The 240714-nt window shown below is 44.5% G+C and overlaps 8 protein-coding genes and 1 long non-coding RNA gene across 47 annotated transcripts; 6 read left to right on the top strand and 3 right to left on the bottom strand.

Moving 5' to 3' along the window:
* The first annotated feature begins 4442 nt into the window (after nucleotides 1–4442).
* Nucleotides 4443–21150, top strand: LOC310685989 (placenta-specific gene 8 protein-like). The gene is made up of 5 exons (XM_083459148.1): nucleotides 4443–4600; nucleotides 10673–10813; nucleotides 13246–13370; nucleotides 13912–14020; nucleotides 20811–21150. The coding sequence occupies exons 2-4, from the start codon at nucleotides 10702–10704 to the stop codon at nucleotides 14014–14016; spliced, it is 342 nt and encodes a 113-aa protein (XP_083315274.1). The 5' UTR covers nucleotides 4443–4600; nucleotides 10673–10701; the 3' UTR covers nucleotides 14017–14020; nucleotides 20811–21150.
* A 14844-nt stretch (nucleotides 21151–35994) lies between these two features.
* LOC310685990 (placenta-specific gene 8 protein-like) lies at nucleotides 35995–49645 on the top strand. Its single transcript, XM_083459149.1, has 5 exons — nucleotides 35995–36177; nucleotides 40427–40546; nucleotides 42824–42948; nucleotides 46292–46400; nucleotides 49411–49645. Exons 2-4 carry the CDS (start codon nucleotides 40438–40440, stop codon nucleotides 46394–46396), a joined length of 339 nt encoding a protein of 112 aa, XP_083315275.1. The 5' UTR covers nucleotides 35995–36177; nucleotides 40427–40437; the 3' UTR covers nucleotides 46397–46400; nucleotides 49411–49645.
* An 8348-nt stretch (nucleotides 49646–57993) lies between these two features.
* On the top strand, nucleotides 57994–67694 carry PLAC8 (placenta associated 8). 2 transcript variants are annotated; one of them, XM_083459142.1, is made up of 4 exons: nucleotides 57994–58118; nucleotides 62929–63057; nucleotides 65312–65436; nucleotides 67047–67694. In XM_083459142.1, the coding sequence occupies exons 2-4, from the start codon at nucleotides 62946–62948 to the stop codon at nucleotides 67149–67151; spliced, it is 342 nt and encodes a 113-aa protein (XP_083315268.1). In that variant the 5' UTR covers nucleotides 57994–58118; nucleotides 62929–62945; the 3' UTR covers nucleotides 67152–67694. The 2 variants fall into 2 exon arrangements, with proteins under 2 accessions (XP_083315268.1, XP_083315267.1); XM_083459141.1 differs by lacking the exon at nucleotides 57994–58118 and adding an exon at nucleotides 62216–62299.
* A 1239-nt stretch (nucleotides 67695–68933) lies between these two features.
* On the bottom strand, nucleotides 68934–79808 carry COPS4 (COP9 signalosome subunit 4). 2 transcript variants are annotated; one of them, XM_083458918.1, is made up of 10 exons: nucleotides 79604–79808; nucleotides 77887–77966; nucleotides 76818–76969; nucleotides 74868–74971; nucleotides 73824–73977; nucleotides 71995–72145; nucleotides 71328–71498; nucleotides 70449–70564; nucleotides 69986–70070; nucleotides 68934–69335 (listed from the first exon to the last, which is right to left on the bottom strand). In XM_083458918.1, the coding sequence occupies exons 1-10, from the start codon at nucleotides 79675–79677 to the stop codon at nucleotides 69202–69204; spliced, it is 1221 nt and encodes a 406-aa protein (XP_083315044.1). In that variant the 5' UTR covers nucleotides 79678–79808; the 3' UTR covers nucleotides 68934–69201. The 2 variants fall into 2 exon arrangements, with proteins under 2 accessions (XP_083315044.1, XP_083315043.1); XM_083458917.1 differs by having other exon boundaries at nucleotides 70449–70576; nucleotides 79604–79763.
* A 39-nt stretch (nucleotides 79809–79847) lies between these two features.
* Nucleotides 79848–115055, top strand: LIN54 (lin-54 DREAM MuvB core complex component). 7 transcript variants are annotated; one of them, XM_083458699.1, is made up of 17 exons: nucleotides 79891–80259; nucleotides 89576–89761; nucleotides 90612–90692; nucleotides 92204–92277; nucleotides 92753–93465; nucleotides 93904–94024; nucleotides 99377–99522; nucleotides 101349–101474; nucleotides 101831–102047; nucleotides 102852–102928; nucleotides 103073–103270; nucleotides 106162–106253; nucleotides 107446–107517; nucleotides 108667–108769; nucleotides 108933–109070; nucleotides 110764–110966; nucleotides 111743–115055. In XM_083458699.1, exons 5-17 carry the CDS (start codon nucleotides 92788–92790, stop codon nucleotides 111942–111944), a joined length of 2373 nt encoding a protein of 790 aa, XP_083314825.1. In that variant the 5' UTR covers nucleotides 79891–80259; nucleotides 89576–89761; nucleotides 90612–90692; nucleotides 92204–92277; nucleotides 92753–92787; the 3' UTR covers nucleotides 111945–115055. The 7 variants fall into 7 exon arrangements, with proteins under 7 accessions (XP_083314822.1, XP_083314825.1, XP_083314827.1 ...); XM_083458696.1 differs by lacking the exon at nucleotides 89576–89761 and having other exon boundaries at nucleotides 79848–80259; XM_083458697.1 differs by lacking the exons at nucleotides 79891–80259; nucleotides 89576–89761 and adding an exon at nucleotides 84993–85823.
* A 2517-nt stretch (nucleotides 115056–117572) lies between these two features.
* Nucleotides 117573–120526, bottom strand: LOC310686000 (DNA-directed RNA polymerases I and III subunit RPAC2-like). Its single transcript, XM_083459158.1, is given in 4 exon segments — nucleotides 117573–117868; nucleotides 119764–119927; nucleotides 119930–119987; nucleotides 120314–120526. Coding segments are annotated over 3 exon segments (231 nt in total). The 5' UTR covers nucleotides 120376–120526; the 3' UTR covers nucleotides 117573–117868; nucleotides 119764–119816.
* A 502-nt stretch (nucleotides 120527–121028) lies between these two features.
* SEC31A (SEC31 homolog A, COPII coat complex component) lies at nucleotides 121029–183871 on the top strand. 31 transcript variants are annotated; one of them, XM_083520486.1, is made up of 31 exons: nucleotides 121048–121383; nucleotides 121806–121873; nucleotides 122295–122321; nucleotides 133267–133349; nucleotides 134882–135005; nucleotides 136121–136319; nucleotides 136428–136523; nucleotides 137632–137772; nucleotides 139260–139402; nucleotides 140052–140151; nucleotides 140370–140531; nucleotides 141452–141604; nucleotides 143288–143521; nucleotides 144610–144684; nucleotides 145257–145307; nucleotides 147909–147986; nucleotides 150984–151050; nucleotides 151184–151362; nucleotides 156964–157090; nucleotides 157746–157891; nucleotides 158065–158238; nucleotides 160002–160178; nucleotides 162233–162325; nucleotides 162999–163125; nucleotides 165283–165639; nucleotides 169584–169622; nucleotides 174219–174277; nucleotides 175444–175719; nucleotides 179221–179340; nucleotides 181850–181921; nucleotides 183287–183871. In XM_083520486.1, the coding sequence occupies exons 4-31, from the start codon at nucleotides 133271–133273 to the stop codon at nucleotides 183464–183466; spliced, it is 3828 nt and encodes a 1275-aa protein (XP_083376612.1). In that variant the 5' UTR covers nucleotides 121048–121383; nucleotides 121806–121873; nucleotides 122295–122321; nucleotides 133267–133270; the 3' UTR covers nucleotides 183467–183871. The 31 variants fall into 31 exon arrangements, 30 of the variants coding, with proteins under 30 accessions (XP_083376606.1, XP_083376612.1, XP_083376608.1 ...); XM_083520482.1 differs by lacking the exon at nucleotides 162233–162325 and having other exon boundaries at nucleotides 121055–121383; nucleotides 165283–165594; XM_083520480.1 differs by lacking the exons at nucleotides 162233–162325; nucleotides 169584–169622 and having other exon boundaries at nucleotides 121029–121383; nucleotides 133270–133349.
* LOC310686062 lies at nucleotides 169541–179214 on the bottom strand. The gene is made up of 2 exons (XR_014515693.1): nucleotides 175846–179214; nucleotides 169541–171499 (listed from the first exon to the last, which is right to left on the bottom strand). It is a non-coding gene; the product is annotated as an uncharacterized lncRNA (long non-coding RNA).
* Nucleotides 183872–193159: 9288 nt separating the features above from the next.
* SCD5 (stearoyl-CoA desaturase 5) lies at nucleotides 193160–238803 on the top strand. Its single transcript, XM_083458971.1, has 5 exons — nucleotides 193160–193729; nucleotides 222380–222510; nucleotides 225698–225903; nucleotides 229843–230075; nucleotides 234185–238803. Exons 1-5 carry the CDS (start codon nucleotides 193483–193485, stop codon nucleotides 234373–234375), a joined length of 1008 nt encoding a protein of 335 aa, XP_083315097.1. The 5' UTR covers nucleotides 193160–193482; the 3' UTR covers nucleotides 234376–238803.
* The last annotated feature ends 1911 nt before the right edge of the window (nucleotides 238804–240714 follow it).

Here is a 240714-nt window from a genome sequence, read left to right as displayed (position 1 = left end):
ACAACATCAAGCTGTGCTTTCAGGGTGGCAAGCAGAGGTCCCTGTCATCCAGCTGTGCAAACTGATGTGAGCCTCTAAAGCAGGATGGTTCTGACAGCCACTACATAGCCAAGGGAAGCCCTAAAAGTGTCGTCGTTCTAGGTGCTTCACAATATCACTCACGCTAAACAAGCTTTCAGAGGTGAAAGCTCCAATTTAAGTGGCTAGATTGAAAACCCACAATTCAAAATGGTGACAAACTTAATTTGCCAATTAGCTCATTACTTTGTCTACCTCTAGCGATACCACTTCTTTTCTAGTAGTTTCCTGCAGGGCATCCAGAAAACAACTTGAGCTGCTTTGAACCAGGCCCTCTTAATTTGGCATCACATCAAAGAGATCCTTGTTTAGGCCCAATTAACAGATGAGGATGAATTAGCCCTGAGCTACTTATGCAGTCAACAAGTGACTTAGTACCTTTGTTCTTAAGCCCACAAGATAATTGTTTCCAGTAAGGTTCTAGCGCCAACGTGTCAAGACAGTGAAAGATCTCCGGAGAGTGGGTTCACAGGGTTTTTCATTCATAAGTGCCCTTTCCTCGGTGAACGGAGGCTTTAAAAATAATAATAAATTAGACTACTAGCCAGAGTTATCCATCCCTCCACCGAGGAAGCTATGCTGTGGAACAGGAAAGCATTGCACAACTGTTCTTAGAAATCATTTGTTGGTAAGGTGTGGCAGGTACACCTTTCAAAGAGCAACAGCGAGCTCACTTCTGCGGCATTCGTTTCGCCAAGCTTTGAACGGCTTCCTGTTGTGATGCGGCTAGGAGAGCTCTCTCAAAAACCATGCAATACTCTTGTGATATTTCATCTCTTGTGTCAACCAAATCGTTACAGCTCTGAAATACTCAAAAGGTCTCCCTTGTCAGTTTGATTTATGTCTGGGGGTTCAGCCCATTTGCATTTCTTTCATGTGACCCAAGGTTTGCTGGCCCAGCCCAACATGGCACCTCCTCAGGCACGTGTTGTAAGTGGGCGATACTGTCAAGTAATCCAGTTTCCCTGCCTTTCTCAATACTTTACCCATTGGGCTCACGCCATTCACCCCACACCCAAGCAATAGTGAATATAGCGTCATGACGTCAGCTTTTAAACAAAGCACTCTTCATAGGAAGAATGAGCTGGAACCAAAGGTTCCTTTTTCCTGTTGCCAGAAGGGAACCTTAACCCTAATTCTCCCCCCCCCCCACACACACATATAAGATGTTTCCATAAATATTTTGAAATGGGTCTTGTTTTCTCTGCAGCAGAAAGGAGTCTTTAAACAATACAGGAATGTTTTTAAGCTATCGGCCCCTTGCAACCAAGCAAAGATTCTGGGGTGCCAGGATGGCAGCTGACATATCCACCCTCTGGAGGTGCATGCCTGAGGATGCTTGGCTCTTCACTGTTTTCGCACACTAATGCCACATCCTGTAGAATTCTATCTACGCTAAGTTACGCTAAGACTAGACCATGTCATTATAGAGCGGGCAGGTTTAGTCATTGTCTGAGGACTATTCCTGCCTCCGGGTCTGGTCCTGACCGGATGGATACTAGAATCAGCAAGGGATACCCACATGACCTGAAGGTGCTGCTGTGCAATGCCAGGTCAATGATTCATAAGACCACTGCCATCCATGACGTGATCATGGATGGAGGATTTGACCTGGCATGTGTAACAGAGACTTGGTTGGATGAAGCAGATGGGCCTGTTCTTGCCGCTGCTTGCCCACCAGGTTTCTCTTACGCACAGCAACCCAGGTCATGTGGGCGGGGAGGGGGGGTTGCAGTGATTTTTAGGAAGTCATTAGTTTGCACCAGGCGTCCTATTGGGAAGACCCAGTTTTCTGAGTGCATGTTCTGGAAGTTGGGCAATAGGGGCAGTACAGGATTCCTTTTGGTGTACCGACCTCCCCGCTGCACCAAGGATTCCCTGCCCGAGCTGCTTCAGGTCGTGGCGGATGTTCTCCTGGAGACACCTAGTTTGGTTGTCCTAGGGGATTTTAACATCCATGCCGACACGACCTTACAAGGGGCCGCTCGGGACTTCGTGGAAAGCATGGCCTCCATAGGGCTGTCCCTGAATAAGTCTGGCCCAACCCATAGCCGTGGACATGCCTTGGACCTGGTGTTTACCTCTATGGATGTTGGTGATCTGACACTAAGTAAAAGCGAAACGAAAGAAGTGTCATGGTCAGATCACTTCCTGGTGCAACTGGACTTCTCTGCGACCCATCCCCTCTGCAGGGAGGTGGGACCAATTCGGATGGTCTGCCCCCGCCACTTAATGGATCCAAATGGTTTCCAGAGAGTGGTAGGGGATGCTTTATTCCATGTTGATGGCCTTTCAGCTGATTCCCTGGTGGCCCGCTGGAATGTGGAGTTAACCAGGGCTATTGACTGTTTGGCTCCGAAGCGCCCTCTCCGATTGCATGGAGCCCGGACAGCCCCATGGTTTTCCACAGATCTGAGGGCAATGAAACAATCGTTGAGACGGCTAGAGCGCCGGCTAGAGCAGGAGCAATGAACAACGTTATAGTTACAGTGGTACCTTGGTTTACGAACTTAATCTGTTTCGGAATCTGTTCTTAAACCAAAGCGTTCTTAAACCAAGGTGTGCTTTTCCATAGCAGCGGGGGACTCAATTTACAAATGGAACACTCTCAGCAGGAAGCGAAACATGGTCTGCTTCCAAGGTAAAGTTCACAAACCAAAACACCCACTTCCAGGTTTGCAGCATTCTTAATCCAAGTTGTTCATAAACTAAGCTGTTCTTAAACCAAGGTACCACTGTAATTGTGGTAGCTTGTCTTCACTTACCCCACCCCACTGCCCTGCTCACCATTCTTGCATTATGAATGGTCTGTGTCACTGTTGGGGGGGGGAGGCCAGAATGGGCCAATACAGTGGTACCTCTGGTTGCAAATGGGATCCGTTCCAGAGGGCCGTTCGCAACATGAAAAGTACACAACCTGCAGCGGCGCATCTGCACATGAGCAGGTTGCGATTCGCCACTTCTGCACATGTGCATGACGTCATTTTGCGTTTCTGCATATCCGCGAGCAACGAAACCCGGAAGTAACCCTTTCCGGTACTTCCGGGTCGCCGCAGGACGTAACCTGAAATAACGTAACATGAAGCAGACATAACATGAGGTATGACTATATATATGGACCTACCATCCAACCAACCGTCTTAGGGACTCCACTCCAGATTTGTGTAGAGTTTACCCCCTCGCCTTTTCTTCTTCCAAAGATGTCCTGCAAGGCAGCGGGTACAGATTTTTTCCTTGGGGTTTACTCCCAAAGCCTTTCTCATGGACGAGTATAGCCACAAGGCAGAGAATGAACTACCCGTCCTCTAATACCCCATATACCCCAACACAGCCTGAATGCTAAATATCACCGCTATCGCCACATTCAATCCACTGACACAATTTAGTTGGAACCAAAGAGTTGGAAAGGACCCCAGGAGTCAAGTAGTCCAACCCTCTGCAACGCAGGAATCTCAACATGCAATCCCCTATCCAATTTGATACCATACCAGACCTTGCCTAGCTTTCCAAATTATTATTATCATCATTATTATTATTCCCCACCCACCTGGCTGGGTTTCCCCAGCCACTTTGGGGCGGCTCACAGCATATATCACAACATACTAAAACATCAGTTCTTAAAAATGTCCCTAAACAGGGCTGCCTTCAGATGTCTTCTAAAAGTCAGTATGTTGTTTATTTCCTTGACATCAGAAGAGAGGGTGTTCCACAGGGTGGGTGCCACTACAGAGAAGGCCCTCTGCCTGGTTCCCTGTAACCACGCTTCTCGCAGGAACACACCCCTGCATTTGGTGTCTCTCTCTCTCTCTCTCTCTCTCTCTCTCTCTCTCTCTCACACACACACACACACACACACTTTTCATATTTTGGGGGGCAGGTATGGAAAACGCTTGACCCTCCAGATGTTGATGTACTACAATTCCCACCATCTCTGCCCACTGGCCGTGTTGGTTGCTGCTGATGGGAGTTGTAGTTCAGCAACTTGGGAAGAGCCACAAGTTCCCCAAGTTCTCTGTTTTACCAAAATTGGCATGAGATTCTTTTCATATGTGCCTCCTTACCCCAGCTGGGGAAAATATATTAAAACAAATAAGACATTCTAACTCATTTTAATTTTCAATTAACCATATTAGCTCATTTAAAAGTAGACTTCTCACAATAGCAAGCATGCCGGTTTTACATCTCTATATATAGAAACACATTAAGTCCAGCGGTGTGTAATCCAGTAGTGACTATGGAAAGACCAAGCCTTTGCAATGCTCAACTTGTGCAAGAGCAGCAACCCCGGCGTCTAATTTACTAATTTGTCATGCAGAACGAGTGACTGTCTTTACACCCTATCAGGTTCAGATCAAATATTGTAACCCACAATTAATTTTCCTGAATATAAATAGCGAGCGACAATCTCAGAGAGTGTCAGTGTTCCCTTGCTGTGGTGTGAACACCCTACGCGGAATAAACGTGTTGGTTAAATTTCATCTAAGGAAAGAAAACGCTCCATCCAGGATAATTCAGCAAAGGGGTATGTGTACAGTTTCTTTTTCCCCTGATTAATTTGGGATTTCTGAAAGCTCCCAACTGATTTGCCTAAAGTCTGGAATTTAATCCAATGCTTAATTTTCATATCAGCAAAGAAATCGTGTGAGGGGGAAATAATGGGCACAAGCTGTTTTTCATGACTAGGAAGTGAGTCCTTTTCCTGCCTATCTACTCTATCTATCTATCTATCTATCTATCTATCTATCTATCTATCATCTATCTATCTACAGTGATACCTTGGTTTACAACCATAATCCATTCCGGAGGTCCGGTTGTAAATCAAAACAGGTGCGCTTTCACCAATGGGGCCTCCCCCCCAAAAAAGGGTTGTAAGCCAAAAAAAATGGGTTGTAATCCAAAAAAGGGGACACACACTTCAGGGTTTGATGTAGTTGTAATCCAAAATGGTTTCAAACCAAGGTACTACTGTATCTATCTTTCTTACTGGTGGCTATTGGGGCTGGTACAGTTGAAGTTAGGGAGGTTGGGAGAGCCCAAGAGTAGACCTGAGTGCGTAAATGGACCAGCTTTCACTGTGTACCACCTTGTATCAAAATATTCCAGGGCGGTTTACAAATAATAAAAAGTTTATTCAGAAATAAGGCCCATGGTGTTTCAATTAAGTGTGCGTAAAATTCCAGCCAAGTGGCCCATTAATGAATGGGTCTTAAATGCACACACACACACACACACACACACACACACACACACTCAGAGAGAGAGAGAGAGAGAGAGAGAGAGAGAGTATATACACAAACATACCATTGCTACAGAAGTCTCCAGAACACCTCAGAGCTTTTTATATTTGTTTTCTCTCACCTTTGTGGTCTGAGTCCTTAATGCTGAATAATGCCACAATTTGACATAATGTGTTGCGTGGCTTCTCATTTCATCTGTGCAAGACTACCTTCTTCTTGTGGTACAGTTCCACCCAATTTAAATGTACTGCTTAAACAACTCTCCATGCTTTGAAGTTGTGTCTTGGCATGGACAACAGGTGCTTGGATTGAACCCAGGCACAGATAAAGCCCTGCCTTCAAAGCATGCGCCTCATGTTCCAAAGAGAGCCACGTCAGGAGCTTTCAAAGGAAATTGGAACGATAAATCAAAGCTCTAATGAACTCTGCATTGCATTATCTGTGAATCATCATGAGTTTCCTGGCATCTAAAATGTAGGCTGTGCTAGGCCTTGCATGCTGATTGTTTTGACATGGATTTGACTAGTCCTTTGAAACAAGAAAAAAAACCACGGGCTACAATCTTCAATTCCCAACAATTTTAGCAGGAGTCAAGTGTCTACTTAACTCTCTTCTGTTCAAATTAGTGAGACTTAAAAAATTTCTTCATTGACTGGATTGTACCCTATATTCTATTGATGATAACTGTATCCCATGAAATTGATTTCCATCGGCTACCTGGGTGGTGGCTTAAAATATTATTTGTTTCAGATCTGATGGTTCCAGGAGGCAGCTGTCCACAAGACACTGGACAGTTGGTATATACCTATTATACATTTTGAAAAGTCTTTTTGTCTGCTCTGCATTTGGACACCTCTTAAGATATCATAACCAAATCTTGGATGATGGTTCTGAGATCAGGGAGCAGGTTTTCATCTGTGTTTGATTGCAGTTGGATTCCATTTTAAACCAAGATGGCGGACTGGCACTTTCAAAGCTGCACTGTTTCTTAGAATAACTGAACAATGCTAGATACAAGGCTTCTAGTTTTTATTATCAGCCAGTTGGAAAATAAGAATGACCATTTTAATTCTTATCGTTTTTATCATTAAACGGATTTCTTACCCACCCTTCGCCATAAGGTCCCAGGGCAGATTGCAACAATATAAAAAATCAATATTTAAGTTAGAGAGATCACCAGAACTGGTCCTACCATTAGGCAACAAGAGGTAGCTTGAGGAAGGCAGAAGACTTTGGGGTTGTGCTAAACGGCAGCATTTGTCTGTTGTTTAGGGCAACTACAAATGTAACATTATTTGAATGGCCCTTTAAGGCACCTTTAACAAATTCCCAGGATTCCTTGGGGGAAGCCCTGGCTCCTAGATTGGTATAAAATGGCTTTAAACGGATGATGTGGATGTGAGAAGACAGAGAACCTGGCTTGATTTCTTGTGGTCAGCTTCATCAAAAGCAACCTGCTGAGACTACAAATCAAAATGCAATTTATGTTCAACTTCACTTTCAGTTTGGCAGCACTGCTACAAACCCAAACGTTTGGAAATGGTTAGCTGCCCCGCTTTGCATGGCCAGGAACACTTGATTCTCACACAAAATCTGCAGATCTGAAAGGTTTCAGGTCACTGAACGGATTTGGTTATCAAATCTGATTTGTGGTTTCTGTGACATTTCAGCAGCAGGGGTTTCCATTTCACATGGCCCTGGCGAGTGCCAACCATGCTGGGTAGAAGGAACTGAAAACTGGCTGTTTCAGAAGAAATAGCTCAGGGGGAAAGGAAGTAACCATTCCCACTTGAAACATGACTAGGACTAAGCCTATCATGAACCAAAATGAAGCTATCTGTCTCAGGAGGCAGACTAGGAAGGGCAGCAGATTGTGTATCCCCTCGCCCTGCTGCGATCCCAAGGACAACCAGGCTGCCAAACTGAATGTGTTTCAAGGTGCCATTGCTAGCAGCTGCCTGGCTGAGCAAAGCCTTTCAAAATGTGCCTGGTGTCCAGTGGCGTAGCGTGGGGGGTGCAGGGGGGCCGGCCGCACCGGGCGCAACATCTGGGGGTTAGGGTTAGGGGGCGCAAATCCACGGGTTAGGGGGCGCAAATTACTTGCCTTGCCCCGGGTGCTGACAACCCACGCTACGCCACTGCTGGTGTCTCCGCAGTCCCTGAAGTCAGTAAATGCTGGACCCTGCCTTGCCTTAAGGAGTGAAATGGCTTTGGCTGGCCCTGAACATGACCCATGATCTACCCATCAGCTTTTAGGGTTGCACCCAATGTTTGTCCTACCCATAGAAATCAATGAACATGACTAATAGGTATCTAAAGCCATTTGCACATACCAAAATACGTATTTTATCAAAATAATTGTTGAACTGAAATACAATTAAGAAGAACCCTTTACATTAATAGTGAAATAATTATTAAGCTCTAACTTAAGATGATTTTTTTATTTACAACAAACTTAATAATGCAAGCACATTGACATTTGGCAATAACAAAAGTTCCTTTAGAAACACAATTTACAAAGACCCATAATCTGGTATCTAGAAACTTGCTATAACATGAAATAATGATAGGTGTAAATATACGATGCAAACAACTGATAATTATAAATAGCAGAATATAGGCACCCTATATATATAGAAATGAGCAAACCAGTGATATTTTAGGGAGCAGGCTAGCAGGCAGGGCCCATTACTTACACCATAGGAGCCTACACAACACAAAACACTCTTGCTGTGTGTAGCTTTTATTTTGTTTTTTATCTTCTATTTTGGAAATGTACATCCAGGGGTTTTTTTCCTTTTAAGTTTTTTGGGTACCCCCAAGAGAGTGGGGCCCTAAGCTATAGCTTGTTTAGCTTATACCTAAATCCGGCACTGGGTCTCACTGATGAGTCACAGATAGCTGGAGACAACTCTGTGGGTCTAGGCTCAAGGGATGCTTACCTGGAGTGGACATGCCCACTCCCTCTCAAGCTGAGTACACACTAAATCTTCACGACGCATCCTGGGCACATTACCCTCCTCAAACAATACTAGGCACTGTGGTTTGTTAAGGGTTTCTGGGAATTACAGTTCTGCAGGAGGTAAAAAGGAGGAGGGACACAGGTGGCGCTGTGGGTTAAACCACAGAGCCAAGGGCTTGCCAATCAGAAGGTCGGCGGTTCGAATCCCCGTGAGCTCCCGTTGCTCGGTCCCTGCTCCTGCCAACCTAGCAGTTCGAAAGCACGTCAAAGTGCAAGTAGATAAATAGGTGCCGCTCTGGCGGAAAGGTAAACAGCGTTTCCGTGCGCTGCTCTGGTTCGCCTGAAGCGGCTTAGTCATGCTGGCCACATGACCCGGAAGCTGTACGCTGGCTCCCTCGGCCAATAAAGCGAGATGAGCACCGCAACCCCAGAGTTGGCCACGACTGGACCTAATGGTCAGGGGTCCCTTTACCTTTAAGAGGTAAACTGTGGTGCCCTGAATTCTTTGACGGTTTGAATGTGCCTTAAAGGTTCAGTGTGTACGCAATCTCAGCCTTGATTCTTCGGTGATTTCCACACATTCTGCCTCTAGGGAATACTTCCCGTTCTGCTCTGTCTGGTGTTGTGCAATCCTTGCATGTTGCAGGGGAAGATGGAGAAGCACATTCCACCCTGGGCACACAATCTGCTCATGTCAGGAAATAGGCCAGGCTTACTTGGCTTTGCCATCACGCTCTTGCAAGGCAGGAGTTCATTAACTACAAGTGTACCCTAGAACACACCTTGTGCTCTTTCCGCATCTTCCACTGTGGATAAAAATAATCAGTAGTGTTGGGCATAGCTCCTCTTCCTATGCCCTCCTCCCTATTAAAGTGGGGTGCTTCCCACTTTATGGGATTTCACACGCAGGCAGGGGCCCAGAACGTAACCCAAGCATAAGTGGGGAGAAGCCTATATAGCGTCATCTAGGTCAACCTTCCCCATCTTGGTGTCCTCCAATCAGAATTCATTGCAAGGTGAAGTGTGTGAGGAATTGAATGGGGTGGGGGGGTTGGGTTGGAGGAGAGGCGGAAAGAAGAGCAAATTTGTCCGTGGCTAGGGGGCGCAATCTAGCTATGGCTCTGACCAATATATCACAATGTCTGAGAATAAGGATGCAACTACGGTATGTAGAGGTGAACTGCATAATTTCCTGGGAACTGTTCCTGCTTAGAGGTCTGAAACATATACATTTTCACTTACCTTTAACATAATGTTGCAACTGCTATTTAATAGTACAGTGGTACCTCAGCTTAAGAACTTAATTCGTTCTGGAGGTCCGTTCTTAACCTGAAACTATTCTTAACCTGAAGCACCACTTTAGCTAATGGGGCCTCCTGCCGCCGCCGCACCGCCACTGCACGATTTCTGTTCTCATCCTGAAGCAAAGTTCTTAACCCAAGGTACTATTTCTGGGTTAGCGGAGTCTGTAACCTGAAGCGTCTGTAACCTGAAGCATCTGTAACCCGAGGTACCACTGTACAGAGCAACAGGGCCAGGAGGAATCCTCAGAAAAGTGACAAGTTGGCTTCACGGTTTTTCCCACATCACAATTTTATTTTTTTACATACGACACACGTGATATTTCACAATATATCGCCATGTTGAATATTACAAAACTGTTACCATGATGTGGACTTCAAACCGATTTGGGGCAATGTATCAATACATCGCCCAGCCCTAATGACAATATTGGCCATTTGCTTTTTAGTTTTTTTACTAATCATATTAATAATTCTTGTCATGAAATTTGTGGTTTTTTTCATGATTATGCCCTGAGGCTGCTTTCAATCCAGACAACCTGTTTACTGAGCATTCTTCCAGATTTAGGAACATAGGAAACTGCCTTATACCAAGTTAAGACCATCTCATCATCATCAGAATGGAACAGGATTTCTTTTCGTCCTAATTTTTAAGCAAACTGGAGTTCTAGTTAATCATAATTTTAATAATAATAATTTATTATTTATACTCCACCCATCTGGCTGGGTTTCCCCAGACACTCTGGGCGGTTTCCAACAAAAGATTCAAAATACATTAAAACATCAATCATTAAAATCTTCCCTAAAGAGGGCTGCCTTCAGATGTCTTCTAAACGTCCGGTAGTTGTTTATTTCTTTGACATCTGATGGGAGTTCAACAGCAACTGGAAAGCCACAAGCTTCCCTCCCTCACTGTACTGTGAAATCACCCTTAATGTCTGCTTTCTGCTCCTAAACTACTTACTAATCTAGAAAACGTTCCTTTCTCTTAATCTCATGATTTACTCAGCAGGTTTTGCTGAAGGGCATGATGCGGAGACTAGGTGCACTTTTAAAAGTCTCAAAACCAATGTATTTTTTTCCCCTCCCACTAGACAGCAACATCTAACCAGACTTTGTGAAAATGGAAATGACTTATCGGCCTGTTGTCACCACCCAGCCACAATGCCACACATCCACGCGGAGTTTTGAGTGGCAGACAGACCTCTGTGACTGCGGCAGCGACTGTCGTGTCTGTGAGTGAAGTTCAAAGATTTGGGGTTTTATGGTGTTGTGGGACTTTGAACATCAGCCACGGTTTATCTGTACTATAAAACAACAGCCAACCTCTCTCTATAAAAGCCAGTCTCTCAGTGTTCCATCACACACTACTGTGACCATTCTCAACTAGGAAGGTGGGCTTTCCATGCAGGGGAAGAAGTGTAGCATCTGCCACTTTTGTATAATAATAATAATAATAAACCCCACCCATCTGGCTGGTTTTCCCCAGACACTCTGGCCAGCTCCCAACAGAATATACAAAAACACAATGAAACATCAAACATTAAAAGCTTCCCTATATAAGGCTGCCTTCAGATGTCTTCTAAAAGTCTGATAGTTGTTTTTCTCTTTGACATCTGGTGGGAGGGTGTTCCACAGGGTGGGCGCCACTACTGAGAAGGCCCTCTGCCTGGTTCCCTGTAACCTCGCTTCTCGCAGTAAGGGAACTGCCAGAAGGCCCTCGGAGCTGGACCTCAGAGTCCGGGCTGGACGATGGGGGTGGAGACGCTCCTTTAGGTATACTGGGCAGAGACCGTATCTGCTCCGTTTGCAGTCCAAGTGCTCTCAGCTTGGGGTGCTGTCAATTATTGGGCCCCTTCCAGGCCCCGGATATCTCTTCTCATGGTTCTTTGCCCTTAAATTGGATCTGGATTGGCAGTCCTTCAAATAGAGGACTGTATTCTGTAAAATGGGACACATGGCAGCTTAAAGGGAGGTGTCAGGAAGGGGAGAAGAGGCACAGCAGTCTCTAGAATAGCTACTTCCTCTGGCAAGTTGTGAGAAACCAACCCTGGAGCAAGACTTGTACAAGGCCAGCCAGCTCCCCCATTGGCTTCTCAGAGAACTTGGTCCACCTGAGGTGAGGAGCTGCAGTCCCCTTCTCTGCAGGGGCGGAGCAAGGTGGGTGCGGTAGGTGTGGTCTGACTGAGGTGTCACCTCCGAGGGGGGTGACAAAATGCTGTGTGGCTCTCAACATCTGTGAGAGACGCCTTGGTGTGCTTTGGCTTACCGCTGCCAAAATGACTCCCCTGTAGGGCGGCAGGCAGACTCCTCGTCACGATCCCCGCTAGAATAGCTCAACAACTCTGGCTCCCAAAATGTGAAATAAAGTCAAACCACTTTTGCAGGCAAAAATTTCAGTGGGTGGGTGGGGTGACAAGAAATTTTCTGGACCGGGTACCACCTGACCTTGCTACGCCACTGCTTCTCTGGCCATTAATATGGTGTTGCAGAAAAACCAATAGTGACTGAAGGCTGCTCTGGCAGTGCAGGTCTTAAGATGTCCAGGTCCAGCTGACAGATTCCCTCCCTAGCATATTATAAGATCAGATGTCACCACGCCCCATTAATGGCCCCAAGTGGACCCCTTTTCTGTCCCTGTAGGTGAGAAGGGCAGCCACTCACTTATATAGGGAGAGACGAAGCGCTGTACAGGGTGACCCTGGTGTGGCCTATATGGTCTGACCTTCCCTCCCAGGGAGATTAATTATTATTCTGCACAATAAAAATATAGGTGTTGCTTGTGTTCCATGGAAATCATTCACAGGGGCAAGCGTTCACATAACAAGCCAATAATTTTCAGTGATTCCTAATGGAAAATTTCTAATGCGTCCTGACCATAGAATTTTTACTCCCAAAGACCCACCCCCCAAAAATCCAGGAAAACACAGGGGAAAATGCTCTGATTTATCCGATTGCTCCCCCTCCCTCCATTCCTCAGCCAACCAGCAAAATGCAAATGAGGAAGTAAAAATGCTCTTCTGTTTGGATATCTGAATCTGTGGAGTGTATAGCAAGGCTTGGGTACGAATCCCTCATGTTTGGATAAATGAATTTTTGCTTAGTGAACTTTTACAGAACAGAATGTGTGTGTCTTTACCTTTTATCTAAGCCTCCGCTGCCCTTGGCCCTTGGCTCTGTGTGTGCTTATGTCTTGAATTGCACACACCTTTGGCGAGTCTTTGCAAACTCACAAACAAGTTTGGCCAACCCATCATGATGACTGATAATTTCCAGTTGCATGTAGTAACTGCAGAAAGAAATCCAAGATGCAAGGAATTGTTGACCCAAGAGCAATTGGTGCCAGAGAGTAATTTGGGAGTTAGGGAACTGCCTTCCCTGAGTCATTTTTGTCTTCAGTGATGGGCAGTGACTTTCCAGGGTTTCAGACACTGGGCACTCCCAGTCTCGCCCTGGAGATACTGAGGATTGGATCCTTAGGCCTTTTGTCTGCAAGATAGATGATCTAACCCTGAGAAGTGGTCCTCTCTTTGAAAGTGTTTCTTCATCTCAAGACACCGTGCCTCTAAATGCTTCTGAGACCAAGCAGTGAAATTCCATTGGCTGCGTGAATACTAGAGGGTGAGAAAATGCTAACCTTTGTGTTTGATTCCCCCCTTCTCTCTAGGTCTGTGTGGAACATTCTGCTTCTTCTGCCTAGGATGCAAAGTTGCCAAGGACATGGAAGAATGCTGTTGCTGTGGACCGAGCGTCGCCATGAGGACTCGCTACCGGACTCAGTTTAGGATACCGGTAAATTACTGGATAGGGACGCAGGTGGCGCTGTGGTCTAAACCACAGAGCCTGGGGCTTGCCGATCAGAAGGTTGGCAGTTTGAATCCCCGCGACGGGGTGAACTCTCGTTGCTCAGTCCCAGCTTCTGCCAACCTAGCAGTTCGAAACCACCTCAAAGTGCAAGTAGATAAATAGGTACCACTCCGGCAGGAAGATAAACAGCGTTTCCGTGCGCTGCTCTGGTTCACCAGAAGCAGCTTAGTCATGCTGTCCACATGGCCTGGAAGCTGTACGCCGGCTCCCTCGACCAGTAAAGCGAGATGAGTGCCGCAACCCTAGAGTCGTTCGCAACTGGACCTAACCTTTTAAATTACTGGATAATATTTGTGTTTCGCGTTTCCAGGTTGCTCAACAAACACTCCCCAATTAAGTGTTGTGCAGATAACATCTTAAATAAAGAAAACCAGCAGAGACTGGAAACAGAATGATCCATCCATCCCTAATCAAAATACAATTCAGTCTTCTGCTATGAAATTTTGCTTTCTTTTACTCTCTGCAGGGATCCATCTGTTGTGACTGCCTCACCACCACTTTCTGTGCTCCCTGCAATCTTTGTCAGCTCAAGAGAGATATCAACAGGAGGAAGCAGCTGGGGATATTCTAGAAAGGTTTGTGATTCCCGGTTTACAGCCTAGGAGCAGGGGTGCAGGGTGGAAGGGGTGATAAAAATACATTGTTCTTCGATGCATTCTCTGTTGTCCTTAGATATGACTGGGGGACGGGGAAGAGGTAAGGAGGGACCAATCCCAGAATCCCAAAATATCTGCCTTGTGTCAGGCTTTGGGGAATCGGCTTCCTCACCCACGGCCGTAAATGAGCAGATCAAACAAAAGAGAATTCTTATGAGTTCCTTTCTTTAATAAACACAGTGAAGGACAAAAGAAAGCATCTAACCAGAATGGTGGTGCTCCCAATTAAGCTCACTCCCTACTCCGTCCCTATTAATCTACATCACTCCTAAATCTTGTAATCTGAGCTTGGAACCTCTGTGCTTTCTGTTCTGACACTTTCTGAGCTCTCCAGGACTTTAGGGAAGCAGGTGGATACTATCCAGAGACTGTGAATCTGTTAACTCTCTCTCTCTCTTCCAGTGTTTCTTCTGCTAGCTGTTCCCCATCCAATATTTCCCAGCTTCTGCCTTCTGCACTATGCCCCTCTGCAAACCACTGTTCCAAATCTATACTGTCCTCCTGCTCCTGGGAAGATTCAGGATCCGGATCAGGGGGAGGGGAGGCTCCCACCATTCCTTCTCAGTGCAGCCCTCCTCAGCACAGACTCTGACACCTTGAAATTCTGCAAAGCAAAAGTCCCCTGCTATGAGTTCATGACATCGCCTTGTGATCCATTGCCAGATACTGGCCTGGTCGTAGAATCATGGAATTGTAGAGTTGGAAGGGACCACGATGGTCATCTAGTCCAACCCCCTGCAATGCAGGAATCTTTGGCCCAATGTGAAGCTTGGAAGAGTCTCATGCTCTACTGACTGAACTATCTATCCCAATTAGCTTTATTCAGCACAATAAAAGTGGGACAACCCACCCCTCCCAAATATTTGTTGTACAGGATTTCAGCAGAAATTACCAGCAGCCCGAAACCTTTGCTGGAGCAAACAGTACGGAACGCGAGATTATGTAAAATGACTCTGACACCATCGTTAGCCCACACTTCTCAAACCCTATGTGCAATTTATGCTTATTCCCGTTATCGTTATGTAACCTTAATGCACATTTGATCTTTGCCCAGCAGGCTAGTTTCTACCCAGAACTCACACACCCTTCTCTTATCCTCCATGCTTGCAAGCAAGATCAGTATCAGGTTTCAAGGACGCATCGCAGGTGGGCCAAAACATTAAAGAGAGCCTGGAGCAAGGCCAGCGAGTGGAGGGGACATGGGGAGCAGGTCCTGAGAGTCCTGAAGGCCTGGGAGACAGGACTCCATTCAGCCACCTTTTCCCTTTCAGCAGGTTCATGAGACTGACATAGGTTCCACTCCCCTCAGTTTTATAGCTTCCTGGCGGCGGATTTTCGCCCTGCTTGTGAGGCCGCACCTCTCTCCTCAGCGAACTTTTCAAACGCTTCTGCTTTTTTCAATAAACATTTACTAGATATTATCAAGCACGCAATACATCAAGGTCAAGGGTGCTGAGGTGTCAAACAGTTAAGGCATATTACTGCCTTGGGCTGTAACCCTGTACCTGTTCACCTGGGAATAAGTCTCCCCACTGAACTCAGTGGGACACTTATGAGCAGACAGTGGTGAGGAACATCAAGCCCAAGGGCCCTCCACATGGGAGTTGTGGTCCCCAAACGCCAGAAGCTACCTTAGACAAAGTCAGACCTTTGGTCTATCTACCTGAGAACTGACAGTGGCTCTCTGAGGTTCCAGTTGGACAGCATCCCTAGCCCTACCTGGAGACACCAGGGAACCAGCGGCCTTCTGCATGCAGGGCAGATGCCCTCCCACTAGGCTACAGGCAACAGGGTGGTCAGGTGTGGCCCTGATGATGAGAGGAGCTATCAAGGACTGGCCTGATAGCTACCTGGCAGAACCTTGCATGCCACAGCTTCCTGCCTCTGTATGTGCAATTGTGCAATGCCCAGCTCCTCCACAGAGGAGGAGCACGTAGGTCCTGGGGCAGCCATAGGGAAGCATGGTCCAAAGCGTCAGAGTCACAACCCTTCATTCATCACTACAAGTCCCAATTTACAGCTGGGAACCCCTGATGCTAAGGGCCACTTCCCATGTTACCCAAGAGCTCGAGCTCAGGGCTACAGCAGATGCTTTGCATGCAAAAGGTCCCAGGTTCAACACCCAACATCTCAAGGTAGGGCTGGGAATGTCTCCTGCCTGAAATCCTGAAGAGCCTTTGCCCATCAGTGTAGACAATACCAAGCTGGATTTACTGGTGGTTTGACGTCTTCTGGTCCCTTAATGAAGGACCACAGTGCTGAGCCAACAGTTTCAACAGCAACTACAGGTTGTCATGAAAGTAGAGCTTCTATCCAGCATTTGAATAATAGAATCATAGAACTGCAGAGCTGGAAGGGACTCTACGGGTCATTTAGTCCAACCCCAAATCTCAACTAAAGCATCTGTGGCAGATGGCCTCGGTCCAGTATACCTGAAGGAGCGTCTCCACCCCCATCATTCTGCCCAAACACTGAGGTCCAGCGCCGAGGGCCTTCTGGTGGTTCCCTCACTGCGAGAAGCCAAGTTACAGGGAACCAGGCAGAGGGCCTTCTCGGTAGTGGCACCCGCCCTGTGGAACGCCCTCCCACCAGATGTCAAAGAGAAGAATAACTACCAAACTTTTAGAAGACATCTAAAGGCAGCCCTGTTTAGGGAAGCTTTTAATGTTTAATAGGTTATTGTATTTTAGTGTTTTGTTGGAAGCCGCCCAGAGTGGCTGGGGGGGACCCAGCCAGATGGGCGGGGTATAAAGAAGAAGAAGAAGAAGAAGAAGAAGAAGAAGAAGAAGAAGCAGCAGCTATCCAACCTCTGCTTAAAGACCACCAACAAAGGAGAGTCCATCATCTCTCACTGTCAAACAGCTCTCACTGTCATAAAGTTCTTCCTGATGTTTAGTCAGCATCTCCTTTCTTGTAGCTTGCATCTGTTGGTTTGGGTCCTACCCTCCAGAGCAGGAGAAACCAAGCTTGCTCCATCTTCCATGTGAGAGCCCTTGAGATATTTGAAGATGGCTATCATATCTCCTCTCAGTCTCCTCTTTTCCAGGCTAAACATACCCAGCTCCTTAAATCGTTTATCATAAGGCTTTGTTTCCAGATCCTTGATCATCTTGGTTACCCTCCTCTGCACATGTTCTCATATATATATATATATATATATATATATATATATATATATATATGCTTTCGTAGATTTTCACGGGTACAGGAATGCAGGTTTTGGTGTCTTCGGGTGTCTTCCCGTGTAAGAGTTGGGGTGTCTAGGCGACGTTTCGACGAGGTCTCACTCGTCATCTTCAGGCTGGTGCTTTCGGCTTCTTGTTACTGGAACAGAGCAGGATCTCAGTGTTTGAGTTCCTATAAATACTGTTGAGGGGGTGTGGTGTATAGCCTCCAACGTTCTGGGCAGAGGGGAAGTTCCCAGGTTAGTGTGCCTTTTCTTCTTTTGTTCCTTAATTACTTGAGGGATATCTTGAGTGATTTCTTGAGTGATATTCTGAGTACCACTTAGGTGGGTCATTAAGTGTGGATTAGTTGCTAAAGCTTTCGTGTCTTGACCTCTTGAGCTTGTGAAGAGTTTTTCTGAGAAGATGGCTGTACTGCACTTAGTTGTGCTCTGGCTTGGCTTCGTGTATAGGGGCGAGCTGTGGTTTTGTGCCCTGTGCCAGCCAGATCTGTGTAGGGATTGCAGGGGGGTGCAGCATCCGGAGGTGCCACTATGGTTTGGCTACTGGATGGTGTCTGTAATTTATCTGTGGAGAGGGTCTGGGTTTGGGTCTGGTGTGGTTGATTGGTGATGGCGTTCTGTGTGCCTCTGGTTCTGGTGTCGGTTTTTGTGGGGAGGGCTAATTTCCAGATGTCTGGCAGGCGGGACGTGTCGTCACGCTTGTTCATGTTGTGAGGGTGTTTCTCTATCTCGATGGCTTCCATGATTATTCTCTTGTGGTGATGTTCCATGTTAAAGAGCAATTTGGAATCTGCAAAATTAATTTCGTGTCCTGTTTCTTTCATGTGTTGGAAAAGAGAGGAAGTTTTTTCTTCTTTTTTGACGGCATTCTTGTGTTCTGCGATACGTGCATTTATTCGTCTGTTTGTTTGTCCAATGTACGTGGCTGGGCAGACTTTGCAGGGTATTTCATAGACCCCTTGGTTTTCCAACTGGATTTTATCTTTGGGGTTTCTGAGGATATTGGCTATTTTTTGGTTGGTGCAAAAGGCTGTTTTGATATTGTGTTTATGGAGGATTTTGCTAATTTTATCTGTAGTGCCCTTGATATAAGGAAGGAGGGCCATGCCATTGTTTTCTTCTGTGTCTTGGTTTTTGGGGGGTGTTTCTTTTTGGATTAGCTTCGTAACCCTGTTTTGCTGGTATCCATTGGCGATTAACACATTTGAGAGATTCTGTAACTCAGTTGTCAAGTGGTCTTTGTCAGCCAGGCGTTTGGTTCTGGAGATGAGAGTCTTGGCTACGGAGTTTATTTGTGCAGGGTGGTGGTGTGATTGTGCATGTAAGTAGCGGTTGGTGTGTGTTTTTTTCCGGTAGATAGTGTGTCCTAGGGAGCCATCAGGTTTTTTGTAGATTAGGACGTCAAGGAAGGGAAGTTGGTTGTTGGCTTCTATTTCCATAGTGAATTGTATTTTGGGGTGTAGGCTGTTGAGATGTGTGAGGAAGCTATCTAGTTTTTCTTTCCCGTGTGGCCAAATTACAAAGGTGTCGTCAACATATCTGAGCCAAAGTTTGGGTTTGTGTTCTGACTTGTCTAAAGCATTGGTTTCAAAGTGTTCCATGTACAAATTTGCGATGACCGGTGAGAGGGGTGATCCCATAGGTGCTCCTTCTATCTGTTTGTATCTTTGTCCCTTGTGGATGAAGTATCAAAACAGCCTTTTGCACCAACCAAAAAATAGCCAATATCCTCAGAAACCCCAAAGATAAAATCCAGTTGGAAAACCAAGGGGTCTATGAAATACCCTGCAAAGTCTGCCCAGCCACGTACATTGGACAAACAAACAGACGAATAAATGCACGTATCGCAGAACACAAGAATGCCGTCAAAAAAGAAGAAAAAACTTCCTCTCTTTTCCAACACATGAAAGAAACAGGACACGAAATTAATTTTGCAGATTCCAAATTGCTCTTTAACATGGAACATCACCACAAGAGAATAATCATGGAAGCCATCGAGATAGAGAAACACCCTCACAACATGAACAAGCGTGACGACACGTCCCGCCTGCCAGACATCTGGAAATTAGCCCTCCCCACAAAAACCGACACCAGAACCAGAGGCACACAGAACGCCATCACCAATCAACCACACCAGACCCAAACCCAGACCCTCTCCACAGATAAATTACAGACACCATCCAGTAGCCAAACCATAGTGGCACCTCCGGATGCTGCACCCCCCTGCAATCCCTACACAGATCTGGCTGGCACAGGGCACAAAACCACAGCTCGCCCCTATACACGAAGCCAAGCCAGAGCACAACTAAGTGCAGTACAGCCATCTTCTCAGAAAAACTCTTCACAAGCTCAAGAGGTCAAGACACGAAAGCTTTAGCAACTAATCCACACCTAATGACCCACCTAAGTGGTACTCAGAATATCACTCAAGAAATCACTCAAGATATCCCTCAAGTAATTAAGGAACAAAAGAAGAAAAGGCACACTAACCTGGGAACTTCCCCTCTGCCCAGAACGTTGGAGGCTATACACCACACCCCCTCAACAGTATTTATAGGAACTCAAACACTGAGATCCTGCTCTGTTCCAGTAACAAGAAGCCGAAAGCACCAGCCTGAAGATGACGAGTGAGACCTCGTCGAAACGTCGCCTAGACACCCCAACTCTTACACGGGAAGACACCCGAAGACACCAAAACCTGCATATATATATATATATATATATATATATATATATATATATATATAACATATACGTTCCAATCATTTAACATAACTTCTTACCTTGTACAATATTTTAGACTTCCGTCAACAGCCTCTGAAGATTTTCCATTCTTTATCACTTGTTCTGCTTTTCTTGATTTCTCTATTTATTTCTCTATTTTTTATCACTTTTTATCACTTTATCACTTGTTCTGCTTTTCTTGATTTCTCTATTTATTTCTCTATTTTTAATTGTCCTTAGCTAATAATTCTTTTCAAAGTCTTCCTTGCAATATTTCACAAAATCCTCCTTACAGAACCTCTTGCAGTCCTGCTAGCGTAATCTGTTTATCACAATTGCTTTTCAAATATTTACTCCAGTCCTCTAAGAATCTCTGGTCCCGCAGGTTTCGAATCCTTCCTGTTAATTTATCTAATTCTGCATAGTCCATTAATTTCATTTGCCATTCTTCTTTCGTCGGTAATTCTTCTTGCTTCCATTTTTGTACCAATAATATTCTTGCTGCTCCTCTGCACATGTTCCAGCTTGTCAACATCCTTCTTAAATTGTGGTGCCCAGAACTGGACACAGTGTTCCAGGTGTAGTCTGACCAAGGCAGAATAGAAGAGGACTGTTACTTCTCTTGATCTGGGATAAGCATCAAAGAATCATAGAATTGTAGTGTCGGCCTATGTTGCTGCTTCCAGTCCCTTGGCCTTGCTTCAGTCCAATTGCTTAAGTGCTTAATGTTGCGCCATTTGACTGGTTACCTACCTGGAAGCATTATAAATAACTATTATCTCTTTTGTCCTATTTTAGGTGTTCCTGCATTCACTAACCTGCATATTTGTGTGTCCCGGAACTTGATGTATTTCAAAACCTGGTGTTGAGATTTCCGCTCTGCTGCAGTACAGTGTTCAAAACTTGGTAGTCATCTAACCAGAAAAAATACAGCTGAGACAGTTATTATTCGTTTTTAGGGGGGTGGGGAGGTTTGAAGGCTTCTGGGCCAATTGCCAGAATTTGGGGCTGATTGCTGGGTTATTTTAAGTAAAGGCATAATTTGTTTAAGAGAAGTCGCAAAATGCCAACTCCCAGATCCATTGGAGACAACCAGATACGGACTGCATTCCATTTGCTACGCACCCGAATAAGCACACTTGTATTTTTTTTTATAAGATATTTATTGAAAATTTTAAAATACACATAAAGACAAAAAGACAGACATGCAAAAAACAAACAAACAGAAAAACAGACACTACAAAACACTCACCAATTTTCATCACAATCCTTATTTTCTATAACTTATTTCCCTGACTTCCCCACACCTCCCCCTCTTGTATTCTACTTCAATGTCGGCTCAACAAGTTCTTATCCCTAATTTATGACCTTTTTATATTTAGTTCCTCTTTTTCTTTTTTCTTTTTTCTTTTTTTAAAAAAGCAATACCAATCTTACCTTATAAACAACAATATTTATACACCAATACATATGTCTTAATTATTAATTATATCTTTCTTTGTTATTCTTGACACCTTATTCTAAAGTCGGCCTAATTTCCCCACTTTTCCTACAAAAAGCAAAACAAAGTAAAAACAAAAACAAGTTATAATTGTATAGCCTTTGGATTCCCAAACTCCATCCCCCCTTTTCCCGGTTTCAATCCCCAACACATAACAATCAGTTTACTATCAGCCTGGAGACCTCACGTCCGAGGCCCTTAAATCTCTCTCAATTCCTCTCTGCCGGTTTTTTTGGTAGTCTTTGATGTTAAACACCAGCTCTCGGAGAAGTTCAAGCCCAATGGGGTCCATGTTTCTTCCAGCCAGAGCTCCATACTTAGGAGTGGAGCCAAGATCTTGTCCGAGTAAGCACACTTGTAAGCTTTGTAAGCCACTCAATTTTCCATAAAAGAAGCCAGGCCAGCATGCATGAAGTATATATTTTATCCCTCCCCCTTCCTATAAATTATCATTGTTATTGATTTAAAAATACCTTTTACTCATGGTCACCAATCTAGGCAATGCACGTTACTAGACATAATTTCATATCTGTAATAATTGTAATAATTTTAGTATATATGTATACTTTTCTCTAAGTTTTTTTGTTTATTATTTGTGGACAAATGTCTCTATAAATTAACATTAATGGCTTTTGATGGCTGGTGGTTGAATAAATGCCATTCAGCTGGGTAGCAGCTACAGAGAGTGAGAGAAAGCATGAATGTATCTACTAGCCAGTGAAAGAGTCGAGAGGTTTGCATCTTTTCAGCTGGCTGTGAAAGGAGCCTTGGCAGGATCCGAGGACATGAGTTTATTTCTGGGGTTGAACTGATGCTGTTTAATAGACTACCACTATCCATCTCAGAGTTTTCCTGCTCCCCCGTGTTCAGTGTTTATGCTTTTGAATAAACAAATATTTCAAATACAACATAAACTCTCCTTGTGATGTCGCTGGTGAAACTTCCCTCTTCTATACCTGACCCTGGTAAAACACACACACACACACACACAGACACACACACACACCATTCAAGACAGTGGCACCTTGGTTCTTAAACTTAATCCATTCCAGAAGTCTGTTTCAAAACCAAAGAGTTCCAAAACCAGGGCACGCTTTCCCATAGAAAGTAATGCAAAATGGATTCATCTGTTTCAGATTTAAAGACAACCACTAAAACAGCAATTTATCATGAATTTGACTATCTAACGAGACCATTGATCCATAAAATGAAAGCAATAAACAATGTACTGCAGTCACACAATCAATCCCTCAATCAGTAGCTGAACTGGGTTCCACACAGTCACAAAAACACAAACAAAAAGAGCCGCAAAAACAAAAATGCAAAATGAATAGCAAAAACAGACAGACCTCAACATAACACTCAAAACGGAAGCGTAACACTCAAAACGGAGCACGTTTGACTTCTGGAAAAAGTTCACAAACCAGAACACTTACTTCTTGGTTCGCAATGTTTGGGTTCCAAGTTGTTTGAGTACCAATGCGTTTGAGAACCAAGGTACCACTGTATCTGTATTAGGATCATCTAGTTCAAACTCCTGGAATACAGGAATAGATGGCTGTCCAATATGGGGATCCAACCTGCGACCTTGGTGTTATCAGTGCCATGCTCTAACCAACTGAGCTGTCCAGCAGGAATGGATAACCTGTGGCTCTCCAAATGTTGTTAGACTACAACTCCCATCATCTGTGACTGTTGGCCAATGGGAACTGGAGTCCAGAGCAGCAGCTTCACTGTCCTTGCTGGGAAGAAATTAATACTGCAATAGCATCAGAAGTCTTCAAAACTTTATCCTCAAGGAAACTGGTCTTGTAAACCAAACTTCCATCTCCAGCTGAGGAAGTGAGGGTTATTTTCAAACAAGCAGCCTTTCCAGACCCACCTGGAGATGTTGTTGTTGTTTAGTCGTTTAGCCATGTCCGACTCTTCGTGACCCCATGGACCACAGCACGCCAGGCACTCCTTCTTCCACTGCCTCCTGCAGTTTGGTCAAACTCATGTTGGTAGCTTCAAGAACACAGTCCAACCATCTTGTCCTCTGCCGTCCCCTTCTCCTTGTGCCCTCCATCTTCCCCAACATCAGGGTCTTTTCCAGGGAGTCTTCTCTTCTCATGAGGTGGCCAAAGTATTGGAGCCTCAGCTTCAGGATCTGTCCTTCCAGTGAGCACTCAGGGGTGATTTCCTTCAGAATGGATAGGTTTGATCTTCTTGCAGTCCATGGGGCTCTCAAGAGTCTCCTCCAGCACCATAATTCAAAAGCATCAATTCTTCGGCGATCAGTCTTCTTTATGGTCCAGCTGGACCACCTGGAGATACGTGGGACTGAATCCTGGGCCTTTTGCATGCAAACCTGATGCTTTGCTACTGAGCTACCATAACGGATGGGAGAGAATTGCAATCCGGTTCACGTTTAAAACTGGGTTGATTTCATTCATATTTCCCAAAACAACCTGAAAACCAAAACATGACCATCCCTTGACATCAACACTTTCCTGAATATTGCAGTGCCATTTTCTGACCAAAGTGTACATAAAAATGAATATATCAGGGTACATGGGATAGAAACCCACAATCAGGAACTGAGCACAACAGACCTCTCTCGACTTGCAGTTTCAAGGACCTGGTATTCAGAGCCACAGAGGAGGAGGCAGAACACCATAGACAGTAGCAACTGATAGCCTTATCATAGAATCATAGAGTTGGAAGAGACCACAAGGGCCATCGAGTCCAACCCCCTGCCAAGCAGGAAACACCATCAGAGCACTCCTGACATATGGTTGTCAAGCCTCTGCTTAAAGACCTCCAAAGTAAGAGACTCCACCACACTCCTTGGCAGCAAATTCCACTGTCAAACAGCTCTTACTGTCAGGAAGTTCTTCCTAATGTTTAGGTGGAATCTTCTTTCTTGTAGTTTGGATCCATTGCTCTGTGTACGCTTCTCTGGAGCAGCAGAAAACAACCTTTCTCCCTCCTCCATGTGACATCCTTTTATATATTTGAACATGGCTATCATATCACCCCTTAACCGCCTCTTCTCCAGGCTAAACCTGCCCAGCTCCCTTAGCCGTTCCTCATAAGGCATCGTTTCCAGATCTTTGACCATTTTGGTTGCCCTCCTCTGGACACGTTCCAGTTTGTCAGTGTCCTTCTTGAACTGTGGCGCCCAGAACTGGACACAGTACTCCAGGTGAGGTCTGACCAGAGCAGAATACAGTGGCACTATTACTTCCCTTGATCTAGATGCTATACTCCTATTGATGCAGCCCAGAATTGCATTGGCTTTTTTAGGTGCCGCGTCACACTGTTGGTTCATGTCAAGTTTGTGGTCAACCAAGACTCCTAGATCCTTTTCACATGTACTGCTCTCAAGCCAGGTGTCACCCATCTTGTATTTGTGCCTCTCATTTTTTTTTGCTCAAGTGCAATACTTTATCCCGCCCCCTGTTTTTTTGTAGAGTAAATCTCTGGCCACTAGATGAATCCATAGTGACCAAGATGTATTGGTTGCCTGCCTCTGTTTCATGCTAGATCCCCGATCACAGGAACAGACTTCACTGGTGTTTCAACACTATAGTATTGCATTGGGGACTCCTTTGGCCTCTGGTGGACATTTTTTGCTATGCAAGAACCACATGGTTCTGCACCTGGTGTCAACATTTCGCCTCCGCTTAACCACAGAGGCACTCCCCCCCCCCGTGAACTTTTGCAAGGCCTGAAAGTCCAGCAGTTTCAGGCTTGTGACAGGACGCTGCCACCATCACTTCCCTTTTTAAGCTTTTCTTACACAACTAGTTGACTCCAGGCTTGAGTGCATTCCGGCTGGTTTTACTCATCTGCTGCAAATCATGCTTCAACTTCACACCTCCTCTCTCTCTCTCTCTCTCTCTCTCTCTCTCTCTCTCTCTCTCTCTGAAGTGAGAGAGCTTTCATAGTGATGCTGAGAGAGGAGAGTTTCCACAATTGTCTAGGGTTTGTGAATTTGTTTCCCAGTGACTACTGGATCAGGCCATTGGCCTATCTAGTCCAGCATCCTGTTCTCACAAAGACCAAGCAGATGCCACAGCAGGATCTGAGCAATAGAACACTCGCTCCTCTTGTCATTTCCAGCAGCTGGTATATAGAAGCATTACTGCCTCCACAGCATAGACATCATGGCTAGTACAGTGGTACTTCAGGTTAAGAACTTAATTCGTTCCAGAGTTCTGTTCTTAACCTGAAACTGTTCTTAACCTGAAGCACCACTTTAGCTAATGGGGCCTCCCACTGCTGCTGCACCACCACCATGTGATTTCTGTTCTCATCCTGAAGCAAAGTTCTTAACCCGAGGTACTATTTCTGGGTTAGCAGAGTCTGTAACCTGAAGCGTCTGTAGCCCAAGGTACCACTGTAGCCATCAGTAGCCCTCTTCTCCATGAATATCTCCACGAATTGATTATATATATATATATATATATATATATATATATATATATATAATTAAATTTTCTGTTTTACAATTTAAAATACTCATTTAAACATCCTTAAAATATCAATGACATCCCTTCTTCTCTTTCCATGGTTCATTTTGCATATCTTAGATCCCTGCATATTTTACATGAACTATACCATTCAGTATTCCATTATTTCATCCATCAAAACATATTTACACAGCTGAATTCATCTTAATGCTGCCAACGTTTTCAAGCATGCACAATTTCCTTCCACATATTCAATAGACATTTCCCGATCTTCTCTAAACGTATGTTCTTCTTGCTCTCTTATTCTGTATGTTAGGTCTGCAAGCTGCACATATCCCGCCAGCTTAAGTTGCCATTTTTCCTTAGTTGGGACCTTGCTCGTTTTCCATTTTGGAAAACACGGGCTGCAATAGTAGCATACATGAATGACCTTTCTTGACACCTGGGAATTTCAGTCTGAATTATTCCCAACAGAAAGGACTCTGGGTTTTTTGGGGGAAGTACTTTTAAACATTTTGAGAGAGGAAGGAAAACTTAATCCTCTTTCTCTATGCATAATCTTATAAATTTCTATCGTGACTCTGCTCACGTGCCTTTTCTCCAAACGAAAAAGCCCCAAACTCTGCAATCTTCCTTCATGGGGCAATTGCTGCATCTCCTGATCGCTTTAGTTGCTCTTTCTCAACCCTACAATATCTTGAGGGGTCCAAGCATTATTATGCTTTACCCACCCTAAGTGAATGACGGTGAAGTCATACTCTTGTAATTCCTTCAACTGCTGCTCTTTGCCTCTCAGGGTTTTTCAAAACCAGACTAACCACCACAGGGAGGGAGGGATGGACTGGTCTTGCCACAACTTCCTCCCCGATGGAAAACAGTGGATGGGGCTTTGGGGCTTCACAACTGCTAGGGTTTCTCTCCCCATCGGGCGATGGTTCCTGTCCTTAGCACTCAAGCTTTTGTTGTAATAAGTTGTAATAAGCAACTGGCAAGTTCTGGTTTGTCCCTGCCCCCCAGTTATAGTTTCCCTCCAGACAGCAATCATGCAACACCATTGGGAAAGCGCTATAGAACAACTTACAAAGCAGAATGAGGTGTGGACAGTCCACTCTAAATAAAGGTAAAGGTAAAGGGACCCCTGACCATTAGGTCCAGTCATGGCCGACTCTGGGGTTGCGGCGCTCATCTCGCTCTTTTGGCCGAGGGAGCTGGAGTACAGCTTCTGGGTCATGTGGCTAGCATGACTAAGCAGCTTCTGGCAAACCAGAGCAGCGCACAGAAACACCGTTTACCTTCCCACCGGAGCGGTACCTATTTATCTACTTGCACTTTGACGTGCTTTCAAACTGCTAGGTTGGCAGGAGCAGGGACTGAGCAACAGGAGCTCACCCCATCACGGGGATTCGAACCGCCGACCTTCTGATCAGCAAGTCCTAGGCTCTGTGGTTTAACCCACAGCACCACCCGCGTCCCCAGGCTAAATAATGCCCTATTATTTTGCATCAATGACATGTGGCCAAAACAAAGCAAAACAAAATCCATTCTGGAGGGACCCAGGGAAATGGTTCTTTTCCGTTCCATACAGCTCTAGTTGTACCTTTACCTGGTGATTGACCAGTCAGCTGACGGACACCCCCAAAGTACACATAGCTCAATACTATCTTTTTAAGGATGTGTGAAAAATCTGGTGGTACTTGTTTGCTTGCTTTTTGCACCCTGGCTTCACTTTCCACCCTATGATGGGTTTCTGAGAAGACACAGTTGTTTGTTTGTTTTGTGTGCAGTTCTTTGAGGTGGGAACCAACCCTGCAATCTTGATACTGCAAGAGGAACACACTGTTTTCTATTGTATTTTTAAAAACTGAAAGGAGAAGTCACAAGTCCATCCAAGAGAAGGAGCATGCTCCAAATGAAGAATGCAGATGCTGAGTGCATTTGTCTCATGGTCAGTTTTTCTTGCTGATTACTGTTATTACAGTGAGTGGGTGTCCTACTTTGGCTCGGCTACCCCTTCCCTTGACAGACCAATTTCATAGCTTGGAGGTATTCCTTGATTCCAAGATATCACTGGAGGTCCAGGTGGTCTTGATGGAAAGGAGTGCCTACGTTGCAGCTGTCCTTGGACTGGAATAGCTTGGCCTCAGATCACCTCATGCTTGGACTACTGCAGCACGCTTTACATGGGGCTACCCTTGAAGACAGCCCAAGAGCTGCAGCTGGCGCCAAATGCAGCTTTAAAGCCAGGCAGTGTGCTGGGGTCACATTTCACCTGTCTTTAAAGCACTGTACCATGGGTAGGCAAACTAAGGCCCAGGCGCAGGATCCGGCCCAATCGCCTTCTAAATCCAGCCCGCGAACAGTCCGGGAATCAGCATGTTTTTACATGAGTAGAATGTGTGCTTTTATTTAAAATGCATCTCTGGGTTATTTGTGGGACATAGGAATTTGTTCATTCCCCCCCCCCCCAAAATATATAGTCCGTGTTACCTTGAGTTATACCTTGAGTTGAATGCGCTTCAGGTTGAGAGTGTTCGATTTGCGCTCCGCGGCAACCCGGAAGTAACAGAGCGCGTTACTTCCGGGTTTCGCCGCTCACGCATGTGCAGATGCTCAAAATGACATCACGTGCATGCACGGAAGAGGCAAAACAGGACCCGCGCATGCGCAGTCGCGCTGTTGCATCTTGCGTTCCATAAGGGATGCTAAAGGGGCTCCGGAATGGATCCCGTTCGCATCCCAAGGTACCACTGTACTAACCTTGGAACCTAGAACAATAGGCAAGTAGGATCCTAGAATGCAACAACTGATTGGCTTGCAGGAGAAGACCAATCAGGATCCAAGCAGAATCAGCCAATCAGACGGGACTCATTGTGTAAATAATGTATATAAAAGCCTGAGTTTTGGGGGGGCAATTCTATCACTGTTTTACAAGCTGCAATAAAGAACATGAAATCACTACAGGACTCCGAGTATATTTCAGTCTGGCCCCCCACAAGGTCTGAGGGACAGTGGACCGGCCTCCTGCTGAAAAAGTTTGCTGGCCCCTGCACTGTACAGTGATAGAAGGGTCTGTCAAGGGTCTCTGCAGTGATAGAAGGGTCTGTCAATTCTCAGTTTCTTATTTCCCCCGTCTTAAGTTCAGTTTTCAGCATTTATGTTTTGGTTTGCAAGTTTTGTTGCACAAAGCTGAGTCCTCCTGATAGCTAGCCAGCATTTTAGTGCAAATTTCCCGTAACGTACACAGCTGAATGTGCAGCTTCCTCTGACATTTGCGCAAGCAGTTTCCCCTGATATGATACAATTGTCTATGTTATCTACCCTCTAAGCCTTCTTCCCTTGGGTGTTACCCAAATGGTTCCTTCGATCATTCCTCTGCGTCCAACCAGTCAGTGATAGTCAGGGACCATATGCATACAAACAATGAAGGCAGAATAGTTAAACTGCCCAAACTGGTCTCACTATACAGTGGTGCCTCGCAAGACGAAAAGAATCCGTTCTGTGATTCTCTTCGTCTAGCGGTTTTTTCGTCTTGCAAAGCAAGCCCATTGACGGATTAGCGGATTAGCGCTATTAGCGGCTTTTAGCGGCTTTTAGCGGCTTATCTGCTGATCGGATCAGCTGATAAGCGGCTTAGCGGCTTAGAAAAAGGGGGGGAACCAGCAGGAACTCGTAAGACATTGTCGTCTTGCGAAGCAAGCCCATAGGAAATTCGTTTTGCGAAGCACCTCCAAAACGGAAAACTCTTTCGTCTAGCGAGTTTTCCGTCTTGCGAGGCATTCGTCTTGCGGGGCACCACTGTACCTTTAAAGCACGTTTGAAGCACATTCCCCCCCAACCTACCCAAAAAATTCTGGGCGCTGCCATTTCCTAAGGGCTGCTGGAAATTGTAACTCACTGAGGGGCAAACTACAGTGCCTGGAATTCTTTGGAGTGCGAAATGTGCTTCGAATGTGCTTTAAGGGTATTGTGTGTACACAGCCCCAAGCTCCTTTTATAAAAGCCAGAACCTCTTTGACTTCACCCTCATCTTGAATGCAGGTGGAAATATTCTACATCCTGTTCCGTTGACAGTCACTAAGGGTGACTGGTTATACGTGTAACAGGAATGCTGTATTTGCCTCACAGTGTGTGCCTTTTCGCAATTTAACTGCTGCATCGACCTTGATTTCCTCTATCCTGTACGTTTTCTCAACTTAACCGTCACCTTCACCTGTCATAATTACGGTAAAAGCCGTGCAATATTTCCTGGAATGGCGACCCGGGTGGTACCTCGGGTTACATACGCTTCAGGTTACAGACGCTTCAGGTTACAGACTCTGTTAACCCAGAAATAGTGCCAGTTACAGATAGAAGCACCAGAAATAGTGCTTCAGGTTAAGAACTTTGCTTCAGGATAAGAACAGAAATCGTGCTCCGGCGGCACGGCGGCAGCAGGAGGCCCCATTAGCTAAAGTGGTGCTTCAGGTTAAGAACAGTTTCAGGTTAAGTACGGACCTCCGGAACGAATTAAGTATTTAACCCGAGGTACCACTGTACTAGGTGAAGCAAACCCATCATCTCACTTTAGCTCCACAGGACGGAGAGCTATTGGGGATGAGGCTTTGCCTTCGTGACTTTCTACTGCGCTTTCCTTTAGACGATTTCTTCCCCTCCATGCTGTGGCTTAGACACATATATGCATGATCCCATACCTTCCGAGTGTCCCTATTTTCCGGGGACAGTCCTGGATTTACAGGGGCCATCCCAGTTTCTGATTTCATTCCCGAATGTCCTGCTTTTCCTTAGGACACCCCTATTTTCATCAGTCATGGAGTTATGTGACCACCCGAGCCAGGGAGATAAGTAACCATACAATCTTTAGAAGGAGGCAGCCCCCTGTATAGGGAAGTTTTTTATACATTTTATAATGTGTAATGTTTTTTATATATGTTGGAAGCCAATCAGATGGGTGGGGTATAATCATAATACAGTGGTACCTCGGGTTACAGACGCTTCAGGTTACAGATTCCGCTAACCCAGAAATAGTACCTCGGGTTAAGAACTTTGCTTCACGATGAGAACAGAAATCGTGCTCTGGCGGCGCGGCGGCAGCGGGAAGCCCCATTAGCTAAAGTGGTGCTTCAGGTTAAGAACAGTTTCAGGTTAAGAACGGACCTCGAGAATGAATTAAGTTCTTAACCCAAGGTAATAGAATAGAATAGACTGTAATAGAAGAGGGGATGCCTATTTTTGTCAGAGAAATGTTGGAGGGTATGTGATCCTTGTATGTGTTTGGGTGTTTGGCCTGACTTGTGTTTGGGCTGATCTAAAGTCCTTCCTCACGCACAAGTATACATTTTAACACCAATGCCAGGGGTGAAAGCAGAGGTGCCGGCTTGGGCCCAAGATTAGGTAAAAAAGGTAAAGGACCCCTGGATGGTTAAGCCAGTCAAAGGCGACTATGGGGTTGCAGGACTCATCTCGCTTTCAGGCTGAGGGAGCTGGTGTTTGTCCGCAGAAATCTTTCTGGGTCATGTGGCCAGCATGACTAAACCGCTTCTGGCACAACGGGATACCATGACGGAAACCAGAGCGCACAGAAACAGCATTTCCCTTCCTGCCACAGTGGTACCTATTTATCTACTTGCACTGGCGTGCTTTCAGACTCCTAGGTTGGCAGAAGCTGGGACAGAGCAACGGGAGCTCACTCCATTCTGGGGATTCGAACTGCCAACCTTCTGATTGGCAAGCCCAAGAGCCTTGGTGGTTTAGACCACAGCGCCCCCCCTGTCCCCGGGCCCAAGATTGAGAGGGCCCAGCATCACACACACAAGGTCACACGTGTGTCATGCATCTGGGATGTCACGTACATGATACACACATATCATTGTGAGGGGGCCAAGTGCTTAGCCCAGTGTTGTGCAGCGCCAATGGACACAACTCCTTCTCTCTCGTGCTCAGGAGGTGCCTGCCATTGATGCTGTGTTCCAACTGGCTGGGTGCTCAGCCTCCTCTGCCCCCTCAATATTGAGGGGGCAAGAGACACCCCAGCCCTAAGGAGTTGGTGCAGGATAAGAGGACATGGAGACAGAGGAGCCAGCTTTCTGCCGAACCCTAAAAGGCCCCCTCCCGCTTCTTCAAAGAGTAGCACAAGGAACTTCCTGGAGCAATCGTTGGAGTCCGTTTCCCTTACACAACCTTCTCACTGTACCAAGAAACTTTGTACTCTGCCCCTCGCTTCCCTGTAAATGAGGGCTTTTAAAATGCAGGGAAAGATTTCCGGGTCCAGTGCAAATGTCTTGGCTTGTGGAATTCTCCCAGGCAATTGTTAAAGAGTGAATGAGCAGGTGTGTGCATGTGTTTTGTGTTGTATCCTTTGCATAGCTGTCAACTTACAGATTTGAAAATAAAGGACCAGCAGCCTTGAAAATAAGGGACCAGCAGCCAAAATAAGGGACCTGCAGCCTCACCTGTTCCAGGCACTCCAATCTTCCTGTCCTCCTGCAGTCTGGTCAAACTCATGCTGGTAGCTTCGAGAACACCGTCCAACCAACTTTGTAACCAGAGGTTCAACTGAATAGAATCTGAATCACATGCACCACAAGGCCTATGCAGCCTCAACCTAAGATGGCTCCCCGGCCTGGCTTTGCACTGCAAGGTTTGCAGCAGCACGTGCAACAAAATGGCGTCCAGCATTCAAAAAACCCCTCAGCTTGCATTAACTAGCCACACACAAGGCATGCAAGCTCCACCCCCCAGTCGTTCTTAGACTTCTTATTGGGTGAACAGCACAGCCAAGCAACACAGTTGGAGCCTCCCTCTTCCCTGGCCGGCAGGGAGGGAGGGAGAGGAGCTGCTTCCTTTGAAATTTAAGGGACATCATTTAAGGGACATTTAAGGGACATCCATCAATAAGGGACAGCAGCGGGACATGGCGCTGGAATAAGGGACTGTCCCTTCAAATAAGGGACACTTGACAGCTATGTTCCTTTGCCTTCCTGCCATTTCCTGCATGTTTTTTTTCTCCAGCACAGGAAAGGGGAGAAAAATTGCCCAAGAAGTGATGTTGTGCAGCGAGGAGGAGAGTGTAGATGGGTAAAAAGGGTAAATCATCTCACCTGCAATGTCTCCTTCCCAACATGTTCATGAAGATTGAGAAGTGTGGAGTTCAGAAGTCTCTATTTGCAGGAGCTGTCTCTTTTGGACTTAAGAATCTCACTGAAAATTCATGGGAGATACTTCTAGACTATAACAGGCGGGATTCAAGCTGGGACTTTAGGATTGCACAATTAAAGTACAGTGGTACCTCGGGTTAAGAACTTAATTTGTTCTGGAGGTCCGTTCTTAACCTGAAACTGTTCTTAACCTGAAGCACCACTTTAGCTAATGGGGCCTCTTGCTGCTGCCACGCCGCCGGAGCACGATTTCTGTTCTCATCCTGAAGCAAAGTTCTTAACCTGAGGTACTATTTCTGGGTTAGCGGAGTCTGTAACCTGAAGCGTATGTAACCTGAAGCATATGTAACCCGAGGGAGCACTGTAGATTAAAGTCACCCAGGTGCAAACTCCCTCCCCCCACCTTTTGTGGTTTGGAAAAAGCATGGAAAAGCAACCTCTCCGGAAGCCATTCATAACTGGTTATATGTTTTGTCCTGTGGGACTGCTGGGGTGGGAGGGTGGAGTCGATCAGGAAGAGAACATGGTTGAGATGAGTTAACCTCCCATTGTCTTTCCACCCTGTAGTTGCTTTGACAAAGAATACTTATTCAGAAGTGATTCCCTCAATGCTCGGTGGGGTTACTGAGTGTATTTAGGGCGTTGGTTGAATTTGGGGGTATGTGTGAAATTGCGATTTAATGGTGAACCTAATAGGCTTTTTCTGAAACAATGCAAGAACTGAATCACACCTGCTTTTTGAAATCCACAGCCCTCCCAATTTTGCAATGCAGTTCTCCAGCCAAGCAGTGTATTTAAAATGCACAAACTGGGATAAAGTGTGCATAAAATGCTTATGTTAGTTAAAAATAACATACAGAAATGCATTATATCAGGGACAACTGACTAGTTATCAGGAGGACTCTAGTTATCTCCCGCTTGGACTACTGCAATGTGCTCTACGTGGGGCTACCTTTGAAGGTGACCCGGAAACTACAACTAATCCAGAATGCGGCAGCTAGACTGGTGACTGGGAGTGGCTGCCGAGACCACATAGCACCAGTCTTGAAAGACCTACATTGGCTCCCAGTACGTTTCCGAGCACAATTCAAAGTGTTGGTGTTGACCTTTAAAGCCCTAAAAGGCCTCGGCCCAGTATACCTGAAGGAGTGTCTCCACCCCCATCGTTCTGCCCGGATGCTGAGGTCCAGCGCCGAGGGCCTTCTGGCGGCTCCCTCATTGCGAGAAGTGAGGTTACAGGGAACCAGGCAGAGGGCCTTCTTGGTGGTGGCGCCCGCCCTGTGGAACGGCCTCCCATCAGATGTCAAAGAGATAAACAACTACCTGACATTCAGACGCCATCTTAAGGCAGCCCTGTTCAGGGAAGTTTTTAATGTATGACATATTAGTGTATTTTGGTCTTTGTGGAAGCCGCCCAGAGTGGCTGGGGAAACCCAGCCAGATGGGCGGGGTACAAATAAAATTTTATTATTATTATTATTATTATTTTCAGAATGTATCCATTTTAGGAGAAATTTGCTCTGAAATGCAGATGAATTTACATGAGGACTTTAAAATAAATAAATCATAGACTGATGTGGAAATATGGAGAACTGAACGAAAAATGAGAAACTCAGAGAACCCATATTTGAGAAAGCGAGTTAAAAGACAGTGCCCATTGTCAGAGAACTGTTCCCTACAACAGCTTTTAAGTACTTGCGTTCATTTCCTTCCAACTCATATTCTTATTTCTAACACAACCTGACTCAGACTGTCTGGATCACACAGTTCCCATGCAGCTGTGCACTCATACCATAAACACAAAAGTAAAGAGAGGGAGGGAGAGAAAGCAAATAAATCAGGAATAAAGCAATGTTGAGTCTCCAAGCAATTCTGCACGGCTGCCCACCTGTCCTGCCTGGGCTGGTCCAGGAATTCGTGTTTTACTTCCTTATAGAATAAATAAAGTCAAGGACACATTTCACATCCTGGATATGATATATCGCCTGTAGCTCTCGTAGCAAAAAAGTCAGCTGTAGTTACTGAGCACATGAAACCAGTAATTTGTTTTTCTATTTATTTGTTAACAGTGTTGATACGCTTCTCTTTAACAAAAGTATCTGCATCACTCAAAATAGCAATTAAAACATATAAGAATGCTATAAGAATGAGAAAAACAATATAATAGGGCTTTTGGGGGGCATGAATTCACCTCTTTGGCGTGTTCTGGCACCTCTGTGGTGTTATGGCACGGCGCTCAGGACTGCACTACAGCTTTGGCTGGGTGTTCCCCCTAAAAAAAGGTCAAAAGAGCACCTCTTTTCTAGAAAAAAAGTTCTGAATATAATACTGTACAACATAAAAGTTCTGGGGAAATAAAAAGCCTTTTCACTGCCACCAAAGGAATCACAAAGAAGGTGCAGGGGAGAATTTTTCTCTTCACACCACGCCAGGAAATCTTCTCCTGTTGGATTTCTGCCTATCACAAAGCCGGGAACACTTGTACAAAACAAGGGGACGAATTAGGCAAACTTCGTTTTATTATCATTATTCAGTCTTGTGTGTTCTGTTGGGAAATAAAATGTTTCGCCGAGCAATCGTAAACACCTTGCTCAGAGTTTCGGTGTTCAGTGGAATTTACTCCCAAGTTAGTATGCATAGAATTGCAGTCTAACGTGACCAGGGTGGAACTCTAGTTTAAAATAAAATCTCAAAGAACCAGAACTTTCTGAATGAGATCTTCTCCACACAATACACACCTACTTCCTGTTTATACAAAAGACATAAATCTAACTAGTGCTTTAAAAAAACTTTTGAATAACGTTTCGATTGTATGTACAATCTTGCCATTCCTTTATTACCCAAAGACCTATTTTATGTTCTTGCAAAACTGCTTACTGACTAAGTCCAGAAGGAGCGGTTATCAGCTTGGATGATTTTGACCACCACTTCCTTGTAGGGAAACAGCCAGTGACGATCTTGGAAAGCTGAAAGGTTGCCTGCCACAGCGGAGTAACTCTGCAGTTACACTTGACTTCAGCGAAGAGGGTTCCCTGTCTCCTTCTAAGCACCAGGTAGGTGGCATGGGGCAACATTATCTCTCATTGAATGCTACAAGGTTATTTTGTCCAATTGTTTAGAAGTTCTTAAGAGTTGACTTGGAAATGTTCTTGTCTCCAGGGAAGGCAAGATAAAAGTAATGGAGAAAAATAAAATTACTGGAAGACAAACATAAAATTTTGGAAAGCAAAAGCAGAGCTTCTAATCATTTCTGTGTATACATACTGTATACAGGCTAATTTTATTAACAGAAAGTCCCAAATTGGCTGTCCCATGTGTGCTTCCAGATGGGTGTTTATTATGGAATGGGTGTCTGTCATCATCAAAATGCCAGCCTGTGTCTCCTCTGCATATAACCAAAACTTACCATTTTCAGGGGAAACCCAATGTTGTCCTTGTTTTTTAAAAAATCCAACTTGGTGCCAACTTCAGCAATATCTCAGCAACTCGTTTATGGTTTTAAACTCCCATCTCAAAGCACCCCAATTTGTTTTACAAGATAAGCAAATTTGAATTATACCTTTGCCTGGTTTTCGTAATATATTCAAGTTGCAGAAGTGGGGCGTTTGGTAAATTTGGAAGGGGTTGTGAGAGACCTCAGAATTATGGAAAGGAGAGCTGACAAAGTGGGCAATGGCATAGATAAGACTGGCTTGCCAATCCCATAGGGCTGAAGTCCCACCTATGCCCCATCCTGTCCCTCACATTTTAGTGGGACTTCATTGTGACTGACATCTGACAGACTATGTCTGCAGGGAGTAAACCAAATTTACTAGAATAATAGCTAGAACAGAGATAGACTTGTAACCATTTAAACAGCAAACATACTAAGGTGCCATGTGCAAGACAAAGCTTCCATGTTTGCAGTATCTCCAGGTAAATTTGGTTTTATACTTATAAGCCAGTTTGTGGTGGTGTTGTTTTGTTGTATTATTATTATCACTGTCACCACATTTGATACTTTGTGTATATACTTTGCAGGGAGGGATGGCATAATATTTATTGAGGCGGAGGTACCCCTGTGTACATGAGGGGGTTAGTTGAGATGTCCTTTCTGTCGAGCAAGCATAATGATTTGACTTCAAAATGGTATCTAAGTCATAATACATTAGGGTTGCCATACGTCCTGAGCGGGGAGGCAATTTCCCAAAGAACTCAACTTCTCTGAGGTCGATTGCCTAAAAAAAGCTCACCAACTTGTAGAAATATGGCAACTTTATAATACATGATCTCGTTTTCAATGCTGTTTCCTTCAGCAAAGGTTTTGTGCTGTTTGGTTCCAATATATGCATGCCCGGTAGTTTCTGCTGAAATCCTGTAACTTTGTTTACAACAAATATTTTGTTGTGAGGGGGGGTGTTGTCCTGCTTATATTGTGTTGAATAAAGCTAGGTGGGGTAGCACAGTCAGTAGAGCATGAGACTCTTCATCTCAGAGTTGTGCGTTCGAACCCCACTTTAGGCAAAAGATTCTTGCATCGCAGGGGATTGGACTAGATGACCACAGTGGTCCCTTCCAACTCTACAGTTCTATGATTTTATAATTCTCAGTTCAAGATGGCCCCTTCAGATGGCAATAATGCAATAACACTGAGAAAGCAACAGACTTTTTTGCAGGCTTTCCCCCCTTCTTCTTAAACTTTTCTCCATGGTTGTAAGAAAGGAAGACGCTTCTGTTTTTAAATGTTGACATTATTCTGCATAGATCACTGTTTTCCAAGACTCGCTAGGCTGCTGTGAGGCTGGTTGAATGAAATAGAAATCAGTAATCCTTCAACCTTTCGATAATAATAATAATTTATTATTTATACCCCGCCCATCTGGCTGAGTTTCCCCAGCCACTCTGGGTGGCTTCCAACAGAATATTAAAATGCAATAATCTATTAAACATTAAAAGCTTCCCTAAACAGGGCTGCCTTCAGATGTCTTCTAAAAGTCTGGTAGTTGTTTTCCTCTTTGACATCTGGTGGGAGGGCATTCCACAGGGCGGGTGCCACTACCGAGAAGGCCCTCTGCCTGGTTCCCTGTAACCTCACTTCTCGCAGGGAGGGAACCACCAGAAGGCCCTTGGCACTGGACCTCAGTGTTCGGGCAGAATGATGGGGGTGGAGACGCTCCTTCAGGTATACTGGACGGAGGCCGTCCAGTTTCCTAGTGGGAATTTTTGGGCAAGGGGAAACCATTTCCACCTCTGTATGACCAGTTCCACCTGCCAAAATTTCCCTTTGGGGCACAGCTATGAAAGATACAGGAGTCCTGCTTTCTGCTGAAGCGTGCTTATTTCATCTTGTTTCTTCATTGCCATTTTCCTTTCTATGGTTCTGCACATTTTCAGTTTAGCTTCTGGGTCCCCCACCCTCACCCCCGCCTTCAGGCTGAAAGCAGGCCATTATTTCCCTTCTTTTGAAATCTCCTTCGCCCAGCCTCTTCTTTGGGAGTGATTATTGCCTCATTCATTTTGCCTACCTCTTTCTTTCATTCAAAACCTTGGAGGGAGTTCAGTCTGTCCTCCATAGCCACATTGCCTCTGCAACCGTTTATTTTCCTGATTTCTTTTCCCACCTGTGGTTTCTCCTTATCCTTCTCAAATCTCAATCTTTTATTTGTTCCCCCTCCTCTTTGAACCGTCGGTCCTTTGGATCACGTTATCCTAAGAATGTGTGAGGATTTTGTCTGTTCTGCATTAAGACCTGATTCACCAAACCAGGGGGTGCCTTTGGGGGCCCGGGAGGGAGGCAAAGCCCCCCAAATGTTCATGGAAAGGGCCAGGGCCCCTCCTCCTTCCATGTGACATCACACATGTATGCTGGGCCACACGTGCGCCAGACTACCGTATTTTTCGCTCTATAAGACGCACCAGGCCATAAGACACACCTAGTTTTTGGAGGAGGAAAACAAGAAAAAAAATATTCTGAATCCCAGAAGCCAGAACAGCAAGAAGGATCACTGTGCAGTGAAAGCAGCAATCCCTCTTGCTGTTCTGGCTTCTGGGATAGCTGTGCAGCCTGCATTCGCTCCATAAGACGCACACACATTTTCCCTTACTTTTTAGGAGGGAAAAAGTGAGTCTTACAGAGCAAAAAATACGGTAATTCCAAAGGGTCTCTGCTTGGGAAAAGAAAACAGGAAACATAAACAAACTTTTTTTAATTGCTCCTTCCTTAACAATGCACCTATATACACATTTCTATAGTCTCAGATGCATGTGTGCCAGCCAAAATATGACAAGTCACTCATGATCTTAAATTGTCCAAGCAAAATGGCATAGCTTAACCTGGCACCAAAATGAGAAAAAAACTTGCTGAACTTTGATATAGCTCAGTGTTACGTACTGAGCTGAATCCTAGAACAATAGGATCCAGAATGCAGCAGCCTGATTGGTCCGCAGGAGCCACCCAATCCAGCTCCAGGTGGAAGTGAATCAGCGAACTGATTGGCCTGCAGGAGCAGCCAATCAAGCTCCTGGATGAAGTGAATCAGCAGCCTGATTGGCCTGCAGGGGCAGCCAATAAAGAATGGGGAAAAATTATAATTTATTTAGGAGACCATTGTAAGCAGATGGAAACATTAGCAGGATTCTAATAACACTTGTAATGTAGCAAATATTATGAACAATGTGGAGAGATACAAAATATGGATTATGAAATAATACGCAGTCGAAAAGATTGACAATAGGACCCATGGAGGGGAGGGCGGGAAGTCTTGAGATTCAGAGAAATCTCTAAATATGGATATGTGGTTTGTATTGTTATAACTCTACACTTGTAAAATCAAATAAAATTATTATTATTATTAAAAATTCAGGATGATGGTTGTTTGCATTTGTTGTTGTTGTTTAGTTGTTTAGTCGTATCCGACTCTTCGTGACCCCATGGACCAGAGCACACCAGGCACTCCTGTCTTCCACTGCCTCCCACAGTTTGGTCAAACTCATGCTGGTAGCTTTGAGAACACTGTCCAACCATCTCGTCCTCTGTCGTCCCCTTCTCCTTGTGCCCTCAATCTTTCCCAACATCAGGGTCTTTTCCAGGGAGTCTTCTCTTCTCACGAGGTGGCCTCAGCTTCAGGATCTGTCCTTCAGGGCTGATTTCCTTCAGAAGGGATGTGTTTGATCTTCTTGCAGTCCATGGGACTCTCAAGAGTCTCCTCCAGCACCAGAATTCAAAAGCATCAATTCTTTGGCGATCAGCCTTCTTTATGGTCCAGCTCTCACTTCCATGTTTGCATTTAACAATTGTTTTTTTGGTTCTCTTTCTTTTCTCAGCCGTCGTTGCAATGAACACTCAGGCAGTGATCATGAACCAGCCGCAGGTTGTGCTTGCCCAGCACCAAAGCCCTCAATGGCAGACGGACTTAATGGACTGTTGCAGTGACTGCGGAGTGTGTAAGTGGGGGCTCAAAGATGTGGGTGTGGCGGGGATGCCTCACTGAGCGTGATGAGTTTTGTGCCAGACAGAATGCCTTTCCAGGCCACAAGCTTCTTACGATGAGAACAGCAACTCCTTCCTGCCATTTCCGGCTGTTTACCAAGGGAAAGGCTTGCCAGTTCGGGCATGGCAGAATAAATATGCACTCCACACAGATGTTGTGCTATTCTTATTGTTCTTTGTACTTTGATTGCTATCAACTAACTCCAGCCATCTGTAGTTCTCCAATGAAGACACTGCATTGCAGTTGCAAGAAGGGCTTTTACACTCTCCAGAAGCTTGGCTCTGCCCTCGCCAGTCCTGGAAGGATCCTTTAAAAAAGTCCCATATGTTCAGAGACTTTGCGCCTGTTCATTGGGGGATATAGGAAGCCCAGAGCACTTGTTCTTTAGATGTCCCTTTTATGAAGAGGCACGTAGGGAGACCATTGATCCCTTGCTGGTGAGGCTCGCTGACCTCCCGGAAAAGCAAAAAATTGACCTTTTCCTGTCAGGCAAAGATCATAAGACGGCCCAGATGGTCGCCAGATTCTGTAGGCACAGACCATCCCCTAACCCAAACTAGTTTGTTAAGAAAACCCCCAAACTCGGTTCCATGGATGACTCTGGGTCATCTCTCTGCGGTAGCTTATCTTAAAGTTTTAAGTGTCTATATTCTTATTGCATTTATAAATTTTAAATTTATTGCTGCACATTGTTTTAAATGTTTGTTTTCCTTCTGGGATTGTACCCCCAAGTGTGTTTTATAAGCTGGTCTCCGACCATAATAAATTATCTCTGCGTTGCTGCAGTTTTGCAGACGGGCTTCACGTCAGATGGGCAAATGAGGACCAGACCTACCCAATCTACACTGGAATGGGGGATCTCTGGCCCAGGGGGCAAATGCAGCCTCTCTATCTGCCTCTTGGGACTGTCCCCAGGGTACACACCCTCCCCAGATCACACCCCTTGCTGGCCTTGCTCCACACCCTCGTAGAGTGCCCTTATCTGACTAAAATATGTCCTCAACTCTGATTCCCTGGACGGAGGAGGGAGAGTTGTGTGGAGAACATAACCTACTATACATAGTTAAAATTTACATCCAGTGCTCCACCCACTTTTACCCCTGGCCCCGCCCACCGCTTGCACGTGACCCACAGAAAGTTTCCCTGGTGGGAATGCAGCCCTGAAAAAGACAGGAACTCCATCAAAGAAAAGGAAAGAAGTACCTATCCTCGGCTTGATTGTTTCTGCCCCTCTCTCAAATTCTCCATGCTAATCTGTCACAGACAATAATAATACTTGAAACCCTTGCTATCGCTTAGGTCCCATCTGCACTAGACATTGAAAGCAGGATCATACCACTTCAAACAGCCAACAGCAGAGAATCCTGGGGACTGTAGTTTGTTCAGGGTTGCTGAGAGTTGTTAGGGGTCCCCTGTTCCCCTCAGAGAGCGACAGTTCCAGTACCGGATTTACATACTGTATAAGCTACACAAGCTATAGCCTAGGGCCCCACTCTCTTGGGGGCTCCCAAAAAATTAAAGGAACAAAACTGGATGTACATTTCCAAAGTAGAAGATAAAAAACAAATAAAATAAAACCTACACACAGCAACAGTGTATTGTGTAGGCTCCTATGATGTAAGTAATGGGCCCCGCCTGCTAGCCTGCTCCCTAAAATATCACTGGTTTGCTCATTTCTATATACAGGGTGCCTACATTCTGCCTGGACTGGTTGCATGGCAACAGGTGCAAATGGCTTTAGATACCTATTAGGTCCATAAATTACCATATAGCATATATTCAACACAAAAAACAGTGGCAATTTGTTGTTGACAAAGGACAGCTGGCCATATAAAGGGCCCCACTACCTTCAATTGCTGAGGGCCTCATCAAACCTAAATCCGGCCCTGCACAGTTCCCATAATTCCCTGAGAAGAAAGATGGATTGTTATACGATAGCTGTCAACTTTTTCCTTTCCTTGCGAGGAATCCTATTCGGAATAAGGGAATTTCCCTTAAAAAAGGGACGCGTTGACAGCTATGTGTTATAGCACTCTGAGAACTGTAGTTCTGTAAGGCAATATAGACAAATGTTCACAAGGGGCAGGCCCTCTAAGAACTTTGGCTAGAACCTGTGATGCTTCGTAAGGCTTATCCATTACTCTAGTTGTGGCTAACCTTCGCCTTGCTTCCACTCTCCCGAGTGATCTCCTAGAGAGGCATTTCATGTCTGTTCTGTCTCTCTATCCAGGCATCTGCGGGCTGTTTTGCCCCCTCATTTTGGGATGCCAGATAGCTTCGGCTATGGAAGAGTGCTGCCTGTGTGGCTCAAGCATGGCAATGAGGTCCGTCTACCGGACAAAATATGGGATCCCGGTAAGTGTGTGAACTTGAATCCTGTGTACATGTACGGAAGAGGAACTCTCAGCTGCACGCTTTTCTATTTCTGTTTGCGAAATTTAAAAGTTCACCTGCTCTTAACATTAAAAGAGGACCCAAGAGATCTCATTGGGACATATAAACACCAGTGGTAAAGTGGTGAAGCACAGCAGCTCATCATAAGATGAAATATGAATGAGTTGGCCGAGGGTGGTGTAATTTAAATCTTTTGCGTGTTGGACTTAGGTTAGGAGGCATGGATTTACACACCTATCAACCAATCACCCATTCCTACCACCCTTCTGAGTAATACCCCTCCCCACCCTCTCACTATATATAAGGGTCTATATACAGTGGTGCCTCGCAAGATGAAAAGAATCCGTTCTGTGATTCTCTTCGTCTAGCGGTTTTTTCATCTTGCGAAGCAAGCCCATTGACGGATTAGCGGATTAGCAATATTAGCGGCTTTTAGCGTCTTATCTGCTTAGCGGCTTAGAAAAAGGGGGGGAAAGGGGAAAAAACCAGCAGGAACTCGCAAGACATTGTCGTCTTGCGAAGCAAGCCCATAGGAAATTCATTTTGCGAAGCACCTCCAAAACAGAAAACTCTTTCGTCTAGTGAGTTTTCCGTCTTGCGAGGCATTCGTCTTGCGGGGCACCACTGTATATTTCTACTGCGTCAGGTCAACACGGCTACCTACCTGATAATATATTTAAGTTGAAGAATGACAGTGGGAGAGTGTGTTAGATGACTGCCAGTTTTTGATACTGGATGGTGGATCACAACCTAATGGAAGTTGAACATGCATGGATTAGACCAGTCACCCCCAAACCCGGCCCTCCAGCTGTTTTGGGACTACAACTCCCATCATCCCTAGCTAACAGGACCAGTGGTCAGGGATGATGGGAACTGTAGTCCCAAAACAGCTGGAGGGCCGAGTTTGGAGGTGCCTGGATTAGACCATTGGGCCATCTGGCTCAGTGTCGTCTACAGTGGCTCTCCTGGGTTTTAGGTAGGGAATCTTCCTCAGTCCTACCTGGAGATGCTGAGGATTGAATCTTCTGCATGCAAAGCAGGTGTTTTACTTCACAGACTGTAGCACCCTGCTTGTGGTTAACGCTTAGCTGGAATGAAATATTCAACGCAGCAATAGAGAAATTAAAATAATAATTTATTTGTCGGACAAATAAATAAGAGGCACAGTGGTATATGGTTACCAAGCTCTGGCCTGCCCTCCTGCCATTATGGCCAGCACTTATATTCCCTCAGCCCAGCCCCCTTGCTCCTCCTTTGGCTGCCTCTGTCCAATCAGCCTGGTTGAAATTCCTATTGGCTGTTTGCTAGAACCAATCATAAAAGATACACCCATTTCCTACTACCTTTTATAGGAGACAGAGAGCTATATTTTCTTCTATTTATAAATGGCAAACAAGTAGCCATTAACCTCGACAAGGCACCTTAATTACCAGATAACCTTTGGCCCCTCTTTCCCTATTCCCTGCAAAACAGATGGCTAATGGTTCTAATTTTTATCTGAACAGATCTTTTGTTCACCTTTTCACACACCATCTATGAAAGAGCTCCTTCTTTGGAGGTCTTTAAACAGAGGCCCGACAACCATATGTCAGGAGTGCTCTGATGGTGTTTCCTGCTTGGCAGGGGTCTGGACTCAATGGCTCTTGTGGTCTCTTCCAACTCTATGATTCTATGAAATAAGAATCTAACATAAGAATCTAACATTTCTTACTTTCTAAATCCTTTGCATAATTACATTTAAGCCAATATATTTATACATTAATATATATAGATTTTTAGAAGAAAGGGAACTTAGTAAAAAACAGTTTCCAAAAGCAACTTCAGAGAGAAGCCTCTTAGTTTACAGCCCCCCTTTTCCTGCTGAAACAGCTGCTGTTCTAAAAGCAACTTCTTCAATTTACCCTTTGGCTCAAGTCTCTAATGGGAGGCATAATAATTGTGTTTTTATAGCTTAATTTTATTCTGTAATTTGTATGGTCAGTGTGACCTTTTGCTCCTAGCCTGTAATTTCCTTTTACAACCCTGAAATATTGTTAGATCAGTGGGGCCTTTGTTCAAGATGAGCACATCTGCCGATGCACCCAGCTGCCTGGCATGAGAGATACAGACATTTTAAAAAATATATTTTAAGCTCATTTTTAGAATACAGGAATCTGATCAAAATATAAGCCTTGATTAAAATGCAGGCTATGATTAGATGCCTCATGACCTGAGGTCCTTTCACCCTGAAAAAGTGGCAGCAGTGATTCTGCTCTGCTCTGAGCCAGTCTGACATAAAATGCACCTGAGGAAGGATGCCCTGACATAACGTCCTTCCAGATTCTTTATTTTGTGGGACAGAGGGTTCCTTGGGACCAGCACAACCTGGAAGGAGATGATGCCATGAGGCCATGACCTTCCTCAGATGCATCGTGGGGCAATGAAGGGGAATTCAAGGAGGACTGGTGCCACCACATTTTCATGGTGGAAAAATCCGTTCTTTAAAAAAGTGAGTGGGGGGGCACTTAAAAAGTGAAGAAAGAGGGGTGTGTTGTTTTTGCAGTAATGAGTTATGTGCAAATGTATGTACAGTGATACCTCGGGTTACAGACGCTTCAGGTTACAGACTCCGCTAACCCAGAAATATTACCTCGGGTTAAGAACTTTACCTCAGGATGAGAATGGAAATCGTGCAGCAGTGGCGCAGTGGCAGCAGGAGGCCCCATTAGCTAAAGTGGTGCTTCAGGTTAAGAACAGACCTCTAGAATGAATTAAGTTCTTAACCCGAGGTACCACTGTAGAGTGGAACCTTGGTTCTCGAACGGCTTAGTGGATGAGGAAATTAGCTCCCAAACATCGAAAACCTAGAAGTAAGTGTTCCGGCTTTCAAACATTTTTCGGAAGCCGAATGTCTGTCTCGGCTTCCGCTTGAGTGCAGGAAGCTCCTGCAGCCAATCGGAAGCTGCGCCTTGGTTTTCAAATAGTTTCAGGAGTTGAACTGACTTCTGGAATGGATTAAGTTCGAGAACCAAGGTTTAGGGAAGTTTTTAATGACTGATGTTTTAATGTCTTTTTAATCTTTTGTTGGAAGCTGCCCAGAGTGGTTGGGGAAACCTAGCCAGTTGGGGGGGGGGTATAAATAAGAAATAATAATAATAATAATAATAATAATAATAATAATAATAATATTCCACTGCATTGGTTGCACCCTCCCCTGTTAATGTGTGGTTAACCCTAAGTCTCCTTGTGAGTTTTCTTCTGCTGTGTGTATCGTTTCTCTTCCCACAACAATAATGGCACCTGAAAATGCTCTTCTACTCAACAGGGATCTCTCCTGGGGGACTTCTGTGCTATGTGGTTCTGCCCTCATTGTGCCCTTTGCCAGCTCAAGAGGGACATCAACAAAAGAAAAGACATGGGGATCTTCTAAGAAGGTTGGTGTCATTTACAGTGTTAAACCATTTGTTGTTGTTGTTGTTTAGTCATTTAGTCGTGTCAGACGCTTCGTGACCCCATGGACCAGAGCACGCCAGGCACTCCTGTCTTCCACTGCCTCCCGCAGTTTGGTCAAACTCATGCTGGTAGCTTCGAGAACACTATCCAACCATCTCGTCCTCTGTCGTCCCCTTCTCCTTGTGCCCTCCATCTTTCCCAACATCAGGGTCTTTTCCAGGGAGTCTTCTCTTCTCATGAGGTGGCCAAAGTCTTGGAGCCTCAGCTTCAGGATCTGTCCTTCCAGTGAGCACTCAGGGCTGATTTCCTTCTGAATGGATAGGTTTGATCTTCTTGCAGTCCATGGGACTCTCAAGAGTCTCCTCCAGCACCATAATTCAAAAGCATCAATTCTTCAGCGATCAGCCTTCTTCATGGTCCAGCTCTCACTTCCATAGAATTGTAGAGTTGGAAGGGACCCTGAGGACCTCCTTTTTCTGTATATAATTTTTTATTAGTTTTTTAACATGCCATTTTCAAATAATTAAACAAACTTTTACATCTTATACAATTATTTTTGGACTTCCATCAATCACATCTGGAAATTTTCCAATCTAATCACTTAGCATACATTTCTTACTTTCTTTATTACCTTTAAATCTCATAACTAATCTCTCTTCTTTCTCTATTTTGCAATATTTCATAGATTTCTCTTTACAAAACTTCTTGTAGTCCTGCTAGCGTAATTTGTTGATTACAGTTGCTCTTCAAATAGTTCATATATTTCTTCCAATCTTCTGTAAATCTCCGGTCCCGCTGGTTTCGAATCCTTCCAGTCATTTTGTCTAATTCTGCGTAGTCCATTAATTTTGTCTGCCATTCTTCTTTCGTCAGGATTTCTTCTTGCTTCCATTTCTGGGCTAAGACCCTGAGGACCCCTTAGTCCCCCTCCCCCCCCCATGAAGGTGTCCTTTACGGGGATCAAACCTGCAACCTTGGTGTTGTCAGCACCATGCTGTAACTAACTGAGCTTCTTATAAATGTTAACTATACAGGAGGAATGGGGGACATTTTTGAGGGCAGGGGTCATTTCCCCTCTGGGCAACACTCGCATGCCGGAGGTGTGCTGGCCCAGAAGCAAAATATCAAAACAGGCTTGGTCAGAGGCAAAAGTGGCTAGAGTGGCAAATGCGAATCGTACCTTTCCCCAGTACAGTGGTGCCTCGCAAGACGAAATTAATTCGTTCTGCAAGTTTTTTCTTCTTGCGAGTTTTTCGTCTTGCGAAGCACGGTTTCCCATAGGAATGCATTGAAAATCAATCAATGCATTCCTATGGAGACCATCCGGGGACAGAGGGGAAGCGCCGCGCGCCTTCCCCTCTGTCCCCGGACCTGTTTAAAGCAGGGGGCGGCGGGGAGAAGATTGCTTCTCCCCGTTGCCTGCCCCGCAATCTCCGGGGACAGAGGCGAAGGCGCACGCGCCTTCCCCTCTGTCCCCAGACCTGTTTTAAAGCAAGGGAAGGAGCAGCGGGGAGAATCGCTTCTCCCCGTTTCCGCCCCTTGGTTCAAAAGGGGTCCGGGGAGAGAGGGGAAGGCGCGCGCGCCTTCGCCTCTGTCCCTGGAGATTGCAGGGCTGGCAACGGGGAGAAGCGATCTTCTCCCCGCCGCCCCTTGCCTCAAAAGAGGTCCGGGGACAGCAGGGAAGACGGGCTGCACTTCCCCGCTATCCCCAGAGCTTGCGGGGCAAGCTTCGTTTTGCGAAGCAAGGCCATAGGGAAATGCGTCTTGTGAAGCGGCTAAGAAAACGAAAAACTCCTTCGTCTAGCGAGTTTTTCGTCTTCTTAGGCGTTCGTCTTGCGGGGTACCACTGTAGTCTGATTTCAACACACTTCTCTCTATCCTCCATCCAGGCAAGGAAGGTTCATTATTAATCTTCAAAGACAAAGTCCAGCCAGGCAAAAACAGTCAAGATGGGAGAGGGACAGAGATGCTGGGATTGTGGTCTGGGGCGTAGGAATGGACAGGAGAAGGGGCATGGCCTAGGGTGAGTCCCAAGTGTCAGGCAGAGAGGCCTAGACTTGAGGTTCCACAACCCTGCCATCAAGTACGCCATTGAGAAGGAACACTGGTGTGCACAGGTTACTTGCAATATGCAAATCACTTACAAACAAGCTTGCCCTCCACCCATGACCCATCTCCCAGCTGCATGGCGAATGTAAATGGTGTTGATTTTGATGCAATTTCCTTGAATGGTTAGTAGGTAAAAAGGTAAAGGTAAAGGACCCCTGGATGGTGAAGTCCAGTCAAAGGCAACTATGGGGTTGCGGCGCTCATTCGCTTTCAGGCTGGGGGAGCCGGCGTTTGTCCACAGACAGCTTTCTGGGTCATGTGGCCAGCATGACTGAACCGCTTCTGGCGCAACGGAACACCGTGACGGAAACCAGAGTGCATGGAAATGCCGTTTACCTTCCCACTGCAGTGGTACCTATTTATCTACCTGCATTGGTGTGCTTTCAAACTGCTAGGTTGGCAGGAGCTGAGACAGAGCAATGGGAGCTAACCACCATTGAGCGGATTTGAACTGCCAACCTTCTGATCGGCAAGCCCAAGAGGCTCAGTGGTTTAGACCACAGCGCCACCTGTGGCATTACCAGTGCCATTACATAGACCAGCCTTGTACCTTTCCCCAAGCAAACCACTTTAAAAAGCAGCTGCAGGATTGGGACCACAAGAAGGGCAGAGGCTTTTTAAAACCCTTTAACACCACTTCATGGTCCCAATGAAAACCATTACCCAAAGCTGCTGCTGCTGCTGCTTCTACTACTACTACTAGTAGTAGTGTGTATCATTTGGCCTTAACTTTTGCTTGTTTATATTTATATAGTGTTTTTTTCTGCCGCAGGGTCCTCAGAGTGGTTTGCCACAAAACAAAAAAGTTGCCCATGAAATGCGTGGGAATGTTTTCTCTCAGCTCTGCTCTGAGTGACTGGTGTTTTCTTCCTTCTCTTTCAGATTTGCACACATTCAACAAGAGAAGGTCCGGACGTCCTTTCTGCTCATTGCCATCACCCTTCATAATCAAGTCAAACATTGCTTGGCCCATATTCTAATCTCTGAAAGATGATGCCTTGGACCTAAGATTATGGAAAAGCGTATAGCTTTTTAGAATACATAAATATTTAGGTAATTTTGTTACTGGAAATTTGTTTAAGAATTAATAAAAAGGAGCCTTGTGCTGTGTATGTCACCCACAATGTTTCTTGGAATGAAGATGTAGGGTATGGATGTGTAGTAAATGAAAATCTGCCCTTATTTCCTTATGGGAGACACAAGAGCCCTTATAGAGTCCTTTGCAGGTTCTCCATTGGTTGGAGAAAATAACAGAGGACAACCAGAGAATATTGAGAAGCAAAGCAGCTAGTAAGCCTGAACTTTATTGAACTGTTGCAACAGGGTGCTCTCCTCACACGCAGGAGAAGGAGAAGGACCCAGAACCAAGGTGTGCCCGCCCTTATATAGACATTTTACACTGCCCACCCTGGAGTCCAAGACCACCCCCAGAAACATCATACATACATCACAGAAAGGGATGGTCTACAACAGAAATCTGAGTGTGTTGTTTACCAGAAATCTCAGTGCCTTGTTTACCTCCTGTCTGGCAGGTTACCTGTTAATGCTTACTTGATTGGATACCCTGGGGAGTCTGGCCAGTCTTTTGTAATGATAAATACTTAGTTCCTGAGCCAGGTCACCGGCTCACCCTATTCATACACAGACATACCCTTAAGACAGGATTTGTGAAGGAAAAGACAATGGGGAGGTTATTCCATTTTCCTTTGACTTTGCAGAGAAAACATTTGGTCAGTTTGGGAGCCAAAATGGCTTCATGGCTGTTTTCCTGGGCTGCTTCAGACATGTGGTTTATATATTTATGTACGTGTTTGCTTGGTACATTTATGAACATTTATTATATATACAAGACCTTAATTTTTTTATATTTCAGATGGATCTATACATAGGAAAGACTCTCAATAACAGTGCAAAAGTAAAGGCAAGAAAATCCCTGCACCCAACCCATGAGAATCACTGGGATTTTTATCTCCCATTTGATGATTTAAAACACATTTTCTTTTCTTGTTAACTGGGAGATTAATGAAAAAATAGAGTTGGGGAAAATATGGGGCTACTCTGTTACTACATAGTAAGAATAGCCAGAACAAGGACACAATCATTTATTATGCTTTTATTTTCTTTCAGCCTAATTGCATGGTCTAACAAGAACGTAGGTAGCTGCCTTTCTCTAGTTACTTGACAAAATATCTCTTTTGGGTGTGCCAAAAGGTGTCTGCTTTTCAGTTACAAGCCTTTTCAGTTACAAGGAAGTGTGCTTTAGGCTGTGAATGCTTTTAATTGCCCTGAGAACTTTGGTTTACACTTTAATGCCCATTGGTGATATCTGAACTCATTTCAACCTGACTTCAGGCCAGGTTTGGAGACCAAAATTGCTTTGGTCACTCTTATTAGGTAGTGGATGGACATAGCAGACGACACAGAGATTTCTCCAAGTAGTTCTTTATAAGTAAGCTGGAACTGAAAGCAATGACAAACCTAGACAGAATCTTAAAAAGCAGAGACATCACCTTGCCAACAAAGGTCCGTATAGTTAAAGCTATGGTTTTCCCAGTAGTGATGGATGGAAGTGAGAGCTGGACCATAAAGAAGGCTGATCGCCGAAGAATCAATGCTTTAGAATTATGGTGCTGGAGGAGACTCTTGAGAGTCCCATGGACTGCAAGAAGATCAAACCTATCCCTTCTGAAGGAAATCAGCCCTGAAGGACAGATCCTGAAGCTGAGGTTCCAATACTTTGGACACCTCATGAGAAGAGAAGACTCCCTGGAAAAGACCCTGATGTTGGGAAAGATTGAGGGCACAAGGAGAAGGGGACGACAGAGGACGAGATGGTTGGACAGTCACTACCAGCATGAGTTTGACCAAACTGCGGGAGGCAGTGGAAGACAGGAGTGCCTGGCGTGCTCTGGTCCATGGGGTCATGAAGAGTCGGACATGACTAAACGACTAAACAACAACAACAAAGCTGGAAATGAACTGAACAGCAAACAGCTCAGCTGGCCTGCTTTTATAGGCGTCCAGCTGTCAACACTGTAACAACAACAGCCCAGGGTTTCCCACCTAAATTAACTTACGTAGACCTGAGTGAAAACTATACAGTGGTACCTTGGGTTACAGATGCTTCAGGTTACAGACGCTTCAGGTTACAGACTCCGCTAACCCAGAAATAGTACCTCGAGTTAAGAACTTTGCTTCAGGATGAGAACAGAAATCGCGTGGCGGCAGCGGGAGGCCCCCTTAGCTAAAGTGGTGCCTCAGGTTAAGAACAGTTTCAGGTTAAGAACGGACCTCCAGAACGAATTAAGTTCTTAACCCGAGGTACCACAGTATACACCCCCCCGGTGGCCAGGGTGAGAACTTCAATGCATAACAACTCTGACCCATGACTTTTGTTGGGAGAGTCATGGCGGAAGTGAAGCCCTGTTGGTTCTCTTTGACCTCTCAGCGGCTTTCAGTATCATGGGTCACATTAGGCCCCCGAACCACCTTTAGGATTTGGGAGACGAGGTACCATTTCATAGTGCTTCCACTCCTATCTCCAAGGGCATTCTGGAGAGTAGCATTGGGCGACCACCAGAGTTCTCCTGTGGGCTCCTGGCTAGTTAAACAAGAACATAAGAAGAGCATGTTGGACCAGACCAATGGCTCCTCTAGTCCAGCATCTTGTACTCACAGTGGCCAACCAGATGCATGTGGGAAGCTTGCAAGCTGGACATGAACGCAACAGCACTCTCCATACTTGTGATTCCCAGCAACAGGTGTTCAGGGACGCAATGCCTCTGATGGTGGGTGTAGAACACAGCCAAGAGTGGCTAGTAGTCAGGAATAGCCTTGTCCTCCATGAACTTTCTAATTTTATTTTGAAGCCATCCAAGATGGTGGCCATCAATTAAAGGTAAATGGTAAAGAACCAGTCAAAGGTGACTATGGGGTTGTGGTGCTCATCTCGCTTTCAGGCCGAGGGAGCTGGCGTTTGTCCACAGACAGCTTTCTGGGTCATGTGGCCAGCATGACTAAACAGCTTCTGGCACAATGGAACACCGTGATGGAAACGCCATTTACCTTCCTGCCACAGCGCTACCTATTTATCTACTTGCGCTGGCGTGCTTTTGAACTGCTAGGTTGGCAGGAGCTGGGACAGAGCAGCGGGAGCTCACCTTGTTGCAGGGATTCGAACCGCCGACCTTCTGATCGGCAAGCCCAAGAGGCTCTGTGGTTTAGACCACAGTGCCACCCACATCCCTGGCCATCAATATCCCCCCACCAGGTGCACTGGTTGCCCCCGCAATTGAGCTGTGGGTACTGCACAATGTGTGCACACACAGCGTGTGCACATTGCCATGGAATATTGAGGGGGGCCGGCCCCCTACTTGAAAATTGGGGAGGGACCCTCACCTCCCCTCAGATGGTGCCCCTGTGCCCCACTATTCATGGAGGGTAAAGCCGTCAGCCATGTGCTCACCAGCTGTCATGAACCACTCGGCCCTGCAAGATCCCCTCCTAATTTTCTCTGATTTTTAATATGTGCCAGTTTCCTTCTACCACGGAGGGTAGTTGCTAACCTGCCTTTCCTGTTTGCCATGATCAGTGAAAGATACACAGACAAGCCCTTTCTATTCCTTCGCAGAACACAGAAAAAGGGGGCAGGGAGCAAATAAAGTTAACAGAAACCAAGCAATGTTTGCAGGTACACAAGGAAAGGAAGAGCAAATGGCCCGTGAACAAGCGCATTGCTTCCTTGTAGGACAGTCTTCCCCAACCGGGTGCCCTCCAGATGTTTTGCACTGCATCTCCCATCAACCCCAGCCGCTGAGTTTCCGCAGGGCTCTTGTGCCGCAGGGCATGTGGAAATTCAGCAGATAAAACTTTCCTCATCGACAGGAAAAGCTGGCCCAGGAGCGTTAGAGACTTGTGGTCCTTCCAGACTGGCGATTTTATTCTGGGTGCATTCTGCAACATGCCCTGGACACAACAATAGTGAATTAGGGGTGCCTTTATTCGACTTTGGTTTGTTCTGCAGTGCTGCCCCAGTGCTATCACATACAGTGGTACCTCAGGTTACAGGCGCTTCAGGTTACAGACGCTTCAGGTTACAGACTCCGCTAACCCAGAAATAGTGCTTCAGGTTAAGAACTTTGCTTCAGGATGAGAACAGAAATCACGCGGCGGCAGCAGTGGGAGGCCCCATTAGCTAAAGTGGTGCTTCAGGTTAAGAACAGTTTCAGGTTAAGAACAGACCTCCAGAACAAATTAAGTTCTTAACCCAAGGTACCACTATACTACGGAGCAGCTACAGAGCAGCAAATAATACAGTCATACCTCGGGTTATAGACACTTCAGGTTGCGTGTTTAAGGTGTTTAAGGGAGTAATTGGAGCACCCCGCAAATGCCTAACCTTGGCTCCCATAGGTTGAGGTTGGGGGTCACAAACAAGAGACTTCAGCCAGGAGATCGAAGCAAAACAGCGGCCAGTTGGCCTGATCCTTATTGTTGCAACAAGACTTCAAACTGCCACATAGAAGAAGCAGAGAGAAGCCCCGAACTAAGGATGGCTCCCCATTTTTATAAGTTTCCCAAATTACCCATGACATCATACATTTGTCATAACTATGTCATAAATTGGGAGGGGTCTTCTGTCAGAAACTTGAGCACCAGGCTTGTCTTACATGACCTCCACCTTCCAATCTTTAGGTGAAACAAAGGTAAGTATTTGCATTTTCCCGTTTTCCCAGCCAAGTTAAGCACACCAATCCACTGTGGTTGGGTTTACGATTGTTCTTGGAATGACTAGTCTGGCACTAGGGTGCCAGCGATTATCACCCAGGCAGTGGGGCCGCTGAGTACGTGGTCTCTGCTTCAGGGATTATGGCTGCCCCTACACATGCCCCAAGCTCATCCCCTGCTAGCCATTTTCCTTCTGAGTAGAACAACGTTGGAATGGTGTAAATCCGTCACTGGAGTGATTTTATATGAATTTCTAAAGTTTTCCCATTGAGCCAGTACAGTCATACCTCAGGCTGAAGTCGCTTCAGGTTAAGCCTTTTTGGGTTGGGGTGACCCAGAAGTAACGGAGCACGTTACTTCTGGGTTTTGCCGCTCGTGCATGCGCAGACGCTCAAAATGCCGTCACGCGCATGCGCGGAAGCGTCAAACTGTGACCTGCACAGACGCGGGTTGCGTTCACTTCAGGATGTGAACGGGGCTCCGGAACGGATCCTGTTTGCATCCAAAGTTACCACTGTACATAGATACATTTGTCAGTAAATTGCTAGGCTTGGTAGGTCTCTCACCCGCCTTCCAGTTTCCCAGTAACACAGCCAACCACAAACAAACAACCACACCCTAGGCCAACCCCAACCTCTCTCACCACCAAAGGAACACAAGTGAACAGCAAAGAACCTGCACAAGCAACGCTGACACCAAACCCTACATATACTAAGTAAAATAGAAACATCGCCACCCAACCCCACCCCCACTCACCTTTCCCCCCTCCACCTCTTTCCCCTTCTTCTTCCGAAAAACAGTATTGAAAGCGGATTGTGTACCTGCCCAAATATGAAGGTCCACCAGGCTTGCGTGTTGAGCACAATGCTTATCAGACCCTCCAAGGGTCCCTATTTTCTAGGGACGCCCCTGATTTAGAGAAGCCATCCCTGATTTGATCCCCGAATGTCTCACTTTTCCTTAAAGTAAAGGTAAAGGGACCCCTGACCATTAGGTCCAGTTGTGACCGACTCTGGGGTTGTGGCACTCATCTCACTTTACTGGCCGAGGGAGCCGGCATACAGCTTCCAGGTCATGTGGCCAGCATGACTCAGCCGCTTATGGCGAACCAGAGCAGCGCATGGAAACACCGTTTTACCTTCCCGCCGGAGTGGTACCTACTTATCTACTTGTACTTTGATGTGCTTTCGAACTGCTAGGTTGGCAGGAGCAGGGACCGAGCAACGGGAGTTCACCCCGTCGTGGGGATTCGAACCGCCGACCTTCTGATCAGCAAGTCCTAGGCTCTGTGGTTTAACCCACAGCACCACCCACGTCCCACCACTTTTCCTTAGGACATCCCTATTTTCATTGGAGAAACGTTGGAGGGTAAGGAGTTATCTGACCCCTGAGCCGTCTGAAGGCAGCCCTGTATAGGGCAGGTTTTTTTAATGTTTAATGTTTTGTTATGTTTTTATATACAGTGGAACCTCGGTTTTCTGACGTAATCCATTCCAGAAGACTGTTCAACTTCTGAAACATTCGAAAACCGAGGATCAATGGGCCGTTGGCAAAATCCATTGAAAAAATGGAGAAACGTTCCTCGAAAGCCGTTCGACTTCTGAGGCGTGTTTGAAAACGGAAGCGATTACTTCTGGGTTTTCGGCGTTCGGGTTCCGAATTGTTCGGCTTGCAAGACGCTCAAAAACTGAGGTTCCACTGTATGTTGGAAGCTGCCCAGAGTGGCTGGGGCAACCCAGTAAGATGTGTGGGGTATAAATAGTAAAATTATCATTATGGAATGGGACGTCCCTATACTCATCGGAGAAATGTTGGCGGGTATGTGCTTGATGGTAGTGAGACGTGGGCAGTTTGCACCCACCAGGAGCGATGCCTCAATGCCTTCATTGTGCATGGTGTTAGGAAGATTTGGGGCATTGCATGGCAGGACAGAGTCTTAAACAAGTGCTCTCCCAAGCTCACATTCCCAGCATGTTCACACTCTGGTCTCAGAGACATAATAATAATAATTTATTATTTATACCCCGCGCATCTGGCTGGACCTCCCCAGCCACTCTGGGCAACCCCCAACAAAATATCAAAACACAGTAATGCATCAAACATTAAAAGCTTCCCTAAACAGGGCTGCCTTCAGATGTCTTCTGAAAGTCTGGTAGTTGTTTTGCTCTTTGACATCTGGTGGGAGGGTGTTCCACAGGGCGGGTGCCACTACCAAGAAGGCCCTCTGCCTGGTTCCCTGTAACTTGGCTTCTTGCAGTGAGGGAACCGCCAGAAGGCCCTCAGTACTGGACCTCAGTGTCCGGGCAGAACGATGGGGGTGGAGACGCTCCTTCAGATATACATCTGCTCTGGCATGGTGATACCCAAGGACCTGCTCTATGGGGAGCTGGCTTCAGGCACCAGGCCTGTTGGCACACCAACTCTGTGTTACAAAGATGTCTGTTAATGTGGCATGAAGTCTAGCAACGTCAACCCTTCCATGTGGGAATTTCTTGCAGACGACTGCAGTGCCTGGAGACAGACAGACAGGTTGTGTATCCACAGGAGTGACCAGAGGAGGAATGACCACTGGGAGAAGAAACACTGAGGCACACCTTGATCAGCACAACCAGATGCCTTCATTTGCCCCACCTGCAACAAAACATGTCTCTCCTGTATTGGTCTCTACAGCCACAGCAGGCGCTGCAATTCTCCAGCAGTTTGACTTCACCTGCAAAAGTGTACTCTTCCATTGTTTCCCAAGACAGATGGATGCCAGTCAGCACCAACAGCATCACAAGCGCAAATAATTGTGGGTGCACAGTAAAAAGGATGTCTAGATGCAGGCCTTGAAATATATGACACACCCAAAGATAGCATCAGTGACTCAGTGTTATGACCTTAAGTGAGTTTATCTCCATACCCTCCAACATTTCTCTGATGAAAGTAGGGACGTCCTAAGGAGAAATGGGATATTCCAGGATCAAATCAGAAACTGGGCTGGCTTCTGTATATCCGGGAATGTCCCTGGAATATAGGGACACTGGGAGGGTCTGTAGGTCCCCAAGAAATTGTGGCTCCTCGTGATCTTTTTCTGCATCTACTAAGTTACAGATAGGTAGCCGTGTTGGTCTGCCATAGTCAAAATAAAAAAATTCCTTCCAGTAGCACCTTAAAGACCAACTAAGTTAGTTCTTGGTATGAGCTTTCGTGTGCATGCACACTTCTTCAGATACACTGAAACAGAAGTTGCCAGATCCTTCTATATAGTGAGAAGGTGGGGAGGGGTATTACTCAGAAGGGTGGTGGGAATGGGAGATTGGGAGATAGCTGAGATGAGCCTGTTGACGACTCTTAACGACTGTAATAGGTCTTACAGGAGACCTATTACAGACCTATTAGACCTATTAAGACCTGTAAGACCTATTACAGTCGTTAAGAGTCGTCAACAGGCTCATCTCAGCTATCTCCCAATCTCCCATTCCCACCACCCTTCTGAGTAATACCCCTCCCCACCTTCTCACTATATAGAAGGGTCTGGCAACTTCTGTTTCAGTGTATCTGAAGAAGTGTGCATGCACACAAAAGCTCATACCAAGAACTAACTTAGTTGGTCTTTAAGGTGCTACTGGAAGGAATTTTTTTATTTTGCATCTACTAAGATCCACCTTTGCTATTAACACAAAAAATGCACTACCTGGTAGCCAATCTGCAAGTTGATACCAGTTTATTATGCCCAGCGGAACAAACAAAAGTAGTTTCATTACTGTGTGGGTTTCTTTTTGCCATCAACTTCCTTAAACCGACAAAGGTTGCTTGCTGAATTGAAGTATCTCTATAGTGACACCAGCCTCCGAAGGGACCTGTTGCTTTCGAAACACTTGGTGAGTGGCATGTGTGGCGTTACTGTCTGATTTTGCTTGAAAAGAGGAATGAGTTGATAGAAGGAACTCCTGGAAATGGATGCTGCAATAAGCTAACAATTAACATAACCTTCCAGGAAAAAGAAGGGGGAAACGTAACCTGTAAACAGTGCTAGTAATTTAGGTTTATCAAGAGTGCATCTCAACTTAAGGTTGTCTAAACATGCCCATGCCATGTTGCAGCAGAACTGACTACCTAAAGAGACAGATGTAAGCCAGGAATATCTGGATTTCATTTGCCCGGTTTTCTTCATGCATCCCAGTTGAAAAGGGGCACGTAAGCAAAATTTAGAAGGGGTTTGGTGGTTCTACAATAACGGAGGAAAACAGAGAATAACTGGGGAGCGTTCCGGCCATTTTGGCTTAGGTTCAGATAGATGCTCTTATCTGAGAGGAAATAAGAGGTCATCAGGGGGTTTGGGCTGGGTATTCATCAGTATGCAGATGACACCCAGCTCTACCGCTCTTTTAAATCAGAACCAGTGAAGTCAATGAAGGTGCTGTTTGAGTGTCTGGAGGCGGTTTGAGGATGGATGGTGGCTAACAGATTGAGATTGAATCCTGACAAGACAGAAGTACTGTTTTTGGGGGACAGGGGGCAGGCGGGCGTGGGGGACTCCCTGGTTCTGAGTGGGGTAACTGTGCCCCTGAAGGACCGGGTGCGTAGCCTGGGAGTCATTTTGGACTCACAGCTGTCCATGGGGGCGCAGGTTAATTCTGTGTCCAGGGCAGCTGTTTATCAGCTCCATCTGGTACGCACGCTGATACCCTACCTGCCCGCAGACTGTCTCGCCAGAGTGGTGCATGCTCTAGTTATCTCCCGCTTGGACTACTGCAATGCACTCTACGTGAGGCTACCTTTGAAGGTGACCCAGAAACTGCAATTAATCCAGAATGCGGCAGCTAGACTGGTGACTGGGAGCGGCTGCCGAGACCATATAACACCAGCCTTGAAAGACCTACATTGGCTCCCAGTACATTTACGAGCATAATTCAAAGTATTGGTGCTGACCTTTAAAGCCCTAAACGGCCTCGGTCCAGTATACCTGAAGGAGCATCTCCACCCCCATCCATCATTCAGCCCGGACACTAAGATCCAGCACTGAGGGCTTTCTGGCGGTTCCCTCATTGCGAGAAGTGAGGTTACAGGGAACTAGACAGAGGGCCTTCTCGGTAGTGGCGCCCACCCTGTGGAACACCTTCCCTTCAGATGTGAAGGAAATAAGCAGTTATCTTATCTTTAAAAGAAACCTGAAGGCAGCCCTGTTTAGGGAAGTTTTTAATATTTAATGCTGTGTTGTTTTTAACACTCGATTGGGAGCCGCCCAGAGTGGCTGGGGGAACTCAGGCAGATAGGCGGGGTATAAATAAATTATTATTATTATTATTATTATTATTATTATTATTATTATGGCAGAGAAGAGCAACAAGCTGAGCAGCAGAAGTCCCAGCAGCTGCTTTGCTCCGGCAGGGTGAGGGGAGCTGGGCTTGAAGCAGCAATCCACGTTTGAAGAGTCCAAAGAGTTCAGAACTGCATGGATGCAACAGAGTTATTCCCTCCACACACACAACCCATGCTTTTATAGTCAGGGGACTTAGGAGACCGAGATGGTTGAGTGTGCAGGTGCTCACTGCATCAGGGAGAATGTGTGCGTTCCAGGGTCGTGCACTGAATTTTTTCATAGGGGAACAGTTAGGGCCTGAGGCGCCAGCTTGTAAGGGCAATTTGGGGAGGGGGTTGGGTGATGTTGCGGATGTGAGCATCACACCTCCCTCCCTAAGCTTCCCAGGCTTTGGGAAGGAGGCGTCTGGCCTCTGACAGGATTCTGGAGCCCTTCTGTCTCCTTCCCAAAGCCGGGGGGGGGGGCGGTTTTGGGGAAGGTGGTGGGAGGGTTCTTGGACCCTGTTGGAGCATTGTGTCTCCTTCCCTTCCTGGGCTTTGGGAAGAAGGTGCCAGGCATTAATACTTTAATACTCTAATTTACTGGGGACATTTAGGGGACTAATGTAGTCCCCTAGTCCACTGACCGCATGCCACTGGGGTGCTCCCACCCATGGGAGCCCCAAGGAGTCCTGAGAAGCAAGGCCAGGCCTAGGCAAATTCGGCCCTCCAGATGTTTCTGGACTACAACTCCCATCATCCCTGACCACTGGTCCTGGTAGCTAGGGATGATGGGAGTTGTAATCCCAAAACAGCTGGAGGGCCGAGTTTGCCTATGCCCCAGATTAAAGGCGACAAGTTAAGCACTCAGGTATCATGAGATTCACATAGTGCGGAGAGTAGGAACTGCCACACACGTGATAAATACTGCAAATCTGCAAAGATGCCTGATATTATTTTCTCCCAATTCCCACTGGTGACAACTCATGCTCTGCTTGAAGATGCTTAAGAGTGCTCTCCCTTATTTCAGATGTGCCATGCAAGGGCATAGCTGTCAACTTTCTCCTTTTCTTGTGAGGAATCCTATTCGGAATAAGGGAATTTCCCTTAAAAAATGGAAATGTTGACAACTATGTGCAAGGGCGAAGCCCAGCCTGTTGCTCTAGTTGCTTTTAATGTGGTGTATCATTCAACACACCTCAGACTTGTCCCCGGTTAGTGTTTAGTTCTAGTTCCAGAGAAGGCAAATGTGTTTGTCTGATGCAAGAGTTTTGTGACACCTTAAAGACTAACAAAATCAACGCATTCGTCTTCAAGGTGCCATAAGACTCTTTGCTGTTTTTTCTAGGCTTCTTTGCCAGTGGTCTGCTGTACCTTTTTTTAACAAATCTCTTTCCGCACCGTTCCTGGTACTGTCTAACGGTTTTAAGCCTAACTGCCATGGGGAAAGGAAGGGGGATCTGTGGGTCAGAGAGGGAGGAAACATCTGGTCTACAAGAAGTAGTGTGGCTAGGCAGAAGGGGGCAGGTATTTTCACTTTGCATTTCTTAGTGCAGAAAGCATTGATCAGATGTGTAGAGATCTTTTTTTTAAAAAATGATATTTATTAAGCATTTTAAAATTACAGAAAAAACAAAGAGACAAAGAAGAAGAAAAACAAGGGAAAAGCAAACAGCAATCAAACAATACAAATCGATAAAAATCAAAATCAAAAAACAAAGATCTTTTCTATTCTAATTAATTCAAGAGGGTTCTGGAAGCTTCTGGAAGCTTCTCTGTGTGAAAGAAGCAAACAGAAAGTTCCTGATGTTTGGGTTATGCCCAGTGCTTTTTTTTTCTAAAAAAATGTTTAGGGGTACTCTCATTTTGACTCAAGAAAACCACCATTTTGGAGTTCAAATTGGGGGAGGGGAGTAAATGGACAAAAGTACAGATATTCACAAAATGTTTAGGGGCATGCATCCCCCTGCATCCCCCAGAAAAAAGCACTGAGTACCTTCAGAGAAGCTGAGTACAGCAGGATTAAACTAGTTCTGTTATCTCTTCGTCAAGGTCATGCTGACTATAATAAGAGGCCAAAAGAAGCCTAGGTTTCACTTTCTCTTTCCAGCTTTTGCTTCTGGTGTGGTGCTCTATAGGTAGATAGTGTTAAGGGTTTAGACTTAAGTTATTGTAAGTTTAAGTTAAGCCTGCTGCAACTGGATTTCTTATGGACAGTGCCAATCCTGAATGTATTATATTATATTTGTGACCATTATGCTTATTTGCCTTCACTCAAGCTCTGCTGGATGAAATATTAATTGCCTCTGGTCTATTTTTTGGGAATCCTGCAACGTGTTTAAGTTTTTACTCTGCTAACTGTACAGTACATTAGAATCTACTCTGGATCAATATTGAGTAGAATTTCAGTGACAATTTTATTTATTAAATTTGGATAGCGTTACGGAAAAATCTAGGTGTGAGGCTGCTCAGTCCCCCAGCTCGTCTGGCAGAGCCCGCGGGTCCCTGCGGAATAAAGGAAGGAGTCCAGCCAACCGGAGCAAATAGCTGTAGACCAAGAGTTTATTGCGCAATAGGTTCAAAGAGAAAATTTTGAACCCTGAGGATATCCCAGAATATCCCAGAATACAGTTAGTACAGCATCATTGCTACATCATTGCTACGTCACTGACAAAAGGGGAGGGGTTAACCTTGGCAAACGTGTCCAGACAAGTCCTTGGTACGAGATTAGCACAAGGAGACATGGGAGGGCAAGACTCAGGTATAAGATTAGCATAGACAAATATGTCTTAGATACCCACCACCCGAAAGTACAATAGTTGTTCCTTTGCAAGTCTGGAGCCTGAGGCGAGTCGGGTGATGAGATTTGGCTTCCTTTGGCTAACAATGAGCCCAGCAATTGTCACCTCTGGGAACTTCCTGGAGTCCTTTTTCAAGGGGAAAATAGCTTTGGAATGGAGGAAACTGGGAAAGGAGATGACTTTATATTAGGTAGGTAACTTCCCTGAGCTGTCCAGTTGAAAGGATACATTCAGGCATAATATTTGTAATATTTAACTTTAAAGATGTGCCCCCCCCCGGTAATTTCCGTAACAGCCTTCAATCAAGCTCTGCTGGATGAAATATTAATTGTCTCTGGTCTATTTTTTTGGGAATCCTGCAACGTGTTAAGTTTTTACTCTGCTAACTATACAGCACATTGGAATTTACTCTGGATCAATATTGAGTAGAATTTCAGTGACAATTTTATTTATTAAATTTGTATAGCATCCTTCATCCGAAGAGTTCAGAGCAGTTCACAGCATAGACACGTTCCTTGCATTTGTATTATTGTATTTTCAGAATGGAGATCTGTTTATTTTAACATCACTCTCTCTCTCTTTTCTTTAGAATCAGCAGCCTGGAAAATGAACCCTCAGCCAGTGATCACGCAGCAGCCGCAAGTTGTGGTTATCCAGTCATCACAACAGAGCTACTGGCAGACAGGCTTGTGTGACTGTTTTAGTGACTGCGGAGTATGTGAGTAGCTATGGTACAGATAGCTCTGCTTTGTCGTGGAGATTAAGGTGGTTTACTCAGTGGGTTGAGTTGGGAAAGGCAGCCTTAGTATGCACTCTGGATGCAAACCTTAAACAAGTATGAGCTTGCTCATCATGGTTGTTATGGAGAGCCAGTGTGGTGTAGTGGTTAAGAGCGGTAGTCTCGTAATCTGGGGAACCAGGTTCGTGTCTCCGCTCCTCCACATGCAGCTGCTGGGTGACCTTGGGCTAGTCACACTTCTTTGAAGTCTCTCAGCCCCACTCACCTCACAGAGTGTTTGTTGTGGGGGAGAAAGGGAAAGGAGAATGTTAGCCGCTTTGAGACTCCTTAAAGGGAGTGAAAGGTGGGATATCAAATCCAAACTCTTCTTCTTCTTCTTCTTGTTATGGAAGCACAATTCTCTCTCCACTGGCTGAGTTCTCCATCGGGTCCTTTTAATATATACAGTGGTGCCCCGCAAGACGAATGCCTCGCAAGACGGAAAACTCGCTAGATGAAAGAGTTTTACGTTTTGGAGGTGCTTCGCAAAACGAATTTCCTATGGGCTTGCTTCGCAAGACGACAATGTCTTGCGAGTTCCTGCTGGTTTTTTTCCCTTTCCCCCCTTTTTTCTAAGCCGCTAAGCCGCTTATCAGCTGATCCGATCAGCAGATAAGCCGCTAAAAGCCGCTAATAGCGCTAATCCGCTAATCCGTCAATGGGCTTGCTTCGCAAGACGATAAAAACCGCTAGACGAAGAGAATCATAGAACGGATTCTTTTCGTCTTGCGAGGCACCACTGTGTATATATATCTATATATATATCTTCATTTATTAGTTAGATTTATATACCACCCTTCATTGAAAGATCTCAGGGCTGCTCACAAGATAAAAATACAAGATAAAAGCACAAATCATAGTCAAAACCAGTGCTTTTTTCTGGGGGGGGGACACAGTGGTACGCATACCCCCCCCACTTTTTTCAAAGAGGGCCAGATTTGATGAAGTGAACATGTGTGAGGGCTGACCAAAGTTGAAGTAGGATTGAAGTTGCTGAGCTTTTTTTTAGGGTTTTACATGTACTACCTTGGGGGCCGGATTAAATCGCCTGGATTAGGCCCCCAAAAGGGACTTTGCACATGCCTGCCCTAAACATTTTGTGAATCTTTGCACTTTTGTCCATTTACTGTATTTCTTTTTCCCAGTTTGAACTATAAAATGGTGGTTTTCTTGAGTCAAAATGAGAGTACCCCTAAACTTTTTTTTTAAAGAAAAAAAAGCACTGGTTAAAACAGACGTAACAAAGCAGTAGCCACCACAAACACTTGTAAAAACTGTAGAATATTAAATATTGAAGAAGAATGTTTTTGCCTGGTGCCTTGTTCTCTTCTAATGGCAATGGCCCCAGCCTGAAGTGCCGGAACTGAGTTCCACTGAGTTGGAAATCACCTTGCATTAATGAAATTGCAGACTGGTTGCATGCCAGGGATGCAACTGGTACATGCAGTCTGCCTTGACAGGCGTCAAGCAAGACATGTCAACCAACTATTGCTCATTATTCCAAACAGAGGAAGCAGGCTTGTATCAAGTAAAACAACTGGGCTAGCTTATTCTCTTATTTTTTTAAAATAATTTTTATTGATTTTAACATATAAATTATAAAATGTACCACAAAACTTATCGCTTATACAATCTTTTTAGACTTCCATCAGCACCTCTGATGATCCACCGTTTTAACCACTTCTTATGCATTTCTTAACTTTATATTGCCTTTACATCTCTTAACAAATCATCCTTCCCCTTCTCCATTTTTGCAATACTTCCAATAATACTCCTCACAAAACTTCTTGCAAACCTACAAACATCGTCTGATCTTCACAAATACTTTTCAAATAGTCCGTAAATTTACTCCAGTCTTCCGTGAATTTAGGATTTCGAATCCTTCCTGTTAGTTTATCTAATTCTGCATAGTCCATTAACTTCATCCTCCATTCTTCAATCGTCGGTAATTCTTCTTACTTCCATTTTTGGGCCAATAATATTCTTGCTGCTGTTATTGCATATAAAAAAAAGCTTATATTCCTTTCTATTTATATCACTCCCAACAATGCCCAGTAAAAATGCTTCTGGTTGGGCTATCTTGTTCTCTAGGGCAGGGGTTGGCAAAGTTTTTGTGGCTTGGGCCTGTTCACGGTCCCACGGCTTGTTGTTTTCTTGTACCAGTGATGCCCTCTTCATGGTCTCTTCTGTCTAGGTCTCTGTGGAACATTTTGCTATCTGTGTTTGGGATGCCAAGTTGCCGCAGATATGAATGAATGTTGCCTCTGCGGCACAAGCGTGGCAATGAGGTCCGTCTACCGAACCAAGTATGGGATCCCGGTAAGTGTAGCTAGCCTGGCGAGGGCAGATCCAGGTTTTTAGGATCTACAGTGAGTTGTTTTATTTTTACTAGAATCTCAGGTGCAAAATAGCAGCTCGTGTATGTGCGTGTAGATACTCTCATTACTAATTCTTTATAGTAATTGATAAGTGTGAACTGTTAATTATTTGCTGATGTTTAATTTTACTGTTTACTATTGGATTGTTGAATATTTTAAAGTCATTGTGACTTTTTATATTGGATCAGATTGTTACTATTGATGTTTGATTTTTAAAATTATTTTTATACCTGATGGAAGCTGCCCAGAGTGGCAGGGGCAACCCAGCCGCAGGAGCAGGGTCTAAATAAATTATTATTATTATTATTATTATTATTATTATTATTATTATTATTATTATTATTATTATTATTATACAATTAAAGAATAAGGTGCCTCTGAGCACAACTACACATTTATTTTTAGTACCAGACTTGAGCACACAGGTCACACCCATGCCACACATTTAAATGCTCTTTACAGTAAGCCTGCAACTTATGCGGGTGCTACGTCCCAGAGATTGCTCCTAAAGCCAAAACCGTGTATAGTCAAACACATTGGGTTCAATGGCGAGTGGGATTGCCAGTCGTTTTTCCAGGAACCCTGCCCAGTTTTAATGTTTTTTGTTTTTAATTGCCACACATGTGAAGCTCATTTATACCCCGCCCTTAGCCCGGTCTTGGCTGGGGAGGGCGGGGTATAAATAATAAATTATTATTATTATTAAATGCACACAAGCCACAGGCTTAACTGCACCACTTTAGCTTTCCCCAAAGAATCCCAAGGACTGTAGTTTCCTTTCATTCACCAGTGTGGTGTAGTGGTTAAGAGCAGTGGACTCGTAATCTGGTGAACCGGGTTCGATTCCCCGCTCCTCCACATGCAGCTGCTGGGTGACCTTGGGCCAGTCACACTTCTCTGAAGTCTCTCAGCCCCACTCACCTCACAGGGTGTTTGTTGTGAGGGAGGAAGGGAAAGGAGAATGTTAGCCGCTTTGAGACTCCTTAAAGGGAGTGAAAGGCGGGATATCAAATCCAAACTCTTCTTCTTCTTTAAAAAATGTCTATATTTTTCTGTCTCAAAATAGGGCTGTAGATTCTTAGGGGTGCTGAGAGTTGTAAGGAGATCTTGTCACAGAGCTCCAATTCCCAGCACCCTTGAACTATACTTTCTAGATTCTTTGGGGAAGTAATTACTGTTTAAGAGTGTGGATGTGACCGGTGTCCTTTCCACATGCAGACACACCTCATTTTCCCTTCAAGTTTTCTTAATTTCAGCTAGTTTAGAGGGGGGGTAAGGAGTCTTTTTGTGTTTAGCATTGTTAAATAGTTGGGAGCCAGACTCTCTGGGCAATCTGCTGCAAAGATCACCCAGTAGATTCCATCTACTTTTTCTGCCCTTTCTTGCTAATTGCAGTTTTTCTCCAAAACAAAAGGCTTTGGGGCTCAGTTACAGGCATTTAAATATATGCCCCAGTGAAGTTTGTCCCAAGCTGCCTGTTGACTCTTCATCTGTATTTAATATTTCTCTTTCCAAATATTATCTACTAGTTGCCTCATTTCTTTTTAACAGGGATCCATCTGCGATGACTACTGCACTCTCTGGTGTTACCCTCAATGTGCCCTTTGCCAACTCAAGAGAGACATCAATAGAAGGCGTGAACAAGGAATCTTTTAGGGAAGTTGAGAGTTTTGATGGCATTTATAGTTCAATTTAGTTGTTGCTCATGTTAAGCGGTAATGTGAATTTTTCAAAAAGCTAAAATCACACAGGTAACCTGTGGGCTTATACAAATCTAAGTGTTTTTTTAGCTGTTAATCCAGTTTCTTGCCCTTCCCATTATTCCACACCTGCATATATTTGAATTAGTGTATAAGGAGCAACAGCAGTCTTTCCAAATCGTAGTAGTAGGTGTTCCCTTTTGTGCTTGTCTCGCCTTCTGATTTCCTGATTCAGTTATGTCAATTAAGTACCAACAGCGCATGTGTAAAAGATGTTTTTCTTGATCTTCACCCTAACACACATCTTGCAGAGTAAAACATGAAGTTCACACACAGCCGCCTTTTCTAACTCTTCATGCTCTAAATACTAATTTAGCTCTAGGAAGAGTTCTGTGGATCTTGGAAGTCTGCAATACCTCCAAGACGACTGGGATATTATTTGACTTGTTCCATCTGTCTAGAATGTGACCATCTGAATAAACAGGAAATCTGCTATAAATCCTTTTCCAACTCTCTCTTTTTGGGGTGTGTGGAGGGGACTGGGACAAAGAAGGCGAAGCCCATTTGTATATGTGGAAGTTTTCTGAACAAGTGGGACACCACAATTTTGTATCATCCAGTAACTACATGGTGAACCTTAAAATGACCTTTGGAAGAATATAAACATAAGATCAGAATAAACTAGCTTTGAATGCTGTGTCTGTGAGATTCTCATCTGCACTTCCTGTCTCTGGTTACACCCCAAGAACATAAAACTACCATTATAAATTTGAGATGGGGAGAGAAAAGAATTAATTCTCCTTTTCTTTATAGTAAACTAAGTGGACACCCGAGAAGGGGTAGTATAGGGTTCTCATATGAAGCTGAATACCCTGATCATACCTGAATACCCAAATTGTATGAAAACTCAAAATTATGCATTGGGATAAAGGTAAAGGGACCCCTGACCATTGGGTAGTCGTGACCGACTCTGGGGTTGTGGTGCTCATCTCGCTTTATTGGCCGAGGGAGCCGGCGTACAGCTTCCGGGTCATGTGGCCATCATGACTAAGCCGCTTCTGGCGAACCAGAGCAGCGCACAGAAATGCCGTTTACCTTCCCGCCGGAGTGGAACCTATTTATCTACTTGCACTTTGACGTGCTTTCGAACTGCTAGGTTGGCAGGAGCAGGGACTGAGCAACGGGAGCTCACCCCGTGGCGGGGATTCGAACCGCCGAGCTTCTGATTGGCAAGTCCTAGGCTCTGGTTTAACCCAGGATAGCCAAGTTCTAAGATTCACATGAACTATATTGATTTACATGGTTTTTGCATAACTGATGTCACTAAACATTTCCCCACTATAACTATTCCTCTCCCCTTGTCCCTTAGTTTCACTAGACATTGCTCATACAGGTTTAGGGGCCAGATCCACTCCCATCCACACATATTTGGCTAGAGTGGATGGCAACTTCCTTGTACTAGTTTTCTCTTTGCTCTGTATACAAAGAGGCTATATATACATATAATAAGCAAAGGCTGAAAGCCCTACAAGGTTTAACAAACAGCTCCACAGACTGTAAATTCAACACAAGAAATCAATTATCCTGATGGATGTTTGTGGGGAGGATAGGATGCAGCAAATGAAAACTGAAGATAGTGAATCTGATTAACTTCTAGCCTGCCTTTATTGGAATAACTACAGTGAAATAGAATATGGCACTTCAGTTTCCAACGCACACACACAAATATTCACAAGGCCACGAAACAACTGAAATTTTAATGCAAAACTTAAAAAACATCTTGTATTCCATTCAGTTATTTTTTAAACAGCTTAATGTCTATGTTGTACTAACATACCTTTAAGATAAACCTTTGGGGTTTTAAACATAATGTACACACATCTACACCTTTGTCTAGATAGGGTTCTAGCAGAAGTTGAGCCAAAGTCGTAAGTTCTTATGCTAGCTTCACATTTTTAGATGAAAATAAACAAACAATCTCTACAGAACGGGGGGGAAATGAACGTCTACTGAGCCATCTGAGCTTCCATTGCCTGTGCTGTCCATTCTGGGGCAGTCTGACTAATCTTCTCCAAAAGGTTGTTAACTTGGAAGCAAAGAGACTGAATCTGTTTGTCCCACGTCGGCAAGGCTTCACGAGCTAAAAGACAATAGAAGAATTCATTCTTGCATTCATTGCTTGTTTCTATTAAATTTCCTGCCATTATTCGTTTGCTGCATAAGCAAATTTTCTGTTACCAGGTCTGCAGATACAGGTATTTTGGAATACAGGAATTCAAACTATTGCACGGACACTACTGCCATCTGGTGGCTACAGCGAGAATTACCACTTTGTCATATGTTGATTGTAAAAGGTAAAGGTAAAGGGACCCCTGACCATTAGGTCCAGTCACAGACGACTCTGGGGTTGGGCGCTCATCTTGCTTTATTGGCCGAGGGAGCCTGCATACAACTTCCGGGTCATGTGGCCAGCATGACTAAGCCACTTCTGGCAAACCAAACCAGAGCAGCGCACGGAAATGCCATTTACCTTCCCGCCGAAGCAGTACCTATTTATCTACTTGCACTTTGACGTGCTTTCAAACTGCTAGGTTGGCAGGAGCTGGGACTGAGCAACGGGAGCTCACCCTGTTGCAGGGATTCGAACCACTGACCTTTTGATCGGCAAGCCCTAGGCTCTGTGGTTTAACCCACATGTTGATTGTACACCAGGCTAAAATATTTTGCTTTTGCATTACATGTGCTTCAACCGCACCTAAAGCAAGAACAACAAGCTAGACCTTAACTTACTTTCAAAGTGAACAATTCCATCTATCTGATCAATAAATCCATTCATGCGACCCTCTGTTATCATCTGGGATGCTATCTTTTCCGCCTGAAAAACAAAACCCAAAAGGACATCTACTTTTAATAAACAGAAGCCCACTCCTGATATGGTTTTTGCCACATGTATATGTACATAGGTGTGTCGGTAGTAGAGAAAAGTTATATATGTCAATTTATTCTGCAGGAGACCTTTGCAACTGTTGATTATACTGTGGTTTAACCCACAGCGCCACCTGCATCCTTTATAGACAGTATAGAAATTTAATAAATCATCATCTTATACCAGCATCAATCATTTTTTGTTCCTTTCTTTTTGAACACATCTGCTTTAAGCAGAAGAGCGAACTAGTTCTTCATCAAACTAGACGTTATTAAAACTAGCTTAGTTTGAACAAAACAAAAGCAAACAGTACACAAGTCTATATACCTTGGCTGCAGGAATTTCTAATAATGCTCCAAGTTCTTCAAAGGTAATATTATTATACAGTTTGCTTGCAGATAACAAATTATGCTCAATGACAGCTCTGTCCAAAATACTAGAACCTGAAATAGAAACTGACAATGTATTAGGAGTTTGAAATTCAGAATGTATTTGGCTACAAGTCAAATATAATTTAAAAAACCTGTATGTAGCATATGCAGTCCTCAATTTCTGTTCCATCAATACTGCTCCGTAATAAAGGTAGAAAAGAAATTGGCTTACATTATTATGATATTATCATAACTTTCATAATATGATTTATTAGCTTTAAATCATTGTGCTGAACAGGATATAAACCTGCTTAACTAAGAGTAATATTTTTTTGCATCTTTGTCAAGCTTACAGAAAGGAAATTTCAGTCTAAATGTTAATGGAAGCCCAAAGTACTACATTATGGCTAAGGAGATTAGAGCAGCGTTTCCCAAACTTACAATAATTGCATGCCCCTTTTGAGTGTTCTATCTTACTGGAGTACTCCTTCTTGGTTGAAAATAATACTACTTTATCTTTGAATTAGCTTTTTTAAACTGCAGAAAACATGAAGTAAAATTTAAAAATTCTACTGTGTACACTTTGAAAACTTTCATGTATGACTAGGGATACACATACCATATTTTAGGAAACAATGGATTGGAAATGTTCATGGAACTAGGTTATTTGTGCCAAACACTGGAGTATAAAAGGATATAAAGACCCAATGTAAATGATTACTAAAGCTGACCCAAAGTGCAACAATGCTCATTTTGAAAGGGTATATACAGAAAGGAACAATGTCTGAGTGCCCATCAGAACAGGGTACACCCACACTTTAAGAGACCCAAGTACCATCAGCTGTTGTTGCTTTTTGGTGTGGCATGAGCATTGCAGCAAATTCTTGCAATTGGTTCCCTCTGATAATTCTGTCTAGATACATTTTCTCCAGTATCCCATAGGCCGCAAGCTGCTGGCATCTTTCATCCTTGAAGAGAGTAGCTAACATACGGGAACGCTGCTGTCCTGAAAAATAGTAAGAATACCGTGAACTGGGACATCTCAATTCAGGACTGTTCACTTCTATTTCAATGCATTTTCTCAGCTGCCTTTTTGCGAGCCAGTAGCAAATGGCCAATTTCTTCCTGCCTGCCCACAGCACTCAACTGTTAATACTTGATGACTTTTCAAATTATACCTGCTAGGTGCAGATTGCTTTAGCAGCTAGATCCTTTCTATGGAAACAAACTTCAGTTTCTGCTTCTAGAATGCTACACCACCAAGATGATTTGGTTTCAGTAATCATAATCATTAACATGAAACCGTACATGAAACATTCCAGTGACACAGGGCAGACAACCTGTGGCACCTTATGCAGAAATTTTGTTTTATGGAAGCATAACATGCATACTGCTTTAGAGTAGAGCTCCCCCACCCCTTGCAGAACAGGATCATATATATAATCCCAAAGACTAAAATGAAAATTGCATATATAGAAGTCAGCCATCAAGTGTTGCTTTACCTGCTGATGCCAAGATTGTGCAATGCAAGGCATGTTTCAGTGCCTCAAGTCTCTCACTTTCGTGGACTATGCTCTTGTAAGAAAGCTCATTATACCTCTGGGCAGCTTCAATAAACTTCCTTCGGTAGTCAAGAACGCGAGCATAGCACACCTGAAACAGGGGGGAAAAACCATACAGTTGCTCACTATGTTACCTATTAAATCCAGTAATAATATTTGAGGGTTCCGACTTTTCATGCAACTGACCATCAATTTTCATACTACAGGTCAGAATAATAATAATAACAACAACTAATAATAACTAATAATAATAATAATTATTATTTATATCCCGCCCTCCCCAGACAAAGCTGGGCTCAGAGCGGCTAACAACAGTAAAACAATACAGCATTCTAAAATCAGTTCATTATAAAATGAGTTCAAATCAAATTGATGGCAACCATTGGGCTAGAGTTCTGTGAAGAATTACCAAAGGAGGGGGAAGGAGAGGATAGCAACTGGTAGGCCAAATCTGTATCTCGGGAAGTAGCAGGACCACAGCCCCTACTCCAAATAACCTGTCAGTTCAAGAGGGATGTGAAAAGAGCAGAGGTTGTGGTGCTGGGACTTTGAAGCAGGACACTTTGGGGAGTTGGGTGCATCAAGCTCACTGATCCACCAAAGTGGCCCTTGGAAAAACTAGGTAGAGCCTGGAGGAGTGCAGAGCATGGAATGACTTGCAATCTAGGAGTTACATGTTCAAACCATAGAAAAGTCACACAAGAACTAGGTTATTGTGTGCTTTCAACTGTTTGGCCTTCCAGTCAGGCATTAAACACCACTGGTCATCACAAAAATGCAGTAATATGAACTGTAAAGGTAAAGGGACCCCTGACCCTTAGGTCCAATCGTGACTGACTCTGGGCTTGCGGTGCTCATCTCGCTTTATTGGCCGAGGGAGCCAGCATACAGCTTCCGGGTCATGTGGCCAGCATGACTAAGCCGCTTCTGGCGAACCAGAGCAGCGCATGGAAACGCCGTTTACCTTCCCGCCAGAGCGGTACCTATTTATCTACTTGCACTTTGTGCTTCCGAACTGCTAAGTTGGCAGGAGCAGGGATCGAGCAACAGGAGCTCACAGGAATTCGAACCGCCGACCTTCTGATTGGCAAGCCCAAGGCTCTGTGGTTTAACACACAGCACCATCTGCATCCTTAATATGAACTGTACTGGAGTACATTTTAGTGTAAGTGGTCACCACCAGATGGGATCCCATGTTACATAATGAAATTCTCTTTAATCCAATGGGCTGCTAAGGCAAACATGGGCGCCGTTCAGGTAGTCTGTTTATCCCCATCCACCAACAAATAATGAATGTCCTCCCTACTATTCAGGAAGGGAATTCTCTGAAGAAGTTCTTTGAGAAATGTATCCCTAGGAGAATTATACAGGGAGCAATATAGTATGTAATGAACAATACTTTCCATCTCTCCCTAGCCCCAGTGATTTACAGATACTATGGCTATCTCCCATCCAAATATGTTGTGGGCATAGTTTGGAATCTCAAAGCTGTAAATGCCTTCCTCATCATTGAAGCTGATAACTTAAAAAAGCAATCTTGGAGACCATAATCAGATTTCACATAATAAAATGGTGAAAATTGCAGAGTTTGAAGATGACATTTAGTTAACAGATGGCCTCACTTTTTATTTATCCTGATTTGCAACTACAAGGGTAGCAACCTTGAGGTCAGCAAATGAGGAACAGATGTATATGCAAAAATATAATGATAAAACTTTTAAGCAATATGTTATTTCATTTCACTCAAAACAAGAATGTTAGTATTTCACCTTATAGTGAATTTGTAACTGTTCATTGGTTGATTCATTCTGAAGAAGTGATGCTCTGTTGATGTAAGCCTCAGCCTGAACGGGATCGTCATCCTCCAGGTACAGTCGGGCAATTTTTAGGTAAGTCTCCAATTTATAATCTACATTGTATTGCCTTGAATAGAAAGGGGGAAAAATACACTATTGAAACCTCAGTTCATTTGCATCATAAGAGTTTTGCAAACATACTTACAGTAATACTACACGCTGTATAATGTTTGCCACCAGCCAACTCTGGCTGAAAGGAAGGATAGGCTGTGTCTCCCCAGAGAAATGGAGAAGCAGGATACTCAATGGCAACCCCCCCCCCCCGCAAGAGGGTATGGAAATGTAATTTATTGGTTAATTTTGAATGGTAATAGTCATAAGGCTTTACTCACAGTAAACTATTAAAATGGGCACAACTAATTTAGGCCCATTAATGTCAGTAGGTCTACTTTAATACCACCCACTGTCTTAATGCAAATGCATTCAATGTGGGGCCCTTCTATATGCTGTGGACGACAATTCCCATCAACCCTCAGGGATTATGGGACTTGTAGTCCTAAAACTTGTAGGGCACGTTGACTACTCATCATAATGCAATACACTATTTGATGGAAGCTAGCAACAAGGTCCATGGCAGTCTCTTGTAAGGAAAAAAAACAGCTCAACTCTATGCACTGCTCCACAGAAGACACTTGGATCGAAATCAAAAATAAAAATAAGTGCAAAAATAAAAATGAAAAAGTAGAGGTTGCTGAAACCAAAAATAGGACTGTGCTCTAAAGATTATAACTGCAACATGAGCAGCACCAAAGGGTTATGAGTTCCCCACAGAAAAAGTTTCCAGGTGGATCACTGATATCAAAATAGTATGTGCAACTGTCACAGAACAATCAGAGAAGCCAAAGCTATTGAAAAGTCAAGGAAACAGATCTAGAATATACCCAATGAAGCATTTGTACTACAAAAGGATATACAATGTATGAAGAAAAAATGTCAGGTTTTCTAACAACTATTTACTTCTGTCCTGTTTCCAAAGGAATCCCCACCAATACTTGTGCTGCATTCCGCCAGTCTTCTTCTTTCTCATAAATTGATGCAAGATGTTGTCTTATAGAAGCAACCTGGGAAGAAGGAGGACATAAAATTATAATGCAATCAAGTTATCAAATTGATCCACTTTCTAATATCCTTTATATTATCTGTTTCCTTTTGCCCATTTGACAATGATAATCTGATTTTACATGATCTGCAATATCTTTAAATATACTTCTCAATCAAATGCATATGAGGGATGTATTAGGATACAAACTGCCAAGAAGCGTAGTGATTTTTGTTTTGAGTTATTCCAGGGTAGAAGCGAAATTTGTGGTGTAGAATTTGGTACAAATTTTACAAGCTGCAGGAAACTACAGGGCAAACAAAGCTACCTTCAATTAATGACTGTTTTAATAAAGTCAGCAAAGTATGCCAGGATGAACAAAACTGAATAGTCTGTATTCATTATTGGAACAAATTGACTTGGGGCATCTTTTCCTTGCTGTCCTTTTGGCAAGGCTTATCATATGCCAGTGATATCTATTATATTTTAGAGTACAGTACAGTGGTACCTCAGTTTTAGAACAGTCCTGTTTAAGAACGATTCGGTTTAAGAACTCCGCAAAACCGGAAGTAGTGTCCCAGTTTGCAAACTTTACCTCAGTCTAAGAATGGAATCCGAATGGTGGAAGGGCACTGGCGGCGGAAGGCCTCATTAGGGCAGTGTTTCCCAAACTTTTTTGGGCAACGGCACACCTGTTTACTGAAAAAAAATCTCGCGGCACACCACCATTAAAGCCCCGCCCCGTGACGTCAGCGCGCAGCGTCACGCCAGGAGGGACGCACGAAAGTGAAAGTTTTTTCCCTCCCCCCTCAGTCCCTCGCTCGGAATTCAGCTCGTTTGGGGCATCGCTCCGGCTGCTCCCTCTCCCGCCGCGCAGGAGCGATGCCTCTCTCTGGCTCTCCCTCCGCGCAGGCTGAGGGAGGGAGGGAGGTGCGCGTGTGACCCGTCTCTGCTGGGAGACCAAACCCAGCGAGGCAGAGTCGCGCGGAGGCGCCCAGGCAGCGCTGCCGGCTGCGAGGAGGAGCGCCAGGCAGCAGCAGGAGGCGCGGCCTCTCCTCGCCGCCGCCGCCCCGCCTCTCGCCGCCCGACTCGCCCGCCTCCCTCCAGGCATCTCGCGGCACACCAGCCGATGTCTCACGGCACACTCGTGTGCCGCGGAACACCGGTTGGGAAACACTGCATTAGGGAAAGCGTGCCTCGGTTTAAGAATGGTTTCGGTTTAAGAACGGACTTCCAGAATGGATTAAGTTCGTAAACCGAGGTACCACTGTACTGAAAATATTTCAATATACTCTTCTCTTTATCTGACTGGTTTGCCAGAGCCTTCTTGGAGACAATTATCCATCTTTAGAATGTCCTTCCTGGTGAGGTGTTTCTGTCTTTTTCATTATGTTTCCTTTTGGAGGAATTTAAATAGTTGTTTACCCAGGCATTTGAAACGTACTGCTTTTTTTAAAAAAATTATTACATTTTTCAGATACAAACTCAAAAATATACACAAAGTACAAAAAAGAAACAAGAAAAAGAAGAAAAAAGAAGAAGAAGAAAAAACAACACCGACTTTCCAAAGCTTTTTCATACAACCAACTGGACTTCCCCGCGTCTTCCTCACCCTGCATTCTTTTCAATAAAAATATCAGCAAATTATTACCTTGTTTCATATCTTATTTTGTACCTTTCAAATATTATGTTTTTAACCTTACTGCTTTTGACAACCTTATTAGCGGAGGGCATGTGTCTGTTTCACATGTTTGAAAATGTTTTTATTTTATTTTTAATTGTATTTTTAAATCACTTTGATGTTTCCTGCCCTGGGCTCCTTTGGGAGGAAGGTTGGGATTGAAATTTGATCTCCATTTTGCTCTTACCTGCTCCTCAAATGAAATTACACGAGGTTGGATCTTTTCCAAGGTGAAATGGTAGATTTCTTTGGCTGTGCCATCAGGAAGACTTGGAAGATGGGTACAGAAGTCTGTCAACAACTGGCGTGAAATCACTAAACTGACGTTTTCATTGACCACTGGTTTAAGAGACACAAGGTGGAAAGAAAGTCAGGCTATACATTGTCGTTAGGCCCGTCATTTTAGTGAGCATTCAGTCTATAACCATTGTTAAGGCCCCTGTTTCCAACTCAAAACTTTTAGGCAGCTGTACCAGCTCATAAGAGCCTAGGCATAAAACTGTTACACTGACATAGCATCTGTTTGCAACTCAGCTGCTGTGCTATCATAAAGAAAGGCTCGGAGTCACCATTGTGAAATGTGGAATATGAGTTGCATGGCACAGAAGTGGGGGGGGGGGAATGCTGCCCCTGCACGGGCACAACCCATTCATTGTTTCACCACAGCACAGTTTTATGATCGGATGCCAAAATAATTATACTAGTATTAACATTTTGCAGAGACCATAACCTTGGATAACAGGATTATGAGATAACAACCCTCCTACAGCCTAGAAATGTTTATTCAGAATATCCCACTGATTTTGATGAAATTTATGTCAAAGTATTCATGCTTAAAAACGACACCTCAACCTTTTCCCTACCAAATCCCCAGTGCTATATTGATTCCTGTTTCAATGTACAAAGATTTCTAAGACCATTCATTTTTTCCGATTGCAATTAAATACCGTATTTTTCGCTCTATAAGACGCACCAGACCACAAGACGCACCTAGTTTTTGGAGGAGGAAAACAAGAAAAAAATATTCTGAATCTCAGAAGCCAGAACTGCAAGAGGGATCCCTGCGCAGTGAAAGCAGCAATCCCCCTTGCTGTTCTGGCTTCTGGGATAGCTGCGCAGCCTGCATTCACTCCATAAGACGCACACACATTTCCCCTTACTTTTTAGGAGGGGAAAAGTGAGTCTTATAGAGCAAAAAATACAGTACTTACAAAGCTGTCATTCAACAATTCATGAAAACTGATAATTAAACTCACTTGCTTCTACAAAGGCTTTTAATGCCTCTAATTGTTCCACTCCTGAGAGCTGAATTGCTTTTTCCAATATCTGACGATACCTGCCAGAATGCAGTAAAAAAAAAAAAGAGTTAAGGTTTAAATATCATCGAATACAGAGCTAATTCTAAGCTAGATGGACTAGCAGTCTGACTTATTATAGCTTCCTATGTTGCTAAAAATTGGTGTATTTTTAAAATTAGCTTTACATCTTGTGCATGTAAGGACAATACGCATGATATTTTAGAATGCCATTCCTCTCAAAACCATTTTAGAGTATGTACATGCCATACTTTCCATTTCAATGGAAATCCTGAGATCTAACAGTTCTGGTGCTTTCCCACTGCAATGAAATGGCTAGTCGTAGAAATGAGGACACAATTTGACAATTCCTTTTGCAGGAAGAGAAGATTATCATCCTCTTTTCACCTTTTCTTGCATTAACTCTAATCAAACACAAGAGTACAATGTTATGCAAGGGACTACCTTTTAGTCCTCCAAAAGGGAGTGTGAATGCACATCATTATGCTGAGATACAATGAGCAATCAAAAAAACAGTCAAACAGCATCAGGCAAAAACTGGGTATACTTGTATTTACGACATCATTAATCCCATATTATTCTGCCTTTCCAACTCTTGTGAGTGCAATCTCCTGTGGTTTAGGATACTAAATTGAAGACAGAGGAGGGAAGCTGCAACTACAGCTGCAAGGGAGGCCAGTTCCTGGAAGTCTGTGTTGTTGGCATCCGTCTTGAGAGACAAACCACTGCTTTAGCAGCTCCAAAGTGACCTCACAGGGTGTAAGCCTGGGCAGTGTGCTTGGAGGTCCTGGGCTACTCAGACGACAAGACACCCCCCCCCCCAATCTAGGAGCCACAGGTGAGAACTGAGTGCAGGGTTGGGGACCAAAGATGGACAAACAACCCCAGAAGGAGCCTGTCTCCCAACACCCCATAGAGCTGTAATAATCTTACATAAACTGCTCTTATAAGGTCCACCTGAAAAGCTGCATAGAAACACACCGAATAAATAGATCAGGCATGGCCAAACTTGGCCCTCCAGCTGTTTTTTTGGGACTACAACTCCCATCATCCCTAGCTAACGGGACCAGTGGTCAGGGATGATGGGAATTGTAGTCCCAAAACAACTGGAGGGCCAGGTTTGGCCATGCCGGAAATAGATAATAGATTCGAATTAGATGGGGAAGCACCGCTGGCTCGTTTCTACGGTTTCGAATATATTTCTGCTAAAATCCCAGGAACTGGTGCGAGGAACCACTGCTGTTGCTGTTACCAAATTAATGTTGACAGCTACCGATTAATTTTCTTAACCCACACTACTTCTTCTTTTCCATAAAGATCGCCCTAGATCCACAAGGCCCAACAGAACACGGAGGGAACCGAACCAGCGCCATGAAGATCCAGAACATGACCTGAGAGGAGGGCAGGCCTCCCTAAGCCAAGAGATGCTCCTGCCTGCTCCGCTTCCTCCTCTCCCCACCCCGCAACCCTTGTCAGACTCGGCGCTGGCTGCTACGGGAGAAGGGGAGGGAGAATAATAAATAATAAAATAAATAATATTTTATTTATATCCCGCCCTCCCCGGCCGAAGCAGGGCTCAGAGCGGCTAACAACAGTAAAATAATACAATATTATGAAATTTCATTATGAGAAGGGAGGGAAAAAAGGAGCCGCTCACTTCCCGGCCAGGTCCTTGTGGGAGCCGCTCGAGCTCATGAGCTGGGTCAGCTCCTGCCTCACAGCCGCCGCCATTTTGGATCCTCCCCCTTCCCGCCCACAACCTGTGAGGGGAAACACAGCGCCCCCGACTCCGCCTCCTCCGGCGCGAGACGCCTCTACGCTAGAGACGGCGACGCAGCCGCGTATCCATACGGAGCCAACGGCTTTGCGGCGTGACGTCACGGATCCCGGAAGCGCCGAAAGGGGAGGAGGAGGAGGAGGGAGCCTGAGCGGAAGTGGACCGCTCTTTGAGGAGGGAAGGCGGGAGAAACCAGCGCGGCGCGAGAAAGAGAGAGGGAGAGGGCGGGCTCGCGGGTTGGTTGGCTGTTTGGCGCCGGTGACGCGGCGCCGGTTGCCAGGGCGCCGCTGCCCGAGCTATTATGGGATGCGGCGGCGGCGGAATGGCGCTGGGCGCGTGATTTTGAACAAACGCGGAACCTGCCGCAGCTGCTGCTGCTGTTGCCGCCGCCGCGAGCAGCCGCCGCTGTCACGGCGACCAGCCGGCCGCGCGCGGGAGCGAGCCCGGGAGCGCGCGGGCGGCGTTGTCATCACGGTGGGGCCGGCGCGGGGGGTGGAAGAGACCGATGTGAAGCGGCGGGGCTGCGGCGGGCGCAGGTGAGCGCTAGGCGGGCCGAGCGGGGGGCGGGTCGCCTGAGGGGAAGCAAGGGAGAAGCGGCGCAGCCCTGAGGCGCTTGAGGCGGGGGACCCACCGGCCGCCTCCTTCTCCCTTCGCTGACAGGACGAGTCTGGCCGGCTTGTGGGGTGGGCGCCTGTCGGGAAGGGAGGCTCAGTACCGGCCCTTCTCCCTCCGCCTCCCCTCAGGATTATAATATTTTTAATTGTCATCTATCTGTCAGTGACGAAGGGGTTCGTGACCCCTCGGCGGAGGTAGGAGGTTTTAGGCCCGGCAGGAGCTGCGCGGAAGCCCCGGGGTAATATTTCGGCCTCGGAGCCGCGACGAGCCGGTGCCTCCAGGAACGAGGGAGGAGGCTTCGTTGTTTTATTTTCAAATTGCTTCTCATTCTTCTGTCAAGGAAGGCCGCTGGGAGTAGGGATTTGCCCCAAAAGCGGGGTGGGTGGGCTGGTGGCCAGGGTTGAGGCTGTGAGTTGTAAGTTCTGGGTAAAGACTGGGCAGAAGCGACTAACAAATTCAATAAATAAGAGCAAGAAAGGGAAAGAAGAGTCTCGTTTTGAAATAACGAGTTCGATCTCATTCTTCAGTCCGATGGCTGCTGCTCAAGGAGGTCTGCTTTTGGCGTATCGTAGAGCAGGGCAAAAACTTTACAATTCCCAATCACGGATATTTATTTGTCCAGAATTTAACGCAAGTGGAAGTGTTTTGCTCTGTTGCTGAAACAGGAGCAGAATAGCTGGCCTCAAGCACCCCTCTCTTTCTCACAGGAAACCACAGTTTAACAGGGACTTTAATCTTTATGGCAGTCAGCTGAGTTCCCTGTGTTTATTGTATGGGAAGTCGTTGGCCTCTTCTCTTGCCTTACAATCTTATCAGACCTGGGCGTTGAATGGTGTAAAGAGCAAGCTGTTATTGGTGAACTGTCAAAGATTGCTGGCCTGTGGCTTGACTGATGTTCAATAATACAAAGTAGCCTTTCTATTTGATTTGTAAGAAAATGGACTCTTATCTTCTGTCTGTCTGTTCCATTTCTCTTGTCTAAACAGCTAGTGCATATCTTGATGGCAATAGTACTTCGATTTTTATAATGTAGATATTAGAAAGAAATGTTAAATACATATTTTGTCTTCCCTCTGATCAAAATATACAAAAATCCAACCAAATCCATTCATTGTAGAGAAGCCACTTCACAAATTAAGCAGCTGTTATTTAAAATGTATTTCTTCTGTCAAACCCCAGTACATATAATTCTAAACTTAGAAGTATTTATAAACTTACAGTAATCTTGAAATCAGATTGGTAGAACTAACAATACCTTTGTAAGTTGCCCATTATGATCCATTTACTAGCAGAGGGCAAATAAGCCAATGGAGCAATAACTTTGAGCAGTATATATTGCTAAGTATAAACAAGGAAGCTATATTTCAACACTATCAGTGGTCCAGTATTATATCAATTGCTTTCCCACTATGTTGATTCTGGAAAATCAACAAAAATGCACTTGGGAGGGAAAGGTGCTCTTGACAGTGGTGCTCAATGATGAAATACCAATAAATTCTATAAAATTATATCCAATATTAGTCATACTTTCAGTAGACATAGTGAAATCAAAGGATTTAAGTCTATTAATTTGTGGGCAAGCCACACTACATATTTCTGAAACCAGATAAAGCAATACAATATAAGCACAGGAGAAATGAAAACAAAAAATACTCCTATTAAATAATAAGTGCAATACAAAACTGACCTCAAACAAATTATATCGCCTCATGTCTAAAAGCTTGGTGAAATAAGTCTTTCACTATCCTGCTAAACGAGTATCCTACTGTGGGGAAATACACCTTAATGGAGAGAGAGTTCCAAAGTTTTGGAGCTGCCACTGAAAAAGCCTTATTATGAGCCCTGTTAACCTTGTCCCTTATAGGAACCACCAAGAGAACCTCATTGGCAGGTCTTAAAGACCAGACAGGTTGGCATGGGAGAAGGTATTCTTTCAAATATTTAGCTGAGATTCCTGCATTGCAGGGGGTTGGACTAGATGACCCTTGGGTCCCTTCCAACTTTGTGATTCTATGAAATATTTGTTTCCTGGGCTGTTTGGGGCTTTAAGTGTTAGCATAAGCACCTAAAATTGGGCTCAAGAAACAATTAGCAACCTGTGTGGATGCTTTAAAATGGGGATAATATGTGAGCAGGCTCCTGCTCCTATAACCACATGGGCCACCCAAGCTAGACAGATGCAGCTTGGTAGTCTCTATGCATGGGTGAGATGGTGGTGTCAGGAGGAGGTGGTGGTGACTGGATTTGTTAGGCACCAGGGAACATTATAGGACGTAGCTGAGCATGTATAAAAGCGATGGGCCGCACTGAAACAGGGTTGGACCAGAGTGTTGGTAGTTAACACCAAAAAGCAGCTTTTAAACTGATTGCAGTGGGGGGGGGGGAGACCCAACAGGAGCTGAAGAGGGTCTGATTTAGAACAAATCTCCCCCTTACGATGAAGTTGATAAAGTGATGAACATTTAAATGGGGGAGGTGTAGAACTAGGCATTGTGAGTGCAAGGGCAAAGGAAAGCAGTTCAGGGAGGCCAAACCACAACAGTTCAATACGCAAATGCCAAAAACACTTGAAGAGAAAGACTTCATGCAAGTTTTTATACACCAGTGCTAGAAGCCTCGGAACCAAGATAGGTAACTGGAGGGCTTGGTCTTGGAAGATGGCATTCATATAGTGGGCATATGAGAGGGTATAAACTCTATAGGAAGGACAGGGAAAGACGCACTGGAGGTTGTGTTGCTCTGTACATCAAAGAGGGCACTGAGTGCAGCAAGCTAGAAATCCTCAGACAAGGCACAGAGAAAGCAGATAGAGAAAAGTTTTTCTCCCTCTTGCATAACACTAGAACTCATGGATATTTGATGAAAATTCAGAACAGATAAAAGAAAGTACTTCTTTGTGAAGCACACATTTAAACTAGGGAACCTGCCTCCTGTAGGAGGCTGTCATGGAAACCAGCTTGGATGGCTTTAGAGGATGGTTAGACAAATTAATGTAGGACAAGACTATCAACAGCCACAGTGGCTCTGTTCCACTTCCACTGTCAAAGGCAGTATGCCTCTGAATAAGTTGCTGGAAATTGCAAGTGGGCAGAGTTCTGTTGTGCTGTCATGTCCAGCTTGCAGGCTTTCCGTAGGTTTCTGGTTAGCCACTGTGAGAACAGGATGGACCATTGGCCTGATCCAGCAGGCTCATCTTATTTAACCTTGCAGGATCCAGCAGGAGAAGTCCTGTAGTTGCCTGATGCTGTTCTCTGCTGAAACTCCTCAGAGACAGGAGTGGAGCCACTATAAAACAGCATCCCCAACTCCAAATTCATGCCATGATCCATGGCATCCAAAGCCACTGAGATGTCAAATAGAACCAAGAGAGTTGCGCTTCCACTATGCCTCTTCCAACAAAAGTCATTGATCAGGGTGACCAAGGCTTGCTGGTTTTCCACAGGCATCTGGTTTGGCCACAGTGAGAACAAGATACTTCATTAGATGGGTCATTGGCCTAATCCAGCAGGTTTATGTTCTTATGCTCTTAAGGTAGTTTTGTTCCCCAAACCAGGCCAGAAATCAGATTGAACTGGGTCCAGATATTACCAACAGGCCTTAAAGTGTATCCTCTTATTGACTCTGCTGTAGAACCCACTTAAAAAAATGCAACAAAACTCCTGACCTTCATAGCACCTCGGCAATCAGATTCCAGAATATAGTTTAAAACAGCTAAATTTATGCAAGTGTACCAGATGATTGATGCATAGAATATGCAGAAAATTTGCGGCTTTCCAGTTCACAGTGCATGGACAGGTTTGCCAGGATATTTTTGTGGAAACTAAAATAGTTGTTTGCCTCTTGGAAATGACTTGCAGAAGTACTTTGATAAATATGTAACTTTTATGTGGAAAATGGATCTAATAGTGGCATGATGTATTGGCTCTATTCAAGTCTCCCAGGATGGTTCAACTACTATAGAACATCAAATACCTACATAAATCTCTGTGCATAATTTCTCCACTAGCATATTTTTCATTTAATTGCAAGAGGCATTGCAGCTTTCACCAATGAATTGCTGAGAATAGTGTCTGACACCCAGTAAAGCCTATGTTAACTGAAAAGGCATTACAGTTCTTGATACGGGAATTTATTCTTAAACTATTTGCTATGCTGAATTGGCTTGCGTGCCATGCTTGAGAGTTTTGCTCCTGAACAGTGAGTCAAAACTGAGACATGAATAATGGAGTTAGTTTTTAAGTAGTGTAAGATCTCATCTGTCATTAACAGTCACTTGCATCTAGGCAGTTGAGGGGATACTGTGGTTATAAATTGTGTTGTGTAGAATGTATGGAATGAAAACTCTTTGAAGTGGGAATCTCAGTGTAGTTCCACTTCTCACACACTCTTGGAAGCAGATTCCCATGTTCAATGTGATGTTCTTATATGAAAGTGAGTTTGGGTTTGTTTGCTCTTTTTTAAGGGAAAAAGCAAGCATAAATGATTTTATGTGGGAAAACAATGTTTTTCTCCATCAGTTTTGTCTAGAATAGTGTATTAAAGCATTTTCATGCTGATTTCTTTATTAGCCATGAGATGGGCAAAGTTTTCTTTTAATTTTACTAGAAGAATTGCTGGAAGCTTTCCCCCTTCCCCCTTAAAAAGCCTTCCTGTGTCAATGTTAATGTAAATTGTTCATAGTCATAATACACTGGTGTTTACTTTTTAAGGGCAGGTAATAAAAGGATGAGAGAGCTTTTGTTGATGAAAAATCTATATATACACCAGATGCACAGTTACTTCTTATTCATCCTGTCCGCACACGCCACCTATCATCTCTCCCGATTCTTAACCGACTAATAAACCATTTGGTCTGCAATCCTATACCCATTTACCTGGGAGTAAGCCCCATTGAACTCAGCGGAACTTACTTCTGAGTATAAGATTGCACGGCCAGGCTTTTAAGGTGCCGTGGAAGTGCAGCTGGTTAGCCCGGCTTCCCTTCTGAATTCCGTCTCGGAGCTGGAATCCGCCCTCGCTTCCTGGACAAGGGGCGCAAACCCTTTGCGTTTGCGTGGACAGGGAGTCCTGCCCTGGCCGGAGCGCGCGTTTCTTGTAGGTCAGCGCCCGCGTCGTTCCTCCTTTTCTCGGCGGGGGCCGGGCTTCCCCTCCCCTCCGGTGGGAGTGGCTCTAGCAAAGGGATCGGGGCGGAGGGAGGAGGCTGAGGTTGTTGCTGAGCTGGGCTGTGATGGTGATGACGAAGTGAAAATGGCGGATCTTTCGAAATACTATCCCGGCCCCTGACATACCAGCGACAGCACCTAAACAGCCTTGAGAGGCTCCCCCCAACTCCTCTGCTCGCTGCTGCCAGAAACCTCCCTCTCCTCGTCTTTTCGTCCCAACTCCCGGGCAGCCGCTTTGCAGCTATCCAGACACTTCTCCCTCCTCCCCTCGGGCTGGAACTTAACCCTCCTGGAAGGAGTCGGTGGCTGCGCCCTGGAGAGGGGTGAGAGACGCACCAAGCAAGGCCTGGGCAGGAGATTGGGGGAGAAGGGGAGCCTGCAACGCTGGGTTGGGTGGCTTGCTGTACAGGAAATCCAGGTGTTTTCAAATGTAACCTAAATAGTTAACCTGGCTGGAAAAGAAGGGAGTATTTGGAGCTGCTGAGGCCTAACTCGCCTTTCAAGGTCTCGCTTGCACTGTGTCTGATGTTGCATTCTTGAGAGTTCGGGTAGCGCAAGTGATGTTCATATGGTGGTCAAGGAGAAATCTGCAGAACAAATTACTGGATTGATTGCGCCTACTCTTCTTAGGAGCGCAGTGAAGAATGTTAGTATGCAAAGCTGCTCGTGGGACACTAATGATTTTTAAAATTAGCTGCTTGCTTTCAGGGGAGTGTAGACGCATACATCATAGGTGTGCTTTAGTGGTCACTTCTAAATATATATAATTAACAGGAAGTGTTGCAATGCGCAGAAAACAATAACTTCACAGCATGTTAGATAATTAAAGCTGGGAATTTAAAAATGTATCCCCCTTAACCTTTGAAAGGTGGAAAAGGTCAATGAAGCAGTAATGATTCAGATGGAAAATGAATGTTTGGTTTTGGTTTTAATTCCAAATTTTGTTATGAAAAGGTGTAAAGCAATATATTTTGTAAGTGTAATCTAGTTACGTTAGGGTAGCTGGGATTTCTAGCACAATAAGGCAAATGATAATTGGTGTCAAGGAACACAGTCTGAAAATATGTTTTTGTTTAATTACACTGGGTGGTATCTGACTAGCTCATACTCTGAATACACCCACTGAAATCAGTGGACTAAGTACTGTAATGATTAAGTACATTGATTTCAGTGGGCCTACTCTTGATTATGAATTAGTCAGATGTCAGTGTCAGTGTTATTTACCCAGTGACAGCACTAAAATGTACACAATAAACGTGACTCCTTTTTCTGAGGGCTAGGTCCACGTTCAGGTTCTATATATACATGTGTCATTCCTCTCTCCACTCCCCTATCTATGAAATTGCGTATTTCTCTGTGAGTGACCTCCTGATCATTTTTGTTGATTGAAAAGCGACATATAAATGTGTTAAATAAGTATTTAAAATGGTATCTTCTAAACTCTATAGGTTTTGAAATATGAGATTCATATATTAAATATACCAACCAACTTATTTCTAGGTGGGTTTATATCTTGTATCATTTTTAATTAAAGACATCCCATGCGAATTTTAAAACTGTTAACTGTTAGCGTGGGATAGCTTTGTATCAGGAAACAATTAGCTACATGTGCAGGTGGACCTACTTTGCTTCTCCTCTGGTGTAAGAAAGAGCAACAAGCCACGACCCCTGGTTTAGAGTTACATCCAAACCAGGATTTGTTGTCTCACAGCTCCCCACCCCCCAATAAATCATGAAGTTAAACCAAGGTTTGCTCTTAGCTTACCAGTGGTGTTTTTGAACAAAAAAACCCTCATGATTCCTGGTCCAAACATAAGTCAGGGATCATGGTTAGTTGTTTCTGCTCACACTAGGAAGGAGTAAATCAAGAATTATCTGTGTTTATGGCAAACCATTAACTGTAGTTTACCCTGATGTATGGAATGGAATGTAAGTTATTATTTATATTTTACTTCTCTGCAATCATATTTGGAGCTTGCAACAAAGTAACAGAGATATACCGTATTTTTCCGTGTATAAGACTATATTTTCTTCAAATTTCTGAAGTTTAAAATTGGGGGTCTTATACACAGAATGTTTAAAATATTTATTTCTAAATCAAAAAATAGGGGGCATCTTGTAGACAAAAAATACAGTAGTTCAAAAATATAGTTAACTTAAATATGAAGCATATCTATATAGACACCTTAGTAGAAAATATTTAGAATTCTGGATATTCCAGCTGTATTCTTTTTTATGCTTTATATGTTACATAGTTTCCTATATTTTATTGGGGGGGGGCTAGTAGAATTCTGGATATTTAGATCACCATATAAGCTATAAAATAGAATTCAATGCAGAATCTGTAGGGTGTGCAAAGGTGTTTAATTTATTGGTTGAATACTGGAGGTTCTTGCAAAAATAATTAAAATTAAAACTTTTAAAATTATTTGAATAAATAAACAACTTTCTTTAAAAGTAAGCCATTTTCCTCTTGGGATTTGTGTTTATTCCCTTGGGTTTGAAATGTCAAAAGCAGACTCCCCCAATTTGGAATTCTCCATGTGCTTTGGACTACAACTCCAATCTCTGGCCATTGGACAAGCTGGTTAGAGTTAATGGCAGTTGTACTTCAAAATGTCTGAACAGCCTCTGGTGGGAAAAGACTGCTGTAGAGGATTGGAAATTTGTATTTTCATAATTTTCCAACTTTCATTTCTGGACACCTTGTGATATTGCAAGTATTTATATTTCTTATGATACGATACGGTGAGTACAATGTTTCACCAGCCATTGTTTGGCATCAGTGAAGCTTACTAAGATCTTATACAAGCTTCAGCTTTCAGACTTAATTTCTAATTCCGTTTTCAGTACAGTACACAGCAAATTGAGCAAGTCATATACAAAGTAGCCTTGCAGTTTTAGTGCAAGGCTTTTAGCAGCCCAAAATAAAATTTAGGGTAGCCTTTCATTTGTTACAAGTCACATTGCTTTTTACCACTGAATCGGAGCAAGCAGCGACCCTAAGAAAACTCAATTACCATTTCCTCTGATTCAGTGGTAAAATGTGAGTTTTTCTGGGAAAAGCATCTTGACACACACACATGCACACCCTAAAAAACCCACAACACCACTCAAATACAGACCTGTGCCTACAAAAGCAGCTGAAAGGTAACTGAATGAGCCCTTAGTTAAAGCTAACGGTGCTTCGTGGAAGAAGCACATAGGACACTCAGTCTTTTCACCATATTTATGAGACTAGGAGACATTGCATGTAGGCTGTTAAACATATTGCATTGGTTCTGAAGGATCTGCACTGGCTGCTGGTTTGCCACTGAATCAAGTTCAAGTGCTTGTTCTGTCAGATAAAGCTCTACACAGCCGCTTCTACATACACCTGCCTGTTGGTTACAACCTTCTGGATACAATATTCCCTCTTAACTGAGCCACGTTTACCACAAATTTGCTGCATGGCAATATGTAAGAGGACTTTCTTTGATTGGTGCCTGATACTAGAATGCCTTCCCATCTCATGTATGACTTATGCCAACCCTTGTGGATTTTTGGTGCCAGTTAGAAATTAGTTGATGTTGTAACATTTTATTGAGATTTCATTATGTTTATTATATTTTATCCTGCTCTGGGGTTCTTTTAGTGAAGGGTGGGCTAGATTTTTGAAGTAAATAAGTAAAGCATATGCTGCAAAGATAAATCAATGGTTTTAATTGTTCTATCCTCCCTAGTGAATCTTCTTTCTAATGGCTGTGACCTTCAATATTATCTCACTCTTTTAAATCTTTATTGCTTATGAAATGTTCCAGACTTGGTTTTCATTTTAGGATTTGTACTCCCAGATTGTACTTCTCATATTGCTGTTGACATGGGAAATAATTGGAAATTTTCTGATCTTGAAAGGACTCTTACTCTGCCTTTGAGGGAGTATATTAGAATTCGAGTTCATACTTCTGTAAGGGTTGCTTTGGTACCATGCTCAATATACCAGTACAGTATGTTTCCCTCTGCCTAGGTAGTTATAAATAGTGCTTTTGTATAGGACTTTCATGCTGAATTAAAATACCCTTTTATGATCCCTAAGGGTCTACCAGCTGTTACCTCTGGCAAACCCTTTGCCATGCTGAAATTGTACAACACCAGCTCTCCTGGGGACAAGGGAATCTTAATCATTTCAGGATTATGTTGAAAGATAAAATGTATGCATTTATGAGACTTTTAGCCTGCCTGCGCAACTGGAATTTGCACATCCCACAGACAAATGGTTAAGGTAGTCAGTGATTTTACTTTATCAGTATATCTTAGATTTTTATAGTAGTTGCCTTTTTATATATAGAAAAAACTGACAAAAATGTATATTATATAGATTCCACAAACAATAATTTTGCTGTTAATCTTGAGGAATTAAGGGCTAATTAATTCTCATTGGTCAACACCCCTCTTCCTTAGGATACTTGATTCCAAACCACCACTTTTAGCTCAGTCAGTAGAGCATGAGACTTAATCTCAGGATTATGGGTTTGAGCCCCATGGTTTGGACTAGATTCTATGATTCTAAGCCTTTGTCAAAATGGAACTATAATGTCAGGGGGTCAAAAATACCTGATTAATGAGTTAACTGAAACTATGGGCTCCTCACTTTTAAAGGAAGGTGTTCTTTTTGGTAATGGAAAAGCTGGAGCATGCCTGTTGAAATCCACATTGTTTATTTGCTTTGACTAGCAGAAACAATGCTTATGCTAATATATTAACTTCCTTTGGAATGACCACAGTGAAATTTATTGTGCTTACCTGTCTTGTTCCATGTCCAGCTAAGGTAGTAATATGTGCTTATTTTCTAAATTACCGCTAAGTCAATCACAGAAGAGTATTTGCAATTGTTCTAAAAAGCACTTGCCTGCCTGATGCTTGGTGCTATTTTATTTGGCTACATTCCCACTGCAAGTGAATGGTGAGGTTAAAAAGTTTCCTGTGCCTAGTAGACCTCAGATCAGTTCTAATCCTGTCCTCTGGTATCCTGCCTACATGTATATAAAAATTTACTGAAGTTGTGACGTCTATTCTGAAATAAGCACATCATGAAACTGTATCTCAGACTCTTGTATATTCTGTCATCCTAGAGCTGGATCTGAAAGCCAGAGCTAGAGCGGACCTTGGATATGCCACAAGTTTATAAAACAAAAGCAACTTCTTTTGGAGAGGTAGGTGGGGGTTCATTGCAAGAGAACCTCAGTTATCTGGATTAAAGTTAACACTGCTTCATAAAAGCATTTATTTCAATCTTGCCTCCATCTCCCGAACCTGCAAGTTATTGTAATTTTCAGCTCATTTGGGTATAATCAGTGGAAAACTCACTTCCCCCTTCCTTTGTGTTACATGCATGAACACACTGTACTTGTTCTGTACTCTGTTTTGGCTGTTAGTCATAAAATTATACAAATCGAGCCATAAAGCAGCTTTGTAATCAATGAACAAAACATCCAGCATGTTATTAATTCATTTGAATACCTTCTAAAGTGCTAATCTTTTAATTATGCATGGAGATTTTATATAAATGCCCTCATTGTGGCCTGTTCAGGTTAGTAAGTGCTGCTGTTGCTCCATCCTGACATCCAGCATTAGTATTATGCACAAATAAAAAATTATTTGGCCAGACATTGTGACCATAAAGTATATTTTGGCCGTATGGAAACTATTATTGCTCCTTATTGTACTTGATTTGATTCAGTGGTTTTAATGAATGTTTACTGGTGTATAGCTTTTTATTACTGTAGTTGTTTAGCACTCTGTGCTGTAGGAAGGCAGGGTATAAAAATGTTGAAAGAATGAATAAACTAGTGAGAGGGTACAGGGGCAGTCCCATGTGACAAAAGAGCTCATGGAATAAGGCAAAGGGCAGGGAAGAGGTATGGTCTGTATAGGCACAGCTCCTGTCAATTGTTGCTAAATTGCATTTTTATACACTGTAAATGTAAACATTTTGTGGTTTAAGACTGTGCATCCACCAGTGTGCCTTGGGTATTGTGTATTTTGGAACATTATTCTAAATTTTATTTTTTCCTTCTCTGGCTAACTAATTTGTAGTGGATGTACGTTTTAAATCTGAGTTTTTCTTCTGTCACTTCATGTAAACACTCCTTTCCACACTGAATCTCAGATTAGCTGAATTTTGCAGGTTTTACAATTTCATTGGCATTCTTCCTACCAATTATTGAAGAAGTAGGCTATTTTCTCAGCTTTTCTCCCTGTGACATTTTCAGCCGTGCAAAATTAACATTATTAGCTGCTTGAAAAACTCTTAACCTGGTTTGTTATTAAATAGCTTGTTGAAGATGTTAAGTACCTTGGATGATCAATTTTAATGTGCACGTCTGTGCAATTATCTCATTATAGTTGATATTGTGGTTTTTGCGCTCAGCTGTTCTGGAGGTGTGTTCTTTCTATAGAATATTTACCTGTTCTTGAAAATATTGGGGGGGGGGGTTCAGTAACCTTGAAAATCAGTTTCGATTAAGAGTTTTGATGTGTGAGGCGGTTGAACATCATATTTATGAAAGGGATTTCCACATGTTCTATGAGAGGGTGCTTGAGAGAAAGCCTAGAGGTAGAGAGACTTGAAATAGTACTTAAACATTAGAATTTTGTCAGTTTGGGACTGGATTTATAAGGAGCAGCTTGCTTATAACATCTGAAATATTCCCATCATCTTTAGCCCTAACAGATGGTGCTACACTATAATGCTTCTGGAGGTCGTCTGATGTGGAACAAGATTTAAAAGAAATTCAGGTAACTGAACAGAACTCATGATTTTCTGTATTTCAGTATTTCATGAAATCACTATAGAAGTCAAATGTCCAATTTATGGACAGTTCCAGTGTCAGAAATGTCCTAACAAGCTTCCCTCCTGGTTGAGAACATGCAGAGTTTTGTACTCTCATTAACCCCCATCCATAGCTTTTCATAATTGCTCAAAGATACTTCTTTTCAAAGTTGAAAAAGCAAGCAAGAGGCAATTAACAATTTAAGGGCATATTCCAGCCAGGAAAAAGCACTCAAGGAGGTTGCAAAGACGATTGACTTAGACATGCTTGTTAGCCAAAGCAGTGGCTAATCTGTCTGCAAATTTTTAGCCACAGCCAATACCATGTAGATGTTTATTTCACCGTTTTGTAGGCTCCCACAGTAATATGTCCGATGCTGCAACTTGCACATTCTTGTGGAGCTGAAAAACGAATTTCCTTTCTTTGAAATATCATTGCAGTGCCTCACCTTTGGCCTGTCGTCCGCATTTGCACTATGGAGGTGGTGTCGGCGGAAGTGAACAGCTTGCTACCTGAAGAGATCATGGACACAGGCGCAACGCTGGAGGAAGATGAGAACATAGAGGCTGTAATTGTGGGTGACACTATGGAGATGGAACTGGAAGGAATGGCAAACGTAAGCTCAGGCAGGGATTCTGTTACTTCTGGCACGTCATCCATCACCACAGAGACCGTCATGGTGTCCAGCAATTGTGTAAGCCACGTCATAGCCAATGCTGCCACTACAAAAGCCGGTACTAGTGTGACTGCACAACCTTCCTTTCAAGGTAGCCTCCAGAAACTTGGTACTCAGACTCCTGTCACTATATCGGCCAACCAGATAATTTTAAACAAGGCAACGGACTTGAAAATTGGCAACCAGACTATAAAACCAGAAGGGCAAAAACTCATTGTCACAACTCTGGGGAAACCTGGGCAGCCCATTGTCCTAACATTACCCCACAACCAGCTGTCTCAGTCGCAGAAGGCCACGTCGCAGGTGCAAGCAGGTGACTCCAAGCTGTCAGCGCAGCAGTTCAAGGTGGTAACTATTGGAGGAAGGTCAGAGGTGAAACCTGTCATTGGTGTTTCAGCCTTGACTCCAGGGAGCCAGTTGGTAAATGCTACCACCCAATCCTCCGTATTGCAGACCCAGCAATTAAAAGCAGTGCAGGTAAGAAGGCACACTGTTTCTCATTATCTTTTGTGATAAAATTGCTCCCATTCATGATTCCCTTTTGTTGGCAGTAACGTAAGTGGAGCAGAGTAAGGCGGGGAAAGTGAATCAATAAGACAAGCAAAATGTAAGGAAGAGTTAAAGTGCAATGGAGGTGATGATTATTATTTTATTTTTTTAAAAAAAATAGAGTTCTTGCCGATAGAGAGGGATGTGTAGCAGCACAAAACCAGTTAGAGGACTCTTCTTGGGGGTGGTGATAGGTGGAAGAAGAAGGGAGCAGTTGGGGGACTGCTTCCAAGCTAATCTGTTTGGGGGTAGTGGAGATTGAGAGTGAAGACACTGCAGAAGGTGAGAATGTGTGGATTTTGGCTGTTATTGCATACAAACAACAATTACTCTAACTGAGGGAATGATACTTCTTTTGCTTTTCAGATTGCTAAAAAAACCAGGACACCCACCTCAGCCCCGGTGATAACTAAGCTGATCTTCACAAAACCAATCAACAGCAAAGCTGTTACGGGACAGACAACACAAGTGTCACCGGTCATTGCAGGTTATATATTTGTGGCTTCTTGCGTGGTGCCATTCCTAAGGGAGTGAAATGCGAATTGAGTCAGATACAGGCTGGGATCCAGTTGGGCAGATTTTCATGGAGGGTTTTTAGGCTCCTTTCTCTTTTACACCGCTGCCTTCTGAACTCCCTCAAAAAAGCCAGGGGGTCCTCCAAAGTGACATTTATGAGTGATTATCAGGGGAATCTGATAATTCTGCCCTTGCATGTTCACAGAAGCACTTTATGAGCTCTTTGGTTCCCAGCCACAGAATGAATCTTGCTGCTCTTCATCTCATAACTTCTCAGGGAAGATGAAAAGTGTGTCAATTTACAGATTACGTGGGTCATGTAAAATAGCGCTTTCAAAACCTAACAGCAGCATTGTTATTTAATGTCTCTCTCAAATGTTCAACCAACTTAACCATGTAGTAAACATGGAAAAGTTTGCACGCTTCATAAATGTGCATTAAAAGTGTAGTGTTATGTGCAACTGACTTGCTCTGAAGCGTTCTGTGGTTGCTGTTCCTACACTCCTGGCTACTGACTAGTTCTGTTGCTACGGAGTCAAGATGTTTCTTCTACTCATCCCCCTATGCATTGCTGCAGTGTTTTATCACTACTTCCTGGCTCTTTGTTGGGGAAATAAGATGGTTTAAACTGTTCAAACTTCTGGGTTTTTAAAAAGACGAGTACTACTTTTAAGCTGCAAAGTCCTCTGTCGGTTTTAAAGGGTAAAGTGGACAAGGTTTTAGGAATTTTATAAAAGTGGAAAACTAAAATATTCACTTTACACCTTATAAATCAAGAGTAGTGATGCAAATGGACAATACTACTCTTCCCCCTCATCACAAACACAGAGAACCAAAATGAAAGAAATGTGACTAGTTTTTCACTTACCAAAAAAAACAACTGAATATGTAAAGGGAAACCACACAGTACCTGCTAATATTTTAATGTTTATGCATTTTTAAACATTTGGAATACAAATTCAGACTAAAGAACAGCAACCCACGGAGAGAGGAATTTCTTCAGACTTCTTTCCATGAAACTCCGTTACTCGAGGAGGTGCCTTTTCTATTCAGTCATCTTACCACTTGATCCATCCTCTTTAAAACATATTATAATGTATGGCAGGGGTGGAAATCACATTTGTATTAATACAGACAGCCAAGCATGCATGGTGTAGAAAATTTTCCTCATGTGATACATTGTTTGCTTTATTAGTCCTTTATCATTTAGGATGAAATTATGTACAGCTCCATTCACTTCCACAGTTGCCTTAGATACAACTATTGTTGTAACTCCCATTAAAAGTGTCCAGTGCAGTGCCTCCCTCGTCAGATTAATTTCAGTTTATGCAGCCTTATAATGTGGGAAGGACTCTTGCAATGATGCAACTGGCTTCTTGCTCTCTTAAGCCCTGCCCACCCTGGCTGGAGAAAACCGCTTGGGAGGGGTTGATCAGTTGTATCCAGGGTGTGTTGAATGCATCCTTACATGACAGAGTGGTGCCTGCTACTCTTAAATAGGCATATGTATCGTAGGGCCAATTTTATGGAACGGCTTTCCAGTTGAGGTCAGATAGGCCCCTTTCCTACTAAACTTTTGGCTGCTACTGAAGACTTTTTTAAAAAAATCCAGCAGGTATTTTAATTGTAGCTTGATTTTATAGTTTTTACTAATTTTATTTTTGTATTGTATCTTTGTAACCCGTTTAGAGACTGTTGTTGTTAAGTGGTATATAAATCGTTTAAATAAAAAAAAAAACTCACTTGGGAGTAAGCGCCATTGAACTAATTCAGACTTAATTTTGAGTACATGTATAAGATTGCATTGTTAATGACAAAGCTTGTAACATATAGTGCTGTAAACAAGCACTTTCTTTTGATTTTTTCATAACAACAGAGCCCGTATTAAAGTGCCTTTATTATTTTTATATTTTTAACATTGTTGTTACTAAGCAGGAGTTGTACACAGTGGCCTAGTTTGCATGTAATGCTACTGTGTGGTTTAACAAACCACAAGATGTCTCACAGACAAATAAACCTTGGATTGTTTCTCCAAAGTTTTCTGTTTTTCAGCTACTCTTGCCTTTGTAGCTTGATGAATGGCTGGGGTTGGGTGATCAGGCAAGCCATGCTTAAGGAAAAGTGGTGGGCTTGCAGGAAATGCCAAGTCATAGTTAAAACAAATCAAGAACTATAAGCCAACAACAAACCATGGTTTCAGACAGTGGATGATTTTTGGTAGTAAACAAGCCATAAATGAGTGGTTGGCAGGCTTCACACATGCTAAGCTGTGTTTTAACAAACCACAGTTTAACAAGCCATGGCTTAGTGTTTTGTATAAACCCAGGCCAGTCACTGCTTCATGTGTATTCACTGCAGTGTCCTGTGAAAATTCAAGGTCAAAACTGTAGTCAATACTTTTATCGTGGTTTTAGAGTATAATGAATCTATTCTAGTCAAAATGCAGGAGTGTAAAATGAATAGCTAATTCTGCTTGTTTAAAAGAATAGTGTGATCCAGCACAATAGCATTTTCTGAAAATAACATGATTTCTTTTCTTGAAACAACATTGTGGGCTGCTGTTCAAGGTGTCTGCTTATCTAATGGATCAGTAACTATCCCTGTTCAGTTAGAGGGTTTGGTTTAATTTAGACTAAATTTGTTTTTAATTGCCCTCATAGTATTAGAAAATTGGATTCAATATTCCTTATAAACACTTAAAGGCTATCAGTAAGTCTTCTATGCTTCTTCAATTAAAAAAGCAAATGTTCCAACTAATTTGCTTCTATTTATATCCAATGCATTTCTGAAGTTCTGGATAGCTTGTGAGCTAAATGGAAGTGCTTTATTTATACCAAAGCTCAAAATTGGGATTCAATCTAGTTAAGAGCATGAGGAGAGATCACTAGTATGCTTTCTTAGTTCATGTAGAATATTCTGACATTGGTTGCTGCTTGTTCTGCGTTTCAAAATGGCCCACAGCTTTCAAGAACTTGCCAATAAAAAGCAAGCAATTAATTGCCATCAAATTCCACTTTAGGAACGTGCCATATTCTGGAAGTCTGTGGCTTTGTTCAAAACAATGATAAATAATGGTTTCCTGCTACTTTTTGTCCCAGGCTGTGCTCCCCCTTTTGCCACGCTCTGTTCTTCTCCCATACAGCCAAGAGGCAAAGTTTGGAAACTTTTGCTTAAGTTCACTGTGCCTTCCCATGTCATTCGAGCTGGGAATTGTGGTTTATATAACGATCCATGGTCAGCTTCAAAATAAGACAAGTTCAAACCATCACCCAAGCATCTGAAACATTTCCTTTCCTAGTTCTGGAAGTAGTTCAGATGGCAGCTTAGTAGCAGTGAGTATACCTCCCTGGTATGTGTAAGTGTAATGGTTGAGGAGTGTTCTGAGATTCCCAGTCACTACCCCCTTTATCATGAGGTTGAAAGGATGGGTATCTCCCCCCCCCAAAAAAAAAGTTCATACAGCTGAAGGAGTTAGATGGAAGAGTGGTGCTTTTTTGCACTTCCTCTTTCAAGGCCCAGATCAGAACTTGAGTTGCTGAACATTTGTGGAGTGACTGAAAGCATGGCCGGGGGGGGGGGGGGGCAAACTGGGAGACTGGAGAAAGAAAACGGATGTGGTGATGCAGGGGAGAAGAGAATGAGGAATGTGTGCACACATAGGATCCAGTTAAATGGAACCTCTTGAAACTGCATAATTGGTTCACAAATTTACCCCCCTCCCTCCAACCACAGTCAAATATCAATCACACCTATTTCCATTGACAGAACAGTAAAAAAAATTACACTTCCAGTGGTTTCCGGTGTGGCCATTGTGCAAAAACATGGATCTAAGACAGTTTTATGGAACCATGTCAAATCATAGAGAGTGGTGCCCATGGCAAACTCTCAACATTTCCATATTATACCAATTTGTAACTGTGGTTAGTTTCAATGAGCCTGCTCAAGGTCAGTTATCACGGATTAGTTATACTTTTTAAATGTCCTTGGACCATCCTGCCACAGATCAAAGAGTGATAAAAGGTACATATTCTCCCTGTCTCCCTCCCAATTAACTGGCCCCTGCAGTTGAAGAATCTTGGTCTTCCTGGGCCATGAAAGACCATGGGAGGCTGTAAAAGCTACTAGATGGTACTTTAGAAAACGTATATTAAACTCCAGGAAAGGTTTACAGTTCTGCAGTATAGTATATTCAATAACCATACTCCCAATAATCACTAATAAATCAAGCTTCCTTCTCACCCAGCAGGTGGGGACTGAGTGAGGCACTTGAAAAGGAAAAATATACCTGTGCAGCCAGGCATTTAAAACAGAAATGTCTTGTTTTCCTTCTGTGTCTGGCTTTTAATCAGAGCTGGAATAACTGGAAGCTGAAGCCTGGAAGGAAACAGGTGGCCCAAGCAGTAATGCAATGCACACCGTCTCATCTCGGGGTGTAAATGCACCCCTGTGGTTTCCACTTACGATTTATTGCTGACAGAAAGTTCTAAAAGAGGGGGTTACTGAATGAGGTTGGTGGAACTTTTCTCGCAAAATTATTAGTTGTAACCAGCTGTTGTCATCTTTCCCTTTGCATTTTGTCCTGCTTCGTAACAGGTTTCTATTTTTGTTAGAAATACAAGCGGTGAGAATTGAATCAGCTGTACAGTGGTGCCTCGCAAGACGAAATTAATTCGTTCTGTGAGTTTTTTCGTCTTGCGAAGCACGGTTTCCCAAAGTCTTCAAAATCACCAAAGTCTTCAAAAACCTCAAAAAAGGCAACCACACCGCGTGCTATGAGTTGCTCCTCGAAGTCACCCTGGGTATTAACGGTTTTAAGAAAAAGGAAACAAACTTGCAAGACGTTTTCGTTTTTTTCGTTTTTCATCTTGCGAAGCAAGCCCATAGGGAAATTCATCTTGCGAAGCAACTCAAAAAACGAAAAACTCTTTTGTCTTGCGAGTTTTTCGTCTTCCGAGGCATTCGTCTTGCGAGGTACCACTGTATTTCTGGTATATCTTTACCTGGAAGTTGCTAACACAAGAGAAAAATGGCTAATTGTTAATCTTTTGATCTGGAAGTTTGGATTTTTGGCAGTGTGCTGGAGTCAGTTATGTCTCTCTTTTTCTGTTTTCATTTTATTCTTGATGGTCTTCAGCTATTTTATTACAAAAAAGAAAAGACTGTCAGAAAATGTGAGACATTTCTACTCTGCTACCTGGGGAGAAGGATGAAATGAAGGCAGCACTTCTTCTGCAACAGTGTAGAGCAGGGAATTGACATGCTGTTTCTTTTCATGACACCAGCTATAATCATCAGTTTGTTTCTGTTCTCTTTTTTTCTACAGGTCGAGTTCTTTCGCAGACCACTCCAGGGACACCTCCAAAGACCGTGACTATCTCAGAAAGCGGCGTCATTGGGACTACTTTAAGTTCTGCTATACAGCAGACACCAAATAAGATAGCCATTTCTCCCTTGAAGTCCCCCAACAAGGTAAAAAGGTCTATTCAGGTTTACAATTATTTTGGTGTTGCTCTGAAAATGATCTGAAGTAGTAGGATATATTCCATATATTTCACTTATTCAAATGTGGAAAGTGTGAGTTAAATTCTGTTAATCTGTATTTACTCAAAATGGTAGCTGAGCCTTCCAAGTGAAGAACAAGTAACCTGAGCTTCAAGCTGCCTATTTCAACCTGTTTTTTGAGTTTATTTGAATACTTTAAAACCTCAATTTCTTATCACTACTGCTCGATTCTCTTAAATAGGGCTATGTTTAAAACTTGTCATTGAGGTTTTCATACCTTTTTTATAAACTTGAGGAAGCATTTCCAGCCCTGCTCTTGAGCTTGTTTGATATCACTTAAAATCTTATAATTTCTTTATTTCCTTCTGAGGAAACTGATTAGTTCAGTGAAACGAGTTTTGTAGCTGGCATCTCGTAAAAGGTAAAGGTAAAGGGGCCCCTGACCATTAGGTCCAGTCGTGACTGACTCTGGGGTTGCAGCGCTCATCTCGCTTTATTGGCCGGGGGAGCCAGCATTTGTCCGCAGACAGCTTCCGGGTCATGTGGCCAGCATGACTAAGCCGCTTCTGGCGGACCAGAGCAGAGTACAGAAACGCCGTTTACCTTCCCGCCAGAGCAGTACCTATTTATCTACTTGCACTTTCACGTGCTTTCGAACTGCTAGGTTGGCAGGAGCAGGGACCGAGCAACGGGAGCTCACCCCGTCACGGGGATTCGAACCACCGACCTTCTGATCGGCAAGTCCTAGGCTCTGTGGTTTAACACACAGTTTTTGTTTAATTCTAGTTTATTTTTTGATTTTTGTTATTCTGTAGTCGATTATTTCTCGTTTCAGGGATTTTCACGGTAATTTCTTTTGTTCTGTGTAATTTCTTGGTTCCGTGACTGTCTTTTTTTCACTGGCCTATTTCAACCTGGGCTCGCTCAGTCAATAGAGCATGAGGCTCTTCATCTCAGGGTTGCAGGTTCAAGCCCAACATTGAGCAGCAGATTCCTGCATTGCAGGGGGTTGGACTAGATGACCCTTGTGGTCCCTTCCAACTCTACAGTGGTGCCCCGCAAGACGAATGCCTCGCAAGATGGAAAACCCGCTAGTCGAAAGGGTTTTCCGTTTTGGAGGTGCTTCGCAAAACGAATTTCCTATGGGCTTGCTTTGCAAGACGACAATGTCTTGCGAGTTCCTGCTGGTTTTTTCCCCTCCCCCCCTTTTTCTAAGCCGCTAAGCCGCTTATCAGCTGATCTGATCAGCAGATAAGCCGCTAATAGCGCTAATCCGCTAATCCGTCAATGGGCTTGCTTCGCAAGACGAAAAAACCGCTAGACGAAGAGAATCACAGAACGGATTCTTTTCGTCTTGCGAGGCACCACTGTACAATTTTATGATTTATTTTAATCACGTTTCAAATGATCCACAGCAACAAAACCTGTAAACTTACTGCCTCTGTTTCTTTTAATGAAATTGGAATTTCCAAATTACCAAACATCTACCAGCTGAGCAAAGTTATCGGGGGGCACTTCCTTCTTGCCAGCAGCTTCTGATGCCTAAACTGTTGTAACTTGCTTACCAACCTGGTGCCCTGCAGCTGCTTTCAGTACCAGCCAGCAGATGGTGGTTGTAGTCCAAAATAGGTTGGCTCATAACCCCCAACAGCATGAAAAGTCTTGTGCATTTGTATTCTGTTCTGATTTTGAAGCTGAGTGAGCTGTAGTTGTGTGGGACTGTATTACAGAATGTTTTAGCCTAAGATCTTTGGTTTGTTAAGCAGCTAACAGTGGTGTCTGTCGCCTCGCAGCCTCCAAGCTCACCCCAGAAAGCAGTTGGTGTTCCTCTAAACGTAGCCCTGGGGCAGCAGATTCTCACGGTGCAGCATTCAACACCATCTTCCCCCGGAAAGGCTGTAGCTAACAATACAACTCAGGTATGCAGCATTCTGGCTCTTGTTCTGAAAGCCTCACCATCAGAGTCACAGCTCTGCGTAGTTTCAGACATTGTTAACTGTTTATCCATCGAAGTTTTGCGTTTGTTTTGATGAGTTGAAATGATATGCTATTGGGAGAAATAGCTTAAAGTAAATTTGGTCACAAACGAGTGCTTACTGTATCTGACATCATTAATACAAAGTGATTATGCATTTCAAGAGTTTATTAATCTGTGCTTTAAAATGAAGCACAAGGGGGAATAATGCTGACGCACTAGAAACTACTTTTTTGCCAACAATAAAAGAGAGACTGATATATTGACACCACATAAATAACTTTACAACTATTTTAACAGGCTGTGAAATCTGCAGTACAGACCCTTACTATGGGGGGAGTGAGCACATCTCAGTTTAAGACTATCATTCCCTTGGCAACAGCACCCAACGTTCAACAGATTCAGGTACCTGGAAGCAAATTCCATTATGTCCGGCTTGTAACTGCCACAACAGCCAACAGCTCAGCACAGCCAGCCACTCAGAATCCCAGCATCAGCACAGCATCTCTTCAGCAAGGTTAGTAGTCTCCATAGTTGAATGTTTTCACGACAGTTTTGGAAGTGCTTAACAGAAATACAAATACAAAGGGCTTTAAGTAAGCATTTGTTTTAACATTCCGTGTTCTGCACCATTGCTTTGTGCTGGTTGTATGTCCACTCCCAAGTAGGAAAGGTTTCCTAATACTTGTTGGACTACCGGTTTAGCCATGAATGTTCATTGTTGATCTTTGACCAAGATTGGGGTGCCCCCATTTATCAGGCAGCCTCCCCTTCTCAGTCCCACCTCCATTACAATAATTAGGTTTTTTAAAAAGAATAGCTTCCAGCAGTGCAAATGCAAACTATTTTTAAAGTTGTAATTGCCACTTAGGGGGTGATATACATTCCTTAGCCATGAAAAGTGTCAGATTGGAAACACTGCTTGTTTGCCCTTAATTTTAGGAGATGTTGCAGATGTATGGTCTTTTTGTGTTCTGTTGCTTTGTTTCACCATGACTTGTCTAGGAGTTGATCAAGTAAATGGTAAACAGCAAAAGTTTGAGGTGTGTGTTGTTGTTCTATCCAAAATTCTGAAAAAACTCGTTTAAAATATTTTTTTTCTATTAAATGATTTCAACATGTAACAATGCCATACAAATATATAGCAAAATATCCCACCCTAACCCAGAAGCTGGTGTTCAGGAAATACATACAAAATAACAACAAAACCAAAGTGGCCCTACCGTTAGTATACAAGAGTAACAACCAGAGAAGCTGCATTCTGTAAACATCTTTGCACAGAAAGATACATGTTGTGTCTCATGTTGTTTCTTTTGAGCAGCTAAGCCAATGGTGGTGAATGCAACCCCCGTGAGGATGTCTGTCCCAATTGTTCCAGCAACGCAGGCAGTCAAACAAGTGAGTTTTGCTTCCGCCTACGTACTTAATACGTATTTCTGGTTTTGCACAGTTGGAATTTCCAAAGTAACTTCTCCTGTTGATTTGCAAAGAATAAGATCTCATGTGCAATGAAGGCATCATGGCAATTTCCTTTCCTTGCAGGTGGCGCCCAAACCAATTAGCACAACTTCGCAGATAGTTACTACAAGCCAGCCACAGCAGAGGCTAATAATGCCTGCCACACCACTGCCACAGATCCAGCCAAACCTCACCAACCTTCCCCCGGGCACAGTGCTGGCTCCAGCCCCTGGTGCAGGGAATGTAGGCTATGCGGTTCTCCCGGCTCAATATGTCACACAGGTATGGCATTGATGTGGAGATGAAATTGACCAAAATATTTAACGAGTGTGTGATGCTTTATAGTGTATAGATTCTTTTAACAAAAATGACCCACTTGGGAATTAAGGCCAGAAGAATTTCAGAGTATCCAATATCTGTGGACACAAAATAAGTGCTAGAAATAAGGTAGGCATAATCCATCGTTTTCTAATCTTTGATACCCAAGACGTTGGGCTTTTTTCTCCCGCTTTTGGACTAACTGTGGAAGCACCACCGTTGTACTGTAGTGGATACACACATTCCGTCTCCCAAGATGTTTTTCCCCCTGGAATTTTCCCAGGTTGCCAGCTGTGCTGCAGGCTGCATCAGGGCACCTTTCCACATGGGGATGCCCATATGTTGGCAGGAAAAAACCCACAGTCCTGCACAGGACCTTCTTGAAGGACGTGGTTGCATTTCACTTCAGCCCTTCTCTCATCACACTTGTGTAACCCAGCACAGTTCGGGAACTGCTGGCCTGATGAAACTTACTGATAGTAGCACTAGCAAAAGATGCTGCAAATGATTGGAATGCGTGTTAGACAGGAAAGACTGAGGAACAGCTGTGGATTGCTGCTGTCTTCCTTTGGAAAACATGGGATAGAAAATTGCATGTAGAGCAGCTGCATAGAAGAAGAAGAAGAAGAGTTTGGATTTGATATCCCGCCTTTCACTCCCCTTCAGGAGTCTCAAAGCGGCTAACAATCTCCTTTCCCTTCCTCCCCCACAACAAACACTCTGTGAGGTGAGTGGGGCTGAGAGACTTCAGAGAAGTGTGACTAGCCCAAGGTCACCCAGCAGTTGCATGTGGAGGAGCGGAGACGCGAACCCGGTTACCCAGATTACGTGACTACCGCTCTTAACCACTACACCACACTGGCTCTCAGTGGCTTACCGGTCCAAATCATTGAGAGTAGCCCTCTCATGGAAAACAGTAACATCCCCCACGTTCTCCCTTGTAGCCAGATAGTCTGGCAGAGCTGAAAGAAATGAGAGCTTCAGTGTGACTTAATTCATGGAGTAGATGGCCAGGTGGAATTCATTTGGTGCACGGCCCAAGCAGATGATGTATCTTCTGCCAGAAAAAGGGATTAGGAAGAATTTACCGCACCAGCAATTAAAATACAAAGCAGGCAAGAAAGAAGGAGCCTTTCAACATGGATGGAAAGAGGAAGGACCATTGTTAGCCATCATGACAGCTGAGAAGAGATGGTTGCCAAAATGATGCTACTCCGGTTTTGTAAATACAAAATCTCATTCCATCCAGCTTGGAGGATTCCTTTGAAATAACGCTGAGTTCCAACTGTTCCCAAATAAAGCTGAAAATGGAAGATCTTCTTTGCTGGAAAAATCAGACTTCTCTCTGGAGTGTAAGGTTCAAGTGCATTCTAAGAACTAAATAATAGAAGATTATGGACCGCATGGAGATGAGCGGAAAATAATTTTAATAACAGAGAACAAGAGTAAAATCCCTTTAAATACATTTATGGGGAAATGAGAATGTGGGATTCTGAATCTAAAAACAATAAAATGGCTGGAAAAGCAAGGGCAACTGATGAAATTTATTTTAGGTATTAACCCACCATCACTATGCCTCAAGGCCATGAAGGTTATCAGAAATTCATCTGGTTAACAAAAGGGTTGCCGGGGAGACTTAGGACCTCAGCTGTCTTCCTCTTTGAAAATTTCTCTGCTTCTCCAAAGGAAGCATGCATGAGGGATTTTTCAGCTTGCAAACAGCTTTCCTAGCTAACGCAGTCCTAGCAGAAGCTCGTCTGCAGGTGGTTCCTGTCCCTAAAGTGGAAAGAGTGGTGAAAAGCAGAGAGCTGATTGCACAAGAAGGTGATTTCTTATGGCCAATATGTAGCATGTTAATGGTTTTGTCACTGGAAAAGGTACAAGGAAAAGCTATGTAAACTGACACCCCCTCCGCCACTTTTCCAGCTTCACTCCAAAGGAAGCATGCATTCTGAATCAAAATAGGATACTTGGAGTAAGTCCCTAGTTTTCCATAATTCCTAGTTTTCCATAGATATTTTCTGCTGCTACCACAAAATGAGTTCCAGCAGTCCTCTTTCAGGTGTGTGAAAATCCCCATATAGTTTAGCAACATCAAAAAGATCAAAAGAAAAGCGTATGCTGCTTTGACAGGCTCTTTGGCAGGCATAGGCAAACTCGGCCCTCCAGATGTTTTGGGACTACAATTCCCATCATCCTTGACCACCGGTCCTGTTAGCTAGGGATCATGGGAGTTGCAGTCACAAAACATCTGGAGGGCTGAGTTTGCCTATGCCTGCTCTTTGGGCTATATAATAGTGCAGCTGTGGAGGAATTCTAATGGGATTATAAATGTAAAAACCGCTCTATGTATTTCCCAAATAAAGTTTTTTCCTACTATTTTTTATCTGACCATGAAACTTAGGCATTAAAAATTGAAGGAGCTTTGACAACGTAAACTGCTAATCAGGTGTAATATTTTAACTCTCAAACAGACTTTTAGTCAAATGGAGTGTTATGGTTCCTGAATTTTTTAATCCTGTCACAAAAAAGTGTGGTGCTATGAGACAGTATTGTTATTTTAATGTTTAGACAGGTTTTTAATCTAGTTACAACAGTCCCCTTAGAACAGTGTATCATAAGAGGTGTGAGGCTTCCATTAGCACTAGAAAATTAGGTACACATTAAACATGAGGTTATAATCCAGTTTCCAGGACAAAAGCCCTCCAGTCTAAAAATAGTAGTGAACATCTTCTTCTGACTCTTAATGACGGAATAAAAAGTGTTTGGCCAGCTATTTGCGCAAGTACTAATCTGCAAACGGTATGTCATGTACTGACTTCGTGTTCTGACTTTGTGAATTTATTTATTTTTAGCTGCAGCAGTCATCCTACGTATCAATAGCAAGCAATGCCAATCTTAGTGGGACATCTAGTATCCAGACCCAAGCCCGCCTGCCATTCAATGGGTGTGTATTGTGTAGATGTGTTTTAAGTAATCATTGCACAGCACGGAAAGACAGAGGATTGGGAGAAATATTTGGAGTTGTTCGGTGTTCAGCTGCTGAAGTGGTAGGTCATCTGCCTTGCGTGTAGGAGGTCTCAGGTCTCAGAATATCCAAATAGGGTTGATATTTTGCTTGGTCCTAAAAAGATACTTCCCAACTGTGAATTTTTGCAGGTTTTTTCCCCTTATGTGTCAGCCCAGTTACATTTTGCTTTATATGAAACCAGAGTCTTAAAATAGATAAAGATCTTACAGATGTAAAAACAATTCTCTCTCCCCATAAAAACTAGCTAAAATTATTCAAATCCTACCCAGGTTCCAAAAGGAAAAGTAATCCCACAAGAGTAGGGCAGGCACATCAAACACCTCTGCATATATTTTTATTCCTAATGAAGAGACTGAACAATCTTGGTCAACCGTATTGTTTCTGGTGGTTTGTTTATATGGGGGTAGTACAGTAGATCCCAAATATCTGGGCACACTTTGTTGTTACACCTGAAAAAATTAATTTTAGAATGTGGAAGAGTAAGACTTCCGACTGCTTTTTGAAGAGCCCAATACCTTTCCCCCCCTATGCATGAGTCACTGATATGGGCATGCCTGCTTAACTGAAAGGACACAGCCCCAAAGAAGCAACTTTTAGGGAGACACAGCAGGAAACAGCATCATAAGGCCAGGTGAATTTGCTGAGTCTATACTCAGTGACTGAATGATCCACTTACAGCTGATGCTCATGCAAAGCAGAATAACTAGTCCTTGACAAACTAAGCAGAAGAAAGCAATGCCAGAGCAGGTGATCATTCAGAGAAGCAGTAGATAACCTCTGTTATGCATTGACACAATGGACTTAAAGGACAGTTAAACTGATTTTTTTTTTAATCCTGATTCAGTAGCATTTTCCTTTTGGCACCACAGTTTGGGAATTACTTTTCTGATAAGTCATTTGGTGGAACCGCTTGCTCTGGAGGCATTTAAGATGCTCCTGCTCTCTGACCTTGGCACAAGGTGGGCTAGGTTGTGTAGTCTGAACTGTGGGGAACAGATGGGTCAATGTTCGCAGTATTGGTATTGCACATCTCAAATGACGCAATAGCTAATCAACATTTTGTCCTTTGGGCCAAAAAATGACTGAAGTCATTAAAACTGTTTTACAGAATAATTTCCTCCGAATCGGCAAACCGCCCCAGAAAGCCATGCAACTGTACAAAATCACTGTGTCTTAAGCTGTAAGTATAGCTGTTTTACTTTTTACCATCTTGAAATGTTAAAAGTAAAACCCTGTTTTTCCATCAGCAATAAAGTGGATGCATCACAGCAGAGGTAGCTAAAATCTTATTGGGCTCCCAGCACAGCCACTGGTCAGGGTTGTGGTCTAGCAGCACGTTAAACCCATTACAGATAAAATCTTGTGTTAGAGGAAGATCAAGTAGAGGCCACATTTCCCAGAGATTTCATATTTAAGGTGGTTATCTTAATCTCACTGCGGTAGAGACTATCTTTTGCATTTTAGACTTGGATAAAACCTGCACACTGCTGCTGAGATCCATGTGCATGATAGGATGAGGCCTCCTTGTGTAGTGATATGTTCTTGAGATCAAGATATGTGAGTGGGCAAAGAGGCTAAACGACGTTGCCTGCAACGCATCCTGGTTGGCTGAGTCGGAAGTTCAAGCAACTTTTCAGTATGCTGAATGCAAGCTCCTCCCGGTTCTAATTTAATGGCTACTAAGTTGAAGGGGAGGACACGGGTGGCGCTGTGGGTTAAACCACAGAGCCTAGGGCTTGCCGATCGGAAGGTCGGCGGTTCGGATCCCCGTGATGGTGTGAGCTCCCGTTGCTCGGTTCCAGCTCCTGTCAACCTAGCAGTTTGAAAGCACGTCAAAGTGCAAGTAGATAAATAGGTACCGCTCCGGCAGGAAGGTAAACGGCGTTTCCGTGCGCTGCTCTGGTTTCTCCAGAAGCGGCCTAGTCATGCTGGCCACATGACCCGGAAGCTGTACGCCGACTCCCTTGGCCAGTAAAGCGAGATGAGCGCTGCAACCCTAGAGTCGTCCGCAACTGGTCAGGGGTCCCTTTACCTTTTAAGTTGAAGGGGGGAAAGGCCTGCCCTTTCCTTTTCCTTCAGGGCCAAGCCACACAAGCTTTCTTCCTTGTGGGTGGAGTGTTGGAAGCCCTTTCTCTCCAGAGTTGCAAAGCCCCCGTGGTTCTGGCCTTGGGAGTTGCTGTTTGAGAGTTGCTGTTAAACCCACTTGGAAGGATGACGTGCCTGCCGTGAGTGTGATTGGAGGAGCCATGCAACCCCTTGCAATCTATGCTTGTTGTGCAGCCCTTGTGGGCGTTTTGTGTTCAAGCATCACGCGAGATTTCCCTTTCAGGTACTGCGATTGCTTTGCCAATGGCGAGTTCTGCAACAATTGCAACTGCACAAACTGCTATAACAATCTGGACCATGAAAATGACAGACAGAAAGCAATCAAGGTAAAGCTCTTCTCTTTCTAAAGCAAAACCAAACCTTGACAAAAAGACTTTTGTCTTTTGTGACCGGATGAAATGGTGTCTGCCAGTTCTTCCTGTGAAAGACTGGGTTTGCGTCTCCAACACTTGCATGTGGTGATGGATTTCTTTGCATCTGCCTTGCTAGGCCTGCCTTGACAGAAACCCAGAAGCCTTCAAGCCTAAAATAGGGAAGGGGAAGGAAGGCGAATCAGACAGGCGGCACAGCAAAGGTTGCAACTGCAAGCGGTCTGGATGTCTCAAAAACTATTGTGAATGCTACGAGGTAGGACCCAAAGTCTGCTGTATTTCTCTCGCAGTACTTTTTTGTCACTTCCCTCCCTGGTTCATTCTCACAGCATCTCCATGGTGGTTCCGTTTTTATTTTTTTTAACACACACTTATATTAGGCTCATAAATGTTATGTGAAATACTAATACAGTGGTACCTCTGGATGCGAACGGGATCCGTTCCGGAGCCCCGTTTGCATCCTGAAGCGAACGCAACCCGCATCTGCTCGTGGACGGGTCGCGATTTGCCGCTTCTGCACATGCGCGTGACGTCATTTTGAACATCTGCGCATGCGCAAGCGGCGAAACGCGGAAGTAACACACTCCGTTACTTCCGGGTTGCCACCGAGCGCAACCCAAAAATATTCATCCTGAAGTTACTTCAATCCAAGGTATGACTGTAACTCGGGTTACAGACGCTTCAGGTTACAGACTCCACTAACCCAGAAATACAACCTCGGGTTAAGAACTTTGCTTCAGGATGAGAACAGAAATCATGCAGCGGGAGGTCCCATTAGCTAAAGTGGTGCTTCAGGTTAAGAACAGTTTCAGGTTAAGAACGGACCTCCAGAATGAATTAAGTTCTTAACCCAAGGTACCACTGTATCCCTATTTTAAATCCAAAGCTATCTTCAGCCACAGGAACCCTCTTAAATAAAAATTCCTTCAGTGCTTCTGGAAAAGACCCAGGCTCTGACTTTGGGCAACCTCCACAGGGAAAGCAGTTCAGAGCCAGGAAGTAGCTTAACAAAGGCATTCTGCCATGTTTCTGCTTACTGTGTCACATCCATATAACTTCAAGAGCCCCTTGCGGACATGACTTCTACCTATATGAAAATGGGAGAATGAAAATCTCCAGTAGTTGAAGGATTTTATCCCCTAATTTTGCAGCATAATGAAAGATCAGTGATGCACTATTGCACATTAGGCAGTCATATTTATCCGGCTGATGTTGCACTGAAAGGTGTGTGCTAAACAGTAATCATTTTGAATACACAAATAAATCTGTGATTTTACAACACATAGCAAAACAATACCTCAAAGACTGCCTCTCCCCATATGAACTGATCTGGACCCTGTGAAAATCACCTGAGCCCCTTCTTCCTGTGCCCGGAGGGTGGCAAAAGGAGAATGGGCCTTTTATGCAGTGGCTCCCGATTTGTGGAATGCTCTCCCCAGGGAGGCTCGCCTGGCACCTTTGTTACATATCTTTAGTGCCTGGCAAAAATTGTTCCTCTATAACCAGGCTTTTAACATTCTATGGCCTTTCTGCAGGGCCTGCAAGACAACAGCTGTTCTGCCTGGCCTTTGGTTTGGACTTAGTCTGACCCTTATGTTTTCCTCCCCTTATGGTTTTGATCTATGGGCTACTATTAAAATGAGGCTGCATTTTAAATTGTATTTTTAACCTGTATTTTAAATTGGTTCCCCCCCCCATTATGTTTTTATTGTAATTTTACTGGTGTTAGCCTCCCTGAGCCCGGCTTTGGCCGGGGAGGGCAGGGTATAAACAAAATTATTATTATTATTATTATTATTAAAAAGGGTTTGTTGTGCTTTCCTTTTATTATGTATTTTGTGTTCTCATTTTGTATTTTTATGTTGCAAACTGCGCTGTGAACTTCGGATGAAGGGTGCTATACAAATTAAATAAATGAATGAATAGGCTTTTGTTTTTCTCCTGTTCAGGCAAAGATCATGTGTTCTTCAATTTGCAAATGTATTGGCTGCAAGAACTTTGAAGAAAGCCCAGAGCGGAAGACGTTGATGCACTTGGCTGACGCTGCTGAAGTGCGAGTCCAGCAACAAACTGCCGCAAAGACAAAGTTGTCCTCGCAGATTTCAGACCTGCTGACAAGGCCAGCCCCGGTGTTGACCAGCGGAGGGGGAAGGTGTGCTTACTTCCATTTTGTTGATGTCATGCAGTCTCTTCTGTGCTGTTAAACAATGCTGTAGGATGAGAGAAATAGAGGGCATAAAGAAATAAAAATTATTCCCCCCCCCCAGTCCCAAAGAGCAAAGAAGCCAAGACTTTTCTTGGCTTCCTCTTTAGCCACGCACAACCTCTCCAGCCGGGAGAGGCTGCGCGCGGCTTTGGCAGAAGCCAAGACAGCGAGCGGGATGGATCCCGCTCGCTGTCTTGGCTTCCTTTTTAGCCGTGGGGCGGGGGCAGGGGAAGCCCGAGTTTCCCCAGCCCCCAGAACGGGTCCGGGAGCGGGGGCGAGGTTGCGCAAAACCTCGCCTTCGCTCCCAGAGCTTGCTGCTATCCGCAAGCCTTCTGAGCCCGGCGGGAACTCCCCTTCATTTTTGGAGAGGAAGGAGTGCGTCCTATAGGGCGAAAAATACGGTACATAGTACTACACATTAATAGGTGTGTGTACATGCTGTTTCCCTGCCTTTTCCCTTTAGCTTTTAAGGGCTTTAAACCCCTTTAAACCTGGAGGGAGGGATCTGTGGAAATGATGAACGAAAGCCATTGTCAGCCTGGATTTATAAAGATTGTGGAGAAAAAGAAAAGCACATTGCTATTCACACGTAAGTGTGTGTTTGAGGAACTGCATCTGATCTTCCTTGCTTTTACAGATAGATACCTTGATACTTAATTTAGGGAAAAAGGAGTCTGATTGTCAGTTATAATGTGCTAAGGCTTGTTCTTGTTTTCTTCTAGGTTGCCATTTACATTTGTAACGAAGGAAGTTGCCGAAGCGACGTGTGACTGCTTACTTGCGCAGGCGGAGCAGGCCGAGAAGGCAGGAAAGTCAAAGGCAGTAGCAGAACGGATGATTCTAGAGGAATTTGGACGTTGTCTGATGAGAATCATAAATTCAGCAGGAAAGTCCAAAAGCGACCCTTGTGCCACGAACTGCTAACTCTTGAAATGAGCTGTGGTCTGAACGGGACACTAAAAGGCACAGGGACACTTTTTAGTTCACATCAGATGTAGTTTTAGTCCATTCTTAATTTGGTGCTGCTTAGTTTTCATTGGTGTATGTTAATATTGAAGCTTTGTAATGACGTGTACCTTTTTAGCTTAACACTTTTACTTCATGCATATGGCGTGTATCTTTGTCCTCTCAACTTCATGGGACTGCACAGAGTTGAGATTCTCTCCCCCCCCCCCATTTCTCTCTTAAAAAACGTTTCTTCTGGCAATTCTTTTTAAATTATTATTTGCAATGTATAGTGTTATATTTTGTATGCAGGTGGGTGGGAAGACATCCGACAGACAGGCTTTCAGGAACATCTCTTTGCAAACCTAGTTGAAATGACATTTGGCCAGCATCACAACACAGATTTTGTTGCAACAGTGAATAGCAGTACATCCTTGGATAAGGCAATGTTGAAAGGAAGTCAGTTAAAATAAATATTTGCTGGAAAGCAGTAGTTAGCCACAGTCCTGACTGCAGTGGGGAAGTTTATTGTACAGATCTTACTATTAGTATATATTAAGAATAACGCATTATCAGAGCTAGACCCAGAAATATCTAACTATGATATACAAAAAATCAAGGTGAAAATTTATATCATAGCCTCAAACAGCATAAAACAACATTTATAGTAAGTTTTTTAAAAATAATGTATCACTGTAATACATATTCCAAATTTTAATAAACTGTTTTCATTCGATTTCAAAGAGATTATCAATATGTTGTTTGACAAATTTTAATGTAGCTAGGGATTTTTAAAAACATTTCTGCCAGGTCCCAAATGTTAGCCAACCCCCTCTGAAGGATTGAAGGCAAATCTCTCTCTCTGTCTTGAATCTAGCTATCCTTATAAGGAAGTAATCAAGTTTCCCTGTAACTTCCTGATCTTTTTAAGAGTGTGCTCTTTGAGATATGTGACTATAATTGCCAAAGGATCTTCTGGTAGCATTAATACCACTTAATATTCATTGATACCTTACAACTCCCCCAGATCATTTAAGCTTTGTACCCTTCCAGTGCATGAAGTTGGGGGGGGGGAATCATTTATTGGGTTAATGATGTAAGATGTAAGCAATGCTTGATGATGCTACGTACCCTCTAAAGAGCACTTTGCAATGTGCCACACCTTTTAAATTGATATATGGGTGCAAGGGGAGCATAACTCTTAGTCTATATAAAAGGTTACATGGTTTTGCTCACTGAAAGCCCCAAACCATTTCCCCAATATCCAGATACCAGCCAGGATACCAAAAGCACATGAGTACTCTTCTGCCTCTTGAGTTTCTCAAACAGCAGTTTCCCCTTCCCTCAGACTCCATAGCAAATTGTTTTGAAGGGGGATTTTGAAAAGGAATTTGCAGTTGGCCTGGAGGGGTTGGGAGTAAAAAGAAAAAAATCCCCTTAAGGGCAGCTAAAATGGCTCTTTGGATCCCAGCTAGTCAGTGGGAATACTTAATGGTTCAAGTGTGTCTTCAAATGACCTACTTGGGTTTTATTTTAAATGTGATCAGTGAGGTGTTGAGGGTTAAACTTCTAAAGATGTGGTGTTTTATTGTGTTTTAACAATGTGGCAGTCACCTGCAGATTTGAGGTGACAATCCAACACTGCTTCACTTAATCCCATTGAGTTCGACAGATTTAAGTGCACCTGTGTCTGTTAGATTGTGGCTGCAGTGCGTCAGACAACGGAGCTTTCCATTCAGAAATTTATCCGAAGTAAACTGCATCTGCCTTGCCACTCACTGTGTCATTTTGTTTCTGTTTTTGTATACGCCTCAAGTTTTAGCTTACTTATTAAAAAGTATGTTTTAGCAGTGCACTGGCTGACACGTCCTAGTAAGACAAAGCTAAACCTCATAATTCCTTGGTGGAACAGAACCCCCACTCCACCCCACCCCCCATGAAATAGCATTATTTTGGGTGGAGATGCTTCAAAGTGAAAGCCTTTGTAAAAAATATTATTAAATTGCTAAACACACTTGCATGGTTTTCTAATGCAGCAAATGATTCAATCATTCTAAGTTTCATGAATGGATATAAATCTCATGCTTGAATTAGCAAGCACTTGCTATTATCTTAGTCTGCTCTGTATTACTTCAGTTCTTTACCCCCAAAGGGACAGCATAGAACTGTACATATATATTTTGTTTTGTAACTGTGTATGTATACACATAGCAGGCTGGCATATACGTACACTCAACCCTGAAAGGGAAGCTGTTTTTCCTTTTACCAGAATTGTTTTATGAGTAGAACTCTTGACTTGGAGTCAAAAGTCAGTGTGTTACCTTTTCAGAGTAGATGGTGAAGCTCACCTTTTTACTAATTCCATAAGTGTCCATATGATAAGAGATGTATAAATGTAAATTAGTGTAAGTGGATAAAATAATACTTGATCAAGTTATTTTTTTGAACATGCATACTTTGATCTAGAACTGAATATGTGTTTAATTTTGTACATACTCTTGTGTCTTATTCTAACTTGCACCTTTTGTGATGTGTATTTATAAGTGTGCAGAAAACCTTTTGTGAAGTTTGGATTCCGGTTGTAGATTATGTATGATGGAATTGCGTGTAAAAGATATGAAGAAGGTGCAATCAAAGATGTGCTTTTCTGTCCCCCACTCCCTCCCCCCCCCTTTAGAACAAGCTCTTTCCTGTATTTAGCTTGGTTCTTCCCGTCTTCTGCTTTTGTGTTTTTGAACATGGTTCCCTGCATGAAACTGCTGAACAAGTTAGTTAAAATTAACATCAAGATCCTGGGAGGAATCTACGAAACACTCGTGCAGTACAGCGTCTCCAAATTAGTGTTTCTCCTGCATTTGTGGCATGATTGGAAAATGCCCAGCTGGAATGCTTTTGTATCATACCCATTGTCAGCAGATTTTGAGAGGGGAGGGTGTCGGGGATTAATTTTCTAGTTCTGGTTTACATCTAAAATAGATTGAAATTTATATTTACTAGACCTATTCAAAGAATACACTTTTCTATATTGTAAAAACAAATGTCAGATAAATCACAAAGAAAAAAAATAAAAAGTTTATACTATTCTGTACACGTGAATGTTTGCACTTTTTTCTTTGATAAGAACCTTTACATTCCTCATTACTACCAGGTTTTATTAGCATTAATGAGGCAATTTCCTTGAGAGGAATTTGTCCGAGCTTAAAATGCTTTATCATCTTAAATCCTCAATATGTCCAATGCAGAATTTCTTCTCTTTCCTCCCCAGCTGTCCTCTTCCCATACACTTTCCCATTTTCCCCGTTGAACAGGACATAGCCTTGGTTTTATTTGATTCATCATTTGTTCCCCATAATTCACTGGCAAGTCATGTTCCTTCTCGCTTTACAACATTGCAAAACCATGGCATTTCGCTTGACCCTCCTATCAGATGTCAAATAGATAAACAATTACATGACTTTCCATAGACATCTGAAGGCAGACCTGGATCAAGAAGCTTTTAATGTCTGTTGTTTCATCGTGTGTTTTATATATTCTGTTGGAAGCCACCCAGAGCGGCTGGGACAACCTAGTCAGATGGACAGGATGCAAGTAATAAATTATTATTATTAATATCCCACTCCAGATGGTTCGTGAGAGCAACACTCACCATCAACATTGGGCAATACTGGTGTGCTTTGGCACAGGCCTCAACTCAGCAGAAGGTGAATGAAGATGCTGCTGTTGTTTTCTTTTTTTAAAAAAAGATATTTATTGTGATTTTTAAAACACCAAACATACAAATTAGAATAAAGAAAAAGTAGAAAAGAAAAAAAAAGATACAGATTAGAGTAAATGTTATTCACAAATCATACTTTCATAATCTTCAGACTTCCTCACATCTCCCTTCCCTGTGTTCTCATTCATATCGTTACATGCAGCAATTTATTACCTTACTTCCATTCTTATTATATAAATCTCCAATATTATGTTCCAACTTTTGCTTAGTTTTATCATAAAATAAACTACTTAACTCGAACATAATGTTACTTCAAATTACGTCCTTTTCACTTATTTTCATATGTCTTACAATAAGATTACTGCTGCCATGTTTCTTTCGATCGTGCATTCTCCTAGCATTCATACAACTTGTAATGTTTTTGTAAATAGTCTTTAAATTTTTTCCAGTCCTCTTCCACCATCTCTTCTCCCAGGTCTCGAATTCTGCCGGTCATTTCAGCCAACTCCATGTATTCTATCAGTTGCATCTGCCATTCTTCCAGTGTGGGTAAATCTTGGGTCTTCCAATACTTTGCGATGAGTATTCTTGCTGCTGTTGTTGCATACATAAAAAAAGTTTTATCTTTCTTTAACAATGCCCAGAAGGAAGGCCTCTGGTTTCTTAAGGAAGGTATACTTAAATACCTTTTGTAACTCATTATAAATCATTTCCCAGAAGGCCTTGATCCTTGGGCACGTCCACCAGAGGTGAAAGAATGTTCCTTCAGCTGCTGTTGTTTTCTTATGTCATTGAAAACTGATGTTACTACAGGGCTGAGGATATAAAACAGGAATGGACAACATCATTAAAACTAGGCTGTTTTGTGTAGTCCTCGGAGGTAAGCATGCTGTGATAGCTTCATAACTTCATGCACTTTTACAAACAGCCATGTTGCAAGGTAACGGGAGAAAGAAGGCTGTAAGTTGTTAGGAAAGGCACACATTTATTCTAATTGCATTTCCCCTCAGAATTTTAGCCAAGAATTCGGCCTCTTCCCAATGGGAAGACCCATCAACGTCCTCTCCAGTTTCTTAAGTCCACAACTCGACTGCACAGCCAGTCTTGCGTGCAGCAGCTCCCAGTGCTTTGTAAACATTGGCTCGATTGTCCAGGAATGGAAAGTTTTTAGAGAAAAGTCATTCTACTAACTTAATCACTGATTTTCATTGCACCATCATGTGGAAGCAAGCCCTAATAAGCAGGAAGTGCTCCTGCCCCAAATACTACACGGACATGAAAGTAGCGCTGTGTAAACAAGGCATCTCATTTGATCTCCCACAATAGCCTTGTGAGGGAGGACAGGCCGAGAGAGGCATTGGCTGGCGCCACCTCCAGGTAGTACACACAGGGAGCTTTCATGGGAATTCAAGCCCTGGTCTCCCAGGGTCAGAGTCGGAAACCGTAGCCACTAGGTCCTTCCTGGACGTCCAATGTTTATTAGGGGGGGGAAACTTTTAGTCCATAAAAAAACAAGACCCTTTCCTTCTCAACCCCACCCTGTCCCCACAAGAAGACAATCCAATTTAAGTCATAGAATCATAGAGTTGGAAGAGACCACAAGGGCCATCGAGTCCAACCCCCTGCCAAGCAGGAAACACCATCAGAGCACTCCTGACATATGGTTGTCAAGCCTCTGCTTAAAGACCTCCAAAGTAGGAGACTCCACCACACTCCTTGGCAGCAAATTCCACTGTCGAACAGCTCTTACTGTCAGGAAGTTCTTCCTAATGTTTAGGTGGAATCTTCTTTCTTGTAGTTTGGATCCATTGCTCCGTGTCTGCTTCTCTGGAGCAGCAGAAAACAACCTTTCTCCCTCCTCTATGTGACATCCTTTTATATATTTGAACATGGCTATCATATCATGGTGGTGCCATTATTTACTTATTTAATGAAATTTATAGACTGCTTGATTGTGATGCTGCAGCATTCTGCAATAACTGCAGCTTCCAGTTCAAAAGACACCCTTCCAATGTCAGACTCTGTCCTGAAGACAGGGTTGGAACCGCTGCCCCCAAATCACATTTGCTTGAGCCTGTCCAGGAGGATACCATGGTTAACTGCATCAAATGCCAATGAGATAACAAGAAGCAGGAGCAAGGTCACACTCCCCGTCCCACGCTCTGCAAAGGACATCCTTCTGCTTGGACTACTGCAATGCACTCTACGTGGGGCTACCTTTGAAGGTGACCCGGAAACTACAACTAATCCAGAATGCGGCAGCTAGACTGGTGATTGGGAGCGGCCGCCGAGACCATATAACACCAGTCTTGAAAGACCTACATTGGTTCCCAGTACATTTCCGAGCACAATTCAGTGTTGGTGTTGAACTTTAAAGCCCTAAAAGGCCTCGGCCCAGTATACCTGAAGGAGCATCTCCACCTCCATCGTTCTGTCTGGACACTGAGGTCCAGCACCGAGGGCCTTCTGGCAGTTCCCTCATAGCGACAAGCTAAGTTACAGGGAACCAGGCAGAGGGCCTTCTCAGTGGCGGCACCCGTCCTGTGGAACGCCCTCCCGCCAGATGTCAAAGAGAAGAACAACTACCTGACATTTAGAAGACATCTATCTGGACAAGATATAAGGACTTACTCGAAAATAAAACCCCAAGGTGGTTGTCACTGATGGAAGCGAAGGCTCAGAAAAGGCTCAATAGGGAGGCCAAATGGCCGAAATATTGGGAAATTCTGGAACAAGAGGGAGATAGATTAAAACTGCTGAGTTTTGAAAAACTAAAAAATAAAGTGCGAGACTGGCTTCATTATTATCAAATAATGGAGGCTTACGATTTGGACAAGAAAATTGGCTTCCAGGTGGAAAAATCAAAATTGGAAACAGAACTGTTAGATCCCCAAACTAAGAACTTGTCAAGAATGTATAACTTGCTGTTGAAATGGAATACTCAGGATGAAATGGTGAAATCAGCTATGATTAAATGGGCACAAGATGTTAGACATAATATTATGATGGCTGACTGGGAACGGTTATGGACCACAGGTATGAAGTTCACTGCATGCAATGCCTTAAGAGAGAATATAATGAAAATGATTTACAGGTGGTACATGACACCAGTCAAGCTTGCAAAAATATATCATTTGCCTGATAATAAATGCTGGAAATGTAAAGAGACTGAAGGTACATTCTTTCACCTTTGGTGGACATGCCCAAGAATTAAGACTTTCTGGGAGATGATCTATAATGAAATGAAAAAGGTATTTAAGTATACCTTTCTGAAGAAACCAGAGGCCTTTCTCCTGGGCATGGTCGGCCAAATGGTGCCAAAGAAGGATAAAACTTTTTTTATGTATGCAACAACAGCAGCAAGAATACTTATCACGAAGTATTGGAAGACACAAGATCTACCCACCCAGGAAGAATGGCAGATGAAGTTGATGGACTATATGGAATTGGCGGAAATGACTGGCAGAATCCGAGACCAGGGAGAAGAGTCGGTGGAAGAAGATTGGAAGAAATTTAAAGTTTATTTACAGAAACATTGTAAAATTAAGGAATGTTAGAAGGATGTTGGAATGAAGTTATGTGGCTCTAGCAGAAATGTTATAAGAAAAAATAGATTGTTAATTGGTGAGAATGTAGAGTTACACTATATTAAGATAAATTATTAGGATAAAAACAAAGAGGGAAAGGATTTGCTGAAATAGCAAATTGAACTAGAATACTGTACAAAAAAGGGAGGTGTGAGGAGGTCAGGGAAACAAGCAAATGAAAGATAAGTTATGGAAGGATTGATTTGTTTCCCCCCTCTTTTTTTCTTTCAATGGTTTTTCTTTTTTTGTGTTTTTGCATTTCTTCTTCTTTCTTTTTTTCAATTCTGTAATCTTCCAAAATCTTAATAAACATTACTTTAAAAAAAAGACATTTATAAGACATCTGAAGGCAGCCCTGTTTAGGGAAGCTTTTAATGTTTAATAGGTTATTGTATTTTAGTGTTCTGTTGGAAGCCGCCCAGAGTGGCTGGGGAAACCCAGCAGATGGGCGGGGTATAAATAATAAATTATTATTATTATTATCCATCAGAACAACCAGAGCAGACTATGTTCTGTGGCCAGGTCTGAACAACAGATTGGAACTCAATACTATGCTTCCTCCATAGCCACATCCTTCTGGGCATTGTACTCTTCCATGCTTGCCTCAAATTTGCTGAGGACGTGCTGGCAGACACCCATGAGATCCTCCAGCCCCTTCTGCAATACAGTATATTGACAGCCGGTAGGCCTCTTTTGGTCTGGATGCGGAGGTTTATTTTACTACAGGTTTTCTGTCAAACCTCCCAATGAATGTAATTGTTTACAGTAATTTTTCAAGTAAGTTATAAACTCCCCATTATTTATTAAAGCCAGCCTCTTCTTGGTTTCTAATTCTTCCTGTAAGTTTTGCCATTTCAGCAGAATTCATCAATTTTGTCTGCCATTCTTCCTTAATCGGAATTGTGACTTCTTCCCATCTCTGGATATTTCCCCTTTTTTCCTTGGACATTTATCCACCCGATCCTCCACACAAGTGAATAATATCACAGAAATCAAGACAGCAAATATCCAAACCACCCAAAAATCCAGCAGGAATTCATATTTTTCTTTCAGAAGGATGGGTGATGCTATATCCACAGAACTCCACTTCAGGGTTTTTCATGATCATGTATGGAAGGGAGTTACCAAGGGTGTGGTCCTCATTGTGAAGCACAAACGTAAAACAGTTCTTATCTGTCTCATCTGCTCAAACCATCTGCAGCACTCGCGGCTCCTTCCCGTCCTCCTCGTCCCCCATTCTCAGGTCATAGACTTCTTATAATACTATTTCTCCCCGCTCCCTAACGCTGGGCTCAGAGCGGCGTCGCTCTAGGGTTCGGCATCTTTGTAGTGACAGCCCTATCGAACGGAAAGCACGGCTGGGTTTCGCAAACCGCCTGCGTCAAGGAGGAACGTGCACGCAGGTCTACATGTTTCGTAGCTCTACGTGCTCGCCACCGTTGGTTGAAAGGCCGTTCGAACCGCCGCCATCGCGGATTCCGTTATCCTTATTGGCTCCCCTTCCTGGCCTGAAGCCCTTTCTGATTGGCTCGCGCTCCATCTTCGTGTGTATATATAAAACCGTTCTTCTCATTGGTGAGTTCTTCTTTAAGGCTCCGTAGATCCGATTGGTTGCTTTTCCTTTCTATCATTCTGAAAACGTAATGGACCAGCGTACCGGAGGCGGAAGAGGATGTCAGGACCCAATGAAAAGCAGCGTACGGCTAAGAGCCAATGAGAGCACGGCCGCGCTAGGCGTGAGTTTGGCTATACCCGCGTGCTTTGGCAATTCAATTCCTTTCGGGTTTCGTCCTTTGTGGAGTGCGGGTCTCTGCGTAGAATATGAGGGGTTTGCAGTAGCTTTGTCCTTAGGTTCATTTAACGGCGTGGGCGGACGATTATTATGACTACTGTTGTTATTTTCCTCTTCCCCCTTTAAATGTATTAATTTAAATACATTTAAATGTATTTAATTGCTACTAATTTGGCGTCTAGTGAGAGGAACTTGAAAAATTGCCGGGGGTGGGAACCCAAAGCAATTTTTTCCAATTTATTGGGGGAAGCTGGGGACCCCCACTCGTTTTCCGTATTCTTTTCCAGACCTTTAGGCTTGAATGGAACTTTTCACTGTGATGAGGTGGGTCCATTTCTTCTGGTTAAGGGAGAGTCTTTAGAACGTACAGTGGTTGCTTTCTGGTCATAACTCGTAACTCCCCTCCACCCCAATCCTTCAAATTTTGCCTTTGTTGCAACAGGAGACACAAGTTAGGAATAATCATCATCATAATTTGTCATTTATTTATAAGTTATTTATACCCCGCCCATCTGGCTGGAAGAAATTACAGTACTTGGCACAAATTGCCGGGCAATGTTCATAGCCAGGAAGCCATAACTTCCTAAGACAGAACTCAATACTGGAATATTAGTGCTCCTGGTTATTCAGTACAGTGGAGGCAGCAGCGAGACCTCTTTAATGTTGCTTGAAGGTGCACCCCCACTTCTGATAAGACTTGCAGGTAGTCTTAATATGTGTTTTACGTGCTCTTTTTTGTGTTGCAGAGGGAAAGGAGAATTGCTTTTCCATAGATAGGGACTTCATGACAGCAAGGAGTCTCAAACTTCTTGAGGTATGACTGTTGCTCTGAACATCATTTGGCATAGGTTTTGTACTTTTATATTTTGAGGACTTGTTTTTGCCAGTGTCATAAAAAATGTTCATTTTCATTGTTGATTTTTGGAAGTTTTAGTACAAAGTATCCTTAAAATGTGTGGAATCTACTTTTTAAAAAAGCTCCCAAATTGAACATGATTTCATGTAGATTCTACATCAGTATTGTAGGTTTATTTTTCATTTCTGGTAGTACTTGCCTGGTGTCCAGTGATTAAACCTTTTTTTGCTGTTCACATCATGATTTGCTGTGATTACTATTCTTGAAGATGAGGACACAGGATTTAAAGTAACATTTCAGATTCTTGAACATTGTATTTTCTATATCTCTAGCTATCTTTTGATATTTACTTAATTAGAATTCATTTTCCTGCTTTCAGGCATAAAGAATCTTCCAGGATAATCAGGTAAGATTTAAAGCATTTGTGAAAATGGTGAAATTAAGAGCTAATACTCATGAACCTCTTGTCCATACAAGTAGATCTGAGTTGTAGGGCGGCATCGTTTGTCATTCTACAATCCTGTGGTCTAGGGTAGCTGAAAAAAGTACTGCTGTGATCATACTGTATTTGTTTTCCTATTAAAACATGGTGTCCATGTGAACATGTACTATTAGGTTTGCTCAGATGGATAGAAAATATTGTGCAAATCAGCCCCAGTAAATATTCTAGATTTTGTGCATAGTTGACACACACAGAAAGTTTTTTAGATATGTGCCATAGCTGTCAACTTACAGATTTGAAAATAAGGGACCTTCAGCCTCACCTATTCCAGGGACTCCAGTCTTCCTGTCCTCCTGCAGTCTGGTCAAACTCATGCTGGTAGCTTCGAGAACACTGTCCAACCAACTTTGTAACCAGAGGTTCAACTGAATAGAATCTGAATCACATGCACCACAAGGCCTATGCAGCCTCAAATTAAGATGGCTCCCCAGCCTGGCTTTGCACTGCAAAGTTTGCAGCAGCACATGCAACAAAATACAAGGCATGCAAGCTCCACCCCCACCCCCCAGTCGTTCTTAGACTCATTGGGTGAGCCTCCCTCCTCCCTGGCCGGCAGGGAGGGAGGGAGAGGAGCTGCTTCCTTTGAAATTTAAGGGACATCCATCAATAAGGGACAGCAGCAGGACATGGCGCTGGAATAAGGGACTGTCCCTTCAAATAAGGGACACTTGACAGCTATGATATGTGCATGTTATATAACGTTTGTACCCTGCTCTCTTAAGTATTTGGAACAGTGTATGTATAGTTCCCATATAGCTTTCCCATATAAGCAGTTTAACTTCAACAGTAGAATTGCATAATGTGCTTTTATTTATTCTCCCACTTCCCAGTATTTTTTAAAAGATAGATAGGGGTATATCACAGTGAGCATGCTAGAGAGGGAAGTTCATTTTTAACTGTTGTGTCCAAAATTAAGTCCTGAGCTCTTAAAATTACTAATTTTACTAATTAAAAGCTGTTTCCTGTGTGTGTCTTCCTAAGTGTCTTGAGAAAAATATGAATTCCTGCTGGAGTTCTGGGTGGTTTGGCTATGTGCTGTCTTGATTTCTGTGATATTATTCACTTGTGTGGAGGATCGAGTGGATAAATGCCCAAGGAAAAAAGGGGAAATATCCAGAGATGGAAAGGTCACAATTCTGACTATGGCAGATAAAATTGATGAATTCTGCTGAAATGGCAAAACTTGCAGGAAGAATTAGAAACCAGGAAGAGTCTGGTTTTAATAAATAATGGGGAAAGTTTGTAACTTACTTGAAAAATTATTGTAAACAATTACATTCATTGGTAGGTTTGACAGAAAACCTGTAGTAAAAAATTGAACTATGGATTGGCAAAGGATTTATAATAATAGAGTTACAGAAGAGATGCAGAGGGAAAATAATTAGATGAGGATCCACAAAGAGGGGCGGGGAGGGAACTCAAAGGGGATTTTATGTTTTTATTGTGTTTATTTTTCTTTTGCTTATTGTATGTAAAATTGAAAATGCAAAAATAACTTATAAAAATAAAAGAAGAGCCTCTCAGGCCCATGTCTAGAAAGCGTGGGATGAACAGAATAAAATCTGGACCAAATGGAAAAGGGGAAATCATTATAAAAGTATAACTTTTGACCAATCTCTGTAAGACATATTTTGTATACTGATTTTCCTTTTGTATTGATATAAATAAATACTTTGACCTTCGATGAAGCCTTGTGGATTGATTTCTAGTTTGTGCCTAGGAAGCAGAACTAGCATTCTAAACTTTATTAAATAAATTTTACTAATATCCCAGCTGTGGAACTGGCAAATAGGTTAGATCATGTATTCAAAGTACTTGCAAGAATCTGAAATATGTATGGTTGGGTGGTATCAAACAAAATGTCATTAAAGTGTGGTATGATGGTACACAAGGACATGGGGAACGAAAAAACAAGTACAGAATTCGTCAGAATGCAATGCTTTGCCCAGCTGTGGATTCTGGATATTTTTTGTACTTTCTATAAATGTTTATTTCTTTGTCTATTATTTAGCAGATTTAAAGGCGGCCTGTTCAGAGAGCTTTCCACATGATACATAAATAGTATTGTAGATAAAAGGTAGCTAAAATCCACAATGTATATTGAAAAACAAATATACATAAAACCATAATCAGAGTTAGAATCATACAAATATTTGTATAACTAAATTATAGGACTGAGTAGGCTTGTTGAAACAATGTTTCAGCAGGGAACTGAACACGTGTGTTGGCCTAATCTTTGTAATTCAAGGTATTTGAAACTCACATCTGTGTAAGTAAAGAAATGACTGCTTATCTACTGAAAATGGATTCTGAGTAAATTTGGTGATTGGATAAGAGGGCAAGTCTCACAGATTGGTAAGCTTTGTGTCTTGTTTGTGGGGTTCCTCTTGGTTACTGTGGGAAATGGGATGCTATACTCATGATCAGGTTCAAAATTGATGTCAAAGCTCCTAGTAAATGAGAACACCTTGTGGTGGCTTTTATATGAATCCTGGAGTAGCTATTTCAGAAGTCTAGCATGGGATCCTCTGAACTACCAACATTTCATGTACCGTATTTCTCGCTCTTTTAAGACGCACCGAGTTTTTGGAGGAGGAAAACAAGAAAAAATATATTCTGAATCTCAGAAGCCAGAACAGCAAGAGGGATCGCTACGCAGTGAAAGCAGCAATCCCTCTTGCTGTTCTGGCTTCTGGGATAGCTGTGCAGCCTGCATTCGCTCCATAAGACGTACACACATTTCCCCTTACTTTTTAGGAGGGAAAAAGTGAGTCTTATAGAGCAAAAAATACAGTAAATGGAAAAATGCAAGTGTCACATGTCTATTCCTGCTCAAGATTATATATGCAGCCTTGGGAAAAGGGTAAGAGTGAGACTCCTACGCTAGTCATGTTTTAACAGAAGTTCAATGCAACTTAAGTTTACATTCATAGGATTTCAGCCACAAGTGTGTCGAAAGTGTATCAACAAAATAAAATTCCTTCCAGTAGCACCTTAGAAACCAACTAAGTTTGTTATTGGTATGAGCTTTCGTGTGCATGCACACTTCTTCAGATACACACACGAGGCATGCACACGAAAGCTCATACCAATAACAAACTTAGCTGGTTTCTAAGGTGCTACTGGAAGGATTTGTTTTGTTTTGTTTTGTTTTGACTACAGCAAACCAACACGGCTACCTACCTATATCTGGAAGTGTATCAGTGGCAAACTACTTAAAAAACAACACTAGTCTGCTGCTAATTAGACCTGCACACCTGAACACAAACTTTATATATCTGTCAGAAGAGCAGTGTCTCCTCCCCTCCAACCCCACATAAAATGCTGCCTCCTGAAAGATAACTTAAATGTGCAAATTATGTGCACTGAGTTCAGACTCCATTGCACACCCTCTGCAGTGTTGGACTGAAGTTCAAACTCCTGGCCAAACCAGTCAGCCTAGTATATCAGATACTGTGATTCTAAATAAACATTAAAGTCCAGGGTCTTTAGCTGTGCCTGGCTGCCTTAACGGTCTGCTTATGCGGTTCCCTGAGGCACAGACATTCGAAAGCAGTGTTGGGCTAGGCCTTTGCCCCATTCAGCAGCGCTCTTCTAAACTAGCTGCAGTGGGGAAGTAAATGCACTCTGCAAATGTGCAGAGGTTTTGATATACAGTGGTACCTCGGGTTACATACGCTTCAGGTTACAGACTCCACTAACCCAGAAATAGTACCTCGGGTTAAGAACTTTGCTTCAGGATGAGAACAGAAATCATGCTCCAGCAGGGCGGCAGCAGCGGGAGGCCCCATTAGGTAAAGTGGTGCTTCAGGTTAAGAACAGACCTCTGGAACATTAAGTACGTAACCAGAGGTACCACTGTACAGTACATCTATATAAAACGCCATGAACACTCCCCATCACCTAGAGCAATTGTTCTCAAAGGTTTTGGGATGAGAGGATGGCAACTGTATAGTTTAGCATAGTATAATATAATATAATATAATATACTGTATAATGTAATATCAAAATAATATTTTTGGATGTAAAACCAGGAACAGTATCCACACCTCTCAAGAGCATTGGCTATTCTAGAGTTCTCCATGACATAGGGTTGTGAGCAGGGATCTCAACTCAGAAACATAAGATAAGAAACATTGTGATAAGAGGAAATGAGTTTGTCTCAAATTAGACAGAAAATAAATGAGATTACCAGGCAAAAGTGAGCTCACACCTCTTATGGAGTTTGTATACATACTTAAGTATGTATTTAAGAGGCTCGTTTATATTTCGGGAATGATTCTTGTTCTTTATTTTGCTGCATCGCAGACCCTCCAAGTTCCCCGTTTCCCAGGGACAGTCCCGGATTTACAGAAGCTGTCACGGTTTTTGATTCTGATCCCAGAATGTCCTGATTTCCTTTAGGGTGTCCCTAATTTTCACAGGAAATATGCTGGAAGGTATGGAGTTATGCAACCCCCGAGCTATCTGAAGGCAGCTCTGTAGAAGGAAGTATTTTAAGGTTTTGTGTTTTATTATATTTTTTATAGCTGCTGGAAAGCTGCCCAGTGTGGCTGGGGCAACCCAGTCAGATGCGTGGGGTATAAATATGATGATGATAGTCTATGGCTCTTGAGCCATTGCCATGATGATAGAATAGGATAGTCCTATTTTCAAAGAAGAAATGTTGGAGGCTTTGCCCCCCCCAGGGTCAATATTACAAAGCAGTTTTGTTCTGTGCTATAAATTGAGCACTGCTAGGAGTGGCTTCTATCAGAGTATATCAGGGTGGATAAAAATCAATGATATATTTTTTTGTTTAAATTGGATTTTTTTAAAAATAAAATGCTTTTGGAGGAAAAATCTTTCTAAAGATAGTTTTCTATTTAAGTTACGTTATAGTCCAAAGGCTATTAATCAGGAAATAAGGATTTGTTTTACGTTTTTCATGTGTGCTAAAACTCAGTCTACAAGTGTTGTTTTTTTAAAAATCATTTAACCACATCAGTTAACAACAACAGTTAGCAACCATGGCTACATATGCTACAATGTTACCATTTTAGTTAAATCTAAAATCCTTTAAATTGTTATTAAGGAAATGATAATTTTCTCCTTCCAATAAAGTACAGCGGAAAAGTTGCCCAAATATAAACAGTTAACTCATTAAACCTCACAATAATTTCATAATTATCTGTCCATGTATTTCTAATAGTATAACCAAATCAGTAATTTTTGATAGAACTGTAAAAACTACCCTGAAAATTTATTATTCCAAAAAGGAAACCTTCCTCTGGTTGTAAATATTATGATACCAGCAAGAATGAGTCTTTCTGTAAAAAAGAGAGAGATTTGAATCAAGTCTTACTGACTAGTGATTTAAATCGATTGGATTTAAATCAAATCCACCCTATATATAAAAGTATGTAATATATACTTTAATATACGTATAAGATTTGCTTGCAGCGAGCCGAGAGTGTTTTTTATATATATACTCTGAGGGTGTTTATCTCTCTCTCTCTCTCTCTGTGTGTATATATGTACTGTGTGTGTGTGTGTGTATATATATATATACATATATATGCGCGCACACACACACACCACACACCACTCCTCAGAGTGTGTGTATATATATTTATATATATAAACCCTCGGCTTGCCGCAAGCAAATCTTTATTCCGAAAGCCAGGGCAGAAACGTGGAGCCCTTCCGGCCTAGCCGACCCCCGGCGCGCGTCCACCGTGGCGGCTTCTCCCCTCAGAGGCGGCGGCGGCGTGGCGAGCGGCCCTTTGCCGGCTTCCTCCTCCTCCCTCCTCCTCCTCTTCCTCCCTCTCCCAGGCAGGCCCAGCCCCAGCGGCGGGCGGGTGCCACTTCGTCCCGGAAGCCGGCGGCATGGAGGCGGTGCTCCGGCTGCCACGTTGAAGCCCGAGCGGGTTGGAGCTTGGGGCCCTGCGGGCGGAGGAGGAGGCCGCAGCCCAGCCTTGACTTTCCTGGCCGAGGGAGACCGGCGAGCAGGTGAGAGCAGCTCGGGAGACCGAAGGGCGGGCGGCGGGGGGGTTGGGGGTCCCAGCCGGCCTTCCCTTTAAACTCGGCCCAGCTCTCGTTTTGCGCCGCATCCTGGCGACTCGTCTTTCCTAGGATTGCAGCCATTAACTTGGCGTTGCGAGGCGGCCGAGAAAGGGTTGAGGGATCCACTTCGCCCACCCTCCTCGTTTTTTTTTTTTGTTTTTTGTTTTTTTTTGCAAAAAGCGGGGGCTCCCGGTCTAGGCGTGGTGCTTTTAAACAAGAGGCTTCTCACTTTTTCGGAGATGCAAATGCATAATGGGGTTTCGTCTTGCCTGCATTTTTAGCACTGCGGCCCATTTGTTGCATCGGCTTGGGGGGGGCACCTTCGCTCCCCCCTCAAGGGAGCAGCGGGTTTTCCAAACCCCTCGGGGATCTACCCGAGTTTAGCCTTTCCAGGCCTTTCCCCTTTCTTGTTTCTAGGCATGCACAAGTTTTGGGTTGGAGAAATCGCATACAGTATCAGCAAAATCATACTGTTGCATCAATATTTTTTGCATTCATACACCTGAAGGAGCTGCTGCTCCCTTCCCTAGTTCCATACTTGAAAATTAGGATCCTGGCTTCAACAGCTAAGCACGCATTGAAATATTGCAGGCTTTTCCAACTTCCAAGAGACTGCTATCTACTCCCACTATAAAAAAACTGGCAGTGATCAACCCACTACATTGACCAAAGTCGTTGAGCTGTTTTTGCGAAGTCAAAGTTTTTTGAGCTTTTAGGGGAAATTTAAGTTAGGGAAATCAAAGGGGGTGAGGTGGGATTTGGCCACCTCTGAAATATTGCATAAAGTGCCTTCTAGTGTACCATGACAAAGACCTTCAGATTTAAGTTTTAGGCTATTCTCCGATTGTCTTGAAATACATACTGGAAGCTGTAGAGTCAGTTGATTATTGTGTTTAAAATCTCTCAACGATCTTGAGCGTGTCACTGATATTTTCTACCCAGAAGAGTTTTCCTACTGTTTGTACACAAAGTGGCACTTTTATTTAGGACCACTTAATTTAGAATATCTGCCACCCTTGGAGGGCACACCAAAGATAAGACTAGTGATCAAATGGCAAAATGTTAATTGCTACCTGCAGTGAATTTTGGAAAGTTGTTTTTCTGTATGAGTTTGGACATCTTTTATGATACAGTATTGTAATCAAATTTTGCACAGTGGTTCCTTGGTCAAGCAGCATGTTCTCATCTATGTTTGGATACAGTAGGATACCATTTTGAATCAAGCTGCAGTTTTTTGGATATGAGGCTGCTAGTAATATCACAGATATACACACATTTCAGTGTTAAGTTGTTGAATGGCAGACCGTAATGTATGTTAATACAAAAATTAGGAGTCTTGTTAGTTTTGGATTAATTACCATGGAACAACAAGAGTGTAATCTTGCGTATGTGCCATTGATTTTGTATTTGCAGTTGGTAGCAAGAGGGTTTGCATGCAGACTTGTATATTCTTAGGAAACATCTGCTTCTTAACCGTGGTGGCTTATCAGTGATCTTCAACTGGTAAATTGGGATCCAGTACTGAGTTGCAAGCCTGAGCTAGGTTGGGTCACAACAGCAGTGTTACTGCCATACAAATAGATGATTAAAAATTAACAAATGGGTTCCCAAATGCATGTTTGGATTAAAGGCAGGTTCCAAGTCTGCAAAGTTTGAAGGCTACAGATTTCAAGAGATACCAGTAACCTTGGGTCCCTTTTTCCTATTAATCTCTCTTAATGAGAGGCAGCACTTCCTTTGGTGCTGTGTTAAGTATCAAAGGTTACAGTGCCAAGCAATAGCTTTCTTTGTAGCTGGACACCGTGGAAGGTTGTAAACTCCTTTGTATCTCTAGGACTAGCAGGAGACAAGGCTGCAGTGATACTTTGAAAGTTCAGTAATGGAAATATCTCTCCAGTACTGTATTATTTTTCTGAATTCTTTGGAGGACTTGCAATTTGTCCAGCACTAAGCGGACAAAAGTAATATTTATTTATTGTTTTTATACACAATCCTTCCTCCAAGAAGCTCAAGGTAGTGGGCATGGTTCTTGACTTCCCCACTGTATTTTAACAACAAGCCTGTGAGGTAGTTTAGGCTGCTCACCCAGTGAGCTTCATGACTGAATGGAGATTTGAACCCTGGCCTGTCATAATCTAACACCCAAATAAAGGCAGCATACTGTTTGTCCATGCACAAGTTGAAGAAGAAGCGGGCATGTGCAGAATTAGGAACAGTCACTATTAAAGAAAAGTGAATATTTGAGATGCTTCAAAAGGATATTTCTTTATTGGCTCCAGATCAACTTCCATTTTCACTGTATAGACTAGTGCTGCAACTCACGCCTAGATTCCTGTTGCATGATTTGTTGAAAATTCTTCGTTTCAGGAAGTGTGACTTTAAAAGCTGTACGGTACTTAAAATGAAGAGGTGGTGTGGTTAGCTGTTGCAGGATTGGTACCAGAGAACACATAACATATTGTATTGCCTCAACTATTTTAGCATAAGAGCACACAGGATTTTGATAGATTACGCACAACATGTACGATGTTTAAACCAGCAGAAGCTGGACAAATGAGCTAGAGCAATGTCAGAAACACAGATATATAAGACAGTGCTACAATTCTACAATTCTATGATCTCAACTACATTGCTTGACTTTTAGCTTGCTCTTACAACAGTTCACTTGTCCCTTTGTGCAAGAAGGAGAAATTCATACAATGGAAATGGAATTAACGATGGACTGAGACAGAGGTTGTTAAACTGGCTCGATGGAGAAGTCAATTGCCAACTTTGTAGCCAGCAAATATCTAACACTGAGCGAGAGATTAGCCTTTGTTGTTTTTAAAAAAACAATCACAGAGAACAGCGTTGGTACACAGTATTGAAAAGGCACCAGTAGTGAAAAGCAAGGGAAAATCAAAAGTTTGTTCACCAGGTACCAAGAAGACCACAACATGGGCACTAGATGAGCTTCTGTGGTTAGAGCATTCCACAGTTGGGGTACAGTCACTTCAGTTTCCTTGCTATGGAAAAAGGCTGTTGCTGAGACTACATTCACACAAGACGTAGTTTTAAAAATATTAATCCTTCCATGCTGTGCTCCTATAAGAATTATAGGGTTTCTGGTTAGGAGACAGCAAAAAGGAGTAGGGAGACTCAACATTGATGATATCAGTTTGAGCAGTTGGCAAATAATCCTCGAAAGTACTTTCTTGAGAGATGCTTATCTGAAAGTTTTGCGGTACTTTCTGTTTTACACTTTCTTCTTTTAGCTTGTTTCTAGTTCTAATTAAAGCTTTTCTGGCATGATCACACAGTTCCAGTTTAAGGTTTTAGTTAAAGCGTTTTAAGAGGAAGCTGTGGTTGGAACAAAATTCTGGGCAGTTGGCCATCGGAGTGAGGGCCACGTTGTCCTTTTCGCTGGCACTTAGGTTGAGGTCTGGAGGTGGCATTTTGGATAACGGTATTCCAGAACTTGATTGCAGTTTCTTCTTATAAATGAGTGCATGCCAGCTTTCTATAGAATCATAGCGTTGAAAGGGACCACGAGGGTCATCTTAATCCAACCCACTTCAGTGCAGAAATCTCAACTAAAGCATCCATCTCTGGTGGTCACCCAACCTCTGTTTAAAAACCTCCAGCTAAGGGAGTCTACAACCTCCCAAACGAGTCCGTTCCACTATCAAACAGCTCTTAACTCTCAGAAAGTTCTTCCTGAAGTTTTAAGTCAAAATCCCCTTTCCCATAAAGGTGTCTCCCCACTTATGCAGGGGTTACGTTCACAGAACAGGTTACATTAACAAAAACCTTTATTTACAGTGTTTTAAGGCTCATTTGATGTTGTGTCACCTGGCACAGCCACTAGAAGGAATCTGCAAGCTCTTTCTTCTGCCTTTGCTTAACCACAGTTTAGCATTCTATCTGAACCTTAAACTGTGGTTAATGTTAACTATGGTTTGTTAAAACAAGCTCACTTCATAAACCATGGTTTCTACTCAACTTCTTTCTAAGAAACCATAACCAACCACAATTTGTTTGGCAGCTCGCTGCTAATCAAAAACGAACAGGAAAATGTCACTGTCAGTTTCATACATAGAGCTTCAGAGCCACATACCCTGTTGGTATTGAGCCATGCAAGAATTTCTGGTTTTGAATGAAGCTGTTTGTGAGGAGGACAGCGTAGAAATATCATTCATACCAGAGTGCCATGTGAGGATTAGGTGTGCTTATTTATTTATTTATGAGCTTCATTATAGCCTTCAGCTTATACAGTTTGCTTACTCCAGACCCAACCTGACTTCGGGCCAGAGCAGTTGGAACAGAATATGAACTCCCTAAGAAGAGCGTTCCACAAGCGAGGAGCCACCACTGGGATTAAAACTTGTCTAGGATTTTATTTTCTTAATATAGTCATACCTCGTGTTACGTTTGCTTCACATTGCGGCTTTTCAGGTTACGAACACGGCAAACCCGGAAGTGTTTGCTTTTGGGTCTCTGCGCGCGCAGAAGTGATCTGCACGCTTTGCGCATGCGCAGAAGCAATCTATCGCATACGTGCAGTAGCGCGCTCTACTTACGGACTTTTCGGGGTGCGAACGGCACCCCAAAATGGATCACATTTGCAAGTAGAGGTACCACTGTATTGGTGGATATTCTGAAGACTACCTTGATGCAAACATGGACTTTATTTTTTATTCTTCCAATCAGAAGGATTTAAATATTGCCTCCTCCGAACAGTTTTGGGTTAAGAGCAGAGTGTGTGAAGTCTTCATTTTTGTCCATCTCCTGTAGTGATGCTGTCTGTGTATTGTCCCTCTCTCAGCAGGATGAAGCTAAAAGAGATAGACCGTACTGCCATGCAGGCATGGAGTCCATCTCACCATCACCCCATCTACCTGGCTACTGGTGAGTTATTATTTCATTGCAATGTGAAAATATCATGTTTTGGATCCAGAGGTCCAATGAGCAAAACTCCTCTGCAAGTGGTAGGACTCCTGCCCTTTATGGACAGGGGCACTTTAGAGCCAGCCTTTTGGCTTCAGTTGAAGCTCCCAGGTGAGGAAAATCTCAGTCACCTGGTCATTTAGAAATCTGATACTAGCATGCTTACATCTGAAATATTAATTCAGATGTCTGCAGACATGGCACTTTAGTTCTGATGCCAGCCACTTAGGGATTTTGAGTGCTTTTTGAGCCCTCATTAAAATATTGCCCTTCTGAATGCTGAAAGGTGGTGAGAATAGCATGTAGGAACAAAAATAAAAATTACAGGCCAAAAAAGAAAAAGTTTACCAGTAAATCAAAGCCCTTGCCTGTATTTGTTTGGGGCTTTTGTTCTGGCTTTTTCAAGTTGTTGTAGTTGTTACTTATTAGGTAAAGGTAAAGGTACCCCTGCCCGTATGGGCCAGTCGTGTCCGACTCTAGGGTTGCATGCTCATCTCGCTCTAGAGGCCGTGAGCCGGCGCCGTCCGAAGACACTTCTGGGTCACGTGGCCAGCGTGACGAAGCTGCAGCTGGCGAGCCAGCACCAGCGCAACACACGGAAACGCCGTTTACCTTCCCGCTATAAAGCGGTACCTATTTATCTACTTGCACTTTGACATGCTTTCGAACTGCTAGATGGGCAGGAGCTGGGACCGAACGACGGGAGCTCATCCCGCCGCGGGGATTCGAACCGCCGACCATACGATCGGCAAGTCCTAGGCACTGAGGTTTTACCCACAGCACCACCCGCGTCCCGCTGTTACTTATTAGACTTGTTAATTGGAGACCAAAGGTCTCCAAATAACTTAACAACACTTAACTTGAACTTGGGCTAAATGTGAATTTGAGATTTGCTTTGCTGGACGAGACCAGCATCCATCTGTGTTCATCTTCTCAACAGCAGCTGGTATCTCTTTGTCTTCATAAGCTCGTCATGAAGGCACCAGCCTTAGTCTCTAGTTTAGCCCTAGCAGCTGGTATTTAGAGGTACATTGCCTCTGTACATTTCAAATCCACTTATCTTTCATAGCTATTGAATCAGACTCCTAGGTATGTAAACCTGTTTAGTTCATTGAACTGTGCTCTATGTGGCGCAAACCCAGTTAAGTGTGCACAGGATTTCAGACTTAACAGAGTCAGTGGGCTTGTGCAGGGCTTCAGCACCACACTATACAGTGGTGCACTAAAATCCTTTCTTTTCCTTGGCAATTCCCAACGTTATTAAGGGCAAGAGAAATTCCACAACTGATATATAAAAATGGCGGTTTTGTAATGTCACAAACAGCAAAAAAGATTCAAAATCTGAAGAGGATGTGTTTTCGTGTTTTAAAAATAGTTTTTTAAAAACAGTATTCGGTTTTATCTCTTCCCTTAAGTGTGTGAGGTTGTTTTGGGCTTCCCAAGTGTTATGTTTACAGTACATCAGTAGTAACGCATTTCACATGTCTCTGCAGGTACATCCGCTCAGCAGTTAGATGCAAGCTTCAGTACCAGTGCTTCCCTGGAAATATTTGAACTTGACCTGACTGACCCGTCGCTGGATATGAAGTCCTGTGCTACTTTCTCATCCACTCATAGGTATGTGCAGACTTTAAAAACTGTCTATCTGCTTATGTAAATGAAAAGCTCAGGATGTGAGTATTAGCAATCAAAGGGGCACAGCTTTCAAGATCTGGAGGTTTTTTTCTCCTGATAGTTTATGCCATGATAAACCAGCTCTCGCTAACCTGGTGCCCTCTAAATGTTTTGGACTGCAGTTCCCATCAATCTCGCCTGTCCAAGTTTGTTAGTGGCTTACATCCAGCCTCCAGGTCCTTTGCCCACTAGAAAGCACACAGCTTGATTGTCATGCCACTGTGCATTTGGGCATAACTCAGCAATGACTGATCCTCCATGCTGCAGCAGAGAGAGAGAAAGCCCTACACAGAGCTGGGCCTTACTGTCCTTGCTGTGTCTCCTGTACTTGCTGGTCCCTGGAGGTGAGAGGGAGAAAGAAGATGTTGGCAAAAGCAACATGCTTAGGCACAGAACAGTTGCATCAGGGGTAGGTAGACTGTACTGCTCTGGTTGGCTCCCTGGCCTCCTAAGCACAGAGGTCACAATAGGGATCATATCAATTTCTGGATTCAAACCCCCTTTGGTTGTAGTCCTGCAAGACCTGGAGGGCCAATTTCCTTATTCCTGGGCTGTATATCCTATGTTCCTATGATGTGCCAAGGCTCCTGGCCCTGCAGAAAAGCTCTGAATGGTGGCCTTTATTTGTAAAGGTGGCCTTGAATTCCTTCCTTGCTGCTATTGCATTTCCTTCTGCTAGAACTACAATTGTCCTGAGTGTACATTCAGCTAATGGGAATTATTCTACCTGTTTACTGCTTGAGCAGCACTTGTGCTGAGCTAAGAATGGCTGCTTCTCAGGACAAAGTGGCTTGGGTGGTGTCCATAGATGCAAAAGACTATGCTCCTCCTCCTGTCGATTTTGAACAGACTCCATGAATCTTTCATGGCCGATTTAATGTCAAACAGCAAAAACACGGTGCTTCTCCCGGCTGCTTGCATTGTCGTTGGAGGTGTCTGGCTTGGTTACTTAAGACCGTTGTATTGAATTACTTTGCACTGAATACAAAGTCCTGGGCTAGAGGGGTCTTTGGCCTGATCCAGCAGACCTCTTCTCACGATCTTACATCGTTTTGCAGGTATCACAAACTGATATGGGGTCCTCACAGAATGGCATCTGATGGGGATCTTTCGGGGGTACTCATTGCCGGTGGCGAAAATGGAAACATCATTTTGTATGACCCAGCTAAAATATTGGCAGGTGAAGAGGAAGTTGTGATTGCACAGAAAGACAAGCACACGGGGCCTGTTAGAGCTCTGGATGTCAACCTCTTCCAGGTTAGATCTTTCTTTCTGCACGTTAATCATGGTGCCTAATATAGCAGCACTTGAGATGATATTCAGTCCTTATTGCATGGGCCTGATTGTGTGTTCTCTGTTTTATAGACAAACCTAGTTGCCTCTGGTGCAAATGAGTCTGAGATCTACATATGGGACTTGAACAATTTTGCAACGCCTATGACTCCAGGAGCCAAGACTCAGGTACAAGACACATACGGTATTTTTTGCACCATAACACTCACTTTTTTCCTCCTAGAAAGTAAGGGGAAATGTCTGTGCGTGTTATGGAACGAATGCCTGCGGGTGGGGGGATCTGCTGCAGTCGTGAGCAGAGGATCCATGGTTCCCCTTCCTTCCCTCCTCCGTGGTTACAAAGCATGGATCCTCAGGATTTTTGCATTGGGCTACTCCAAACTCACTGTCAGATCACATGTCTGTGGCCACAGCATGAACAACAAAAATCATATATCCACTATTTCGTTTAGAATATTTTTTTTCTTGTTTTTCTCCTCTAAAAACTACGTGCGTGTTATGGTATGGTGCGTGTTATAGAGCGAAAAATACGGGTATTTTCCCCAGGTCTTAAATCCATTTGATTGGCTGGTGAGAGAATGAGGCAATTGTCATCTTACAGTCTGTTTATGATTGGGGATGGGGAGTCTGTGGTCCCCCAGGCATCGTCAAACTCAAACTCCCATCAGCCCCTGCTAGTGGGGCAAATGATCCGGTGATGGAGGTTGGGTGTCCAGTTACATTTGGAGATTTACAGGTTCTCCTCCCCTACTTAAGATACTTTTGGTGGAAGGGAACATCTTAGAATCCTGTAAAGCTTTTTGAGAAACCTGTAATTGTGTGATGATATATCCTTCTGAAAAGTGCTTGGAGATTGTAGAGATGAACGGATTAACCATGAAACTTAGGGTAGCTGACTGCTTTATTGAGTAAATGACAGGCTAAAATTATTACTGATTTATGTGTGTGTAAACTTGAGTTGAGCCTCAGGTACAACTCATTTAAAGTGAGAACTAAGGATAATAGGTTAAACTAGTGTTTCCCAGCCTTGGGTCTCCAGGTGTTTTTGGGACTACAACTACCATCATCCCTGACCACTGGTCTTGCTAGCTAGGGATGATGGGAGTTGTAGTCCAAAAACACCTGGAGACCCAAGGTTGGGAAACAGTTTTTATTGTCATTTTCAATGGAGGTCTGCCAAGTTTTTGAAGAGCTTAATAATAAGAAAGGTCTGCCAGACGTTGCATATTTTAGTGCCGTAGAATGAGAAACTGATGATGGGTTCTGTTTCCAACAGCCTCCTGAAGACATAAGCTGCATTGCTTGGAACAGGCAAGTCCAGCATATCTTGGCTTCTGCAAGCCCTAGTGGCCGTGCTACAGTGTGGGATCTCAGGAAGAATGAACCTATCATCAAAGTCAGCGACCACAGTAACCGGGTAACCATTCAGCCAGTTTGTTGTAGGCACTCACGCTAGTCGAGTATTTGTTAAGGCTGGTTGAAAATTTCCTTCTGAGGTGTGGGCATCTGTCTTCCTTCCCCATGTTCGTAGAGGAAGTGTAGGGAGCCTTGGGCCCAGAGGCTACATGTGGCCCCCAAGCCTCTCTACCTGGCCTTTGGGGGTTTCTCCAGGCCCTGCCCCAGGCTCTGCTTCTTCTGAGTGTTTCTGCCTTGATTAAATTTGTCCTGGAACTCCTACAGTGCCTCTTGCTTGTCTGGATGGAGGATAGAGTGTATCAAAACTAGCTTAAGGTAAAGACAAAGGGACCCCTGACCATTAGGTCCAGTCGTGACCGACTCTGGGGTTGCGACGCTCATCTCGCTTTATTGGCCAAGGGAGCCGGCGTACAGCTTCCAGGTCATGTGGCCAGCACGTCTAAGCTGCTTCTGGCAAACCAGAGCAGTGCACGGAAACGCTGTTTACCTTCCCGCTGGAGTGGTACCTATTTATCTACTTGCACTTTGATGTGCTTTCGAACTGCTAGGCTGGCAGGAGCAGGGACTGAGAAACCGCTGACCTTCTGATCGGCAAGTCCTAGGCTCTGTGGTTTAACTCACAGCGCCACCCGCGTCCCTGAGTATATCAAAACTAGCTTAGTGCCCTGTTAAATTTCAGATTCCTTGCCCCCACCCACTTCTGCCTCTGGAACCTCCCACCACTGGCATGTCCTTCCCCCTTCCCAGGTTGCTCAGAAAATAATGAGCTGCAAAAAAGATTCCTCTCACCTGACATAGAGTGACAACATGGAAATGGTTTTATCGTTGTATTTTCCCCTTGGGAGGAGTAACCCTGAAGGTCAGCCCAAAAAGACTGAAAATGATAAAAGTTAATGAAGCGCTCTACTTGTTGTGAGCATTGCACAATCTTTCTGCTCCCCCACCTCTTGTACAGGGAAAAATCCTGTAAATTGGGCCTATACACATGTGGCAGGGAGTGTGAATTGTCTGTGTTTTCTTACATGCATGGAGAGGGGGGGTGCATGCCTGTTCTCTCCATCTTTGGCCTGTTCAGGTTGAGAGCTGGCCCATTCATAAATACAGTATGGATGAGTCGCAGGCCCTGCTTGCAGGTCTCCCAAAGGGATCTGCTTGGCTCCAGTGAGAACAGGATGCTGGACTAGACGGGCCATTGGCTGTACTTGCAAAATTAGGGTAAAGGGAAGTGGGACCCACTGCAAAATGTTGCAATGCATCCTGTGCTAATACAGGGACATGAGCGTGCTTGTATGGTATGTCTGCATCTGGTTTGGGAGCGACCAACCACATGGGCAAAAGCTTTTACATGTGCCCAGCCCAGTGCAGAGGCAGAGGTAAGCAGCACTGGCAGAGAGCTGTGCAAAGGAGGTCTTGGATAGAAGGCAGCGGTCTGGTTTCTTTTAAGCCTGCTTGATCTTGCTACTGAGAGCACTGGTTGTACAATTTCAGATGCACTGCTCAGGGCTGGCCTGGCATCCTGATGTCGCTACACAAATGGTTCTGGCTTCGGAAGACGACAGGCTGCCTGTAATCCAGATGTGGGACCTCCGATTTGCATCTTCTCCGCTTCGTGTTCTAGAAAGCCATGCAAGGTATGTGCATATTTTGGGTCTCTCGCAGATCTGACTGGCTGCGTGGTTGACAGACGTTGAAAATGCTAATGACATCCTCCTTCACTGCTAGCAGCAGTTTGCTATGTGGATTTTGCTATGTCCCCACAAAAACAGACTGCTTAGCAAAAACGATTGAATACTTACGCATTGCTAAATCAACAGGGAGAGTAAGAGGAAACACCTTACAAAAAGGTAATAAGGAATGGACTATCTTTAAAGAATCTCTTAAAATCTTATGTGGAGAAGGTAGATCTCCTGACAGACAGTGAATAAATCTAGAAATAAAGAGAATATAATGAACTTAGCTTGGAAAATATTTGGAAGAATCGAACATCCAAAATGAAATGAGTGCAGATTAAATAAATGTAAACTAGCACGATGAGAATGGTTGGAGGTCAATTCATGGTAGGTGTGTTCATGTTGGGTATGTATATAGGTCATGTATGTTTTGTAGGTATGTATGTTTTGTATTGTTTGATATATGTATTGTATTGCATGTTTATAGATTCCGATGTACAATAAATGTATTTAAATATTTTCTAAAAATAAAAATAAAAAATACTGCAGGTATTTCAGAGTTTGTTTTCAACTTTTACAAAGGCTTCATTGGTTGCAACTTCTTTCACAGGGGCATTTTGACAATAGCTTGGAGTATGGCGGATCCCGAACTGTTGCTGAGCTGTGGAAAGGATGCTAAAATTCTTTGCTCCAATCCAAACACAGGAGAGGTACTGATTGAACACTTGCTTGCAAGCTTTTGAAATGGAGAGACATTTCTTGTTTGGCTATTGCAAAAAGAGTGCACAAACTTTGCACTCGGAGCAGCAGAACGAGGCAGGATTAGCTTTTGTCTCCAAACTAGCTTTCTGGATGTGGCTGGGTGGTCCTTCTTAAGCCGTTTAGGTCTCTGCCATTTTTATTGTAATATGTTTGGTTTTGGATACAGGTGTTGTATGAGCTTCCGACCAGCACCCAGTGGTGCTTTGACGTCCAGTGGTGTCCCAGGAACCCTGCTCTTCTCTCTGCTGCTTCTTTTGATGGGAGGATCAGCGTTTACTCGATCATGGGGGGAAGCACTGACAGCCTGAGACAGAAGCAAGCAGACAAGGTATTTAAAACAAAACACTGTGTATCAAATTGACGGAAGACAGATGTTTGCAATGCATGATGAAATACTTCTTAAAATACTGTTGGGATGTCTGTACACAAGCCGTGACTGTTATCCTGAGAGGAGTCCTATTTGTAGGGTTAAAGAGAGAGAGAAAATCGTTTGGTGGCACCTTGGAGCTAACTTTTTAGAACGTTTTTATTATAAAATGGTGGTGTCAGGGAACTGCCATCAGAGGGAAGAGGAGAGGTAAGACGCTCCAGTGATGCAGGGGAGGGAACTAGCAAGGAGAGAGAGAGAGAGCTTCCTCGGGGGAAGGGAATCCAGGGGACACCAGGGAGAAAGGGGAAGCTGAGAGTACGGCGGAGGGGAGGCTCCGAGACTCTTCCAGTGAAATCAGCGGAGAGAGCACAGGACCTCCGCTTGGCACGCCCATGCTGCGCAGAAGGCTTCCACGCAGAGAATCTAGGAGGAGACTTGGAGTCAAGCAACTTTTATGTTGGAAGAAATTTAGGTCACGCCCACTGACGGATTCTGCCAGTGACTAAGACAGTCGCGTTTCAAGGGCTGTCAAACCAGGGAAAGTTTTAGCTATACGACTAGCTTGGAGCAGTTTGCAGTTTACGCACAAGCAACCCCAATTCCCATTATAGGTGGGGTGTTGTATGTTGCTATGAAGCTGTGCTTCCTGCTTGCCAAAGAGAACGATCATGTTCTTTTTTGTATGGACAGATGAGATATTGACAGGAAATGTTTGCAGCTCAGATGGGATCCTAATCCACCCCCTGAATATACAAACAAATTAAACTCCAAAAAGCAAACCCAAGAATTGATAACTGGTTGGGTAAACAGGAGTGGTGATAATGCGCATGAGTTTTAGACCCATCTGTCTTTCTCTTTCTCTCTCTCCTTTTTGAAAGCTCTCATCCTCCTTTGGTAATCTCGATCCATTTGGAACAGGGCAGACACTTCCTCCATTGCAGCTCCCACAGCAGACCACTCCACAGAGCAGAATCCTGCCCTTGAAGAAGCCACCCAAGTGGATTCGCCGACCTGTCGGTGCATCTTTTTCAGTAAGTGGACTCCTAATTGCACTCTAATGGCGTGGGCTGTTTAACCCTTCTGCTGCGTTGCCTGTTCTATGAATGTGTTGTTCTGCTCCTTTGTGAAGTTTAAAATCGAGGATATGCGGTATATCACGTTCCCCTTGTGATGAAGTAATCACACAACCGGCACTCGGTATAATGTGTCTGTGGTGTTAAGCCCCGTTCAAAATACTGCCGTGAAATTAGATCTTCAGCTGACAGAGTGTGATAGATTTGCTAGGGACAAACAATTATAGGAAGAGCGTCTGCTTTCATCTGTCTCTTGGTTCAGAAAAAGGTTCAGAAAAAGCTCACCACTGGCGAGGTGTTGTTACTTCTTTTATTATTAGTTCTACATCTTTTACGAGAATGGGGTAAATATATCGATTAACTAAGCCCCAAAATATGTCACTTAATCCCTATACTTTCTCATGGTGGAGAGTTCGTGTGTGTGTGTTTTTAAGCTATGTACTCAAAATTGTGACATGGCTCCAATGGCTCTGCTTTCCCTCCCCTAGTTAAGAGACTAGGAGCTCCTTATAGGTGTGTGCCCTTTTCCCCATGCAAACTCTGCCCATTTTAGCAATAAATAAGGGGTGGGGAATCTTAGGTCCAGGGCCCAAATGTGACCCTCCAGGCTTCTCTGCCTGCTCCTCCAAATTCTTCCCAGGATACACCTTTCACCAATCCTGCTTTCCATCCTCCTTTTTGCCTAGCTAGAATGTGTCCTTGAATTTTGGTCATGCCTCTTGTCTGGATTGAGGACAAGGAGAGGTACATGTAGAAACCAGGTAAAACTTGTACCTGTTGCTCTGCCTACGAGGACCTTCTGGCGGTTCCCTCACTGCGAGAAGCCAAGTTACAGGGAACCAGGCAGAGGGCCTTCTCGGTAGTGGCGCCCGCCCTGTGGAACACCCTCCCACCAGATGTCAAAGAGAATAACAACTACAGTGGTGCCCCGCAAGACGGAAAACTCGCTAGACGAAAGAGTTTTCCATTTTGGAGTTGCTTCGCAAAACAAATTTCCTATGGGCTTGCTTCGCAAGACGACAATGTCTTGCGAGTTCCTGCTGGTTCTGTTTTCCTCCCCCCCCCTTTTTCTAAGCCGCTAAGCCGCTTATCAGCTGATCCGATCAGCAGATAAGCTGCTAATAGCGCTAATCCGTCAATGGGCTTGCTTCGCAAGACGAAAAAACCGCTAGACGAAGAGAATCATAGAACAGATTCTTTTCGTCTTGCGAGGCACCACTGTACCAGACTTTTAGAAGACATCTGAAGGCAGCCCTGTTTAGGGAAGCTTTTAATGTTTGATGTATTACGGTATTTTAATATTTTTTTGGAAGCCGCCCAGAGTGGCTGGGGAAGACAAGATAAATAATATATTATTATTATTACCTTAGGCTCAGTCTACCACAGGGCATGTGGCCCCTGGATTCTTTCCCTTGAGCCAAAAGTGGCTCCCCATCCCTGGCACAGCATCTTCACAAATCTACACTGCAACGTTAGTTTGCAACTCGCCCACCCCTCTCAAACGTCTGCTTTAAAGCAAACCTCAGATCTTCAGAACGTTCTTTTCTTTTGAGCGTGCATATTAAAACTAAGCATGGATCTTGATGGTAATGGATTTGAAACTCTTCCCTAAACCGTATCTGCTCTGCCCTTGAATTCCAGTTTGGCGGAAAGCTAGTTACCTTTGAGAATAGCAAGCCCCAGCAGCAAGGAGCAGAGCACCCTCAGCATCACTACCACGTCTACGTCAGCCAAGTTGTCACCGAAAAGGAATTCCTGAGCCGCTCCGATCAGCTGCAGGAGGCTGTGCAGGCAGAAGCGTTTGTCAACTATTGCCAGAAGAAAATTGATGCTGCCAAGAATGACTTTGAGAGGAACGTGTGGTCTTTCTTAAAGGTAATCTTAGATTTTGACTGTGCATTAGTAGCCCCCGGTCACCTTAAAAACCAATTTGCTAGTAATGACCACAAACTTGGATGCCTTTAGAAGAGGACTAGACAAATTTGTGCACGATAAGGCTATCAGTGGCTACAAGCCAAAATGGCTATATTCCACCTCTACTGTCACAGGTGCTATGCTTCTGAATCTCAAGTAGATCTCGGCGAAAGAAGAATGGAGGATGAAATTAATGGACTATGCAGAACTAGATAAACTAACAGGAAGGATTAGAAAACTGCGGGACCAGAAATTTGCAGAAGACTGGTGTAAATTTACAGGTTATTTGAAAAGTAATTGTGATGATCAGACTACGTTTGTAGGTTTGCAAGAAGTTTTGTGAGGTGAATTATTGGAACTATTGCAAAAATGGATAAAAGGGAGGGTGGTTAGTTAAGATAATTAAAGGCAATATGAATTTAAGAAATGCATAAGAAGTGGTTAAAACGGTGGAGCATCAGAGGTGCTGATGGAAGTCCAAAAAAAAGATTGTATAAGTGGTGAAGTTTTGTGGTATGTATTATAATTTATATGTTAAAATTAATAAAAAATATTATATATAAAAAAAGAATCTCAAGTAGAGGGAGTGCTGTTGCACACAGGTCCTGCTTCTGGGCTTCTGGCTGGCCAATGTGAGAATAGGATGCTAGACCAGATGTTGGCCTTTGGCCTGATCCGGCAGAGCTGTTCTTCTGCCATGTTTTTGCTTGGCAACACCGTCAATGGTGAGAGATGATGGGAGTTGTAGTCCACCCACATCTGGAAGGCACAATGTTGGCTCTCCCTGCCTTTTAGCTTGGACTGCCGTCAAAACGCACAATTCTTTGTACCTCTCTGCTTAATGCTCCATTGCAGTCCTTCCTCCTTGCAGAGATACAAGGGGCGTCAGGGTTTCGTTAGCATCTTGCTGCAAATTCACCAGGTTTGCTTTGCGACTGTTAATTGTACAGAGTGGGAGGTGCAGGATGGAAGACATTGGGGGAAAGGGAATAAAAATGAAACCTCTGTTTTCTACAACGCTTCCTTTTTCCTAACATTTTTTTAAAAAGGTGCATTTTGAAGAGGATTCACGTGGCAAATGCTTGGAACTCCTGGGCTTCAGGAAAGATGACCTACGAAAAAAGGTAAATGCTAATGCTAATGCTAATAATAATAATAATAATAATAATAATAATAATAATAATAATAATTGTACACCACCCCAGGCACAATGTTTTTTTATGAAGCTGTAGGCATGGTCAGTCATCAATAATTCTGTGTATAGAACTGGATGGCTGGCACCTCATTGGCTTTTAATGGAATTGGTTTATTGTGTTGTTATGTGTTGTAAACAGCCTTGGGGTTTTTAATGTAGGGTATTGTTTTTTAAAAAATTAAATAGAAATGAACTAAAAGGTTTTCATTATACAGAGGTGGTTGAGTCTCGAATGTACCTTATTACCCTGCTCATTCATATCATTTGCTTTCTCTTGACAAGTAAAGGCCAGATTGACACACTAAATAGAAATAGCCTTTAAAAATATGTGTGCCAGTCTTTGAAACAGCTTTTAAAAATACTAGATTGACATGTGATAGAATAGGTCCTTCAATAAGCAGAGGAAAGTGTTGCAGAAAAAGAGAGTTGTCAGTTAGGAGCATTGAAGGTTTCAGGGGTTCCCCTCCAAGATAATCCATAATTCTTTTTCCTTCCCTTCAGATTTCTTTAGCTTTCCATAAAGAGAGTCTTCATGGTAGAGAACCAGAAGAGGTAAGGAAACAAATGCAAGGTTTTATTATGCAAATGGGATGGAGTTTGGAACTTAGCTCACTTTTCCTGCAACATCCTTTCCTTGGCAGCCTAGTATTTGCTCAAAAAGACATGAATAAGCCAAGCTTGCCGTCATGTTAACCTGCATTTTACAAGTGGCACTTCGGGTAGTAAAGGGTCATATTAATTGCAGAATAAATCTTCAGCCTTTTTTAAAAAGACTGTGCAGGAGTTATTTGCTTTTTTCATTACTCCAATTAACCCAGTTCACAGGAGATAAATCCACCTTGACCCAAGTCTTTATGGTTTGCCTCCCTTCCTCCTTCTCCCCATTAATGTTCTTTACAATTCTGATGTGGCCTCTGCGGCAGCATTTTATGTTGTTGTTGGGCGTCTTGACAGTGTAATAATACATCTCACTAACCTTCCCTACTTTCTCTGGAAAGAGTTATTGCACATTGTCTCCACAGAGCCAGTGCTTTCCCCCCCTGAGTTCTGAATCTATAATGTTTAAAAGGTCCTGGAAACCTTTGAAGAATGAAGGCCATAGATCTCTCCGAAATCCTGGCTTGAGAGGAACAGGAACTGCAGTGCTGCTGCAGCTTTGTATACTGAGGGAAGGCGGGGGGAATAGCGAAGCTTTGTAAATTCAGGAACTACTTTTCCAGCAGGGTTGGAAGCAGACAGTGGATCAGAATATAATCAAGGAAATCACTTTAGATTTGGGCAAGCCAAGGGCCTATACATAGTGCCTAATATAACCAGCTTTCCCAGCATTTATAAACAGCCTCAAACCCTTGAAAATCTTTCTCTAAGTGTTTTGTTGCTGCAGCACCTCCACATGACACAAACATAGCCTGAATAGGGAGCTGTGTGTTCATTCGCTAAGAGCTTTGCTTACTAATGACTTCCTGGTGTTTCTTTTCCTTATGCCTCGAGTCCATTTGCTCCTCAATCTTAATCCCAGTCCTCTGTTTTCCTGCATCACTTTCCTCCTTCTCTCTTTCCCCTCTCTAGTCCACTCTCCCCTTCCCGTTCAATGTTCTAATTCGCCTCCCCTTTAAAGCATCTGTAGCACCTCATTTCTGCAGCCGTACGTTATTTATTCATCTCTCTGTGTCTCTTTTGTGCCTAAAGGCACCTGGGGCAGCTCATTAGAAAGTTATTTTGAAAACCAAATGTAGCTAAAATGCCGCAAGATAAATAAGTGAAAGTGAGCAATAAAGGCTTGTAAAACCATAATAGGAGGAAGCTCTCACAAACCAATGCAGGCGAAGAAAAGCAGTTGCAAAAAGCCCATGGAAATGAGATGGTCTTTACAAGCCATCAACACCAAGAGGGGGGAGCAGGGAAGTTTTGGACCTGCCAAGGGGCCACCACTGAGAAGGCCCTGCATTGCGTACGCTCCCACCGAACTTTAGACGGTAAGGGATGTGGAGCAGGGCCTCTGCTGACGATCTTAACAGTCAGGCAGAATAATGTTGGGTTAAGGAAACACAATTCCAGCCTGTATCAAGAACTAAGAGCCAGCCTGTATCAAGAACTTGAGAGCCAGTGTGGTGTAGTGGTTAAGAGCAGTAGTCTCGTAATCTGGGGAACCGGGTTCGCGTCTCCGCTCCTCCACATGCAGCTGCTGGGTGACCTTGGGCCAGTCACACTTCTCTGAAGTCTCTCAGCCCCACTCACCTCACAGAGTGTTTGTTGTGGGGGAGGAAGGGAAAGGAGAATGTTAGCCACTTTGAGACTCCTTAAAGGGAGTGAAAGGCGGGATATCAAATCCAAACTCCTCCTCCTCCATCTAGGATCTTAGGCAGACCCACATAGTTTTGTTCTGATCACAGTTTTCATAACATTGACACTTTCGACACTGAGTGAAAGTGTCAGCAAAGTTGATGTTTGTCTGTGATGGCAGGCATCCCAAGCAAGCCTGCAAATTATTTCTCTCTCCAGATAACAAGGGATAGTATCTTGCCAGCTACTAATGGTCGTGCAGTTTCTGCTGAACTTTCTGGTTCATAGCACAGGGTTTCCCGTAAGGAAATAACATGCATTCTGCCACTAAGCTACCCTCCTTATCTTGAGTATTATTTTTTTTATCCCTGACTGTCGCTTCTGTGAGCTTGCCTTCTACCCATTCCTTGTCTGTGTGTGGGTTGAAAATATCCTCCTATCTGAGAGTCAGTGTAGTCTAGTGGTTAGAGTGCTGGAACAGGGTCCGGGAGAGCAGGATTCAGCCACAAAGCTTACTGTGTGACCTTGGGACAGTCACTGCTTGCAGCCCAGCCCACCACACAGGGCTGTTGTGAAAATAAAATGGAGAAGGGAAGAACCTTTCCCCCTGTTTTAAAGGTCCTTAGAGAAAAGGTGGCGTATAATTGCAGAAATAAATACAATACGGTTGGATATTTTGACAAACGTTTATTAACAGGGCGTGAGATGATTTGGAAAGGAAAGCCGAGAAAGAAGCCGCCTTTTTGTCTTTAATTGGGTGCACAGGTTTATACTAACAATGGGAACTGTTTGGTGCTGGCTCTAACTGCTTTGGTGTCTTTCTCTCTGCCTAAAACCTTTGAAAACATCCTTTCCTCTTCTGTGGGAAAGAATTTAGAGGAATCTGACCAGCCAGTGCAGAGTGATGGCGAAGAAGGTGTGGCTGCTCAGGATCAGCTCTTGGGAGAGGTATTCATTCTCTTCTGTACTAAACATTGGGTGCTTGGTTGCTGACTCCCAACTATTCTGTTTGCTCTGAAATATTCATATCCCGTACACTCATAGACAGGAGACTGAGTGGGGCAGGGGTGGGGAGTCTCAGGCCCCATAGGGCTGAATGTGACCCTCTAGACCTTGTTGGAATTCCCTCTAGGCTATACCCCTTCTCCAATCATACCCTCCTTGAGTGTTTTCCCCCATACTGGAATTTGTCCCTGAACTCTGATAACACCTCCTGCTTGCATTAGAATGGAGGATAGAAGTGGACGAGAGATGTCTCTGTGTAGAAACCAGTATACATGTGTAAAATTTACATGAATTGCCCTGCCCACTTTTGCCTCTGGTCGTGCCCAGCACTTGCTCTGCACACTCTTGCCTCTGCCCCCCAAGAAGGGTTGTGGGGCTACCTTTGAAGGTGACCTGGAAACTACAACTAATCCAGAATGCGGCAGCTAGACTGGTGACTGGGAGCGGCTGCCGAGACCACGTAACACTGGTCTTGAAAGACCTACATGGGCTCCCAATACGTTTCTGAGCACAATTCAAAGTGTTGGTGCTGACTTTTAAAGCCCTAAATGGCCTCAGTCCAGTATACCTGAAGGAGCGTCTCCACCCCCATCGTTCTGCCCGGACACTGAGGTCCCGTGCTGAGGGCTTTCTGGCAGTTCCCTCGCTGCGAGAAGCCAGGTTACAGGGAACCAGGCAGAGGGCCTTCTCGGTAGTGGCACCTGCCCTGTGGAACACCCTCCCACCAGATGTCAAAGAGAAAAATAACTACCAAACTTTTAGAAGACATCTGAAGGCAGCCCTGTTTAGGGAAGCTTTTAATGTTTAATAGGTTATTGTATTTTAGTGTTCTGTTGGAAGCCGCCCAGAGTGGCTGGGGAAACCCAGCAGATGGGCGGGGTATAAATAATAAACTATTATTATTATTATTATTATTATTAATTATTATTACTACCATAGGCTGACAAAGGTCCACCATCCCTGTAGAAGGATGTGAGTGCAAGGCTGTGCATTTTCTGCACTAAAAATTACCCAGATTCTCTTGCACCAACGAGGGAAAAGAAAGAGTCAAAGTTTGCAGCTTGAGTAAATGCAACCATTAACCCAGGTTACCGTATTTTTCACTCTATAGGACGCACTTTTTCCCCTTCAAAAATGAAGGGGAAATGTGTGTGCGTCCTATGGAGCGAAGACGCCGTAGCCCCGCGACCCTCTCCTGGCTGGAGAGGTGAAGCGCAGCTATGGCAGGAGCCTCTACAGCCCCACGTCACCTCTCCAGCCGGGAGAGCGCACGCGGGGCTAAAGAAGCACCCCGCGACCCTCTCCTGGCTGGGGAGCTGACGCGCGACTATAGAGGCTCCTGCCGTAGCTGCGCGTCACCTCTCCAGCTGGGAGAGGGTCGCGGGAGGCTGCTTTAGCCCCGCGCGCGCTCTCCCGGCTGGGGAGGTGAAGCGCGGCTATGGCAGGAGCCTCTACAGCCCCATGTCACCTCTCCAGCCGGGAGAGCGCGCGCGGGGCTAAAGCAACCCCCGCGACCCTCTCCTGGCTGGAGAGGTGATGCGTGGCTATGGCAGGAGCCTCTCCGCTGCGCCTTTCCGCTGCTCCCTGACCTGCTCTTTGGGGCTGGTGGTGGGCTTCCCCCCCCCCAGCCCCAAAGAGCAGGTCGAAAGGAACCTGAAGCCTGGAGAGCGAGAGGGATCAGTGCACACCGACCCCTCTCGCTCTCCAGGCTTCCAAGGTAGCCGCCTGAACGCACCTTAAACGACACCTTGTTTTAGAGCAGGAAAACAAGAGGGGGAAAGTTCTCCCCCTCTCTGTGCAGCGCCTCCTGCCGCTTCACTGAAGGGGCGCTGGGCAGAGAGGGGGAGATTTTTTCCCCCTTGTTCTCCCCCCTCTAAAACAAAGTGCGTCCTATTGTCCGGTGCGTCCAATGGTGCGAAAAATACGGTATATGTTTTTCCTGTGAAGGCTAGGCACTGGTTCTTCCCCCTGTTGCACAGTACAGCTTCTTAACTTTCTTTTGATAGGCCTTCAGAGCTGACATGCACCAGGGGGCAGCAATGCCTGGAAACCTTTTTTTTAGGACGCCCACTTCCTAACTCCCCATTGCTTGTGGGGAGGATGGAGGTGCCTGGGAAAGAAGCATAAATTTCCAAAGCTGCTCAGTCTTGGGAAGGAGGCCAGTGGCTTTGGATATACGAGCCCCATGCATACTACATGGGCTTTCACTGCTAATGGTGAACAGAGCAGAAGAGCAATAGGTTTGGGTTTCACTTTGTCTGCCATTAGCATAACCAGGAATGTATAGGCTACATTAAATACGCTGAAAGATTTTACTCAGATTAGCATCATCCCGTCTACAAGGATGCTACCCCTCCCGCAAGGCAAATGCAGACTTCCTTTCCATTTTGCCCTCTGGGCTTTGGAGTGTTCTGATGCACGTTATAAAGCTGGAATATACAAATTGTATTACTCAGTTGTACATACTGTCCTTCAAGAGGCCTGCCTTTTGAAGTCACTGGGCATTTTGCCAATTGCATTAGAAATGGACAGTTCGATAGATCTCTCAACCACAGTGGTTTGTTATTTGGGCATTTCATCTGAATGACGTAGCGCCCAATCCTGTGCCTGTTGACTCGAAAGTAAGACCCATTGAGTTCAGCGGATCTTACTCCCAATAAAGGGTGCATAGGGTTGCAGTCCTAAATACGCACAGTTTTGTCACCAGGTTGGGATTCCCCCCCCCCCCATCAGATTGCGGCAGGATAAAAGAAATTTTGTTGACACAACACTTTGTGATATATGTGCAGCCATAATAATGCTCTTCTTTAATAAGTTAGCAGCCTTTTAGGAAAATGACGGTACAAAAGCATATCAGTATATCTTTGTTTTCTCAGTTATGGATTAATGTAAATACAGTATCAAATCCACTCTAAAATCACGTTCGTTTCTGCCTATTAGAGTAAAAAAGATGAGACTGCCACTCCGCCATCTGCAGATGAAACATTTAACATTTCCGTCACTGGAGGTAAGGAAAAAATGCCCACATTTTGTACAGAAGATCCGGGGTTTTTTAACTTGGCTAAACATGAACCTTTCTCAGTTCTTTGTTAGGCTGCTGTGATCATGATAAGTGAGTTTCTTTCTTTTCCTTGTTGCAGATATAGACGGCTTGATCACTCAGGCTTTGCTGACGGGGAACTTTGAAAGCGCCGTTGACCTCTGCCTCCACGACAATCGCATGGCTGATGCCATTATACTAGCTATAGCCGGTGGCCAGGAACTGCTGTCCAGAACCCAGGAGAAGTACTTTGCAAAGACACGAGGCAAAATTACCAGGGTACGCAGGCTTTTAAACTGGAAACGTGGGTAAAATATGGGCTCACAACCTCATCCTTTATTCAGAAGACCAGGCAGGCTTCTGGAAGGATCAGATAATCCATGCATCAAGTAAACAGGTATAATAGATGCATAGTAACGTGAGAGCAGTTTGTGGGGAAGAATCAGTAGTGAATTTGAAGCCGTCGCTTATATAACAGGGCTGATCGCAAGTGGACTGTTGGCTGGCAGGTCCCCTCTGTGGCCATTCCCCTTAAACACAATTAATATTGATTTCAGTATAACCTTTAATTGTAATTAAGTTAGGAGACAGGGAACTCACGGTAGGGCATAAAATCCTTCCTCCTGCTTCCAGTTTCTTTAACAATGGTTGATGGATCAGCCTTGCATGGGTACCAGCCCAATATTAGATAATGGAGGTTCTACATCATAAATGAAAATTCTCAGATACAGCTAACATGTAGAATTGCCCAATTCTGTCTAGAGCAGTGTTTCCCAACCTTTTTTGGGCAAAGGCACACTTGTTTCATGAAAAAAATCTCGAGGCACACCACCATTACAGCCCCGTGACGTCAGCGCGCAGCGTCATGCCGGGAGGGACATGAATTGCTAGCAAATTACATAATCACCTCCTTGAGGGCTGGCTCATCTTCTCCGAAGGCAGAACCGGCGCGGATGCAGCATTGCAAAAATAAAAAACCCCCGACGCAGCCCTACCTGGGGGGCAGCCTCCACCTCCACCGCTCCGCCTCCGCGGGGATCCCCGGGCTCCATCCTGCCGCCCGATCTCTGCGGGGGCGCAGGCAGGCTGCGCGGGGTCTGCGCGGAAGAGCCCCTGCCCGCCCAGCCGCCGCCACTGCGCTCATTCCATGGCCGGGAGAAGAGCGCTTCAAACAAAACGCCCGGCCCGCCAGGCCACGCTGGTAAACGTAGTTCGCGCACTCCGCGCGGGCGCGGAGCCCAAGGGCGAGGGGACTACGGATCCCGGCAGCCCCTGCGCCGGGGACGGAGGGGGAGAGGCCGGGTGCAGGGATGGAGGGATGGGTGGGCGAGCGAGTGAGTGAGTGGCAGCCGCCAAGCCTTGGCCGAGAGCCAGGAAGGGCCTCCCTGGAGGAGGAGGAGGGAGGCGCAGAGCGGGAGGGAGGGAGGGAACCCCAGGGGTCATCTAGTGACGGCGCCCCAATCGAAAATTTGACTTAAAAATCTTTCGAATTTTTTAATTTTTCCCGCGGCACACCAGGCAACATCTCGCGGCACACTAGTGTGCCGCGGAACAGTGGTTGGGAAACACTGGTCTAGAGCTGCAGCATTTAATTGATTGCATTAATCAATGGGAAAACTTCTGATAGTCCTTTAAGAAGTGTCCTCGATTAAGCAGGCAGCAGTTCTTTAAGAAGCCAAAGAAACACAAGGGCTTATACAAACGGCAAATGGCGTTTCGCCTTTCTCTTGCACACAGGAGGAATGCCTCTTGCACACCTGTTTTATAGCAGTCATCATAGTACACCATCTACAAACAAAGTGCACTTCTCGTTTCTGAAGTCCGGCTTAGATTTCATGCAATTGACTAAGAAGCGTATAATTAATCAGGCTGAAGTCCTGGTCCTGTCATGACATTTTTCTTGCGTTCTCTTATATTGAGCTAGAACAGGATAAGACTAAATTATATTGACTTGATCGCTGGATGAAAAAGAGAACACCGCCCCCCCCCTTTTCTTCCAAGGTGGTGTTACTCCTTGGTAAGCCACTCTCAACCAACAACCCCCCTCCCATCTCCTACTTGCCCCTTAGATTTGACTGTTGTGATGCTTTTCACTTGGTTCCAGCCTCAACTTTGGCAGTCTTTGTGTTTCTATATGCCATCTGTTTTGCATTTTGTGAGAACCATTTTTCTCTCTTGCTTTGATCCCCAGTGTCCTCCTACAGTTTTCTGGCCATCAGCCAGAGCAGAGATATCTGGGGATTTGTGTTCATATGTTCACGGGTTACTTTCCTGAGTTCAGCAGGAGTTGTTCTTTTCTAATGGCCCAATTTCTGCCATAGGCTTCTGCTGGTTTGTACTTGACATTCTCCGTTGCCAGCAGAGCTCATTCCCTTCTTCACCTCGCCCTTCATTTTCCTTGAGGCTGTCAGGCAACTGGAGCAGCAAATGAGGCAGGGCCTTAAAAAGCAATGGAAAACATTCCATTTAGTTTTCCTACATCTTCTGTGATGAAAAGGCTGTATAAGCACTTAACACTTGACTTGTGGCACCCTTGCTGATAAGATTGACTGCTGCTGGGTTAAAGTATTCTGCGAACATTAGTGACCAGCAAGCTAATGGTGCAGTCAGCCAAGAAAATCCCCTGGTGCACACAGAAAGATGATTTCAGACTTTACCTTTACAGCGAGAATTGGGCCAACATGGAAAAGGTAAAGGGACCCCTGACCATTAGGTCCAGTCACAGACGACTCTGGGGTTGCAGCGCTCATCTCGCTTTACTGGCCGAGGGAGCCGGCGTTTGTCCGCAGACAGTTTTTCCGGGTCATGTGGCCAGCATGACTAAGCTGTATCTGGCGAAACCAGAGCAGCGCACGGAAACACCGTTTACCTTCCTGCCGGAGCGGTACCTGTTTATCTACTTGCACTTTGTGCTTTCGAACTTCTAGGTTGGCAGGAACTGGGACCGAGCAACGGGAGCTCACCGCATCGCAGGGATTCGAACTGCCGACCTTCTGATCGGCAACTCCTAGGCTCTGTGGTTTAACCCACAGCACCACCCGCATCCCATTCTCGCTGTACTTTTTATTAAAACAGAATAAAACATACACTGCCCATGCTGATGTTCTGGCAAGAATGGGGGGGGGGTGCCCACGCTTCTGTTGTTTGTCCTATGCTGTGGACATTTTTGAGAGGGCAACAGCAGTAACCAAGAGCTCTTGGCAGAAACTGTTTTGCTCTGTTTTTAGTGGCCCAGGGCTTAAATCTCTATCCACTTCTGCAGTAGCAGAGGCTTGTGGATCTGCCAGACCCAGAGGTGGGCTGTGTGTTTTAGAAATGGACCCTGGGGTCAGTCTTTCTTGCGACTGTGCAAAGTGAGATTTCCCCAAACACTTTCTTTTCTTTTTTTCAGATGGAGCCAAGCTCCCCTCCTAAACCAGCTTCTTTTTTCAGTTGCCTTGTTTACTTTCTCAAGTGTCCTATCAATCTGTCCCACTTGACAGCTGTTCATGCCTCCTCATGATTGAAGTTTCCCTTGTTTGTCCCCACAAACAAGGGAGTTATAGCCAGGTTCCTTTGGCTGTAACTCAAAAATAAATCAGTCCTCCGGGAGACGATGATAAGCAATTTAGGCACAGCTTTAGGCATTCAAGTTCCTGAATTAGATTACCAGGATCCTGAAACTTCTAGTGATAAGACAAATGGTGCAGTTAATTGTGGCAGTCTTTGTACACCCCTTGGTTTCTGGAACCAGATAGGTTGATGAATAAAACATTTGATGGTGCCGACTAGGCAGAGATTAACAGGTGCAAAGTTACCTGTAAGCCACAAAGGTATACTGCACTTCTGGTGTTCTCCCTACTTCTTCTCATACTCTTGTTATTTCATAGATCTAGTTCTTCCTCTTGGTCCTCCCCCTACAATGTTAGATGTGCCATCTTCCAACCTGTCAAATGCCTCTGTTGTTGGGGTCTTGCTTAGCGTGTGTCTGATGTCTACGCCAGGGGTCAGCAAACTTTCTGCAGGGGGCCGGTCCACTGTCCCTCAGACCTTGTGGGGGGCCGGACTATATTTGGGGGGGAATTCCCCCAACGACTCTCCCCCCCCTTCTGCACAGCACCAGATGAGCCCCAGTGGCTGCTTACCTGTGCCTTGCGAGCGGTAGGGGCTGGTGGCAGCAGACAGCGGAGGGACAATGAGTGGCGCGAAAGGGCTGGCTCTGGAGAGGGGCTGCTTAAAATGGCACTCAGCCAACCGCAGCTCAACAAAGCCCAGCCCCCTTCCTCCTCTAGGCAGGGTGGGGAGGAGGGAGGGAGGAGGTGTTGCCATGGTGTGTGGGGGGGAATGGTGCAGCCTTAACGATCAGAATCTCCATGTGGCGATTCTTGAACCGTCTGCGGGCCAGATCCAGAAGGCAATTAGGCCAGATCCAGATCCCGGGCCTTAGTTTGCTGACCCATGGTCTGCGCTATAAAATCCCGGGGGCTTAAATGTTTGTGGATGCGGTGAAGTAACACAGGAGGAGGTAGTGCAGTGCGCAGGCACCAATGTCCTGCGCTCATTGCACCTTCACCGTGTCCGAAGCTGCTGAGAGCAGAAGAAAGAGATCATATTGTTAAATTGTAATTGAGGATGTAGTAAGGGAGAAGAGCTGTAGGGAGATTAAGATCTGTGAACCGCAGGCAGGAAATGGGGGAGAACATTTTTATTTATCTGTTTCTCAAGCGCTGGATGCACTGTTACAAACTGAGACAGGAAGGCTAGGAGCTGAATGGCACCTTAAACCTTGTTTATGGGCACAACAACGGACTATCTAAGCACGCTTTTTTAACAGCAAGAATATAAAGCTGAAAATGAATGAACTTCAGCTAAAATCTTGCATTCGTTTTTCACATGGTCCAGTCCTCATCTGAAGACTGCAAAAAAGAGCAAAGCCTTTCTTTCCCTGCTAATATTATTCAGAGGGTCTCTTCTCCAGTCTTCAGAGAGTAGCTAGAAGTGGGGAGGCAGAAAAAGGGCCTCCTTTCCTTCTGCTCTGCAGTTTTAATCTGAAATCTTCAGCGCAGTACTGCACCCAGAGCTCAGAAACTGCTCAAGCTAATGAAATTCCTTGTCACAAAACGCACCTAGAACAATGGGAGTTTTGAATGCTGGTTAGATGTGATTATCAGGCAGAGGGTTGTGGATGAGTCATCTGACTAGTCTATGACTTCCCTTACCTGATAATCTATTTTTCTATGTGGAAGAAACATTCAGTCAAACAAGCCTCCACCTTCATTCTGTGGTGGTACATTCCGGGTTTCTCATCCGTCGTTTGTGAGAACTAGGCCTCAGAAAGAGGAAACCTTCAAAATGCTGTAGAGAAAGAAGTGGTTAGGGAGGATGTAGTTATTGGGTAGGGAGGAATTTGGAGTGTATGATCTTACACCCCAAGTTGGGATAATCACATTTTAATGTTCCTATATGTGAATCAAACCAAAAACAATTTCCTGTAGGCAGGGGGAAACTAGCACAACTGAAGTGGCTGGACTAAGACCTTTCTCCCTTATGTGCTAGTTTTCTACTTGCAAGGCTTTTTAAAAAATAGGAGAGACATTCCAGAAATGTGATTCCCACCCCTGCAACCTGCAGTATAAAGTAATATTTTCTATTTTACCACCACATCCTGCTGCATGTGTAGATTAGCTAACTACAGATTTTGCTTGTACAAAACCATGACACAAGATTACTGTAGCGTAGTAGTAACCAGTGAACAGTGTGCATGTCTTTAGATCCTGTTTTTAAAGCAAGCTTTTGCAGAACCGCTTTACTCTCTTGGCTAGGATGCTCAATCGGTAAATGCACAACATTAGAACAGGGCAGTCTTAATACACTTATTTGTTCTCTGCCTTTTCTTCTCAGCTCATCACTGCAGTTGTGACCAAGAACTGGAAGGAGATTGTCCAGTCTTGCGACCTGCAAAACTGGAGGGAAGCTTTAGCTGCCGTGTTGACTTACGCAAGGCCAGATGAATTTGCTGCTCTCTGTGGTGAGGAAACTAGACACAGATGAAGGTGTTGGGTTACTCTTTAATTAAAATGCAACGTATCTTTTTTATAGCTTGCATTTTCCTTCACTGAAATAAAATATGAACACATCTCATTTAGTAAGCAATTAAGCACACAGGATTATTATTATTATTATTTAAAGCATTTTTACCTTACCTTTCATCTGAAAAAGGTTTCCATAGCAGCTCCTAAAATATCAATGAAAAGACTGAGCAAACTTGCAGGCTTACATTCTTAAAAGGCACAGCACAAAAGGAAAAGGGGATTTGGAGGGATGAGGCAGGGAAGCAAACTCAAGCACTAATTCTTACAGAAAAAGTTATTATAACCACCAGCTGGAATGGATCAAATGACAGCATGGCTTTAGTAGCCTCCATTTCCTGGTTCCTATAATCATAGGTTTTTCATGATGTCTAGAATGGGCAGCTAAGATTAGCACCAACCATAACTTTGCCAGACTTGAATGTCGTAGCAAATGGTGACTAGAGATAACCAGCAAAAGGAAGAGGGAATGTGCCCTTGGCACATTCTGGTCGTTTGGAATGCGACATCTGAACTAGACATTCGTACATTTTTAACAGCGCAGGTTTTAATTGCATGGATTCAAATATGCACTCTTTTCCTTCTAATTCCTAGATTTGTTGGGCTCTAGACTTGAAAGCGAAGGTGACAGCCATCTGCAGACTCAGGCTTGCCTATGTTACATTTGTGCTGGAAATGTAGAAAAGCTGGTTGCCTGCTGGACTAAAGCTCAAGATGGAAGCACCCCGCTTTCCCTTCAGGTAGCTCTTCGTTAACTAGTTCCCTTTTGGGTCTGGTCCCCAGTGAGATAACACGACACCTTTAAACTTTATATGAAATTCTACTGGTAAAAAAAAGGGACCCACATGCAGATAGAAACTCTTTAATCCAAACTGGCCTGCTTCCCGCTTAACTATTTTCTTTCTCCCCGTAGGACCTCATTGAGAAAGTGGTTATCCTGCGCAAGGCGGTGCAGCAGACACAAGTGGCCGACGCCAGCACAGTCGGGGCTCTCTTGGCCGACAAGATGAGCCAGTATGCCAACCTCCTGGCTTCGCAGGGCAGCACCGCTGCAGCTTTAGCTTTCCTTCCCGAGAACACCAACCAGGTAAATGACAACCATATGTCAGGAGTGCTCTGATGGTGTTTCCTGCTTGGCAGGGGGTTGGACTCAATGGCCCTTGTGGTCTCTTCCAACTCTATGATTCTATGGGCTTGGCTTTTGTTTCCCTCCCTTGCCTTAACACTAGATTGGCCTTTGCTAACCTAGCGCCCTCCAGATACTGTGGAGTGCAGTAACGCATCAGCCCCAGACCTTGAAGGCAACTGAAGAACTTCAGCTGGTCCAAAATTCAGCTGGGCTTTCACTTACCATCTAGGTAACCCTGTTTTTAAACAGCCATGTTGATTTCCAGTTTGTTTCCAGGTCCGATTCAAGATGCTCACATTAGGTTAAAGCCCTAAACTGCTTGCACCCCAAATACCTGAAAGTTTACTTTCTGGAGGGGGGCGGATTCTTGGTAGTTCCACTGCCCTCAGAAGTTTGAGGGTCTTCTGGGAGAAGGTGCTCTCTGTGGCAGCCCCCAAGCTGTGGAATTCCCTCCTCGCAGAGGTTCATTTGGCACCTTCATTATGTAATAATAATAATAATAATTTTTTTTATTTATTCCCCTGCCAGAGCCGGGCTCAGGGCGGCTAACACCAGCAAAATTACAATAAATATAATAGGGGGGGGGGACCCAATTTAAAATACAGGTTAAAATGCAATTTAAAATGCAGCCTCATTTTAAAAGTAGTCCATGGATCAAAACCGTAAGGGGAGGGAAACATAAGGGTCAGACTGAGTCCTAACCAAAGGCCAGGCGGAACAGCTCTGTCTTGCAGGCCCTGCGGAAAGATGTCAGGTCCCGCCGGGCCCTAGTCTCTTGTGACAGAGCGTTCCACCAAGTCGGGGCCAGTACTGAAAAGGCCCTGGCCCTAGCTGAGACCAGTCTAACCACCTTGCAGCTTGGGATCTCCAAAGTGTTGTAGTTTCCGTCTGCTTCTTAATTTTTTTCATCTATATCCCACCTTTCCTCCAATGAGCTTAAGGAGGCATATATGGTTCGCCTTCCTGTTTTACCTACACAACAACCCTGCCAGGTGGGTCAGTGCGCGTCTGGCCTGAGGTCACCCAGTGAGCGTCATGGCTGAGTGGGGATTTGAACTCTGGTCCCGTATGTCTCAGTCCAACACTCTAACCCAGTCACCCCCAAACTCGGCCCTCCAGATGTTTTGGGACTACAACTCCCATCATCCCTAGCTAACAGGACCAGTGGTCAGGGATGATGGCATTTGATGCCCAAGAGAGATTTGTATATACATTGGGACCTGCCCTATTCTCTTGATTGCCATCTGTTTTCAATCTTGTATTTTTAAATAGCCGTGACCCACCCAGGGGCATAAAAAATATAATGATGGTGATGGAGAATGGATAAATGAGTGGTTGAACATTGTAGGGCCCAGTTAGGCCAGGACAGGAATGACTGAGTGGAAATTCCTTGTTGGTTCAGTTCTTCTGGCTTTGGAGCAGGAGCTATGAAGAAGAGCTGTGTTGAAGCTCCCCAACATCTCCTGTCTGCCTGCAAGATGCGGAACACCCCTCATCTTGCAAAGATTAGATATATTTGTGTGTCTCCTTGGGTCCCTGCTTCAGCATAAGCGAAAAATTATTCCGCTGCTGCAGTAACTCGAGTCCTCGTGCCTTCTCACGACTCTATTCTCCTGCCACCTTCTGTGTCGAATAACGAATGCACCAGTTCTCTTGATTGGATCCCGCTTGCTTGTGGGGTGTATGTGTGCAATTCCTTGTGGTTTCTTTCCTCTTTGCAGCCAAACATCATCTTGTTGCGGGAAAGGATTTGTAGAGCTCAAGGAGAGCTTTCCCGGGCCCCAGAAGCACCAAAGGTACCTTACGAAAGACAGCCTGCAGCACCCAGGGGGAGAGTTGGACCTGCGGCTGGCCAGGCGCAGATGCCACAAGTCCCAGCCCAGCAATACTATCACCAGGTAACGGACACCTTCAGCAACCACACTTCAGCATCTGTGGACACCCAGCTTTGCTGCAGCATCGTTCTGCCTAATGTTCTGAGCATTCAGCGCCTGCAGTGTCTGTATGCAGTGCCTCTTGCAAGTCTTTCCAGCAGCAGCTTCTGCGTGTGCTTTTTGCAGTTTGTACACGTGCTTTTCTGAAAAGCGATCATGGGAATCTTGCGAGCCAGCCTGCCTGAGTGTTCGTTTTGATGCCACGCAAGCTTTTGCTGATGTGAAATGCTCTTTTAAATGCCGAGTGTTGGAGCCTTAAATCCTGCTTGGGATATTTCCGCCTGCTTTGTTTTCTCCTCGCCCTCCACCACCCTTTGTGTTGCTTTAATTCCCTGTGCAGATAATGAATTTGGGGCATGTTTTGCCACTACCCTTTCAGCTTGAAATAAGCTGGATATTTTGCTCCAAGGCTTATGGCTCCTCAGCCTTTTGATATATTTGCCAGACAGCTATGATAGCAGACTTAAAACACAAGTTAGGGCAGGCTTGTAAATACAGTGTTGTCTGGGTGGTCTGTAGTGAGCAAGCATCTTCTCCAGGTGACCAAGCCTAGAAGTGTTTATAAGCTAAAAGAAAAGAAAATGTTTTATTTGACGCAACAAATGACAAGTATAAATGTTTGTGGAGAGGTGGCTCCTGAACGATTTTATAGCTTAGAAGCAGCCTATTTGCAAGGCTGTTCTTACGGATAGAGAGCATGAAACTTGCGCATCGTTGTTCTCTTGCCTCTAACGCACCAGGAGAGACCAGCACCAGAGGATGTGTCCCCCCCTGGCAGTTGTCTTTGGGATGTGCACATTTTTCTCTTTTAAGCACACATGTTGTTGGCACACATCTGTCTCAGAATGGAGTGTGCCCCCGGGGGGTGAAGTTGGAACCGCTGTAATAGCAGCACCAGAGTGACTTCCCCGGACACACTGCCTGGGCATTGGGTAAAGAGGTCCTGGGCTGCCCAGACGACAAGACCCTCCTCTCAGCCTTGCTGATGTGGGCCAAAGGAAAGTGGAATGGTATATTGTAAATGGGAATGGCTCACTATGTCTGTGAAGACAAGTTCTGGACAGGCTCAAGAGTAAGTGCAGATTTCACCCCATTTTCTGATGTGAAAGGCAAAGCACAAATCAATCTCTGTATGTGGCTGAGTCTTAAATGCAGGCAGAAGCTGCTGTGCTCTTTGGGTCTTGCTCCTTTCCTTTGTGTATCTTAATTACATAATACCATGTATTGATTCTGCAAAGAACATAATGTGTCTTACTCCTGTCTTGATTTTGTAATATCATCAGGCCTTTTGTTTGTGCGACAGCACTCCTTGGCACAGAGTTCCAGCACCTCTTTTTTTGCTGCCCATAGCAGCCATTTTGTGCTGGCACCCATGGCACTCATCAATATAAGCACGGGCACCTCGTGTTTTTTTTAACAAGAACATAAAAGCGCTGCATGGCATTATCCCAACCCAGCAGCTTCAATAGCCACAGAGCAGTCTGGTGCCCACGCTGAGTTTTGTATGGCCAGGTGTGCTCTGTATGTTTGTGTGTCCTCCACCCTCAGTCCACGTTCTCCACTTGTATGCTCTGGGAGTTCCTATCTTCCACATTGCTCTCTGTCGGTTCCTGCATTTTAAAACAATCCCGGCAATCGAGTATTAGACAAGCAGCACTTGGCACTGAGACTGCAGCTTGTTAGGGATGCAAAACATGCCAAATAAAAGCATCCTAGTCAATCCAACAGCACTAACCAGGTGAAATCTAAATCACCGCTGTGCATTCGCTGCCTTCTTCCCCTTCGCTGCTTCTCTTTCCCCTTGCTGCCTTGTCTTGGCTGCTTGGCTCCTAAGAATACAGTGATTGAGGTCTTAAACAATCATAACTGTTAAGTAGCATGGCAAATAGGGGGTTGGCATTGTTTGGTGTGGGCATTTTTTGAGCATTCTGGCTGTTTGACTCCCTTTCGGACTTTTTCTTCTTCTTTTTTCATTTCGTTTTATTTTTCCATGATTGGTATCTCTCTGTTCAATTCAGGTTAGAGTTGCCCCTACTGTCACTACCTGGAGTAACAAAAACCCCACTGCCCTTCCCAGCCATCCTCCTGCAGCCTCTCCCTCTGAGACACAGGTATAACATTAATTATTCCTCTTTGAGCAGGATCTGCTCTCCTTGTTATTATTATTATTTAAATAAAAAACTGGACACTTGCACACATAATCCCTTTCTATGCCATTCCTATGCTCCCTCCCCGCTCCCATCACCTTTTTTATACACACTTTGCAATTCTCAGCGCGTTCCTGGCCATCTGGGAAGTAGGCACAGGTTTCAGATCAATCAGATTTCCCAGCCGGCTTTGCTGTATTTTAAGATGTCTTCTGGCCTGTGAATCAGATTTTGAGTTCAATCAACGAGGCCCCCATAGTTTCCACTGGGGGAACAGGTGGGCTTAATTCCTCCCCGCTGCCACGTTTCTCCCTCCCTAACAAATTGAGTAAATGATTTAGCCCTTAAAAGCACCTTGAGTTGACCGTCCCATTCCCCATAATGAATTCAGCGCACGTTAGGTTTTCTCCATTTTTCGGCACTGCAGGTGGCTATTGCCAGTTTCTTGGGCACCCTGTTGCATGTTCTGTCTTTACATTCAAAGTAAGGTGGGAAGTGGAAAAGAATTGTGTGTGAGCTAATGAGTGCTTTGAGAGCAGGACTTTTAACTTTGCAAACTGTCATTCTGGGCCAAGCCTTCGCTTCATATGCACCTAACCAAACCTAACCTTTCTTCTCTTCCCAATTTGTTCCCCAGGGGGAAAACCCTCCTCCTCCAGGGTTTATGCCAGGGGCTGTTAATCCCAGCGCACCACCACATCAGCCAGCGCCTCCTGCTTACAATATGTACACTCAGGTCGCAGCACAACAAGCGTATCCACAACGTAAGTAGCACAATCTTCCTAGTATCCCCCCCTTTATTCTTATTACATTGAGCTTGGTGTGCTATAAACCTAGGTTTGTTGTTGTGGCAACCTTTGAGATCCTCCCCTGGTGCCCACAAAGCCTTTGAACCACCCACTCATCATCACCGCTGCCATGGCCACAAGGGGGTGAAAGTGGTCACATCTTTCTCCCTTGAAAGGTACATAGAGCTGAAGGAGGAAGTTGTGAGAATACGCTCATTCCGTCAGCACCCTGATATCTGCAGATGAAGGGTGGTATACTACTAATAGTAGTAGTAGTAGTATCATACACACACCCTGGCAAGGCAGATTGGATGGTAAGGGGCCTGTTGTGCTACTGGGAGACCTTGCACTGGCTTCTGCTAGAGCATCTGGTTAGCTGAATCCAGACCACTGTTGTGAATAACATGGCAACTTGGATTATTTTCCCCATTGTATCCCAAGAGCCCGGAATGGCTTGTACCTTTTATGACTGTGAAGGAACTTAAACCTGCTCTCCTTCCTTCCTTCCTTCCTTCCTTCCTTCTTTCCTTCTTTCCTTCTTTCCTTCTTTCCTTCTTTCCTTCTTTCCTTCTTTCTGTCCTTCCCCCTCTCCCTGTAACTCAGTTCTCAGCCCACCATGCTGCTCAGGTTCCCTTTGGGATTGACAAATTTCTCTTCAGGCATCATAGAAGCATTAAATAAATGAGCTATGGATTTTGCAGTGAAATAGCTGCAACCTTGTGATATTCATTTGATTTCTTCTCTCCCCATCGCCCCTTAATAACTCATCTGGTAACAGCACTTAACATCCAAGCAATTTCTGCCGTGTAGCATGGTGCAGAGCAGGGAGAGCTTTTGAACATACGAGTCAAAGAATTGTTGAACATTAAGGGTTGCGATTTCTAAGGAAGAAATGGCACTTGACTGAACAATGTGTCTTCTAAATTATTCAGGGTGAGCTGCATACATGTCATTGGTCTCCCCACGCACCCACCCCCTGCCACCCTTGTCTCTTTTTAGCCCCCTAGAGCAGGGGAGGGGAGATCCTGTGGCCCTCTGGGTCGCATTCGGCAGCAGCATCTCATGGGCAACATGACCTTGACCTAGAGATCGATTATTAGAGATTAGGTGCCAGGCAAAAACGTTCCTCTTCAACCAGGCTTTTTGGCCAATTAACATTATATGACTTTCTAGTGGGGTAGGAGAGCTGAAAACAATGCCAATACATTTCACATCTGGCGACCAATGTGCCCCTTTGGGTTCAGATAGTACATGGGTAGACGAGTCTAAAAAATCTAGGACACAAATGTTCCTGGGCCCTCTAGTGCAGGCATAGGCAAACTCAGCCCTCCAGATGTTTTGGTACTACAACTCCCATCATTCCTAACTAACAGGACCAGTGGTCAGGGATGATGGGAATTGTAGTCTCAAAACATCTGGAGGGCCGAGTTCAGGGATGCCTGCTCTAACCGTTACACCACACGCTGATTCTGAAGACACACCTCTTTACCCTGGCATTTGATGCCCAAGAGAGATTTGTATATACATTGGGACCTGCCCTATCCTCTTGATTGCCATATGTTTTCAATCTTGTATTTTTAAATAGTTGTAAAAGGTTGCCTATGCCTGCTCTAATGGCTATGGAGGCTCATTTGCCTTATTTACCCATGTCTAGGGGGCTTAGTTTGGTCAAACAAGGTATGCACTTCCAGACTGAACGCTAAATACATTACTTCTGGTAAATGTGCCACCATAGCAGCTAGACGGCTGTGAAAATTTGTGTCCTGGGCTCCTCTACCCATGGTACTATCTGAGACCAAAGGGGTGCATAGGTTGCCAGATGTGATTTCCCCCCAAAGCTCTCCTACCCCACGATTCTAAATGTTTCTGTGTGGGGGGGTATTGCTTTGTTTTGCTTTTGTTCTCGTTTTGTATTTTTCTGTAGTGCACCGCCCCGTGATCTTGGGGTGTTGCATGCAAATTTAATTAATAATAATTTCCCGTTTTTATCTTCCGTATTAAAGCAGGAACCTTTATCTGGAATGCTTAACCTGCAGCCCCTCTTAGGAGGGAGGGCTGTGTTTTCTCCCGTTTCAGCTGGGCCTCACTTTACTAACATAACCTTCTCCTTTCCCCCCACGCTCTCCGATGTAGCTTGCCAGCCAGCACAGCAGTATTCTTTCGGAACTGGGGGACCGTCACTCTATCAGCCCCACCAGCAACAACCTCCTCCGCCCCCTCCTGCCTCGGCCTCTTACACTAACCCCAATCCTCCTTACATGCCCTCTAACCCTCCCACCTCGATGCCCTCCCCGCTGTACCCAGCCCAGCCCCAGCCCTCCCCGACCAGCTTGAACCCCAGCTCTTCTCTTCCTCCTCCTCCTCCTTCTGGTGCCTCCTTCCAGCATGGCCGGCCGGGAGCCCCAGCATCTTCTCTGCCGTATGCGCTGCCTCCTGGACCCTCAGGTACAGAGCCGGCAACCAGTGAGCTCGCTGCATCCCAAAGAACAGGTCTGCGCTTGCAAAGGGGCCTTTGTTATGCATTTGGGGGGCGGGATGGGGTGCACGTTTCATTCATCCTCATCATTTTGCATGTGTGTGCTGACACAGTTTCACACAAAACTGGTTGCCTTCCATGTAGGACCAGCAGCTTGCTCTGTTCAGAGCAGCGTGAGTGACCAAACGCCCCTGCCGTGAGTCAAAAGAGCGTCCAGAGATAGTCCCAGGAGTCATTTGCTTCAAGTTGTTGTTGTTGTTTAGTCGTTTAGTCGTGTCCGACTCTTCGTGACCCCATGGACCAGAGCACGCCAGGCACTCTTGTCTTCCACACTGAGAGCCAGTGTGGTGTAGTGGTTAAGAGCGGTAGTCTTGTAATCTGGTAAACCGGGTTTGATTCCCCGCTCCTCCACATGCAGCTGCTGGGTGACCTTGGGCTAGTCACACTTCTCTGAAGTCTCTCATCCTCACTCACCTCACAGAGTGTTTGTTGTTGGGGAGGAAGGGAAAGGAGAATGTTAGCCGCTTTGAGACTCCTTAGGGTAGTGATAAAGCAGGATATCAAATCCAAATCCAAACTGTTCTTCCACTGCCTCCCACAATTTGGTCAAACTCATGCTAGTAGCTTGAGAACACTGTCCAACCATCTTGTCCTCTGTCGTCCCCTTCTCCTTTGCCCTCCATCTTTCCCAACATCAGGGTCTTTTCCAGGGAGTCTTCTCTTCTCAAAGTATTGGAGCCTCAGCTTCAGGATCTGTCCTTCCAGTGAGCACTCAGGGCTGATTTCCTTCAGAAAGGATAGGTTTGATCTTCTTGCAGTCCATGGGACTCTCAAGAGTCTCCTCCAGCACCATAATTCAACAGCATCAATTCTTCGGCGATCAGCCTTCTTTATGGTCCAGCTCTCACTTCCATACATCACTACTGGGAAAACCATAGCTTTAACTATACGGACCTTTGTTGGCAAGGTGATGTCTTTTCTTTTTAGGGTGCTGTATAGCTGTATATTTGCTGCATAGAGGCTCTCAAACTGTAGAAGGGGCTTTAGCTGAACGTTCTGGGTTTAACCAAAAACAAGACCAAAAGGAAGTCAAGACATCAGTGCTGGCAGCTTTCAGTCAGCGACTTATAAGAACAGGGCTTTGGAATGGGACCTGGCTCTTGTTTGTTTGCCATGCCCCAAAATTGCCTAGCCAATTGTTTAACATTCACAAGCCTCCTGCAGAAAAGTGTGTTACCTGCTATCAGTTTGCTAGATTTTTTTAGCCTGTCAGGGAGATCAGGGCCACCCCATACCTCCTTTACCCTTGCAGGAGCCCCGTGAAATGCTCTAGGCCAGCCTTTCTCAACCTGTGGGTCCCCAGATGTTGTTGGACTACATCTCCCATCACACCTAGCTAGCAAGGCCAGGGCTCAGGGATGATGGGAGTTGTAGTCCAACAACATCTGGGGACCCAGAGGTTGAGAACCAGTGCTCTAGGCTGAGAGGTAGTGGCTGGCCCACATTCACCCAGTGAACTTCAGAACGGAGCGGGGATTTGAACCCAAGCCTTTGCAGCCCCAAATTCCAGCAATTAAACCCCTACACCACACTGACTCTCCTAAGGTACGGTCACTTTACCTGCTTACCACTGCATTTGCACCTGTGCCACTCTGGAAAACCTCCAAAGCTACAGCCACACTGCACAGACCAAACATTTGTATTTATGGAAGTGTGTAAGTACAGGAAGCCTTATACTTCTCTGAAGTGGCATGGGAGCAACCGCTGTTGCCCTCTGGGATCCAGAATCCTTAACAGGCAAATAGCCATGATGTGGGAAGGAGCCTCTTGGTGCTCTATTTTTCACTTCTTAACCAAGATTATTCCATTAGCAAGCTTTGAGATGGTTTCAGGAGAGCATGGACCAGGGTTCTTGTTTTAAACCCAAGGTTGGGGACATTTGGGGGGGGGCGGTCCGACCTGTCCCTTTAAAATAATAATGGTAGTAATTCTGGAAACTTAATCAGAGCATACCTTATAAACATGCCGTAATTCCAACCAGAACAAAACTTATTGGCCGCTGACCTATTGTATCAATACTGCAGCCCTTTATATTCATTGTTAGCTGAAGTTTTTCCATTGGAATTGGCACCAGTAAGGGGGGGGGAGAGAGTTGTTCACTAAAGGTGAGACTCGATATTGATGAAGCAATTCAGAAACCCTTTAAAGGTATGTTTTTCTTCTCGCATGAACTAAACAAGCATGTCTGGAACATTTGCTTCTGCATGTGTGTTAGCATGACACAAGAACGTTTGGCCCAAAATGAGAGAACTGTGAACTTGCTTTTGTTAATGTTTTTTGTCTTGAGCAGCTATGGGTGCATGATAACAGACCTGTTTCTTTATCGGTGTCATTCAACTTTTTCTTTAGCTTTCCTTTCCTTGAAAATAAAATGCAAATAAGCATAACAGGAAGACACAAAGCTTCTGTCAGGGACCAAAACTACTTTGTATTATTATTATTATTATTATTATTATTATTATTATTATTATGGCCAGGGTATGAAGGGAGCAAGACTATTACCGATTACAGTTTTGGATGAAATTACATTAGATACACAGCAGCTGCCTTTTACAGACTTTTAAGACTGTTCCCCTTTCCTGGTAAAAAAATGGGTTAGAGTACTTTTGAGTTCACTTCAAGAAATACAGCGTGCCCCAGGGTGCCTTGCAAAGAGTGCTGTGGACTAAAGTTTTCTAACAGTAGTAGCTTCCATGTCCAGTTCAGAGCTGAACTCTTAAAACAGGTGTGGCCCTCTAGATGTTGAGTCTCAGCTCCCATCATCCCTGACTGTTGGGGTCCAGACAACTAGAGGATCATTCCTACCCCATTCATGTTTTTGCAGGGTTATCCCATTTTTGCTTTGATGAACAGGACTAGTGATGTTAAATTCTCGAGAATAATCTTTTGGAGAATATTCTCAAGAATATTCTCGATTAATGAGAACGTTAGAGAATTTTCATTTAAAATAGAATATTCATTTTAATGCATTGAAAATGATATAATTAGTTAATATACATGTTTATTCATGGGTAAACTTGTTCAGATGGCAACCAAAAACTGTAAAGATACTTTTATTCAATGGGGCAATGCAGTGAATTCACATCCTTTGATTTTTTTTGCACCAAACTTGAAATTGAAAATTCAGCGTGAATGACTCATGTTTCTCACCAAGCCTATTACATACAGTTGAAATACATAGGAATGTTGAAATACATAGGAATTCAAATGTTCATCAAATTAAATGAATAGCATTTTTAAAACTAAAAAAAAAAAAAAAAAGGTTTCTGTAGCTCACATTTCAGAACTGCCAATGGTGAATGACACAATGCCCAATAATGTAACTGGATCAAAAAAAATTATTATTCATTACTTACACTGGCAATATCACAGCTTGATTTATTATTTACTAGATTTTTTAAATGTTTGTGGAGAATATTCTCCGGAGAACTTTCCAGCAGAGAATATTCTCGAGAATATTATCATTCACGAGAATATTCTCCGGAGAATATTCTCATCTCACATCACTAAACAGGACTTTGGAACCAAGAATTTGGAACCAGGCCTTACAGACCTTAAGCCCAGCACAACACCAGCAGCTATTCAAATGGAGTTCTTTAAGAATCCCACGGTTCCTGGGAAACTCCTCTAGGTTTTCTTAGGGAGAAGGTTGTGGATACTGAGTGCACTTCTCCAAGGAAGGTGGCTTGTTCTTTGCTGCTTAGGCAAACTCTGGGGCTGCATGGCTAAACTGGGAGTGAGGATTGGTAAGAGCGGACGCTTGAAATCTGTTCTTGAAACCTTAGAAGGTGTTTTCCAGCACATGCAAAGCTTGGGAAAAGCTGGTAATGGGAAGGTAGTGTATCTTTTTCCCCCCCTTTTAAATTGCTCCTGAGGTTTTTTTGCGTTTTGTCTGCAGACTATCAATCCATACAAGACCAAGCCAGTATCCTGCAAGGTGACTTAGCTACCTTTTATAAAATGGAAATCATTAAGGCACAGCACGAACATCTAACAAATTGGACTCTAGCAGTGCATGTGACCGCAAATTCAATACTTTGTGCTAATAATACTTGTTAAATCCAATGAAATTTAACACTCGGTAACATTTTAATGGAGACAAATGGTTTGACTCAAATAGCAGAGCTGGGATTTATAACCACAGATGTGATCAACTTCTAAAACAGATGTTTGTTGCATTCATTGGGGGAGGAGCAACGCTCTGAAATGTTAATTTCCATGGTCTGCACTATAATTTTTGAAGCAGTCTTTTGCACAAACAGGACAGCTGCCTTTCGTGTTCAGAAAAGCTGAGAAGACAGTTATACAATCTTCCAAATAGTTGCAACTATCAAAATCAGGGCGTGTGTATTCTGCACTTTCCAATGGAACGTTAAAAGAAATTGCACCTAATCAATCCAAGTTCTGTGTCCAAAAAATCCAGAATCATTTGCTTAATTTGTGCAGATCGAACAGATTTGCATAAGCTGTTTGTAAGCTGCCTCCTGCTTGCTTGGGACATGGGTGGCACTGTGGGTTAAACCACAGAGCCTAGGACTTGCCGATCAGAAGATCGGCGGTTCGAATCCCTGCGACGGGGTGAGCTGTTTCTCGGTCCCTGATCCTGCCAACCTAGCAGTTTGAAAGCACGTCAAAGTGCAAGTAGATAAATAGGTATCGCTCCGTGCGCTGCTCTGGTTTTCCAGAAGCGGCTTAGTCATGCTGTCCACATGACCTGGAAGCTGTATGCCTTGGCCAATAAAGCGAGATGAGCGCCGCAACCCCAGAGTCGGCCACAACTGGACCACATCCCAAGATCTCTAGGGGTTAAGTGTTGGTCTTCACCAGGGTCTCTCAGATTCCCAGGTGAGAGACTTGCTCATGGGGGGAGGGAAGAGAAAAAGTTGAAATGCTAACAGCAAATATTTCTCTTCTCCTTTGTTTTTCTTATTTCGCCTAATTTATCCTTCAACTTTCAGCCTTTTAAAAAATATGATTTAGTTAGTCCTGGGAAGGGAGAAAGAGCTGTGAAGAACACTGAAGTTCTCCCTGCCTAGCCTTGATTGCTAGAAATCTTAATCGGAAACTCTGCTAGCTTCCAAGATTTGAGTGATCGTTATCCCCACACTCTCAACATATATTTTCTATATTCATGAGAATTAGAATCTTCCTTTGGAAAAGAAAAAACGCTGGGATTCATAGAAAGTGAAATCCTGTGCCCAGTACACACTTACCTTTTTGCCCTTAGTTGCAAATGAGTTGTAGAACCATGGGACTCCAAATTTTTCCATGGAAACTGAGTTAATCCTAGATTTTAGAGAATGGGAGCTACAGTTTTGTAAAAAGAAAATGATAGCACTGTGGTTAAAAACTCCAGCTGTGATTATTTTTGATTAACTATCGGTGTTGTGTAACAAACCTGCATTACTTTTTATTTTACTTGAGTGGCCCTTGAGTTGTTCAGAAGATCCCAATTTAAGCTTTCCCCCTAAGCATGTTTGTTGGGGCAGGCGAGGTCCCTGCATACGCCTGAGCCAGAGCAAATTCCACCAGGAACATCTGCAGCTACTGATTCCGAATTCACACTCAGTACTGCTTTCATTCATTTTCAATAAGGCTTATTCGGAAGCCCTTGCCAATAGACAATAACATCAATGTGTGTTCAGATACCCAGCTGGCCATTTTTGTCTGGACAGGTTCATAGCTTTTTTATTTATTTAGATGATTTATTTGCCGCTTAGCCTTCTCTTCTTCTTTGCGAAAGTAAAATCTCTGAGTGGTTCACTGATACCGGCATTGGCAACCTCGCCCCTCCAGATGTTTTTTGGCTTACAACTCCCATGATCCCTAGCTAGCAAGACCAGTGGTCAGGGATGGTGGGAATTGTAGTCCCAAAACATCTGGAGGGCCAGGATATATATGTGACTTGAGAGGTTAAAATGATGGAGTCTAAAGAAGGAGAATAATATTAACGAAGAGCAAAACAAGGGGTTTTGTGAAGACAATTGAAAACATATGAGATATGCTCTTGACTATTTGGGTCATTATGTTTGTAAAACCTTCTGCAATACTGTATAATATTAATAATTAAAGATAATAAAAGAAGAAAACATCTGGAGGGCCGAGTTTGCCTATGCCTGCCATAGAATTTAAAATAAAAATGCAGTAAGTGCGATTAAAATATTGCAGTTAGTGATCAGGATACAGCAAACATATTGTAATGAACTTCATCCCTGAGGATCCTCTAGCCTGCAGTGCAGAAATATGAAGTTTCCCAAACGGGGATCAAACCTGCAACCTTGGCGTTATGGGCACCATCCTCTAACCAACTGAGCTACCGATTTCCTGGACGGAGCGCTTTTATGAGCGAAGCTGCTTTTTTCCAGGGAGGCACAGTAATTGGCAGTGCAAACGCAGGGGGCTCCCTGCATTTTAGCTCCCTAGCCCATGAGGCTCAGTAGCAGGCAGCCCTTGTTACTCTACTCCCCAGTTAGTGATTATGAATTGAAGCGGCAAGATCTGTGGCAGCGCACTCTCCCTCTGCGAGACAGGCTTCCTGCCAAGCAGCAGCAAAACTTAATTAAGTGACTAAAACGAGCATGTTCACAGCAGCTTTGTTCTTTCCAATTTTTACCAGTCCGAACCGTGTTTTTTTTAAAGTTGACGCTGCTGTGGATTAATGGGTTACCAGGAATTACTGATTCCCTCCTGATATCTGTGCTGCAAAAGCTGGTTGTCTTTTTCAGTGGTCTGCGCTGGAAAGGATAGGCGGTGAAGATCTAAACCTGCCATCTCTCTGCTACCAGTTGCTGATTTAATCCTAACATTAGCAAAACTACAGCTGTGCAGGAACCTAGGCTCGAAAAGATGCCCTGCTGTCTTCAGCAGGCCCAGTTCCATTGTAACCAACTAATGGTTTTGCCCATTGCATATCCGAATACGTCCCCTTAAGACTTTTTATTAATGCAAATAGCACAGGTGTGTCCCCAGATTTAATCCTCCTTCCCCCAGTGCGAAATCCATTGTCCTTTGGGAAGGGCAGTGCCCAGTGGTAAAGTTCGTATGCAGAAGGTCAGTCCTCTTCACCTCCAGGTGGTCAAGGACTCCTGCCAGTCAGTGGTAGATCAGAGGGAACTTCCAGCCCGTGGGCCAAACAAATGTGGCCCTTCAGGGCTTTGTCTGGCCCTTGGCACTCCACCCAGACCACAACCCTCACCGGCCTTGCTTCACATCCTGCTCCAGTGTTTTTGCATGGCTGGAATGTGTGCTTCAACTCTGATCATGCCTCTTGCTTGCATTGATGGAGGGTAGAGAGTTGTGTGAGTGAGTGCTTGTAGGAACTGGCCTCCTGTCCAAAGGTGAATTGACATCTACTGCTTTGCCTCTGGCCTTGACCGCCACTGTTATGTGGCCCCTGGAAGCTTCCCCAGAAAGGAATATGGCTCTCAGGCAGGGAAGTGTCCCCACACCTGGTGTAGGGAAAGCTTCCCAGCCTAAGCAACTGTGCTTAGATGGGCCCATCGTCCAAAGGGAGCCAGTATGGTGTAGTGGTTAAGAGCGGTAGTCTCGTAATCTGGGGAACCGGGTTCGCGTCTCCGCTCCTCCACATGCAGCTGCTGGGTGACCTTGGGCCAGTCACACTTCTCTGAAGTCTCTCAGCCCCACTCACCTCACAGAGTGTTTGTTGTGGGGGAGGAAGGGAAAGGAGAATGTTAGCCGCTTTGAGACTCCTGAAGGGGAGTGAAAGGCGGGATATCAAATCCAAACTCTTCTTCTTCTTCAAGTCGATACAAAGCAGCTTCCTTGTTTCATCACCATGAAGGCTCTGCAGCCCAGACTTCCAGGGCGAACCAGTAGAGGCTTATATTTTGACAAACGGTGGCCAGCACATCATTCTCAGTTGGAAATGTTTTGGGGCATCAATCAGCATTTAAAACCCCAGAAGCGCCGAAATGCTGCATTCTCCAGAGCAGCAACACGGTATTCCAAAGTGGTGTCTGTTGCTAACAACGTCCGAAACAAATCTCTGAAATTTCAGATTTTCTTCGCTAGCCCAATGATAGAAATGTCAATGACCGTATTAAATATGTACTGATAAATAACATATGTGATTATGCTAATTGTGCTTGCAAATCCATGCCAGATTGACAAAGAGCACTGTAATGAATGTTAATCATAACTGGAATATTGTGCCGTCAATTTACATAAAGCTTTGCAGGTAGTATAAACCCACAGGGTAGGTCCTTCCCTCGTGGGGCTTGCAATCTGCATTCTGGTAGTGGAGGCAGAACGTGCACAAATATAGGAGCAACTAGTTGAGTTTAGTTCCCGTTGGGCAGGAGGAGCAAGGGAATTGGGCCAAAAGCTATGAAGGCAGATGTGGGTTTTTGCGTTATTTGCATTCCTATTTCAAATACAGAACATGCTCACCCCCTCTCTGAAATTTCTAGATTCCGATGAAATGCTAGCCTCTAGTTAGAATGCGGCAAAATTTGCCCCTCCTGATTTTCTGGGACGCTTTACATTCCACTGATATTGTTTGGTCTTGTTGCAGGACCTCAGAATGGCTGGAACGACCCTCCTGCTTTGAGCAGAATTGCAAAGAAAAAGAAGGTAGGTTAAAAGGAACTTCTGATGTGCTGAGAGTGACTTTGAAGGCCCTTCCCCAGGTGTCCCTGCGATCAAAGGTGGCAACCAGAGAGAGGGTTATCTTAGCCTGTGTGTTGTTATCCTCCCTGATCCCCAAAATGAGGTTTTTAATTGCCCCAGTAGGCAAGACAGGACTCAAGAGATTAAGATCTCTTGGATTTAGAAAGAGGAGGTTTTCCCCTGCCGGATATGAGACTATATTATGAGGCATCCTATCTTTGCTGGTTGAAGGAATGGATAACATTAGAAAATTCACATATTCTACACTTAGGTCATGACAATATTTTTGGTTGGCACGCTTATATATGGTATGAAAAGGTGAAAGTTCATAAAGGATTTAGAAATCATATAATTAGGAAAAAATTGTATACAGTATGGAATAAATAGAAGAATCTATTTAAAAACTTATGAAATATGCAGAAATTGTGAAATTTACCGGAAGAATAAGAAATCAAGATAACAAAATTTTTAAAAAAGAATGGAAATGGTTTATTGAATATTTACAGATAAATTGTAAACAGATAAGAACATTGGCAGGATTGTTGTAATAACTTGCAGTTTTATAAGAGTTTATATTTAAAGTAGATGAATGAATGAGCAAATGACTTTAATTAGGATATGCAGAAGATACTTAAAATAAATTTAAGGAACTGCAGAAAGAGGGGGAAGGAAGTCAAGTTTTGAAATGTTAAAAAGATTGTAAAATTAGTGAAATGTATAAACCTGAAAAGCATAAATAATTTTTTTAAAAAAATATATATCTTGGATTTGTTTTAAAACTATCATCAGAGGGCTTGCAAACGCATTTCAGTTTATGAAAGACTGGTGCAGCATGGAAAAATCAACAGCAAGTTATACATGAATGATGCTTGCCTCAAAAAGAACGCTTTTAAACTTAGCTAAATTGCTGGCTAGGGCTGATAGGAATTGTAGTCCGAAACGTCAGGCTAGCAGAGGCTGATTTAATGATTGAATGCCCAGCGAACAAGGAACTGAAATAACCTTTGATAGGTGAACAGCCCTCAAAACAGTGGTAGCAAATATCATTTCCTACTCTTGCCTAATTTTATCACACACACCTGCTGCCATAAGAACTCGAGTGAGCTCTTCTTTTCCTTCCTTTGCCTTAGGGGCCTGAGAACTTCCTGCCTCCAGTTCCCATCACAGCCCCGATAATGAACCCCATGTCGGACCCTCAAGGCCAGCTGCAGCAGCAGCAGCAGCAGCCAGCAATGCCTCCTGCCCAGGTTCCGTTCCAGCCCTCGCATCTTCCTCCAGGCCAACCTAGCATGCCAAGCTCTTTCCAGAACGTCCCACAACCTGGGGGCCATACCATCATGACTCCTTCCGTGTCCATGCCCAGCATGGAAGGGGCGCCTGGAGCGCCAATTGGCAACACCATGCAGGTAAGAGCTAGTGGCCTGGTGTCTTGGGCCAGCTGGATGCCAAGGAGTGGAGGGAGGCACCAGCCGTGGAACCCCCTAAGGCAGGGATGGCCAAACTTGGCCCTCCAGTTGTTTTGGGACTACAACTCCCATCATCCCTAGCTAACAGGACCAGTGGTCAGGGATGATGGGAATTATAGGTCCAAAACAGCTGGAGGGCCAAGTTTGGCCATCACTGCCCTGGGGAACCCCCAGGGGAAGTGTCAGGGGACTGCCATCAGCTCAGAAGCGAGAGGTGGAAGGGCAGTTGTGTTATAGGGAACCTCCGGAAGTCTTGCGAAGCAGTTCCTCCTCTGGTGAGGAGGAAAGCCTCACCTCCAGTGGAGAGGAGGTGGTGGAACCAGGGGATGCTAGGGAGAGCCTCAACACCAACCCTGAGCAAGGCGGAGAGGAGGGAAGTACCCCTTTGCCAGCGGCCACTCTGCGCAGGAGGTTTCAGCGCAGGGAGGGGAGGAGAAGGTTGGGGGTCAAGCGACTGTTATGCTGGGGGAGGTACAAGGACCAACCGCTCCCAGATTCTGCTAGCGACTGAGCCAGACATGAACTTGCGACGCTCTTCACTGTAAATAGTTTTGCACTAAGAATAAAGCCTGGAAAAGACGGGTCGGAGTCTTGCCTGTTTGCTCTCGAGCAACCACACCACCATCTAACAGGAAGGAGGCTCAGGGCCAGGCAATTGGTGTTGGGACGACGATGAGCGGTCAGAGGGAGAAGAGGGACAAGACTGGGAGGAGGAGGTGTCGGAAGCTGAAGACGTGACAGGCTTTAGTGAGCAGGAAGAGGCTAGGGCAGAGAGCAGTTCAGACTTTGAGGCTGAAGCGGAGGCTGCAGGGGAGGGCGGCCAAGAGGCAGAGTTGAACGATGGCATTTGCCACAACATTTAGAGATGGATGCTTTAAAAGGAGACTAGACCAATTTGTAGAGGGGAAGGTTATTGATGGTCACTACTTGCGATAACCACATTCCTTCCAGTATCAGAGGTGGTTGCTAGGCCACGTGAGAGTGCCTTTGCACTCATGTTCTGCTCGGAGGCTTCCCATGAGCGTTTTGGTTGGTCATTGTGAAACCAGGATGCTGGGCTGTAGAGAGACCTTTGATCTAGTTGTGTAAATTTATTTATTTGGTTTTCAGATTAAAGTTTTACAGTCACATAGCCAACATACAACAGACACAAGATTCCAGAGAATCTCATGGACTTCCCTTCTCCCCTTTGTAGGTCCTGTTGTTAATCACCTCCTCCCACATCTTTTATAAGAATCCAAATCTTTTACATCTCCAATGTGTCCAAAATTCACCATTAAACTACAAGTGTTATTCCAATCTTACTAACGATTTAAACTCTTCACAATGGTTTTTAAGATAAGTTATAAAAAAAATTCCCCATTCCTTATTAAAAATTTGGTCTTCCTGATTCTTCCTACCAGAGAAGAATGGCAGAGATCAAGTTGATGGATTATCCCGAAATGGCTAAAATGACCAGAAGAATCAGAAGTCAGACCTTTTATCTAATTGAGCATCTGTTCTTATTTCTTCATTGAGATTGACAGTGGAGTGAGAGGGAAAGAGTGCAGCCTGGGGAGTGGGGGGTTACCTTTGGCCCTGAAACGGTTGTCTGAGGTAGAATGAGAGAGAACGTGTTCACTTCTGAGAAGATTCCCTCACCAGGCCAGCATCCCTTGCATTTTGCCACCTGGCACAGATGTGGGGAACCTTTGGACCTCCAGGTCTTGCTAAACTACAGCTCCTGTCCTGCCTGACCATTGGCCATACTTGCAGGGGTTGATGGGAGTCATAGTTCAGCCACATCTGGCAGGCCAGAGGTTCTTTACACATGTCCTGTTAGGTTGCGCCATCCTTTGCTACAAGACGAGGGGTCCGTCTTGCAGTTATCTCACCACCACCTCACTTCAGAGACAGGGAGGCCATTTTCTGGTTCAGGGGTCGACAACCTAAGGCCCATGGGCCACAGGTGGCCCATTGGAGTCATTTAATTGGCCCATGGACCCCTGCCGCCCGCTGGGTCAGCTCCCGTGCGCTAAATTGGCGCAGAGCAGAGCAGGTACCGCCTTCCGCGACGCTGTCCGGCTTCCCATTGGCTGCAGGAAGCTCCTGCAGCCAATGGGAAGCTGCGCACGCCTTCTCCGCGCCAGAAGGAGCGCCGGAAATAGTGTTTGTGCGTGTGTGTGTGCGCATACACACTCCAGCCCTCCGAGGCGTCTGCGGGACCGTGAACCGGCCCAAGCCACAAAAACTTTGCCGACCCCTGAATTCTGGTTGGATCCCCTCTATGCCTGATGTGGTAGCAGCCATGTAGCCTGGACAGGCAGCTGTTGAATTTCTGAACGGCTGATTGTTTCCCCTCCCACTTGCTCAGTGGGAGGTCTGCGTGAAAAAACAATCAGCCTTTTGACTTGGGGGATTGTCTTTGAAAGCAAATGGCTGGCAAATGATCGTGAGAGCCTTGTGGGTGGGTTGCTATGCGGTGAGAGACGTTGGCTTATTTGGAGCAGCATTGTTGAGGCAGGCAGAATTTGCCCGTTTCATTTGATTTAGATCTTACTGATGTTTAGGCAGAGGTTAGCATTTGCTTTCCCTGTCCCAAAATCTTTCAAGGGTGCAGAAATATGGACTCTAAACACCCGTCTATCCTGTGGTAAGAGGGAATCCAGCGTGAATGGGTTTTATGCTAAGGCAGGATTAGCAGGGCTGCTTCAGCATTAAGCGGCAAATTTGGCAGGTACCATTAAAGGGCAGCACATTGTTAGGTGTATAGAAACAAGAGTCTCTTGGCCTTGGACTTTCTTTGTCACTGGACAGTTGGCCCAGGGTGGATATTAAAGAGAGGTTATTGACTGTAGGAACACAGTGCCACCACATTGCTGAAGCTAAGCAGGTCTGAGTCTGCTCAGTGCCTGAATCGGAGACCACCTGGGACCTGCATGTCCATTGACTCGGGTTCCATGATGGAATATGAATGTAAAAATATAAAGGGAGAGGGGTTAGAAAATGATATATGGGAAGTGAGTTGCCAGGAAAATGTTGATTTTGGTCTTGGAAGTGCAACAGAAAGGATCATTCAGTTTGTAACTTAAGGGTTAATTGTGTTACCAGTAAGAAGAGTGGAAGTGTTGCTTAGCAATCAGGCAGAATAGCATGATTTCTAGTGGAGTAGCACATGCTCTGGTAGGCTGTGTAGTTCTGCGGGAGTTTTCCCTTTGTATGTTTTTGATTGAATGTCTCCATGCCCCAAACAAGGCCTGAACTGGAAGTGAAATCCTCTCTGTCCCTTTCTCCTCAAATCATACACTCTTTTTATTTCGCTTCCTCAGTATCAAGACCTTCCCTCTGCATTCCATTGTGTTATTTAAGTGACTTTACTAACATACGGTTCCCCTGGAGTAAAAAGACTGGGAGCAAATGATGACAAAGCGATATTCCAAATTACTCTTCCTTCCCCTCTAGCATGTGCAATCCTTGCCAACAGAGAAGATCATGAAAAAGCCCATACCTGAGGAACACCTTATCCTAAAGAATACATTTGAAGCTCTGATCCAGAGGTGTCTCTCTTCAGCTACCGATCCGGTATGTCCTTCATGTGTTTCTGTGTTTTGGTGGTGGTGTTTTTATATAAAAAAATGCATTTTATGTAGTGTAATCACACATTCAGAGCTGGTGGCATCCATCACTGTGTGGTGAGTCATCAGAAACGATTTATCACCAGGAGCTAGGCTCTCGTCAAGTGCTTCAGATATTCAGCCTATCAGAAAAATTGCAGTTACTGTGTGATTTACACAATGGGAGAGCATAATCTTAGGCTGTCTTCCCTTGCGGGCGACTCGAATTAAGATAAGTGCTTCTTCCCCTATCCAAATGGTTCAAGAAGACCTTGCAAACGCAGAGGACGGCGGCAAAAAATGAATGTTTTGCAGACACGGCCGAAATAGGATTCAGCACCTTGGAGAGCTGCAAGTGAACAGTGGTGGGAGCTGCAGATGGGCTTGTGGCCTGACTCTGTGGAATGCAAGTCTATATTGTCATTTTAGTCTGGGGGAGCGTTCTGAACCACGGGCCCAAAGGCGGGCTTGTGAGAGTGATTGGGTCCAGGGATACCAAAGAAGGATGTCAAAGAGATATCTGAAGAAGTGTGCATGCACACGAAAGCTCATACCAATAACAAACTTAGTTGGTCTCTAAGGTGCTACTGGAAGGATTTTTTTAATTTTGTTTCATGTACGGCAGACCAACACGGCTACCTACCTGTAACTAGTTCTAGCGTTTTAGTGTAGACTTACAGCAGACCAGCCTGCCAGGTCTCCCAGCCTTTACAGACATGGGATGGACTCTGCAGCAAGGAGATGGCTTGTTTACACCCCAGCAAATGTGCATATGTTTTTTATAGACAAAGCGACATACACCACTTTGCCAGGACTTCCTATCACTTCACCTGACCAGATGAGGGTATCAGTGGCAAATTCCCAAATCTTACAGATAGTTCCCCTTACTGGGCCCAGAGCCCAGCACCCAAAGCCCACAGATGATGACATCAAAGCAAGCCAGTTTGCTTATATCACAGCAAGTGAATATAAACGTATATGAGCTCATTGCTGCAACTACCAATTAATTGTGGTAGTTATCTTGACTACCAAGATGGTGTTTGCAGAGCTTCTGGAACAGCTCACCTTTGATTCAACACAGGGAGGTAGGGAAGACGCAGGAGCGTGTCCTGTTGGTTGACAGCAGCAGAACCGCCTTCCATAAGCTAAGTGCTGGGTGCTTACTTTCACCTTCAAGGACACAGTTCTCTCAGGAAGATAATTTTGATTCAGACACAATTCCTGTCTGCCTCAAAGCCAGCAGTTCTGTGTGCCCTCTGTGCAGTCCCACATAAACAACTTCGCTTGTGCAACCTTCTGCTCTGAACCTCCTGGACCAAAGGTTGGGAACCTCCAGCCTCTGTGCCAAAATTGGCCTGCCTGGTCATTTTCATGAATCGCCGCCCACCTGCCCCACACCCTGTGTCATATGTGACTTGGGATATGGGGCAGGTAGATTATGGGGCAGGTAGATGCTTGGCCACAAAAAGAAGGACTGAACCCATTATCAGTTGATGCCTGGGGAGGTTCAATCCTGCTTTGTTCAGGTGTGCCAGCCAACTGCTGGAACCAGCTGATGCACCAAAGCCTTGCCTAAAGTAGGATTGACGCCCCCCACATGTGCATCAGCTGATGTGTGGGGAGTTGAATCCTACTTGGGGAGGAACTTCCCCCATGCTTAGGAGGCACATCAAAGTAGAAGAAGAAAAAGAAGAGTTTGGATTTGATATCCCGTCTTTCACTCCCTTTAAGGAGTCTCAAAGCGGCTAACAATCTCCTTTCCCTTCCTCCCCCACAACAAACACTCTGTGAGGTGAGTGGGGCTGAGAGACTTCAGAGAAGTGTGACTAGCCCAAGGTCACCCAGCAGCTGCATGTGGAGGAGCGGAGACGCGAACCTGGTTCCCCAGATTACGAGACTACCGCTCTTAACCACTACACCACACTGGCTCTCATACTAATTGGCTCTCATACTAAAGTACATACTAATTTGTATGTATGTTTATGTTGGGATACTGTTGGGGAGACAGGGGCATCAGGCAGGCCTCCAGCTGGCTCCAGCCACTGGCCGGCAGCCGGGCGATCACTGGTCTCCCTTGGAACAGCATCAAACAGCGACACGAGCCTCAGATATGTTTAGAGACTCGTGCACGCTCTATCAGCAGAGTGAATAAATCTTCGCACAACAGAAGTGGCGGACAGAGCCATGTGTAAGCATAATTTACAGCATTTTATTCAGCAGCATGAACAAAGGAAAAAACATGTCTGCTTCCCTTCGTGTCCAGCAAAACAGCTAAAGCAAAAGCAATATACAAAACGGAAGTTCCCAGCGAGCCTGTGCTGGAAGTAAACAGGCATGTGACACACAACAGTCATGCCTGTTCCTTTTAAGATGGAACAGAACTATATCCTAACAATTTATGTGTATGTGCTGGTCGAGCATTGATAAAATTTGATAAGCTTGTTTAACGACTTCCTATGTTCTGGTCTCTTCTGTAGCAAACCAAGAGGAAACTTGACGATGCCAACAAACGCCTGGAGTTTCTGTATGATAAACTTAGAGATCAGACAGTAAGCTTTATTTATCATTGTGCATTATGCTTTGCCATGCTCAGATTATCTTCCTTGCACTTCACCTCCAAGCCGGGCATTCTAAACTTCAGCAGCTGAACTGCTTCCTTCAGATCATTCTCCAGCCTTCCATATTTATTTTTGCATTGTTTCCCCGCTTTTAAACACTATTTGTAAGCTAGAAATAATTCCTGTGCTATAAGATGGGTGTGCAGTGTTTCGCAGAATAAGTAAATGCGCTTCCTGGGTGGGATTTGGGAATCCATTTTTGAAGCGATATCACCAGAAGGTAGCTTTGTGTGTGGCAGCTGGATGTTTAAACGATCTGACAAATGGAGCATGTGGTAAGATCAGGCTGAACGTTGTGTTGGGCTCCTGGGAATCCCAAGACAATGCTTAAAACCGTCAGCCCCCTTTAAACAGCATTAGAAATCCCCAAGCCAGACCAGCTGTAAGAAGTCCATATATACATTTCAGCGTTCTGTCCCTACAGTGGCTGAGCAGAATAAGACAGAGCACAGGGGATGACTTGTGTGTGGTGGGGAACCTGGGGCACCAACTTCCACCACCCCCAGCCAACATGGTCCAGTTGGAGTCCAGCCACAGCTTCCCCATCCCTGGCCTACAGCATCTGTCATTATTGGGAGTCATGCTGACTCTGAATAGACAGATTGCACACAGCTGCTGCCCCACTTGTGCAGATGCTGGTGGTGTCACATCACAAAAAAAGCCAACTCTTGAAAAAAGTATTTGCTTCCAATCTCCAGCTAACGCATCATCCAGAAAGGCATTTTATTCTGTACCAGAAATGCTCTCCATATGGGTTCCATCTTGTGGGTTGGGGAAGTCCTGTAGTGGCGCAGGAGGCAACATTCTGAGGTCTTGGCTGGGCAGGGCAGGAGAGGCAGACACACTGTTCCACATGCCCTGGAGCAGGGTTTCCCAACCTGGGTCTCCAGCTGTTGTTGGACTACAACTCCCATCATCCCTGGCTGGCAGTGGTCAAGGATGATGGGAATTGTAGTTCACCAACAGCTAGAGACCCAAGTTTGGGAATTTCCTGCTGGAGGAAAGGGGGGAAGGGGCTGCTACTGCCTTGCACCAGCCTGTTGCCATTGGTGCTCGCAGCTGTCCTTGGAAGAAGTTGTCTGCTTGCCCCAGTTTCATCTTCCTTTGTGAAGTCGTGTAAAATAATAATACCGCAACCATTGACAAGGACAGATTTCTCCAGTGGCCATTTAGCCACTCCACTCTGAGTGGCGTGCTTGGGGCCAAGAATGCTGGAGTGGCGTCAGGTTGGGGTTCCCAGATATCTCTGTGAAAAGGCTACCTTCTCAATTGTGTTTTCTCTCCCCCTCCCTCCAGCTCTCCCCGACGATAATCAACGGTTTGCACAACATCGCCAGGAGCATCGAAACACGGAACTACGCGGAGGGGCTGAACATCCACACCCACATAGTCAGCACAAGCAACTTCAGCGAGACGTCTGCCTTCATGCCGGTGCTCAAAGTGGTCCTCACCCAGGCCAACAAGCTGGCCGTGTGAAGTGGGCTTTTTGCAGAGCAGAAGCATCCTGCTTTCAAAGTGGCGTGCTGCGAGATGGACCCCGGCCCTTAGAGCATGATGCGATATAGAAAGCTGGTCACGACAAAGTCATTTTCTCTTCTCCCTCCCCACCCTACCCTTGCCGCAGATGAGCTTCATTTTAGAAGGGCCAGCAAGTCCTGGTGCTTTTTCTTTCTCTCCATCTTTTATTACCCTTATCTGCAGATAAGTGTATTGAATTGCGCCACGTCATATACCCCATTTTAAATGCATGTTACCTGCTGCTTTGAAAGTGGCTTTTAAATACAGCAAAGAGGGGAGTTTGTGTGTAAGGCTGACCTCAGAAAGCATTTTTTCCCCCACATTCCTCTGCATCAACAAGCAATTAAAATGTTTCAGATTCTATTTTCTGTGTGCGCTGAGTTATTATCCCTCCTCCTTAAGGCTTCCGCAGTGTCAGTGGGATTTAGCTTAATTAATTTTTAGCTTGCTTAATAGTTTAATGCCTTTGCTTTCGTTAGGGCGAATGGCTGTTTATTTAAACCCGTCGCCTTGAAGTTATGCATATATGCCCCCTTCCCATGCTGATTCCTTCTATAACGGAAGCCAGATCAGTGCCAGAGGAACCTCATCGAAATGGTACTAAGGTTGGTTTTGATAGATCAGACAGCAAAGTTCCCATGTCTGTGAGTCAGTTGGAATGATGGCATCTTTCAAACATCTTGTGCGTGTCAGCTTTCAAAACAATGATTTCCAAACTCTCTACTTTCAGGGAACACACAATGGCTTGTCTGCCAAGCTGTCCTTTTGTGTTGCAAAGGGTTTTGAAGCATCTTCAGGCATATGCGAAGTTCATCTGGGGCACTGGCCCAACCTGTGAGGCCTTACCGTTGCCCCAAATGAAATAAAAATGTGATCACAAACTCTGTATTCTCTGGTATCTACACCTTAGAAGGGAAGATGGGAAGTGGAGAGGTGAGTTTTATTTATTTATTGGCCTGGAGGCTATTTCTGCTGCTCCACTCCACCAGGCAAGCTACTCTTACCACAAAACTATTCCTCTCCTTACTTAACGTTTAGCTGATGCAACCTGTATTTATGCACACTATAAAAGCCTGTTGATTCTCCTTGCCTCCAGTAGATTCTATGTGCTTCCAAAGCAACCTGTTTTTATTGAGCATTCATTCTGATTTGTTTGTGGGCAGGTTCGACGATGTTGCGTCAAAGCAACTGTTTTACCACACTTTGCAGTACGTTTTCTGGCCACTTGGCTTACACAGAAAGTCTGATATTTTGGGGAGGCAGGTTTGTGGTGCCAGACCTTCCCGTCAGCTACAATTGTGCAACCTAAATTTGCCAATATTTTGTTGGATGCCACTCAAAAATAACGATAGTCTGGAAGCTCCCTCTGTCTGGGAGGCTCTGGCTGTTGCAGACGTGTGTGTCTCCCAGCCTTCAAGTAGACTGAGGCAGAATAACAAAGGGATTTGAAGCCATCTACATCTTTGCTTATCGTATTAACCCATCAATAGCTTAACTTTCCCTGAACGTTGCTCAGCATATAACAGAACTATACAAGACAAACGTACAATTGTAAAAGCAGCATTAAAACAACGTAAGACAGAGAGAGTTACTTCTCTTTCTGTCTTGTGTTGTTTTAATGCTGCTTTTACAATTGGCAAATTTAGGTTGCACAATTGTAGCTGACTGGAAGGTCTGGCACCACAAACCTGCCTCCCCAAAGAGCAAAAATACCCACCTTGCAGAGAGAGAGATAGGTAAAAGAATCTGATTTTTAAAAGCCTATAAGAGTATGAAGATGTTTGCCTGCAGCTAAAGACCTTTATTGAAAGCATTGGGTGAGACTTGGGACTATACGCTGTAAATGAGGGACCACTCCTAAAAAAAAAAGTCCTTTCTCTTGTTACCACCAACTATTTGTCAGTTTCCAGGAGCACATGGAGACCGGCCTCCAGGGATATGCCGGTGCTCCAAATCCTGCGTTTAAAAGCCTAAAGGAGAGAGAAAGTTTCAGTGAAATTTTCATGGGTGCGGTTCAGTCCTTTTACTGCATTTTTCTTACCTTTGACGTGGCCAGAAAAGGAACAGACTTTCCCAGGTCTTTACAACAGCTTTCATCCTAGCTGATACTGCACAAGTCAGTTTCCACATTGCAAATTAAAATTCCATATGTGAGCTTGCCAAAAACTCAAAAGACCAATTACTAGCAAGCGCAAAGCCCCCAGGAATGCTTTGTGCTGACCAAAGCCTCTTGTGCATTAATGTGGAGAGCAATCCACTGCACCTCTTAACTCTCTAGCGGGAGATTCCTGTTTCATGTTGATACTTCTCGAATAAACCTTTTATCAGCACATAAATCTGAGGAAATCCTGGTTTTCTGCACCGGACTTGTAGATTACCCCGCACTGAGCTACAATTCCAGCAACATTAACAAGCCACAGCTCCCAATAATTCTTGGGGGGGGGGAGGAGTGGAGAGGGGATATGATTTAAATCAGGGGTCAGCAAACTTTTTCAGCAGGGGGCCGGTCCACTGTCCCTCAGACCTTGTGGGGGTTGGACTATATTTTGAAGGGGAAAGAAATGAACGAATTCCTATGCCCCACAAATAACCCAGAGATGCGTTTTAAATAAAAGGACACATTCTACTCATGTCAAAACACGCTGATTCCCAGACCGTCCGTGGGCTGGATTTAGAAGGTGATTGGGCCGGATCCAGCCCCCGGGCCGTAGTTTGCCTACCCATGATTCAAATCTGTATGCAGTGCTATTCTGTTGGCTACAATACAAGGCTTCTTTCAAACCTAATTTCACCTGGGTGATGGGTGATTGGGTGCCACTCTAGTAACCCATGTATTTGCTTGGTCAGCTCCTACCATAGCCTCCTGTTTCTCCTCCCACCCTGGGTGTTGCCCATTCATTGACAGGCTTTTCTGCATTTTTTAATGGCAGTTGTTTCTCTTCCCCTTTGTTTTCCCCTGGCAGAATATTCTGGAAGGGTCTTTGACAAGCCTAAAAATATTTTGATTTATTTTTTTTAACTGTGTGTTCTCTTTGCTCGTGCAGTTGCCTCCAGAGACCTACCTCATAATTAGCTCATTCATACAATGTTCTTTTCCCCTCCTCCCCCATGGTATGTTTCATTAAAAGGCCTCCCTATTCCTGGCTTGCCGCCCAACACTATACATTAAGCTGGGCAATAAATGGGGCACCACATGCTACACTCTATAAAGACAGAGGGTGGGGAATCATAGTTTTCACATTCCCAAGCCATTCTACGTCAGGAGAGTTTTCTCTAGGCTGATATCGCAACTGCAGAGCTACATCTCTTAAAGAGGGGAGGCCAGGGATGGGAATCCTCAACTCTGGTGGCCAAATTCAGCTCTCCAAACCTGCCTGTCTGACCCTTGGGACACACCCACGCATAGAATTGTATAGTTAGAAGGGGCCTTGTCCAACCCCCTGCAATGCAGGAATATAAGGTAAAGGCAAAGGACCCCTGGATGGTCAAGTCCAGTCAAAGGGGACTATGGGGTTGTGGCGCTCATCTCGCTTTCAGGCTGAGGGAGCCGGTGTTTGTCCGCAGACAGCTTCCGGGTCATGTGGCCAGCATGACTAAACCGCTTCTGGCGCAACAGAACAGCGTGACAGAAACCAGAGCGCGCAGAAACGGCGTTTACCTTCCCACCACAGCGGTACCTATTTATCTACTTGTGCCAGTGTGCTTTCAAACTGTTAGGTTGGCAGGAGCTGGGACCAAGCAACAGGAGCTCACCCCGTCGTGGGGATTCGAACTGCTGACCTTCTGATCAGCAAGCCCAAGAGGCTCAGTGGTTTAGACTACAGATGGTCCCATACAGGGGATCAAACCTGCAACCCTGGCGTTATCAACACCACACTAAACAATTGAGCTATCCATGCCCTTGAGGGTTTTCCCCCCCAGCTAGAATGTGTCCTTTAACTCTTCTAATGCTTCTTACTTGCCCAGGTGAAGTATAAAGGGAGGTTTTGTGGAGTGCATGTCAAAACTAGCCTACCAAACAGAGGCAAAATTTGCATGCATTGCTCCACCCACTTTTGCCACTGGTCCCACCCACCACGCACATGTGGCCCTGGGAATGTTGCTCAAAAGTAAATGTGGCCCTTGGTTGAAAAAGGTCCCCCACCCCCTCAGACAAGCTCTTGTCCACCACCAATCTTGGCCTGTCTTCTTGCTACTTAATCCATAATAAAAATAAAGGCTATTGAAGCTCCCAAGTTTTAATTGGTTAATACTGGATTTCCCAATCCAGTGCCATCCAGATGTTTTGGAGTACTACTCCCTTCCTGGCTGACGGTTGGCTGTGCCAGATTGGGGCTGATGGAAGTTCAAAAACATCTGGAGAATACTGGGGCAATAGCACCTTCGCTTCAGTTGCCAGCCACATCTAAACTATATATTTAAAGCACTGTGATGCAACTTGCATGAGTTCTGCCAAAGAATTCTGGGAGCTGTGGTTTGTTAGGTGCTGAGAGTTGTTTGGAGAACCCTATTCCCCCTCCAAGAGCTACAATTCCCAGATTGGCTTTACGGCCGATTCCTCTTCACAGGGGACTCTGGAAATGGTATCACTTAGTGGGTAACAGGGCACCCCTCAGCACCCAGAATAAACTACAGCTCCCAGAATTCTTTGTGGAAAGTCATAACTATTTACAGTGGTATCATAGCATTTTACATGCATGGTTTGACTGTGGCTGCAAAGTATTATTATGCCCTGTCAGAGGAGGACAACATGTCTACAGCACTTCAGTAAAGGTAAAGGGACCCCTGACCATTAGGTCCAGTCGTGACCGACTCTGGGGTTGCGGCACTCATCTCGCTTTATTGGCCGAGGGAGCCGGCATACAGCTTCCAGGTCATGTGGCCAGCATGACTAAGCCACTTCTGGCGAACCAGAGCAGCGCACGGAAACGCCATTTACCTTCCCGCCGGAGCGGTACCTATTAATCTACTTGCCCTTTGACGTGCTTTTGAACTGCTAGGTTGGCAGGAGCTGGGACCGAGCAACAGGAGCTCACCCCGTCGCGGGGATTCGAACCGCCGACCTTCTGATCGGCAAGTCCTAGTCTCTATGGTTTAACCCACAGCGCCACCCGCACTTCAGTAGCCAGCTATAAAATTGCAAAATAAAAGCAACCACCTACAGTACAGATGTTGCACCTAATTTCCAAATATCAGGAATATTAGTATTGATCATTACGTTGATCATCTCCCCACCCCCCTTCAAGGAGCTCAAGTGAGCATATATGAGTCTCACATGTCCTCATCCACCTCCAGTTTTGTTTTATCCTCAAAACTCCTGGGGAAGTGAGGTGGGCTGAGAGTTAAGAACAAGCCCAGGGTCACCCAGTAAATTAAAAGCCAGAAACCTGTTGCCCATTAGATGTTGCTGGACTACAACTCCCATCATCTGTGTCCATTGGCAATGGTGGATGGGGTTGGTAGGAGTTGGAGTACATCTTCATTTCAGAAGGCCACAGGTTTCCTTCCCACTCCCATGCCCAGGAAACTTTCTGAGTGGGGGTTTGAAACCCAGGCTCCCTAGTCATTTTTCAACACGTGGACCATGGAATCAGCGTTATCTTAAAGCTGTCGCCAAAAATAAGGCACGAAACGAAGCCGATTCCGTTAAAACTACCTTCTCCATCTTGCTTCTTACTAGCCCCAGATGAAGCTGTCCTCTAGTTCCAGTGAACCATTTTCTCTCCTCTGCGAATCTGGGTCATCCTTCTGATCTGATACTCATGAACTGTGTATTAACAAATCCCGCAGCTGGGATATAGAGCGGGAGAGGCGCTGTCAATTTTTCTTCCAGGACAGCTCTGTAATGTGATAGAGGGGATAAAATAAATGAGGCCAGGCCGTCAAACAGTGGTGGATAACATCGTTTTATAGAAGGGGCGGGCATGAAGGGGAGGAGCTGCATAAATGTTATCTGGGCTTCTGAGTCAATCTGATTTATTATTGTCCCAATAATATTAGAATTATGACTGGAAGAGAAACTGGCTTGAGAGAAACTGGAGCTTTCCAGACGAACCATGTTTTATTTATGTGTTAATTTATTTTATCATTACATTAATATCCCCCCTTTCCTCCAAGGACACGAAGGCAGTATTCCTAGTTCTTCCTCACCCCATTTTATCCTCAGCCAGCATGGTTCATGACTGAATGGGAATTTTGTGGGATGTGAAACACAAGAGGAGTCAAGTACAACATTCCTAGAGTGAACATGTTTACACATGGGGAGGAATGTTTGTCCAGCCAGCAGGTAAACTTCCTGTTTCTTTCTGGGCTGGGACAGACTTCCTCTGCATGTGACTAGAGGTGGGTGTGGCCTCACCTGTGCAGGTAACGACAAAAGCACAGGGCAGGGCAGCCATCTCTCTCTCTCTGACTACATGCATCGAAGAAGCAACATCTGCTTAGCCAAAGATGCTTCCAGCCAAGAGAGGACAAAGGGACTGTCTCCTTATGAGATAGTTTCCAGGTGTATGTTACTTTTCTAAGCTAAGTCTGCCTTCTGGATTCAGATTGTGAACAGAATGTGAGTAAACTCTTTTTATACTTTTATAGAAGACTGTGTCATGTCATGTCTTATCTTTTATGAGAGAATAGGGGGAAAATACCAGGGCAGTTATTATAAGGCTTTAGCGAGCCTGAGCAAACGCATCCGCTGTGAGTTTAAAAAGGGGAATGTTACTCTGCTAAAATTGTGAACTTGTTAACACAAGTTGGAAAGGCTATAATCAAACAATATATCCTCTCCTGCATCCCTGAACATCCCCACAAATTTGAACCCTGGTGTCCCACCAGGCTACACAGTCCCTGCCTTTCCCTTGTATCACTACAGATAAGGGTTGGGCTATACATATTCCTCATAATATACAAGCAACGGAACCAATCACTGCAGAGCTCCGCCCACCATTGTGAGGTCAAAGGAGGTGGTGTGATGATGCCCCTCCAGCTGCTGCCATTGGCTGTGGAGTTGACGGCCCATGATGTCAAAGTACATGGCAATCAATATGATCCAACAACCTACCCCCCCCCACTCCACACACAAACAAGCCATACTGAAATGAACTGAATGCCACCAGCCAAGATAATCGCTCACGTTATCAATAAAAATAAATATATACCTAACCACATGGTGTTGACACAAACCCCTACACTAACAATAGGCAATAGAACAAAAAACAGTACCCCCAGCTCTCTCCCCCTATTTTCCTCCAACCTAAGATGTTACTGACAGAAGCGCCTCCCAATGAATGTAAATGAACATTTAGTGTTTGTAAGTGAAGGCAATAGATGCACCTTTCCCTGTTTCTCTGTTTGTTTTGTAACACAAAAAAACTTTAATAAAAACTAATTTTAGAAAGCACATGGCACCTGAGTGGATATATGAAGGTGTGTCAACGGGGTAAGCCATGGCTAAAAACTTCCTTTCCAAGGAGAACAGAGAGTGGCCAACAACTGGGTCCTTCCACACTGGTTGGTTTCCTTCCACATGGTGGTGAGGCAGAAGGATGCTGTGGAGCACTGAGAAAGCAAGTTGACTTGCTAAGCAAGACTGAAAGCAGCTGATAGCCATGGTCAGAAGCAAATCCATGTCTCTGTTCATTTTGGGGTGATGCATAAGTGGACCACCACAGTTAGCACTGATGAACTCACAAAACCACGGTACAGTGGTACCTCTGGTTAAGAACTTAATTTGTTCTGGAGGTCTGTTCTTAACTAGAAACTGTTCTTAACATGAGGTACCACTTTAGCTAATGGGGCCTCCTGCTGCCGCCACACAATTTCTGTTCTCATCCTGAAGCAAAGTTCTTAACCCAAGGTACTATTTCTGGGTTAGCGGAGTCTGTAACCTGAAGCGTCTGTAACCCGAGGTACCACTGTATTCTGCAGGTCATCAGAAGTACAGCTTCATCCAGCCTAGCAATTAGATAGATGTTGCCTATGCTCCTTTCGCCAAACATAACAGCACCTTCAGAGAAAGTTTAGAGAGGAAATTTCATTCACCAACTGCAACCTAAAATAAACGTTGCATCTTTCCAGTTGCTGCAGCAAGACTTGTTCTCCTGCATTCTGTTTTATCTTTAGCTTTCCACCAGTTTCCCCAGGCAGACGTTAGGCTAACCAGCCTGTAATTTCCAGGATTCCCTTGAGAACCCTTTTGTAAAAATTATTTTCCAATGGCGGCCTTCCAGTCTTCACGTACGGAGGCCGATCTGAGGGACAAGTTACATATTTTTGTGTGAAAAGATCAGCAATTTCACATTTGAGCTCTTTTGAGAACTCTTGGGTGTATGATTTCACAGAGCTGTAGAATTGTAGATTTGTCAGTTTTTATTTTGTCAATCGGGCCTAGAACTTCATCTCTTGTCACAACCAACTGCATCAGTTCTTCATAATCTGCACATTCCTGCTGCATATGCTTTATACATCCCAAGCATATGGCATGTATTTGACACTGACTGAAGCAAAAAAAAACACCAAAAAAATTGTGGTTGATATAGCTGTTTGGCTCCCAACACTGGCACCATTCCTATATAGCTGTGTGTGTTTGTGTGTTTGCGTGTGTGTGTGTCCGTCTGCCCGCTTGCCCCCCTTATTTTCAATATTAAATTGGGGCGCTTGTCAACTGATGCTAAATACCTTCCCCACCCTCAGGCTTTTTAAACTGTGTTTTAAACCCAGACTGTTTCATGCTGTCTCTGTTGTAATGATCTTATTTTTTATTTTATTTTTGCTGTCTCCTATTCCTTGCTGCTGGTTTCAGTCTTGATATATTATATTTGTTTAAGCACGGTTTTGCTTGTAAGCCGCCCAGGGAATAATTATTGAAGGGTGGCTATAGAGAGGGTGTAGCTGTGTGTTCTTAAAAGACTCAGGTCTTCGGCACTCATTGGCTGAAAATGTTCCTGTCATATGCTAATGTATACTTAGAAACATATACCACTCTTAGAGATGCAAATGTAGGCCTCTGAGCAAATTTAAGCTGGCGGGTGATTGGGGTCCCAGGAACCCTGCAAGCAAGTTGTGGTGTGTGTGGTTTTTTTGGTATGGGGTTTTGTTTTGGTTTGGTTTTTTTCCAAAGGAGAGGAAGGAAATCTGGAGCTTTGCACAAAAGATCCTGGGCTTCACCTCCCTGACTCTACCCCTAACAATGGCCCCGGTCAGCTAAAAGCAGCAAGGCTAAAATGCACCATTTAAAACAGTGACTAAACTGGGGTCAACATCTCTTTGAACCCAAGGCCTTAAGGGAGAAGTCCTTTTGTTGTCGGCTGCATGTGCTGAAGGATTTTAGATACCCATTCAGCAATTTAACACACACAGAGAGAGATCCCGCAGCTACCACACAAAGACCTGGGGGTGTGGGGGCCTTTTCTGCAATAGGTTGCCTTTGAACGTGCTATATATCAAACGCACCTTTCTTTGTTGGACGGAGACTATATCTCTCTGTTCAGTCTGGCCAATGTGTGGCAATAGTAGACAGGGATGCTGTTCATCTCTAACCCCCCCACCCCCTTTAAGAGCGCCGCATCTGATTCTGATTGGCTGTAGCTATGCAGGTCTTTTCCTCTCCTTCTCTTTCTCCCTCCCTCCCTCTTTTTTTCATTCTCTGTTGCTGTGCGGAATTTGGCTCCGGAGCAGCAGCAGCAGCAGCAGCAGCATGGACGAGATGCCAGCAACAGATGCTGCCGCCGCTGCCCATCGATCAGGCTCCCGCCGGTAGACCGTAGCCCCAGAGCAAAGTGCTGGGAAGGAGGAAGGGGAATCTTTAAAAAGGAAAGGGGGTTTTATTTATTTTTAAAAAGCAAACTCAGAAGTAAAGGGAGGGAGAAACCTGACCCTAAAAGAAAGAAGGAAAAAAGGGGAGGAGTGGGCAGTGAAACAAGAGCCAAAGTAAAAAGAAAGAGGGAGAGAGGGCATCTCTCCCCGTCTGCCCTTCGGCCATGTCCAAGCCCGGAGCCGGCGGCGCCGTCGAGGAAGAAGCCAAGATGCCCCTCTCTTCTTCCTCCTCCTCCGGCGAGGGGCGAGATGGCAGCTCCGCGGACCCTGCGCCCGAGAGGAGCCCTGGGAAAGTTGGGCAGAGGCAAGAGATCGTCTGGAGGAATGTCATCCTCATGGCTCTGTTGCACGTCGGGGCGGCGTATTCCCTGGTCCTCATCCCCAGAGCGCATCTCTTCACCCTGATGTGGGGTAAGTGGCTCCCCTTCTCACTGCCACCCCCCATTCCCCGTCACCGGAGATTTCAGTGTTTTTCCCTTTATACAAGAGATGTTGTTGTTTTGTCTGCCTGTTCCCCAGGGGATTAATTTATAATGCAGGCCTTCTCCCCCCCCCCCCCCGTCTGGGTTCCCCACCCCCAGAGGACCAGTTGTGTGGGTGTGGGTGCTTTTCTCTTTTAAAAATGATATATTTCTCGCCCACTTCGGTGGTTTTGAAAGTTCTGCATCCGCTACGCCATCCTAAGCGTTGGGTTGTTGTTTCCTTTTGCAAGATCACACTCTGTCGATGCATCCAGTCGCCACCCTCTGCTTTGTCCTTTCAACATTTCCGAATGTCAAATGCGCTCCCCGATTTTGCTGCTAGGTGGGTAGGAGCGCAGAAATGGAAGGCAGCCCATCCATTAAGCACCTTGCTTGTTTAGACAAAAGAAGGGCTCATAGGTATGCCCTGTGAAATAGCTGGTCTTGTGAACGCCCACTTAGAGATTGCACGGTCTGTGCTGGATGAGATACAGGCTGTAGTAGCAGCTGAGTAGCCCTGGGGTAAAGCAATGGTAACTTATATGTATATAGCTTCTCTTACAAGCATGTGAGTGGGGAGGGGTTTTCGGCGTGTGTTTCAGAGGGAGGGAACTCAATGTGCTTGCAGAGGATTCTCAACAGAAAAACAGCATTAAAATCACCATGCCAGAAACTGGAGGCCCACTGCAAGACATCCTTCTACTGTTCTGGATGCAAGGTTCAAAATGTAAAGACTTCTTCATAGTGCAAGGAGTGGTGCGTGGTGTGCTGATCCTATGGGTTCAAGGGATTTTAAAGTAATTTGCATTTAGGACCAGCGTGTTTAAGTTGTCCCGTATTTTTGATCCGCCAGCCTAGATCTAGCTTACTTTATAGGGTCACTTTTGTTATCCTCCACATGAAAAAAACCCAAAAAATCACGAGCAGGGCTGAAGAAAGAGAGAAGTGCTGTCTAACCAAGGTCCTGGGCCTGTGCAACAATTGAGAATTGTTAGGGCTTAGCATCGCACAAGATCAGGCCACAGTGGTCCCAAATAGATGCATTCCCTGCAGCGACAAAGGATTATTCTCCCACTCTGCCTTGTGAATCACGCTCTGCCTGGTGTGTTCGCATCGCCTTGCTTCTAATGTATCTTGCACAGAGATACGGTTTGCCTGCTTCTGCTAGAGATTGAAGTGAGGATTCGGTTTCAGCCAGCGCTAACCGCGGAAGCCATGTTCACCAACCGCACTCTCATCCTTAGAGTGGACTCTCCCGCCCCCTTACACCAAGCAAGCTGCAGGAAGAAAATAGTTTCTCTGTGCATGAGCAGTGTGCTTTCCCCTTGCAAATGGATGCCTGCAACCAGTTCTCGTGCATCTAAGATTATTATTATTATTTCTTATTCAGACGGTGCTTTGCAGACGGATATAAGCACAAATCAGTTCCTGCCCCGAGGAGATTACAGTCAGTACTTCTGCAATAGGGAAAGCATCAAAAGGGAGAGAGGTGGAGGTAATAAAACAGCCACTGACCAGGGCTGTAGTTCAAAACATTGGAGAAGGATGAAGGAAAGAAAATTAGGGTGCATGCTTCAGGTTTAGTTTTAGTTAAGAGGGTCCAGGTGAAAACTTAATGGCAATGCTGGTTTTTATGGAGAAAAATGAAGGAGACAGAACTTCCAGGTGAGTGAGGAGCTTTTCCCAGTAGCTTTCCAACCCCTGGCTTTGCTGCTGGAAAACTAAGCGCAGCCCAATGTCATTGCCTGCAAACAGTTCCCCTTGTAATGCCCTCTGGCGCAATGACATTGTGAACCTCATCTGACTTGTCTTTTCCCCTCTCCTCCCATTCTCAGCTGTATTGCTTGATCGTGCAACATTCACCTGGGAGCTTTTCTCGAGCACAGCGGCTCCAGAGCTGCGACACCAGAGGCTGCCCAGTTTAATTTCCAAGCCCTCTTTGTTTCTTCTGAATAGACCTCCCTCACCCGCCCCCTTCCGCTATCACGTGCAGAAATGGTGAAGCCTAGAAAAAGTCTCTTACACACCAATGTTTCCAAATGCGAAGACCGACACTTCATCTTCACATTGAATACTTGAGAAGCTATGCTTACCTCGAGTCACGAATGGTGCATTTTTTAAAAAAGAAAGAGTGATAGTCAGTATGACAGCTATACTCTCTCTGCAAATCAATGCCATCTTGATTTTGCTTGTATTCTATTCTATTGGTAGTTTAAAAGTGATTTAGTTGGTGAACAGAAAGTTGCACATTCCCCCTCTCCAGTAGTGAAGTGCACTGCAAACTCACTGTATTTTTTTGAAGGGGGGGCAGAGAAACAGCTGTTTTGCTTGCTGCAAAACTACCTCCACCAAATCCTTTGTGTGGACTAGATATTGGGCTATTGCCTCTGAATCAGTCCTAGAGAAATGCACAACAAAAAGCCTCAGTACCCCCATTTTACAGATAGAGGAAGCTGAGTCTGTTTGGTGAATCACTCACTCAGGGGACATCCATCAATATTCTAGCTAAATAGGAATTTGAACTCCGGATCTGGCATAAGGTGTCACTGGCATGGTGACAACACCCAGCTCTGTCTCTCTTTTTCATCTGAGTTAGATGAGGAAGTGGGAGTATTGAATCAGCGTCTGGGATCAGAAATAGATTGGATGAGAGGCGATAAACAGCAGCTTCAGTCCTGACAAGACAGATGCATTATTTGGTGCGTGTTTTGTCTAACCAGGAGAGTGATGTTCAGCTTCTTCAGGGAGGGGCTACAGCCCCCTAAAGGACCAAGCTGGTAGTCAGGGAGGGCAGGTAGTTCCAGTTTTGTCAAGCAAAAGGCAGGACCAGCACAATATATTTTACTGCTTGAGGCAAACGACAACATGCCCACCACAATCCTAAGTATGGAAGCCAACTAGATTGGCAGTTGAATCTGACTTCAGCTCAAGGGCACCAAACATTCAAGGGCACCAAACTAGCTTACTGTCATGGACTGGATGGAAGCAGAGGAGTAGGGGGTGGGCAATAGCTTGGGAACCCCCAGGGAAAGAAGGCTCAGAGCCAGGGGATTGGTGTGGGGATGACGATGAGTGGTCAGAGGGAGAAGAGGGAGCAGACTGGGGAGAGGAGGTGTTGAAAGCTGGAGAGGCAACAGGCTTTAGTGAGCAGGAAGAGGCTAGGGCAGAGAGCAGTCCAGAACCAGAGGCAGGAGAGGAGCGGGGCCAGGATACAGAGACGAGGCAGGCTGCTGAAGAATCCAGGGAGGCCCCCCCTCCTGCTGCGACCAGATCCCCTCTCTCCTGGTCTCCCAGAACACAGAGAGGAATGAAGAGGGTGGAGCAATGAGAGAATAGATGAAGGAGCCTGAGATTGCTTGAGAAGGACCTGGGAGAGGAGGAGCTTTAGAGAGCAGTGGGAAGGACCTTCACTCCTTGCAATTGCCTCACTGGGGCAAGATCTATGGGGAAGGCCTGCACTGTTTTGGTTTCTTTGAATAAAGCATTCACTTTACTGACTCCAGGTGATTTATTACTGACTTATGCCTGACTCCTGATACTTACTGAATGCAGGACAAGTAATTTTGGCACACAGAGCTGTCCTCTAGCTGAGGGAACAGCGGGGGCAAAGGGAGTGGCTACCACTGCTGCCCCCTCCAGCATCTGCCACCTGAGGCAGTTGTCTCACTCTGCCTAATACTAGGGCCGGCCTTAGGAAGAGGGCCTCTGTGACGTAAAGCACTTTTCAGCAGTTAAGGCTGCTGCACCAGTCTCCACAGCTCTGTGCAGACCTCCCCATTTGTGGCACAAAGTAGTCTTTCTCAACAGGGAAACTTTCTCGCTCATCCTCAACATGTTGCTTTCGATCCAGAGCGATTCTAGAACTTGCCGTCCACAAGGTGGGTGTGGCTACTTGAGATGTATTTGAAAACCCTTCCCTAAATTAAGCTATTCGCGCATTCCCATTCCCTGCACATGCCCCCCCAGCTGAATGAAGTGGGAGGTAGTCATTGCCACTTTGCCACTTTGTTATTTGTTATTTAATGTCCTTGGGCAGCTGTGGATAAGTCCCTGTTCCTGGTACCGCCTCCATATCTTTTCAAATGGGGACACTGCGGGGTGTAACACGGAATCTTCATTGAGCTTTCATTTTCAGAATGTGAAATTGAGAAAACTGAGAAAAGCACTTTGCAGGGTCATAAAATATGCCATAGACCCCATGTGGAGCATAAATTCATGTGCATGTAGCATTCGTGGACAGAGATAGCTTGTCCAAAGTTACCCATATTCTGGTAACCTCCAGATTTGAGTACAGTGGTACCTCGGATTAAGAACTTAATTTGTTCCGGAGTCCATTCTTAACCTGAAACTGTTCTTAACCTGAAGCACCACTTTAGCTAATGGGGTCTCCCACTGCCGCCACACGATTTCTATTCTCATCCTGAAGCAAAGTTCTTAACCTGAGGTACTATTTCTGGGTTGGGAGACTCTGTAACCTGAAGCGTCTGTAACCTGAAGCATCTGTAACCCAAGGTACCACTGTATTGCAATGCATTTTTATAGAGCAGCCGCCTTTGAGACATAGCTGTCAAGCGTCCCTTATTTGGCGGGACAGTCCCTTATCCCAGCGCCATGTCCCACTGCTGTCCCTTATTGATGATGTCCCTTAAATAAGCTACTGAAGGTAATGGTGCCCTTTCTATGTCCAGCTGTCCTTTGTCAACAACAAATCGTTGCTATTTTTTTGTGTTGAATATATGCTATATGGTAATTTATGGACCTAATAGGTATCTAAAGCCATTTGCATGCAACAAAATAGGTATTTTATTAAAGTAATTGTTGATCCCTTATTTTGGCTGCTGACCCCTTATTTTCGAGGCTGCCGGTCCCTTATTTTCAAATCTGTAAGTTGACAGCTATGCTCTGAGAACATCTCAGAAACTTGGGTTGGTCTGAACCACGGCTGCTCCTGGGTTACTGACTTAGAGGTACATTCAAATGTTGCATTAATTTTCCTGGTAATGCCAACCCTTCTGTTCCATTTTCTAACGTTCCTTTCACACTGCGGCACCTGATGCATTATGGAACTGTGGCTTTTTGACTGATACAACGACGGCACATTTCATTCACACCAGCAGGCATGTTGTGGCACAGCAATGAACGTCGCTACTCCCTCACCCTTTCTGCCCCTGTGGGCTTCTGCTCCCCCATGAAAACTGCAGGAATGCTGGTACAGTATATACCTCCCTGTATGCTATAGAAGCTGTGATATATTGCTGAGTTATGTCTATGTCTCAGCCAGAAAATATAGCCAGAGACATTTTGGCAAATTTAAAAGATCCAACTGGACAGACATTTCACCCCTGATAAAGAGGACGCATTTAGAAGCATTACTAAGTGCAGAGAAAAGGGAAAATCAGTTTCCCTAAAGCCTCTTCTTTTGTTCTGCTAACGGAGAACATTAAGAATTGCCTTGCTGAATCAGACCATTTTATTTCCAAGATTAATCAGCCAGATGCAATGTTGGCACCAAAATTTGGACACGGCACCCTGTCTAGACCAGGAAGACTGCACCAAGTGGGAACATTGTTAGGGAGAGTGGACTCTGGCAAATCACCAGCCTTGCCACCATTTGGAACTGACCTTAGGAAGATGCTTCTGGCCACTTTCAAATAAGCTATGAAGGTGACTTTATAAGTTCAACTAACTTCTTCTTTGGAGGCAGCCTAAAGTCGGGTGTCCAGAATCTTACTGCCTCTGAACATGAAGTTCTGCTTGGCTGATGAGAAGCCATGGAGAGAGTTGTCCTCCATGAAGTTGTCGAAGCTTAGGGGCCATCACCATGGCTTGCCTAAACAAAAGATGTTTTAAGCAGGTGCCACAATAAAGACCAGTGAATGCTCCAGGCTGATGCCAGTCAGAAAGGCAGGGAGTTCCAAAGTGTGTCAATAGGCGGGGAGTTCCAAAGACTGATTTCTCACAAATGCAGAATGAGCGCCTGTTCCACAAATCTAAGCAGTTGAATAGCCAGATGTATATGGCAAACCTGTAATAATTCCAGTGATGAGTATATTTGTTTGTCCCTTCATTTATTTATTTCTTTTTAATTAATTCAGAGGATGGAGGCCAATCAAATAAAACAACATCTGATAGGCTTTAGATATTCCATAAATTAATTCTTAATTATGGGAAGAAATGATTTTCGGTTTTTTTCCTGGTCATTTTGAAACCTGAACCTACAGCTTCATCATTAGGCAAAAGGGAGTTCAAAGATTACGATAGAGGAAGGAACATTTCTTTCTGCAATTTTTCTGCTTGGTATTATTTCCTTGGGCTAAAGGGAAAGTCACAATTAATTTACGTTACCCTTAAAAAAAACGATAAACGATAGAACAAACAAACAAAAGTTACATCGGATTTATGAAGTCAAAGCATTGTAAAGTAAATGACAAAGCAGTAATATGCCATAATTTGCAAATTAATAATTTGCATATTTATCATGCAGAGCTGCATTCGAGTGTACTGTATTTGCATTTGTCAAAATAGATAGCAGGTAGCAAAATAAACATCTGGAATGGAGGCATTTTAATCTGAGTGGCCTCATCCAAGGATGCTATACTTACAAGATTCTTGCTGTGAGGAGGTGTTTGAGCTACCCATCACTTTCATCAATGGTGAGAGAGCCTCTTCTCTTTTTGTACCAAAGTTTTATAGTAACTGCCGTTCACTTTTCCTGTGTATGAACCATCCCCATGAATGGTTACTTTATTCATTCATTTCTTATATGAGATAATAAAAAAGTTTATTTGTGTAATATATCCACTTGTTCCTCTGGAAAAGTGTCTCATATTGCTACACCAGGGTGCAGGCAGCTCATTTATCCTAATCTAGTCTTTACAGTGGTACCTTCGTTCTCAATCCGTTCTGGAAATCCATTCCAAAACCAAAGCGTTCCGAAACCAAGGCGCGCTTTCCCATAGAAAGAAATGCAAAATGGATTCATCCGTTCCAGATTTTTAAAAACAACCCCTAAAACAGCAATTTAACATGAATTTTACTCTCTAACAAGACCATTGTTCCATAAAATGAAAGCAATAAACAATGTACTGCAGTCACACAATCAATCAATCAGTAGCGGAACTGGGTTCCACACAGTCACAAAAACCAAACAAAAAGAGCAGTAAAAACAAAATCGCAAAATAAATGGCAAAAACAGACAGACCTCAGCATAACACTCAAAACGGAGCATTTTCAGCTTCAAAAAAAAGCTCGCAAGGCGGAACACTTACTTCTGGGTTTGCAGTGTTTGGGTTCCAAGTTGTTTGAATACCAAGGTGTTTGAGAACCAAGGTACCGCTGTACTGCATTATTCTTAAGCAACAGCAAAATAATTGGACATGGGGCTTCTGCGTTACCGGAGAGCTGGGTTCTCTGTTTTCTCAAGGCTGGAGACAGGAAACTTATGACCCTTCAGACATGACTGAACTCAAACTCCTATGCAGGCTGGGGGTGATGGGAACTGGAGTCTAACAGCACCTGAAACACCACAAGTTCCTTATCCCCGGTCAAGTCGTAACATCTTCTCCTTTCCCCCTGAAATAGAAACTCGTTTTCCTTCCAGGAGGAAAAAATATTTTCTAATCTCCTCCACCCACTTGCACACTTGTTGCTATGTCCACGCCTACACTTTTTATTTTGGGAAGATTCTTTCTTGGGAGGTTCTGACGCTGTTTTATCTAGAAAATAATTGATCGTTAGCTAAAAAATGATTGGTAGTGCATGAATGCAGATCTTACGTTTGTCCTGTACGCTGGTTTCCACACATTATCTCATATATATATGAGTGTGTATGTGTGTGTGTTTTAACATATCATTTTCAACAGTAATTAAACATACTTTTACATTTTATACAATTTTTTGGCTTCCATGAATCTCGTCTGAAAATTTTCCAATCTAATCTCTTACTATACATTTCTTACTTCCCCTATTACATAAGTCTCATAACTAATATCTCTATTCTTTTTCTACTTTGTACCTTTTCTTATATTTCTCCTTACAAAACTTCTTGTAGTCCTACTAACATAATTTGTTGATTACAATTGCTCTTCAAATAGTTCATATACTTCTTCCAATCTTCTGTAAATCTCCGGTCCCGCAGGTTTCGAATCCTTCCTGTCATTTTGTCCAATTCTGCATAGTCCATTAATTTTATCTGCCATTCTTCTAATGTCGGTTTCTACACATTACCTCACACACCCCTTCTCTATCCTGCCTTCGGCCAACCAACAGATGTTGTCAGAGTTCAAGGAAGCATTCCAGCCAGGCGAAAATACTGAATAATGGTATGAAGGGTATGGCTTGGGAAGAGTGGGTGTGGCTGAGGAAGAGGTGTGGCCTGGGGAGGGTTCCAAGGTCCATATAGAAAGGCGCAGAGGGCCAAATTTGTCTCCTGGACCTGAAATCCCCCACCTCTGATCTATTGTTTTTCAGTTTCCTCAGACATTTTATGCTGTGTGCTCTCCCTCCTGCAGACAGTGGCTCTAGTATGTCCTTTGGGAAGACATCCAATCTGGAAAGGTGCCCTATTCCCACCCATCTCTGATCACCCAGCCTGCCAGTTTAGGTCATAAGTTGGTACAAAATGCAGGTCAGACGGACAAGCTATTCATTCTCCTCTCCCCACTTTAATCTTGGCAGGAGTTTCTTCCACTCAAGGATATATATGGCTTCTTGGAAAAGTTCCCCAGAGAATTAAAAAAAAAAGTCGCCACAGAAAATCCATAGGGGGAAGCATCCCAAGCATGTATATGTCCTGACTTCAAATATACACTAATGTGGTCTGAAGTGGAAATGACTGATTATGAAAGAGTTCTTGGGATTGTCAGTGGAAATGGTCACCCATTGTGTGCAACAACTGTGAAAAAGGGGGGCATCTTATGTTTGGAATCCTCTAACCTAAACCATCCATATACAGTGGTACCTTGGGTTACAGACGCTTCAGGTTACAGACTCTGCTAACCCAGAAATCGTACCTTGGGTTAAGAACTTTGCTTCAGGATGAGAACAGAAATCGCGTGGTGGCGGCGGGGGAGGCCCCATTAGCTAAAGTGATACCTCAAGTTAAGAACAGTTTCAGGTTAAGAACAGACCTCCAGAACGAATTAAGTTCCTAACCCGAGGTACCACTGTACTGCAATGCGTCGACACCTAAAAACTGGACCCACTAGCCCCAGATTCCACCCGTTCCCCTGACACACCCACACAAAGGCCGAACTAGTATATGGCACACCTGGAGTTGTGCAGTTATCCCCCCTCCTCTTGGTGTCAATGGGAGGGGAACTGAAAATAAGGTTGAATAGAAATAATTAGAAAATTGAAGTGTTGGAGCGGGGTGTTTCTGCCCTGCCTAGTGCAGGGAAGTGGAAACATCTCTGTCACAGAATTTCATCACCATCTTAGGATTTCCCTGTTAATGTCCAAAACAAGGACTGAGGTGCAATTATTTCAGACTCTCCAAGTGTCCCTATTTTCAGGGTCAGCCCCAGATTTACAGAAGCCATCCCAGTTTCTGATTTTATCCTGGAATGTCCCACTTTTCCTTACGGCGTCCCTATTTTCATCGGAGAAATGTTGGAGGGTGTGGAGTTACGTGACACACTCACACCCTCCGAGCCAAGGAGATAAGTACGTAACTATACAACCTTTAAGGGACGTGGGTGGCACTGAGGTCTAAACTACAGAGCCTAGGGCTTGTCGATCAGAAGGTTGGCAGTTCTAATCCCCGCAACGGGGTGAGCTCCCATTGTTCGGTCCCAGCTCCTGCCCACCTAGCAGTTCAAAAGCATGTCAAAGTGCAAGTAGGTAAATAGGTACTGCTCCTGCGGGAAGGTAAACGGTGTTTCCCTGCGCTGCTCTGGTTCGCCAGAAGCGACTTAGTCATGCTGGCCACATGACCCGGAAGTTGTCTGCAGACAAACGCCGGCTCCCTCAGCCTATAGAGCAAGATGAGTGCCACAACCCCAGAGCCGTCTGCGACTGGACCAAACGGTCAGGGGTAACTTTACCTTTAGTTTTTATACAACCTTTAGAAGACATCTGAAGGCAGGCCTGTATAGAAAAGTTTTTTAATGTTTAATTATGTTTTTATATATGTTAGAAGCCTCTCAGAGAGGCTGGGACAACTCAGTCAAATGGGTGGGATATAAAATTATTGTTATTTTTTAAGGACATCCCTATTTTCATCAGAGAGATATTGGAGAGTATGTTATTTCTTAGCATTTTCTGGTCCATCTCAATGTCAATGGAATGAGAAAATTTCATCCCTGTTCTGCCATTTACCATTGGAGGCTGATATTCATAACAGCTCAATGTAAATGGTGAAAAAACTCCTGTGACTTAATCATTTCTAATATTGACATAAATGACCCACTTCTGCCCTCGTATTCACCTGGGGGACAATACTGCAGCAGTTAACGCCTCCCCAGGACTTACTACAGCCAATAACGTCTGGTGAACCTGATCTTAGATGTACTTGGGAGAAGGTAGTGATTCTTTTGTTTCCTGAAGACAAAATAAGGGCCAGTCCATCACTTGTGGTCTGAGATCCTCATTGGACAAAAGCAACCCATGTTTGTTTTAACCTTGATGCTGGAACACCACCGAACTCTACTGATTCTCCTACTGTGAAGAATGCTGAGAGAAAGCAGCTGTAATCTTGTCTAACTTAAGGTCTTTCTTAGTCACATCCTGAAGTCAGCAATGTGTTTACGGACACCACCGCGTCCTCAATGTCTTCTCTTGATGCTAACAAAGCCTTCTTGCCAGAAACAAGGCAGTGAAGCACAGTTAGTTATAATGCAGGGAACTGCTTTTTAAAGTGTGTTGGTTTCCCCCAATGTGCCTTAAGTTTAATGAGAACAACTTGATGTGTATGTGGGTGTTCTTGTTCCTGTGCACAAAGGCCGCCATTTTTACCAAAGGGAAACGTATGATCTGCCCTCTTTAGAGAAGTTTTTAATGTTTGTCGTGTTTTTAATATTCTGTTGGGAGCCGCCCAGAGTAGCTAGGGAAACCCAGCCAGATGGGCAGGATATCAACAATAAATTATTATTATTATTATTATTATTATTATTATTATTATTATTATTATTATTAACAGTCCCCACAAGTTCAACTTACCCAGAGCCTCTCTCCCAAACCCTTCCGCTCGTAGTATGCAGTCACAAAAACAGTGCAGAAGCTTGGAAACTAGGTTAGGTTGCCATCAGCATTGCTGGTGTCACCCAAGGATGGGGAAACTGTGGTCCTCTAGATGTTGTTGGACTTCAAGTCCCATCAGCACCGGTCAGGTTGGCCAATAGCCAGGGTGATAGGAGTTGTAGTACAACTTTTGGAAGGCCACAGGTTCCAGTGACGTAGCGTGGGGGGTCAGGGGGGCCAGCCGCACCGGGCGCAACATCTGGGGGGGCGCTCGCACTCGCAGCTCTCTGCCCCTACCTGGCTCACTCACTCTCTCTCACTGCAGTGCTGGCTGTGCGAATCTGATCCGAGCCGCTGGGTCGCCGCCCACTGTGGAGGGGGTGGGTGCCAGGCGTGCGGTGCGGAGAGAGAGCGAGGGACTATCTGGGGGAGGGACAGTGCAGCGGCCGCCCAGCGCAGCGCTGAGCGCGGGAGAGAACCACACCAGCCCAGCCCAGGCAGCAGCAAGAAGAAGCTGGCAGCGGCGGCAGGTTAGGGGGCGCAAATTACTTGCCTTGCCCCGGGTTAGGGGGCGCAAATTACTTGCCTTGCCCCGGGTGCTGACAACTCACACTACGCCACTGACAGGTTCATCATCCCTACTATAAAGGCCTCTGGTTCAGGCTGGGACTGTACCGAGGCAAGAATATTCTTTACTCACTGGCTCCAACTCCTGGCATGTTTTCTGGTTCTCTGACTCCCCAAGTTGGGCTCCTGTCTTGACCTGCATTTTTGGCTCCATTCAGTGTCTGCCCACATGGTTCACTTCTGGCATTGTTGGTGCACAACTACAACTGCAGTGGGGCTAGTATGTGTTTGTTGAGTTATGTTTACTGTCAAAATAACACCGGTCTTGAAAGATCTACATTGGCTCCCAGTACGTTTCCGAGCACAATTCAAAGTGTTGGTGCTGACCTTGAAAGCCCTAAACGGCCTTGGTCCAGTATACCTGAAGGAGCGTCTCCACCCCCATCGTTCAGCCCGGACACTGAGGTCCAGCACCAAGGGCCTTCTTGGTAGTGGCACCCGCCCTGTGGAACGCCCTCCCACCAGATGTCAAAGAAAACAACAACTATCAGACTTTTAGAAGACATCTGAAGGCAGCCCTGTTTAGGGAAGCTTTTAATGTTTAACAGACCACTGTATTTTAATATTTTGTTGGAAGCCGCCCAGAGTGGCTAGGGAAACCCAGCCAGATTGGCGAGGTATAAATAATATATTATTATTATTATTATTATTATTATTATTTTAAAAATATCAATATCCCAGCTCAGGGCCGACCCACGACACTTTTGGCACCTGAGGCAAACCACAAAATGGTGCCTTCCCATCAGGGGAGAGAAGGGATGAGTGAAGATTTACAAGGGGAACAAAGTTTGTGGGGGAGGAAATAGTGATTTACATGGTGAACAGGGGTGGGGGGAAAGGTGGGACTGGATTGGGGGCTGCCAGGGAGGAAGCAGATCCTGGCAGCTGTCACGGCCACCATGGCAGCGGCAGCAGGCGATGCATTCCTTGGAAGCCAGGCCTGCTGCCCCTGTGAATTCTGCCACCCGAGGCAGTCTTCTCACCTTGCTTGTCTCATGGGTGGGCCGGCCCTTTCCCATCTCTTTCTCGGAGATCATATACAGGAGCATCGCTGGTTGATTGCCAGGTTGGTGAGGCTCCTTTAGACAACAACAAGAAACCAATCCTTCAATGTCATCGGCCCAGTCTTCTGGAATACTCTGCCAACAGAGAGTCAGCCTTCAGTGCCAACTTTTAAATGCCTGTTTCTGTGTCAGGCTGATGCAGGCAATTAAGAATACATATTTTCATAACAGAGTCTGATCTTAACATTTTTACATAGCTTCCGCTGTATGGTTTTATGCATAATTTGTTGCCAGTTGCTCTGATAAAAAAAAGGAATAGCAATATATAAATATTTTTTTACACACAAATAAAGAAACATAAATATTTGAAAGATGGGTGACACCTGGCTTGAGAGCAGTACATGTGAAAAGGATCTAGGAGTCTTGGTTGACCACAAACTTGACATGAGCCAACAGTGTGACGCGGCAGCTAAAAAAGCCAATGCAATTCTGGGCTGCATCAATAGGAGTATAGCATCTAGATCAAGGGAAGTAATAGTGCCACTGTATTCTGCTCTGGTCAGACCTCACCTGGAGTACTGTGTCCAGTTCTGGGCACCACAGTTCAAGAAGGACACTGACAAACTGGAACGTGTCCAGAGGAGGGCAACCAAAATGGTCAAAGGCCTGGAAACGATGCCTTATGAGGAACGGCTAAGGGAGCTGGGCATGTTTAGCCTGGAGAAGAGGAGGTTAAGGGGTGATATGATAGCCATGTTCAAATATATAAAAGGATGTCACATAGAGGAGGGAGAAAGGCTGTTTTCTGCTGCTCCAGAGAAGCAGACACGGAGCAATGGAGCCAAACTACAAGAAAGAAGATTCCACCTAAACATTAGGAAGAACTTCCTGACAGTAAGAGCTGTTCAACAGTGGAATTTGCTGCCAAGGAGTGTGGTGGAGTCTCCTACTTTGGAGGTCTTTAAGCGGAGGCTTGACAACCATATGTCAGGAGTGCTCTGATGGTGTTTCCTGCTTGGCAGGGGGTTGGACTCGATGGCCCTTGTGGTCTCTTCCAACTCTAGGATTCTATGATTCTATGAAAGCCTAAACATATTATTAGGCTTGTCATACGTCAGGAAAATTCCTGACATGTCCTGGGTGTAAAAATGGCGTAAGGGGGAGAATTTGACTGAACTGGCAAAATGTCAGGGAAAACCTGTATGTATGGAAGTTTTCCCAAAAAAAAGCTGAACAATTTGGGTTTGTTCCCCTCAAAGAACAGCTCAACAACTTTGTGGGTGTCAGGCATTTTACTTCTTGAAATGTGGCAACCCTAAAACATATACTGTACAGTGGTACCTCAGGTTACATACGCTTCAGGTTACATACGCTTCAGGTTACAGACTCCACTAACCCAGAAATAGTACCTCGGGTTAAGAACTTTGCTTCAGGATGAGAACAGAAATCGTGCTCTGGCGGCGCGGCAGCAGCGGGAGGCCCCATTAGCTAAAGTGGTGCTTCAGGTTAAGAACAGTTTCAGGTTAAGAATGGACCTCCGGAACGAATTAAGTACTTAACCTGAGGTACCACTGTATTTCCAAAAAGCCAACAAAAAATGTAACTCTACCCGAAATTGATAGTCAGCAGGCAGGGCTCAAGAGCTTTGTGGTATCAACTTCCTCCGTGTGTGTGTGTGTGTGTGTGTGTGTGTGTGTGTGTGTGTGTCTTTTATGCAAGAAGACAATGGCCCCTGTGTTCTTTGATCCCCTCACAGATGATGACTCTCACTCTCTGTAATTTATCTTCTCTCCCTGATTTCGGTAGCTGTTTGAGCCTCCGTATGAAAGGCTGTAGCTCCCACTTTTCCTTTAATGAGATCTGATTCACCACATTTTTAGTGTGGCAGAGAAGTCGGAGCGGGGGATGCGGTGAGAGGCAGTGAGAGAAAGGTCCATTTTGGTTGGGAAGCTTGCTTTGATGGAAATCAAACACGGAGCATGTTTTTTGAAAAAAGAAACCCCAAACACAGGGGAGCTGGAGATAAATACAGCATTAAAAGAACCGGCTTCAGACCAGATGTAATTATGTTTCATGCGTTGCACCTATATATATACCTCTGCCCAGAAAATTGGTTCTGCAAGCCGAGGGTGTAATTACACATTATCCATCGTTCTTTCCATTATTCTTTTTTATGGACTTTGATCCCGCCACTCACATCTTACACAATGCAGCCGTGGAAGATGCAATTTGAAAAGGAAGGCGAGTTTTTGCAAAAGAACAGCTTTTTAAGCTTTTCCGACTCGTACTGTTTTCCTGCTAAAATGTCCCTCCCTCCTCTACAGCAGCTTCTAGTCTTGCTGAGGAATTTTTATTTATTTATGTATGATTGTATTTATATGCTACTGTTGCAAGAATTTATGTATAGGTTGCGGGGGGGGGGGTTTGCCCCTCCAGCAGATATCATGCACATGCAGCCCACTACCAAAATCAACACAATCACTTTTGTGACTTTTGTGATTTGTCCCCAACAAAACACTTCATCACAGTTTCTTCCTAGCTATTCAAAAGGCCTCTGCTGCACAATACCAAATGTAAGAATTCACTGATAAATGTATCTATGTACTGGCTCACTGGGAAAACTTCAGAAATTCATATAGACATGTGAGCTCAGCTACTCAGCAACCCCTCTGCCTGATAATCCCCGGCATCCTGATACCTGAGTGCCAGACAGGTAATAACAAACCCAGATGAAGACAAAAGGGTGTGATTAACGTGGCTGGGAAACAGGGAAATGTAAATATCTCTTTTGTTACACTTGATGGGTGTTTGGTGGAGGGCAAGGAGAACCATGGGGCAGGGTCCAGGATGCTCAGATTACTGCCACCAGACCTCCCCTTTCATGATGTAACCATGATGTATTAGTGATGTAGTTTTTTGGGGGGTGTAACAAGGGGATTAGCAGCTAATAAAAGTTTGGGTTCTCTTTTGTTTGGGGCTTCCATCTTGTTCCACCTTGTGGCAGGTGGGAGTCCTGTCGCGAAGGTCTTTAATAAAGACCAAGCCTACTGGCTGCTGTTTTGCTCTGGTATTCCTGGCTGGTGTCCTTGTTTTTTGTCCAAGGGAGCCCTCAGATTTCTCCATTAACACCACCATTCCTTTAAAGAGCTCCTGGGCAGCATCCACGGTTTGGGCCCTCTTCCCACATCTTTTAGTCTCTCCCACGACAACCCTACGGGGTAGGCTATAACAGCCCTTAAGGATCCGCGTTAGAAACTCAGATATATTATCTGGACACCAAATGGCACATTAAACCTAGGTTACGGCCGCCACGACAGAATGTATATTGGTCCCAGGAATTTGAACGGTAAGCTCTGAGCATGACTAATACTGGATACAATGAGCCCTTCGCTTCCAGGCACCACTAGGAAAAGGAAAGCCGGAGGCTGAGATCAGGAGGCGGTGGAAACATTGCAGAAGCTTCAGCTAACGTTTGCAGGGTTAGGAGGTGGAGGACAGGAGATCACTTTGAAATGTAAGCTGTGGGGCGTAAAGCCTGCAAACCGGAGATCTAATTAGCCACAGCCTGCCTCTCTCTCTCTCCTGTGCCCCTGTAATTAATTTTGGCAGGCTCCCCATCAGTAACAGTCGCAAACCTTTTGGCAAAAAGCATTCATGCCGCCAGATTATTCTCTTGCCAAGTGAGAGGGGACAAACGCTGTGTCGCCTCACTGCAGCAAGCTCAGAAAGGAGGCTAACAGCTAGCGAGTGCTGACCGTGCTTGCTCAGGAGTAAATCCCATTTGTTTTGAGGGTGCCAAGAACCGTATCTTCCCGTCAATAATAAAAAAGGGTACCTTTCCCTAGACGCCAGCTATCTTTTTTAAAAAAGTTTTTTATTTATACAACAAGAAAAACAAACAAACAAAAAACACAAATACCGAATTACACACAAATTACAAAAATAACCATAGACACTTAATATTCTTAGCAAACAATAAAACATATATTGGTCCTAGACGCCAGCTATCATTTTACTCCCCTTTTGCTTCTTGTTACGGCCAGCAAGGAGTATGGTATTGGGGGGGGGTGGGATTTTCATTTTCTTTAAAAAAATAAATACAGCCATACCTTGGGTTAAAGTTGCTTCAGGTTGAGCATTTTCGGGTTGCGCTCCACGCGACCCAGAAGTAACGGAACGTGTTACTTCCACGTTTCGCCGCTCGCACATGCACAGATGCTCAAAATGACGTCACGTGCATGCGCAGAAGCGGCGAATCACGACTCGCGCATGCACAGATGCGGGTTGTGTTCGCTTCAGGATGCGAGCAGGGCTCTGGAATGGATCCTGTTTGCATCCAGAGGTACCACTGTAAATTCTACCATTCTCTTGTAATAAAAAAAATTAAGGTCTTATATATATAATAAATGTTCATAAATGTACCAACCAAGCATGCACATAGATATGTGGACCACATGTCTGGAGCAGTGCAGGAAGACTGTCCCGAAACCATTTTGACTCCCAAACTGACCAAATGTTTTCTCCTCAAGGAGGGAGGGAGAGAGGGAACCTTCCCATTGTCTCAGGAATTGGGTAATCATCATCTCAAAGGAATGGGCATACTACCAAGAAAGGCAATCAGATAAGGAAGGCATTATCAGATAACCTGGCAGACAGGAAAAACGACATTCAAATTTCTGTTGTAGACTGCCTTTTCTGTGATGTAGGTATGATGTTTGTGGGGGGTGGTCTTGAGTTACACCCCTTCTGTGATGTATGTAATGATGTATGGAGGGGTGGTCTTGAGCTCCAGGGCAGGGAATTTAAAATGTCTATATAAGGGCAGGCACACCTTGGTTCTGGGTCCTCCTCCTTTCCTGCGTGTGAGGGGCGCATACTGTTGCAACAGTTAATAAAGATCAGGCTTACTAGCTGCTTTGCTTCTCAATATTCTCTGGTTGGCCTCTGTTATTTTCTCCGACCGATGTAGAAGCTACAAAGTACTCTATAAAGGGCTCTTGTATACCTCATAAGGGAATAAGGGCAGATTTTGTTTACAACACTGGGGACTGCTGGGATAGAAGGCAGGGGTCCAAGCAGAAAGTGAAGCCACAGACAGAGCCCACTCATTCCAGTTTTGTCTCCATCCTCCTCTTCCCTCCTGAAATCTGCAAGGGGCAACACTGAAACTAAGGAGGAAAGGGCTTGCTGATGGCAGATTGAAGTTGGTGGGGCAGTGGCCCCATTTCCCCACATGCGCCAACTTTTCTTTCATCGTGGAACCCATACCCAGGTAGTACAGCTGTGGTTCCCAGGTAGATATCCATCCACCTCTAGACAAGACCAGAGCCAGAGCTACCTTCAGGAGCAAACCATCAGTAAATCACACAAAGGAAGTCGAGTTAACTCTTTATTGTAAAGAAACAAGGTCTGCACAGGAGTGTCAGGCCTAATGAGCACACCAGCTCAACTCCGGTCGTTCTTGCCCCCCATGAAGCAGTTGCCGAGGCTGAAGGGAACACTTGCTAATGCTGAAGGTGCAGAATATAAATTACGGTAAGATAAACCAACACAGAGTGCTTTGGAAACTGTTCATAGCATTTCCGGACAATTTGTTTTTAGAATCTGTGTTCTAGTTGCGACGGTTTCAGTCCATAAAAGAAAAAAAATTATAACATAAGAGCTCGAGAAGAGCAGGATCAGGCCAACGGCCCATTGTGATTTCCTGAGCTCCTCATCTTGCTGGTTGCTCCTCACAAAATACAATACTTGCCAAGTTCTGCTCTATCCCAGGTATTAATCAGGATTGGTGTCTATTGTATGAGATGTAAAACCAAGGGCTTGACCTTAGTCAAGTATTTTGATTAAAGATCTGTCGAGTTTCTTGTAACAGTAGCCGGGTTAAGCTTTCTGGGATCAGTTCCAGAGCTGGTAATTTCACCCTGAATTTTCTATGAGAACTTGAAACTATTCTTCCTTGGGTGGGTGGTGTCTGTCTTTCTCTCTCTCTTCCCCAGCTTCTCAGATCTTACTCTTTTCGCATCTGCTTGCTTCAGGAAAGCCAGTAGGATGGGCTAAAAGCAGATTTCTACCATGAGCCAGAAGGAGCCCTATCTTGAGTGAGGGGATTAGATCGCTGGGTTGCTTAGATACCCAGTCATCATGAGGTACACGTGATCCAGGGGTATCCAACTTTTTGGGGGCCCATTTGGAATTTCCAGAAAGTTCTGTGGGTGCCCATCACAAAATGGCTGCCAAAGGGGAGTGGGGTATGGCGTAACACGAAATAGCTGCTAGGCAGGGTGGTATAAACCAAAATGGCTGCCACATCTGAAAGAGGAGAAAAAAGAGGGCCACAAAGCAGTATGGACATGCCTCACCCTACCAGCTACCCCATTTTGTCATTTTGCCATCTTGCTCACAGGGAAAAGATCTTGCACCTCACCTCTGTTCAGAACGCATGCCCACTCCTGGCATTAGATGAAAGGTGGACATTGTTAAATTGCTCGATGTAAGAGGAACAGAAAAAGAAGAGCAGGCTCTTATGTATTGTGGTCTTTGAGGGGGTATTTATTGAGCCCTTTCACCAATACCACAGGGGGGGGGCTGGCAGGGACCCCAATGCCACATGCCCCACAGTGGTGAGCCCTGTGACTCCCAAAATACAGCGTATACACCATACACTTAAAACGCATTCAGTGCACATTTAAAGCACCTGCCTTCCCCCAACCCCCTGAGAATCCTGGGAGCTGTAGTTTGTTACAGGTGCTGGGAACTGGAGCCCTGCGAGGTGGAAACTATGGTCCCCAAGATTCTTTGTGCTAAGTCATGCACTTTTAATGTGCTTTAAATTTAGGGTGTCGATCTGCCCAAAGCAAAAGAAAAATAGGGAAGCCTTGAAAGAAGAATGCGCATGTTTGGGGGAAAGGGATTAGAGGCAGATGAAATTCCTGTTTTCTTTCATATATAGATGTATAATTGGCAATGGGAGTGACAAAGAAGTCTAATGCATGTAAGCTTCGCTGTCCTTGAGAACGTCTCTGTAGCTGCAACCTCTCCCTTAAGGGGGATCAAGTGCCTTTTTGACTCTGGCAGAGAGAAACAGCAGAGGTAGCACTAACAAATTATCAGACCGCTGCTTCCTTAACAAAGCTGTTATACGAAAAATCTGGGGTTGGATTTTACAGCCCACCTCCCCATCAAGGGATTCAGGGTCCCCTAAGTCCATTGTAAGTCAGGGAAGGATGGATGGAGGCAACATCCAGTCAAAGCAAGGCAGATGACGACAACAACAACAAAAACTTATTTATGCCCCGCCCATCTGGCTGGGTTTCCCCGGCCACTCTGGGCGGGTTCCAACAACAGATTAAAAATACATTAAAACATCAGTCATTAAAAACTTCCCTAAACAACTTATTTTTTGTGTTGTAGCAGAGTCCCCTCCCCTCTTGCAAGGAGGTGAGGACCCAGAACAGAGAGTGCAAGAACTTAAAAAAACCCAAACAACTTCAGAAATTGCCCACCACCCAAAAGCATCCAACAGGTGTCACAGAAATAGGAGGTCTACAACAGAAATTTGAAAGTGTGGCTTGTCTCCTGTCTGTCAAGATACCTGATAATGCTCACTGACTGGTTTACCTCATGAGTAGGCAACCTAAGGCCCGGAGGCCAGATCCGGCCCAATCACCTTCTAAATCCGGCCCACGGACGGTCTGGGAATCAGTGTGTTTTTACATGAGTAAAATGTGTGCTTTTATTTAAAATGCATCTCTGGGTTATTTGTAGGGCATAGGAATTCATTCATTCCACCCCCCAAATATAGTCCGGTCCCCCACAAGGTCTGAGGGACAGTGGACCGGCCCCCTGCTGAAAAAGTTTGCTGACCCCTGCTTTACCTGGTCAGTGTGGGCCATTTTTAGTTCTTGACTCCAGTTCACAGGCCTACGCTATTCATACACAAAATATGCCCTTAAAACAAGATTTGTGGAAAGAACTATTGGGAAAGATTTCTTCCAAGATACGTTCACTCTACAGAGAAATATTTGTGGTTCTTAAGGATGAAGATGGCTTCAGGATTCTCTCCTGTACTCTTTCAGACATGTGGATTATATACTTACGGGTGTGTGTTTACTTTGCATGCTTATGAACATTCATTTTATTTATGACATCTTAGAATTCTTATGACAAAGCCAATAAAGAAACCTGTCCTAGTGAGCAATCCCTCTTGTCCCCAGTTTACAGATGAGAAACTGAGACTGCCTTTGCCAAGTCCATCCCTTCAAAAGTAGATTTCTCTTTTCAGTGGACAAAAGCCTTCTCTCCTGATATGCAGCCCATAACACAGTCACTACAACAGGGTTGGAGAACTACAACTCCCATCATCCCTGGCCACAGGCCATGAGGCTGGGGTTGATGGGAGTTGGAGTCCAACAGTGCCTGAAGAGCCACAGGTTCCTCACCCCACTGTATGGATGCTACAGACCCAGGATGGGCCACGGTTCCCCCATCACGAGGACCCACTTACCCACTTACTTTGGCAAAACAAGCCTTTGCCACCATGTAATCTGGGACGCGGGTGGCACTGTGGTTTAAACCACAGAGCCTAGGACTTGCCAATCAGAAGGTTGGCGGTTCGAACCCCCACGACGGGGTGAGCTCCCATTGCTCGGTCCCTGCTCCTGCTAACCTAGCATTTCGAAAGCACGTCAAAAGTGCCAGTAGATAAATAGGTATCGCTCTGGCGGGAAGGTAAACGGCGTTTCCATGCGCTGCTCTGGTTTGCCAGAAGCGGCTTAGTCATGCTGGCCACATGACCCGGAAGCTGTACGCCAGCTCCCTCGGCCAATAAAGTGAGATAAGCACCACAACCCCAGAGTCGTCCGTGACTGGACCTAATAGTCAGGGGTCCCTTTACCTTTTAATTTGGGAAATATTCCTAAAACTAATCTGTGAATTTGAGGCAGAGCCAAGATTTGAACTGAGAATCACAATCCTTGCCACCCCAACAACACCAGCTGATGACTTGTTCCACTTACCATCAGTACATTTAGCTGAAATATAGGTCAGTGTCGTTGAATTCATTGTTTAAAATACTCTGTGCCCCTGGAATGTGTTTTCGTTTGGATTGATTGCTTAGTGCCCGTAAATAAGTGGCTTTAGGGTGAGAGAAAATTTGGGCTAAGCGCAGGCGTCTGGGGAATTGCCTCTCTTTGCAGAGTCTGTGTCAGCACATTAAATATTCAGAAAACTGACGATGTACTAAACTTTTAAAGCTCAGGAGCCAAGCTTTTGGCTCCTCAGCACAATTATAATCCGAAAAGCAGCACCTTTAGTCTTTCTGTACAAAGATTGGGCTTCCCTCTTATTTATGTCCTGTTTGGTTGAGACCTAGTTGAGGATGCATTAAGGGGTCTTACAAACTGCTGCTATTTTCGGGTGGGATTCAAACATATGCCAGAAAATTCAGGCTGCACAATAAAAGCTGATTGGGAGGCCTTGACCAGCAAAGTCTCTTCCTCTAATATTGGACTGCTTGCTGTAAGAAAAGTGATGGGGAATTGCTATATGAAAAGTGGTACGCAGTGTGGCTTAACACTTGCATTGACACACCACAGGGAGGCTAGATCTGGATTTTCTTTTCTCTCCTTTTCTCATTTTTCCAATCGAAAGTTGAATTCTCCACAGTTCCCCATCAGTTTGCAAATTCGTATGAAGAACTCACGGAAATTCACCAGCATTTTAGCGTGAATTCCTCTCATTAGGCACATCCTTGTGTGCAATTTTGCCTAATATATACATTTTGGCAAAGCAATTACCTCTAAAATAATGCATCTGTCTTATCTTTGCTAACACCTGCATTTTGTGGGCATTGTGCCTGAGCAGATGCATTTTTGAACACGTTACTTGGCTGAATTGAAAAATTCAGAGAAGGGTTGCTGTGTTTCTGTTTTCGTATGGTTTCTTTGACATGCAATGCTATAGCTATAACACAATTGAGAGGACACTAATGTTTACGATCTCTGAATCTGATTAAGATGTTTTCCTATTGTTTTTATAGCCCATCTGAGAAATCTGAGAGAATGTTGATGGGATTTGGTGGGATATTAAAGCTTGTTTTCAAGCAGATAGTGTATAGTACTTTCCCCTTCCTCTGTCATTATCTTTCCACCATTTCCACATGCCGCTGAGCTATCACAACAACACTGATGATTCTGCTATCTTGGGCAAGTATCACGTTTTTCCCAGGTGCAAAAATACGATGCTTTTGAGTGTTGGGCAAATGTGATATCCCTGAATACAAGCATAAACTTGTCGGAAGAGGCATGGGCTGGAAAAACAAATGAAATTCCGGTGCTTGTCTGTGTAAAATTCTGCATTTGCGAAGGTAAAAATAAATAAATATACAGGTTGCCTGCTGCGGGGCTGGTTTAAGGTCCTGATTACGACCCTGATTTGGAAGATGTACCCTGTGGCTTTCAGAACCGTGAATTTTTGCACCTCCTTTTAAGGGTTGTAGGTGTGTTTGGTTTTTTAAAAAATTGTCAGAGCGAATGCCCTGCTGTTAAAGTGTGAAGGAGAAGAGGAGACTGAACATTATCTGACATATATTTAGCTGAAGCCGTGACCTCCCACTAATGGAAGCATACCGATGCTTCTGTTGGCTTCTGTGTTTTTCCTGCAGTCAAGCTGATCTCTGCAAACCTGCGTATCGAGCCCCAAAGCCCTCTTAATTTGTACCACTCATGGAGATGCCATCCGCAAGCAAGCGGGCAGTGAGGTGGGATGTAAAAGGCTTTTTATGTTCAGCAGCAAGACCTCAGGCGCTATTGATTGCGGAAAGGAAAGGTATCATCGCATCCCCCGCTGTTTATAATGTGGCTCATCAGACACCGAGTTAAGTGCTAGCGACACCCCGGCAGGCTTCACAAAGTCACATTGAGAGTCGCTTCATCATCGCAGTTGAGATTTTGTAGTCAGCCCTTCCTTCCTTCCTTCCTTCCTTCCTTCCTTCCTTCCTTCCTTCCTTCCGCCACCTCATTCCTCACTCGATTCAGATGGGTCCTTGTGTGCTCTTGTCGGCGCTTACAATGTAACTGCAGGGCAATCTCTGTGAAAAGGCCCATTTCTCAATATTCCGCCATGATATTTATGCATTTTGGAGGGTTGCCAACATTTCCGCTAGCCTCAGTAGCTGTGCCTTGAAGATCTTGGCTGGCTTACATTCGCTGGTGGTGCTTATCTGTCTGCTGGGGAAAGGTTTTGCTTGCAGATTAAGCAACCGCTGGAGCAGACCAGACCATTTGGGCAGTCAGTTGGCAACCCAAGAAATGCAGTTTATTTTTAAGGGCAACACTCTCCCCTCTCACTGTCACTATTTTGTGGGAGGAAATCAAGCACTTTCTGGAAATTTTGGTTAGTGCAATTAAAATCAATGAAAGGGCTCTGTCACACTAACACAACCAGTCCACTTTTTTGAAAAAATGAAGCACACAGACGTTATGTGGTTAGTAACTGTGACATTAACATAGGAGAGTGCTGGAGGTGAATTAGTTAAACAAGTTACCCAATCAGAACCCAGGGGGTGGAGTCAGAGGGACTATAAAACCAGCTCTGGGAGGGGCAAAAGGGGAGTTCGTTGGGAGTTGGGTGGTTGGTTGGAGTGGGAGTGAATTGGGATAGAGTCTGTGGGTAGGTTGAGTTAGGGTAGCGAAATAAGCTGAGTCAGGAACAGTTAGGGGCTAGGAAGACAAGTAAATATCTGAGAGATGGTTTAGTGAGGGAGAGCAGGTAGTAGAAGTTATAGGTCTGGATAGGCATGAATGTATTGACCAATACCGTTTATGAAACCACACACTTGTTAAACTGAAATAAATAAACAGTTTATGTTCCAATTTAAACCTGACTGGACTCAGTATTGTACCAGGTAGGGCCTGGGTGGTGGCAGCGAGAAATAAAGTGGTGGCACAGGGATCAATGTACGGTGAAACGTCCGGGGACCCTGTGTGATTGCCACAGTAACGTTATGGGGAAAATGCACTGGAATGTTTGGGGCAAATCAGGATGAATGCAGGATGTCACATAATCTCCTCACAAACAAAGCAGAACAAGTATTCAATAAAGACCAGGCATAGTCTAACCTCTGCATAGGCTTTGTGTGACCAAGTCAAGATGAATTCTCAATAAACTGGTCATCTAGAGCAGTGTTCCCCAACCTTGGGCCCCCAGCTGTTTTTGGACTACAATTCCCATCATCCTTGACCACTGGTCTTGCTAGCAAGGGATGATGGGAGTTGTAGTCCAAAAACAGCTGGAGGCCCAAGGTTGGGGAACACTGATCTAGAGAATCCCTAAATACTGCATTTGTTCCATCATGGAAGTCTAAGCTGTGTAACTGGAGTACCCAGGCCATCTTTCATCTAGGCAACGACCAGACCGGATCTGCTTAGCTTCAGTAAGCTTGCTAAATCGTGCCTTCAAACTATTCTCTGGGCTGTCATTGTATTCTAGTGTGACCCTGAAAACAAGGTGGGTCTATGCAAATAGGAACAGTCTTGATCTGTAACTAGTAAGGTGTCACAGAGTGAGCCAGTCAGTTAACCACACAGTTTGAACTTGGAGTTAACTCTTTATTAGCAAAAACAAACCTAGACAGCATCTTAAAAAGCAGAGACATCACCTTGCCAACAAAGGCCCGTATAGTTAAAGCTATGGTTTTCCCAGTAGTGATGTATGGAAGTGAGAGCTGGACCATAAAGAAGGCTGATCGGCGAAGAATTGATGCTTTTGAATTAAGGTGCTGGAGGAGACTCTTGAGAGTCCCATGGACTGCAAGAAGATCAGACCTATCCATTCTGAAGGATATCAGCCCTGAGTGCTCACTGGAAGGACAGATCCTGAAGCTGAGGCTCCAATACTTTGGCCACCTCATGAGAAGAGAAGACTCTCTGGAAAAGACCCTGATGTTGGGGAAGATGGAGGGCACGAGGAGAAGGGGACGACAGAGGACGAGATGGTTGCACAGTGTTCTTGAAGCTACCAGCATGAGTTTGACCAAGCTGCAGGAGGCAGTGGAAGACAGAAGTGCCTGGCGTGCTCTGTTCCATGGCGTCACGAAGAGTCGGACACGACTAAACGACTAAACAACAACAACAAGCAAAAACATGGCAACCCCATCTGGAACTGGTCACCTCCCAGAAGCTGTTCAACACCATCAGCCCCATCCAGTATGGCCAAGGGTCAGGGTTGATGGGAATGCCAACCAGTGACACCTGGAGGATGACAAGTTCTCCACCACTGATCTGGCCCAGTACTGCCTGTTCTGACTGGGCCATAGGAAGCTGTCTTACACTGAATCAGAAGATGGATCCATCTAGCGCAGTATTGTTCAGTGGTTCTTCAGGAATTCAGGCAGGATCCTCTTCCAAGCCCAGCTGGAGGTGTCGGAGACTCGACACAGAATGTGATCTACCTTTGAGCTATGACCCTTCCAGTAATATGATATGGCTGTGACTTTCCAGTAATATGATACGAGGCCTTTTATTTCATGTGCTACCTGATCTTTTTAGCTGGAGACACTAGGGACAGAACCTGTGACTACCGTTGAAAGATGGCCCCTTCTGATAAACTTACTTGTAAACTACTCTCTCTTTTTGTATGTAAGGCAGCTTATGTAAAACAATTCAAAACAGTGTTTGAAATGAGAATATTTATATGGCAGCCCTACAGAACACATGTTGAAACGTGGACCAGTTTAGAAAAGGAGCTGCATTCCAAAACAGCTCTCCAAATTAAGCTCCGTAAAACAAGGGGATAAATTAGGAAAAAAGCAGCCTGAAATATATATTTAAAAGTTTTAAATTCCATTTAAAGACATGCCATTTGCAATTGACAGCTCTCTCTCTCTCTCTCTCTCTCTCTCTCTCTCTCTCTCTCTCTCACACACACACACACCTTTTAAACTTAGATACTTTTGGTCCCCAAGTTCCGAAACCCAAAATTATGTTTTGATTTCCATTGTGTTTTCATCTGCACTAGCAATCCTTCACAAGAAATTCAACTGGCAATGGCACAAAGGGATGGAGTTGGAGGCACAGTTTTCAACAAGCCATTGTTGCTAACCTGGTGCTAGCCAGATGTTTTGAACTACAACTCCCATCAAGTTGTACTGGCTGGGGCCGATGGGAGTTGTGGTCCAAAACATCTCACATCTCACCATGCCAACAAAGGATTCTTTCGATTGTCGTTGTTTATGTTTACAGCTTTTGAGAACAATTCACCTCATTTGGTGCAATCTTCAAGGCAGAGACTCCTTCAGGGACCGCAATCTGTTTGGATGATGCTTCCTTGTTCCCGCTTCCACACATGATGAGCAAAATTGACATATCTCAAAACGGAGCACGGATGAAAGCCTTTCTGTTGGCTCCCAGGACGTGGGAGCACAGCTGGCTTTCTCTTGGCAGTATTAGTGCTGCTACGCTCAAAGTGATATAAAAGCAACAGGAGGGATGTGGTTATGATGAAGCACAGAGCAGTATCTTAGTGGGAGGAAAAGATAAGCCCCCCTGAAGAGACATGGGGAATAAGAAGCTGGAGACAGCTTCATCTTCAAAAGATTCCGACATCTTCAAAGGAGTCTTTTGCAGTTCTGGAGGACACGGCAGGACAGAAGGTGTTCCTTGTAAATTTCAGTCAGATGAGACATGGAGAGAAGAGATTATGGACCATCAAAAGCAGAGAGGGTCTTTGGGAACAGTCGGAGTTTAGTACTGTCACCTGCTAGTGTGGTGTAGCGGTTAAGAGCGGTAGACTTGTAATCTGGTGAACCGGGTTCGCGTCTCTGCCCCTCCACATGCAGCTGCTGGGTGACCTTGGGCCAGTCACACTTCTCTGAAGTCTCTCAGCTCCACTCACCTCACAGAGTGTTTGTTGTGGAGGAGGAAGGGAAAGGAGAATGTTAGCTGCTTTGAGAATCCTTAGGGTAGTGATAAAGCAGGATATCAAATCCAAACTCCTCCTCCTCCTCCTCTTCTTCTTCTTCTTCTTCTTCTTCTGCCAGTTGCTTGGGAAGTGCTGTGGAATGGGATGCTGGGAAAATGGGCCAGAATTGTGCTTCCAGGCACACATATTGCATTTGGAGGGTTACATTAGAGTGATAAAGGACACAAACTTGGGTTATGGTTTTTGCCCGAAACCTATAGTGTTCTAATCAATACAGTACACAATCAGAGTGGGAGGTCAAGGCACAGCAGGTATATTGTGTTGGAATCTTGAAAGCCCCCAATTTAGGACTCTTCGGTGAGGGACTCTTACCAGTGGAGATTTATCATGGCAAACCATGCAGCGAAAAAGCACATCAATTTATAGGTTGTTAAACCTTTAAGATGTGCCTTTCCAGCGGATTCAAAAGTGTACCTCTTTCCTAGCCTCTCCTTCTTGCTTATTCTCCAGCAGCTGCTATGAGCTGCCCGAGGAGCAGTGGCCATGGGGAGGCAACAGGATGAGGCCACCATCACCGTCGTTGCTCAGGACAAGCGCTGGCTCATCCTCCTCGAGCTGAGCAGCAGCACTGGCGGGAAAAAGGGAATTCTGGGATAAAATCAGAAGCTGGGGTGCCTTTTGTAATTCTGGGACTGTCCCTGAAAAACAGGACACTTGGAGGGTATGTAATTAGAAAAATATAGCCCGCCAACAGCAACACCTAGGAGAGTCTGAGCTATGTTTTAACAAGGAACAATAACAGATGCAATTGCTTGGTATTTACACTTTATTTATTTCTCTTCCCCCTCCCCCTGTTTCTCCTTTATGTTTTGCAGCATACCTGTGTTTCTTTGTGACTGCCCTGGGAGTGACAGCAGGGGCCCATCGCCTGTGGAGTCACAGATCTTACAAAGCCAAGCTACCATTGCGGATATTCCTGGCTATAGCAAATTCAATGGCCTTTCAGGTGAGCAACAGAGTGTTTGTTGTGGAGGAGGAAGGGAAAGGAGAATGTTAGCTGCTTTGAGAATCCTTAGGGTAGTGATAAAGTGGGATATCAAATCCCTCTAGCTCAGGGGTCTGCAACTTTTAAGACAAAAAGAGCCACTTGGACCGAAGGAAAAAAAACTGGGAGCCGCAAAACCATTGCAACATTTAAAACAGTGGGGAGTGTCGGGGCACACAATGCGCCTCCTCCCCTCGCTAGTATCTGCCCCAGAGCCACAGCAAAGGTGTAAAAGAGCCACATGCGGCTCCGGAGCCGCGGGTTGTTGACCCCTGCTCTAGCTACTGCCCATGCATGCCTACAATTTCATTTCTCCACTGATGACAGGCTGCTCAATGGGTGTAGATTCCTTTGCAACAGGAACTCCTCATTCATCCTCAAGATGAACAAAACTCTGCATGCAGACGCTTGTGTAATGGAAGCAAAGCGGTTGGTAATAGTAATAGTAATTTATTATTTGTACCCCGCCCATCTGGCTGGGTTTTCCCAGCCACTCTGGGCGGCTTCCAATGAAGATTAAGAATGCATTAAAATGTCACACATTTAAAACTTCCCTGAACAGGGCTGCCTTCAGATGTCTTCTAAATGTCAGGTAGTTGTTTATCTCTTTGATATCTGGTGGGAGGGTGTTCCACAGGGCGGGTGCCACTACCGAGAAGGCCCTCTGTCTGGTTCCCTGTAGCTTAGCTTCTCGCAGTGAGGGAACCGCCAGAAGGCCCTCGGCGCTGGACCTCAGTCCAGAACGATGGGGATGGAGACGCTCCTTTAGGTATACTGGGCTGAGGCCGTTTAGGGCTTTAAAGGTCAGCACCAACACCTTGAATTGTGCTTGGAAACATACTGGGAGCCAGTGCAGGTCTCTCAGGACCGCTGTTGTATGGTCTTGGTGGCTGCTCCCAGTCACCAGTCTAGCTGCTGCATTCTGGATTAGTTGTAGTTTCCGGGTCACCTTCAAAGGTAGCCCCACGTAGAGCGCATTGCAGTAGTCCAAGCGGGAGTTAACTAGAGCTAGGGTTGGTGCAATGCAGAGGGGATTTTATCACATCAGGCCAGTAATCCATCTAGTTCAACATGGTCTCAACTAACTGGCACTCCACTCTCCAGGTTTTCAGACAGGGATCTCTTCCTGCCCTACCTGGAGATGATGGGGACTGAACCTTCTTCATGCAAGACAGATGCTCTGTCCCTGAGCCACAGCCCTTCCCCATAACATACGCTCCAGCATTCTGCTGATAAAAATCAGGACATGGGCCTTGTGCCAGCTTTCCAAAGCCCGGGAAGCTTCTGCCCAGCTTAGGAAAGGAGGCACAATGCTCTGACAGGGAGCAAAAGCTGGGCAAGTGTTTTACGAGCTTTGGGAAGGAGGCAGGAGGGCTCCAGGATCTTGCCAGAGCCTCACGCCTCCTTCCCAAAGGTTGGGATGCTCTCCTTCACAATGTGTCAGACATTGGGGAATTGAATTGCCCCTGGTGGCAATAAATAAGCAGATCCAATGAAAGGAGCATTCTTACCCGATAAGTTCTTTAATGATCACAGTAAGAGACAAAGGAATGCATCTCTCTCTTTTAAAAATGGCGTTGCTCCCAGTAAAAGGTTTACCCCCTCCGTCCCCATTAAACTACGTCACTCCTATGTTGGGTAATCTGAGCTTGTTGCCATTGCCCTTTCTGTTCTTCACATTTTCCAAGCCCTTCTCATCTTGGGCGAAGGGGTGTGTGTGTCAGGAATGCTGTCCAAGGACACTGAATCTCCCCGCTCTCACTCTCTTCACGTTTCATCTTCTAGCTGTTCCTCGCCCAATATTTTCCCCTCTGGACTATGCCCCTCTGCAAACCACTGTTCTACATCAATACTATCCTCCTGCCCTTGGGAAGGTTCAGAAAAAGGGCAGGGCGGTTCCCACCATTCCTCCTCAGTCCAGTCCCTGACACAGTGCCACTGCAGGAGCTGCTTCCATGGCCCTTGTCCGCAGGCGGCATGAAATCAGGGCACCCCAGGAAAAAGGCAGAGCCTGGGCACCTTTTAATAAAAGTGTGGCTGTCCCAGTTAAATTGGGGCACTTGGAAGGTATGCCAAAGGGAAGGGGTTGTTTGAAATGGAGCGATGATGGAGGGGCCCTGCACTTACCACATTTCTCCTGAAAATCACTCTTACCCACCAATTTCATTACATTTTTTTATTTCACTTTTAATTTGTATACTGCCTCTCTGAATTGCTATACACAAGGCAGTTTACAAACTGAAGAAACAATAAAGGTTGCACACCTTATAGCAATCTGATCTAATACAAAAATGTAATAATAAACAAAGCTTTAAAATAAGCAACTTGTATCAGATAAAGCAATGTTCAACAATCCATTAGAATATAATAGCACTGTTATACCTCGGATCCTGAACGCCTTGCGAGTCGAACGTTTTGGCTCCTGAACACTGCAAAACCCGGAAGTGAGCGTTCCTGTTTGCGAACGTTCTTGGGGACCCGAATGTCCGACGCGGGTTCCACAACTTTCGATTGGCTGCAGAAGCTTCCTGCAGCCAATAGGAAGCCGTGCTTTGGTTTCCAAATGTTTTGGAACTCGAACAGACTTCCGGAACGAGTTCCATTAGACTTCCGAGGTATAACTGTACACAATAAAATTAAATGCCAGCAAATAATAATTAAACAGAAGTTCACTCTTAAACAATTACAATACATAATTTCTAAACTATACAGTGGTACCTCGGGTTAAGAACTTAATTCGTTCCGGAGGTCTGTTCTTAACCTGAAACTGTTCTTAACCTGAGGTACCACTTTAGCTAATGGGGCCTCCTGCTGCTGCCGCCGCACAATTTTTGTTCTCATCCTGAAGCAAAGTTCTTAACCCGAGGTACTATTTCTGGGTTAGCGGAGTCTGTAACCTGAAGTGTCTGTAACCTGAAGTGTCTGTAACCCGAGGTACCACTGTAATCAGTAAAAATAGCCCCTCGCTCTCTACCTAAAAGGAATGGCTGAACTGGGTGGGGGGAAAGCGAGCCACTCTGTCTGATATCATTTGACACAAACAGTTGTTGTTTTTTCCTGCTACGGGAAAACTGTGCTTGTGTTTGAAACTATGTGCCTGTGATGCCAAACTCAAATCGCTTAAACCCTCCTGCTGTCCCCCATGCAGAACGATATTTTCGAATGGGCCCGAGACCACCGAGTCCACCACAAGTTCTCAGAGACGGATGCCGACCCCCACAATGCCCAGCGCGGCTTTTTCTTCGCCCACATTGGCTGGCTCTTTGTCCGGAAGCATCGAGATGTCATAGAGAAAGGAAGGAAGCTGGACTTCAGTGACCTGCTGGATGACCCTGTTGTCATGTTTCAAAGAAAGTGAGTGAGACGGGAGGACAGGGGGAAAGACCTTAGCAAGAGGAGAAGACAGAGGGTTGTATCCATGACTAATCCTACTCAGAATACAGTCATACCTTGGATCCCAAACGACTTTGTACTCAGACATTTTGGCTCTCGAACTCTGCAAACCCAGAAGTGAGTGTTCCTGTTTGTGAACATTCTTTGGAACCCAAATGTCTGACTGGGCTTCCATGGCTTCTGATTGGCTGCAGGAGCTTCCTGCAGCCAATCAGAAGCCGTGCCTTGGTTTTCGATTGTTTTGGAAGTTGAATGGACTTACGGAACGGATTCCGTTCGACTTCCAAGGTATGACTGTACACACATTGACGTTAACAGACATTGCAAAATTTAGTTCATTCAGAAGAAGAATCTTTATTTGCATCAGCCACTAGCCATAGTAGTAAAATAAAATAAAATGTACTGAAGATAGTGGTAAAAACTTAACTATATAAAATACAGTTGGGGGGGGTTACATCAATAATCAAATAACAGATCTTATTCTAATTGCCCCCGCTAAAAACCTTGCAGTTTTTGCTGTCCCCTGATCATCTTTCTCTGCTAAAAGAAAGGACACGGTAGCAATGGCTGAGCGACCCGGCATGGACAATAATAGAGGGGTAATAACCTCAAATCTTTATAAAGAGTGCAAGCCAGAAGTACATGAGCCACTGACTCAATACTGCCATCTCCACAGGGACATAACCGTTTTTTCCAGTGGAATTTATTGAAATCGACCCTCAAGTACAGCCGAGGACAGTATATTCAATCTTGCGAAAGTGAAAGCGCATCTGTATTTTGGAATTGTTAAATTTTGCAAATAGGGTGCCAAAGTGTCAAAATGATGAGGTGGAAAGGAATCATAGCATGGACAAAATTTCCTTATTTTGGCCAGATTATTCTGTCGCTTGATATCATATAGGCTCTGTTGAATTAAATCATTTGCTTTACTGAAGCCTAGTGTTAATAACTGTGGTGGTGATAAACCAGAAAAGTAAAGCTTTTGGTTGACAATTTTAGTCCAAGCGCTCTCATGACAAATCTTGAGATACTAGGGGTAGTAGACCAGTAGATCAGTTCATTAATTTTAGCAGGTCAATGAGTAGGGCTGCCATATGTCCAGAATTTCCCAAAAATAGTGTCCCAAAAAGGCTCAACGGAATTTCATTTTTTGAAATATGGCAACCGTATCTATGAGTGAAACTTAGTTAGCCATAACCCAGACACTGAAACTGTTCAATGTTGTTTCTGGTTAAGTTTTACTCAGATTAACCCACTGAAATAATGTCTGTTGATTTCAGTGGGTCTACGTCAAGTAGGCCTATAGCATTGGCAACAACCCTTAGCATTTAACAGCCTTGACGAAACCAATACAACCACCTCTGCTTCGCTAAGGGCTTGTACAGTTGCACAGATTATTATTTTTGTCAGAAATGCAGATCTGCAAGGGCAAGGAATTATGTGACCTGAGCCTGCAAATGTGATTTGTGTGATGATTATGATGCGCTGCTGACTTTCCTGTGGGTTTTACATGGAGCATTTGGCTGGCGAGCTAACAGCCCAACCCTAACTTCAAGAGATGGGGCATGCCAGACTAGGATGCACAAATCTTTCAGGATAAGGGTTGGAGGTCACCAGTAGAGCATCTGCTTTGCATACAGAATGTCCCAGGGTTCAATTCTCAACATCTCCAGGTGGATCTGGAAATCTCCCTTGTCTGAAACCCCGTAGAGCCACTGCAAGTCTCTGTAAACAGTAGTTCCCAAATATGGGGAGGGACAGACAAAAATGCATTCTTCAGTACAGCAGTTTCTTCCAGTAAGGAAGACAATAGCACAATAAAATTCACAACAGTAACAATTTTATATGGCAAACGACCCTGTGGTCTGCAGATGAAGGGTGGTGCATAAATTTAAATGAGAAATGAAAATTTGTTGCACATTTATTCAAAATTCAGTTTTTGTTGTTGTTTAGTCATTTAGTCGTGCCCGACTCTTCATGACCCCATGGACCAGAGTACGCCAGGCCCTCCTGTCTTCCACTGCCTCCCGCAGTTTGGTCAAACTCATGCTGGTAGCTTCGAGAACACTGTCCAACCATCTTGTCCTCTGTCGTCCCCTTCTCCTTGTGCCCTCCATCTTTGCCAACATCAGGGTCTTTTCCAGGGAGTCTTCTCTTCTCATGAGGTGACCAAAGTTATTGGAGCCTCAGCTTCAGGATCTATCCTTCCAGTGAAAGGACAGATCTAGAAAGGCTTAAAGAAATTCATTGGGGAGTTGGGCACTTGTGAGCCTTTCTGCTGCAGAATTACTTTTCCTTTCCTTTTTCTTTTTGGCAATGCACTCTAAGCATTTGCATTAATGAGGAAGGAATCTGCCCTCATTGACACTAATTCTGGCAAATGACAATCACTCCACGTGATGTTGCTCTGCACAAATCTGCAGAAATTCTGGGACTGCAACAAAGCCTATTTCAAATGGCTGCGTGCAGCAAACAGCATTTTGGAGAGACACAAAGGTTCTGCGGTTGTTTGGGTTGCAGGGAGTGGGGTCAGTGGGAGGAACACGCGTGGGAAGTGAAGTTTGATGTTGGACATCTCCTAATACAGCCTTTGCCGACCAACCTGCTGTCTGGCACTGATGGGAGATGAGTGCATGCTGATGGGATTTGTAGTCCAAGATTTATGGCTAAGGTTCTATATGGGTTTAGCTGTCATGGACTGGTTGGACACAGAGGAATGGTGGGAGGAACCAGATGGGGGAACCACCAAGGGATTCAACAGCATTAGGCGCCATACGAAAACGTTTCTCTTTAACTAGTCCTTTGGCTGGTTAACATTCTAGGTAAAGGTAAAGGGGACCCCTGACCATTAGGTCCAGTTGTGGCCGACTCTGGGGTTGCGGCGCTCATCTCGCTTTATTGGCCGAGGGAGCCGGCATACAGCTTCCGGGACATGTGGCCAGCATGACTAAGCCGCTTCTGGTGAACCAGAGCAGCGCACGGAAATGCCGTTTACCTTCCCACCGGAGTGGTACCTATTTATCTACTTGTAATTTGCCATGTTTTCGAACTGCTAGGTTGGTAGGAGCAGGGACCGAGCAACGGGAGCTCACCCCGTCACAGGGATTTGAACCGCCGACCTTCTGATCGGCAAGTCCTAGGCTCTGTGGTTTAACCCACAGCGCCACCCGCGTCCCTGGTTAACATTCTATGTCATTTTAAATGCGTTTGTGGGGGTTCTAGGTTTGTTTTTGTTCTTGTTTTTATGATGTATTTTGTGATCTCAGTTTGTATTTTTATGTTGTGAAGCACCTTGTGATCTTTGGATGAACGGCGGTATACAAATTCAATAAATAATAATGGTCATAATAATAGTCATCACTGAAGCAAATGAATGGATGTGAAGTGGGTATTAAAAGTGAGAACGTCATGAATCCAACTGGGCAAACCACTGCAAACTCTCCAGAGAACTTGGCTGATGGGTAGAATATAAACATTTTCCTGCCCACTTCACCCCTGGAATTTATAAACTTCAGTGGTTTTTATGCAGGAGGGTAGGAATCGAAACAGCAATTGGAATCAGAATCTGGATATTGGTTGCCATATAGAACCATAGAATTGTAGAGCTGGGTGGGATTCCAAGGATTTTCTGGGCCAACCCCCTGCAATGCAGGAATAATAATAATAAAAAAAATTTGACAGCCTTTCCCAGGATTTTCATGCAGGTTTCTCTTGAGACAAAAAGTAAGTTTGTCTCCCATTATTTGGCTTTACACTAAATGTATACTGCAGTCTATGGTTTACTAATTTGGCTTCTGTTACCTTCTGTTCTCACTTGTCTGACTTGGCCTTCAGCAGCGTAGACCTTTTCCCCTCGTGCGATGCAGCCATAGACCTGTCACTGCTTTCCTTTCTCCGCAGGCACTATAAGGCTTCGGTCGTGCTGATGTGTTTCGTCATTCCTACTATTGTGCCTTGGTACTTCTGGGGGGAGAGCTTGTGGAATTCGTACTTCCTTGCTTCAGTTCTGCGTTACACCATCTCTCTCAATGTTTCTTGGCTGGTCAATAGCGCTGCTCACATGTATGGCAATCGGCCATACAACAAGAACATCAATCCTCGGCAGAACCCCTTTGTCACCATAGGAGCTATTGGTGAGTATCAAAAACAGTCTCCAGAGGCATTTGGAACAGGGATGGGGAACCTGTAGCCCTCCAGATGTTGCGGGACTCCATCAGCCCCAGGAAGCATTCCTAGTGGTCAGGGATGGTGGGAATTGTCCTCCAACAACATCTAGAAAGCCACAGGTTCCTCACCCCTGATTTGTAATGATGGCATTTGGTTTGCTTTCTTCCAAACTTCTCTAGAAGTTACTGTTAAGTTGATTAAGCAACTATATGAACACCTTACTTCATGGTGAACTTGTTTCCTTCTCCCAAGACAGTTTTTTGGGTGGTGTTGTTTGAGGGCCTTCAGAGATTCAGGTTCCAGACCTGACTGTTTTTGCAACATTTCATGGCTTACTGGCAATCGCAAAGGCAATGGGGAGCTCTGTCCCCATTAGTACTGGCTCCACAACCATTTCAGGAGGTGGATGAAATACAGCTGCCTTCAAAGGTTACCCTAAAGGTTACCTGACTGGGTTACTGCAGTGCCAAACCATTGCACGATACCACTATCTAATGCTAGATTTAGAGACTCAGCTATTAATCTAGCATTAGATCGTAGTATCATGCATTGGTTTAGCACTGCAGTAATCCAGCCAGCCGGTAGAGCCCTATCTTAACCAGACTGGCAGTCTGCAGTCTCCACGCTTAGAGACAGTTGGATGGCACCTTGCGCACCTCCTTCTGGCAACTCCTGCAGCCAAACATATTGCTCTGCTTTCCTTTGGACCACATCTGTGAGTCTCGTCATCTGGGCATCCCAGGTCTTCCAGAAACACTGCCCAGGCTTGCACCCCAGAGAGGTCACTTTGGTACCACTAACGCAGCAAAAACAATATATGAGGCAGGAGCAAGAGTTATTGTGATTCTCCAGCAGTTTGGCTTCACCCCCAGAAGCGGACTCCATTGTCCTTCAATACAGACGGATGCCAGCAAATGCAGATGCACCCTGGTGCCCGTTATGCCCCTTAATTTATTCTTGCAGTGCTACTGGACTCAATAGCACCAGCAGTCCTCCCAATGGCTCATTCAGCTGCACATTCTCTCGAGCCAGATATGCCACCACCAGCCAACGAATGCCCTTGCTGGCGTTTATGTAGGCCAGGCACTACATTAAGAGAATGAAAGGACATAAATAAAAAATGCAAAATGGCAGCATCCAGAAGCCACTGGGGATGCGACGCTGCCTTCGTGCACATTCTGTCTCGGATCTCAAGGTCACAGATGCAACGGGAAGGTCACTGGAATTAACGGCTTGTGACCATGAAAGGCAACAAAGATCCTTGGCGCCTTAAAAGACGATTGCGGCATAAGCTTTCATTTCACTTGGACTGAAATAAAGACTCACGGTGGTTGTATTGGTCTCTTTCCACCCCACAATAGAATAAAAAGCAAAGGAAGGAGGCAGCAGAGGGAAGCGAATGCGACTGCTGCTGTTGATCTTCCCGTCTTGGGAATGATTTATAAGGAGAATGGATCAATGAAACTCCTCTGCTGCATGACCCAAGAGTGATTCAGGACAGAGCTAGTTTTGGAGTGAGGGTCCAGACCTGCTGACAGGCTGGGTCTCAACTGAAGAGCTGAAAAGTGAGGTGGGTCCAATTTGGATCTGGGGAAGAAGAAGAAGAAGAGGAGGAGGAATTTGGATTTGATATCCTGCTTTATCACTACCCGAAGGAGTCTCAAAGCGGCTAACATTCTCCTTTCCCTTCCTCCCCCACAACAAACACTCTGTGAGGTGAGTGGGGCTGAGAGACTTCAGAGAAGTGTGACTGGCCCAAGGTCACCCAGCAGCTGCATGTGGAGGAGCGGAGACGCGAACCTGGTTCACCAGATTACGAGTCCACCGCTCTTAACCACTACACCACACTGGCTGAAGGTGGATGTAGCTTTCAGGGGGCAAGGAATGGTTAGGAGAAGAGTTAAGCCCTCTTTTCTTGCCCACCACTTCTTTTCTTCAAATAAAGGTCCCCTTTGTCCATCCCACCCTCTTCCTGCTTTACAGGTGATCTAGGTCTCCACTCATCCGAGTTTTGTCTCACTGCCTTTCTGGCAGCACCCAGTTTTGCTACTGCCCCCAAGACAGCTCAAATTGTTTTGAAATGCCAGGTACCGCTTCTAATAATAATTCTACCCTTGCTCTCAATTACCGATCACGTCTCATACTTCCCCCCTTTGTCTGAGTTCATTCAGCCCTCTTGGCAGACGCTGATAAAAACAGCAATTAGCTGTCTGTTCATTTAAGCCGGATACGGTGCTATTATCTTCTTTTCCCTTCTATCCTCAGTCCATAAAAAGACATCGCTCTTATAAGGTCAGTCCAGAATAAGAAATTACTCGCTTACAATTTGATGGTGGCTGAGGTTGGCCGATCTGGCATTTGTCACCGAAAATTGGATGGATGAGCTGGGTGGGCCACGTGGTGTGACCTAGTTTTGTCCCTCAGGTATGGCATCAACACAGGCTGGAGTTGTCATGGGGCAGGTGAGACATAGGCAGAGTGTCAGGGACCAGGCAGAGGAAGAGGAATTTTGGAGACCACCTCCCCATCCTGACCCTTCCAGGGAGGAGGAAGAGGAAAACGGTATAGATTTACAACAGTGGTTTGTGGGCGGTCACAGCTCAGAGGCTGTGCTCAGAAACGTACTGGGAGCCAGTATAGATCCTTCAGGACCAGTGTTATTTGGTCCTGGTGGCTGCTCCCATTCACCAGTCTAGCTGCCACATTCTGGATTAGTTGTAGTTTCCAAGTCATCTTCAAAGGTAGCCCCACATAGAGCACATTGCAGTAGTCTAAGCAAGAGATAACCAGACCATGTACCACTCTGGAGAGACAGTGTGCAGGCAGGTAGGGTCTCAGCTGGCATACCAGGTGGAGCTGGGTCTGACTTAGCACATCACTGAGCTATGGCAAGACATAACCTCAACCTGGTTTTTACAACAGGGTGTTGGGAGAGGTTTCTGTTGGCTTGCTGTCCTGGACCAAACATTTCCTAGTGGAGTTCAGTTTGACAATAGCAGTTCCCCCCCTACAGGGATGGAGGACCCATTACAATGGTCTGCTCCCAGAGGCTTATGGAATTCAAGGGATTCCTGAATGTCCCAAGGACTTTTCAGTTGGTACGTTGACTCCCTGGTCTCACTGCGAAATGGTGAGATGGAAAAGGTCACCAGCATAATCACTCCTGATTTCCCTCTCTCGTGTGGCAGATCCCAGATGGCCCCCTGGTTCTCAGGGGACCTCTGGGGAATGATGCAGACGAGACAACAGCAAAAGTGCAAAAGATTCAAGTTTTGTGAAGAAGACAACCAATCACAGGTGAGAGGACACTGAAGACGGCAAATAAAGCTTACTTCTCCACCACCTCTGCCAAAGCAGTGCTTTTCCAATAGGTTGTGGTGAATGGGCTATTAAAAGCTACATTTTGGAACCCTTCTGTTGTAGGGCACTTTGAAGGTTTTCCTGCTGAACTTAATACCGTGCTAATATTGTTCTGGAATAGGCATCCAAAGCACTTTTGAGTCGGTTGGTTTGGGATCAGTTTCAGCTGTTGCAGCCAAGCTGGTGCCACACATGAGGCTGAGAGGGGAGTCTTGCTGTCTGGGCAGCTCAGGACCTCAAGACACACTGCCCAGGCTGGTACCCTGGGGAGATCACTTCCGTGCTGCCAACAAAGCAGTTTGAGTTCACCCCTGGAGGCAGACTCCATTGTCTCTCGAATCAGATGGATGCCAACAAACCCAACAATGTGAACAAGAGGAAGATATTCATCCTACTGTGTGTAGACTTGGCCCTTAACCATCATGGCTTGTAAGAGTTACCTGGGGATGGGGGACCCACTAGGTGGGTCCAGGATGTAGTAGATACTGCATTTTAAGATGGAGTAGTTCCTTTCTAATTATTATGAAACCAGCGATGTCTACGTACTATTTTCAAAATGTTGAAAAAGCATGGAAGTTTCTGCAATGAACTGTTTTCTAGCACACATTAAAGGTCCTCTCTTATTTTGCTTCTGATCATTGGGATTACCATCCACTTCTTTTTCTTCTCTACCTTTTGACCCCACTCTCTGTCCCTTCTGGGTTCTGTTTTCCAGGCGAAGGCTTCCACAATTACCACCACACCTTTCCGTTTGATTATTCAGCTAGCGAGCTTGGCTTGAACTTCAACCCAACCACGTGGTTCATTGACTTCATGTTTTGGTTGGGCTTGGTCACCGAGAGGAAGCAGGCTCCGAGGGAGATGATCCAAGCTTGCAAAGAGAGGGCTGGAGATGGCAGTTTTTGAGAAACAAAATATGTCTCTGAACATTGATGCTGCTGTATGTGTTGTTTGTATGTTTCTTCATTGGAGTGGAGGGTCTCCTTACCCCCAATCTTCCCCTTAGGATGGAAGTAGTATTTTTCATTGATCATAGGCCAAATTAAAATCCTGGGTTAATTCCATCCTACTTTAATGCAGTGGTTTTTAAACTTCCTATTGTAAGGCAACACTTTACACATGAACACATCATCTTCCAAGAAAGTCCTGAATGCTGTAGAGGATTCCAGGGCAAGCAGACTTTCAGACCTTGATTTGCAAATTTAGCTTGTTTCCTGCATTTCAAGTGCACCAGCTACGAATGCAGCTGTTTATGTACCCAAAACAGCACCTCCCTTGCAAAAGAAGGAGGTCAATTTGGAGGAATCCTGAGGTCTGCAGCATTTTCTTTAAGGGAGAAGCTTCCCCATACAGCCCGGTGGCGACTGAGCACGCTCAATGGCCTTGGAATGCCTTCTGAGTGACGGAGCATATAAATTGGGGTGAGAAATGGAATGGAGTGGCTGGAATCCACACTGCAACGTTATTGTCTAGGTTCCACAAGCCCAAGTATCAATGTGCATCTGATTTACTGAACAGATCAGTTTCTTACATAAACTCTAAAACTGGCCAGCAGACATGATTGAAGGTGGTTGCCAATACATATTCATATTTTACAGGCAACGAAGAGATAAGCTATTAGCGCAAGGCCAGACACAGCAGAATCCCTTGCACTCTTAAGCATAAAGTCTCTTTGGTTGGGGACCATCAAAGCTCCAAGATGCACAACTTGCTGGTGGAGCTTTGCACGGAATTGTTTTAGTTGTCGCTATTTGTCGAATGACTGGGAGTCAGAAATCCTTGGATATGTTATTGCATATCACTCAGAGATCTAAGCAGTAGATCTTCACTTAAGTATGCTTTCAGCTGAAACAAGTCTCTGGCCTTCTGAGCCTCCACGTTGCTCTTTGTAGTTTGAAAAGGTGCCCAAATATGACCACATCCATTAGTGGCTGGTCCAGTGGGTCAGAGCTGCACAGCTGCCCTCAGGTCACAGATGATGCTACAGCTTACCTGGACAAGGGTGGGGTGAAGTGAGATTGAGGGTGATGCTAACACTCCCCTGTAGCTGTACATTGCAGCAGAAGATCAGTACTGGTAAGTAGACTTTCTTTGTCCTCATCTTCACTATCCATTCAAAGCAGTATTGTACTACTTTTAATACCTGTGGCTTCTCCCAAGAATCCTGGGCAGCTCCTGTTCTCCTCCCAGAGCTCCAGGAATCAGTCCCTCATCCAAGGGAACTCTGGCAATTGTAGCTCTGAGAGCAGAATAGGGGTCCCCTAACAACAGTGGGTGGGTGGCACTGTGGTCTAAACCACAGAGCCTAGGGCTTGCTGATCAGAAGGTCGGCGGTTCGAATCCCTGCAACAGGGTGAGCTCCCATTGTTCGGTCCCTGCTCCTGCCAACCTAGCAGTTCAAAAGCATCTGAAAGTGGAAGTAGATAAATAGGTACTACTCTGGCGGGAAGGTAAACAGCGTTTCTGTGCGCTGCTCTGGTTTGCCAGAAGTGGCTTAGTCATGCTGGCCACATGACTCAGAAGCTGTACGCCGGTTCCCTTGGTCAGTAAAGCGAGATGTGCACCGCAACCCCAGAGTCGTCTGCAACTGGGCTGAATGGTCAGGGGTCCCTTTACCTTTAGCAACACTCAGCACCCTCATTAAACAACATTTCCCAGGGTTCTTTCAGGGGAAGCCACACCTGTTCAAAGCATTATGATATGGTTTTAAATGTAGAGTGAAGAAGGGGCCTCTGAATATAGCTTGTCCACCGATGTTGGCCTTCACATTGAAGAACCCTTGATAGATCCCAGAGGGTCTTCAAGGTTCCCCAGCAGAACACAGTTTGAAAACTACTGCTTTAGTGGAATTAAATCATGGATGGATATAGCCTAAATTCTTAGCTGTCTTAAGTATGGTGTTTCGGAAAGTTACATATTATTTAATATTATAGTTAAATGTAGTAGATCTTTTGACTTGACTGAGTCCTCATGACTACGCCCAATAAATATGGCTGCAGATTGTAATCTCTAGTGGAATGAAGGAACTAGTTGCTCTTTAAAAGCATAGTTTGCGCAAGTGAATTGTTTTATTTGAAGTAATTCTGTCAACATTTTTTTCTTTTCTAGCGTTTCTTGTTGGCACGGGGGCTTAAAGGCACATGCGGGACTTGCCCACTGAGGAAGGCTTTCCCAATCAATTTTGAAAAGGGATAGATAGCTCCGTGTGTGCAAAGAAATGTGTATGTGAAATCAAAATGGAGGGATATTTCCGTTGATTCACATGTTTAAAGCAAACTGACTCAATCTGCAACCCCCTCAAATGTAAACCGTATTGGTTCAAATATAAGCTGTCCCCAAATATGGGCCAAACCCCTAAAATGAGATTACTTAAATCATGGGTTGTGTATGTGTTAGACTGGGCTTCTGGTTCACACTCAGGTTTTATGCAAGTCAGATTTAGCTGAAAAGTGTGGCCTGTATTCAGACCAATATAGCATACAGATCAGAGCATAATTAGCCTTCAGATTTCACACTTTTCTGAATAATGCAGTACAATTGTCAGCTAAAAAACAATACCAAAATGCATTTTAAAAATGCATTTTCTTCGAGTTCAGTTTATTTGGTCTACAAACCATAAGCATCAAATGCAGTATAGGTTTATCAAGACTACTATAGCAAAACACAGCAACAAAACACGCAAACAGTGCCTTTTAAAATAAGAGTATAACAAAATCCATTTTTAGAAATCCATAAACAATCTGGGAGATCTAGACCAGTCGACTCAATCAAATGCAATTTGGCTCAATTAAACACATTTTAAAAGATGTATATTAACATAAAATACATATTAAAATACATATTTTTGTGATAAAATGGGCATTTGAGTATGTATTTAAATATGGATTTCTACATGGAAAAAATGCAGCTAAATGAGAAAATTAAATGGGAAGAGGGGAAAAATCAAATTCAGGCACCAATTCTTAAACAGTTATAATGACCAGCTGGCATAGTTCAGGGTTAGGAGGTGCCTGGGAGAGCTGGTGTTTTAGCAAAGCTGGTGGAATGAGCCCCACTTCCTAGCTCTCCTACTGAGGAAGTCCAATGGAATGGCTACCCCAGGTGACAGTTGAGGGAAAGGAGGCCTATCATGAATAGGTAAACCTGTTCACAGTGGTAATGCAGATTTCTGGAGTCCTGTGTACTGTATCAAATAAGAAAGGAGAAGGACTGGATGCACAGTCAACTCAATCATATAAAGAAAGGGATGTTAAACATTATATCAACATTTCCTCGCTCCTTTGTGGAAAATTCCAAATTCCTCAGAGACATATCACCTGACTAGTTGTCACCATTTGTATTCCTCGCATCCGGAGATACACTATGGTGGTTCATGCTTGTTTCTCCATATAAAGGAGAACTGGGGGGAAATGAATGAAACCAATTTATATAAAATCGGGATATGTGTGCCCACATTCAAGGTGTGGAGAGAAGAGGCTACACACACAGAAGCATGCCTCACAGGGTATTTTGACCCCAGGTTCTCTGAGCATCTGGAGATGTTTGCTAAGGAAGTGAGCCCCACTTGAAGAACAAAATAGTCTCTGATTTGCTCCAAGTTCTATAACGCTGAAGACATGGTCGCCAATGTTCTGGTAGGGAGAGAGTTTTCCTCAACTGCTGATCTCTCACATGGGAAGCCATTGTAGCGTCCTCCAGATGTTCTTGAACTACAGCTCCCATGAGTCCTAACCACAATGGGCAACTTTCAGGAATAGTGGGAGCTGTAGTCTAATGACATCCGGAGGTCGCCATGTTGGTTCTGCTTCAGGATATTGGGTTGGGCAAGCTGGGAAGAAGAAAATGGGTGGCCTTCTCGTCTCTCTGGTCGCTGTGGGTATCATCATTTCCTCTTGACCACACTTAAACTTCTGCTTTTCCTTCCCTGCTTTCTGTCTAACATATAGGAGTTCGCAGTGTGGACAAAGGTGCAGCGTGATCTGTAATGACAAGCACCTGGCACACACAAAAGGATTTCTAAACAGTTCTGAAGCTGAGGAGTGAAAAATTGTCATTATTCAAAGAAACAAAGGAATTGCCCTTTGTGGCAAGACAAATGCTCCTCTGCTTTTATTTTTTTACTTCTTCTTCTTTTGGCTTTGTTTCGTTGTTGAATATGCAGTTAATTTATTGAAGAGCAGGTTACTTGTATTAACATCGATATGCTTTATGGGCCAAAAAAGTAAAATCGGTATGTTTAAATGATTAATTCTGTTGTCACACATGCATTGTCATTTGTAAATGTGTACAGCTAAATGACGTCTTAAAACCAAATAAAGCTTCATTTTAAATGTTTGGATACTTAATTTCTATTCTAACGCGTCAAGGCTATAGAGGCATGCACATTTTTTATTTAAAAAATTCTGTATTTCGTAGAGACTTTAATCCGCCCCTTAAAAAAAAACAAAACAATCCACAACACACAACTTTATGACCATTGAAACATAAGAGCTGATTATAAGTTATGCTAATGCTTCTGCTGCATGTGATGTACAGTACTTACGAATTTCCAAGCAAAATATATTTTAAAAGGCAGTTGATGTAGCTTTGGGGATTGACTTTTACTCCTTGTATACAGTGCGTGTTAGGGTAAAAAGACCTACAGTATCCCTTGTGGCCAGTGACAGCTGCTGATGGATAAATGAATTGCAATGGAATTGACAGCCCTGTCAGATTTCTGGAATTTTGGAAACACAGATGTGTAATGTGGCCATTTGTAGATCCCAGCAAGAACCCCCCCCCCACTCGTCTCTTCCCATACTCATTTCAACCATAATCGCAATATTAGAGTATCGAACAAAATTACGGCAAAAAAGAAAAGAAAACCACCCATGATTTATTGTCAGTGATAAGAAGAACCCAGATAAGAATATAAGGCCGCAGTCCTGGAAAATTAAGGGTGCTGAAAGTTGTTAGGAGGTCTCATATTTCCCCTTCCTTGGTCTTTAGGGAAACAATGCATGAGTTTTAAGAGCCACTCAGTTTCAAAAAAACGTGTTTCGCCTCAGGGGCAGGGGCAGAATTGGTCACAAAAATTTGAAGCTGTGTACCCACACACCCTGACACTTACAGCACGGTTTACTCAAAATCCCATAGATTTCAATAAATCTTTTTCCTGGGCGAGTGGGTATAGCGTTGCAGCCTGCTTTGGAATAAATACAAACACACACACAATTGCTATTAAAAAATGATGCTTGATAATGTGTATTTCCCCCCATTTGAAAAGTCATGTCAGTTCTAGATTAAAGACCTTGCTATCTCTCTTTCCCTCAGGGGCTGTTTAGGCCTTCTGAATCCTTCTACTGTGTCAGAGGCTGTGAAAATCTCAAAACTCCTTCCATTCATCATTCTGTTATTGTCAGTACAAGGGTGGTTTTTTTTTTACAGAAAGATGGCGTCCATTTTGGCTAAAGGCTCCCAATAAACGCAGTGCACAAAAAATCTTGTGGTGGCTGTAAGCATAACTTACATTTCATTTAGAGTGTACTCTGTTTATATACACTGTATACTACAAATTTGAGGGGGCGTGTATACTACAAATTTGAGGGAGCTGCAAAAAATTGGGGGGGAGGCAGGATGCAACCTATGGGCCTGTGATATATGGGAACAAGCCAAAAGATGCTGTAACGCTTCTGATAATGATTTTGGCAGGGATGCCTGGTTTCCTGGTGTAGTGAGGTGACTTTGGCTCATACTGAAGAATTTAAGAAAGATGCAAGTAGATGGAGAACGTGGCCATCTTGGATTCTTCGATGGGTTCCCATTGGCCATGCTGGTTATCCGACACCAAATTCATTGGTGTGCAGAATTTGAGGTGATGAGCCATACATCACAAAACCTGCCAACAGCCCCCCTCAGAATCAATGGGGCAAGCTGGGGATTGGTGGGGAAGGTCTTTGTGGAGACACTGAAGCCCTCCAAACCCCTTGGCATCAAACGGGACTTGAGTTTTATGCATATGACGGCAAACATATCCAAACTTACGGGGAGTAGTTACTGTGGATCTTCTGCCCTCCCACAAATCTATCTGATCAGCAGCAGCAGCAGAGGGGTGTGTGTGTGTGTGTGTGTGTGTCTGCACTGGGTACCCCACCTCAGAAGTGGGAAGATGAGGAGTGTTGTAAACAAAATCTAGCCTTTTTCCCTTATGGGGTATCCAAGAGCCCATACAGAGTCCTTACGTGGGTTCCCTATTGGTAGGAGAAA

This window comes from Podarcis liolepis (assembly GCF_965112155.1).
Source record: "Podarcis liolepis genome assembly, chromosome: 9".
NCBI lineage: Eukaryota > Metazoa > Chordata > Lepidosauria > Squamata > Lacertidae > Podarcis > Podarcis liolepis.
Note: the sequence above shows the minus strand (reverse complement) of the source record. Positions and strands in the feature narration are given on the sequence as shown.

Excerpts from the sequence above, each read along its gene's own strand:
- LOC310685989 (XM_083459148.1), top strand. The coding sequence starts at position 10,702 with ATGGAAATGACTTATCGGCCTGTTGTCACCACCCAGCCACAATGCCAC. Across the intron at positions 10,814-13,245 it reads CGGCAGCGACTGTCGTGTCT|GTCTGTGTGGAACATTCTGC; the intron begins GTGAGTGAAGTT and ends CCTTCTCTCTAG. Across the intron at positions 13,371-13,911 it reads GGACTCAGTTTAGGATACCG|GGATCCATCTGTTGTGACTG; the intron begins GTAAATTACTGG and ends TACTCTCTGCAG.
- LOC310685990 (XM_083459149.1), top strand. The coding sequence starts at position 40,438 with ATGAACACTCAGGCAGTGATCATGAACCAGCCGCAGGTTGTGCTTGCC. Across the intron at positions 40,547-42,823 it reads TTGCAGTGACTGCGGAGTGT|GCATCTGCGGGCTGTTTTGC; the intron begins GTAAGTGGGGGC and ends CTCTCTATCCAG. Across the intron at positions 42,949-46,291 it reads GGACAAAATATGGGATCCCG|GGATCTCTCCTGGGGGACTT; the intron begins GTAAGTGTGTGA and ends TCTACTCAACAG.
- PLAC8 (XM_083459141.1), top strand. Across the intron at positions 63,058-65,311 it reads TTTTAGTGACTGCGGAGTAT|GTCTCTGTGGAACATTTTGC; the intron begins GTGAGTAGCTAT and ends TCTTCTGTCTAG. Across the intron at positions 65,437-67,046 it reads GAACCAAGTATGGGATCCCG|GGATCCATCTGCGATGACTA; the intron begins GTAAGTGTAGCT and ends TCTTTTTAACAG.
- COPS4 (XM_083458917.1), bottom strand. The coding sequence starts at position 79,677 with ATGGCGGCGGCTGTGAGGCAGGAGCTGACCCAGCTCATGAGCTCGAGC. Across the intron at positions 74,972-76,817 it reads TAATTTCATTTGAGGAGCAG|GTTGCTTCTATAAGACAACA; the intron begins GTAAGAGCAAAA and ends CCTTCTTCCCAG. Across the intron at positions 70,577-71,327 it reads AAAAGCAACAACAGCTGATG|TTTCTATTTCAGGTTCTAGT; the intron begins GTACTTGGGTCT and ends ATACATTGTCAG.
- LIN54 (XM_083458696.1), top strand. The coding sequence starts at position 92,788 with ATGGAGGTGGTGTCGGCGGAAGTGAACAGCTTGCTACCTGAAGAGATC. Across the intron at positions 99,523-101,348 it reads CCTTGAAGTCCCCCAACAAG|CCTCCAAGCTCACCCCAGAA; the intron begins GTAAAAAGGTCT and ends GTCGCCTCGCAG. Across the intron at positions 103,271-106,161 it reads CGGCTCAATATGTCACACAG|CTGCAGCAGTCATCCTACGT; the intron begins GTATGGCATTGA and ends ATTTATTTTTAG.
- SEC31A (XM_083520486.1), top strand. The coding sequence starts at position 133,271 with ATGAAGCTAAAAGAGATAGACCGTACTGCCATGCAGGCATGGAGTCCA. Across the intron at positions 139,403-140,051 it reads GTTCTAGAAAGCCATGCAAG|GGGCATTTTGACAATAGCTT; the intron begins GTATGTGCATAT and ends CTTCTTTCACAG. Across the intron at positions 157,892-158,064 it reads GCACCCCGCTTTCCCTTCAG|GACCTCATTGAGAAAGTGGT; the intron begins GTAGCTCTTCGT and ends TTCTCCCCGTAG.
- SCD5 (XM_083458971.1), top strand. The coding sequence starts at position 193,483 with ATGTCCAAGCCCGGAGCCGGCGGCGCCGTCGAGGAAGAAGCCAAGATG. Across the intron at positions 225,904-229,842 it reads GTTGTCATGTTTCAAAGAAA|GCACTATAAGGCTTCGGTCG; the intron begins GTGAGTGAGACG and ends CTTTCTCCGCAG. Across the intron at positions 230,076-234,184 it reads TGTCACCATAGGAGCTATTG|GCGAAGGCTTCCACAATTAC; the intron begins GTGAGTATCAAA and ends TCTGTTTTCCAG.